Source organism: Felis catus, chromosome A3 (genome assembly GCF_018350175.1).
Source record: "Felis catus isolate Fca126 chromosome A3, F.catus_Fca126_mat1.0, whole genome shotgun sequence".
NCBI lineage: Eukaryota > Metazoa > Chordata > Mammalia > Carnivora > Felidae > Felis > Felis catus.
The window spans coordinates 134,059,543-134,346,653 of record NC_058370.1 but is presented as its reverse complement, the minus strand read 5'-3'; the positions used below and the strand labels follow the sequence as shown (position 1 = coordinate 134,346,653).

Here is a 287,111-nt window from a genome sequence, read left to right as displayed (position 1 = left end):
CTTAGCCCACCACGAGGCTATCTGAGGCCCCACTGGGGTGTTTCCCACCCACGGAGGCAGATTATTCCATTTTTAGTTCTCACTGTTGGAAAGGAAATGCAACTCACTGAGCCCCTAGTGTGTGCCAATGAGCCTAGGTGCCTCCAAGTATATTTTGTCCTTAATCTGTACAAGTACCTTGTGAGTTACATGTTGCCTTACCCTCTCCAACTGAAGATAAAGGGAGACTCGGAAGAATTAAGGCAGCCCCAGGCTCCCACGGATGCCTGATGCCGTTAGAACGCGAGCTGGCCCGAGCACATTTCTCGGCTTTACTCCACATTTACCATTGATCTCATTATTAATAGGGCCCCTCATTTCTATTGGGCTAAATTTCTCTGTGAGCTGTTTTCCACCCTCTAACCTCCGTTCCACATCTTAGCCCACCAATCACCATTTTAATCCCTTTCTGTATCGATCTTCCTTCAGACGTTCGGAAGTCGTCGGCCTGTGCCTCTGACCCAGACCTGCTTCCAGGGCCTGGCCCAGATGAACGTTATTTGGAGGCTTCCAGACCGGGGCCCGACAACTCCAGCTCCCTAATGCAGAACTCCCTGAAAGCCATGCATACCATACACGCTGCCGTGCCCTTTCTTCCGCCGCAGGTGCACAGAGGAGTGGTTAGGACCGTGCATCCCAGCATCGATGGCCTGCTGTCTGCCTTTTACCAGCTGTGTGATCTGGAGCAAGCCACTTGGCATCTCTCAGCTTCGGATCCTCACCTGTAAAACGGCGACGTGTGGTCCCTAACCCGCGGGCTTCTTTAGAGCACAGGGTTTCAGCGTGCAAGCCCAGGGCCTGGCACATGGAGTGGCCTCCATACATGCATTTATTGACATTTTCCTTTAACGATGGGGCAAGCCACAGCACCTGTGCGTTTTTACAGACGGCCAAGTGTAATCCCAGAAGGACAGGAGAAAGAAACACCTAGTTGGTTCCCCATCCTCGATAGCGCAGACCCAAAAGGGGAAGCCCTTTTCCCCCTGATGGTCAGCGCGCGCTCAGACTTGAGAAAGCCCCGCTCCCGGCACGGGAGTCCGCCGAGATGGGAAGACGTGTTCGAGCAGCGAAGCAGCTTCCTTCCGGATACGGAGGGTGCCGCACGTTCTCAGCACAACTGCAGCAGGAGAATTTGCCACCCCCTTTGGATCTGGGAGAGGGGTTTTCCTGGGCCCCGGGAGTCCTGGCTGCCCCCCCGCCCCGCCCCGCCCTGCCTTGGACCAGGCGGCATCTCTGTCCCCTGAGGCACCCAGCCCCAGTGCCCAGCGCCCGCCCCGTCCCCCAGAGCCCACCTGCCTGCCAAGTGGCAGCCTTCAGAGCCAGAGCCCCTAAGAGCCAGGGCTGAGCCTTTGAGTCCTCACGTCCCCACCACAAGTGCACACTGCATAAAGGAGCACACAGGAAAGAAGGGAAGCTGAAGAGGGATGAGGGTGGGAAACGAACTCGTTCCCCAGGTGTACATTCCCTTTGTGCTGTGACCCTCTGCTGGCCTCGTCCCTTCCCATGACCTGTCCCTCACCAACCGGGGGCCGCAATTCAGCGTGTGTTTCTTCGAGTTCTTCCTTTGCCTCTGCAGCTTTGGGAAGAGACTTCTGGGGATAGTTCTGATGTTGATATATCTAACCAGAAAAAAGAAGTTACACTGCTCACTTCCGAGTGCTTCTGGACGTGATCCTTTGGCAAACAGAGCGTTGGAAGCCACGAGTAACAGAACGGTGAGGCTGTGTACTCAGGCCAGGGAGCAAACCGCAAACTGAGTCATAGAACTGGAACACACGAGAAGCTGGGGCTCAGATTCCACCCAGGCGGAGGAGGTGGACAGGAAAATACAGCATTCTTAGGACTAACCTCCTAAGCCCCAAGTATTACACCTGAGCCCCGGGTGCTGCACACTATCATGTCCACTTTACAAATGGGGAAACTGAGGCCAAGAGAGGTTAAGTGATTGACCACAGTCCCCTGCAAGTAAGTAGCAAAGCCAGGACTCAACCCCCCTGCCCCTGCATTTCCCCTCCCGCGGGGTAAGCGGCCCTGCAGAAGCTGTGTAGACCTCAGACCTCCCAGGCTGTCTGCCTGAGCCTCTTGCCCTACTGCTGGGAGCCCACGCGGACACAGTGCTCTGAAAAATTGTTAGTGGCCATCTGTATCAAAGGCTCTGAAAAAGATACGCTCGTATGCTTTGGTCCGTTAAGTACCTTCTGGGAATCCATCCAAATGAAATACCCCAGAATATGGAAATAAAGCTTTATGTACAAAGATGTTCATTGCTTTGTTATTTATTAAGAATACACTGTATTCTGAAAAACTGGAAAACACCTACATGTCCAACAGTAGGGAAACAGTGATGTACAGTAAATTATGTTTTATATGCATTTATTTAAAAGATGCTAGTTGGGAAAAGACAGTGAAAATGTAGGAAAACACATTTAATTTTAAATGAGAGCAAGAGTCTACAAAACTGGATATACAGTCTTTTTCTACAACTGTTTTTAAAACCACTTGTAGGGGCACCTGGGTGGCTCAGTCGGTTAAGCGTGCGACTTCAGCTCAGGTCATGATCTCGCGGTTTGTGGGTTCAAGCCCCACATCGGGCTCTGTGCCTACAGCTCAGAGCCTGGAGCCTGCTTCAGATTCTGTGTCTCAGTCTCTCTCTTTGCCCCTCCCCTGCTCATGCTCTCTCTCTGTCTCAAAAATAAATAAAAACATTTAAAAAAATTAAAAAAAAAACCCACTTGTTGAGGGGCACCTGGGTGGCTCAGTCAGTTAAGCGTCCAACTCTTGATTTTGGCTCAGGTCATGATCTCTAGGTTTTTGAGTTCGAGCCTTGCATCATGCTCTACACTGACAGCAGGGAGCCTGCTTGGGATTCTCTCTCTCCTTCTCTCTCTGCCCCTACCCCCCCCCCCAAAATAAATAAACTTAAAAAAATAAATAAAAATAAAACCACTTGTTGTTGAGCACTAAAAAGTCAGAGGAACAAAGTGGAAAATGAGAGAAATTTGGATCCTGTCTACCAAGGCCTACAGCCAGGAGACAATTGCAACCAGGTAATAAAATTACTGTGTAGGAGAAACCAGACTAGAACAAGATGTACCAAAGCATAAAGTAGCAAACTTCTGGTTGGGGAAATACAAGCAATTTCTTTTTCTTCTCTTCTCTTTACTCTTTTTGCATTTTAAAATTTGCAGCAATGAGTACGACTTGTTTAATTAGACATGCACTTCATTGTTCAAAGACCTGTGCTCCCTGTTCTACCTCCCGCCAGCCCCACGCCTGTGGCTCTCTGGATGAACCCTGATGCTCCGCTGTGACGGTCCCAAGTCAGGGACCAAGCCCCCCAGGTCCCGGGCATTGGGTCGAATGAAGGGGTTCAGCTTTGCCACAAACAGGTGAATTCCAGCTCTGCCCATTCTCTGGCTGTGTGACTCTGGGCACGTGGGTCCCCAAACCCCTGTGCCCCTCCACGTCCTCTCTGCAATATGACAAGCCCTTCAGAGCAGTGTAGGCCCCGCAGACAAGCATGCACAGTGGGCTCCCAATTATCGGAGGCTACAGTTTGCAGAACCTAGTTGAACCCAGGTCATGGTCGGCAGCTGCCTTCGTCCGATTCCACTGGTCTTGCTTCCTTCTGACACCGGTCACGAAGCCCGTTCTTTAGAAAGTCCGGGCTGAGGCCAGGCTGGTCTGGGAGGCATTCGGCAGCCACAGAGTCACCCGGCACCTTCCGAGGGAGGCAGCAGAGCGCATCCTGCCCGGCCCCCGCCTCTGCGGCCCTCACCTGGGCGCACCTGGAGAGAGCCCCGTGAGACTGGCGCCCGGGCTTCTGCGGGACACAGACAATGCCGGTGATGAGGGTCATTTTCAGATGAGTCGAGATAAGCGTGTGTTTTTCTCTGACCTTGGCTGTCATTCTCTCACAATGGGCGGATGATAACGTCTAACTGTTTCTAAAAACGCTGCAGACAGCCAAGAATGAGCCTTACAAACAAGCAATTGCTTTCAGAGGAGACTTCTGGGGCTCCCCCGGGTTGTTGTCTCCACTTCAGGCATTTTTGAAACTGAAGAGAAGTTTTATTCCTTTTCTGCTCCCCACACGGAGTACGATCTGGGGTAAAAATCGCGAGAGGCGCTCAAGGGATGGGTGGTCCAGGAGCAGCCCCGCCTGGGCACCCCACGCTTCCCCCGGCCCGAGGGTCCCACCTGCGGGGTGCGGGGTGCGGGGCCCGGACAGGTGATGCCGCGTGTGCTCCGGCCCCACCGATGGGACCGGGAGGGCCACTCATTCCACCGAGGCCGGCCGGCCTTGGCCGTGGAAGACCGTTTCCGACCTTTCTCCCTGCTCCTTCGACACCACTTACTGGGTCGCTGTGCTTTCTGTGTCTCCTACCTGGACAAAACTGGCTAAGACGAAGCCGGAGGGCAGCGTGCTGGCGGTGAGGAGGGAGGGCGCGGGGGGTGTCCCCTGAACACACACGCGTCAGCTCAAGACCTCAGTCTCGTTTGCTCAGCGCCCAGCTAACCGCAACCACGGATCGTGCGAGGCTCCGCCGTAACCCGCAGCCGGGAACGAGGTTTCCCTACACGGCCGTTTCCATCTGTACGTACGGCGTCCTCTCGTCTGGCTAGCCAGCCAGAGCCGCCGCAGCTCAGCACCACACCCTGGGCCCTTTCAACCACAGGGGTCCAGCTCTCACAGGTCTGGGGGCTGGAAGTCCACGATCGACGTGTGGGGAGGGATGGTTTCTCCCAAGGCCTCTCTTCGTGGCTTGCAGATGGCCACGTTCTCACGGTGTCCTCACAGGGTCGGCCCTCTGTGTGTGCCTGTGTCCCCATCGCCTCTTCTGACGTGGTCACCGGTCCTACCGGATAAGGGCCCATTCAGAGGACCTCGTTTTAGCTTCATCTTCTCTTTAAAAACTCACTCTCCAAATACAGTCACATTCTGAGGTACTGGGAGTGAGGACCTCAGCATATGACCGTGGGGTACACAAATCAGACCATAATATCACCCCAACTGTTATTTTACAGACGAGCAAGCCCAGGCCTTTCCTAGATCTCACAGCAAATTGGTGTTAGAGGCCGGAGTCCAGGGCTCGCCCTGAGCCTGCAGCCTCTGCCCCTCCCACCACCGTTTTAGACGTGCTCTCTCTCCTCTCCACGGCCCTGTAAATTGAACTGTAGCCTGAAGAAAGTTCCCACTCGTTTGCAGAAGAGCTTTGGGTTGGAAGACAAAAGGCTCATGGGTCAGACTCCCTGCCCAGCTCCAGTCTCTGGCAAGTCACGTGCTTAAAGCTCGCCAAGCCTCAATATCCTCATCTGTAAAATGGGGAAGTTAATACTAAATCCCTAAGTCGCCAAGTCTGCACCAGTAAGCACCTTGGGACGAGGACAAGGAGCAAACAGAAACGGCCCCGCCACACGGAAGCTACCTGAGGACACACACTGTACCTGCCTCGGAAGTTTCATTTTACAGCCATAATTTAATTCAAATCACAGGTATAAGTCCTCTGCCTAAGACCGCCTCCACACCAAACTCCGCCAGCCTCTTTGAATGTCTATGAGTTTGTGAAGGAAAACAGATCGCAGTTCTTCTAGAGGGTTCTAGACCACAGAGGCACCCCTGACGCAGACAGACACGCCACTCAATAGGTCCGGCCAGCCAGCCGGCTTTCACTGTCCTCTGCAGGAGTGTCCTCCTGAGTGTGGCACTCGCCACGGACGGGTGCACGTGAGGCCACCCTGCATTCCAGAAGAAAGAGAGAGAAGCCCCAAGGTTCCAGATCCTGGCGCCATTTTTGTTCATGATGTAAACATTCCACCTCTGGACTCCCAGCGGCTCACCCATAAAATCAGAAAAGAGAAGGCAAACGTGTGCCACTCCTCAAGCTGGTAGGGCAAGGAAGAAAGGACGTTGCCTTCCGGACAGGGAGACCCCACTCGTAAGCCTCTCTGCATCCTGACTGACCGACTGGGGGCAAGTGCCATAGCCACTCCCGGGATTACTTTCTCCAGGTGCAAAGGAAGTTCATCAGGCACTTGACCGTGGGATCGTTTCTAACAACTCCTTACGTAAGTGAACATTATGCAGAGTCGTTGTGAGCCTCTACATATCATGTTAGCTTCCTCCGTGTGTCCTGACAAGCAGGTCACATAGGCAAGGTCTTCTCCGCTCTAGCTCCCGCAAATATTCCAAGACCGCCTTAGGTGTGCGAAGTGCCTCACGGCGCCCATCGTTTAACAGGCGGCCAACACGCGTCCCTGGGACAGCACGTTGCCTCCCTGAATACTCAGACCCGGAGAGGTTAAGTGACCTGCCACGGGGACTCTTCACCCAGGTCTGCTGACCAGATCAGCACTGTCTCCACGGCACACAGACAAAGCTTTGTTCCCCCTGTGGAAAGTTCAGGGACCTGCACGGCACGAGAGCCGCCCTGAAATGTCCCCACCAGGCACTGAACTTGCCTTCAGACTCCTTGGCTAACCAAGGCTTCCGAAGTTCTCCCGGAAGGGCGTTTGATGTGATCCCTTGCGTTCTGCTGGCTCGGTTCCCATTTCCTTCTTTGAACCTAAATGCTTCCCACATTGAAATTTTAAAAAGGAAGGAAGGAAGGTCGTTGTATTTTTAAATCCTCCGTTTGTACCTTGAGGTTCTATTTCCCCGTTTCATTAATGAGATGGGAGGACGAACTGCTGGTTTCAAGACTTGAGCGTTCCCTTCAGCCTGGAGCCAGTCAGAGAAATCCACCTGCCCCAAAAGGTCCCACGGCCCCCTCTCACCCTCCTTGTGAGCATCAGGAGGCCAGGCAGGTGGGGTCTGCCCTGCAGAGAGGGCAGGGAGCCGGCGGAAGTCCCTTCTGGTCTGCATTCCACTAGGTGAGTCAGGCGGAGCCCCACTCTTGCCTCTGCCGTCACAGGAATGGGTACGCGGCGCGATATTTATAGTTCCTTTTCCTCTCTTTGGTGAGGCTTCTGAGAAAGGCGGCTCTACCTCTGGCAGGTGCGATCCTTCGCACGGGGTCACCTGCTGCTGTGGGGGTCGGGTCCCGGGACCGTGCACACACCAGCCGACCCCGGCTCTCCCCCGCCTACGAGGACAGACACATCCGACTCCTCTGGGGCCAGGAACGCAGCAGCCGGGCACTGCTGGTGTTTCCTCAAAGGTTTGGTATTTGAGACTCGTGGCTAAATTCAGTAATAACACCACAATTTCACCAAAAAGCATTACAGTGATTACTGGGTTATATTAGGAGCTTATTTAAGATAACATCTTATTTGCACAATGTAGTTCAAATAGATGGTTAGTGCAGTCAGTGCGATTGTTAAACTCCTTATGTACATTAGCATAATCACTCTGGAAGTGCGTGCCACTTTTAAACATATGAACAGTTAAAACCGAAAGCATAAATATATGTCTTTTAAGGTGGTGGCACAGTTAGAATAAGAGCGTTTAGGTTTATATGTAAACAGGAATTTAGTTGTCTCTTTAGCAGTACAGTAGGTTGTAAAACTCTCCCCGAGACAGCTCCCTTAAAGAAGCCAAATCTGCTGTCCCAAACTGCTGTGTCTTATTAATAATAGTCTCTGCTTATCAAATACCTTCTGTATGCCAGGCACTGTGCTGGGCACGTTCCGTAAATATCTCGTGTGGTTTACCTCTCTCTGCACTGAGAGCCGTAAATATTTTTATCCCCACTGGAAAGAAGATAAAATTGAGGCTCTAAGAGTTTAAACGGCCTGTCTGAGGCCACACAGCCAGAATTTTGCGGGCACTCTCCACGCCTCACTGCTCCTCCGTCACCTGTCACCACACGTGGAGTGTCCGGTGGGTTCCAGACAACGAGTAGAACGTAAGGATGGGCCTCGGGGTCTTGACTGGTCCCCCCAGGGGCTCTGAGTGGCTAGAGAGCACAGAAGGAAACCAAAGCCGAGGCCTGAGCCAGCAAGGGGCCTCCCGTACCACCTCGGCCTCTTTTCCTAAGAGCCCGGCAGCTGGGCAGGGGCTGGGGGACCTCAGACACTGCAAACCCACTGGGGCCTCCGCGCACATTAGAACTTCCGCAAACCCTCCAGATGCCTCAGCCCTGCCGTCACCCACAATCACGGCACCCTGTGAGTGCGCGGGGGCTCTTTCCCAGCTGAGAACCATCACTCTTTCGTGGCCCTCGTCATCGCCCCGGCACATGGCTTTCTGTGCTGGCGTTTTTGTTCTTTCTTAACAGGGGAACGTGATTTTTCCTCACTTCACACACGAGACACTGAGCTGCTCCGAGGGATGCAGGTCAACACCTCAGGGGCCCTCCTCCCCAGCACACCAGCCTCCCAAACCCCAGTGCGATGCTTCAACTTCATTCAGACTATCACACCTGGGCTTTCCAGGTCATTCGAGAATAATCCAAATGCCCGTTCCCCAGTGTCAAGACTCACCTATGATCCTTCCAACCACAGCTCCCACAGGCCCCCTCTCTGAACTTATGGAAAATGCTAACCAGTAGCCACACGACTAATTTCGGTTCAACCCTGACCCTCTGGCAAGAAAGCCGCAGGGCTGGGAATTAACTAAGACAGCAATCACGTAATATATAATATAGCTAATTGTGTATTCTATTTCCCGCATAATATAAACGCGTGTGATGTGACACACTGAGTTACATCGTGCAGGAGAGCAGCAATTCTGCTGAAGTTCTTTAACCAGGATTTTTGTGAAGCACGCTGGGCATCCCACGGTGAGGCTAATCCCACACTCTTGGCACACACTGCCCAGGTGAGCCTCACACCGGCCCTTCACCCAGCGGCTGAGGCCTCCTCTGTTCAAATCCCACCTCGCCCTCTCTCCACTGTAAAAAGTTTAGCGCGTGTCTGGGCCCCATCTGTAAACTGGAGATGGTTATGGTCCTGACGCCACGGAGCTGCTTTGAAGACAGAAGCCCCTGCAGAGCCCTGAGCACAGTGTCCAGCCCTCGACGAACACTAACCGGACAGTAACTGGTACTTATATTAGACACATAGATGCGTTTCTCTTGGAAGGTAGCGTATCCCACGCGTCTTGTTCTGAGAGAACGTGTCTGGGGGCGCCTGGGTGGCTCAGTCAGTTAAGCGTCCGACTTCGGCGTGGGTCCTGATCTCACGGTTCACGAGTTCGAGACCCACGTCGGGCTCCGTGCTGACAATTCAGAGCCTGGAGCCTGCTTCGGATTCTGTGTCTCCCTCTCTCTCTGCCTCCCCCCACCCACTTGCACTCTTTCTCTCTCCGACTCTCTCTCTCTCTCTCTCTCAAAAATAAATAAACATTAAAAAAAAAAATTAGAGAATGTGTCTGCCCTGAGCATACCTGTAGAAACTCCTTGATCAGCTGCGCCAACCTTTCTCATGCCGCGGCACCCCAGGGTACCCTCGGACTTTCTGTAGAGAAGCCATTCCCCAAGTCCCTAGGCTGAGCTGGCTGCCTCCACACCCACCTCTCCCTCAACACTGCCACTATAATCATTCCTGTGTCTGTCTCCACCCCAGAGTCCCTGGCCCCGGCCGTGTTGCCTCTGTCTCCAGTGGCCTTCCCAGGGCGAGCACAGAGGGGCTTGGCAAATGCTCGTTTACTCAACAAACTTGCCAAGTTTCCCCCGGTTGATGATCTAAGTATAAGTTTTGGTTTGGTTCCTCCAGTAGCTAACCAAAGATAGACTGGAAACTCGTAAACACACCTGCACAAAACACATGGGGAACTCAGCCGGGCCCCACGCGGGTCCTGGAACAGTCAGCCTTACCCCAGCAGCAACAAGAGGCACTTCGCCCCGGGGGCGGGGGCCCGGGGAGGACACGCACGCAAGGTCATCGCGTCCTTTGCCCTCTGAGGTAGGTGCTATTAACCCCATTTTACAGATGAGCAAACCGGCGCTCAGCAAGTCTAATTAGCCAAAGGTCATGCAGCTGCTAAGTGTTTGTCTACACTCGAAGGCAGAAAGGCAATTGGTTAGGAACGTTGGTGCTAAGAACACTTAAAAATAGCCCTGTGCATTTTCCCATTCTTGAAACAGGTTTACTAATCAGGGACTCAGCTGAAAAAAATCCAGCAAAATGACTCAGTTCCTAGCAATTTCTCCCCGTCACCTTGGGACAACCCCAGCCAGCCGAGAGACAGAGCGAGAGAGGGAGGAGAAAAAGGGAAGAAAAAAAAAAAAAGGATGCATTAGCACGAAGGCCCTAGCCATTTCCCCTCACTCGGCTCTGTGGCCTCCTTCAACGCCGCCGCCCGCCGCTGTGCTCACAGGGCGAGAAACGCCTGTGGTAACATCAGGGCAGGCTGGAGGGCTTATTTCCTGTCTTCTAAATATACCCTTGTTCCGATGGTATCTCGTCCCCCCTGCGTCATGGAGGGACGGCCGCCCTTTACGTTGCAAATGTCTCAGAACTCCTCAGCCCAAAAGGAAGGTCCCGTGGAGAAAACGCCACTCTCTAAACACCTTCAGGAGCAGTGTGTTCAGGCTCCCCCTCCTCCCCAGCCGGGGCCCCGGGCAGCCCTCAGGGCGGGAAGAAAATGTCCAGCAGGGCAGGCCCTCCGTGAATGTTATCAGAGGAAAGACTCAAGAACCAAGAAGCAAACAGAAACCACTGTGCATCCGCTGTCGCCGTGCCACCTCCGGATGCCCCAGCCTCCATCCAGGTGTCCTTCTGGAAGAAAGGGCCCATTCAGGACGGTGGCCGCTGCTTCTCGAGCCGAGTTCCTCAAACACGGCACAAGGAGGAAAGACAGGAAGGAGGGGGCAGGGCCTCCTGGGTGGCCTGAGAGCTTACGGTGAGGCGAGCACCCACCCGGCTGTGGCCTGCCTCTGTGGCCTCTGGGCAGGTGGCACGGCCCTCGGCCTCCATCAGATCATCTGGAGGCTGGGTTACTAAGAACTATGACTCCTCACAGGGTTTGGGGAGGAGTGCCCTAAGGGAGGGGTGCTCGGCACTAGGGTTTGAGAGACCGTGCTCCCACCCTGGGTCGGCTACATTTCGATGAGCTCACTCAGCATTCACAAAGGTGCCTCCTTCCTCCTCACAATCAATGTCAGTAGAAATGGCAACAGTTTGCTTCCTGGCTAAGGGTAGGAAAACAAGGCTCAGAGAGGTGGAGGAAAAGGCTCCTTGTCATACAGCTCAGAAGCGCCAGCTGCACTGCGGGCCCGTCTGAGTTCTTCTGATCCTGGGCATCTTCCCCCAGACAGCAGATGCATCTGCGGTGGGAGGTGGGGTCCCAGAGGCGATATTCCCAAGGATGCAGTGTTGCCTGAGGCTTAGAAACAGAGACGGGGGGGGGGGGGGGGGGGGGGGAACCCTTCCTGTTGGAGTCCTTCAGGAAAAGCCACGGGGGCATCTGTGATCTGTGCCCCGTGCCAGCCCGGCTCAGCCCCGCTGCTGGAAGGGGTCTCCGCAGGGCTTCTCCAACAACTCCAGGGGCAACCCTTGGACGTCCTCTGCACGCCCTGGGACTCCAGCTCCTTCCTGGGTCTGGAAGAGGGGAAGGGAGGAGGAACAAGCCACGGGTGAGAGAGAGTGCGGTTCCGGTAGGGCTGGGGGCGTGGGGAAGTGACCACGCAGGCCTTGGGTCAGCACTTTCCCCTCTGGCCCACTGCGCAAGGAAGCATCACTCCCTCCGAGGCGTCCAATCAACGAGCTTATCTACAGAGCTGAGGCAAGAGCTTTGGAGAAGGGCACTTACTTACTATGTGACCTTGGACAAGTCCCTGATCTGACGTCACTGGCACCGGACAGGAAATGGTTAGGGTGGGGCCCTGAAACCATTCCTTCCGGAGAACAGTCACCGCATGTGACATTAGACCGTCTTCCACCTCAGGGCGAGCTCTGCCTCCTCAGGGCAAGACCCCTTGGGCTCGGCAACCTGTGCTCCCCCGTCTCCTTGAGCCTCAGGCTAGTTGCTCTTCGCCCCTCCATGAATACCGGGGGATTTCACCGGCGGGTATGAATGAGGGGGACCACGGAAGTCGGTGGCATGCTAAGGCCAGCCCTCACCAGATCGCTAAGCCAAGCGTGACCATCGCTTCCCAAATGTGCGTTCAGGGATATCTCGCTGGCCGGCCTGAGATGCTACAGGACGACAGTATTGACACCACAAAAATGGTCAAACGTGGGCTTTTTCCTTCTTCTTTTGGTCAGTTGTTAAACAGCTTCTGGTGTATCACTGGAGCCCAGCGGTAGATAGGTAGGAGGGATCCCATCCGAAGCTTTGATTCCCCCCCGCTTTCCTCCTTTGGATACCAAGGAGTTGGCTGGGAACTGACACACTTCCAAATGCCCTTTACCCTCGTTGGTTGAGTGGACGTATCACGGGACCAAAGCAGCTCTCCTCTCCACTGCCGTGTGTCCCTACGGCCTCACCCCAACGTCACAAGCCTGGCCAAGCCACGGGTCCTCGTCTGCGAAAAGAGGCTAGAGCATGGAAGCAGCAAATGAGACAGAGCCCTGGAGGTTACGAAGCCTAGCATTTAACAGCAGACACGGTTGCTTGGGCAACAGTCCACTTTTGCCCGGGCTTTGCCAAGCTTTCCACAAGTTCTCTTCCTCCTAATTTGCTTTGATCTCCATGAGCTCTCAGAAAACCCCCCAGTGAAGTGCCCTTGAGGTCTGGAAAACCCAGGAACAAAGAGTCACTCTTCACAGAAGTGTTTTATAAGACTTGCTCAGCTCAAGACCCAAAGTGTGAGCTCAAGAGATACCGTGCGGGATCGCCTCAGAGCTCAAAGCCGCCCTCGAGTTTGTCACACACCTTCATTTGACAACTGGGGCAGCTGGGGTTTGCTCAAGGCCACGTGTGAAACTACGGTGAGAGCTAAGACCGAAAGCATCTAGCATCACAGGTGGAAACTGGGAGACATGGTTGCTTTTCATAACGTACCCACCCAAAGCGTGAGGTCTGTCTGAGCCGAACTCTTCCTAGAGAATCAATGTTGCACACATCCACGCTAGCCATCCGACACCTGTTGGCCTTGCCCCGGGAGCCGGACTCTCTGGAATGGCCCATTCGGCCTTTCCTTCTGCCCCAGGCAAGAACTGGAAGGCATTTCGCAGGCCTCCTCACAGCTAGGTTCTGGATGCAAACTGGCTCGCACCAAAGGACACCATCAGCAGGCAGAGTGAGGTGGATATGATATTCCTGTAAGAGCTTCACCGCTGCTGTCAAAGAAGCAGTAGAGATATCAGCAGCAACTTTACAGTATCCGTCCTCCAGTTCCTGGGTGTTCTGATCTGGCTTCCTGAGCCCTGGACTGCAGCCTTCAGTGTGTGTGTGTGGCGGGGGGGGGGGGGGGGGGGGGGGGGGTGGTGGTGATTCTCCAGTGGAATCAGATGCCGCAGTACATCGTGCTTCCAGCCCTGCTCAGAGGCAGCCGCTCTCCCGATGGCCAGCTCTGTGTTCTTCTAGGATCCTGTCAGTAGCCCAGCCTAGAACCTGCTCCTTCGGCCCTTTCTAAAGACCAAATCCCCTGTATTAAGACCCTTTCCACTTAACATGTCTGGAGCGGTTTCTGTTTCCCGCAATGAGTTCTGACTGACACACTTGCCCTTGTGTCCTCAGATCCAGGCAGTTCGTGTACTTTGTAGTTTAAGGAACGGCTACCAGAAGAGTCTTGGAGTCTCTATAAAACCCTTCCTGGACTCTACGGTCGGTCCTGATACATTGCCCGGAAGGTGCCGGAGCACCGCTCACTCTCCACTGGTTTTTCAGCTCACGAGCATCGAGATTCATGCGATGCTGAGCGTTCTCTTGGCACGCAAGCAAATCAGATACCCACTGGTACAGACAGATCCTTTGCTAAAGGGACATTTCAAGGGCTCAAACGAAGTATATCCCACCTTAGACTTTGATGGGGAAGCCCCTCCTATAGATAGATCGATGGAGAGCTGGGGGACCATTCTCCTGCAAAACTCTGCAACTTGATTTTAAAACCAGGTCAAGGTCAGAGTGTTCCATTCTCTGGTCCACACAGAAGTCCTGTCCCGAGTCTACACGACATGTAGGGCCATGACAGATCACTCACCAGGTGGGAAAAGACAGAGTTGACCCTTACTGGGGCCGCTGGCCTCCCCTTCCCTCTGGCCCTCCCCCACAGGTGCAGTGCCACGAATGCCCCCCTTTGCCCACCAGAAGTGAGATCACCCTCAGGAAAAGCAAAACCACATGGTCCTTCACTCTCTCCCAATTTCACCTCGGTCATTGGGTTCAAGGACTGATTCGGATCATCTTCCCATTTCCACTTGGTGTTGTGTCATCAAAGACATGTGTCCAGCTGGTGAGCAGAATTAGAAACATACATCAGTCTCGATGGCAAGACAGGGAGGGACTTTCCTCAGAAGTTAGTTTCAACACTGCCCTCTAGAAGAAGAGGCAGCAAGAAAGCCATGAATGCTCAGAAGATGAGGGGATCCGGCTCTCCCAGCCCCCCTGCCCCTGCCTCCCTTCTCTCCTCACTGCTGGTGCTGACCTGGGTGAGACCCACCCCCGTGCTCCACACCCAGATGCCCAGCAAAGGGGTCTGCGGCCACCACCGCCGCCCCACCCCCCCATCAGCGGCCTGCTCACCCAGGCCTGGGCCGCGCCCCCAAGCCCCCCACAAGCAGGAGCCTCAGGGTTCGCCCCGACTGTCTCCTGAATCAACTGTCTCAGTTGGGCATATTCATCCCCCACATTTCACTATGCTTTAGTTTGATTTTAATTAACTATGCTTTTATAATTGAAAAATCCATATATACACACGGCAACAAACAAGTCGGAGCGTGAGAAGATACACAATGAAAAAACAGGCTGCTTCTCCCCTCTCTGAGCCCACAGCCCGTGCCCCAGTGGCTGTTACTATCAAGAGCCCCCCACCCCTGGGGACCCTTCCAACAAGCCTTTTACATGCACAGGGCTAACACTATGGGCTGGCCAACTTAACTGCTTTTTCGGACTCTCTCTCCTTGTTGGAGTGGCTACAAAGCCAGACATTTGCTCACCCATCCTTCCCTGCAACTGAGCAAGGGCATGTGGCCCTGTCCCGAACAAGATATGGGACTGAATTGGCCCATGGCAGGGGAAGGAGGGGCCAGGCGGCATCTGGAAAGCTCTCGATGACCAGATTATTAAAAAAAAAAAAAAAAAAAAAGACAATTGCGTCTGGCACTGACCAGTCCCCTTCCTCATTCCGTGAACTTGGATGTGAACTTGGCAGCTATACCAGCCACTTTAGGACCATGAGGAAATAAGTGGAAGGATTTAAAAGCCAACGTGTTTCATGCAGGTGGCCCAGGAAAGAAAGAACCCGGATCCCTGAAAACCTAGGTAAGACGCAATTACTTCCCTCCAGATGTGGGATTACAGGAGAAACATAAACCCTTATTTTTTTTTAACCAGTATGGGTTGTGTCTTTTGTTCCTTGCGGGAAAACCCATCCTAACTGATATGATATACAAGCACTATTTGTAGATTCACTTATTGGAATAAGATACTCTGTGCTCTGCACTTGGTTTCTCCCCTCCGCAATGCGTCTCTTCAATGTTTTCCATATCAATTCCTACGGGCCTGTTTTATTCTTTGCAATATGCCCAGAGTATCCCACGGTATAGATACATATTTCAGATAAACCCTGATCCCCTGCTGATGGACACTCTCATTGTCTCAGTTTTACCCTATTACAAACACTGCCTCCTCAAACATCCTAGTAGATGCATCCTTATACACATGTGGGAAGACATCTTCCCAGTAATGTACAGTAATCTGTGCAATCGTTTGTTTAGAAGGGAGGCCAGTAGACCTGTTCCCTTGGATCCTGTCCTTGTTCCCACTCACCCCCTTGACTGGAAATTCTGAGGCCTCCTTCGCTCTCCCTGGGTCCACCAACACCGAGGCTCACACTTAGATTCCCCTTCCCCTTCACTCACCCCCCTGCCAGCCCTGAACCATGGAACACCCACCACCTTGGCCAAAGACCTGGGCTCCTGCTAACCGGAGACCCAGCTTGGGTGAGTGTCTTTGGCCTTCTTCCTCTGGGGCCGAGACTCAGGCTCGCTCTAAGCAGCCCTCTCTGCAGCCCACCCCCATCCGCTCGCAGCCAAACAAGCCGTGGCCACCTGCTCCGCTCCCCCCGGCACTGCCCGGCAGCCCTGGGTGCCATTTCCAGGGCCTGCCCTCCCAATCTGCCCCTTTTCTGCTCTGATGAACAGGCCCACATCGCTACTGAGACCCAGTTCCCACAGGATGCTCGGTGGGCGGCCACACCCCACCGACAGCCAGGCCCCCGAGCCTGGTTTCAGCACCTGTAACCTCGGAAATTCACACCAGAAACCCAACCTCATACCCCAACCCAAATCCCACTTTCCGACAGAAGCTGACAAATACCACTGTGGGGAGAGAAGGACACAGCAAGCTGAAAAGACCCGATATCTAAGAACGAATGACACAGACGTGCGTATCTGTACACGAGTGAGAGCAAACGTGCCTCACGTTCTGGCCGACCGGACTGGCTTATGATCTCCAGCTGGTGCCCAGCCAGCCAAGGTACGCTAAGTGCTGAATCACATGGGGGGCTCCGCCCAGACGTGCAGGGTACGTTTTCAGTGTAAAATTTAGTGCAAAATGCCATCTTCTCTGCTTGGTAGATTGCAAAGCTCATTCTGATCTGGGGCTGGGGCTGGGGCCGGCCGCGGGACGAGCTGCCTCTGTCCTGTTCTCTCTCCCCTCCCACCCCTCGCCTCCCCCCACCGACCAACTGCACCTGAGCCCACAGGCAACGTCAGGAAGGGAATCTTGGAGACCATCTGGTCCAGTCCCGATTTTACAGATAAGAAAACTGAGCTTCAAAGCATTGAGAAGATCACACAGTCATTAGTGACAGAGCCAGGGACAGGAAAGGCAAAGCTGTGTCTGTGAGGACCTCCCATGTGCCGGGCACGGTCTGCACGGGTCCCAGGCACACACAGCCCTCCTCTGAGCTGCACGGTGGTGTCTCCATCTCATAGACCAGAGGCTGGAGGCTGGGGTTCGAGGTCACACAGCTGGTGAGGAGTGAAACTGGGATAAACTTGACCACCTGCCTCTCCATCCGTGTTCCTTTCACTACCCCGTGACGCCACTCTTAGGACAAGAGTGAAAACTGAAGGTCGGAGAGGAAGAGAGAGAGAGCGTGCTAAGGAAAGAAATGAGTGGTTATTATTAAACAGTGAAAATGCAAATAAAGCGCCCAAAACAGAAGCCAGCAGGTGTCGAGCGAAGCAGTTCCTTTCTTCTTAAGGGAGCCCCTGAAAACCAAATGGATGGGAGCGTGCCCCGAACACAGGAGCCAACCTGAAGGAGCCTCAGCTGGACTGTCCCAGGTGAGCAACAAAATAGGTAATGTGGCACAAAGCTGGAAATAAGTATCAACGGCACCCCCAGAAATAAACGATTGAGTAGGTACACAATGTGGGGAAGAAAGGATTCACCCTGCAGGAGAATACTAAATCATTTCTGTAAGTACCGCCCCTGGAGAGGAACCAGCCCCCGCTTTGGGTGTGGACTGCTCTCTGCGACTTGCCTCTGAGGAGGACGATGTGGAAGGGGCACAGGGGGACTTGAGAGCGGCAGAGGCATTCAAAGGCCACAGCGAGAGGCTCAGGCACCTGATGGGACGCTCCCTTCACATGATATCATGAAATGACACTTCACCTCTGTGGTCTCCTCTCCAAACCCTTCACCCGAGGCAAACCGTGAAAAGAAAGACGTCAGACAAGCCCAACCTGAGCGGCGTTCTACAAAACAGCTGACCTCAAAACCATCAAGGTCATCCAAAACGGGGAGAGTCTGAGAAACTGTCACGGGGCCGAAGAGATCCCGGAGTCATGAAACCGAATGTCATGAGGGATCCCGGGGGGAAATCCTGGGGCAGAAAAAGGACCCAGGGAAAACTAGCGAAATCCCAACAACCTGCGGAGTTCAGCTCGCAGTGACGGGTGGACGCTGGGGCCTGCTGGAGACAAACACGCCGTGGCTTTGTCAGCTGTTAGCAAGGTGGGGGGGGGGGTGTGTGTAAATGCACAGCTTTTCTAGATGAAAGGTTTATAGTGAATAAATGCGCAGAGGCGTCTGGCTCTCCCACCAGGGTACTTGTTCTTAACCGCCCCCACATCACGCTGATGCAGAGATTTTCATGTGGAGTCCGGGCCCGAGCACCAGGCATCCAAAGACGTTGAGGTTCCCGTGCACGAGGGCGGAGACCTCTCTCCAGGCTGAGACAGGAGTTCGTCCAAGGGCTTCCCTGGAATCCAATGGGATTCTAGCCAAAATCTAGAGCTCTTACAGACCCATCTGCATGGAACCGGCTTCCTCTCCTGCCGTCCACTCGCTCTTGGTCCTTGGTGACTCCCATTCCCGCGTCCTGGGTCGGGGCTGTAATCAGGTGCTTGCTGGGTTCAAATTTCCTCTCCGTGTGAAAATGCAAAGCGACCTGGGAGCAGGTGTCCTCTTTTATCCAGCTGGGGTCACTGTCCCCTAATGGGCCCCAAGTCTGTCTCAGTATGCACGCTCGCTCGTCGGGACTTGGCTGAGCTCCAGGCGGTCGCCCCAGGAGCGGGGGCGCCACAACAGGCCGCAGGAAGGCCCGGCCTCAGAGCCGCGCGTTGCCAGGCAGGCTGGCCCCCAGCCAGTGGGTCCCCAGATGCCATGCAACCCACACCTGAGCGGGTAAGAGAATAGGTGTGTGTAAACAGTATTTGAAAAAGAAAAGAGCTGTACAAATACAGCACTTGTTAACACAGGTGTTTATAGGTGGAATTATTTTTCCAGGGCTGCTATCTCCCGACCTTCTTTGTAAGTCCCAGCTCACACCTGCAGGGACTTTCCTCCTAGGTGAAGGCTCAGAAAGGAAATGGATAGTCGGTATCGACTTCACGAAGCAGGAGGTCAGTGATCGGCTTCAGGCCGGGCTGGTTTTCACCCAGTCTCTTCCTGCTGGAGTTACTTTCATTTTTTTAACCTGCTCTAACAGGATCCGGCCTGTTCAGCACTTCCTGCTTGGCAAAGACACTGCTCGTGACCACCCGAGGGCGGCCTCAGTGAGATGTGCCTCTCACTGCCACCAGCCGGCACTGGCTGCTCTCTGGGCGTTATTCTCTTACTCATTCTCTCTCTCCGGGGAAGTCTCACTGTTTAGATTTTACGGACAAGAAAACCAAAGACACCCGTCCAAAGCCACAGAGCTAATAAGTAGAGGATTCTGGGCCGACATCGAATCTGGGCAGAATCCAAAACTTCGGCTGGGAAGGGCTCCAGACGTGTCCCCAAGACGGGTGCCCCCTGTCACCCGAGGGCACAGGGACATTCGACTTCAAATGTTATTCTGTCCCACCTCATGGAAGACAGTAGAACTGTCAGGTGGTAACCAGTAACAGCTATTCAAAATTATGGCAGAGAAACTTAATTCCACTGACCTGCACACCTTAAAAATAGTTAAGATGGTGAATTTTGCTATTTTGAGTATTTTGCCGCAATTTAAAATCTTTATGAAAGAGAAACTTCAAACAGGATGTCCTGGTCTGTGTGAGAAGACCTGACACAAAGGAGGCGACTGGGTTTCCAGGCAGTCTGTCCGTTCTGGTGACTGCATCCGTTTGATGTTCAGAAAGAACCCTGACTTTCTCTTAGATTGGCCTTTCATTCATGCAGATGCGAGGTGAGTGTTTCCCCGTTATTTGGGGGAAGCCCTAAACGGTAAAATACCCCAAATGCAGATTCTTTAGAGCGCCGTGTTGAGGCCCATCTTCGAGTCTCAAAGGCAGGGGCAGGAGGAGGAGCAAGAGGGGAGGGGACACTCGGTCTGGAGGAAGGAGACCTGCCCCAGCCGCACGAGCGAGGAGGAAGAGGGGGTGAGGAGACCAAAGGCTGGCCTCAGACCAGGAACGTGAGCAGAAGCAGAGCCGGGTTCTGGCCTCGCCCTCTCATCGGCGTCGGTGAGGTCAGGTGAACATGGCAGCTTGGGGGACACGGGGAGGGCTCTGTCACTGTTGGAGCGGGGCAGAAAGGGTGGGGCCGACGCATGCTGCGACCAGCTGGTCCGAGGGCCCAGGGGGAAAGGCCCAATGTGGCAACCTGGCTGGAGGTGAGCAGGCGTGAGCAGAGTACTCAGAGATGCCTGAGACGGGCCGAGTCTCCTGCAAGTCCATGAGATGGGGTCCCAACGCTGCCGCTGGGCGCTGTGTCACTCCATCTATGACCCGGGGGGAGATATTACTATTAGGTTTTAGCAGCAAAACCCTCCCCTCCATCTTGAAAATTGAGATTCCTAGACACTCTGTTTAAGAACCATTGTGCTATTTCCCCTCCCTCTTTGACCTCCGCTCAAAAACCAGCTCCATTTCGCAGATGAAGAAACCAAGGGTCAGAGAGACACGGGGCATTCACAGGGGAGCCTGGCAAGGGAAGCCGGGCCAAGGCAGGAGGTCAGGTGTCCCGGAGCCTACTGTGAGCCTTCCATCCTCAATGACACTGTCTCCTGGAAGAGGAGGGTCCCCATGGGCGAAAGGGGCAGTGTGGCCCTCTCCAAACCCTTCCCGTCTCCCCCTGGGCTCCCTCCCTCTGCCTCTCCCTCTGTATGGCAGATGGGCCAAGGCAGGCCAGCACACAGGCTGAGCATATGTGGAAGGTGAGCAGGTGGTCTGCCCTGTCACTTGCTAGGAGGGACAGAGAGAGAGAGAGAGAGAGAGAGAGAGAGAGGACACTAATGGAGAATTTTAAGGCTCACCACAGAGAAGCTGAAAGGTTTCCCATCTGAATCTATGACAAGTCTCGAAAAGGTGGGACGGTGCCTAACTAGACATTATTTATATACCATTCTAATTAAGACAACCTCAGGACCTCTGTCACTAGGAGATGATCAGAATGTTCTGACGCATTCTCCACCCGCCATGCTGGGGGCTCTGGGCTGTATGCTGGCAACCTCCACACCAGTGGCCTTCGGAGGGACCGCACGCCCAGAGTTGAGGGCTGGGGCGGGACCCGGGCCGGCTGTGTCTCAGTCGATGCGCGGACGTGTGGTGAACTCCACGTGCCGAGAAGGCGTGTCATACGAAGAAATGGATCTTTCGTCACAGCTCACCATTCCCCTTACTCCCCATCACCCCGGTGTGCCAAATGTTCCCCACACACACACGCCAGTATACCCAGATTCACACCCCCTGGGGCTGGTTCCTGCCACGTGTCCGGTTTTAGACTTAGCACAGCATGCTAAGTGGGCCGTATCTTCTCCTCCAGGGCCGGCGTGTTACCAGCAGTGTCCTGGGTGCCCCGTGGGTGGTTTTCACCTGTTAGCTCCTGAACCGTACAGGGCCCTTCCAGGTGACATCTGTCTCCGGCCCCGGTTCTAACGGAGCGCCTCCCCCCCCCCGCCCCCACCCCCCACTTCCTGCCTGGGCAAACTGTGTCTCTTCCCTGGGGCCCTGAAATGCCACCCGAGACGGCGGCCCGTGCATCAGGCATGGCTCCGAGGCCGCCCGGTAACAAACAGGCCCGGGATCCCCAGGCAACGAACCATCTCTGATGCGTTCCAAGACTGCTGGGCAGTTCACTACGACACACGACTTTTTCACCTCTCCCGGTGCTGCCTTCTCACTCGGTCACAGGGTGACGCTGGCGCCCATGAATAATCACGAAATAAAGCGAGATAATTAATATTTAGCTTTGCCAGAGGGAAGCACTTGGGGGGAAACCGCCATTTAGTCAGAGGGGCTGAGAGCTGTCAGCCGGAGGGCAGGACGAATTAGATGCACCAGCGGCAGCCACGGGACGCGGAGAAGCACAACTCTCCACGCACACCCGAGGCCCCGAGGACCATGACCAAGGTCAGGGCCATGCCGCCGCTTGCTGGCTCTCTCCCCCTCCTCTGAGCCACCAGGGGCTCAGGCTGAGCAGGGCCACAGCATGGTGAGCCAGAGGGACCAGGCGGGCTGATCGACTGCCACAGGCTGAGCTGTGTCCCCCAGAGTTCACACGCGGAAGCCCTCACCTTCAGGGCCACTGTATTTGAAGATAGGGCTTTGGAGAGGCAATTTGGATGGCCTTAGGAGAAGAGACCGGAGCACTCTCTTTGTCACCTTCTCACCAGAACCTGACCCTGCCAGACCTTGATCTGGACTCCCAGCCTCTAGAACTGTGAGAATTTCTGCTGTCACACCCCATGGTCTTCAGCAATTTGTGCTCTGGAGGGCGGTCCAAGCTGACTAAGACACCCTCCGCCTGCCCTACCAGACCTTCAGGAAGGCCCTCTGAACAACCCCCACCAAGAGGCCATCTGACTAGGCTTGAATACCTCCAGGGATGGGTTGCTCATTCCCATTCCTCTAGATTTGGGACCGTAGAATGGAGAGAATTAGGGACTCTGGTCCTCAAAGTCTTGCATTCAAAGCCCCTTTGCCCCCAAGCCCACTTCTCCTCCCTCTATACCATCCCTTCCATCCTGGGGAAGGGTCTCAGTGCACACACATTCATGCCCGCCAGACCGGAGCCCCGTGTGCACTCGCCCAGCCCGTTCGCTGGGCCTGGAAATTCGGCCTCCTTTGTCCTGAGTAGCCGTGTCCCCCCGTATGGCCACCTGCCCCCACCAAGCGTCACTGGCTTTCTCCAGGCATTGTGCTCTGGCCTCCTCACCTCCCCTCTCTCTACTGCCCCCAAGTCCACCCTCCAAACTGCTCTCGGGGTGAGCCTTCCAAAACACACTCCTGACCACGCACTTTCCCACTGAAAGCTGTGTCTCCCCACGTCCTGCAGGACAGCGGTCAGACTCAGCACCGTGTCCTTGGCGCTCCGTACTTGGTCCCAGTACCGGCTCCTGCGACATCGCCAGCCACCGTGTGGCTCACTGCGACCCAGGCCAGCCCAGGCACCGCAGGCACAGGCACCCGCACCCCGGCGCGTTAGAGGTATGCACACGTGTGTTCCCGTGCACGCCCGCACGCGCTGCACACGCGTGTGCACGTCCACGCACGTCCACACATTCCCCCCAGCCCTTCTGTCTGCCGCCAGCTGCTCCGACCTCCCACGATCGTGCGTGGGCCCCGGCCGCCCTGCCCCGACCGCGAGACCCGCAACGGGTCACTGGGTAGCTCCTCAAGTCTCCTTTCGGTCATCTGTAAAATGGGAACAAGCAAAGCCTATCTATCTCCCTGGGGAGTTATGAGCTCTCCGTGGAAGGAGTGTGGATAAAGTCCTGGCACGAGGTCTGGCCTGTGCAGATTTTGATGGATGGATGTTGCTGCCTCCTGGCAAAAAAAAAAAAAAAAAAAGCAAGCCAGCAAGCCGAGGCTATGTCTTACTGAGATCGGGGAAGTGGAAAAAGGGAAAGAAAACCAGAGGCGGCAGAGGGAGGGGGAAGCGCGGCTTCGGAAGGCGACCTGAAAGGTGCGGGCACCCGCCACCGGAGACAGAACAGAGCCGTCCTTCAGAGCCCCGCTGACACAGGCTGTAGTTATTCTTCTGATAATTTGGGTTAAAATATTTACACGGCGAGCGCAGCTGAAACTCAAACCATAACAATTTTTTAGACTAATTTGTTCCACACGAGAACAAGATCCAAGTTGCTTCAAAAGGAAAAGGAAGGAGGATATCTGTTCCCCTTCCGCCACTAAAAGACTCAAAGACAGAACCGCGTGGTGGGAGAGGGCATGCGTCCGGTGCCCAGCGGGCCACGGGCTTCTCTGAGATGCTGGGCCGAATCCTGGCGGCCGGGCCTGTAGGGGACAAGGATTTCTCCAGAGGGCTCCCGCTGTCCTTCATCCGTGGGACGGAAACAGCTCTCACAGCGTCCCCTCCCTCGTGGTGGAAGGCACCCACTCAGGGTCCCACACGGATCTCTGCACCCGAGGACAGGGTGGAGAAGAGGAACACAGATATGGCTTGGGAGCACAGAAGACACATGCACGGAAGACGCCAGGCAGTGAGAGAGACTGAGGGACATAGAGAAACAGAGACAGATAGAGGCTGAAAGAATGGGCTAAAAATAAAAAAATAAAAAGAGGCACAGACAGCTATGGAGAGGAAAGAAGGGAGGGAGGGACAGAGAAAGAAGGGGGGGGGGGATGGGAGAGGCTAGGGAGGGGCCCAGTGGGCCTAATTTACCCCTCCTGCGGGGTGTGCCCACCCTCCTCGTCCAAGGGAAACTGCCCTCCGCTTTGGCTCCGGCAGCTCCAAGTGACAGGGTCAGGTCAGCCCTAGCAGTTCCGAAAAGGATGTTGTACGTCTGGCCAAGACGACGGAGAGACCAAAGTGCACTTCAGCCCCTGGCCCCTGACCATGATCTCCTTGGTGGACCGGTGGCTCCCCTCCCCCACAAAGCAGCAGTCTCTGAGGAATGCTCTGGATGCCTCCGGGAGGAATCCCCGCGCTGAACACACACCAGCCCTGGACATCCATCCGCCGTCCTTCCCAGGTACTAAATGCAACTCAGGACGGCGGTAAGATGAGCAGCCGGCCGCAGAGACAAATTCCAAGAGGCACGCAAACTGGGCGACACATTCGGGTTTTTTTTTTTTCATTCAAAAGAGAGCGGAGGAAAAGAAGCCCCCGTCAGTCCCTGCCTGGTCCCTAAGGCTCAGCAAGAAGAAAGCCCCTCCTCGGGAATCCGGGTCCGGCCGCGGTGGGGCAGGGAGGACGCAGAACCGGGCGGGAGCGGCAGGACTCCGTCCCGCAGCCTGAGAATCGGCATCTGGCTTTGGGGCTGGAGCTTAGTCAGCACCAAGGAAGGGCTGGCAGCCAACAGGGGGAGGCAGGCGCAGGGCCCTTAGCGGCTGTGAGGGGACACGGAAAGGCCTTGGAGGAGAGCCTGGCACACGAGAGCTCAGCAGACCCCCAGCAGCCAGGGGAGAGCGCCTCCCTCCCAGCCGCCGAAGAAACGGAGCGTGCTGACACCTTGATAGTGACTTCCAGCCCCCAGAAGCCGGAGATCACGGGTCTCTACCAGCTACGCCACTCTGAGCTATGTCGTCACGGCTGCCCCGGTGACCAACACAAGTGCCCGGGAGCTATAATGGCACCTGGTTTACAGGTGAGGACACGGGAGGTCTGGACCACTGAGACCTTTTCGCCAAGGTTCCTCGACCCGAGCGGGGCCGAGTTCCGGGCACCAACCCGCACTCCGGGTGCACCGCTGACCCTGTGAACTTCAGCAGGGCACTCGTCCCTTGACCTCCCTGAGTGTGAGGCATCCAGTCCAGGCCAGCTGGGAAATGCACTTGACCCCTGGCCATGGTCACCCCCTGAGGAAGGAGCTGAGTCAGTGGCCCCCTGCTCTCCGCAGGGTGGAAGGGGAGCCGAAGGCACTATCTCAACAAGCAATCAGGAACTAGATCCCCGGCTCACAGAGCTCTGGGAGGTTTCTTCAACTTCTGCCACTTCCCCACTTTTTCCCCTTTTGTACCCACCCTTCTGCCCTGCGTGGTTGCTAATTAACCCCTAACACTAGCAAAGCCTGGGCTTGGGGGTCAGCGGAGCCGCCTAAGGCCAGCTGGGCCCAGCCCAGAGGGAGGGGCCCCTGCAGAGGGATTTGGGGGCAGCAGGGATAGCCCAGGCCTGGAGCCGCCAGGGGTATATGAAACCTCCCTTCCTGGGGTGGGGGTGGGGGGCGGGTGCTCCATAAGAGTCGTCCTGAGTCAGCATCCTGGAGGGAGCGAACCCAGACGGCGACCTTGCTCTGCTGGATTCTTTCCCCTCACCTCCCAGAGAAAGGTCAGAAGAGGGGGTAAGATAACCGAGGGGGTCTCACCTAGTTACTCACGCAGACGGGTGCTGTCTGCTGCGCCTCGGGAAGGTGCCGGGAAAGTGGGTGAGTGCCAAAGAGCAGCAGGGCGCTCCCGGAAACAGACTCAATTCATCCCGACCCAGGGCACTTGCTGGCAGACTCGTGTGTCACTGGGGCAGCAGCGGGCACGTGGTCTTTCGGAACCAAAAACCCATGTGTTACATGTGTTATTCCCTCCAATCTTCACGGCATCCCCACGAGGTGGAAGCTGTCGTGTTCAGGGCGCCTGGGTGGCTCGGTCGGTTGGGCGTCCAATGTCAGCTCAGGTCATCATCTCACGGTTCGTGGGTTCGAGCCCCACGTCGGGCTCTGAGCTGGCAGCTCGGAGCCTGGAGCCTGCTTCGGGTTCTGGGTCTCCCTCTCTCTCTGCCCCTCCCCCACTCACTCTGTCCCCCTCTCTCTCTCTCAAAAACAAATAAACGTTAAAAATTAAAAAAAAAATAAAGCTGTTGTGTTAATACACAGATGGGGAAACTGAGACTGGGGCTGGCTGGGTAGCTGGGTTGGAATTCAAGCCTGAGGGACTCCCAGAAGCATGATGCACCTGTCACAGACGGGATGGGTCGAAAGGCAGGGCCTAGCCACCGCCAGGAATGTCCTCCAGGGAGCTCCCATGGCTAATGAACTCAGAGCCAACCCCGCTGGCGAATCCCGCCCCCCCGCCCCCCCCTTACCTCTAACCCAGCCCTGGGCCCGAGCAGCCTGAGCCAGCTTCCTGTGCTCTGCCCAGAGCAGAAGACAGAGAACCACCCACTCGACACCCATTCTGCAAAAACCCTCGTGTTCCTGCAGACGTAACCATCATCCCTCAGACTCAGCTTCCCCCGAACTTCCCTCCTGCTTCTAATTTTCCAGCCTTTACTAATCTCTGGGGGCAGTGGTCTGGGGGTGGGAGGCAGGTGGGAGGCAGAGAGAGCCCGCTGTGGAAGTTGGCAGGCGTCACCGGGCTCCCCCTCTCCCTGGAATGAGACAGAATGAGACGGTACACAGTCCTGCTCAGTGCTGGGAAACAGCCTGCCGTGAACAGGCCCAGACCCTGCGGTGCCCAGGCGAGCCCTCCGCCCTGTGCGTCCAGCCCTGCTCTGCCCTTAATCCCTATACCTCGGCTCTATTTCTCTCCACCTCGCAGTTCTCCATGGTCCATACGGATCTAGAGCCTCTCTGCCCGGCCCCCTGCCTTCCCCGCTCACACTGGGCCCTCTGCAAAACCGGCCGGGTGTCCTGCCCTCCGTCCCGGTGTTAGCCACCATCTGGGCCCTGAGAGGTCACTCTGAGACCCTGTCTGAGTCGGGTGGGCCCTTGACGTCTCTGACCTACTCAACTTGGGACCCAGAGATCAGGACAAATATCCCTCCTGTTTCCTGGTTGGGAGCAGGGGGACGTATGCCACTCAGAGCAGAGCAACAGTCTAACCGAACTCAAGATAGGTAACATCTATCGGTTCCCTGCAATCTGCAAGCCTGTCACTCTGCCTGCGAAGATTAGATTAGTGAGGACCCGGTCATCATAAATCCAACTCGAGATAACTCATATCTGGTTGTCTTCTGTCTGTGCCCGTAGCGCCCATGACACTAGCTTCGCTGGCACTTTTTCAAGTGTAGAAGAGGCGGGCAGGCCTCTCCTTTGCAAGGTCCCTCCAGGTCTCGGCCTCCACACCATTAGCTCTCGCCCAAGGGCCTTTCAGTTTCCCAAAATGGCGGCCCAAGCCTTCGGGGACCTCCCATTGGCTGGTCATCGTGGCTGCCTCTGGGTTTTCTGGACAGGCTCCCGGTCGAACGTGTCTCTCGCATTTCTTCTCTGCCTCCCGACTGAAACTCCACGGCAATACAGGCCCCACCCCCCCACCCCGGTCCTGAACCCCCTTCCCAGAAGTGGTCATTGGACAGGATTAAACGGTGAATGCTTGTGTCTCGCTGGCATTTTACGCACTTGGGAGAAATGAATAAAGACATGGTCTTTTAATGCAGGAGAGCAGAGCAGCGTCTCTGGCTGGCGTCTGACAGCCAGGTCTCCCCCTCTGGGAAAACACGCCAGCCAGGTTCCACGGGTGCCTCCTGCCGGTCAGCACCCCAGGAGCAGCCCAACTTCAGTCTTAGAGGTGGCCGAACCCCGAGAGCTCGCACAGCCCCTCGGCCATTCTAGCGGACGTCTCCAAAGCCAGAAGTCCCCCGAGAAGTTTCCGTTTCAATCTGAGTTCCCCGAGTGCCCCATCACAGTTTGCTTCCCAAGCTGGCGCTCCTCGGATGGGGCCAAATCTCCACAGGGGCAAGCGCCCAGGGCCTGGCTGGGCTGCCCACGGGGGAGCCGGCCTGCCTGCACCCTCTGACCGTTCCGCTCGCTAACGTGAGCTCAGCTGTCTTTCTCCCCAGCGCCAGCCTGGGAAGCACAGGTCTAACTCAGGCAGAGGCTGACCTCTTCTAAGGGGTTGTCATCTGCAGCCTGACTCCTGGACGTGAAGGGGCAGGAGGCGAAGTAGGAGTCCTCACTGGGTGGGAGGTTCAACCTGAGGGCGCCTCCAGTCAGGGTTCTGGAACTCTCCAGGGAGACATGGGATGGGCGTTCGGGAACCAGCCAGCCCTCCCACCCCCCACCCCCGGCCTGGCCCCTCCTGCTGGTGAGCCACTCCCCGGGGCCTGGGCTCCCCAAGGCCTCCTCGGATGAGAAGAAGAATCCAGAGCCCTTAAGCAGAGAGCAGACCCCATCAGAGTGGGCTTGAACATTCCTTATCTTAAACACATCCCAATCCTTCATTCTGTGACTCACTTTTGTCAAGCCTCCTCCTGCCCAGAGCCTACAGCAGGTGAATGCCTCGAAAGTTTAACATTCTCCCCTGCTCCCTAGAAGCTCCCTCTCGCCTCCCCTTCCCTCCCTCTGGGTTGCTCAGCCAGTCCTTCCCCCTCTCTCCCTCCCTCTCCCTCCCTCCTCCCTCTCTCCCTCCCTCCCTCCTCCCTCTCTCCCTCTTTTTTCTCTCCCTCCCTCTCTCCTTCCCCCTCTCCCTCCTTCCCTCTCTCTCCCTTCCTCTCTCCCTTCCTCTCTCTCCCTCCCTCTCTCTCCTTTCCTCTCTCTTCCTCCCTCTCTCCCTTCCTCTCTCCCTCTTTCTCTCTTCCTCCCTCTCTCCTTCCCTCTCTCTCCCTTCTTCTCTGCCTCTCTCTCTCCTACTCTCTCTCCTTCTCTCCCTTCCTCTCCCTCTCCCCCTCCCCCTCTTACCCCCTTTCCTTTGTTTCTCCTTCTCTGCCTGGGGGGCCCCTACTTTCATGGACCCTCTCCCCAAATGAATGTCCCAATATCTACAAATATTAACTTCATTAATTTGGGAAGGATTTATCAGTGCAGAGGTTAATTATCTCTCCCTGACATGTTTTTACCGAATACATCTGGGTGACAAAATTAATTTCCTCATTAGCTATTTTTAAAAGTGGAACAAGCTAAGGGGGAAATTGGCGCAGGGAGACTGTGCAGAGTGAGCTGTTCCGGCCCGGGCCGCCCCAGGCTCTGCCCCAGCTCCCCTCCCAGAGGCGCCCACTCAACCCCGGGAGCAAGGAGCACTGAGGGGGGGCACAGGCAGAGGTGCCTCCAGAGGGAAGGCCTGTGGGGAGACCTGATGTCTGAGGTCTGGGTCCCAGGAGCTCCGGAGAAACAGACTCCAGGGAGAGGCCCAGGACCCACAACCCAGACTCAAGGACACCCCCCCCCCCACCCCGGGCTGCTCCAGGCCTCCTCCCCGTCCCATGAGGGTACGTGGACACCCAAACCATGTTTCTTCTGAGCAGAGTAAGATTAGCAGATAGAGACAGAGATACGTCAAAAGAGTTCAAGCTCCATGACCTGTTCTGCGGAGCCCGGGAAGCCCGACCTCGTTACCCCGAGGGGCCACAGGACCGGCTCCCTCATGGTGACCTGAGAAGCCAGACCCCTGTGCTTACACTGGAGGCTTCTGGCCCAGATGCCCCCGCAGAGAGGCCCGCGTGGCCTGCACTGAGGGGAGGCTCCCTCAGCAAGGAGGGAAGGAACACGCGCCTCCAGGAATTCAGAGCATGGACGTCTCAGACCGTCATGTGGGGGCTGGTGGTGTCAGCAGCTGAGAGCCACGGGACCCTGGGCCAGCCACTCAACTTCTGTGGCCTCAGTGTCCTCCACTGTGAAGGACACTAGCTGCCCTGCTGCCTTAAACCGTCTGGAACCTGCCACCTCACAGATCCCAGGAGCCCCCCAGCCACCGATTCCATGGCCGTCCAGCCGCTCCTGGCCCACAGTAACCCCCCTCCCTTCCAGCATAGCCTTGCCCTCACTCTGGGCCCATGTCACCCATCAGCTCTGCCTTCCCCGGGACAGAGGCCACCAGAACTTGGAGACATGGCAAGAGGCAGAGTCCAGGACCTCACTGAGCCAGCCCAGCACCCACACAGGCACCTTCCAGGCTGGCAGGCGAATGCTTTGGGCCTCATCCTAGCAGAGAAGAAAAAGGACACGCCGGGATCAGACACTGCCATGGGCCAAAGCCAGGTCAGACCCAGGAGCCCCTTCCTCCAAGCCCAGACCTCAGTGGGGGTCCAGCTCGGGGCCATCAGCCCTGTCCTTTCTAGGAAATAAGGCAGCGTGGGACTCGGTGCCCGTACAAATCCCGAATTTCCTGTTTCCGTGAACTGAGACACACACACACAACGGCCACTTCTGACCTAGCCCGGAGAAACGGCCATGCTGCAGCAATTCCAGGAACAGGAAAAACCAGACCCAGGGAGCTATCTGAATGTCACAAGCTGTCAGCCTGGGGCAGGAAGGGGACCGGCTGCCAGCACCTCCCTTCCCAGGCTTTATCTCCTGTGCAGTCGGGCCAGCCTTTCTCACGGCCACCTCTTCCTCCTGAGGGCAGGAGGATCCTTGGCACCCGGTGGCCCTCCGCCCTCCCCTTGCTTCTGGCAAACAAGGACCCCACGTGGATTTGTGCTGAATGACAGAGAGGGGCCCCCACGGGCACCAGCCCCTCCCAAGAACAGGCCCTGGGCTACCCCAGACTTCCAGGCCCCCTTGTAGGGGGCAGGAGTCCCGAAGGGGGCAGGGCTCCGGCCAGCCCGGCCTGGGGGTGGGGGCGGGGAGCAGGCTTCCGGGGCCCCCATTTGCTGAGCCTGAGGGTGGAGGGAGTAGCAGGGCCCGGAGAAGACTTCCCAGAGGGCATGGAAAGGAGCTGGGTTCTGAAGGATGAAGAGGAGTCTGCCGAGTCGACTAGAAGGGAGGACAGTGCACAGAGGGAGGAGCATTTGCAGAGGCCCCGGTACTTGGAAAGGGGCCCACCTCACTGGGGAACTTGAAGTTGCTCTGGGCTGCGAGCACGTTCACCTCAGAGGCAGAGTGAGGCTGATGGTCGGGAGCCGCCCTTGCAAGGCAGTGCGGACGCCAGGCCGGAGCTGGGAGAGCCACCGAGAAGCTTGCCCTGGAAACCAGGGAGCTTCTCATGGCCTCGCTTCCTCGAAGAAACACAGTGCAGACCGTGTCCGGTACATTCTCAGAAAACCTCGGGGAGCACACTGCAGGGTCTGGCGTGTCCCTGGTGCCCCGGGTCCTCCCAGGGAAGCGGCTTGCCCACGAGGTTTTGTGGAACCAGGAAAATTCGACCTCGCCCCGTTTTAGAGATGGAGAAACCGAGATAGAGGGAGGCTGTGCATCAGGAAGTCCGTGCCTGTGCCGGGAATAGCACTCCCGTCGCCCTGGACTCCCACGCTTGGACCACACGCTTTTGATGTGGGTGCAGCAGCTGCACGCGTTTTCCTGCGAATGCACCTGGTCGCCCGTGTCACGTCCAAATGTGGGCATCCGGGTGCTGCGAGGTGCCCCACCTGAAATGCCATCCCCCCCCCCCTTCTGATGGTGGCAGACAGTTGTGCCAACCCTAGGGCCAGAAAGGAGACGCAGCCGAGCAGAGCCCTGCGTGGCTGCGGGACCAGGGCCCTCGTTCTTGGAGCTCGATTTGCTGAATGCACAGCATCTCCCCTGCTAAGGACCGGAGCGAGGAGGGCGCCCAGCATTCCTCTGCAGGATAAAGGCCGTCTGTGCTGAGCTGCGCTGAAATGAGGCCTTCCCCAGAGGGTCCTGGGGGCGTGATGCTTCCCAAGGGCTCACCTCCCGCTCTGCTCCCTGGGGGGCGGCGGAGGGGGCGTCCGTCTTTGAAAGAACAAATCCTGCTCGGCTCTGCCCACGGCTGTTCCCGCCAGCAAGTGCGGAGAGCAGGTCACCAGAGCGGGGCCTTCCAGAGCTGGTCGTGCCCGTGCGCAGTGGAGCTTGTCAGCCACCCCCAAGAAGCGCGGGTTTCGAAAGCCAAGGTTCCCTTGTCTTCTGGGCATTGTGTCTTTTTGAGAGGAAAAAAATAAAGCTTTGCTCGGTAATTTTGTGCTCAGTCCAAAGGCACGTTGCTTTGGAAAGTGGTCAGATTCTGCATTTGTTGATTTCAGAATCCAAAAATATGGCAATGGAGAGAAGGGAGGGATGCTTTTTAGGATTTAAGATATTTTCTCAGACACACTTTAAACATGATTATAGCTTGAAATATTAGTGGTATATGGATCTTGGGCTCAACAGAGAGCTTCTCCTGGCCTAAGCGTACGAGGCATTCCTGGGGTGATTATGGTGTTCACGTCACTCACGAGACAAAAACCCTTCGATGGTGCCCCAGGGTCTTCAGATGCAATAATCACCATTGTCCATTTAGACTCTAGAGAGGGCTGTGCTCAGCACTCTGCACGTATTACCTCCTTTAAGGCTCAACACAGTCATCAAAGGAAGTATCATTAAACCCACTATACAGATGAGAACACTGAGGCTTAGCACAGAGCCCTGTCTGAGCTTCCGGCACTGTACACTGTCAGACCTGGGATGAGTCCCAAACCCCCCAAGGCCATTCTCTGCACACCACCACCACCACCACCCTCTCTCCATTTTCTCCGCCCCTTTGTCTAATTCCCACCATGAATGAAATCGTCCCCAAATCACCTACGACTCCAGTCAGCCCCTGCTCACTCCTCCCCAACCCCCAGGCCCAGGTCAGAAGAGGGAGCTTCTCCAGATCAGGTGACATCCTGTCTCCTCCAGAGCAGGACCCCTGAGAGTAGGTTTGGGCTCCGGCTGCCAGGCAGTGCCTTGCTGGGTCCAGCACAGAGCCCAGTCCACCTGGGAGGAGGCAAGAAATAGGCACCGAATGAACAGCTCCATTCAGCACTGGGGGACTGTTTTCCTTCTTCACAAACCACATCTGTCAAGAAAATTAATAAAATCTACTACGAAAGTCATGCTTGAATGCAAAACAGGACCACCTGGAGAGCCGACTAAAACCCGGACCGCCTGCCCCGCCCCCACCCCAGCGTCAGAGGTTCTGGCCCCGCGGGCCTGCAGGGGCGCCAGAGATCCTGCACTTCTCCAGAGCTCCCAGGTGCTCCCACAGCAGGTTCTGGCCTGGCCCCGCCCCCCACCACGCCTGCTCCCTCGCCTTGAGCTTATCCTTAGGAAGAAACGCTCTAGACAATCAAGACACTCGACTACACACGTACCCCACATCCTGGTCAACTTCGAAACTCTGGCACACAACGTTAAAAAAAAAAAAATTCATGAACCCATTCTCCGTTTTCTAGTTTAAGGAGTCATTTGTGACAGTGGGGGATTTTGCTCTGCATTTATAGAAATGCCAGGAAGTAAAATTTTCAGGGTGACTGTGATATCCCAATCCGGGGCCCTGCAAACTCACCACAGTTACGCCTCGGGGACCCGGGGCTGCCCGTGACAGGGGCGAAGCCCAGCCTAGAGGAACGCTCTGACTTCTCACGACACGCTACCATTCATTTTGGCTCGGGCACATTCGGGGGGTGGGGGGTGGGGGCGGGGAGGGGAAGCCCTGCCAGCGCACACGCACGCACACGCGTGCACGCGCGCAGGCACGCACGCCAGCTTTCGGTTGGCGATGAGTGTGTGGGCCTTCTGGGCGGCGGCGCCGGCGCGGCCCGGGGAAGGCCCGGACACAGAGGCGGGGCGTCCCCCTGCACCCCTCGGGCCGGGTCAGCGCCGCGCCGGGGAATCACGAAGCCCGGGCCCCTTCCCAGTTACTGTAGCCCGCGGGGCTAGAAAACCAGTAGCAGCTGGCAGGAAATGGGTAGGAGCACTGACCACAGATAAACTGTAGGACTCCGCAGAGCAGCGGCAGATTGACTCCCGGGACAGGAAGCGGCGCCGGCGGGCCTCGGCCCCACGCCCGCTCCCGGGGCGCTCCCGGGCCACCGCCGGCTGCACACGCCCGATAATGCTCGGCGACGCGGCTGGGGGGTCGCGGGGAAATGAAGGGCGAGGCCAGCCGGGCACGGGCCCCCACCCCGGGGAAGAGCAGCAGGGTCAGAGGGACGGAGGGGCACTGAGAAAACCCCGGGCCTGCGAGTTCCAGGGGCTTCTGTCACCGGCGGGGGTGGGGAGGGCAGTGGTTCTGATGATCACACCCCTGGGAGCCAGTCAGCTGCAGCCCATGTGCTTCATAAACCTGGGTCCCTGCAGCAAAAACAGCCAGCTGGCAGGAGGAGAGAGGCCAGGCCCACGGAGAGTGCGTGGGGGGGAAGTGCTGAGTTACAGGCCCACGTTGTCGAAAAGTCCCCCAGCATTGTGGGCCATTCAAAGGACAGACCCTCTGAAGTTCATGATAGAGAAAATAATAGCCAGGTGCTGTACCAGGTCCCTCCCACTCTTGACTGCTCAGACACCCTCGGAAGTAGGTCAGATTTCCCCCCACTTTACAGGCGAGCAGACTGAGGCTCAGGGGATTACGTACACCTTGCCCTGGCAGCACCCAGAGTCACGACCTGAGTGCAGTCTCTGCGCTATCCGCCCGGTGCAATAGCCTCTATTCACAGAGAGCCTGGAGGTGTGGAGGTGAGGGAAGGAGGGCAAGCGAGCAAAGCCTCCCGCTGAGTGCCTGCGGTCAGTGTTTAATGACATCCTCCCGGGGCTGGGCCCACCCCGCCCAGCGAGAAGGGGCCCAACCTCTTGGCACCCCCCAGAAAAGACCCAGGGGTCCTTCCAGAGACCTCTGGACCTTGCTTCTCTGCAGCGGGCTTCCTGAGGAGCTGCGGTGGAAGCTGTCACATGTGCAGTGGAACTGGAGAACCAGACTGCAGCCCCAGGGGGTGGGGCTTAGCTGAGAAGAGCTGGCTGGAGCTCTCCAGGGGCCTTCCTCGGCTCTCCCTGCAGACAGCAGTGCTGGGGGAGTGGGGGTGCCCTTCCAGGGGCTGAGAAGCCGCTAGGGGCACCTGCCCCTCTGGCAGGAGCGGCCCGTCTGCTGGCACTGAGGCCAGCTCTCAGGGTAGCAAGACAGGAGTTCAGCTGGGCGACTGACTCACCCTTGTTCCTGGAACTGTCTGAAGGCGGGAGAGGATGCTGTGGGTAGGTTCTAACTGTATCATCTGGGCTGGGGCCGGTAGCAGATGGTCCTTACAAAAAAAAAAAAAAAAATACTTCCATGTGGGCTTAAAATAGCACAGCACTCACCATCAGCTGAATGGGGAAATGTATGGGCCAGTCCGTCACGTGGGGGTGGGCGCGGCCGGCTGCAGGTTGGGACACAGGGCCAGGGCTCCAGCCTCTGTGGCCGAGGCGTGGAAGGCAGAAAAGGGAAGCCTCGGGCACCCGCTGTCTGCCTGTCCTCGTGTGAGGCAGGTGGCGGGGCGGACGCAGCCCCGCTCAAGCCCCACAACGGACCTTGAGCCTGGAACGCACACAAGGCAGGCCCGGGGGCAGCAGAACGCAGAAGCGAGGGGCTGGAGAAAATCTCAGAACTGCCACTCACCATCGGTGTGCTCTGGGGCACCTCCCCCGATTCCCCTCACTTTGTTTACCTATAAAGCGTAGTCACATCATCCCGGGAGGGTAGAGGGTCCCTACCAGGAGCCCCACGCAGGCAGGTGCTCTCGGAATGAACGCACAGCTGGGGAGGGGCGGGCTCACTCCCTGAGGCATGAGGGCGTCCTCAGCCTCTCTCCCCTCTCACGTGTCCTTACTTAAACCATGCTGCATTCTGGCAAGTGAGAGTGGCACGCTCTGGGCTGATGCTGTACGTGCGCACACTCAGAGGGGAAGAAGGTGACAGGAAGGGACCCACAGGCCGTGCGTGTGACCGGCAGCGAAGGCGGCACTCAGCCTGGTGGCTGGAGGCCCCGACTCTCTCCCGCCCGCCCCCCTAGGGTTCAGCCCGTAGAGCCTAGGCCAAGTGGCCTCTGAGGGGTGGAAGGCCCCCCAAGTGCAGCGCCGCTGGGGGCAGGCGCTCCAAGGGAGCCAGGAGGCCCTCAGGTGGCTTGTCCAGCACAGAAGGCTTGCCCGAGATGGTGGCTTTCTGCAGAGTTCACCCTCGTGCCCTCTGGGGGGACGCTAACGCTGGCTCTGCGAGAGACTGAAACAGTGTGATTTGTGCCAACCTCGGTGATGGAAATGCTCCCATCGTGGCCAGTGCGATCTCCGAACGTGGACTTGGGAAGACAGCACGCTCAGCTGCCATGAGCTCCACCGTCCAGCACATCACTGGTGATGAATATACCAGCCGCCCCACATGAGGCTCGCGGGACAGCCTGAGGCGTAGGGGGATACGTGTAAGAGTTAAGATGTGGACACTTCAGTTAACCCCGTGGTTAACTGTGTCTGGTTAAAGCCCAGCTCTGCTGACTAGCTGTGTGGCCTTGGGCGACTTACAGAACCACTCTGGGCTTCTCATGTGAAGCGAGGACAGCCGTCGCGCCACCCTCGTTATAAGGGTAACTGTCTGGTGGTGATAATCTGTACATAATGAGCTATTATTTTAGATGATGTAACTGAGGTCAAACACGGGGCTCTCCCGGCCAGCTCTGGTCTGGAAGGAGCATGTGAGAGGCTCACCCACCCCAAATCAAACACATACACGCCTGCGCTTGACCCCACACCCCCTCACTGCCGCTTTCTCTCTCCTCCCTCCGACACTTCTTCAAAGGGATGTCAGGCCGCCTCCATTTCCTGTCCTCCCGCCCACTGGTCCACCCGCTGCCCCCGTCAAGCCACCACGTCAGTTCTTGCCCACGTCACCGGTGGCCCCACTTTCCGATCCACGACACATTTCTCAATCATCCTCTTACTCAACTTTCCATTAGGACCTGCTGACCCCTCAGCCTCAGGGACATGTGTGTCCCTCGTTCCTCTCCTGCTTCCTTTCCCCATCTCTTTGCCTGGGTCATCCTTCTCTGCCTGGCCGATAAGTGAGGGTGCCTCAAGCCTCAGACGGGGTCACGTGTCCCCTGCCAACCGCCGTGTGGGTGAGCTCGCCCACTCCCACGGTCTCTGCTGCTCTGTGTGTATTCCAGTCTCCCCCGGATTCCTCAGTCTGGGCTTCCCCTCGGCCCCCACAGCAACACAAGTGCAAGTCCGAACCAGCCCCGCCGGCCGGGGTCAGAGATGCCTCTGGCTCAGCCCGTCCCAACCCCAGCTCCTGACTCCCTCCCTGGACCTGTTCTGCTCCCCGAGTCGGCAGCTTCCTGAATGGTCACCCGCACGGATTCTTTGTCACCATCCCTTCCCTTGCCCCGGACTAACGCACCCCGAGTTGTTTCCCTCCAGGCATCCACTCGGTCCTCTGTCTTCGCCCCACCCCCCCAGTGTAAGCCAGGACCATCTCAGGGACCAGGCAACGCTACAGCCACCCAGCTGTCCTTCCACCTCCACGCTTCGCCCTCCGGTCCGCCGTCTGCTCCCACACCTGAGACGCGGTCAGGTCCCCCTCCCCCAGAACGCTCTTGGACACGGACCAGAATCCCAACGTGGCCTCTTAGGGCCTGCATAACTAGCCTCAGACTATTTCTCTTTCTCTCTCTCTCCCCTTTCTTCCCGAACGACGTTCCGCTTATCTGCCCCTGCACTCACCCCTGCAACCCAATGCCCCGTTCGTGCTTCTGATTCCAGCCTAAGCACTGCTTTCGCAGGAAGACCTTCCTTCTTCCCTGTGCCACCTCTGCTCCTTACCCGCACACAGGAGATACCTTGTATTATCCGCGACCCACCCCCCCCCCCCCCGACCTTCCTGTATCATTTTTGTCATAGCTGTTAATAGGCTTGGAACTATTCACTTATATGTGTGGTTAATTAACATTGATCTCTCCCCCTGGGCTAGGAGTCCCCAAAGCCAGAGCAGACCAGCATTTTGAACAGGGTAATGCTTTACCCTGGGACATTGTCTGCGAACTGGCGGGAGGGTCCGGCCCCACCCACCAAATGCCTGTGGCCCTCCCAGCCACTGTGACGGCATTAGAAGCCCGTGGACATTTCCACACACCCTGGCAGGCTGGCCCCCGGCCTCCTGCCCTAGATGGTGAGAGCGGGGGGGACAGGAGTGCATCTAGGTTTGCCCTGCCCAACCCGCCCCCCCCCCGCCCCGTGGATGGCCCAGTACAGAGTGGATGCTCTGAAAACACACGTGGATGAGGGAACGGAGCTCCTGCCTGAGGGTTTTGAACAAGGCACGCCGGCCGCCATGGCAGACACCACTCAGGGACTTGCAGTTGGGGTTCAGGAGGCCATCTGGCCTGTGGTGGGACTTGACAGTGAGCCTCACCTCCCGGGCGACAGAGTCGCCTCACGGTGCCCGCCCAGAGCTCCAGCACAGAGGACCACGGTCAGCCCCTTCACCGTCTCACCATCTGTGGCCACTCCGGGCACAGGGTGACAAGGTCGATCCTCACTTGACCGTGTGCCCAGGAGAAGCCGCTGGCACCTTTTCTCTGCCTGTCGGGCTCTCTGCCTTCTCCCCACCTGCTGCCAAACTTCCACGTAGCCCTGCCCCGTGTGGAGCTGACTGCCAAGAGGAACCAGACTCTCAGGCCAGGCCATCAGGGAGGGGAGGGCCAGTGGGGGATGGGTACTGCCCCAGATCAAGGCCCCAGCTCTTCCCTCTGGCTTCCCGCTCTGCACTTCCTCTCACATGACGAGCCTCTCTCCGCATCATCCAGATTCCAATCACTTCAGCCAGTTTGGTGAACTTTCACCAATGAATTCACCTTGGGTTCCGTGTCCATTCATGCGACAGACATCTGTCCGGCACCCACTTTGTGTCATCGGGACCACCCCGGCACGCACCTCCACGTTCCCCCTGTGCTGGCCTCTCCCGTTGTGCACATGCGTGCGGTCCAGCACATCTCGCGTCTCGGGTCTACGGTCTCGTGCGTGCTCGATCCATCAGTTTAACAAGATGGCTTCGTACCGTTCTGTGCTGGGGCAGCGCTTGGCCCTGGTCGCACAGTAACCAATAACTCCACATGTCCCTGGCCTCAAGGAGGTCACTTCTGATCCTGTTTCCCTCTTCATCTGCCTGCCTTATTTAATCCCTAACCCCCTTTTCTGTGTCAAGCGCACTGCTGAGTCCTGGAGACCCTTCAGCATTAGGAAGAGTGTCTACATCTGACACGATCAGAGAATAAGACAGAGGGCTTTAAATGGAAAAGTAGGGCATAAAGTACAGACAAGATGCCATAGAAACTCCAAGCAGGAGAGGTCAGCAGGGGCTGAGCAGTACAATAGAAACTGCAGGAGGGATTAGCATCAGGTTCCCCTTTAAAGAACAGAAAATAATAACAATGGCAGCTAATACGTACTGAGCCCTAACACTGTTCTGATCAATTTATGAGGATTGTCTTACCTAATTCTCACAATCACCCTACAACACAGGTGTTATTCTTGTTCTCATTTTGCAGACAAGAAACTGGGACACTCGGGAGTAATTGTCTTAAGGTTGGGCAGCTTGTAAACGGCAGAGCCAGGCCTTGAACCTATGCAGCCTGGCCTCCAATAGTGCTCTCAGACACCACCAAGAGGATCTGAGTGTATTAGCTATCTACAGCTGTGTAACAGATGTCCCCCCACTTAGCAGCCTGACACAACATAGAGTTGTCATCTTGCACGTCCCATGGGTCGGGAATCTGGGACTGGCTTTTGGCCTCTCTTCAGCTGCAGTAAAGATGAGAGCCCGTGTCCCCTCTGGGGGAGACTGGGGGAAGACTTCGTTCCTAGCTCGCTCTCGCGGTGGCCAGCAGGCCTCGGGTCTCAGCTGGCTGTTGCTGGATTCCTCACCTCCTTGCCTCATGGGCCTCTCCAAGGGGCAGCTCACATCACAGCAGCCACTCTGCTCAGAGCGAGGGAACAGGAGAGAGGGAGAACAGGACAGAGGTCACCGTTGACTTGTATCCCAGTCACGGAAGCGACATCTCGTCGTTTTTGCCGTTGTCTGTTGTCTTTTGACGAGAGGCAAGGTCATCGGATCTGGCCGACACCCAAGCGGATTGCAGTAGGGCACGGACACCGGAAGTGAGGGCCGTGGGCCACCTCAGAGGCCGCCCGCCACATCGGGCTAGCGGAGGAGACAGGCGTCCACAATGTGAGGCGTGAGCTCATTATCTGCCCCCCGGTTCCTAACCCCAGAGATCCCGACTGTGTGTTCTTAAGTAAGAATAATAGTCTCGAAGTGAGCTAAAACTTGATTCCCAGCCTGAGAGAATTCTTCCTCCTGTTCTTCTCAGAAACTAAGTGCCAAATAAGACAAGCACTTCTTAAAGATCAGCGGCGCACTCGGCTATGTAAGGAAACACAAGTGTATTTGTATTTCGCTGGCGTCGGGCTCAAAACTTGGCAGCAGTTTTCACTCCCACGCCCTCGCCATACGACTTCGGGCGGCCCCCCTAGAGTGCTTCTCTCCACATCTTTTCCTCTTCTCTCCCACTGCCCGTTAAAGAGGAGGCACCCTGTGGCTCCAGGGCTAGAGTTTCTCCTTCCGTCATTTCCAAGCACCGCCATCAACGTCCCTTCCGGGAGCCCTTCGCACACAGGCCCGGTCACCACTCAAAGGCCATCCATGGCTCCGAACTCAAGCCTGGAGTTCAAGACCTTCCATTCTGCAGCCCAGACCTGCTCCCCACGTAACGGTGGTCCAGTTAAGCTGGTCCATGTGCCTTGAATCTTCCCGTTCCCATGCCTCCGTTCACCCCATTTCCTAAGCCTTGAGTGTTTTTCCTGCTCCTCTTCACCTACTCAAATCCTGGCCACCCTTCACGGCCAAGTCCATGCCCCACCTTCTCAATGAACTTCTCCAAGACTCCTCCAGCAGCCCAAGGCCAGGCTTGGCGGAAGGCAGTGTGTGTTCAACAAGGTCAGCTAAATAAAAACACTCGTCAAGGGGCCCCTGGGTGGCTCAGTCGGTTGAGCTTCCGACTCTTGGTTTCAGCTCAGGTCATGATCTCACAGTTCGTGAGTTCAAACCCCTCATCAGGCTGTGCTGATAGTGCAGAGCCTGCTTGAGATCTTTCTCTCTCTCTGCCCCTCCTGCTCTCTCTCTCTGTCTCTCTATCACCCTCTCCCAAATAAATAAACTTAAAAAAAAAAAAAAATACTCATCAAAGCAAGGAAACCACTCCGGAAAAGTTGTCTGAGTTTTCCTCCCTAAACCCACAGCCTTGTCCTCATCACCACTACCTGCTTACTCCCGCCGGGGCACTCTGGACTCAGCCTTCCAGCTCACCTGCGCAACAGTTCCCAGCATCTTTCTGTATGACCACTGGCTACCACCCAACCCCATGTCCTAAGAGACGGCTTTCTCCGGGCCCCACATATCTCCCGCTGCCCAGGTAATCCCAGTTAGACTAAGCACTTTCATCCACTGAGTCTGATTCATCCCTGAATCCAGAGCAGGGCTCAGACACGGAAAATATGGTCAGGAATGGTGAAGAAGACGAAGAATGTCCATTGATAGGACTCCTCCGTAAAACACACCAAAGGTGCTTCACTCGTTATTTCTTTAGTACTCAGAAATCCAAGGATATCTTTCCTCTTCAAAATCGAAGGACGTAAACTCGGTACCGTCCTGCCAGGGAGGAAAAGCACGACGGGGATGCTCGAGGTCAACAGTGAACAACAACCTCATCTGCCATAGCTGTGGAGCCACTGAGGCGGTGCGTCCGAGGTCCCGATGTCCAACAGTCCAGGGTGAGACAGGCAGGCAGCAGACAGAGGTGCGGATGTGAGAGGCCGACGTGAAGCAGGCCCGCGGTGCGCACCGGGAGCATCGCACCCACACTCCCCGTGTCGGCGTGGCCCCCAAGTCTTCCAGGTACCGCCTCCCGCTCCCCGGCCGCGGGACATGACACCCACATTACTCACTACACATTCACTCTTGAACTTTATATCCTGCTGTTCTCTTTTCACACGTTGTTCAGAAATAAACGCTGGTGCCCACATTACATTTTGCTTTTAAATAGCCTGCCGCATGGGGCGCCCGGGTGGCTCAGCTGGTTAAAGCATCCGACTTCGGCTCAGGTCATGATCTCATGGTCCGTGGGTTCGAGCTCCTGTCGGGTTCTGTGTTGACAGAGCCTGGAGCCTGCTTCAAATTCTGTGTCTTTCTCTCTTTGCCCCTCCCCTGCTCGTGCTCTCTCTCTCAAAAATAATGAATAAACATTAAAAAAAAAAAATTAATAGCCTGCCACAGAGGAGGTTCGCCTAGGGCTCTCGGAGCCACACCAGACGGGGTCCAGGCCATTTGCATGGAAGGCAGAAGTTAGAGCTAGTGCGAGCTGACAGGGAAGGGCACTGCCGTCCCCGACTGGGGGCCTCGAAGGAAGTCTCTTGACTATTCTAAACTAAGGCTGGCTTTTCTCTCAGGCTTTTCCATCTCAGGACCACTTTATAGTCTCAAAAATTATCGAGCATCCCTAAGGAGCTTGTGTTCATGTGAGTTGTATTTGAAGATATTTACTGTACTAGAAATTAAAACTGAGAAAATCTTTGAATATTTTTCAATTTGTATCAAAAATCACAATATAGATTCATCACACATTGGCATACATTTTTACATTTTAAGAAAATAACTGCATTTTCCAAAGCAAAAATAACAGTGAGCAGAATGGCAACAGTTTATGCATTTCCCAAGCTCCCTAAGTGTCTGAATTAATGGAAGACAGCTGTATCCTCACATCTGCTTCTGCTTTCAATGTGCACATTATGCTGTTTTAGTTGAGGGACGTGAAGGAAAGTCAGCCTCAAGTATATAGTTGGACGAGAGAGAACAACGTCATGATGGCTTTTTCACGTCATTGTGGATGTTCTTCTTTGATAGTACACCAAAACTCAACATATGGTACTTCCTTTTTTTTTTTTATGTGTGTATTTCTTTTGAGGGAGAGAGAGGAAGAGAGCAAGTGGGGGAGGGGTAGAGGGAGAGGAGAGAGAGAGAATCCCAAGCAGGCTCTGGCCTGTCAGCACAAAGCCAGCCGTGGGTCTCGATCCCACAAACCTCGAGATCACGACCTGAGCAGAAATCCAGAGTCAGACACTTAACCGGTTGAGCCACCCAGGCACCTGTCTGGTACTTTCTTAAAGGTTAGTTGCACTGTCAAATCTGAAACCATATCAGTTAATTTTTCAAACACTGCTGCATTGAAACCCACTGTAATATATTTTGGATATTTCTTTACCTGGTCAAGCATTTGCAACATCATGCATTCATCACTTGGGAAATACGATTCATTGAGTTATGAGCATGTGTGATATGTTGACATATCTCATTATACAACATCCATAAATCATAGCAGTAACATAACCATTTAAGCTCATCAGAAAACTCTGAATTAGGAAGCTATCAAACTCACAGCAGTGGATACAAGTTTTCTAAAATTCTAATTTTCACTTGAAAGTTTCAATTTTTTTAAGTTTGTTTATTTATTTATTTTGAGACAGAGAGAAAGCACAAGTCGGGGGTGGGGGGCACAGGGAGAGGGGGAAAGACAGAGAATCCCAAGCAGGCTCCCCACTGACAGCACGGAGCCTGGCATGGGACTTGAACCCATGAACTGTGAAATCGTGACCTGAGCCCACATCAAGAGTCAGACACGTAACCAACTGAGCCACCCAGGTGCCGCTTGAAAATTACAATTTTATAATTGGCAACAAATATTGTCAGATATTTTTCTTAAAGAAATAGGCTCATTTCATTTATTTTCAGGTCTGAAACAACTGGGTTTGGCAGTCAGTTGTCCTTTGCATCAACACCGTGCTGCGCAGAAAGCCTGGACAAGAAACCCAGCCCCTCGCCGATGACCCGTGACGTTGGGCCACATGAAGCCATTCTGATCATTTAATTCCTTTTCATTTAACAACATTTTAAAAAATCACTACAAGGCTTCTTTCACCCTTGTTCGTTTTCTCTGAGGTGTGGGACAACAGCGAGACGGATGTTCCCGGCCATGGACCCCGGAGCCAGGTCGCCGTGTTGGAATCCCGGCTCTCTCATGGCTCCGCCACGTGAGTGGGTCAGTTTCCGACTGCTCTCTGCCTCGGTTTCCTCGGCTGTACAATGGGCCTGCTTGGCGGTGCTGCTGTGGGGACCCAGCGAGCTCCTTATGACGACCTCACTAGAGGCAACTGTTGGCACTTGGCAGAGGGCCGGGCCCGGGGCCCTGCGCTGGGTGGGAGGGCCTCTGCAACCCGCCAGCTTTCCCACCCCCCAGGCAGCACGTGGCCCCTGTCTCAGGTGACAGTGTGTCTAGGAATCTAGAAAAGTTCAACTACGGGCAGCCCTCCTGGCTCTCTCCTCCCCCTCCTGTCAGTGAGGAGAGAGAGGCCCGGCAACAGGGCCCCCGACACCCGAGTCCTGCGGGGCCGGGAGGAGATGGCGGCAGGCGACCTGCCATCATCACCTCCCGGCGGGGGCACGGGTGACAGTACGGGTGACCTGGGGGGTGCCCAGGGGCGCCAGTCCGGCAGCTGAGCACGAAGCAGGGATGCCCTGCATCTGGGGGAAGCTGTGCGGGAGCGGCCACCCCAGTAAGCACAGCCCCCACGCCGGGAAGGGGGCGCGCCAGCCCGCCCAGCAAGGGCCTCCTCCTGTACCAGCCGTGAGGGACTCTCCCCCACCGCAGGGCAGGGCCAGACCCCATCCCACGAGGCACAGTGCTCCGGGACAGGCGTCAAGGCAAAGGGGAAGCGGGGCGGAGGACAGGCTGCTGGCCATTTTGATTCAGACACTCCAAGAGGAGCGGAGTCGGCACAGGGGACTCAAACGGGAAGTACCTGCGAGACGGGTACTGACACCTGGAACCAAAGCACACAGCACGCACGCGCAGGTGACGTCTGGACCACCGGGCGCGGCCAGGGAGTACCCAGCAGCTGCTGGCTTTCTGTCCACGAGGTCCTTCAGGTGTGCTCTCACCTGAGTCCTGTCCTACCCGGGCCTTCCCTCTTGGGGACCTTTGGTGACCCTCACCTTGCAGTGATCTTAGCACTCATCTGAACTTCTGTCACGAGAGAAGGTTGTCAACATCGCCTGCTGCTGCTTTCCTAGTGACTGCGCATTCTGTATCCCATAAGGGGCTAATATCTGAGTATAAGGAGCTCATGCAACTCAATAGCAAAAAGCAAACACAAAAACAACAACAAAGAAAAAAAAATCCAATTAAAAATGGGCAGAAGATCTGAATAGACGTTTTTCCAAACGTCTGATCCCGCAGATCCCCAGAAAGATGCTCTACATCATTAATCATCAGGGAAATGCAAATCAAAACCACAATAAGACATCACCTCACCCCTGTTTGAGTGGCTATCATCAAGAAGACTAGAAATAGCCAGTGTTGGCGAGGATGTGGCGAAAAGGGCGCCCTCGCAACCGCCACCTTTTTGGTGGGAATATAAATTGGTGTGGCCACTATGGAAAATGGTATGGAGGTACCTCAAGAAAACAGAACTGCCATATGATCCAGCAATTCCCTGTCTGCAGATTTATCCAAAGAAAATGAAAATGCCAGCTTCAAAGGATGCACCCCCATATTCTTTGCAGCATTATTATAATAGCCAAGGCATGGAAACCAATCTGAGTGTCCACTGATGGGTGAATGGGTAAGGAAACTGTGGTATATCTATGTCATAGAATGTTATTCGGCCACGAAAAGGGACGAAATTTTGCCATTTGCCACATGAGTGGACCTCAAGGGCATGATGCTAAATGAAAAAGCCAGACAGAGAAAGATAAATGATCTCTCTTACATGTGGCATCTTAGGGGGAAAAAATTAATTAAAAAAAAATCCACACTCAGATTCCCAAGCTCATAGAGAACAGATTGGTGGTTGCCAGAGGTGGGGTGTAGGGGTTGGGAGAATTGGGTGAACCGTGTTTAGTATTTTGTTTGTTTGTTTAAATAAATTAAAGGGGTGGGGGAAGAGCCCTCTGCTCAAGAATCTGACGTTATAGCTGGGAGAGACAGATAATGAACAATAAGCAGAATGGTAAGTAATTATATAATATGTTCGAAAGTGCCATAAAATCTATAAACACAGCCAGAGAGATTAAGAGTTTGCCATTTTCAATGTGGGAAGGCTTTACTGAGAAAATGACATTTAAACAGAGGTGTGACGGAGGTGAGGTAGTTGTCTCTGTGGACATCTGGGGGAAGAACCTTCCAGATGGACGGAACAGCCAGTGCCAAAGCCCTCGGTGGACACTCATCTGATGAGAGGAAAAGCAGAGAGGTCGGTGTACCTGGAACTGAGTAAGAACCGGGAGAGGAGAGGGGTTGACGTGGTGCCCAGGCCATGCGGGCCCTGCGGGACCCTGCAGGACACTCCCTGATGGGCGGGAGGGGAGGTCAGGAGCTCTGGAAGGTCTCCAACCCGGGAGTTGTAACGGGACGATCTGACGGCCGTCACTGAAAATAGCCAAGACGAGAGGCAGGAAGACCAGCGAGGGCTCTACTGCGGTCGCCCAGGCCAAGGAAGATGGTGGCACCCACCAGGTGGTAACAGGGCAGGTGGGCGGAAGTGTCCAGAACCTGTACATACTTGGGACATTGGCTCAATGGGATGTTCTGGCTTTCTCGATTTTAAGATAATGCATTCATTCTGGGGTTAGCCCAAGTCAAGTGAGTTACGTACTCCCTGACGATCGTATACGTTCGTGTGGAAGCAGAATCCCCCAAAAAACCAGTAATACCATTCTTCACCCATCATGTTGATTAAAAATGGATACTGATAAGCATACAGAGAAAGAAGTACTATTATACGATCGTAGGCGCGTAAATTGGGGTCATCTTCCTGGAGATCGAGTCACTGAATCTACCACGTTAAATCTCACGCACTTTCACCCCACCTGCCGTTTCTAGTCACCTACCCCGCAGAAATATCCCCAAACACCCAGATGTGCAAAAAAATGCTCTTTTTTTGACAATCACTGCCACACTGTTTGTAAAAGCAACCAATTGAAATAAACCCACATGCTCATCAATAAGTGATTGGCCAAGTACACTTGGCTTGGATTACTACACATCCTTTGAAATAACAAGGTAGATGTGCATCTGCATATGTTATGAAAAAGGCCTGGGGGGGGGGGTGCATCCTGAATTGTCCATAGGGATTATTTACAGAAGGCAGGTTGAGAAACAGAGTTAGTTAGAGGAGAATTATGTCCTTTTCACTCTGGATTGTTCTGTGTCGTGTAAGAGCAAATCCATGCATTATTGGTGTAAATATTGTCAATGTGAACTTTTTACGCTTAAGCACAGGAACTTTTAAGACCCTATCCTGAGTGCCCATGGTCTGTGATCAAGGCTTCTCTGGACCCAAACCCACCCTATCTGTACCACAGCCTCTGGAAGAGGTCAATTTTTCATGCATTTCATAAAACTGAAAGCCTCAGGGTCCTTACTAACCTAGACCCTTTTTATTTTTATTTTTTCAATATATGAAATTTATTGTCAAATTGGTTTCCATACAACACCCAGTGCTCATCCCAAAAGGTGCCCTCCTCAATACCCATCACCCACCCTCCCCTCCCTCCCACCCCCCAGGTCCTTTTTAAATAAGTAGTCGTTTTGAGGGTGCCTCAGTGGCTCAGTCAGTTAAGCATCTGCTTCTTGCTGTTGGCTCAGGTCATGACCTTGTGGTCATGAGATTGAGCCCCACGTTGGGTTCTGTGCTGACAGAGTGAAGCCTGCTGGGATTCTCTCTCTCCCTCTCTCTCTCTGCCCCTCCCCTGCTTGCTCTCTCTTTCTCCAAAAAATAAATGTAAAACAAAAAGTAGTTATTTTTTGTGCCTAATACTACATTTTACATTTTGTACTTTCATCTTAAACAGGAGCCTAAAAAGAATAAGCCCGATAAAGCTGCATCTGCCCTTACAACTGCTCACGCTGGTGTCACAGCCCTGTACAGGGGCAGGCACATTTCCCACTCAAGCCTTTTGTAGGCCTTCCTACAGGCTGAGCAGCGACAAGCAAGGTCAGAAAAGAGGAACTAAGAACCAATCCCCCAAAACAAAGAACTACCAATGGCAGACGTAACCCCAGTGAAACCCCAGAAGTCATTTTTTACAGTGTGCTGAGAAACTCAGGCAATTTTACAGGAAACACCATTAGCCTGGAGATCAGAACAGCCACGATGTAAGTGAAATAGTGAGAAAGTCAAGACAGCCTGTGAAACAAGTCTCATAACGAAAGAAAATGATTCTTTAGAGCAGAGAAGCTTTCAGCCACAGAAACCCAGAACAACAGGGAGCCAGAAGAGAAACAGGTCTGTCTGAGGAATGGGCTTTAATTCTCCAGTCCCGATGGCAAGCGCCTCTCACAACACATCGGGGGAAGAAATGCATGGAAACCTAATGTCACTAAGCATTCAAATCTGCTAACGTGCTCCCTGGCTCTGATCCCACAGTCACCAGGCAACCGTTGGATTAAGATCAACCGTTTGCCAGGTAGATTTCTCCGCACAGAATAGGGTAAGCCGAGGACTCAGCCCTCTAGACCCTTCGACAGATGGAGTTCTCATTGTAAAATAACAAACTGACATCCAGCATAGACATCAGTGCCATGAGCGTGGTTAATGTGAGTCTACCCCAGAGAGAGGGATTTGCGATTTGTTGTCTGAGCCTGCACAGCTAGCCCAGCCCCTGGACTGTGAGAATTTGCCCACTGCCCATGTGCAAACTGCTATGTGATCTTTCACACAGCTGTCATCTAAACTGACTCTGTCCAAGCCCAGTTGTGCGCTCAGCGACAAGCCGTAGCCGGGTGGTTCTGCTGGGTCCACATCTGTGGGATTATACACAGTTGACCGGCCATCGTATAAGCCAGCTGGCAAGTCTGCGACTTAGTGCCACAAGACAGCCCAGATCTGAGGTCAAAGCCAATTGTTAGCTGGTGCGTGGGTACCTAGGCCAGGGTCCACGTCTGATGGAGACCCACAGATGGCGATCTCCTTTCCTTCCCTGTCCCATCCCTGCTGGAAACTGTCGCAGGAAAGGTACCAGGCAGCCCCTTACAGGTGTCACGAGTTTCTCGTAATTCCAGCAAAAGGAAGCCCGAATACTAGGCAGGAATTTACGTCACTGGAGCGGGGCTGTCCTCAGAGAGTGTCTCCCTCCTCCATCGGTGGATCTGTGGTCAGTAGGAGAAGAAGAGCGGGGCAGGCTCTGGATTCCGGAGAGCGTGGCTGCCTTCCGGGCTGTGCCGGGAAAAGAGAATAGAAGCAACTAGAGAATAACCCAAGAGGATGAGCTTAGAGCCGGCGCCTGAGAAGAAAGTTCCCGGGACAGTGTCAGTGACAGCTCATGGTCCTGGTGAACAAACCACAGCAGACCACTTGCTGGACAGCAACGAGATGCTATTCGTTGGTACACCAAGAAATGAGCCGCACTTCCTGAAACTTGTTTTTTTTTCTGTTCCCATAAATGGGCATTTTTTCCTCTCATTCAAAAGAGACACAATACAGAAAAATCAGAGAACAGATGCAGAGGCCATAAAACACCAAGACGAGGATTTGCATCTACTCAAGGTGAAACATTGGCAGGCCAGGCCCTGGCAGACGGGGAGACCTGGGGGTACGCTTCTCTGGAACAGGATACTGGGGCTTTCTGGCTGCGACATCTGTCACCCCATTGATCTCCAGAGTTGATCTGGCTGATCTGGCTGGCTAGGCGGGTGTCCCCCTCCGCCCATGTGTGTCCCTCCAGACGCTGCGCGCTCGGTGGAAGAGGATGATCGTCCCCGGCACGGGAGGACCATTCTTGGGGCAAGGGTATATGAGTGGCTGTGCTCCCCTCCTACCAATGGACCTCCCAGCAAGCTCTCCAGCACCTCTGGGAGGAGAACGTAGGGTAGACAAGCTTCCAAGACCCCAGACACGTCCGAATGAGGCGCTGCGGGTGGGAGTCTGCCTTTCTTAAAACAAGACAACACACTGCCTACACTCACGTATCTCCTACTTCAACTGTCTTGCTCAAAAGGCATAGACAGTGCTCACCACCCTGCTCATAACAGAGATGATTTGGAAGCAGCCTAGGTGAGCCTCGAAGAGGAGATCCCTCCCCCGCCCCCCGCAAAAAAAAAAAAACAAAAAAAAACCACATATTGTGTTTCCATAGGATGAAATGATAGGCAGCTGTATAAATGGACTCTGCAGGAACCCTGCTCATCCTTCAAGATCCTGCTACAGTCCCCAGACCACGGCCCTGACACTGGGACTGGTCCCAGCCCCCAAACACCCAGCTGTGTCCATAGCACTTGAAGCCTGTAGCCCAGTCCGCTCTGCGTTGGGCTCTCTGCCCTGACCTCTGAAGGGCAGGGACCGCGCTCACTCGTACCTCCTCACCCACCCTCCACCTCCGTGGGACCCTCAGCACACAGCGGGCACTCCCCGAGCGCTTGTCATTTTAAAATAACTTCGAGGCTCGCTGCAGATTCTGCCTCCCTTTGACGCTCTAAGCTCCACGTGGGACTTTTTTCAATCACCTTCAGTTCCTGGAAAGCCCTGAACTTTCAGCCGTGTGGTGTGCATAGATTCTGTCCTCGTAAATACATGCAATGGTCTCCCCATCTTGCGCAGTCACCCAAGGCACAAAATAAACTCGGCTTTGGAAACCAGAACCAGAAGGAGAAGACCCCTTGGTAAAATTTCCCAAAAGGGGCCTTGCTTACATTCTACGACCATAAATTGTAGGCAAGCCACCTGAACCATTGTGCTGTGTACTTCCAAACAGACAACCTGTCACCATAGCAACACTCACATCTGTCATTACCTCAGAGAGAGAACACCTTTTAAAAGAAATCTACTTAGCAACATGTCATGTCAACTTCAGTGCTTCTTACGGATTCTCTCAGGAATCTAGGCCTGAGTGCCCTGGGATAAACCGTGCCTCTGTGAACGATCTAGAAGGCACTGCCGCAGCCCAAAGTGGCCTCGTCCTCCACCTGCCCCCACCTGTCCTTGGATGATTCAGGTACCGGGGCCTCCCTGAAGCCACGGCTGATTGCCATGCACACAGGGCAGTTACACAAGCCAGTTGTTATGAAAATAATAGCTGTCACCCTGGCATCGTGCATGCATAGCCTCTTAATCCTTGGGCCAGCCCATGCAGCAGGCATTACCCCCACTTAGCGATGAGGAGCCCGGCTCCAGCCCTCCCCACTGCAGTGACATCATAAGCCACACCTGGCTCCCAACACATCGTCCACCCCGTGTGGATCTGTGAACTTTCCCCACAACTCAGAAAGGAGGATCTTTTTTCTCATCCCATTTTACCGAAGGGAAAACTGTCTTGGAGAAGTGAAGCATCTTGCCCAAGCTCCCTCCAGAGGACAGCTCAGGTGCAGAGACACGGCATCTCCCCCCCTGGGGGAGCCTCGGTCCGGCATCCGTCGGAGCCTGAGAAGAGGACACTTTATTTTGCTTGGTTTCAGAATAAAGCTCCACCTCTTGCACTTGCTGAGAATCTTCCCGAGAAAGCGAGTCCATTGGCTAGACCTTCACTTCTTCCAGATCTTAAAGGGAACTTTGTGTCTTTGAGGGAACGGAGGACTAGGAAAGCACATGTGAGGCTTTCGTGCACAAGAATCTCCTGAAGATTTTGTTAAAATGCAGGTGCTCCCTGGGGAGGCTGCTGTGAGTGCACCTGCAGTCTGCACTTCGAACCAGCTGCCAGGTGAGGTGCTGACCCTCCATCCCTCCTTTCGGGAAAGAGGGCAAGGTCCCTCTGTTTAGAAGAAAAGACGCATTATAAAAAAGACACGGTGTTGCCCCCCAGGACCACCCAGGACTATTGCAGGCTGCGTGTTAAGACCTCATGTTGTTGAGGAAGCCCTGGAGAAAGGGAAAGGAACTTGATTTCCAAGGCTGACCTCAAACCTTTGGGAAACTAACTCTACACCAGGAGCCCCTCTCAGGCTGTAAGCCACTATTGATAGTAGGATGTCTTCATTCCTGACCCCCTGCCCCTACCTCCCAGGACCTGGCCTAGTACCTGGAATATGCTAGATGCCCAATAAATATGGAAGGAAGGAAGGAAGGAAGGAAGGAAGGAAGGAAGGAAGGAAGGAAGGAAGGAAGGAGTGAGAGGGGAGGGGAGGAAAGGAGGGGAAGAGGATGGAAGGGTGGGTTTGGCAAAAAAATTGAGTTGCAATAAGGAAGACTCTGACATATGTTATTAACCATGTAATGCGTGCACTTGTCCAAGATGGGCACAGAATGGCTATCCCATGCCTACCAATTAATTGGTAGAAAGAACTCAGGCTTTCTATCTATTGATCATTTTTAAACATTCCTGTCACCCCATGGTATCTAGAACCTACCTTGCATATACTAACTATATCGGCCTTCTAGAACCAAAGGAACTTCTGGCTATTTGAAAGATGTCATTTTAGGTGCTGTGATAGTTATTTGTTTTCCAGTTTGGCTGGGCCCAGATATGTGGTCACACATTAATCTGGAAGTTCCTATGGGGATGTTTTCAGATGAGATTAACATTTAAATTGGTGAATTTTGAGTGGCGCCTGGGTGGCTCGGTCAGTTGAGTGTCCGGCTTTGGCTCAGGTCATGATCTCACAGTTTGTGGGTTCGAGCCCCGCATCAGGCTCTGTGCTAACAGCTTAGAGCCTGGAGCCTGCTCCGGATTCTGTGTCTCCCTCTCTCTCTGTTCCTCCCCTGCTCATGCTCTGTCTCTCTCTCTCCTTCAAAACTAAATAAAAACATTTAAAAAAAATTTAAATTGGTGAATTTTGAGTAAGCAGATTGCCCTCCATAATGTAGGTGGGCCCCATCCAATCAGTTGAAGGGCTGAATAGAACAAAGACTGATGTTCCCCAAACAAGAGGGAAATCTGCCAGCAGAGGAACTTTGGCCTTGAAATACAACGTCAGCTCTTCCCTGGGTCTCCAGTCTGATGGCCCACCTTGCAGATTTCAGACTTGCCAGTCTTAATCATGTGAGCCAATTCCTTAAAATTTCTTGCTTGCTTGCTCACTCTTTCAGATAGATAGATAGATACAGAGGTAGAGATAGACACAGACATAGACACAGACAGATAAATATACACACGCATTAACTGATTCTGCTTCTCTGGAAAACCCTAATATAGAGGCAAAAAAGGAACAACATTTCACAGCAGACGGTAAACACTGCTTATCCCAAAAGATACTAAAGTATATCACACAGACTGGAACAGAGGCTGAATATACTCGTGGCTAATGAACTAGCAAGTCACAGGACATCTCTAAACCCAGGAGAATATGGGGCTATGCCTTCAAACATTGACTGTCGAAGCCCGACCCCCCAACTCCAACCCCAAACAGATCCTCAGGTTACTCTTCGAGAAATACTGTCGAACGGGTATCCTTGGAGGCACTGCCTCGGTCAGAATGAGGCAACTAATATATTCTAAAATACAATATGAGTTCTCTTTATATCCCCTGCAACCATTAGCCAGACCCTATGAAACCGTATTTGACCATCTTTGCCCTGTAAAAACAGTAATTCTATACAGTTAACCTAATACATCTAATTATGCCTCATAATTTAGATCACGTTGAATAAAGCCCCATTAACACCCAGAGTCCTCTCTTACAGATCCTCTAGAATGTTCTCCGTGTCAGCATCCCATCTACACGGGCAGCAGGTTGGCTCTGTGAAAGACTGGGGCACGCTGCCTGGGCCGGGGGCAGGTCACTTCCTCTCCCGAGCCGGGGTCCTGACGCAGCAAGGGCTGAGGCAGGACCCAGGTGAGGGGGTGTCACTATTTGCTGGAAGGTACTACAGAAACACCCCTAATCCTTGTTTCCTGAGGCACACAGACTGCTGGAAATTCTGGGGCCTGGCCCTCTGGTGTTTACGGACCCTCCTACCCCAGGAAGTCAGGGGCTAGAAACCTCCTGAGCGTGGGCCGTGCCACATTCTCCATCTCCCTGGTGCCTAACGTGAGGCCATGACATATAGAGTGGGCGATGAGTAAGTGAGGGAAGGAGGGACAGGAGAGAAGGAGGGAGGGAGGGTTATGTCCCAGCCCTGTGCCCCACTAACTGCTCCCTCCAGATCACCCACCAGCCTGGTCTGGGCCTCTGCCAACCACCTGCCATCTGAGGCTGTAAGGCCGGCTCCTACCCCACGGAGGACTGAGCTCCCATCATGCTTCCCTGGTGACCCATCTGGGACCCACGGTGACTGCCACCCAGGTGAGCCCAACCCTGCCCCCACCTCTCCCAGCCCCCCACTTCTCCTGGCCACCCCCCGCCTCTACCAGCCCCTCGCTTTTCCCGGCCCCTGCTTCTCCCCGCCCACACAACCCATAGACCCCCAGCCTGGAAAACAGCTCCAGTGTTCACCCCCCCCCCCCCGAGCACCCTTCTTCTTCCACTGCTTCACCTGCCCCTGTTCATCCAAAGCCCTGGGCTGCACAGAGGGGACACTTCCTGAGGCCACACGCCTGGGGCCCCCCTGTGGGCACTGCACCAGCAGCCCAACCTAAGCCCTGCCTCATCCTCCCCACTGGCGGCCAGGAGCCTCGTGTGCCAAGATGATGAGCCCTGGGCTGGACACCCGCACGCACGCTCCTCCCTACAGCCAAAGGCTCTCACCAGCCAAGATGAGCCAAAGCACCAGGGCCTCAGGACGCTGCAGCAGGAACCGGCATGAAGAGCCCCAGAAAAGCCACACTAGGAGGGAGGGTAGAGGGAAGGGGTGAAGACTATGTCCCAGGAGAGAAGCCACCCCTGTGGACAAGGTGGTGTCAACCAGGGGACCAGGCCCAGCTCCCGAGCCAGGGAGGAGTAAGTTAAGGACCTGGGGATACAACACTTTGCAACCTCAGTTCACGGTTATGTAACCGAAATATTTGTCAACAGCGCCCTTACAGAAGACTGCCCTTTGGTTTTGCTTAATCATTACTCTGCAGAGAAAGTCTGCAGAGAAAGTCGCGACCCCACACACACACACACACACACACACACACACACACACACAGATGCAGATGCTGCACTGGCATAGCGCTCCTGAGGAAATTCAAGAAGGGGAGACAAGAAAGATCACTGGATTAAAGAATCAACTTCTCTATTCCAAGAACATTGACTGAAATTACCACAGATCTCAGAAATCCTATGTTTCAGGGCGCCGAGTCGGTTGAGGGCCCATCGCTGGTTTCGGCTCAGGTCGTGATCTCACAGTTGGTAAGTTCGAGCCCTGGGTCGGGCTCTGCGCTGACAGCAAGGAGCCTGCTTGGGATCCTCTGTCTCTCCCTCTCTCTCTCTGCCCCACCCCTGGTCCCTCACTCACTTTCTCAAAATAAAGAAACAAACCTAAAAAAAAAAAAAAAGAAAGAAAAAAGAAAAAGAAAAGAAAAAAAATCCTATGTTTGGGCAGGTAACCACACATGGCCCTGCCCTCCTTGAAGACAACACAGCATGGCCCCGCCCTCCTTGGAGACAACACAGCACGGCCCCGCCCTCCTTGGAGACAACACAGCACGGCCCCGCCCTCCTTGGAGACAACACAGCATGGCCCCGCCCTCCTTGGAGAGGCTGGGACAGGGAGGTTGCTGTTGCTCTGGCGGATCCAGCTTAGCTTGCTTGACCTCCTCAGCCTGGAGGTTCATTCACTCACAAGTGTATTCTTACCACCAGGAACACAAAAGCAAATTGGGGGGGAGGGCAGGTCTGCAGTACGGAGATCACAGAAGAGTGGAGGCTTTTAACGCTACTGGACCAGGGGTTTCTCTCTCCATGAAGCAAATGTTATCACAGATGCTTCCCCTAGAACCCAACACCCTAAAGATGGGGGCCCATCATCCCGCTGGCTCCCGGAAGGCCCCGGAGTGTGGGGTGGCCGCCTACAGCTGACCAGAGGCCTGAGTCTCCGGGACCTGGGAACCCCCTGGGTCAGGGACAGAGCCTAGCGGCCCTGCAGCCAGCTGCTGTGCATTCACGGCCGGCTTAGCGAGCAGCCGCGGGACCCCGCATTCACGGGCACAAAAAAGTCACTGGCAGCGCTCGGCACTGCGGGCCGGGCATCCAGACTTTCTCACCGCCAGACAATACTCGCTCGACATCGCGCGCCTGCTAAGAAGCACATTTCATTAAACAAATCAAGTACGGATTTGGTGGCTTTAGCTTCTATAGAGACGCGAGGCTTTTTGCAGCGGAAGGAGCACTGGCAGCTTAAACCCTAATCCTCCACACGGCCCGCAAAGTAGCCATAAACCCTGCAAGAAATTAGAACAGGTTTCAGGGAAGTGACGCCCGATAACTGAGCGTCATTATTCTTCACTCTGTTTCGTCCCCTCTGTTTTTCTATCTTTCTCCCACTTTTAATTTATGCCATATTCATGTATTCTATGCCTTATAAGCCACCTGAAATTGCTTCTTGAACAGGCAACATGTGAAATGAGATGAAATCAAGATGAGCTGTCAGATTGTCACCTGACCAAGGAGGGAAATCAGGCCCCGATATGATGTCCCTGCACGTGGCCTCCGGGACCATGTGTCCCCAGGGGCCAGCTGACAGCAGAACAGGCAGTCCAGACACCAGCCTCAGGCCCCCACAGAAGCAGCAAGGTTAGGCACCTTAATGGGTTTGCGCTTCAGGGGTTCCCGAGGCCCTGAGAGAGGCATTTCTGCTCTGTCGAAGGGTCAGCAGAACCGGAATTTCCTGGGGTGCCAAAAACATGCCCACAAAACGAAAATGCACATGCCTGGGCCCATGGGGTCAAAATCTCTGCGTTCTGCACCAAGGTCGAAACCAAGGATCTGCACTTTTACCAAGCAGTTCCTAGCTCAGTGAGACATGAGCACACTGCCCTGAAAACGTCGCACGCCTGCCAACCTCCACGTGGCACGTCCAGGGCCCTCCCAAGGGCACCCACACTGAGGCTCCGGCATCCCCAGCTTCCTTGCTGCACCTGTCCCTCCCTCTCTGACACCCGCTCCCACAGGGCGCCCTCCTTTCTGACCCTGGCCCGACGCCCTCCTCCTACGCCCTCTCCCTGCATGACTCCCACCCAGCGCCCAGGACACCATGGGAGCCCCACTGGCTCCCCCACTCGCCTGCCAGCGCTGCCCACAGCTTCGTGCCAGCCTTCCGCAAGCCTCAGACAGGGTATATGGCAAGTAAATGTTTATTGAACAAACAGATGGATCTTTATTACTTTCTTCCAGGAACTCGCTTGCCCCAAACACATAGCTTGTGACAAAACAAAGCCCAACCAGACCTCTTGCTTGATTACGGTCTGCAAGCTGTGTGCACCTTCCACGTCTCTGAGCCTGGCGCCTGCCATCTCCCCTCTGCTCTCCCTCATGAAACAGGAATTCCGTTTCAGCCTCAGCTTAAGGGCCACCTCCTCCAGGAAGCCTTCTTTGATTTCCTCTTCTTCATTCAACAAACATTTCCTGAGTGTCCCCCCCGGGCTCAGGCACTTTGCAGGGCTGACAACAAGCAGAGAACAGGCAGGAGGGGTCCCTGCCTGGACTCTCAAGGAGCAGGTAAATGCTGCCGTGATTCATGCCCCCAACCTCCCCCAGTACCTCTGCCAGAACCCTGTTTGCAGAGCCCTTTCACCGATACATCCTTATAATTAGGTATCACCCATGCAACACGCACCCACACAAGGCACAATGCGGATTCTAACAGGCAATGAGAAAGGACTGAGTCGTGCCCATTAACCCACCCACTTCAAAGGAAAAGTTCCTCCGGAAAGGTTTGTCGAATAAGCAAAGCATAGAAAGAAACAGCAGGGGAACCTAGGTAAGGTTAGAAATGAAAGCTAACATCCACTGGAACTGAAAGGAGACGCCACTGCATGCTGACCACAAGGACCAAACCCAGAGCCTGCTGGGCCAGGGCGAGGAGAAGCAGGAGCGCTCACTGGTGGGAGTGCAGAGGGGAGCGGCCACTCTGGGAGACAGCCGGGTGGCCCCTTACAAAACCAGACCGTTACCCTGTGACCCAGCTGTTGTGCTTCTCGGAATTTGCCCCCAACGAGCTGGAAGCATATCCACATGAGAACCTGCACGTGACGTGCATAGCAGCTTTATTCCTAATAGCCAAAGCTTGGGAGCAAGCAAGATGTCCTTCAGTAGCTGAGCTTATGGATAAATACGCTCCAGACACTGGAATATTATTCAGCACCGAAAAGAAATGAGCCATGAAAAGACGTGGAGGAAACGTAAATGCACGTTTCTGGGTGAAATAATCCACTCTGCTGCAGAACTCCGACTATATGATGTTCTGGAAAAGGCGAAATGACACAGTGAGAAGATCACTCAATCACTTACGGGATCAAGCTCCATGTCAGGCTCCCTCGGCCCCCTCTCCTCTGCTCTCTCTCTCTAGAAAAAAAATAAATGTAAAAAAATGTTGAAAACAATTTTTTGAAGTTTGCTTTCATGTTTATTTATTTCTTTTGAGAGAGAGCACAAGTGTGCGAGCGGGGAGGGGCAGAGAGAGAGAATCTCAAACAGGCTCAAACTGGCCAGCTGTCTCCAAGTGGTGACATCTTGCATAGACGGAGGAATGGGGACCCCGCGGGCCCTGGAGCCCGACTCTCTGGGTGCAGATGCGGGCTTCTGCCTATTACCAGCTCTGTGAACGTGGGCACGTTACTTCGCTTCTCCGTGCCTCAGTTCCCCCATCAGTAAAATGGGGGCAGTCATGCTTTCTAAGACCACTGCGCCCTCTGAAGGAGGGATGCTCTCAGGCACTCCGCAGAGCTGACGTTTGGGAAGCCTGGCATGGGTGGCTGCTGTTAATATACTATCAGCTGTCACTTATCAAGCCCTGTGCCAAAACATCTCTGTTCCTTAGCTTACCTCAGCCTCACCCGGCCCCCAAGGAAGCATTACAGTCTCCACACTCAGATGGCTGTCCCAAGCCCACCCAGGTAATGAGAGGGATCTGGACCAAGGATCGCTGCCTCCAAAGCCGTTGTGCCGCCCTGCCTCTTGGGGTCAAAAGTCCCTGTGGAAGGTACCTCGCCCGCTGTGAGCAGCCCAGCTGACTGGCACATTCCTCAGGTGGCTTTGGCCTGGGAACAGCCAAGTCCTAGCTGCAGGAGGGGGGTGGGGGAAGCTGAGCAGAAAAGCCCCAGGTAATGTAAATGGAAACTCTAACCGACAGTCCTGCACCTGGTGTTTTGCATTTCCCAAGACAGCTGAAGGGATTGTGTAGGAAGCTTCACGCCTTGGAGGAAACCCGTCTGTGGCCATCGGGACAGCTGGACCGGGCCCCTGAGCCGCTTCGCATCCCCGCCTGGAAATACGGTGCGGTGCGGGGGCTTATTTAAACGTCACCCGTCGGGTAACCTGGAACCCATCTGGGAGTCGCCCTACCCTCGGCTACAAGCGGACCCATTCCCACAGGGCGCTCCAACTCCCGGCCTGGGCCTCAGGGAGGAGGGGGCCATGGCCTGTTCCCCACAGGCTCCTGGGGAATTAAAGGGAGCCCGCAGGGCCACCTGTCCAGGCTGCTCACCGGGAACCCTGAGCATCCGGCTCCTTCTGATGCCAACTATGCGGGTAGCACACAACCACAGACACAGGCATCACAAGGGAGGCGGTGCTCAAACAGATTACGTAAGCTGCCCGAGGTCGCACCTAACTGGAAGAATCGGGACACAGAGCCAAGCCTGACTCCGAGGCCCTGGCACTTTCCCTGAGCAGGAACTGGAGCCACCACGGTTTCGGGAAACCAGCCCGCAGGGGTCGCCGGGCATCAGCCGCCCTCTGCCACAGAGCACAAGCCTTGGCACTCCGGGGAAACCCCACACACCAGAAGACAAAGTCTGTGGCCTTGAACTACAGAAAGCTGTAAGGCGGCCGTGCAACTGTGCAAATGACCAGAGCCAAATTCCTGCATCAGCAGAGCCGGCCCAGCTGTGTCAGACACACAGACAAGCACGTGCGGAGCGGTCAGGGGCACGGTGGGGCTGGAGGAGGCCTCCGCAGCTGTGCGGGGGCGGGGCCGGTGTAGCCAGCCGGCGTCGGGCCGTGAGTGCTGATGCCCGCCCTAGGTGGCCGCGGAGAACGAGGAAGTAGGGTGGCAGGCCCGGCCAAGACCAGGCCCCACGACACGGCTGCAGGAAGAAGGTGGCCGGGAGGCCTTCCGATCCCGGTCAGAAATTTTCATTTGAAATGAGAGGCGGGTAGAGAGTGCCCTTCAGGGACACAAACCACAACCGTGCTGGATGGAGAGCCAGGACCTCGTGGATCCATGCGTGTCCCTGCAGGCAGCGAGCACATGAGGGGCTCAGAGGAAGCCCCCCACTTCCCCATTCTGGTGAGCTGGGCTGCAGTGCCCAGATCTGTGTCCTGCCCCCCTCCCCCCGCACAGTCTGGGTGCCACGGTTCCCCAGTCCCCAGAAAAGGTATAGCAATATTTGTTTGGCTTACCTACTTACACCTCCCCAAACTAGACTCATGCCCATCACGTGCTCCATTTCAGGAGGCTGCTCTGACTTGACTTACAAACCCTCCTGTCTACTGGAACTCTTTCTGAGAGGTGCCTCAAAGAACAAGAGAGGGCCTGGGGCGCCCGGGTGGCTCAGTCAGTTAAGCATCCGACTCTTGATTTCCTGCCCAGGTCATGATCTCACGGTTCGTGAGTTTGAGCCCCGTGTCAGGCTCTGCGCTGGCAGCTCGGAGCCTGGAGCCTGCTTCAGATTCTGTGTCTCCCTCTCTCTCTGTCTCTGCCCCTCCCCAGCTTGCATGCATGCTCTCTCTCTCTCTCTCTCTCTCTCTCTCTCTCTCTCAAAATAAGTAAATAAACTTTAAACACACACACACACACACACACACACAAGCAATACAAGCCCTGATGACTATTCCCCAGGAACAAAAAGTTCAAGAACTAAAAAGGCGAAATGAATCAAGGCCAGATGTTGACTACAGGCAACCTCCAAGTCAACTCATAGCTAAGCTCAGGCAGACAGGACACGTGGCTATCTTTCCCAACCTGTCCCCCCGAAAGGTGCACCTCTTGGCCTCCCAGCCTCCACAACTGTGCCCCTCCTCTCGCCAGGCATGCCGTCCCTGCACGCAGGGTCCCTGGTCACCTGGTGGATTCAGGGGGCACAACTCCCAAAGGGGGTGATGCCCGCTTAGCAAGCAGCCTCGAACTCTTGCTCTGACACCACGGATACATCACCAGGCAAACTGCCAGGAGCGGCACCCGCAGGGGAAATGGGCCAGGCAACATGAAAGCAAGAACAAAACCAAAACTGGGTGGGTTATTTTTATCACACTGTAGACTTGCAGCAAAGACCCAACAGCCAAAGGGGCATCCCAGGCGCCGGGCCGGTTTCTCTCAGCCTCTGTCCCTTCCCTCCTTCCGTCCCTCCAGCCCCCTCCTCAGGAAACCGAGAAAGTGGATCGGGTCAGAGCAAACCATCCCTCATTCTGCCTTCTCCACAGGAAAAACTAATTAGTCGCCAAATATTCGGAATGGGTAATTGCTACCTGAATTAATAAGGGCAAACAGCCGGCAAGAAAACAGTGGTTTACTATTTCTGAGCGTGCGCCTCTCTTCACCCGGAGCCCCAGGCTCTGCCGGGAGGGACGGGCTCTGGAGACACAACTCCCCTGGAAGCCTGCAGGAAGGGTGACGCGGCGGCCCGGGGCTGCCCCTGCTCCCGGGTCCCTTCCAACACTGCTGTGGCCGGGAGTCACCCTGTCTCCTCTAACACGCAGCATGCATGTGTGCACATACTCATGCACGTTCACATTTACGCAAATGCACACAGCACACACCATACATGCACACATATATGGGCACTCACACCCGTGCACACAGCACACATGTAAAAGCATTATACACACGCACACACATATGGACAAACGCGCACACACGCACATACATACCCATGTGCGCACACACACCCATACGCACACACACAGGCACAAAGCACACACCAGGAACATCCAAGGGGCATGAAACCAGATTCTCACCCAGGATCTGCTTGCCCCGATTTCCCCAACAAGTTGCCCCAGTTTCCTCAGCTCTGACAAGGGGGTATGTAGACCACACTGAGGGGGGTGCAGACAGGAGGGAGAAGGGAGAGGAAGAGGAAAGTTGAGGAGCCGCCACGGAAGGCTAGAAGAGACCTGCTGCAGCCCCCTCCACCCCACCCCAGCACAGACGCCAGAGTCACACCCAGAGTGCCTCTGGGGAGCCTGCTGAGCCCCACCACAGCCCTGCCGTGTGACCTCAGACACAGCACTTTCCCCCTCCGGGCCTGGGTTTCTGCCTGTGTGCGAATGAGGTGACTCGGTGTGATCGGTGTGATCGCTGGAACAGTTCTGAGGCGCTGCCCTCCAGGGAGGATTCAGTTCAAGCTGGGGATCACCACGGTCTCCCCTGCCCTTGGCCCCTTGGCCCCGAGCACTTTCCACAGGACTTCTCTGGCACATGGCAGCGAGTAACTTCCGGGGGGAGGGGAGCCCAGGGCTCTCTGGAGGCGTCCCGGTGTCACAGGCAGCTTGGGCCACAGACATCCAGCCACTGACCGTGCTGTCAAGTCGGTCCAGGGGATTCTGGGCTGTGTCTGCCACAGCTGCCCAAGCCGGATACGCTTCCACGTGAAGCTGCCCAGGACGCTGTGTCCGCATGATGCCGACAATCTGTCCTTTGGTTTTTACGTTTAATGACATGTTGTAAACAGCTCTCACGGCTGTGCGTGCAGAGCCCTTTTTCTACCAGACAAACAGTAATTCTCTGGAAGGCTCTATCACAGATCGAACCGAACCCCTATTAAGGCTACTGGCAATCTTTGACTTTCACAAGCATCGCTATAATCATCTGCTTATAGGTACTCGTTCTGGATAAATAAAAAGTTCTCTGCGTGCAAAAAACTACATGTATCTTTAAAGGTTCATATCTGCCTGGAAACAGAAGTCCGGCACGTCACACACCAGGCCATCAGCTGCGGCTCCTTCTGGGGCAGGGGATTAGGAAAGAAAACTCAGGCTCTCAGTAAGCAATACTTTGTTTGCGAAACGGAATGAGTACGGGGGGGGGGGGGGGGGGGAATAAACGAAATGCAGTCACTGTCTAAACCTCTTCAGAAGTGGTTTTACCAGAGGGTCTGGATCTGGCAGGAGCCACATAATCACAGAGAGAATCTCCACATAATCACGGAGAGAAGGGAGGAAGAGGGGAAACGTCCGGCAGAGGGAGAGGCCAGGAGCCACCGCTTTGCGGGGCCAGCTCTCCCCTGGGCTGGCGAGGACAGGACCTGGCTTCGAACCCTGCTCTGTGCACTCACCTGGCGCCTGGGTGTTGTTTCGCCTTGGAGGACTTCCATTTCCTCGTGTGTAACACGAGGTCAGCAGGTCAAACGGGCTCAACAGTGAGCACCCGGAACAGGGGGGCCGCCACCCGTGTCTGTCCTGACACCTTCTGCCCTGTTCCGGGTGCAGAGGAAAAGAAAAACTAATCTCACGGCTGCTCCTCAAGTCCTCACTCCTCTCCAGCCTCCCCCAGGGCCCCCAACCCGGTCTCAGGGTTTATGGACCCCGTGGCCTTTCTCCTGAAGAGAGAGCCCCTGACAACACCACGTCTTGGGGCCCAAACGTGAGCACATCTAGAAACCCCAAGATGACTGGGGCACCTGGGGGGCTCCGTCGGTTAAGTGTCCGACTTCGGCTCAGGTCACGATCTCACAGGTTGTGGGTTCGAGCCCCGCGTCAGGCTCTGTGCTGACAGCTCGGAGCCTGGAGCCTGTTTCAGATTCCGTGTCTCCCTCTCTCTCTGCCCCTCCCCCACTCATGCTCTATCTCTCTCAAAAATAAATAAACATTAGAAATCCCAAGGTGATTAGTAACTAAGAAAGATAACCATCTTTGTCACGAATGATATATGGCAATAAACCTATTGGCCAGTGTTTTTTATTTATTTTTCCAGGAAAACACAGTGAGCCAAGAACACAGAAACATAGCAACCCCAGGCCTGAGCAAGGATGTTCTTAAAAATCCCCATCATGTTGACAGAGTTTAGTGATCTTCCCCCCTCACGTGGACACGCCCGGAGTTAGGAGTCAGGACCCCTGCAAACCCAAATGTGGAGGGAGGCCCGACGGGTAAGAACCCACAGTACCCTGGCCTTGCACATCAGTCCCGCTGTGGTCACCCAGCGCTGAGCAGCCCACACCCCCACCAGGATCCACAGGTGCCCACACCCGGCCAGGCCACTGAGTAATCCCAGCTCACCTACAACTGTGTGACCTCAGGAATCAATGACTTCAGCCAAAAGGCCCAGCTTCCCCATCTGTAAGGGAGCGTCTCCTTCCAGGGAAGTCGTCAGAGGATACCATGAGCTAAAGTGGACCAGCTAGGGGGACAACGACTGATGTCATCACATTCCTGTAGGTCTCAGGAGGCTGTTCACATCGTCAGATGAGCTCGGGTCTGTGAAATAGTGTGAGGACATGAAAAGCGGGGACTTTAGTCACCCAGGAGCCATCACTGGGTCCCCAACCCGCTGGACTCCCCAGGACTGGGAAGGAAGCTGAAGGAAGCTGCCCAGAATGGCCAGCAATCACCGAGGCTCCGAAACGCTCCCTCCACCTGCTCAGCTCCTGCCCTCCCCACTGGCCTGCCTCCTCTCTGCCCCAAGAGCAGAGTCTCCCCAGTTCCCAACCTGAGAATCAGCTTTTGGCTCTCTCCAGGGAGACACTTTGAAGGCTTCAAGTGCCTCTCTCCAGGGAACATCAAAGACCATGGCACTTCCCACAGCATCCTTAAACCCAGTGACCTGTGAATGTCCGGCCTCACGGCACCTATAGGACATGACCTGGCGGCCTCGCTTCGATCAGTGAGTCACTGGCCCCCAGACCCCGTGCCGCAAATCCACTGTGAGGGCAGTGAGATGACTCCCCAAATGGAGGGGCTGAGATGCGTTATGCCTGGGATTTGCACCTTTACCCCAATCAGTAAGAAGCTGTGTCTCTATAAGTCTCTCGTCTGCTTTTTTATGGGTTAATGGGTTAAACATTTTTAATTTTAGAAATAATTGCAAACAACTGAAGAGCCACTGGCTCCCAGCTCCTGATCTCGCCATGCAAAGGGGACAATATTTTTAGGCCTATTCAAGTTACCCACCCTGGCCGCGAATGAAATATTAATGAAAGGTTATGCTTGCAGCCTTCAGAAAATGATTACTCGAGACAGCAATTATATTTTCCCCCTTTCTGTGTAATAAAACTGCACCTCACTGCGCAGTAGGAATTAATAATTCCGAGCCCTGTTGTTACAGAGGCGGGCATCAAAGCGGAAGAGAAGGCATGCCCGAGAGGGAAAACACAAACACGTTTAGACCCACAAAGGAAGTGGGTGACTTCAAAAGAGCAGGATTCTATATTCAGGGCTGGGATCATTTCTCAAGGTCATTAACTGCTCTAGCCGACTGAAAGAGTGGCCCAATTACAAAGCACACAGAGAAACAGAAATTAGAACAGGACATAGCGACAGCCCCAACTCCGGGTCACTCGGCACGGCCCGCAGCCTGGCAGGTACCTGCAGCCAATCGGCCAACTCCCCAGAATCCTTCCAAGGGACTCGAAAACTCAGGACAGCCAACTGCCTTCAGAGCCAACAGCTTACTAGCTTCCCAGGCAATTTCCACATGAGCAGAAAGAGGACACCTTTCTCCTTCCAGCCTGGAAAAGAGCAATGAGAATAGAGGCCGTTTATTGAACACCTACTACTCGCCAGGCAAATACAGTGAGGCAGGAACTCCCCTCTTCGTCTGATAGGAGAAAGCACTGAAGCGCAGAGAGATCCGATGACTTGCACAAGGTGACCCGGTAAATGGCAGAATTGGGATGTGAGCTGAATTCAAAGACGGGGAGGACGGTCTGCGTCTGCCCTGCTCCCTGTTGTGTCCCCACGGTCCACACAGCATGCTGTCTGGCCCATAGCAGGGACTCAAGTAATTCTACTTATTTAACGAATGCGTTAAACTGAACGGAGCATCCATTTTCGGAAGGCAAACTCTGCAACTTGTCGACAGACTTGAAAGGAAAAATCAGTTGTGACTTTATTTTTTTCATACGGGACGCCTCGTGAATCTGGGTGTCATCCCAGCGCCCGGGCCACGCTAATCTTCTCTGTGTTGATTCCATTTTAGTCTACGTGCTGTCGAAGCGAGCACGAGAAAAAACACTTGCGACTTTCCATACGTCCCAGGGTTCGGGGAACTGGGCTAGGCAGGGGAAAGGGCAGGCGCGCAATTTTGCACACCCCGTGACAAAGGCACCCATCACTGCCCCCCCAGTGCAAGCTCTGATTTTGTCCCTGGTAGGGTGGTATAGGGTGTGAAGCAATTAGGGTTTTATTTTGTTCTGCGACAATGTGGAACTCAGAAATTTTTCATGACGCTCCCTTGAGAAGCCTTGGGTGACCACATCAGATCATGCCCTGGCCCTCAGGGTGTGGGGGCTGCCTACCACCCTACAGCCCTTTAGGTAACTCTGGGGCAAATGAGAAAACCCTACGGCCTTGTCTTAGAAAACGAGGTCACAGGTTGCAACGGAACAGATATGTGGGTAGCTGTGACGTGGCCCAGATCATGTGGCCCGGAGCAGGGTGCCCGACAGGCAGGAGAGAATCTGCTGACCCTACCAGAGGTGGGAGAGCTGCTGAGGCAGGGGGAACAAAACTGTCCTGGGGTCACAGAGGTGGGGGTGAGGCCTTCCCCTTTGGCAGGGAAGAGCCGGGGTTCCCAAGAGCTGGGCTTGTAGAGAGAAGGGCCTAGGGAGGCCAGGAAATGGCCAGCGGGGTGATGGGGCCGACTGCCTGCTGGGTGGGTTCTTCGGGCCCCAGGATTCTTCTGGAAATTGCAGCACCTCTGTGTACATGGGAGGACCTGGGGCAGCCCTTTGTGAACTGAAAGCCAGGAGAGGGGGAGAGGATGTGAGACGGGGCTTGGAGAGACACTCAGAGAACTCACCCGCTCTTCAAGCAGAGGGAGTGTGCTGGGGTAGACTGAGTATTCCTTAAAGCAGACAGGCTGAGTGACAGAGCCCAGGCTGGTGAGAGGGCTAGCAGACAGCAACCAGAGAAGGGACAGCCATTTCTTGAGTGTCCAGTAAGCGCTCGGGGCCGAATACAATGCCAGAAAGCACAAACACAGCCCCTGCGGATCAAGCGGTGAACAGACATGTCAGTGCCTCCCGGGTACAGCCAGATGCAGCAACAAAGCCCCAAGTCCCGCTGGGGAATCGTGAGAGAGCCACGTGCCACAAAGGGCTCAGGTGAAGTGGACTGCGGCCCCGAGACACCGCCAACCCAAGGTCCCAGAGGACCCCCCAGACGGCCCTCTAGGATGAGGACACCCTGGAGGGAAGCAAGAATAACACCAAGGCCAGAGGCACCTGCTGGAGGGAAAGATGGAGAAAGGATCCCAGCACCTCCAGAAAAGGGCCAGGGCGCCTGCTTTTTCTGACACCAAACGGATCCACTGACACTCATCCTCCTTGGTCACAACATGGTCCCAGAGCCCAGAGGTGGCAAGCCCTTCCACCCCCACCTTCCTCCTGCCCTTGCTTAACCTCTTAGTCCTTCCCTGCTCAGCAGGACTTGGTCAGAGAGGCCACACGCAGGAAAGGCACAGTGGCAGAAGAGAGAAAGATGGGTGGCAGGTGGCCAGTCAGCCCTGGGACAGAGCAGCCCGAGGACGCCATTTACAGCATAACAGAGTTCCCCCAGGAAGCCCCCAGGGCCGTCACTGGCCTGCTTGACCGGCTTCCGGTCAAGGAGGCTCAGGACAGGCATGAGAGAGCAGGCAGGTCCACGCAGAGCCGCTGGACGGATCGCCACCGCAGGAGCTGAGCCAGGGCTGGGCTCCCTGGCTGGGGACAGCCTGACCGCGGGCGGTGGCCAGTGCTGACCACAGATGCCCCAGCCTTCACGTGCAACTGAGTGAGTGGCATCTGTGTGAAGAAGTGGGAATGTTCCAAGAACCAGATCCTCCTTCCCTCTTCCAGAAAATTGAGGTCATTTTCCAGGAATGTTGAAGAAGTCAGAGCTGCCTTCCGCAGCCCTGAAATACAGGGCACTGTCCCAGTCCCAGGTCCCCCAGCTCCTGTTCTGAGGGCAGGCAGTCCCGAGACGCGGGGGCCCGGACTGCCACCACCCTCACCAGCCCCAAATCGGTAGGAAAGAGCCTTTCCTCTGCGTGTTGGAGCTGCTTCCTCCTCCCCCGCCCCAGGCCTCACCCAGCTTGGGGACTCAATGCCTGAGGACAGGATAGGGGCACACCTGCGCTGTGGGATGTGGGCCTGAGGGGAGAGGCTCGGCTCGGGCCCCAGCGGGGAGGAGGCCCCACTCCTGCCCTGGAGATGCCCCCTGACGGTGTTTTCTCCACCTGCTCACGGCCATGGGGAAGGGGCGCTCTGCCCGAGGCACGCGGGCATCACACACTCACGCGTTGGTCCCGTAACACGCCCTGGATGCCTCACGACGCGCGGTCTTAAAACAGAAGCGGTCTCAGAGCTGGGGGGAGGGGGGGTGGGGAGACTGGTGCTTACCCGACCCAACGCAGGGTGATGGCCAACCCAAGTCGGGACGGGGACAAGCGCCGGCGCGGGCCCACAGGGCGCAGAGGGGCATCCGCCCAGGACGGAGCGCCGGCCCGGGGTGCAGAGCAGGGAAAGGGAGGGAGGGTCCGCGGCCCGCGGGACCCCGGGGCTCGGCTGAGGGCGCCTCTTTAGAGCCTGGATTGAGGAAGCTGGGGTCAGAGCACCAGACAGGAGTCCCTGTTGCTGAATTCCCCTCGCAGACATCAGAGGCCAAGAGGAACACGCACTCGAGGCCACCTGCGCCGGCCCTTCCAGCTGGGTCAGAAAAACCGGTCGCCGCGGCCGCAGCGCGGGCGCAGGCGCAGGTTCCGCGGCCGGACCCGCCCCCCACCTCTCACGGGAAGAGGCGGCGGGCCCCGGGGCGGGCCCGGGGCGGGGCTCGGAGAGGCCCCGCCCACCCCGCGCTCGCTGCACCGCCCGCCCCGCCCGGGTTTCCACCTGGTGAACCTCCCAGCCTGGTCGGCCCTACACCCTCGCGTGCCTGCCTCCTGGCATCTCCTGTAACTCAAGATCACCTCTTTTTAAATCCCGTTTCTTTGCTCAAGACTTTTTTAGAGGAAGCCTTTCGTTATTCCTGGACCCAGATATAATTTTTCTCTCTTTTAATCACCCCACCTCCACACCCCTCCTCAAAACCCTACCCCCACCCTCGCAACTTGTGCAAACCTCTAACTCGGCTGATCAGACTCTCTGTGCTTCAGGCAGATTCCCCGGGGGCCGCCCTACCGCCGGACACTGGGGGCTCCTTGAGGACCGTCTGTGGAATGGAATGGAGAGGACTCGCATCCCTTCCCCCGCACGCAGTTCCAGCTTCACACTGAGCCTTCTTCCCCTGCCGACTCTCATGACCCAGAGTAGGAACCCCGGGCCCTGCCTTTGGGTTGAAGTTTCCTCCTCCCTGCCTTGCGTTGTCCTCTGGCTCCTGGAAACCGCCGGGCTTGCCTCCCAAGTGCAGTCTTGGAGGGCATTTCCGCTGGTCTTTGGGGCACCGGACGTGTGCTGGGTGTTAGAGGACCAGTAGAGCCGTAAGACCCCGTTGGTCCGGCGCAAGGGTGTGCTGCAAGGTGGGAAGACCGTGACCCTTCAGGGCAGGCAGGCCAACTCTGCCTGCCACACACCATGATTGTGCTTAGGCAACGTCCCTGAGCCTCAGTTTCTTCGACTGTAAAATAGGGACAATAAATAGCTATCTGTAGACTTCCTGTAAGGATTGAAGAAAAGCGGGGGCACTTACGGGCTGTCAGTACACATTAGCCATTGTCGGATACCCAGTGCAGACTGGAGATTCGGAACACAAGCTCTGGACCCAGATTACCTGAGCCAAACCTTGCCTCCACCACGTGTTTATTGAGTAACCTTGGATAAGTTTCCTCACCTTTCTGTGCCTCGGTTTTCTCATCCATGAAATGGGTATAATATGCTTAACAGTCACACAGTTTCTGTTTGGGGGAGATGAAAAGTTTGGGAAATAGTGGCGGGGGCTGCAGAGCACTGTAAATGTAATTAATGTCACTGACTTGTCACTTCAAGTGGTTTCAATGGACATTTTTATGTTACGTATGATTTATCACGATTTTACAAAGCTAATAATGTAATCTACCAAGAAGCAATGAATCATATGATGTGGATTATGTCTCAATAAAACTGTTTTTAAAAAATAAAAATACGTGGAGATAATATTTGGTGTTCAAGCCCTGAGTTAGGCTCTCTGCTGTCAGCATGGAGCTTGCTGTGGATCCCCTGCATCCTTTGGATCTCTCTCTCTCTCTGTCTCTCTCTGCCCCTCCCCAGCTTACACAGGTCAGTTCTCTCTCTTTCTCTCTCTCAAAAATAAACATTAAAAAATTAATAATAATAATAATAATATATCTACCTGATAGGGTTGTGGGAAGGGGTTAAATGAGTCTGTACAGTACTTAGAACAGTGTCCAGGACTGTTGGGAAACACTCAACCAGTGTTGGCTAGCATATCAAATATACATCATCCATCATTTAATTTAATCTTTATAAGAACCCTACAAGTTAAAAAGTATTGTTACCTGTTTTATGGGTGAGAAAATTGTTGATGGAGGCACATATACCCTTCCTATCAGCTACTGGTCCTGTTTCTCCCAAGAACCCTCGTATTAGTCCAGAGACTAATACAAGCTGCAACCTTCCCGGTCCATTTGGAACCAGAGCGACCTGCTCGCCATTGCCACGAGCCCCCACAGCACCAGAGCACCTGAAATGTGCCCTCGGTCACACACCTCAGCAGCAAGAGCTCAAAACTCCGTCGCTTTCCTGAGGAAGGAGAAGCACAACCGGGTTTGGGGATCTGTGAACGTTTGGGTTTTCTGGGGCCTTTTGCATTTTGTTTTAGGATCCTTTTTCATTACTGTTATTCAAACCACACAGAAATGTCTGGAATTTCCACTTCTAAGTTGGCCGCAAGTCACCTGACATGGACGGTGCAAGGTGACAATTGAAGATACTGACATTTGAGAAGCCATCGTGCTCAGAGACAGAAGGAAAGGTGGCCGTGTTGAAGGCACCCCGGAAGTGAGCAGGTTCCTGGCGACGGAGTGCGGAACTTGGTCCCCCAGAGATGGCACTGGGCACTTCTAGAAGAAAACCTCCATGATACCAGCTCCCACATCCCTTCTTTTTTATTTTCCCCTATGTTTTTCGTGGGTGGGTGGAGTCAGACTTCTTTTTTACTTTTTTTGTAAGTGTAACTTTATTTTTATTTTTTTACAGTGTCGTATTAGTTTCAGGTCTACCGTCTAGACGATTCCCTACATCACCGGGTGCTCATTACGGCAAGCGCACTCCTTAACCCCCATCACCTGTTTAACCCAAATCCCCACCAACCTCCCCTCTGATGACCAGCAGATTGCTCTCTGCAATTAACAGTCTGTTTCTTGGTTTCTCTCTCCCTCTCTCTCTTTCTTTCCCTTTGCTTGTTGCTTAAATTCCACATATGAGTGAAATCATATGGTATTCTCACACCCCGTCCTCAACACAGCTCTGAGCTCACAAACAGGAGCCTGGCCCTCAGCTGCTGGCAACACAGGAGGAGACGCTGGGCTCCAAGAAACGGGCTGGCAGGTCTCAGAGGCCGAGGGGCAGGAGGGAAGGCAGCGAGAAACGGTCCACCCCTCTGTGCATGTCCAGCTTTGCCTGCCTCTTCCTAAAGTCGAATTCACATTGGACCCCTGGGGACGCCGGGGTAGGTCTGGGCAAGCCACAGGGGTCACAGTGCCAAGGGTCCCCGAGGCAGGATTCGAGCCAAATTCAGAAGACAGAGCAATGGGTACAGAGCCAGGGGGACTTCTGGCTGGTTCGTTTACCGCGCAGCACAAGCCTAGGAGTTGAGAGCCGCAGAGTAGAGTAGAGAGGGGCTGCAGCAAGGGGGTGGGGCAGAGCCTGGGGGAGGTGGGGGCGGGGTGAGCAGCCATCCACACCACACCGACGTGGGTGGAGTCAGAGTCAGCCAGGGGCCAGGCCGGACCCCACAGGGGCCGCGAAGGCAGTCCTGGGTCAGATCACCCCCTCCAGAGCCAGAACAGCTCATTTGCAAGACAGGGCATGGAAGAGCTCAAGAGAGCCAGCCACAAATCTTAAAGCCACCCCAAATTTGGGATGGGTGTGCCGCAAAACCCAAAGACTGGAGTTTGGAAGCTCAAAAACCTTGTCAACTCTACCCACTTTTGCCGTAAAGTGAGAAAACGAGGGGTGAGGGCAGACTCCGCACTCGGCCGTGCGGCAGGAAGAGCAGGGTCTCCCTGGCTGTCCGGAGGCCTGCTCTGGGGCTGGGACCCCAGGTGTGAACACCAGGCCGCCCCAGGCAGACGCCCAGCCCAGCTGGAAGGGCACATCTGACCCTCCGAGGCTGCCGGCTTTACTCTGGGGTGAACCCGATCAAGACCCCAAGGAGTACAGCGTGCTGAGTGCGCACCAGGGAGGGGAGGAAGTGAGCGGTCCAACTTCTGCTTCCCCTCCCCCACCGGCCTTCCTTGGGGGGGGGGGGGGCCTTCCCCAGGTTCCTGGGGAACCTGGCTTTCCCCTAAAAGCTCTGCCTGCTAGAAGGCTGCCAGGCAGGATATACCAGCAGCACCGCCAGGCACAGACACCCTGTACTCCCAGATCCACCCCGTCTCCCGGGTCCCAGCTCATTGTCTCACTCAAGGTGTCCTCCAGCAGTGACAAATGTCACCATAGCTGCCAGCCCGCCGGAGCAGGCCCCAACCATGAGTGCCACGGAACAATGGCAGGGCTTTGCAGCAAGCCTGGGTGCTGCAGGGCCCAGGTACAACCAGGGGAAGCCCTCTGGTTCCCTCCCCAAAGCAGGGCTTTCGTCCTGAGTCCCGCCCGCCTCCCCCAGTTCCAGTCGCAGAGCCAACAGCTCCGTGATAAATACCAGTTTGGCACACTGCACTAAATGCCTAATCTCTCCAGTTCTTGAACCAACTTGGTGTAAGGCCATCTACGTTTTACAGATTTGGAAACCAGAACCCGGAGAGCCAGCCAGTCAAAGGCAGAGCCCCGTTTGAAGCCAGGTCCACCTTTCAGAGCCTCGTACCCCTCCCCTTAGAGCTTCTGGCCTTGAGCAGCCCTCCTCACCCTCCTCTGCTCAGGGTCCACACTGACCCCCCTGGCTTTCCCAGAGCCCCACGGAGTCCCACAGGCCCTCAGGTCAAAAGCCTCCAAAAGAGATCAACCAGAACAGTCTTGCAACCCAAAGCATGACTAGAAGCAGAGAAGAAGAAAGGTGCCCGCGGCTTCGTGCTCCCTTCATCCTCTGTAACCAAAGTCCGGTCCCCTCTGCTCTTCCTGTCCTGGCTCACTGGGTGATCTCACTGTTGTTATCCCTCTTTCACAGACAGGAAACTAAGGCACAGAGAGGCTGCCTGGACCACCCAGGGTGTTAGTTAGTAGTGCTAAGCACCAGAGCTGGGACTTGAGCCCAAGTCACATGGCTCCAGGCCTGTCTCCCCCAGGAAGAGCATCGCCTGGTGAGACCGATCTCAGTAGCCATCCTGCCTGCAGAACAGCCTGTCTTCCCTCCCCCAAAGCACAAAGCAGCTGGGCCATGCACACTGACTGCTTCCTGCAGGGAAGGGGGAGGAAGGACGGCCGTGTGAAACCCCGAAGGGCAGTGTAGTATCTTTTGGACTCTAAGAAATTGTATCCTCTTCTACCTACTAGGAATAGTCCTGGAAGAGCCAGGATGGCCGGCTCATTGATCTGTGGACTCACGCTGGTCTGGGGGACGAGGTTGGAATACGCACCAGCCGCGGCCTCGTAGGACCATTAGGACACACGCTATAGCCCATTTCCTACAATCCAAGAAGAAACCCGCCCAGAGCTGGCAGGCCACCTGACTACAGAAGAAATCTGAGCTAAAGAGACTTGCCTGATACCATCAGTGCCCTGGGAGCGTCCAGGGAGATGGAAATCAACCCCACCCCCCTGCCCGGTACTGCAGTCAGAGGTGGTGGGTGCTCAGACCAGATGTTATTTAATGGAATGACGAATATTTACAACACCTTTAAACCTCTACAAGCTGAGAAGTCACAGTAAGAATGAGTCAGAGAATGAAGGTGGTACAATGGCTCCCCTGAGAAAGGATGCCTGCCCTGTGACCCACAGATGGGTGCGACATAGCCTTCTCTGTCCCCTTGCCTCCCGCCCATCACAGGCCTTGTGACAGGTACCGCCTCTCCAAGCTCCTAAAATTTCTTCACACCACTTTCTGGCTTTCTGGACGGCTTTGGAGGGAGCTGTTAGGTATGTGCTTTTTTAAGGCTGTGATTCTGTATTGTTAAAATCCCGCACTTGATAAAATGGCTGCTTATTTGCAATGAATCTCGATGTTCTAGAAGGTTCCTTCTTATAAATGGAAGCTGGTTCTTATAAATATTTGGTTAATTAGCCGTACTATTTAAAATAAATCGTTGCTCTCAGTTTTTATGGTGGTTAACAGTTTGTGAAGCAGTTTTTTTTTTTACATACATTACCCAGTGGCTGGAACATTATCCGTGTGTATAAAAGTTTATTGAATTGAGAATTGAATTATCCAATCTGATTTTCAGAATGGCTTATGAGGGGTTAGATTTTTGGTGGCAGGAGGGGCTGCCTTGTCAAAACAAAAATTTCATATGCCCATAGAGAACAAATTTGGTCACTCCAAAATGTTATATAATCTCAAGACAGTTTCTGGCTCATTTCATAGAGCCCCTCACTCTCTAGATGTAATCACTGTCTACAGTTTTCTATGCGACCATCCAGAAATTTTTCATCTACACAGACACGTACAAATATCTCTGTGCAAAGAATAGTTGTATATCATCATCACTAGTTTTTGCGTTTTTGTTTACGTCAAATAGCATATCTTGTCATAGTTTCCACACAAAAAGTGTCTTACTCATTTCAGTGGCCGTATAATATCCCGTTCTATAGTGTATCAGAATTTACCTACCAAGCTCTTACCTTGCTCACCTACCTATGCTCACATTGTCAGAGTATAGTTGCAGGATAAATCCCTAGAATTAGAAATGGAAGCCTCGGCGTGCCTGGGTGGCTCAGTCCATTGAGTGTCCGACTCTTGATTTCGACTCAGGTCATGACCTCAGGGTTGTAGGATCAAGCCTAGTATCAGGCTTGGAGTCTGCCTGGGATTCTCTCTCTTCCTCTGCCCCTCTTCCCTGCTCACTTGCTCTCCTTCCAAAATAAAAAATAAAATAAAAGGAAGACTCAAAATATATGCACTTGTGAAGTTGATATTTAATGTAAAATTGCCACCAAATAAAATGAAAGCTAAATCAATTTACACAAATCTGGGGGCTACCACCGAGAGCGTTTGAGAACCCTATTTCATGACCTCGTCAATACTGCAGACGGCCAAACGCTCTCATCTTGGCCAATATAATTGGGAAAGAAATGGCATCTTGATCTGATTTGTTAAGTATGAGTCAATAAAGATGAGCATCCTTTTCGTGTATTCCCAAGTGACTGGTTTTTCATTTTGCCATGTAATGTAGGTGCAGAGAAGTTGAGAAGTAAGTTTTCAAATGTTTCTCTCCATAGCTGAGGAGCAAATACCTACACCTGATGTCAGCTCCAAGGTAATAACTCATAAGGAATTGAATGGAGGGATTCACACACATTTTCAGGCCAAACTGTGTCCTACTAAATCCCTATGCATCTGAAATCCCTATGCACATGGGGCATCCGAAAGGCAGAGAAATGGAGGTGACTGTTTGGTAACCGGACTGAACACTACCTCTCTAGTTTCCAGTTCTTCCCCCAAAGAGAGGGGGCCTAATCACCCAAGTGTCTGGTAACCTTCACGAAAAGGGACCCCGTTTTGGCAGCCAAAAGCAATTGGGTGGGGGATGGGCTAGGGAATCATTATGTCCTTCTCATCCCAACTGAGTAAGATTCGTCTCACTTTATTTTGTTTGTCCTGATTTTCATTTTAACATTTTAATGTCCACTCCACCCAGGCGGTAATATTCATGTGGTCCAAAACTCAAAACAACATAACCAGGTGAACTCTGAGAAATCGGTTTCCACCTCATGACAGATCACCACCTCATTCCCCCCACCTTGTCCCTCCCCTTATAATCTCTCATCCTTTTATTGCTAATAATTGTTATCATTAAAATAATAGGGGTTTTCTCTCATTTTCCAAATTTCAAAATATATAACAGCGCGTTACTTTTCTCAAATGATCTTTGACTTCTCCACCCTACTGGGCCCCACCCAGAAGGCATTTTCTTTCTCCCTTCTGAGAACCCCTGCATGAGGGACCTCCAAAGTCCTGCCCTGAGCTAAGAGCACAAGATAGAAGAGAAGGAGCCAAAGTTCAATGGCTATAACAAATTGTTTTTAGTGCCCATGTTTCCCAGTAGGGAAATTGTTACTTGGTGAGTGGGTGCCCCATCCCTGACAACATTCAAGGTCATGCAGTCAAAGACATCGTAGAGATGTCTGCACCTGTCAGAAGAAAGAAGCGTTGGGTTTTTTTTTACCATATCCAAAATTCCATGTTGAAATTCATTCATTCATTTATTCAACAAGCATACAGAAAGCTTCCTATATGCCCAGCAACATGCTGGGAATCACCCACAGAAAGCTGAACCTTAAATCTTTCCTGAATTCAGGGGGTTACAGTCTGATTGACACTATATATGAGACAAGGGCTGTCGCGCCCAGCTGGGCGGGTTTTGCAATGCACAAATTTCCCCACTGCACAGAGGCCCTGAGTCAGACAGATAACCAGTTAGCAGACAGACAGACACATACAAAGACTATCATTAGAAGCCAAGAGTCCATGGGAGGGGGCAGGTGGGGAGCAGAATGTAACAGGAACAGAGCTTCGAGAAGAGGGCTCTTGGCTGAATCCTGAGCGACAGCCTCCCCTCATTCACATGCCTGAGTGGCTTCCCTGCTTATCAGGTGTCAGCAAGGTGGGATTGATGGTTCTCAGAAGGGACGGGTATGCTGGATTCTGGGGCTGCGATAAGAGACCTGACTCTGTTCTGGGCTCTGCTGCTGACTAACTTCAGCCTTGGGGAGCCACTCGGCTTCCCGTCCACGGTCTTCTAAATAGCACCTGGTCCCTTCTCACCTTGTGCAGGTGACCAAAATCAGCACAGGGTTCCGAAGGCCCAGTAAAAATCTATCCTTGGCTGGTGGCCCATCACCCAGACTCTGCTGAAAGAGAAAAAAGCAATAATTCTACGAGAGTCTCTCCAAAGATGCATAAGATCATATCTGTGAAGAACCCAGAAGGCCAGAGGGGGAGAATTCCAAGCCGCTGCAGGGCCCACGGTCCATGCAGACTCGTCCCACATTGAGAATTCATCCCAAGATGGAACAGAAGGCAGAGAGAAGGTGGCCACCTACAAGGCAAGGAGAGAGGCCTCAGGAGAAACCAACCCCTTGATCTTGAACTTCCAGCCTCCAGAAATGGGAGACCGTAAATTCCTGTTGTTTAAGCTACCCAGTCTGGTATTCGGTTTTATGGCAGTTCCAGCAAACTAATAAATAATTATCTCTTGCCTCCATATTTTTCATCTCATTTTGGAGCATTCTGTGGCTGCCCTCATTAGAAGAGCGGATTAAAAGTCCTTATAAGGGCTGTCCCCCACACACGTCCATGCCTCAGTAGAAGAGAAGTTTGCTCCTACTGATTCAAGCACTGGTTATAGCCCATGGTAAATCCCGATTTCGGCACCACCTTGAGAAAGGGGAGATCTCTGCAAGGTGACAAGAGGGGTTCAAGTGTCAGCTGACCTGTGTGATGAAACAGTCTCAATTTATTTCTCCTTCTCCTCCTCCCTGCCTACCTCCACCTTCCCTCCCGCCCCACCCCAGGTAAAGCTTTGCCCCAGGTCACGGCACACTTGACCAAAAACGTCCATGGCCATGTATTTGGAGGACATGATGTATTTCCCTTTCCTGTTCCATAAATAACAATGTGGCTATAACTTTAAGAGCGGATCCGGGCCATCCACGGAATGTGTCCAGGCCTCTGTTTCCTGCCCGCTCTGAGGACACACGTCTAGTAGCTTCACTTGCTGGGTGGCGCCCAGGTGGGCTGGATCCCTAGCCAGGAGCGTGGAGAAGGCCGAATGGAGTGGGGTTCTAAGTGGGCCAGCGCCTCCCCTGCAGCGGGGCAGAGAGCCCCCCAGCTCTCCCCGGAAACGCCCTTAACTTCATTTTCCTCGCGAGAGAACACCTCAGCTGCCGGGAGCCCAGAAGTGTCGTCTTGGCTGGGAAGCCACGTTCACTCACTGCTAAGGCTGCTCTTCCCCACAGGAAGCCGCTGGCCTGGAACGAAGGGCTGTAGACGGGCCGAAAGTGCATCTACCCACCAAAACCAGGAGGACATTTGGCAATGGCTTTTGCCCCTTTTAAACTTTCAAAAGATGTCATTTAGCCCAAGCTGCAATGTGGGCTTCTTCCTTTCTGCCTAGCTGGAAACAATGAAGCCTGTTTCTCCATCCGGTGAAAACCCTTGAAAAAATACACCATAAAAACAAATTTTTATTTTTCCTGCTGTTATTTTATTGAAAAAAAAACCCATAAAATAAAGAATAAAATAAGAACCCAAGACTAAAATTGCCCTCCAGCCCATGCCTTCATAAAAATTAATGTTTCTCTTTATTCGAATGACTCTCTTCTAGATGCACGTTGAGATTTCACATACCAAAAAAAATGTTAAATAGTAAATAACAGGTAGTTTGTTTTTTGTCTTCATAACAAATGTGTTTTCCTTGGAAAGACACGCGGGTACTAACATGCAAATGAGCAGAAAGCAGAAAGGACGTGAGTCATGGAGTCACCAGCTGTCACTAGACGGCCCCAGGGCCTGAGAAAGGATCCCTGCTGTGCCCGCTTGTCACACTCCAAATCCCGATCCAGAACCACGAGATCCAGAACCAGGGTCCCTTACAACGTGGTCCGCACTCTGCCTTCAGCGACTCTATGCCCAACGTCCTCCCACCTGATTACAAACTTAAGCTGCTGAGCATGGTCTTATGAGCGAAAAGCTCACCCCCCCCCCCACGTCAGAAATTTTCCCCTTGCACGTGTCCCTTCTCTCCTCACCCATATCTGTTCCGATGAGTCATTCGGCCAGCAAGCCAATTCGAAAGTGCTAGAAGCTAATTCTCATCCTTCCCAGGACAAGTGGTTTCCAAATATTCTTTTCTCTAGCAAAGCGTAGTGAGCACATACCCCGGATTGGGAGCGCCCGGCTCTCACCTCCTGCAGCCTCTCTCTGCGCCTGCTTTCTGGGCTGGAATTTCCCTGCGAGGGGTTCCCCACCACCCCCGCCGCCCCCCCCCCCACCGCCCGCTGTGGTGCAGACGGCAATCTGGCCATGTGGATGCTGCTGACACCCACTTCCCCACTCATGCTCCTCCCTGCTCCCCCCTCGGGCTGCACAGAGCCCACCCGTGTGCTCCCCGCTGCTCCAATGGTCCTGCGCAGGGGCCTGCAGCCCAGATGCCTGGCTCCGCGCCTCGCTTCCAGACACACTTTTCAGCCTCATCCCTGGGGACTGGCCCTTCGTCTCCTCTCTGGGCCCAGTCCTCAGCATGCCACACCCCCTGGCTCCACAGGAGCCCCCACTGCAGCCCCCAGACTCCTCCAAGCCAGGGGGGAGGGGACAGGAGAAGACAGTGGGTCCCCACCACATCCTAGGCCCCATGGCCCATTCCAGATCGTCACAGACCAAGTCAGAAGGGTGAAGCGCGAGCCTGGAGAAAGGGGTCAACCTTTCACACCACGACTCCACAGCCCCGAAGTATTCCCGAGAGTTCACACCGGGAACTTTTTCATCAGGCGCCCTAGAATCCTTTCCTTTTTTTCCCAAATAGTTCCGGCACAAGGCCAAACACACACACGGACACACGCACCTTGCACGGAGACACACGCCCTCGGGGACGCACACACACTGACACCTTCGCCAAACTACATGCGGTCGTGTGTCCAGAAGTTGCAATACTCGATAAGGAAAAGGAATTTAAACGCTCAGACTAACCGGAGGCGTCGGGAAGGGGCGGGGCAATGCCCAAATCGGAGACTTAGGTCGTAATTTTGCCCAAGGGAACCTCACGCACTGCCGGGAGCATGTCCCAAGTGTGGCGGGCAGTCCTGCTTCCTGTTTCAGCTCTCCTCCTTGTCCCGCTTCCCTCCCTCACCCGAAAGACAAGGATACCTTGAGCATGCATCCATCAGTCTACCGGGAAAACTACCTGATTATCTGGAGACAGCTGGCACTTGGGAGTTACGGGCCCTGGAGAAGAGGGCAGTGGGGCTTCCTCCGGAACCTGGATTACAGAGCATCCTTGGAGCATGCTGGGCGGGCGGGGGGCGCTTCCGGACCAATTGGTGACCAAAAGGTAAGCGAGTGCGTGTCAAGGTGTGGACCACGGGCGCACCAGCACTGGTGCGTCATGTGGTACGTGGCTGTGCGTGAGCGTGTTGACCGTGACTGGCCCTTGGTGTGAGCGCCTGTGCGATGAGGGTGTGAGCACGCGCGTGGTGACTGTGAACAAGCACGTGAGCATGAAGAGTGCCACGTGTGCTCGTGAGTGAGTGAGGTTGCAGGCGCCACGCGTGTGGTGTGTTGGAGGGAGGCTGCAGGTGGAGGGGTGAGGTGTGGATCTCCAAGTCGGGGAACCGCTGCAGGGGAGGACAGGGCGCGACAGGAAGCTCCTCTTCTTGAGCCCTGAGCCCCAGCACGTTGGCAGGTTATCGAGGACCGGACAGGACCACGAGGGATCCCCCACGGGACCCCTTTAGCAGAGCTAAAGCTAAAATCGACTGAGATAAAGACCACATGGAGAATCAAGTTCAGAGGAATGTCCCCAGTGGCCCATAAAGACCAAGCACAATTAGCAGGTCAGTGAGGGTCATGGAGATAAATCTGGTTCCACAATCAGGGGCATTAATGCAGACCTTTCCGTGAATCCCAGGGGCCATGGAATCGCCTGGCTCTGGAGGCGGAAGAATGGGTCAGACCCCAGCCCGCCTCACCGGAGCTGCGTGACCCTGCTCCAGCCAGCCAACCTCAGCCCCCTCAGTCTGGCCGCCTCAGACGCCAACCAGACTTCCCTGGGACAACGGTCAAGAGAATGGACTCAAGTCCACCGAGGCGCTGTGTGAGCCATCCCGTGCTGTGTAACTGCCTGCACGTTTCCAGAAAAGACCTGCGGCTGATCCTGGCAGAAAAGGCAGGTCTCTGCCGAGCCTGGGGGGCGAAACAGCGGACACGTCAAGGAACGTAAGAACCAGGAGGAGCGACAGGCAGGCAAGGAAGTTGCCAGGGAGGCCCAGGCCAGGGACCCTCAGGCCTAGCGGAGACAACGTAACCCGACCCGTGACCCAGGGCAGGTGAGTGCAACAGGCTCCGCTGGATGGAAAACAGCCACTCAGCCCAACACGTGGGGCGCACAGGGTTGGCGAGCCCCGACACAGAGGCCACTCGCGAGCCCTGTCGCATGGCCATGAGTCAGCGTCCGAGGAACGAACGGTACACAGTCGATACGCAGTATGCGAGATACCATGGCTACACGATATGCCATGAGGATACGATACATGGTAAACACACCACGCGTGATACACGTGCAATATATAAAACACAACGGAAATACGGCTTTGCCCTGCTATCGAAAGTAAAGCCTTCCTGCGAAAACGTCCATAAGCTAAACCGGCATGAAGCGAAGAGACAATTACCATTAATGTATATGGAGAAATTGTTGAGCTTTCCCAGACTCCCAAAATCACCTCTCTCGGGCTTTTCTCATACCTTAGCACACATCTTGCTAACAGATGCTCAAAATAAGTCAAGATAAATCGCAGATGCTCACAGACACGGTTCAGAGCTCTGGAGGCCGGATGCTGAGTGGCGGAGTTTGGTTCCCGGGGAAGGCGCTTGGGGGGACCACTCTCCCTGCTTTTCTGATTTCTTTCGGTTAACGAGAAAAGTGCTAATGTGCATCCTTCATTAAGAAGGGAGTCCCTCTGCGATATATGATGAAGGCCTGAACCCAGAGGGTTCCCGGAGGGTGGGAGCAGAAATGGGAGGGGTGGGCACAGGTGTCACAGGGCAGACGCCAGGACAGGGTCACCCACAGGGTGTGGGGTTTCAGTGGTCTCTAACTGGGGAGACAGCCAGGGCCATGGTGCCATCTGCAAGATATGAGGGTGTGAGTCTGAGACAAGGCAACTCTCCCGGCAATGTTGTGTCTGCTTCCTCCTGGCAGCCTTCCCAGAAGCCCATCTCAGTCTTCTGGCCACTGCTGTCACCAGCGCGGGTAAGGAGGATCCACGGAGGCATCACGTGCCTACACGTGAGCTGGTTTGTAGGAAAACACATCCTGCTCTCTCCCACTCCGGAGGAAGAACCAGAAAGGCCCACGTTCCCGCCCCCTAGGTGGGGGAGGGCCGGGTTCAGAGAGTCCAGAACTGGGCCACGAGATCTCCCCGCGGCAGACCACGTGGGGGAAGCCAGAGTTCAAGTCCACCCAGGGCAACGGGGAGGGCCTAGACTCAAACAGACACAGGTGCACAAGTGAAAGACAGGCTGAGAGATTGGAGGTGCCCTTGGGTCCCCTCAGCCCAGAAACTCGCTATCTCCCAGGGAGACGCCATGCTCATGGGGACCAATCCCGGGGGCAGGGCTCATTTCTGCCTCCAGGTGAAAAGTTTTCTTCCTCAATCGGGTCTGCAGGATCCCACCAAAGCCATTTTTCGGCATCAAAACTCCTAGGGCCAGGACCCTCCTCTCCACACGCCTCTAAACAGAGGCAAAGGATCCGGGCTGTCTCAACAACTGGAGAAAGCAGCATCGGTCACCAGACACGCACCGGTTGTCCTCACAGGCTTCCACAGACAGGGAAGGCTGCCCTCGGCTGTCTGTCATTAACTTTCCAAGAAGGCCCCTTGCTTTCTCACCAGCTTCCCCTGGAGCAGCGCCCCTCCTCCACCCCCCACTTCTCCTCCAAACCCACCAGGCTGACGTGGCCAAACCACCCTGACTTGGTGGGAGGGTCCCACAGCGACCACAGAAGAGCAGGTTTTCTGCTTCTGAGAGACAGAGCACAAACACCCTCTTGGGCTAACCTGCCCCAAGGAAATGATATCGTTATAAACGATTGACAGAACAGTCGAGGCACCAAGCGCTCTCAGGACAGCAGCGGATTCTCATTAAAGGGCTTGGGTGGGGGCGCCTGGGTGGCGCAGTCGATTAAGCGTCCGACTTCAGCCAGGTCACGATCTCGCGGTCCGTGAGTTCGAGCCCCGCGTCGGGCTCTGGGCTGATGGCTCGGAGCCTGGAGCCTGTTTCCGATTCTGTGTCTCCCTCTCTCTCTGCCCCTCCCCCGTTCATGCTCTGTCTCTCTCCGTCCCAAAAATAAATAAAAACGTTGAAAAAAAAATTTTAAAAAATAAATAAATAAAGGGCTTGGGTGTTGAGTCCCCGGCCCTCCCGGTGGCCGAGGTGGTCACATCACACAGTGGGTGAATCCACCTCCCTCGGGTGAGGAGGACCCAGGCAGCTGAGGGAATTTACAATAACTGCGAAATGATTTTCACACTCTTCACACTCAGAAATCCCCAAAGATCCACGTTGGCAGTGATGGTGAGCCATCTATAGCCATCGTGGGGGATGGGAGGGCGTGGGCTGGTTACAAAACAATAAAATGGGGAGAATCTTCGTCTCTGGAAGAACACTGCATGAAAAAAAAATAGGCTTTTTTTTTTCACTTAGAAACTATGTCATATCTCTCTGTGCACTTTCAACATTTCACAGTTCAGAGACCGTGAACATCAATCCTACTAATATAGCATAGCCTCATATATTCTGTTTTATTAAAGATAATTTTTGAAACTTCATTCTCTGCAAACAAGAAAGGGAGGCATGTGAAATATGCAGTCCACAAAGAATCATTCTTCAATTTAAATTTTAAAATTGAAAATAGCAATAAAATAGAAGGTAATTTTGCCCTCCCCTAGCTCAAGAATCATTCACCTGGACTCTTTGCTGAAACATTTTAAAACATTTGTCAGAGTGGAGGTGTGCCTGCCTGGTGACTGGATTCTCATAAACTCCTGAAGGCAGTAAAAATTGTTATAACCCTTTCCAGAAGCAACAGAACCATATGTAGACCCTCCAAATGTTCTAACCCTTTGACACTGAAATCAATCTGCTGGGAACCTGCCCTAAGGAAACGAATCAGAAGAACAAAAATTCTGTGCACACAGATATCAAATATGTTTCACTGTGGTGTTTTCTATTTATTAAAAGTTGAATGCGGGGCGCCTGGGTGGCTCAGTCGGTTGGGCGGCTGACTTCGGCTCAGGTCATGATCTCACAGTTCGTGAGTTCGAGCCCCTCATCAGGCTCTGTGCTGACAGCTCAGAGCCCGGAGCCTGCTTCAGATTCTGTGTCTCCCTCTCTCTCTACCCCTCCCACACTCACGCTCTGTCTCTCTCTCTCTCTCTTTCAAAAATAAATAAACATTAAAAAAATTTTTTTTAAGTTGAATGCAACTTAGATATTCAACATCTGTACATCAAAAATAAATTATGTCACATCAAATCAATAAAATATTACACAGTGATTAAAATGATAACTGTAGTAACAAAGAAAAGTTTCTTGGTATTATTGCATGGTAACCTACAGAAAATATGTGAATATTAGACAAGGTGAAGAAGGCACTTTCTCAAAAATGAACACAGTATTAAGTTCTTTTTTTTTTTTTTTTTTTTTTTTTTACCCTATCTAACTGTCCTTTATTTTGTTCCTGAATGTTCTCCGTCAGGGAACCATTGTTATACTTGTTTTATTAGGATGCTGGAAATAGGAGTTTACTCTTCAAAAACTATTTCTGAGAATTTATTCTAAGGAAATTATCATACATTCATTGCTGTATTAGTTCTATTTTTTTGATGAGAAGAATCTAGTAAAGGATAAAACAAAACATATCTATCCAAACCACGGAACACTCAAATCAAAGCTATGATGTAGTGAAATGTTTCAGATATACTAGATGAATAAAAAGTGAATTACAAAAATCGATCTTACAGTCTGATACCTCTTCTTTCAAATATATTTTTTCAGGGGCGCCTGGGTGGCTCAGTCGGTTAAGCGTCCGACTTCAGCTCAGGTCATGATCTCACAGTCCGTGAGTTCGAGCCCCATGTCGGGCTCTGTGCTGACAGCTCAGAGCCTGGAACCTGCTTCGGATTCTGTGTCTCCCTTTCTCTCTGCCCCTCCCCTGCTCATGCTCTGTCTCTCTCTGTCTAAAAAATAAATAAAAACATTTTAAAAATGTTTTTAAATATATATATATTTTTTTTAATTTTAATTTCTTAACTTTTTTCTTTTATACAATAAAAATTATTTGAAAATGGAAGACATCATGTTCCCAGAGCTGAGCATAATAATTTAAGCATAAAAACACCTATGAGTTAAGAGCTAAGACTGTAAAACTCTTTAGAAGACAACATAGCTATAAATCTTCATAACCTTGGATTAGGCAATGGTTTCTCACAGGTGACACCAAAAGCACAAACAAGCAAAGAAAAAATAGGTCAATTGGACTTCAACAGAATTAAAACCTCGTGTGACAAAGGACATCCACAAGAAAATGAAAAAAAGAACCCACACAATGGGAGTGAATATTTGCAAATCATGGGTCTGATAAGGGGATAGCACCAGAACACATCAAATAACTCTCACAACTCAAAAATAGAAGGAAAAGTAACTCAACTTAAAAATGGGCAAAAGATCTGAATAGGCGTTTCTCCAAAGAAGACATGCAAATGTTGAATAAGCACATGAAAAGTTGCTCAACGGCATCAGTCATTGGGGAGATGTAAATCAACACCACAGTGAGAAACTTCCTTTCACCAACTAGATCCTGGAACCAAAAGGATGGGCAATAGGAAGTGATGAGAAGGAGGAGGAGGAGAGATTGGAGCCCTCAGACATTGTCGGTGAAGATGTAAAATGGTGCATCCACTTGGGAAACCAGTTTCACAGTTCCTCAAAAAGCTAAACTTCATTAGCCTGTGACCCAGAAATTCTACTGCAAGGTTTCTAGCTGAGAGAACTGAAAACATAGGTCCACCCAAAAACTTGTACAGGATTGTTTACAGCAGCAGATTCATGCTAGTCGAAAAGTGGAAGCAACTCAAATGTCCATCGACTGATGAATGGACAAATAAAATATGGTATGTCCACAAAATGGAATATTCTCTGCCAGTAAAATAATGAATAACCGACACGCTACATCACAGATGGACCATGAACACATTACGCTCAGTGAGAGAAACTAGACACAAAAGGCCATATATTATATGATTTTATTATAGGAAATATAGCAAATCCACACTGAAAGATTAGTTGCCGGGTTGCCAGGGCCTGGAGGGCGTGGGGGGAGGAAGGGTGACTGCTTATAGGTAAGAGATTTTCTTCGGAGGATGTTGCAAATGTTCTGGAATTAGATAGTAATGAAGACTGCACAATTTTATGAATATATTAACCACTATATCACATGCTTTAAAGGAGTGGATTTTAAGGTGTGTGAATTACACCTCAACTATCTATATATCTATATTGATATCGATATATAGAGATAGATAGAGAGAGAGAGATAAACCCAGGTAGTAGTTGCAAAGACTCTTACCCCCAGTACTGTTGAATTTCCCACTAACAGCCACTATAAAAGCATTAAGATGAGTGTGGCTCTTTCTGCCCAAGGGTCCTGTCCCTGTGCTATAATAAAAGCACCTTTTGCACTGGGGGGGGGGGGGGGGGGGGGGGGGAGGCATTAAGATGACCTCAGCAGAGAATCAGTGGAATGCCCTCTCCTTGAGTTAATAACACAAGGCACTGTTCACACAGAGATTTCAGATCCGTTGGTGCTTTGGGGATAAAAAAAAAAATCACATTGGCTTCAGGAAAATGGAGACTATGTCTACAAACACTAGGTTTATATACACTAAACTAATCCGCGATTAGGATACATGGTCAAGCAGGAATTGCCCAACCTGAATTTACTATTATTATTATTATTATTATTATAAACCTACCCTCTGGACTTGAGTAACCTCGGGAGACCAGTGTCTCAGATGCAAGTGCTGTTCTTGGCCTCCCAGCAGGGACCCCGTCCACGCGCCGTCCTCTGTCTCCAGCTTTGAGCAAAGATCCCTTCCTGTTGTCCAAGGAAAGTTTCAGGTCAGCTCTTCTCAGCAGACTACCCTGGGCTGTGAGCAGGTAACCAACCCTGTGACCTCTGAAGCTCTGCCTCTGCTCTCGGGTCACTTCGTGCTCTGAAACCTCCACTCGAAGCCCGTCCTGGCCCAACGTCACCTTTAGGTGACAGCACCAGGTAGGCAGGCTGCCACAGACCAGAGGTGACAGATTTCCTGGTGAACAAGAGACACTTTTCCCTGAAGGGCAAGGTCCCTTACTTTCTCTTCCATTTAACCCAGAACTGACTCCAGGAGTGAAGTCGGCTTCAATAACCTAACCACAGAGACGACAGCGGGAAAACCGGCGGGCCCACAGCTCTGGGACAGACAGGGTGTACACGACATTGGTCGGGTCCAGCTTGCCACCCCCGACAGGAGCCCTGGCCCCGAAGTGCTCCGGGCAGATGGCCCTGCCGCCCCCGTGGCGACCCCCAGTGCGAAAGGAGGCCCCCTCACCACCCCACAAGGCGGCTCCCCCAGCTCCGGGGTGGTGCTCACGGATGGGATCCTCTGCGGGGCTCGAAGTCACCTCTCTGTGATTTCGCACAGATGGTCAAGCTTTCTGCTCCGAAGCAGCATATAGAACAAGTCTCCCCCAGTTCGCCTAAAAGTCGTTCACGTATGAACACACCCACCAGATGGGCCATCGGTTCAGGGACACTGAGAGTGGGGGAAACTAGGAGGAGAGGTCGGGAGATGCCCAGTTCTAGCCTACACCTCCCTCGCTGAGCCTGTGTGACTCCAAGCCAGACGCCTAAGTTCTATACTGCCCACAAACGATATTCTGAATGCCATTTCCTTTCCAGCGCCGTGATGAGCGATGCCGTAAAGATGCCCCGTAACGTTCAAAGCCACTCTTTCTTGGTTGCGTTTATTTGTTTGAGAGGGAAATGCCTGGTCGTATCCATCCAGGTTTGCGAGCCTGACTGTGGCAGAGGGAAGTGGACGTTGCTTCCCTCCCGGCACGTCCCCCACGCTTGCAGATGCTACAGCGGGACCCTCTCCCCATGAGCCCTTCCACGTTTCCCAAGGAGGGGCCACCAGAGACAGCATCTCGCATAAGAATCGTTCATAAGGGACATCAGTGAGGCGTCCCCCTTGGGCCGAGTCCTTCAGCGGGAGCTCTTGTCCAGCCCCAGGCACCATCAACGGGGAGCCCTTCTCCCGGGGCCGAGGCCTCCCGGCACTCAGCCACAGAAGGAAAGGGCTGGGATCCGAGACCCCCGGGGTGATTTCTGCCCTCGTGTCCGCAACCCACCCTGCCGGCCGATGGTGAGCTCCTCTACCTGGCCGTCGACACGCTGAATGCTTTCAATGATAAATCGTCTTGATTGCAGAGGAAAATGGGTTTGGAAGAGCCAAAACCCATCACAAGTCAACGAGGAGTTGCCTGGCCAAATGCACAGCAACATAAGCAGCTTTGTTGATTTAGCAAGACAGCCTTTTCCTTTATTTCTTGTAAAGAAAAAATGCCGTCATTCTTAAACTCATCTGACTGCCAGCCAACAACCACTCTTTCCACGCGGGGTCTGCTGCAGTGCCGTGCTGCTCTGGAGGAAAACTGAGGCACAGAGCGGGCCATGGAGAAGGCCCCGCTTCCTGTGGGTGTGCTTGTAGGCCTGGGGGCTTGGGCCTGGCGAGCAGGAGGAGAGTTGTGGCGGGAGGCGCTAGGGAGGGCCGACGGCCCAGGACAGGGAGCATCCGGACAGCAAGGCCAGGAAGGCAGGGCTGCCATCCCAGGCCTCCAGCTGCTGGCCCTGTGACTCCCAGTGCTGAGGTACGTGATGGGGGCGGGTGCTTCCCGGAGCCCTGGGGACACCAACCAGGAAGCTTGGCCACCCCTGGGGCCCTTTCCAAAAGAAACCTAAAGCCAGTGTCATGATTGACTGTGAGAAACCACACCCTCGAAGCCATCTTTGAGTAGCACGGCCTGAGAGTGGACGGCAGTGGAGGTGACCAGTGGAGGCTGTTGGGATGGTGAGGCTGCAGGAAAGTTCTCAGAAGAGGGAGCTAAGCTCTCTGCATCGGCCTCAGACAAAGTCACTGGTTCTCAGACTGGAGCGCAGGGCCCGGCGCAGAGGAGGCAGCCCTCATGTTTGCGGGAATGATGGTGCCATGGTGTCATTGTCCCAATAACTAACTCTGCTACGCCCACCGCAGGCCTGTCAGCCTGAACTGGGTACTGCGAGGTCACGTGCATTCTAAGCTTCTGTTTACCTGCCCTTTGTCCTGGGAAGGGATCCACCTCTGTGGGGAAGATCAAGGACAAATCCCCCTGAATGCCTCTCCTTGTGACAACACCACACACAGAATTCCCTAACTGGTATGACAACTCCAGTAGGCAATGGAGAAAGAAAGAAGTCTGAGGAGATAGACATTATGGGAGGTTCCTCCCCCATGAAGACCCATCCTGAGGCCATTAGAGCCACTTGCCTGCATTAGCATGAGAAAGTCCAGGCAGACCTCTTGGGCCCTGTGCCTGGTCAACCCCACATGAGCCCTAATTTTACACCCCGTGGCCACTCCACTCTTTCCTACAATAAGAGAAGGATGTTGGGCCTTCGCAAATTTTGAAAATACGCCAGAGCGTCAAATAATTTGGCCTGATTTGGGTAACAATCAGTCTGAGTTTTTAGCAAGTTTCTTTTAGGCAGATGATGCAGAAACGGTCTCCCACGTGTGGTAAAGAGAAGACACCTCAATAAGGCCAAGTCTTTGCTGTATCTTGAGACCCCTGCGCAGCGCGTCCATTCGGATCTGGCGATGGCGCGCTCAGATGAACTGAAACCCTCTAGGCTCCCGTGATGGCTGTGGAAAGGCTCCAACGTCTGACAAGCCGGTGCAGGGCTGGAGGCAGGGTTTCTGCAGGACCGTCGTGAGCGCTGGGACCGTGAATGGAGCCTGGTCCCCGAGCTGCCGAAGGTCAGAGCAGCGCGAGGGGGCCCAGGCCAGGCTCTTCCCGCATCCTTCCCCCCACCCTACCCCCACCCGTGTGACCCCGGCAGGGCTGGCATTTACCCCTGCTTCTCCAGTATCCCTCGTGTAAAGAGAAAGGGGCAGCACTGACCTCACAGCGTGACAAAGGGGGTCGGAGGGAGAATGCGCGTCACCCCCAAGTGGGGTGTCCATGTGCGTCGTGAAGACCGCCACGCTGAGCTCAGCATTCCCTGTGGGAAATCACACGCCTCGTACGGACTCACCCGCTCTCCCCCAGATCAACAGAGGTTGGCACAAGAGAAATCAGCAGGTGGCTGCCGGGGACCGGGCACCTGCTCATTTGCCCCTCACGACTACTCTTCTGGGCGTCCATGTTGCCATGTCTCAGAGAAGGAAACAGAAATCTGGAAAGCTTGGTTGCCTGCATGAATACGGGGAGCTAGGTTTGCAGACCAGCTTCTCAAAGTGGAGAGAAGGATGAAAATCCCACACGAGGTGTCCTGGTCCTGCTCAGAGCGCCCCTTCCTCCCACCCATACCTGCTTATCTCCCCGTCAGTGCCCCGCTGGCTGAAGGAGGCCAGCGGGTCCCACACAGCTGCTGCCCTAGGACGCGGGACCGGGGCTGGCATACCCTACAGGAGCCCGCCACAGCGCTGCTCGGTGAAGAATGGGCTGCAAGCTTCGGGCTCGTCTGTGGAGCATCGCCTACCCTGGCCGGCTCCAGGGACCTGGAAAGCTGCAGACGGGCTCCAAGCTAGCCAAAGCCAACTGTGACTGAGGGCGTCTGCCCCGGCGCCCACGAGAAGGGTCCTGCTGCCCTTGCTGACTGCTTTTCCTTCACTGGTTGGTTTGCTTTGACTGTGATCTTTACCAGTGCGTGTATAGAGAATTACCCCGGATAGAAAGTGCCCTTGTTCTGCTCCGAAGGCCCCAGACGTCTTCCTTCCTTCTTTCGGTGGGTGATCAGGGGCTTCTATCTCAGGACCGAAAGGACCGGAAAAGCCTGAACAATGTTTCCCTGAGGATGTTTCCAGCGGAGATGGTGTCGCTGTGGCTTTCAGAGCCCAGGAGAAATGCTTAGCTTGCCAACAGAGATAACAAAGTTTGTCATCAGCTGTTGAGAAACCAGAGCACCCCAGGGGTTGGTGGCCTTGAATGCCGAAGCCCTGGTGGTGCCTGTGGCACCGAAGCTGTGTGTCATCCTAACACGATGCCATTAGTGGTCACGGCAGAGCCTTGAGGCTGTAAAGACCCAGGGTGATCTAGTCTGACTCCCTACGCGGGTGATAAGGAGACTGAAATCCGGGGAGGCGGGACCTGGTCCAAGGTCACAGGGGTGCTGGACGCGAGCTTCGGTCATTGCCTGCTGTGGGCCGAACTGTGTTGCCCCAAAACTCCAATGTTGAGTCCTCACCCCCAGTACCTCCAAATGTGACTGTATTTGGAGACAAGGCTCTCGAAGAGTCAACTAAAGTAAAATGAGGTCATATGGGTGGGCCCTAATCGAATATGACTGGTATCCTTAAAAAGGAGACTAGGACACAGACACACACAGGGGGAAGACCAAGTAAAGACACAGCGAGAAGGTGGCCGTCCACAAGCCAAGGAAAGAGGGCTCAAGAGAACCGGCCCGGCCGACACCTGGATCTTGGACTTACGGCCTCCAGAACCATGCGAAACCAATCTCTGCTGCTCAAACCGGCTAGTCTGGGGTCTTGGTTATGGCAGCCCCGGGACAGGACTACAGTGCCCTTCTCGGCTGCTCCATGACACGGCAGCCGTTTAGGGAATGGGAACCGTAAAGCACGTCACTTTGGGCGCACCTACTGAAATTAACGACACGTTGGGTGAAGCACGTTTAATTAGTAACATCTATTCGGGAGAATCCCCAGGATGTCGCTCAGACTGTGCAGACGGCGATCCTCAAGTCATGGAAATGGCCCTTCTGTGTGACCGGTAAGCTACCCCTGCAACCAGACCCCAAAGAAGCCTTCCAGAACGTTCCGGGTGGCGATGACATCCCTGGGGCGACCGTCTAAGGGGAGGGGTGCCCGCTGTTAAGACAAGACCGTTCGTCTATTTGAACAAAACAAAGTGAAAGTCTCATGGATTTATTTTCTTACTTCTTAAATTACAGGATCGGAGCAAGAAGCGATGACAGGGAGATTTCCGAGAGGCGCGTGGGTGGAGGCGGGCAGAGGGGGAGGTTGAAGACGACCCGAAAACGGAACTCGCCCACGTGTGCGTCTGACCGAACGTCAGCGACCGGCCTTCTGTGGGCAAAGAGCTCACAGCGCAGTCGGTGACAGAGGCCGCGGCCACACCTGCGGACTAGGAGCCAACCTGCCTCCACCGCTTGCCGGCTGTGTGACCTGGGGCAAGTTCCCAAACCTCTCTGTGCCTCAGGTTCCCCACCATGATTTTCAATAGAAACCGCAGTCGTCCCTCTCCCACAGGGTGCTCGTGAGGACCCAGTGAGTCAAAACCTGTGACGCTGTTCCGAGCACGGGGATTGGCACACAGAAGCCCGGGTCACCTTCGGTCAGCGGGTAGGGTCAGATTCTCTGCGAAGCGATGACCCCCAAAAAAAAAAAAAAAAATGCAACAAGCGTCCGCATACAGGGCTGGGAAGGGCTCTGGAAGCCCAGAGGAGAGAGCCTCTGTCTCGGCCGCAGCGGAGCGCGCAAACCTGCGGGCTGGCTCTGGCATGGGGATCCGAGGCCTTCCAGAAGAGAGACCGCTGGGAGGCAAAGGTGGGGCACTTGAGAAGACAGCTGCCATCTGGGGAACCGCGAGGAGCCCGTGGCCTCTGGAGAGAAAGCTGCGTCGGGGACGGCGGTAGGAATGAGAGCGGAGGGGCTGAGAGCCGCCCACCTGGGTCGATGCTGAAAGAGAGAATGGACGGAGGCCCCGGGGCACGGGAGTCGCACCTCCGCAAGAGCGTGAGCAGGAGGCGGGGGTGTCCGCGGAAGAGAAAGACGTTCCTGCTGCCGCGAGGGGTGCTCCCGGGTCCGGGTAGAGATGACACGGGCCGAGACGAGGGCCGTGGCCGTGAGGATGGCGGCAGAGGCAGAAGGAAGGGCGGCAGGCGGAGGAGACGCCGCGGGCACCGGCTCATCTCCTCCCCCGAGCACGCAAGGCACCGCATCGCCTGCTCCCCTGGCAGGGAGCGTGGGGGCCACGGGCTGAGTTCAGGTCAGTGGGTTGGGGCAGAGGTGACGTGAGCCTTTCCCCGGCGTCTGGCAGGGTCCCCTGGCGTGCTCCTTCCCTTCCGCAGCAATCCTAGAGGCGTGGGCTCCAGCTGGCAGGGCTAGAGCTGGAACAATCTCCGAGAGGCTACCTGGAGGCGAGCCGCTTGGGGTCGTGCCCCACCCACGTCAGACTGCACGCGGGCAAGACACAAACGTTCGAGACGGGGAGCCACTGAGGCTTCCGGGCCACCTGTCACACAGCGTAGCCCACCTGACCGCGCCGGGGCGATCGGAGCCCTGGTCACTGGGCTGGACGGGGCCGAGGACAGAGGCGAGTCCAGGATGGGCAGCCAGGTGACGGGGTGGGGGCGGGGGGTCGTTAACTGTGGCGGGAGATGCCAGAAGGTCAGTCTTCACTTGCATCTCAGACACCAGGGTGTGGGGAGCTTCTGGCAATAAACAGAGGACGACCGGGAACGTGTATGTGAAATGACATCGGGGAAAAGGCTAGAACCGCAGCTGCAGGCTGGAGGGGTGTCCGCGGAGGGGTGGTGGCTGAAGTCCTGCAGAAGGAAAGAAAGCGTCTGGGCGTGTGAGGTGAGCAATGGGCAGAGACCACGAAGAGCTGAAGAAAAAGAACAGGAAAAGGACCCAGAGAAGGAGTAGGAAAGATGCTGCCGTCCGAGAAGAACAAGGAGAGTCTGATGAGGATGCCAAGGGAGCAGAGGCTTCCAGAAGAGAGTCATCAGTCATCAGTCATCAGGGGGGTGAAATACGCAGACACGCAAGTCAGATGAAGGCTAAAAACCACACACCACGTCCAGCGAATAGCGGCCCACCGGACCCCGTGGGAGAAGCCTGGCCAAGAAGACGGGAGGTTGAGGGAGAGGAAGTTTCCAGCAAGGTGAGCACTGAACAAGGAGAGGTGGAAGAATGACCATCAGCTGGGAGAAGACACAGCAGAGGGAGAAGTACTTGATGGAACGACACTGAACACGCAGCAGAGCACGGCAGGAATGGTGAAGGGAGCCAATAAACCACCACAACCGTCCCAGGGCACTTCCTCCAGGGGGCTTTCAGTTTCCAAGATGGCAGCCCGTGCGGACGCTGCCCCATTTCCAGGGCGCCAGCCTGCTGGTGCGGAAATCGCCGGGCCCGAAATCCAGGGACAGAGTCGGAGGCAACAAGGACTGGATTCAGCTAACTGATAACCCCTTGTGCAAAGGCCCTCGGCAGGAAGATAGCAGGTGTTTACGACAGCCCCAACCCTTGAGACGCTAGCGGTCCAAGAGGCGAGATAAGGCAGGTTCAGAAATAACTCACTGGAGGCAGACAGTAATAAGTGCCCCAGAGACGAGCAGATAAAGTGCTGAGGGAGCTCCAAAGGGAGATTACTTCCAGCTGGAAGAGATCAGGAAAGCAACATTTGAGGCAGGGCCCTTGGGGTCCAGGCCTCATCTATGCATGCCAATGTCACTTCCAGGTTCTGGAATAATGCTGTCCCTCCTTCATCTCCCCTGGGCTTCCTTCTCGGTTTAATTAGCTGCCGCTGTAAGTGTTCTTTTACTCAATACCCTTTGTTCCCCGCATGAGCCACGGCATCGCGAAGCCAATGTGGTCGGAAGAGCTGACTCTTGGGTCTCCAGAGGCACCCCTGGGATTGCGGGAGCAACAGGTGTCCGAGCAGGCCCCAGGATGGAGTGAGCACCCGCGTCGCACGCAGTTGGCCAGACTGGCACAGACCACGCGGGATCAGCTTTGACAATTACAGGCCATGTTCTCCATCTCAGCCCCGGCTGCAGAGGAGGTGGCCTACGCAAACACCTTGTCTCACGGTTCCGGGGGCCGGAAGGGCTCAGGGCACCGGCCTCGCTGGGTTCTGGTGAAGGCCCTCTTTCCTGGCTTCCAGATCCCGCTTTCTGGCCCCGTCCTCACGGGGTGCAGAGAGAGATCATCATCGTGTCTCTTTTGATAACAAGGCACTAACCCCATTTATGGGGGCGCCCCCCTCGCAGCTGAATCGGCTCCCAAAAGCCTTGCCTCCAAATACCACCCCTGGGGATTTGTGGGGGGACAACTGAATTGGGGGTGGGGGGATACAAGCATTCAGCCCCTTGCATTTCTTTATAAAGTCCCTCCTGATGGATAATGAAAACTCCAAGAGGTAAGCTTTGCTTCCTGAATCTTCCAAATAATACATTCAGAGCACAAAGGACATCAATATTTTTTCTAAAAAAGAGAGAGGGTTCACATAGAGAATTGATTAGCGGTTTATTTACAAAACAAATAAATTTTTTTAAAATGAAACTGAAATCAGGGGTGCCTGGGTGGCTCAGCCAGTTCAGTGTCTGACTTTGGCCCAGAGTCATGATCTCACGGTTCATGAGTTCAAGCCCCCCATTGGGCTCTGTGCTAAGCCTGCTTGGGATTCCCTCTCACCCTCTCTCTCTCTCTCTCTCTCTCTCTCTCTCTGCCCCTCCCCTGCTTGCACTTTCTCTCTCTCTCAAAATAAATAAACTTTAAAAAAAACTGAAATGGGCACAAAAATCAGTAACTTTTTAAAAGTACTTTTAGGGGTGCCTGGGTGGCTCAGTCAGTTGAGCATCCGACTTCAGCTCGGGTTATGATCCCACGGTTCAGTTTGTGAGTTCGAGCCCCACATCGGGCTCTGTGCTGGCAGCTCAGAGCCTGGAGCCTGCTTCAGATTCTGTGTTTCCCTCTGTCTCTGCCCCTCCCGGCTCATGCTCTGTCTCTCTTTCTCTCAAAAATAAATAAACCATTTAAAAAAAAATTTTTTTTTTAAGTACTTTTGTATCTCTTAACTTGATTTCTTTTCACACTACCTTTTGGAGTCCCAGGTGAAAAAAAAAAAATCAAAACACAACGTTTGGGATCGACCTGAGGCCACAAAACCAACTGTGGAGAGACAGGCTTGTTCCAGAAACGGCACTGTGGGAAAGATGATCGTTAACTCCAGAATAGCTCTAAGTTGACTCTTGGGAAAGGGTCTCAGAGAAGAAAACTCCTTGGTGCTCTGCTTTTCTACCACGCGCACTAGCCTCCCTGGGACCACCGCCACCACTTTCGGGGTTGGATTCTGGAGCCACACCCCCAAGAAGGCTTGCGGGCCAGGAGTGGAGGCGGAGGGAGGCTTGTGGGCTGCTCGCCTCGCACCTGCCCTCAGAGTCGGGTGCCACAGTCCCCAGGAGGGACTGCAGGCCTCCCCAGTAAACCAAACCCTACTTTCTGCCGATGGAAACTTCCTGGTTAACATCTGGGTGCCGGGCGTCTCCCCATGCCCACCGCTGAACCTCTGAACCCAAACTCCCGTTGGCTGGTACTTCCCGACGACGCACGCGCGTCGTGAGCCTTGGGGGCCCCGCTTCCGGTCCCCACTCCACCCGTCTGCAGTGTGCACGGGGACTACTGTTTGGAAGCGGAAGCGCGTGTGGCTTGGGTTCTTTTTATTTCGGGGCCGATCGGCTGGAGAAAAGGTGTTTTGCGTGGCGCGATGGAAGTAGACCATCTCCTCGGCGTCTCCTCTGCGAGCCGCTCCGCAGACATATGGCCTGCTTTCCCACCAGCTAGGAAGTGATTATTGGAGCAGCACAAACAGATTTTTTTGTCAAAGTGGAGGTGCGATTTTCTCAGGTTTTGTGAGAACACACACACACGTATATTTTTACCGATCCAATCTGTTTTCCAGCAGCCCAGTGGCCGCAGGGCCCGGGAGGCCAACCTGAATATTCGGGACTCACATAGGTGTGGGTCTCTGGAAGCTTCAAGCATACCTCAGCTGACAGGTATGGCCACTTAGCCAAGGAGCCGGGAGCACGGAAGGAAAGCTAGGCTTCAGCCAGAACAGGCCTGGGGGCGGGGGTCCCAAGTCCGTTCTGCGTCCACAGGTAGCACCGACCCTTCCCACCTCCCTACCCGCCCAGGCCCTCCCCTGTGACAGGAGGAACCACCACAAGGGCCGCCTCCTGCACGTAGAACCATACAACAGGGCTCACCTGCTACATGGGGCCAGAACTTCGTTTTATATTCACTATCGCTGGTTTAGCTCTAAGGTCTCTTTGAAATAAAATTTAAGGCTTGCAAGAGACATTAGGGTAAAGACAGCAGATAGAAGACATTCCTGTACTTTCACTACCTCCCTCATTACCTTGAAAACGAAAGCTTTCTTGTTTTGTGTTACAGCACAGATCTGTGCTATCCAATATGGCTGCCAATGGCCATGTGTACTACGTTTACATGTTTATGAAATAAATTCTCACATTTAGTGGGTGCTGTGCACTAGCTGCACCTCAAGTGCTCAACGGTTGCAGACGGCCAGTGGCTCTCATACTGAGCAGCACAGATAAAGAACAATGCTGTCATCACAGAAGATTCTATTGGACTATGCTGGTAGAGACCTACAAAGAGCGAAGGTGGTAGGGAAAGCGCTGTGGGAGAATGCTGGAAGCTGGAAAGCACGGGATGCATGGTAAGCGGCTAGACAAGTAGGATAATCAAGCTCAATCCTCAACCAGAATTGAGAGGGCCAAGAAGCCAGTTGCCCTTGACATTTGTAAGGACGGGACAGGAGTACCGAAGCAAGCCACATGCCCTAACTCTGAAAAAAAGGCTGAATCAGGATAACAAACTTTGTTGAGAAGATTAAAAACTGCCATCTCTCTTCCACCTTGACAAACACGCCTTCTTGATAATATAAAAGGACGACGTGTTAGCTTGCTAGGACTCGTTAACAAGGTTACACGTTGCAGAGCATAAAACAATACAGTTCTGGAGGCTGGAAGTCTGAAATCAGAGTATGGGTAAGGCTGGTTCCCTCTGAGGGCTTTGAGGGATAAACTGCCCCATGCCTGTGTCCCTGTGTCCTGGCTTCTGGTGACAGCTGGCAATCCTAGCATCCCATAGCTTATAGGTCCATCACTGTCTCTGTCCTCATGTGGCTTTCTCCCTGCCCATCTGTCTTTACATGGCCTTCTTATAAACACACCACTTATGTTGGCTTAGGGACTCTCTCTACTCCAATACGACTTTATCTTAACTAATGACATTTGACAAGGACCCTATTTCTAAAGGTCACAATCTAAGGTGCTGGGGGTTCAGACTTCAACACACCTTCTTTGGAGGACGTAATGTAAGCCCTAACAGCCAGATTCAGATTGGAATTCTCAGACATCTCTGACTTCTGCGTCAGAACATTGCATCACGAGGAGAGTCCCTGCTGCTGACCCTTTTCTTCTTTCCCACCCTCAATTCATCCATGTCAGAGGGACCTGGTCATTTCTCCATCCATACCTCCCACAGACCGTTGCCTCTCATTAGAAAGATTGGAAGATAGGGGTGCCTGGGTGGCTCAGTTGGTTAAACATCAATTCTTGGTTTCAGTTCAGGTCATGATCTCACAGTTCATGAGTTCGAGCCCCAGGTCGGGCTCTGCACTAACAGAGTGGAGGCTGCTTGGGATTCTCTCCCTCTCTCTGTCCTTCCCCTGCTCTCTCTCTCTCTCTCTCTCTCTCTCTCTCTCTCTCTCTCTCAAATAAATAAACTTTAAAAAAAAAAGAATATTGAGAACAAAAGAAAACCTTACAAGCTGTCAGGGAGATAAAAATAGGTCTCATATAAAGGATCAGGAATCAGAATGATTATGATTCTCAAGAGCAACCCTGGATACTAGATTACAATTCAGGGTCTTCAAAATCTGGGAAGGGGGAAATCATTCCTAAACCAGAATTCTGTACCAAACCAAACTATCAATTCAGTGTGAGGGTACAATGAAGATAGTGTTAGTCATTCAAAGGGTCAAAATATTTACCTCCCACATACCTTCAGGAAGCTATTGGAAGATTCTGGGGCACCTGAGTGGCTCAGTCAGTTAAGCATCCAACTCTTGACTTTGGCTCAGCCCAGGATCTGATGGCTCATGGGATGGACCCCAGGTCAGGCTTCATGCTGACAGTGAAGAGCCTGCTTGGGAGTCTCTTTCTTCCTCTCTCTCTGCCCTTCCTCCCCACCCAACCCCACTCACACTTGCTCTCTCTCTCTCTTTCTCAAAATAAACTTTATAAAAGAAGCTATTGGAAGATTTGTTCCACCAAAAGAAGAGCAAAGACTATAAAAATATGCATGAAACCCAACACAAGACATGATCAAAGAGTAAGCTTCAGACTTCCAGTTTTAGCTCCAACATGTAAATACTTTGGAAGTTGTCACCCACCATTCTTACGAGATGGAAAACTGAAAATAATGACTTTTTTTGGATTCATCAGAGACCTGGTGTTGCAGGACAAACCACCACCCCTAAGTCGGGAGAGACAAGGTACATCCCAAATCATAACCAAGATCTTACCTAGAGCAAAAGTCATAAACTAGAGTCATAAACTGGTAGAGACACTTAAGTGATAATTTTAACAAATTGCTGGAGGCTGAGTGTGGACTAGTCTAAAAGACAGAAACTCTTGAGGCTGCAGGATTGATTGGCTCTCACATTTTGGGAGGGGGGTTTACTTCCAGGAACCCCACCAAGTTCTCACAATGAAGAATCAAGAAATATCCCTGCCATGGTTCTGGCAGGAGGAGGGAAGGTAATCATGTGTAACATGCCCCAAGTATTCTCCATAACAGATGCCAATTTTCCAAGGAAGAAGACTGCCGGGGCTATCACAGCTTGGGGGAGGGCATTTCCCCCAATATAGTACCCTCTAGCTTTCCTATATTGCCTACCCAGGAAATGGCAGGGGAACATAGTTAACAGGGATCATCGTTTCATGGAAATAGGTTGGGAACACATATTATAACATGCTAACACTAATCAAAAGAAAGCTGGAGAAGCCACATTAATTTCAAACAAAGCAGGCTTCAAAATAAGGGAGATTACCAGGGATAATGAAGGGCATTACATAAAAGGGTCAATTCTCCAAAAAGTCATAAAAATCCCTAACATGAATGCACCTAATAACAGAGCATCAAAATACATAAAGCAAAAACTTATAGAAATGCAAAGAGAAGTAAACACATCAACCATTATAGCTGTAGACTTCAACACCCTCAATCAGTAAATGATAGATACAGCAGGCAGAAAATCGGTAAGAGTATAGATGACCTAAACAGCCAGTGTGATCTCACTGTGATTTATAGAATATTCCATACAACAACAGCAAACTACATTTTCTTCCTCAAAGAGTATAATTCAATTTATATGAAAGTGAAAAACAGCAAAACTAATCTGTGTTATTAGAAGTCAGGATATGGGTGCCTAGGTGGCTCAGTTGTTTAAGTGTCTGAGTATTGATCTCAGCTCAGGTCTTGATCTCAGGGTTTGAAATCAAGCCCTACATTGGGCTCCACTCCATGCTGGGTGTGATGACTACTGAAGAAGAAGAAGAAGAAGAAGAAGAAGAAGAAGAAGAAGAAGAAGAAGAAAAGGAAGGAGAAAAGGAAGAAGAAGAGGAAGAAGAAGGAGGAGGAGGAGGAGAAGAGGAAGAAGGAGGAGGAGGAGGAGGAGGAGAAGAAGAAGGAGGAGGAGGAGGAGGAGGAGGAGGAGGAGGAGGAGAGGAAGAGGAAGGAGGAGGAGGAGGAGAAGAAGAAGGAGGAGGAGGAGGAGAAGAAGAGGAAGAAGAGCAAGAAGAAGAAGGAGGAGGAGAAGAAGAAGAAGAGGAAGAAGGAGGAGGAGGAAGAGGAGGGGCGGGGGAAGGGGAGGAGAAGAAGGAGAAGAAGAAGAAATCAGGATAGTGGTTGCCTTTGGAGAGCAGGATAGGGATGGTTACTAGGAGAGATATAAGGTATGCTTCTAGGGTACTAATAAAGTTCTATTTCTTGACAACTGCATATGCCCTTTGTGATAATTCATCAAGACACGTACTTATGCTCTGTGCACTTTTTTGTTTGCATACAACACTTCAGTTAATTTTTAAAAACAGAAACAAACGAATCCCCTGGGATCATGGAGTTGCATGGAGGACACTCAGTTCAGATGCCCAGAGAGCTGCCAGTGCACTTGGAGCAGCTTAGGAGACTCCAGAGTAAGTTACCCCAGGAAGATAAAATTGAATTGCTTCAACAAACATCTGGAATCAGAAGGAAAAAAGGCAAGTGTCCCAAGGATAGGGAGAGATGGAGGTGGAGCCGTGTCTCCACAGCCTGCACAAGAGTACAGATGCTCTTAAAGAACTTTCTTCTCTCGTAGAGGAAAAGAGGGTGGGGCTAGGAGATGGTTGATGACTTGGGTCAAGACTCATGGGATTTGGATAAGAGGAGCTTCCAAGTTCCCTGGTGTTCTCTCAACCTGTAAATGGAGTCTGAAGGAATAGAAATATTATTTTCTCTTTAACATGCTTCCTTTCGTTAGGATGCATTACATATTGCCATATGACTTCGAGGTGCTTGTTTTATGAGAGAAAACAATGTCCCTATTCACATTTCTCAAATCCCTTGAGACCAGTGTTAACTCCAAACTTAGTTTCAGTACTTAGCTAAATGCACTCATAATCCACTTGCTTTCTCTCTGCTTGCCTTCCCCTCGTGAATGTTATAAATGGCCTATTTTCAATTTCCATAATTTTTCATTATAACAGGTGGAGGTCAAAAGAGCAGAGATAAATGAAATTATTAAATGGTCTCTCCACACTCTTTCTCAATCCCCACACGTATTCATTCATCCATCTTTTCACTAAGGGTTTGTTGATGAGTGTAAGAACAAACCAGTGAAGAAATAGATGATTTCATCAGAGCTTGCCAACATGTAACAAAAACAAAGCCTTCACCCTCTTGCCTCACTATTCCCCTGTCAGCTGTTGAAGCCAAAGAGCCTTGAAATAATCTAGATGCTGACATCAAACGGACAGAAGAGAAACAGACAAGGGCACTCAACAACCACATAAATCAACCATGAAAAATCAGGAGGGTTTTTCCCCCCCGGTAACGTTTTTGTAATTAACCTACAAACCTAAATTCTCTGGAAAAGAACCCAATGCAAAATCCCAAAGTAGTAATGAAATTCCCACTTCTTAGGTTCGTGTTTCAGGCATGCCTCAATATTAACTTCTCATTTCTGCCTCTCCTATGCTAATCAGGAGCGAAATAAATACAATCTTCAAACTGTGGCCTTAAATTTAATCCCAGGTCTCTAGGGGGCCTTATTGCTTTTCTAGTCTGGCCTCCTCATTACAGAGATAAGAAAGCCAAGGCCCAGGGAGACAGCAAGCTGCCCAAGGTCACGCAAGGTCGGAGGTGCACTGGGACCGGAACCCGACCCTGCCCCTACATTACCTCCACAAGAGGAAACCCAAGTCTCAAAAGATGCCCGTGTCCCTGCAGCAGCCTGAGAGCCTGAGCTGGAACCGGAGATTCTCGGTGCTCGCCCAGCCTGGCCGCCAGCCCCAGAGAGCTGCGGCCACCTTCCTTCACCCTCCTCCAAGTTCAGAGCTGCCTCCTCCCTCTGCTGCCAGCATTTGACTTCACCTCCCGAGGATCCAGAAGCCGGCAGAGAGGAACCTCCACCTTCGCCCCCACCCTGTGCCACGACAGGCCCACCTCCATCCTGTCTTGTCCCTCCTTCTCCCCAAGGCCAATCCCTGGAGCCCTCAGTTCGTGACCTCTCCCTTTCCCCTCTCCTCATGGCCCTTGTCACATGCAGGAGTCATCTCTGCTTCCACCAGCCTCTTGCAGTCGACTTCAAAACATGGCGGCTTCTTGCCTCGGAGAACACCACTCACGTGCCGATTTGGGCTCTCTGCCCTTCTGGATCAGCCTCCTTTGAGGGCCGCCTGCCTCGCTGCTTCCCTTCCCCATCTCCTACTCCACCTCCTCCCACTGCCCCTCCCCACGGCCTCCTTCAGTCCAAGAGACTCTTCCCAGTTCTTTGCCCCTGACTTACCTGGTGATTTCAACCCTGAGGACCATCCCCTCCACAGAGCACTCTCCCCCACCCTCGAAGGAAGAGCTCCTCTCCGGGTTTGCTTGTCTCTGGGTCGACCCTCTCCCGCCTGCACTGGGTCCTGGCCCTCCTCCCTCATTTCACCCTCTCCCTGGAGGTCAGCACCCCCTCCAGGCCTTCAATTACTGTCTAGTCCCCCCTGACCCCCAACATCCAGCCTGAGTACACCTGCCAGAGGCCGCATGGACCACTCCCCAGAAACTTCACACTCACCTCTTCACAGACAGCGCTACCCTTCTCCCTTCCCTGCAACCTGTCCCTGGATTACCTCCCCTGAATCACTTGCCCCTCCCTACCTGGGCCACTAATCTCCAGTGACACTGAACTGTCTGGCCTTGGGGCTTCACGCTCTGTGGGAAACACTAGCCCTCTCCTGCCTTCCCCTTCCCGACCCCCGACTAGGTCCTAACTCCCAGGCCTCAGCTTAGAGGCCACTTCTTCCACGGACCTCCTCCAACTCCCCAGGTGGGCACTAGGAGACCCTCCCCTGTGTCTCCATCTCTCCCTGGCCCCACCCGCCAGAGCTGACATTGTGTGTTATTCACCAGGCCTGTGTCTATCTTGTTTGCAGCTAAATGCGCAGCTACAAGCACGCGTCTGGCTCAACAATGTTCCAGGGGGCGCCTGGGTGGCTCCATCGGTTAAGTGACCAACTCTTGATTTCAGCTCAGGTCATGATGTCACAGTTGTCAGATCAAGCCCCTTGGGGTTCTCTCTCTCCTTCTCTCTCTCTCTGCCCCCCTCCCCTGCTTGTTCACGGACTCTCAAAAAAAAAAAAAAAAAAGTTCCAGTTTGTCAAATTCTAAGTTGCATGAAATAGGTGTTTACCTAGCTAGGTCGTCCTCTAGACCAGGCACACCTGGAGGGCAGCGACTCTGTTCTAGCCACGTGTCCCAGTGCCCAGCACACAGCAGGCCTTAGTAAATGCTGCTTCTCTGCCCGAAGGAGACACTGCCCGCTGGGTAAGCCAGGACACCCCGATCCTCCTGGGCTCAGCGGGAGAAGAGCAGCTGGTCTAGGTGACAGTGACTTGGGCCGATCGTGCATAGTCATTTCACATGGGTCCCCACGCCCCACAGAGAGGAGTTCAAACTGATGACGTCACCTCCATTCAGCAGAAGCACTGCATCCTGGCTTCAGCGGGCATCTAAATGACATGGGGAGGACGTGTTGGCACTGGGCCTCCCGTCGTCAGAACTTCCTGTGCTGCCTGAGACCGGCCACTGGAGAATGCCTGATGCGTTCCCGGGAACAGAGGAGCAGGGGCCCGACCAGCTACACGGCTGAACTTCAGGGCACCTGGCCAGCCCTGGCACCGGGACAGCACCCCGGCCTTGAGCCCCAGCCCCACACACGATGCTTCACACTGTGAAGAGCCAGGTAATGACCTTTGGACCCGGGGCTTTGCTGGAAAATTCAGCCACTGTGTCCTGACCGCCAGGGGCTGCTCAGTGGCGACACGATGTCAGCCAGCCGTCCTGAGATCTAATCAGCCCCTGAGAACACAGCAAGCAGCCCCCTTCTGCAGAATCCGGGCACAGGGAAACCCTAAAAAGTGAAGGTATGACCCCAAGCCGCTCAACTCGGATGCGTGCATCTGCTCAAGGGGCTGAGCGCACCAGCCCTCTCAGGGCTCCCAGCCTCGGCCGCTCACGGTCCTTGCTTCCCCTCCCCTCGTCATCCCTCACAGACAGCATTCAAGCATGGGGGCAGAGCCATATGTACCCCACGAAACATCACGTCACTCTCCCGGGAGCACAGCTCCCTGAACATTCTGGAGGGGGAAGCAAGGTTGGACGGGGGGCAGTAGAGCCGGGGGTAATAATCAGAAACTTCTGGGGTTCGAAGAGCCTCAGCAGCGATCGCCGCTTGCAAGCTACGGGTCCCTGGGTGAGTTACGTAACTTCTCAGGTCATCAGCGTTCGCATCTTTAAAATGGGGTAACGGGGGCGCCTGGGTGGCGCAGTCGGTTAAGCGTCCGACTTCAGCCAGGTCACGATCTCGCGGTCCGTGAGTTCGAGCCCCGCGTCGGGCTCTGGGCTGATGGCTCGGAGCCTGGAGCCTGTTTCCGATTCTGTGTCTCCCTCTCTCTCTGCCCCTCCCCCATTCATGCTCTGTCTCTCTCTGTCCCAAAAATAAATAAACGTTGAAAAAAAAAATTAAAAAAAAAAAAGAAAAAGAGAAAATGGGGTAACGACGGCGCATAACGAGGGGGCACGTCACTCACGCATGGCAGTGCTGACTTCTCCTCTTCTCTTGATAAACTGGCCATATTTTTACTGTCCCAGACAAATAGAATGGATTGGTTCCATGTCCTTTTGAGAGACCTATTATGTGTCCCACAGTTGCACCTTATTTCCTGCCCTGTGAGAGGTCACGGGGGAGAGGACAGCCCCTACCTGCCACAGCCAAGCTTTGGCCGAGATTCCCTCCTACTCACTGAACAGATACTGGCTGAGGACCTGCATTCTAGAAGGGAGAGGTAGATAATAAACGATAAGCTTAATACATAAATAAGTTATGTAGTAGGTTAAAGGTCACAAGTGTTCTGGAGGGGAAAAGGAGCAGGGAAGGGGAAGAGGGGGTGGGGCAGGTTGTACATTAAATGGATCGGTCAACATGGACCTCACGGAGAGATGACATTAGAGCAAAGGCTGGAGTCAAACGGGGAGAAATCTGTGGAAAGACCATTCCAGACGGAGAGAATTGCTAGAACAAGGCTTTGAGATGAGGGCGTGCCCAGCATGTTTGCAGATGCCTCCTCAACACAGACATCTGGTCTACCCTTTGACCCCTGGTTCTCGTTCTAGGCATCTGCTGGCAGCCAGCCAGCACGGGGCCCAAGCCTCGCTCGTGATAGTCCAAGTCTGTCCACGGCTAGTCACCGAGGCCCTGCCTCCCTGACCTGCCCAGACGTCTCTGTATCACCTCCGCCTGCCAGGAGACCCCTCAAAGGGAACTGCGCTCCAAGACATCCATCTTTGCTGTTCCCCACCCTGCGCTTCCAGCCTGGTCGGCCGACAGGGTTGAACTTCGTCCTCCACCCTGCGACAGGGTCTCGTCCCACTCGCCTCGTCAGGTCCGGCACTCTGTGCTACTGTCTCGATCCGCACGCCAACCTCTCCTCGGTTGCCGCGGTTAGCCAGGTCATGCAGCCAGCTCTCCCCAGACACAGCCCACGGCCACCAAGAGTGGTGGGTGGACTGGACGTAGCCTTACAAACAGAGGGCTGCCTGGACAGACAGTGGATGGATGGGTGGAGAAGCACATGGACAGATGGATGGGTCACAGATGAGCTGGCTCCAGGGGAGAAAACAGCCCTATTCTTCCGAGAGGAATGTTCTTTCACTCCCAAAGCACTGTTTCCAGGACGCCCGTTCCCACAAAGACGGACCCCTTCAGTTTCCAACCCTCAATCCCGGACTCACACCCGAAGCGACTTCACCCACCTCCTGGCATCGTTGGCTGTGGAGATACAGATGCTTCATGCGTAGTCCCCAAGTGTCTCAGCAGCCTATGAGGCGGGCCAGTCGTTCTCAAATCTTTTTTAGCAATGGAATTCTTTCTTCAAAAGAAAAGTCATGAAGAGCCCTAGTAGACAAAACAGAAATGTGAAGCTGGGCTAATTGAAGTGAAAATAAGAACCATGGCTGGAGCGCCAACGCTCACGCCAACCGGCCTACCCCTTTGCCCTGGATTCCACAGAGCGCCATTTACAAACCTCCCAACAGACCCAAGGGGCTCCAGGAGCAGGGGGAGCCACGCAGCTCTTGGCCTGTGGCTCACAGCTTGGAGCAGAGTTCCAGGAGGCCGCTGGGGACTGTGGAGAGTGGAGCGGGTGAGGCGTGGGTGTGCACGTGGGTGTGTGTGTGTAGATTGTGTGAGAGTGTGTGGAACAGAAAATGTGTGTGAGGATGGGTATGAGAGGGCGTGTGAGTGCGTGAGAGTAAAATGTGTGTGTGGATGTGTATGAGAGAGTGTCTAAGTGTGTGTGAGTGAAGATGCGTGTGTGTGTGTGGCTGTGAAAGGGTATGTATGAGTATATATGAGAATGTGTCTGAGAGTGGGTATGTGTATGAGTGTGAAAGGGTGTGTATGTGAGTGTGTGTGAGAGAGAGGCTTGATGAGAGATATCAATATATAATTTAACTACACAGGTTAAACACACACAGGCCATAGTCATAGCCATTTCACCAAATGGCCATAAAACTAAAAGATAAATAGGAAATCCCTCAATTACAGGGATTTTTCTGAGGAGGGAGCGGTGCAATAAAGTGCTATCTGAACTAAGTCAAACTTGCAGTGACCCCGGGGCAGCGGGCAAACAGAGAAAGGACCTGTTTCTCCCCGTCAGTTGTCCCATAAAACCTTCTCCAAGGCTGAGAGTCTGGCTCTGGAGGCCCAGGTCAAGGACGGGTCTCCATGACTGGAAACGGGTCCCCTCAGTGGGGGAGCCGACCTCAGCCGGATCATCTGTGAGCCCCGGCTCAGCAGCCCCTTAGAAGCAGGGGCCCTCCCCTTGGTCACTCGGCATCCAGCAGGGAGTTGAACCCAGGCCTCGGGCTCCAGGGCGCCCACAGCCTACTCCCCACCCAGGGGCCGCTAGCCAGGAGCCCAGCCCTTCCTGTGCCACTCCTCCTGTAGCACCTCCTTCTCCCTCACGGCCACCGTGACGTCACAGATGGCAAGAGCGAGTCTAAGCAACTTTCTGGAGACCACCAGCCAGCAAGCGGTCAGACAGGCGTGTGCCCCGGCCCATGCTAGAGCCACACCCCCCGCCAGTGGCTGGAACCTTGATGCTGGGTGATTATCCAGGAAAGGCACCTCACGAGACCAGAACCACTGAAGGAGATTCCAATTATAATTCCACTGGGGGGGGTGCGGCGGGGGGTCAGAAAAGGCTGAAGTCAACCCTCCATTAACACGTCCATTCAGAGAAGGCCGACCATGCAACCCTACAGAAGCTCCCATCACCTGGGACCCGGTGACAGAGTAGCCAGGAGCAGGGGCAAATTCTGTAAAGCTGGGGCCGCAGACAGGGCACTTCCTGTCTCTGTCTCCCTCTCTCTGTCTCTCCCCTTCCCTTCTCTTCCTCTTTCTCTCCCTCTCTCCCTCTCTCTCTGTCTCTCTCCCCTTCTCTGTCTCTTTCTCTCACTCCTCTCTCTTCCCCCCTCCCCCCTCTCTATCTCCCTTTCCCTGCCCCCCCCCCCTTCTCCCTCTCTCTCTCTCTCTCTGATGCCTGCTTTCCAAAACACCTGTCAGGGACTTCCTTCTCCGTTGCAAAACGGGTCAGCCAGGTCCCTCCCATCTTCCTGCTCCCGGGACCATCCCCTCCAGCTTCCCTCACTTCCCAGCTTCCTCGAAGCAGCGTCTGCCACTGAACAGGCACATAAGATACTCTTCACTCTTTCACAAAAGAAAAGGCCTCGGATCTCAGAGCCCGTCTGCCTCAGCCAGCGTGTGCTCCGGGCAGATCCAGGACCCAGGGACTTCTCTGCCCACCCAGCCTGGAGGCCGTCACTCAGGGGGAGTCCCTGAGGACTGAGCCCCGAGCAAGGGGCCGGGACCGAAGAGGGGCTGTCAGCGGGTGGGGGCGCCCGCAGAGGTGCCCCACAGAGAGCAAGCACAGGAGAACGGCCCAAGACCATAGAAGCAGGTCCATAGAAGCAGGAAGGGGGGGTGGGGGGTGGGCGGGAGATAACAGATTTTAAAGACAGGCGGAGAGGGGCGCCTGGGTGGCGCAGTCGGTTAAGCGTCCGACTTCAGCCAGGTCACGATCTCGCGGTCCGTGAGTTCGAGCCCTGCGTTGGGCTCTGGGCTGATGGCTCAGAGCCTGGAGCCTGTTTCCGATTCTGTGTCTCCCTCTCTCTCTGCCCCTCCCCCGTTCATGCTCTGTCTCTCTCTGTCCCAAAAATAAATAAACGTTAAAGACAGGCGGAGAGTGATGAAGAAGGGACACTCTTTTCAGCACCCTCAAACGCCAGGCCCTCGGTCCGATGCCCAGCCGCTTCACGAGGGCCTTCTGAAGCCAGGTCATCGTATCCATTTGACAGACGGGGGCACTGAGACTCAGACAGGGTAAGACGCTCGCCCACAGCTACACAGCTAATAAGTTCCCAAACTGGGATTGAAACCAGGGAGAGAGTCAGCAGACCAGCCGGGGGTACAGAAGACAGGGGCAGAGGCCCCCTCGGCCCTGGTGTTCCGCTGAGTAGGGGAGGACCTTGTCCCCGTGGGGGAGCCCCACCGGCAGAGCAGCGGGGAAAAGTGCAGACCTCCCTGGAAGGACATCTGGGATCAGGCAGCCGGCCAGGCCCCAAGGGCCAAGGTCCAAGAGTCCCAGGGCTGAGTTTCCAGCGTGGTGCTCAGCGTCCAGGACAGAGAGGGCCTCCGCTTTGATACCACACTGTGTCCAGCGAAGGATTGAATCTGCCCACAGCTTCCTGTTTTCGTTTTGTGACAACGAGCTCCCTGAGCTCTCATTCAGTCGTGCTTGGAGAGCCGGACTTCTCGCAACCCCGCTACCTCACCCACGTCACGCAGAATGTGCAGCCGCTGTCAGCCGCAGAGGGAGCAGGGAGCCGGCTGGCCAGGGCCACCGCAAGCCTGGGGGCCCCAAAGATGCTCGGCCAGTAGGAGCTGGGGAGGGGGTGAGCACCAAGCAAACAGCCCGAGTCTAAAATCTTTAAGATTATGGGGCGCCTGGGCGCTCAGGCAGTTACCCGTCTGACTCTTGACTTTGGCTCAGGTCATGATCTCGCGGTTCGTGGGTTCAAGCCCCGAGTCGGGCTTTGCATTGGCAGTTCAGAGCCTGCTTGGGATTCTCTCTCCCTCTCTCTTTTGCTTTCTGCCTCTCTCTCTCTCTCTCTCTCTCTCTCTCAAACTAAAAAAACTTAAAAAAAAAAAATAGGAGCACTTCGGTGGCTCAGTCAGTTGAGCGTCTGACTTTGGCTCAGGTCATGATCTCACTGTTTGTGGGCTCACTGCTGTTAGCACAGAGCCTGCTTCAAATTTTCTGTCCCCTTCTCTCTCTGCCCCTCCCCTGCGTGTTCTCTGTCTCTCTCTCTCTCTCTCTCTCAAAAATAAATAAATATTTGAAAAAATAAAATAAAATAAAATCTTTAAGACTGACTCAAAATCAACCCCCTCACCAGAATCTCGGAGTGTGAGCTCTTAAGGCAGAGGGGAGAAGGTCAGAGGACTTTAAATCTGGCCGTCCGTTTCTCTGGAGGAAAAGGGGGGCAGGGACTGACTGGGTGAGCCATTCTCTGAATCAATGGGCTTCTCTCCATCAGGAGCAGCCCAAGCCTGGCCTGTGCTGTGCAAGCCTCGGTTCCATGTCCCAGATGTGTCAATGGCTCGGCCACCTATCCTATGGGAGTTCCGGGGGACCAGAGTGAACCGGGCACTTGGTACTTACAAGAGTACTAGTTTCTGGGAGCAGAATGAGGCCACAGTGACTCAGGCACACACCGGCCTCCAAGAGCTCACCAAGGACAGGGGAGACTGAAGTGGGGGCTGGGCACTCGTCCCATGGACAAGCTGGCCGTTCAGGGAAGATGAGTAAACCCTCCACAAAACAGTTACCTCTCATGGGGACTGACATTTGGGGTACCACGGTCATGCCCTCTTTTAAAAGTCCTGGGGCTGATGCTTCTCACCTGAATTGAGAGAAAGAAATTTTCCCCGGAATGTTTCATAAATAAAGACGAGATAAACACCTTCACTCTGTCTCAGCGACACTCTCTGTGGTGCCGATGTGCCCGATTAAGGAAAATGCACCTTAGGAGGTTAAGAAGTGTTGCCTATCACCTCTAGAATTTTTTAAGTGGGAGAACATCCAGAAACCAGCGTGGTTCTAATTTCTACTTGACGAGTCAGGGTAGCAAGTTCTAAAATGAAAAATGTGTCAAATCCAAAATGCCTTTCCCTCCCTCCACACTAACTGCTGATAGCCGCACTCCCTCCGGGCACAAATTGGGAGCTGCTGGGACAGCCCGCCCATGAGACCATGTGCTGCTCTGGCCTGGGGGAACCATTCACTGCCCATGGCCTCCTTGCCACCCTGCCGAGAGGGGAGAAGCCCAGGCCTGGATTTCTGCCCACCGCCCACTTGCCGTGTGACTCTTGGACAACTACCCAACCCTTCTGTGCCTCAGTTTCCTCATCTCTGAATTGGGGATCATTATGGAGGCCACCAAATAAATCCTTGAGGATTAAGTGGAACAATGCACGGGAATCGCGGCATGTCGCTGAGCACAGTAAGCCCTCTGCAAGTGTTGGCTGTGATTATAACACAAATGCACGGTATTCAACAAATTGGTATTGAGGGGTCAAACACATTAATAGGAATTTTAACGGGAAAGAATAAAGCCACCTATCATAAAATTCTGATTTTATCCATTTTACCTCAATGGTCACTATAATATAGGGCTACGACGGCGGTGGGCAAAGAGCAAGTGTCTCTGCACATTATACTTTGATTTAAAATGTATGTTAAAGGGCACTGAACTATCCTTGTCATGTTTTAATAGCCTGACAGGAGGGATACGCTTACCTTTAAGGATCCGGGTAGTAAAAGGTGTCCTCATAAAATAATAGAGTGAGTGCCAATGAATGTGCTTTATAAGGGACGCTGGAGTGGATTTCACAGATTCCTCCCCTAAAAAGTCTCAAAAGCCTATTTTCAAAAAAACATTTACTTTTAGAAGTCCTTATCCTGGCTGTGCCTAACATGATCAACTTCATCCAAAATGATGCATTCGTTGTTCTAGAACCTGCAGGTGCCCAAGGACACGTGGAATGAGGTGCCCCAAGAAAACAGGGAGAGACACAACACAGGATCAGGGGAGACTTGGGAGAAGCTTTCGAGGGTGAAAGATTTGCTCCCAAGGCGGCCTTGCTCCTCAGTGGAGGTGGCAGTGGTGGTGACAGCTGTCCCACCTTGCTGGTCCCCCCTGGGCCTGCCAGCCCCTCCCGCCTCCTGTAACATGAACCCCTCATACTCGTGTTCTCCAGCCGTGCACAAGGTGCCTTCTGAAGACCACAGGGCTATTCCTTTCTTTCTCTTTCTTTGTTTCTTTTTAACATTTTATTCATTTTTGAGAGGCAGAGACAGAGCACAAGCGGGGGAGGGGCAGAGAGAGGGAGACCCAGAATCCGAAGCAGGCTCCAGGCTCCAAGCCATCAGCACAGAGCATGACGCGGGGCTCGAACCCACGAACCGTGAGATCCTGACCTGAGCCCAAGTAAGTCGGATGTTTAACCGACTGAGCCACCCAGGTGCACGGGGCTCTTCCTAAACCCGGTGAATCCTCTGAGATAGGCAGACGGGCCCAGATGAGAAGTGAACCCAGGAATGTCTGAGGCTTCACGCGCTGAGGCCTCGCCTCACTCACCCCACGAGTCTGCAAGGCAAGGGGCCAGGCCCGCACAGGCTCCCCGTCTTGGGATTCAGCCTCATCCACGTATGGCTTCCGGGCCTGCCGGACGGGGAGAAGAGAGTGGAGACCACACGTCAGCGCTGCTCACAGCCTCCTGGCTGCCACTGCCCCATGTCCCACCCAGGGCAGAAGTGGCTCTGAGCGCCCAAGAAGAGGAGATAGCAGGGAAGCTGGCTCAAACCACTCTGGTCCCGCCTGTGGATTCACAGCTTCTGAGCTTGCCCTTCGAGGCCCTTCCGTCAGGCTGCCCAGCATAGCAGCCTCTGTGCAGGCCTGCCTCCTGCTTCTACGTGCTCCTCACCCTCGGCGGGGGTCCTCCCAGTCCCACATGCTCTTGTGCCCACAGGCTGCTGTCTGCGCCCCATGCCCCCAGCACGTCCTGATGTGGGATCTTCTCTGCACCTGCCTATCCCTGGCTGAACTGAAAACACCTGGGACAGACGTGGGACCTCCCACCTCCCTCCTCCAGGCCCGATGCTGTCCTCCTAGGGGCTGTGGGCCCATTTGTCCAGCTTCCAGAGCCCAGAGAATACACACTGGCTGCACCTGCTCCCCAGAGCCTGTAAGGAATTGTTCTAAGCCACCGGGTCACGGGGTAACTAGACGGGCAGATGTGAGAGAGCTCATTTCTCTGGGTGTGGTGCTGATGGGGCACTGCCACACTGGCACAGAGGCCTGAAGGCTCCAGGACCTGCCAGCTCAGGTCCCGCGGCCCAGTTTCCATCCCCGCACATGCACACGTGGAGAACCATTCCCTGAGACCTGTCATGGGAAAAGATGGCACCCAGTATGTTCATTTTCTGTTCCCGCTCTAACAAATTCTCACAAACGTGATGGCTTAAATCCATACAAACTTATCATCTTACAGTTCCAGAGGCCAGAAGTCTAAAATGGGTCTTACTGGACTAATCAAAGGGTTCGTGGGGCCGTGTTCTTTCTGGAGCTTTCCTTGTCTTCTCCAGCTTCTGGAAGCCACCTGGGGCCTGTTCCACCATCAAAGCCAACGATGGCCGGCTGCATCTCACACATCGTGACTCCACTGACTCTTCCACACTTAGGGACCCTTGTGATTGCACGGGGTGACCCAGGATATGATGTCCTCATCCCAGTATCCTTGACTGAATCCTACCATACTCACAGGTTCTTAGGGTGTGCTTGTCTCTTTATTGTGCCCCCCACAAAGGAAGGAGTTCCCCTCGGTCATGAATCAGGAGACTTGGACTGCTCCAGGCCAGCTGGGTGGCCTCTGGGGCCTCACCGTGGGTCATCTTGGTAATCAGCGAGCCACACCCACCCGGCAGCCACGGGCTTAAGGACCCCGGGAAGGACCTTTGCAGGAACTGGGGGTCCCATTGTGAGCAGACAGACAGACGGGGACTAGTCTTCTGCAGGAATTTTTTTTCCAGAAGCAGCATTTCTGCTGCTCTGTGCATTACACCAGGGAAATAACTAGAAGGGGTGGGTGTGAGGAGCGGCCCCGGCCTGCCACGAGGGAGAGGAGGCTGGCACCCCTGCAAGGAGGCTCTGGCAGAGGGGATCCTCGGGCAGGCAGTGAGGACATCAGGGCGGTCTCCTTGTCAGGTTGATGGCCGAGCGGGCTCTTGTCGCAGGCCCTAGAGAGAGGTATGGCAGGGATGGGACCTCGTGGGGCGAGAAGAGAGCTGCCCCCTGCAAGGTGCGTGGGAAAGGAGTGGTGCCGGAGGTGCCGCAGCCGAAAGCAAGGCGAGGTCTCGGGGCGCTGGGGGGCCCTGATGCTCAGCGACCGCAGGAGTGGCCTCCTGCCCCGCGGCCCAGCTCCTCTGAACACAGACCCCTTCTTTCTCACTTCAAGACTCCCGAAATCACGAACCGTGCGATGCGAGGAGGGGACAGCATCTAGTCTGCCCCACCTGCCAGAGGAAGGCATCATCAACCCCTTTCCAGAAGCCACAGGCAGTCCAGGGCCCCAGGGCAGGTAATGGTGGTATGGGGCTGACAACCCTCTTCCCGCCTCTTCCCTGATAACCACCCGAGAGAGCCGGAGCCGGAGGTGGGATCTGGGCCCCCTATTTCTTGTCAGGGCCTGCAAGCCTGGGGTCTGGGAGAGGCAGTCCAGCAGGGCAGGGGCAGGGGGTGACGGTTGGGCTCAGGCTGGAGGCATTGAGGGCCTACAGGCCCGCATCCTCTCTCCTGGCCGGCTGCAAAGCCTCTGCCAACTGCTTGACCTCTCTGAGCCTTGGCTTCCCCACCGGAGGAGGGAGGTGAATAACTCACGCCTCACAGGGGAGTCCAGGGTCTCCCTGCACACCCCCTTCCCCTCGCCTCTCTCCTCCTCCTCCTCACCCAATTCAAGTCAAGCCAAATTGGTTTTCCTAATCGGCCTCACTAATTTCCTGTCCTGGCAGTTTCCAGAAGCAAAATGCCTTGTTGTTCAGGGCCCGAGGTCCGAGCTTCCTGTGGTCTTCCCATGTGGGCCACATACCAACGGGGCGGGTGAGGAGTGGGGTCAGCCCGGGGACCCTGGCCAGTCCCGGCCCATTGTGGTGGCGCAAACGGTTTAATTATTAACTCTTTCTCCAATGCAGTCAGCCTCCCACGCACATTCATGAGATACTAACCCCTTCATCTCGTTCGACATAACTTGGCCGCCCACATTACAAGAGGAGCAACATACTTGGGTTCTGAGTCACTCACGAACACGATATTTAATGCCTTTCCAGGGTGATTTATCATCAGAAATCACGTATGCTCTGTATGTCAACAGCTCCCGAGCCAGCTTGACTTCCCTGGGCCTCCTGCGGGCTGATTCTGCCCCGGGGCCCGCTCCTGCCTTCTCTGGGCCCTGCCTCTCACCCAGACTCGGTGGTTCTCCTCCTCGGGCACCCAGCCCTCACCTGGACACCAGCCTGCAGCCACAGCCCCTGACACCAATCTAGTCCTTCCCTCCACCCCCCTTCTGCACTCTTTAAAGACCCCTAAATCGCAAGGGAACTCCCAAGTTTCTCAATTCTTCTGGGAGTACAGCTGATGTAACCGGGCAAGGCCGTTCCTTTACCCTCACCGATCCCTTGATGAAGCGCAAATATTCTAAACACTCAGCAGGTTCTTACCCTCTTGCCCGCACTCATGCTCTCAAAGCTCCCCAGGATGTATGAACCAAACTTCTGCTCCTCCTCTGGTTTTTGAGAACTTGCAGCAGGGATTCTCCTCTCTCTCCCCCTCTCTCTCTCTCAAAATAAATTTTAAAAAAAGAACAGGGATTTATTTTCTCACGTTCTGGGGGCTAGAAGTCCAAACTCAAGGTATCAGCAGGGCCATGCTCCCTCGGAAGGATTTACAGCAGGATCCTTCCTTGCCTCTTGACTTCTCTGGTTGCAAACAGTCTTTGGCTTGTAGGCGCATCCCTCCAGCCTCTGCCTGGTCATCATCCGGGATTCTCTCTGTCTTCTCTGTGGGCGTGTTGTCCAATTTCCCCTCTGCTTATAAAGACGCCCATTAAGGGCGCCTGGGTGGCTCAGTCGGTTAAGCGGCCGACTTGGGCTCAGGTCATGATCTCGAGGTCCATGAGTTTGAGCCCGTGTTGGGCTCTATGCTGACAGCTCAGAGCCCGGAGTCTGTTTAGGATTCTGTGTCTCCCTCTCTCTGACCCTCCCCCGTTCATGCTCTGTCTCCCGCTGTCTCAAAAATAAATAAACGTCAAAAAAAAAATTTTTTAATAAAAAAAATAAAGATGCCCATCACTGCATTAGGCCCACCCACATGACCTCATCTTAAGCTGATTATATTTGCAAAAACCCTAGGCCCAAGAGAAGTCACATTGATAGGTCCCAGGGGTTACAACTTGAGCATATCTTTCTGGAGCACAAAGTTGTACCCACAACACTAGTCCTGTATCTGCCTGAGCCTCATTTTCTTATCATCACCAGATAATGCCACCCCCCCAACCCCCACCCTGGGGTTACCACGAAATAAGGAAGGTGGAACCCGGCCACTTCCTGACACAGATTTCTCAACCTTTTTCTGTCAAGACCCATAAGACATTCTTGCAGGTATAACTTTGGGCCCACCTGCTGCTTCCCCCCACTGGTTCCCTCTTTCTTTCTCCAGAACATGTATCCCAGCGAGGGTGGCGATATTATATAGACAAAACCTGGAATCAGTGCTAATTTTATATTTTTTAAATGAAGGCATCATTGGGGCACCTGGGTGGCTCAGTCGGTTAAGCATCTGATTCTTGATTTCAGCTCAGGTCGTGATCTCACGGTTTGTGGGATTGAGCCCCGTGTCGGGCTCTGTGCTGGAAGCTGCTTAGGATTATCTCTCCCTCTCTCTTTCCTCCTCCCTCTCTCTCTTTGCTCCTCCCTCTCTCTCTTTGCTCCTCCCTCTCTCTCTCTTTCTCCTTCTCACTTAGAATAAATAAATAAACAAAAGGGGTGCCTGGGTGGCTCAGTCAGTTGGGCGTCCGACTTGGGCTCAGGTCATGATCTCACAGTTCGTGAGATCGAACCCCGCGTCAGGCTCTGTGCTGACAGTTCAGAGCCTGGAGCCTGCTTTGAATTCTGTGTTCCCCTCTCTCTCTGCCCCTGCCCCACTCATATTGTCTTTCTCTGTCTCTCAAAAAGTGAATAAATGTTAAAAAAAAAAAGTATAAATAAATAAACATGAAAGAAAGGAAGAAGAAAGAAAGAAAGAGAAAGAAAGAAAGAAAGAAAGAAAGAAAGAAAGAAAAGAAAGAAAGAAAGAAAGAAAGAAAGAAAGAAAGAAAGAAAGAAAGAAAGAAAGAAAGAAAGAAAGAAAGAAAGAAAGAAAGAAAGAAAGAAAGAAAGAAAGAAAGAAAGAAGAAAGAAAATTAAGGGATCATTGGCAAACTTTGCCACTTTGGCAAACAATTTGCTTGAAAGATGAGTTGTTCTTAAACAATCAAAAACTAGGGGTGTCTGGGTGGCTCAGTCAATTAAGCGTCTGACTTCGGCTCAGGTCATGATCTTGTGGATCGTGAGTTCAAGCCCTTCACTGGGCTCTGTGCTGACAGCTCAGGGCCGGCACCCTGCTTCAGATTCTGTGTTCCCCTCTCTCTCTGCCCCTCCCCTGCTCGTACTCTGTCTCTTTGTCTCTCTGCCTCTCTCTCTCAAAGATAAATAAACATTAAAAAAAAATTTTTTTTAATCAAGAACCATCAGTTAAGGCAGAGCACGGTTACTCAACAGGCACCTGCACCCCCTTCCTTCCATACAGCCCAGGGCAGCAGAGCCGTTTCTTGGGGGCTCAGGTCTGGGGTCTGACGGTCCAGCCGAATCCCAACTCCCTATTCATCACCTGCACAGCCACGGGCAAGTCAGGCCCGCAATCTGAGCCTCGCTTTCTCACCCGTGAAACACGAGCACCCACCTCCCGGCGCTCAGAGGATGGAGTGGATGGCGCTGGGGACACGGATTGCACCTGGCGGACCCTGTGGACCGGCACCCGTCAGCTGCCACAGTTATGCAATCCTTTCCCTGCCTGGTAGAGACTCCCACGCAAAGCCCAATGTCAAGGCCAGAGGTCTTCTCTTCAGTACCTGAAGGCCTTGCTGAACTCACCAAGATGCTATTTGCTGAGTGTTTTCAGGGCCCTCTGAGGCTCCATAAAGCCACCTGGGTCCAACTCTCTGCACTTAGAGGCTGGAGCTCCGGGACCCGGCTCTCAGAAGACGGAGAGCAATGCACCGAGCGGGCACCCAGCTAATACAGAAAATGACCCCCCCGCCAGCCCCTCCTCCCCAGACATCCCCCTGCCCGGAGGCTGTTGAGATTTCGGGGAGCTCTGCAGTAGTAACCCCAGCCCCGGATTCCTAGTCAGGCCACGGCAGCAGACATGTTTCTGACTCAAGTGAATTCAAACTGAATTTGTTCTGGAAATGCCATGGGAGGTTTTGAGAATTCGAAGACTCAGGTGGCTGAGAATTCTGCACTCAGGGACTCAGACAACACCCTGCGCCCCCGAGGACCCTCCCACCTCTCCCTCCAGCGTCTCTCTGGGCCCAGAGTTGGCCTCCAACTGTCCCCCGTCCCCCTGCATTCCTCTGCCCAGAATCTCTGTTTTTCAATCATGGAAGAGATAACGCTGTTCACGTCTTTTCTTCCTTCCCTGCATTTTCCTCCTTCGCGTGCCTAGAATGCTCTCTGCATCTCCGTGGCCCGCGTTACTTCTGTCAACGTTGCACAAAATTGGAGACTTTTGGAAGAATCGATACGAACGAACACAGGGAGGAGAGAGGAGCTAACATCTTAATTAGAAGTTAATGTCTGGCCAATGGGAAGCGGTCCTGGAGTGCTAGCCGTATTTCCCGGAAATGCTGCTGCACAATTATTCACCACTTTCTTTCATTATCATACACTCAACATCATTCATGCTATAATTTTTCGTGCTCTTTCCTAGTCCACTTGATTACCAGTATGTAATTTCCTCCCGGTGGGCGTGGCTGGGTTCTGTTTTGCGGGTGAGGGAATTTGTTCCCGTTTGGGACAAAAAAGACCGTTGTTTCTCTCATTCTGTCCATGGGAAAGTGAACAGACACACAGAAAAGCAGGTTTCCGAACACGAGTGACTCTGGAGCACTTCTGGAGTCGACTTCCCTACAGGGGCACCTGCCCGGGATGAGCAAGACAATACCAAGGGCCCCAGGGCCAGCTCAGCCTGCTTTCACGCCTGGGAACATGATCGCAGCCCTCTGCCTGGCGGGGTCCTGCCAGCGGAGCCCCGGTCAGTGACCAGGGCGCTGACACAGGAGTCCCCAAAACGCACAGGAAGGGTCTTTCACTCCGTATCCAAGCGCTCCCTCGGAGGGGGGCGTCCCTCCTGGCCCCGGATTCCTAGAAGTAATGGGCACTTTCTAGAGGCCAAGGCAGGTTCTAGAGACTGATGGCCTTCTGCTACTCACTGACCAGTGTTACATCAGAGCAGCTGATTTTGGGTCCCAGATTCCTGAATTTAGAATCAAAGAACTGACAGGCTAGAGCCCCTGGTCTCTCAGAACAGGCATCCTCAGCTCTGGGTTTCTCCACGGGTTTAGCTTTGCTAAAGCCCATTCCCCACCCGCTAACAACTTCTCTGCCCCCCCAAACCGTGGGGGCTCCTCAGGAACACTGACTTTCCAGGACTCAAGCAATCGTGGGGCAACTTGCCCCCAAACCCTCTTCCCCCCGGCCCCCATCTCTGTTAGTGCCTTTGCTGTGGGTACAGAGCAGGCATCCCTGTGACCCCAGGAGCCACTCCCTGAAGGGGTCCCCTAGAAAACGTGCCTAGGAAACAGACTCCGCTGGAGCCTCAGGGGCCCCGAAGGCAGCCTTTCAAAAACCTCCAGAAACTGGAGGCGGGTAATCTAACCCTCCTTTCTGATAAGCGCTCCCCGCACTGTCCTTTGCCCAAATACAATGGTCCTCATTAGCTTTCACTCGGGGCTTTGAACTCCACACAAAACCCTGCCCTCCCCCGCAGGCCCGCTGGAGCCGGGATGGGGCCGGCCACAGAGTCAGCGTTTCCTTTGTTGGCTCTTGTTAAGGTGTTTATAATGGAGCCTTTTTTCTGCTCCGTACTCTCACCCTCGCGAGTGAAATCTCAGTCGAGGAGGATGTCCTGCTTCCCGAACACCTAGGCCTGAGAGGAGGTGAGTTGCTCTTGAGCAGGACCAGGTCTGGGTGCGCTGGCGGGGACAGGTGATCGGGAAGGTTGTGCACCAGCTGACAATCTGAAAGGCCGGTGGGAACGAGGCTGGGAAAGGGGCCCCTGGCACCATTTCTCCCTCTGGCCCCAACCCACTGACAAGCTGTGTTCCAAAAAACATCATTGGGAAGCTGAATGACTCACATGCAAAAGGCCTTTGTCCCTCAGAAGTCATGATTAGCTGTCCTGCGGCCCCGCTCACCCACAGAACTTGATTACATCCTTGGACTTGCTGCCCTCTCTCTCTAATGATGTCATCTTGGGTGTTGAGTCCCAGAGAGGGGGTGGGCGGCTCCGGGGGGAAGAGAGGTCAGACAGAGAGTCCCCCCTCCCCTCCAGACCAGGTGAGCATCGGGAGCGGTGCCGGGGGCACCGGCCTCACCCCTCCGTCCCTGTGCCCCTCCATCCGCTGGCCTCCACTGTCCCTCGTGCTAACCTCTGCTCCCTGTGGCCTGGCCCGTGCTCAGTCTAGTCGGTACGGAAGAGAAGCGACAGGTGCCGAGTCAATGGCCCTGCCCCACCCGGCCGCAGGCCAGCAGGTGCCACGTTCCGTGCCTCTGTGGACATTTCTGCCTCTGTCAGAGGCGGGCATCGAGGCCCTAGACCGGCTCAAAGGGTCTCCCGTGTGGGCATGTGCATTCATTAAAAGAAATTATCTGTGAACCCAAACGAACGCATACCTGATAGACTTTCAGGCGGTGCCAGGGCGCATGATGACGTCACAGGGACGGTTTAGAAGAAGCTACTTTGAAGCCCGTTGCCCCTCGGCCCTCTCTCCTCAGCTGTCCTGATATTCACAGTGGCTTCCCCTTCCCACCCGGCACATTCCGAAAGCCCCACGCTTCTCCAATGGTTCTTAGGTCAATGCTGCCAGAGCTTCCTCGGCAGATGGAGCAAGAGCAGAGCGGCTGTCGATAAATCTGCACGTTTGTGCAGCCGGGGCCGCCTGGGTCCTGGGAGCCCCCGAGTCACGGAGCCCCGTGTCTGCACACACGGCTGAGGAAGCACACCTCCCGTGGCCCGTCTGTGACACGGACTACCGATGTAATCAATACAACCAGCGCAGCTAAGAATTCTTAAGTGCAGCCCAGATTGGCCACTGTCTGTGAATGCCCTGGGGTCCCCCTGTATCGTATGATCTTAGTTCTCTCACTGAGCTCTTGTCCCAGCGAGGAAGCCATGGGAAATGGGATCACAACACCTCCAGGGTACCAGTGGGAGGCCTCCGGGAACTGCCAGTGTTTTCTCTAGAGCCACACCTACTGTAAGCAGATCCAGGATGGGGAGGAGGAGGAAGGCCTGAGGTACGATTCGATGCTTTATAACAGACTTTCTCCAGGTTTGTTTTTAGTAGAAAAGTGTATACAATGTGTGCTTAACACTGATTTCGTAAGTGAATGCTTATCATCCTATATTCGGGCAACTTTTCAACCAGTCGTGTTCCAAAAAGCAAGGTGTCCCTGCAAGGATAATGGAGCATAATTTAAAGAGTAGCAAGGCCTCACTCAAAATTCTTACCAGCGGTTAGGGGCACCTGGGTGGCTCAGTCGGTTGAGCATCTGAGTCTTTCGTTCTCGGCTCAGGTCGTGATCTCACAGTTAGTGGGACGGAGCCCCGCGTCAGGCTCCGAGCTGGCTGTGAACAACCTGCTTGGGATTCTGCGTCTCCCTCTCTCTGCCCCTCCCCCACTCATGTTCCCTCTCGCTGTCTCTCTCTCTCTCTCTTTCTCTCTCTCTCAAAATACGTAAGTAAACTTTTAAAAAATATATATTACCAGAGGTTAGGGCAGCCACAGGTCTATTACACAGGGCACCATCTGCCCATGGGGCTAAACGTATACAAGCCTTACAATATGGCGTCACACCATCAGCATCCAACGCTGAGCTGATTCTCCAGGCTGTGGATTGTTCTGGCTTCCTGCTTCTTTCTCCTGCTTTCCCTGCCCCCAGCCCGCTAGCTGGAAGATGAGGGAAAATGCAAAACCATCGGTGTCCCAGGGAAAGACCCTGAAAGAAGGCACGAGTCTGCTGTTTGGAACGGACTTGTCCGTTCCTTTACCAAACTCCCAGTACAATCAATCACTGCACCAGCATGGAGGTGCATGGAGGCCCCACACCCAGCACCAGCCTGGACCCTGGGCCGTCACGAGGCACGTTTCCAGTGCAGCTCCTATCACCTGAAGGCAGGTTCAGTGGTTCTCATCCAGGGGTGAGTTGGGTAATGTCTGGAGACGTTTTTGGTGGTCACAATGGGGGAAGGGTGCTACCGGCATTTGAGTAGAGGCCAGGGACGCTGCTAAATATCCTAAAAGGCAGAGGCTAGCCCCCAACCACAAAGAATTCCCTGTTCTAGTTGAGGAGACAAGGTGAGGTGAACACGCCCCATCCCAAAGGGAACGACGCCAGACGCTGTGAGCGGATGCCTGATTCTGAGAGCCACAGCGGCTCCGGGGAGAGGGAGGTGACCACGAGGGCTTTGCAGCCCCCGGGCCACTCTCTCCGGCCGAGGCGTGAAGGTTGTGCCCTGACTACGGTTGGCAGGGCTTCTTCCGCCCCCTCCTCTCTTAGACATGAAATCTCCCCCTCTCACAGCTTTAAATTAGGAGTATTTGGCGGTATGATCATGTATGTTTAAAACCAAACAGAAATTTCCTGTTCCCCGGCACAAAATAAAATTCGAGTTTATAAAAGGGCCTGTAAAATCTCATAATCAAGCCCATTAGCTGAGCAAAATGCTCCGCTTTGCTTCTGTGGTGTTTAGCTTGCTTTTCTCAGCCCCGCTTCATTAGCGCGCTTTTAATGGATGTTCTTCCAGCCTGCTTCTCAAAATTGCTTAAAAAGAAAACACACGACTTTAAAGTACAAGATACAAGGGAAATACCCCTCCCCCTTTAAAGACGGAGGCTCTGGGAGAGCGGAGAGGTGGGGGGCCGGTGGGGGGGCATGGAAATACGGCATGGCCCCAGATACCAAGTCTTACTGGAGCGCTGGGATCTTCCACTGCATTTTTGCTCCCTGGCCTCATTGCTGGCCTCGCTAATTTCCAGCTCTTTGCTGCTTCAGAAGACCAGATTTTCTTGATTAATAACAAAAGGTTTTGTTGGGCTCAGAGCTGTTTCCCACCATCTCTATGCAAACCCCATCGACACAAACTGTGTACATTAGCATTTCAAGGCACTTCCTATTACAGACGGTAAGAAAAGCCCCTCTTGGTGGGTAAAATCCATTTTGTCCTCTCTTGTGACATCTGTTCTAACTTTTAAAGCCAGAAAGGAAACTAGATAATGCCAGAGCCCTTTGATTTACAGCACTGGCCCCTTCGGACGCGGCCGCGCTCTGAAAGCCCGAACCCTCTCTGGACGAACCCAGAGTCCCTTCACGCAGGAGGACTCCAGAAGTAGTTCCGAACTTGTTCAGACTTGGAATTGTCCTTTTCGTGATTTCTGGGCTACACGTTCAAATTACTTCTAAAACTCACAAAGCCGAGGATCTTCAAACTTCACGGTTTTGAAAGAGAAATGCAAACGTTGATTGCCGCATCTGCTATTGTGTTTCATGTCTATTTCCCACCCCCCCCTCCCCAAAGCTGCCTCCGCTTCAGGGGAGCGAGGGAGATGGAAGCAAATTTCGTTGAGGCAACTGAAAGATGTCTACGAATATGGAGGAAAAGCCCCGCGAGTGAGTGATAGGATGAAAAGGGAGAGACAGAAGCCCGTCACATGGCCGCCTCCTCCTCCCATCTGCGCTGGGAGCTCTGGGGTCCCTCACACTGGTCATCCCCGAAAACAAAGCTGAAGGCAGATTCCAGCCGGTTTTCCATTCACTATTCATTCAGGGGTCCATCCGCTCCGTATGCATTCAGCCAACTGCTGTGTTCAATCAGGGCCTTCTCCCAGGATTGACATGGTAATGAAGTCGTGGTGCTGCTCCCTGAAAAGACCGCCGAGATATGCCCCTCTCTGACAAATCCACCCTTTTCGCCCCATTGAGGCCCTAAAATTATCTCATAACATCGCAACATCTGTGCACAGGGCCCCTGCCTTTTGGAGCGGGGCGTGTTTATCACGCGGCCGTGCCTCCCACACAGGCTCCCTCCTCCGGCTCCTTCCCACGGCCTGGGGGCTCCAAAAGGCCTCCCCAGAAGAGCCAAGGCCTGGATGCTGAGCCCCAGGAATTGCCCTTTGATCACTTTCAGGGCGATTTAAAGGTGGGCTGCAGAGGTAAAACTATGTCAGGTGAAGTTGCTGTCAGAGAACCTTAACATTAGTCCAGCAAGGACGCCAGACCAACAGTGGGGCGGGTGGTGGGAGGACTGGGCGGGGGGAGAAGTTAGCGGATGCCTTTTGCTCAGACTCTAGCAAATGACATTTGCTCAACTAATAAGTATATCTGAACTTTATTTAAACTGGCCCAGGTCAATAAAATCTAAGGGGAAGCAGTGAGGTTGGGGAAATTTATAGAGAGACTACACCATCTGCAACTTATATGTGTTCTGCCTGATACAATGATTTCATTTAATTTGATTTGACATTTAAGAGCCTTTTTTGGAAGAGAGAATGAATATTTCTATATTCTATCTGCAATAATCTCACCTGACTTTGCACAGAGCCAAGAAGAATAAATGTCACATTCATTGCAAACAGTTGTGGGCCCTCCGGGGGAAGGGGGCAGGAAGGGGCAGGGCAGGGGTCTACAGGGAACGTTCCCAGGGCATACCTGAGGGCCCATGCAGGCTCTGAGCACCCAGGTTTGTTTTGTTCTGTTCCCTGTGTCCAAATTCAAGCGATGGTTTGGATAAAGAGTTTCTTGATCACGTATGAGACGGAGTCATGCCCGCCAACGGGGACTGGAGAGTGGCTTGCTCGCACAGGCGGCCAGGAAGCCAGGCTTCCATGGCGGGGCAGCAGAGGGATGAGGCCAACATGGCCCCAGCCCTTCACCAACACCCCGTTCCCTCTTCAACCCCTGTCAAAAGCCTTTAGGTCAAGATTTAACTGTTCTGCCATCACAAGACCTGGAAATGCAACTATGGCAGACATGTGTTACTTCAGTCGTCCTTGAAAAAGAAGCTCTCTGCCGGCTGACCTCCAGGGGTCGGGCTCAGGGGACAAAACAGCAAGAGGTTGAGGACTTTGGTGGTTACCTCACTTCCCTGGGCCTCTGCCCAGAACCTGGGGATGACCCACGCGGGATGCACCTCAGAAGTGTCTCCTAGCGGGACCTCCCCCCGCCCCCCCAGGCATGAGCTGGGCTCACCTGGGAAACTACAGTGGCCTCCTAAAACCACGTTCTCTGAACCATTCAGCCTCCAGGTCAGCCTCCAGGCTTCCAAAGCCGTGCCTGGCAGACTCAGAGCCAGACAGGAGGCTCGATCTCGCACTCCTTGCCCCCACAACTGTCAGAGGACGCATCCCTGTCGTTCAAGCCACCCAGTCAGCACTACTTGGTTCCAGCGGACCTAGCAACCCAGTACAGGGTCCGCAGGGCCAAGGGGACCTGCTTCCGGGGGGCCCATGCCCTCACTTCAGAACCAGACCCTGAGTACTTGTAACCCCAGAAATCCCAGCCCGGAGGCTCCAGCCCTGCTTTCCAGGGCCTGAACAGCCCTCCTCGCTGGGTGCGTCCTAGGCTAGAAGAACCCCAAGGCCAGAGGGTCTGTTTTTAGTGGGGTGTGAGTCAGGAGTTTGGTTCGAGGGCTGGGTGTGTGCGGGCCACTTGCCAGGCCCTTCGTGACTACGCAGACCCAAGGTGGGCAGATGAAGGGCGGGGGGACTGTGGGCCAAGGGACCCTGCCACCCCCCTGTCCTGGGCCCCATGAACATCAGAAGTGGGTCTGCCCTTCTAATCGTGCACCCTTTACAGCACCCACCCTCCTCCCCAGGGCAGCAGTGACAGGGCAGAGAGAGGAACCAGGCCTGACAGGTGCTTCCCAGGGCGACAGGGGGCTGTGGATCCAGGAGAATGTCCTCATTCCCCATTTCCCCGACACTATCCCCTGGTTTATTAGTTATTCAGGACGTGCCGTCCCTCACGGGGCAGCCGGGCCCTCAGGCAAGCACCCAATGCTGCTCAGGGGCTGCGGAAAGCCTTCTGGGCCCCGCCCAACAGTCAGCAGGCCTGGGCGCAGCCGCCCTCCTCCTGCAACCCCAACAAGCATGAGCTTCGTTGCAGGGGGTGGGGGCATCCCCACAGAGCCTTCTACACCACGCCTTCCGTGGAAGAGCACCTCCCTAGCCGAGGTGCTCTGTGTCCAGTTCGCCTCCAGTACCGTCCACAGCCTCTGCAGACGGCGCGAACTGGGAGCTGGGAGCTGGGAGCTACCTCCTCGCCAGGCCCCGCCCCAGCCAGACTCTGCCTGACAGGGCCACGCACACGGCAGCCACGGGACAGGCCACGCAGGGCACGTGGCAGACTCCTCTGAGGCCACGAACAGCGCTGGGTTTCACCAGCACCCCTCCTCCCCTGCTTGCCCCCACAGCCCGCCAGGCCCCGACCCCACCTAGCAGGGTCCACAGAACCAACCGCCACAGGATTGCCCGAGGTGGGTCCAGGGCCCCCACAGGTAGGGCTTCCCTGGGCAATGGCATCACCTCAAGGCGGGGGCACTGAAGCGCCCTGGTGACGCGTCTCCTCAGGCCCCGGCCCCTTCACAAATCATCAGCTCGGCCCCTTCCTTTCCCGGGTCTAACAGCTAACGTCCGAGCCCGGTCCTCCCGCAAGAGTCTCACCCACCCCACGTCCGTCTTCGCTGGTGGGAGAACCTCGCTGCCCCCAAGGAGCACAGGGGTCTGCTGTGCTACAGACAGCCCGTAGAGAAACCCAGGGTACATGTCCCCAGATGGAGGACACCACACGTCTTAGACCTGCAGCCCCCAACTGGCCTGTCCCCAGTGCTGGACCCTCAGAACCACGCCAAGTAGACTGGCTGCTGTCGTAGGCCATCGTGTTAGGGTGCTTTCCTGGACAGTCCTAGACAACCAAACCATCGTTAGGCGGGTCTGAATCATTTCTTGGATGCTAATTTACCAGTGTTTTTGTTTTTGTTTTTTGCTTTCCCATTTTATGACCTTCCTAAATCATTGCTCAAGGCTTCTCCAGAAGTCCAGCTTATAATAGGCAAACAGTGTGTGCACTGTGGTCTCATTATAAAACCTATTTATCTTCCTTTAAATATCCCAGAGCAGTAAAACTAAAAATATTATTTTGGCTGGAGTTAACAATAGCCTCTCCACAGCATTTCACTTCCTCATTTCTTTGACCCGAGTTTAAAGGAAAAAACATATGTACAGGTCACTCTGAAGATGTACGTTTTGGAAAAATGTCACATAATCATTACTTCCCTTCTTTCTGTCAATATCTTCCCTCTCCCGGAGCGCGTTCGGTGCCTTCTCGTTCCCGTGCCCCCTTACCGAGGGTCCCCTGCCTTTCCTGATTGTCCCCTCCCAATGCACTTATACCTGTGGTTCGACAGCACAACCCACTTATCTCTGGGTCAACCAAACCCATCAGTCGGTCAGCAAGTATTTGTTGAATGAGCTGTACATGGTGTGTGCTTTCCAGAATGCCTCCCCTACCCCCCACCCCGTCCCCTCCCTACCCAGCCACAAGACTTCCTGTTATGACATTCCCGATTTTCCAGATTCCTGCATTCCTACCCTGGCCCGCTCCACAAGCCGCCAATCGCTAGCCTACTGGAAGGGTCCCACGGTCACAGGAACAGAGGAAAGGACTCACACGTTGCCAGTTTCTTTTTTCACACTCCCGGTGTATTAATACTTAGCAAAACCATTTGAGCACCTAGTAATCCCACGTTAACCGTTCAGTGGGTACCCACCAACCACACACTAAGAAAACCACGCAAGACATAAATAAATAAAGCACGGTGCCCAACCCTGAAGAGCTCCCCATCTGGTGAGGAAAACAAATGGGGATCTGGGGAAAACGTGCACTGGGGGACAACAGGGTTAGAGCACAGGTGAGTACTCATGCTGCGGGGGTGCAGGAGGGAAGAAGGTTCTCCAGAGGCGAGAGGAAGCTTCTTAATGAAGGGCACATATAAGCAGGCCGTTGAGGATGAGGAAATTGTGCCAGAGGGCAGAGAAAGGGGACCAGGCAGACGGGTCAGGAGAGGCCTGAGCGACTCTATTTTCTTTACCTCCATCAATGAATCAGCTAAGGTGGTATTGATAGCGACTGGCACAGTGAACCAGCCTAGGGCCAGGACTAGGGTGAGGGTTTGGGAGGCCTTGAGTGCAAAATTAAAGGGGATTTCAAAAAAACTCAGTGGTCAAGACAAATCACATTCTAGTGCAATATTTAAGAAATCAAGGGCACCTGGGTGGGTCAGTCGGTTGAGCGTCCAGCTTCGTCTCAGGTCACGATCTCACAGTCTGTGCGTTCGAGCCCCGCGTCAGGCTCTGTGCTGACGGCTCAGAGCCTGGAGCCTGTTTCAGACTCTGTGTCTCCCTCTCTGCCCCTCCCCTGCTCGTGCTTTGTCTCTCTCTCTGAAAAATAAATGAACATTTTTAAAAAGTAAAAAGAATAAAAAGAAATCAAAAGTGATGCAAAATCCACGGCGAACAAAATAACAGATGTTCATATAAAGATGGGATCAGTATTACTGACCTCTCCTTCGTTTCTGGCTCATTGTCACCATTGAAATACAACCATTTAACTGTTCACGGCCACGGATATTTGTGCACTTGTTTTTACCAACAATTCCCTTCACTTTATCTCTGGAGAAAATGAGAGAAAGGGGGAAAAAAATACAAGAAGACAGTTGGAACCAAGAGCTCGTTCATTGCCGCCTTGGTCTCCAGCAAACTCTTCTGTCTAGAAATCCCTTCCACCTTTTGGAAAATCAAAACATTTCTGGCTAGAGACCTCAGTTCTAGAGCTGGAAGCTTTCCTTCACATTGAGTACCGTTCAACACCCTTTTCCTCTGTTACTCAAGGAACAAGTAAAAGCACACACCGGCCCCGGCGGATGTGTGTGCATCCTGCCGGAAGCTGCAAAGCTGGGCAGGAAATTGCAATTACCAAGAAGGCTGGGCTTCAGCAGAAGCTCCGAGGTACTGGCCCCATAAACCGGGGCTTATCAAAGGAAGGTGTATGGGGGTGAAGCTGGTAATTAATTGCATTGTAGGTTTCAAAGGAAAAGGAGGGGGCAAGGCCAGCTTTGTTGGTGCCTTAGCCTTTTCCCTAAAGGCACAGACAGAAACTCAATAAGCAGCCGCCCGGCAGGTCCACCAAAGCCCCTCCCTTTGGGAATGGAGCCTTCCAGAAAGTCTGCCCAACATTTACTCATTACAAGTTATGGTCAAAACCCTTTATCCTCTACCGTGACTCCTTCTTCACTTTTCCAGATAATTATCACTTTGGATGAAGTTTCTTACTCTTGGATCCTAGCCAAGAAGTGTACTTATTTTTAGAGTTTAAGGAAGATTTTTACATTTGTCTGATAGGCTCCAATTTCAACACGTTCTAAACAAAACTTACCAGAAGCAACTAAATATTGAAAATGTGCATTTCAGTACGAGAGAATCGATTCAGTTCTGCGGGGGAGAACCTGGGGGCTGCAGAAAGCTGTATCGCCTCGAGATCTGCCCTGGGGAAGGACAGGGATGCACCTGTCTGCTATTTACTGGAGTGTTCTCTGGGGACACTGGCAGCAGCCGCCGTGGCTGGCCACACACATGAGCTGATTTGCTTTCTGGACCACTGGTTCACTCGTGTGAGCCAGGAGCCTGGGTCCTCCATTCAAAGCCCACAAATGCCTACTGAAGCGGAACATAAAGGGAAAAGCTCGGAGGAAAAGGTTTCTCCCTTCCATGACCCTGAAAGAGACCCAATCGTAGCCCGCGGGGCTGGATGGAAAGATTTAGACAAAAATCACAGAACTGGGAGTACAAAAGGTCACTCTTGGTTTCCATGGCATGATGCAGAGCCTTTCACCTCGGAGTCAAGAAAGCTGCACTGGAATCCTACTGCAATACACCTGCTGTATTTCTGAGGTCCACCGTGAGCCTCAGTGCCCTCGTCGGGACAAGGGCTGGGGCTGATGGAGTGCCTGACGTGCCCTCCCTCCCACCTCCTGCTCACTGCCATCCTCATTCCCTGGCCAGTGCCTCTTCTTCCACTCCCTCCAAGGAAGCCTCCATCCAGGCTCCGGGGATCCCTCTCTGAAGAGTAAATCTCACCTTGTTCCTCACCTGCTCCAGAATCACCACCGACCACCCACATCGAGCGCCTGCCTACAAGGAAGACCACTGCCCACAGGGCCGGCTCCACACTCCTGGGGCCTCCAAGATGCCTGCACAAGGAGCAGGGCTCTTCAGTGCCCTCCCTGCTTCTCTCCGCTTGAATTCCTCACGCAGAGCTCAGACCACCAAAGGGAGAATACCAGTGCTCACCTCCGGAGCAAGGAGGACATTACTAGGTAAATCACCAGAGGCATTACGACACCTATCAACACAATCGTCATCATAATCGCCCACCACACCTACCATCTCGTGAGGCCCACCTTCTCAGGAGGTCTTGTCTCCCAGCCCCACACTCTCCAGGTTTGGTGTCAGCCCCCTACTCTGGGCTTCCCGGCACCCAGCTTGCCTCTGTGCTAGAACTTACCATGCTGCATTCCGACTTACACATTTGTTCACCTGCCTCACCAGAAATTTGCATTCTCTGTCTTTGCTTCCTGTGCCCCTATCCTAGTAGTTGCCACAGCACAGACGCTCAAATTAAATGAATGAATGAATGAATGAACGAACACATCTGTCCTATAGTGGGGGCTCAGTTGTTAGTTTATTGTTGAGTCTCTTCTTAAAGATATCTGCCTTTGATATAACTCAGCAGCCTGCTGGCTGAGGCTCGGGGGGCTCTGAGTTCCTTCAGGACTACTCCTTGTCTAACTGTGTCCTCTGGCTCACCCCAGCGGAGTGGGGGGTGGGGGGGTGAATCTGGGTGGCACCTGCTCTCGACTGTCTCTATCCACCCCAAAACACTGACTTTCTCACCATATCTTAGCGCTGACGCTTCCCACCAGCTTGTTCAGGAAGAAGAAGTTTCAATTTTCTCTACAGATGATGTTCTATGCATCCCTTTCAGAAAGGAGGCTTGGGTCTGACTTCCCAGTCATGGTTCAGCACAGCCTCTCTGCTTTGCAGCTAGTTTGTTTCCTTTCAGCTCTGTAGGAGGAGTGACATGGGCCAGAAGCTCTCGTGATGTGGTGCGGCACCCCCCCTTCTCTCCCCAGATGGAAGCTGAGTAGTTCTGTGCAGAACAAGTGATGGGCAAGCTGACGCCTTTCATAATCCTTGATAATGTTTCTCCATCACTCCTGACCTTTCCCCCAATTAAATAACCTCAATTCTTCACCTTCAAAAGGATCATTAACTTAGCAACAGGAGAGAAGTGTCTGGAACACGGAGAAGGCGAGGAGGGAGCCGGCTTGGTCCTGACTTCGAGAAAGATCCAGGAGGATTTGTGAGCAGTGTTGTTTTATAGGGGAAGGGAGGAGCCAAACACGAAGATTTAGTGCCAATGTCATTTTAGTGCAAGTGTCAGTGGCACCCTCCCTCCGGGGCAAGTTCCCAACTTCCTGATCAGTCATGGACTAGCTCTGAAAATGTTGCTTTTCATTAGGAGAGAAATCGGAAATTTCAGGGCATCCACGGAGTGCTCCCTGGGAATAAACTTCTAAAGGAGTGACATTAAAACGAACAAAAAAGGAAACGTGTTTTCTCCCTCCCTTTGGAAATGGTAGTGAGACCATTCAAAATTTAAAGGCAGCCCTGGGTGGATCAGTCGGTGAAGCTTCCAACTTCGGCTCAGGTCATGATCTCACGGTTCATGGGTTCAAGCCCCGCATCGGGCTCACTGCTGACAGCTCAGAGCCTGGAGCCTGCTTTGGATTCTGTGTCTCCCTCTCTCTCTCTCTGCCCCTCCCCTGCTCAAACTCTCTCTCTCGCAAAAATAAGTAAGCATTTAAAAACATTTTTTTTTTTACAGAGATTTCCAAAACCGTTGGGAAGTTTGGCCAATAAGATAGGAGAAGACTGCACTGGCTGCGGCAGCCAGGTCACCCAGCAGCTCACCGAGGCAGCTTCCCTGCCCGACTCCCCCATTGCCTTGTCTAGGGAAATGAGTTAAGTCAAGAGCCATAATGGCAGGCTAACTTCCACACCCTGCAGTCTCATAAAGTCAATTGATTAAAGCAACAAAGTACCAGCCGACGTCTACACTTCTGTCTCCCTGCTTTCCGGGCACCACAAATCCAGACAGGCCACAAAAAGTCTCCCCACTCGGGCCCTCCTACAGCCCAAAGGTACCACGGGGCCAGCAGGCCTGGTGGCTGGGCTGTGGACGTCTCAAGGCTCAGGCGGAGTATTCCAGAGGTAAAAGACTTGTGTCAGTTAGTCGATCAACATGTGACATCACTCTTCATTCTAGAGAAAGAAGTATACACATCTGGGTCTTTTTGCTTCTTATGATGGATACCTGTGAACTGGTGATGTGTCTTATATTCATTATCATTTTCCTTCTGCTGAGAATAAAATAAATCATTTGTCCATTCAGTGAATGTTAATTGAGGACATTCACGTGCCCGGCTGGTGCTAGGTGTTGGGGGAACAACAGTGAACAAGAAACAGAGGGTCTGGAAGGAGCTAACTGGGGAAGTAGACGTACCAACACCTGCGTGCCACATGCTCATCCAGAAGGCTCTTCGTGCCTTGCAGGGACTCTACGCAGGGCAGGGTGGGACCTTGATGCGGAAATGGCCTCTTCTAAGTGAAGGCTTAGGCCACAAAAGGTTTTGCAGATCTGAGTCTTAAATGAGAGATCTTCCCGCTAGGCCGGGAAGTGGCCAAGAGCAGGGCTGCGGGTATCTGGAATGGCCGTGGGCTCCAGCGGGCAGTGGGTTGCTGTGCTGAAGGCTGGGTTTTCTGTCCCCTGTGGGCACCACTCAGCAGGGATCTGCTCAACTCCAGTGGCAGCTGGAGAAGGGGGATGGGTTCTTTAATCAGGAGAATGTGCGTAAGCGGCCCTTCCCCTCTGACAAAACCGCCTGTGTGCCCCCGAACGGGTCGCTTCATCCCAGGTGAACACCCCATCCCCGGGGATCCCTTCTGATTCTGAGATTCCTTAATGTCCCTACTCCCCGACCCTGGAAGACACTGGAGTGGAAGGATCTCCTTTCCTGGAGATATGTAGGAAGAGACAAGTTAACCAGTTCAGCAGCTAATCTCGAAGCTTCTAGTCTGTGATGGTCACAGCGGGGGACAGGGGATGAACAAGAAACGCATCCACCAGCCTGGTGGATGAGGCCCCCTGACCATTGGAGGAATAGGAGCAAAAGAGGCTGCTGCCCCTGCCTGGGGGCACCCAGGGAAGCCTTTCAGAAGAGGGGGTTTGAGAACCAGTTTCCAAGGCCTCCGGCGGCAAACGGGTGGGAAAGAGGCATGCTGGGACCTGTGAACGTAGGTGCAGGGGGAGGGGGCGGGAGGGCCCAGAACCAAGTGACAGCAGAGTGGGGGCTTCCAGAGGAAGTCCTGCCTCTTCCTGTCAGCCATGAGGAGCTGTTGAGAGGCTTGGAGCAGGACAACCGCAGGATCCCAGTTTTGCTAGAAAATTGCTCTGGCCTCACTTGTGTTGGAGAGACTGACTGGGAGGAAACCAGAAGGTCCCCAGGGCTCAAACTGAGAACGCACCGCGTCCTCACATAGCCGACTCCCACCCTCCATGCCAGGCTGTCCTTTACGCCTAATTCCACTTACCGTTTAACCCAGGGCCTTGGAAGTCACTCTTTCTGGTGCCCGTAGATCATGGTGAGACCGCCAACGTTCTATAACAATTGTGTGTTGTGTTTTTGCTTATGAAATCCTTCATAACTACCCTCAACCGGTTCATAGATGGGTGACCACACTGTATACTTGCCCGGGACAGCGGGCGGCCTTCACACCTGCTTAGGCCGTGGCCCTGGGCTGCTAATGGTACCGCCTGTAGCTCTCACTAATGTCCCGCTTTAGAGACTCTATTATGTATGTGGTCATCCTAGTCCCGACACCATCTCTGGGAGATCTGGAGCTTGGGTTTGTTTCGGGGACAAGGGAGTGCATGTGTTAGGCCTGTTTGTCCCCACTGTGGTCTTGTTTGTGAGCTCTGGGGAGAAGAGAAAGCCCAGGCCCCACTCAGCTCCTGCTTTCTCAGCACGGCACGTGCTAGTGAGCGTAGACATTGCAAATTTCCCCTTTGCCTACGCACTGGGCAAAGATTGAAGAAAAAAGGGAGCTATGTACCCGAACTTCTCAGAAAGCCTCCAACAATTAGGGTGGACCTGCCTGGAGGAACACCCCAGCCCCTGGCAGCCTGGAGATGCAGAAAAAGGGGCAGGTGAGGGCGGGGAAGCCCCCGCTCCCGGCTCTGCTCTGTGAGGGTCTCTGCCAGAGGCCAGGGCTCCAGACCCTGCTCCCGTCCTCCAGCAGACATCTGCTGAGGCCGCTGAGGGGCTCCAGGCCTCTGCTGCTCAACTGTAACTTGAAAAACGGCACAGAGGGACCTTTCAGGGATCTTTTTTGCCAAGACCATTTTGTGAGTCCGTGAACATAACAATTAAATGTCCAGGCCCGATAAGACAACCACCACCACCTCAAGAACTGGGGCCTTGGACTTTCACCTGGTGCTTCTAGCTGCTTTCCTTCCCCCAGCCAGATCCTTGTTAACACTGCCTCCTAATCCAACCCGGGGTGCCTGGCTGGAAGTCCCAGTGGGCCTGGCCCCCGTGGGCCCTCAGCTGGAAACACCGGTGGGGGCTCTGCTCCCTTTCTTCCAAGGTCTGGTCCAGCCTGGTCCCCAGCGGGTTTGTTGATACTTGGTTTTCAGCTATGGGTGACAAACTCTACTTCCTGAGCGTGGGCCTGTGGGACGCGGATGTCACCAGCCGGCGGCTTCCGCACGCCCGTGTTCAAATCTGAGCACGCCGGGGAGGCTGGCAAAGGAGCAGCAATGTCTCTTCGTCACCGTTCTCTGCTCCAGCCCAGCGGTCCTCACTCTTGGCGAGCGTCAGAATCCCCTGGAGGGCTGGTCGGAACCGACATCTGGGCCCGCTCCCCAGAACCGCCCCGTTTGAACACCTCCAGACTGATCCGGCAGGCCTGCGGTGAGGCCCAAAAATTTGCAATCCTGCCAAGTCCCCAGTGATTCCGCGGTCATGGCCACACTGAGAGCGGCTGCCCCACTGCATGGAGACAACGGATAGCTCTGGCCTCTGGACGCTGCCCCGTCTGCCCCCCGCAGGCGCTCTGCTAAGGAAGGGGGCTCCCGGAACACTCCCAGCCCAGCCCTCTCTGTGCAGGCGAGGTTTTTAGGTGGAAGGTCCACCTTGGGGGCCGGGAAAGATTTTAGGGCAAGTGGTATCTGAGGCTGAAGGACAAAAAAGCTCAGGCCATGAAAGGGGGCAATGAAGGGAATCCCTTGTAATCAAACCCCCGCCCAGCGCCCATGAGAATGTGGTGTCCTGGGGGCAGCACACACAGCGTGGGTAGGAGCAGGTAGTAACAGCTGGGCTGGAAAGCGGATCAGGGCAGAACCGGCAGGGCCTTCAGGCCAGCCAGAGTCTGTACATGGTGCAGAAGGCTGGGGGGGCTGGGAGGGATCAGAGGGGCCGGGCTGACAGCTGGATTGAGGCCAGGACAGCAGTGACTTCCCAGAGGGAGCACTCCTCAGGGAGGTCGGCCCCGGGGATCCAGGGGTGGTCCATAATTGGGGGGCGGGAGGGGGCGTGCTATAACAACATACCATACACTGGGTGGCTTAAAAGACAAACATTCATTCCTCGCAGTTCTGGAGGCTGGACGTCCAAGATCAAGGCACCGGCAGCTTCAGTGTCTGGTGAGAGCCCTCTGGCTGGTCTGCAGCACGAGGGGTGGGTGGAGCGAGCTCTCTGGACTCTCTTCTTATCAGGACACTAATCTCATCCTGGGGCAACAGCCTCAAGACCGCATCTAACCCTAATCACCTCCCAAAGACCCACCTCAAATACTATCGCCCGGCAGATTAGGGAGGGTTTCAACATCGGAATCTGGGAGGACACAAACATTGAGTCTTTCGCAGGAGAGGAGGGAGAAAACTCAGAGCTGGCACCTACTTCATTTCCAAAGGAAAACGCTGTTACTTGAGAAAACTCATGACATTTACGAGAAGTCCTGCGCTGTCTTTCCCCATCCATCGATGATGCTGTTTCTGGTAAGTCACAGATCACCTCCGAATACGATTTTCTCTCCAGAGGCAAAAACTCACAGGAGGTGCTCTAAGTTAAAAATTAAACAACAAGGGGCACCTGGGTGGCTCAGTTGGTTGAGCGTCAGACTTCAGCTCAGGTCACGATCTCGCGGTCCGTGAGTTCGAGCCCCGCGTCAGGCTCTGGGCTGATGGCTCGGAGCCTGGAGCCTGCTTGGGATTCTGTGTCTCCCTCTCTCTCTGCCCCTCCCTCGTTCATGCTCTGTCTCTCTCTGTCTCAAAAATAAATAAGTGTTAAAAAAAATAAATAAAAAAAACTTGTTAATAAAAAAATTAAACAACAAAACGAAACTCAGACCGTGTGAGCGTCCTACCTTTTAAAAAAGCAATCGATGACTGGTTTTTCTCTTGATCTCTACAAGATCAAATAACATTTGGTATCACTCCCTGATGGTCAAAATCCACTCTTCAACTTTTCTTTTCACTTGGGATTCCTTGCTCAGCCACACATCTCCCAATACACACTTGGCCCTCATCATGTCCCTTTCCCTCTCATGTGGGGACAACTACAGCCACTGATCTCTTATTTTAAAATGAGAATCGCTGGGGCACCTGGGGGGCTCAGTCCGTTAAGCGTCCGACTTTGGCTCACGTCATGATCTCACAGTTCACGGGTTCGAGGCCCGCATCGGGCTCTGTGCTGACGGCTCGGAGCCTGGAGCCCGCTTCGGATTCTGGGTCTCCCTCTCTCTCTGCCCCTCCCCCACTCATGCTCTGTCAAAATAAATAAACGTTAAAAAAATTGTTTTAAATGAGAATCCCTGAGCAGACTTGGACGCAGAGAATGTTCACGACAGCCACCTCTTCATGCGCATCTTCAAGGATTCGTCCATGAGCATCGTGCCGCGCACATTGTAGGTAGTGGGGACAGGGCGCGAATGACGAATGAGACCCTGCTCTCCCAGCACTTTTTAGAGAACATTCTAAGGGTGTGGGTGCTGTACGGAAAACCGAAACAGGTTGGCAGGAGAGAGAGCGAGAGCGTGAAGGCCACCTTCCCCGTCTGCCTCAGTGTAGCCCCGGGCCCAACCCCGAATCTCCCATGCCACCCCTGAGCTCAGGTCAGGCGCCCCCCCCAACCCCCCCACCCCACGGGCAGACCTGTTGCTCTCCTTCCTTACTCCCACACCCTGCAAACATCCAGAATGCAGGCAAGACATTAAAACAAAAAAAACCAGAAAACCCTTCCCCAGTCTTCAAGCTCCACTTTATGACCTAAAAAGCAAAATCTTTCTGAAGCACAAGCCACTTCAGCTGAAAAAAAAAAAAAAAAAAAAAAAAAAAAAACCCAGCAAACTTTAAAAGGCGAGGAATCCAGCGTAGTTCTGTGTCACGTGAGCCCAAATACCGAGAAACCATCCCGGGACGAGGAGGCCGGCCCAAACCAGCTGCTTCAAAGGGGCTGTTCTTTAACCGAAGGCTTAACACGGATGACCCCAGAAACGCCGAGGGGAAACAGGCAGCGAGCTCCCACCGGCTTCCCGAGAAGGAATGCCAGCAGGGCCCTGGTCACAGGGTCCGCAGCATTAAAATCCCATTTGTAGAGACGGCCCCATGTCAGGGGCCGCGATGTCCTTTTTAGCCCTACTTTCCAGGCCGCTTGAAAAGAGAAAGGAAAGAAGTGAAAGGTTCGCTACAGCTTAAAAATCTGGAATAACCTGTGCCTTTCCTCTCATGTCAGCCCCTCTCCGGGGACACGGTGACACAGTGGCCCCCTGTCACTGCTTCTCTGCTCTCCGGGTGGCCTCTGAGCCGCGGCTCCCCGCTCGGGCCTCAGGGAAACGGGGCTTCTGTGCTGCACCCTCTGAATCCTTGAGCTACTGCTCCGGTCCATGTGTGTGGGAAGACCTGGGCCTTGTTTTTTCTTTTTCCCCTGGTGTGTTTGCTTTAACCGTGATTTTGCTGAACAGGGTGGCTGCTTACCCTGTATTGGCCGTGCGGTAAACTAGGCCGGCTCCCCTAAAAAGTCAGGTCCGTGGAGTCACGCAGAGCGCTCCCTCCACCAGAAATCCGTCAGTGCCACGGCCCGCCTTCCCGGAGCCGGGGAGGCACGGTCAGCAGGGCCGTGAGAGTCAGGCCAAGATCCCACAAACAGCTCTTACAGAGCAGCAAATACTGTCTCTACTCGGCACTCTGTCCGCAGGGAGTAGCGGTGAGAAGCACTGAAGACACTGGTGGGTAGAAATGAGAGGAAAGGAAAACGAAAAGCAGAACGTCGTCACCATCCGAACACAAAGAGCACTTCGATTTGGACTTTTAAAAATTTGCCGTTTGATCTCTCTAGGGCTGTGTGGTTTACATTCAAGAGTGAAAGAACCACTTCGTTTTGATTAGAAATAATCGCGTTTTTCACCGGGACATGGGTGACCGTGGGAGATTATTTCCTATCGTGCCCTCCGTGTCCCCAGACATCAGAACCTTCCCTCCACGATCAAATGGCTGCTTCTAATCACCAAATGGTTCGAACAGTCGCCTGGGGGATCATACCTAAGATGCAGGTCCTGGAGTCACATCTCCGCCTCTGCTAAGAAGCAGGGGTCTGGGGAGTGTTTCTTAAGGTAAGACCCTGGGGTTGCCTAGGAGTCTTGTGAAAAAACTTAAAGGCCTGGCCTTATTCCTCATCCCACTCCCAGATTCTTACAGAAGAGCTGGGGATGGGAGAGTCTACAAATACCATGTTTTCCAGAAGCTTCTAGATCATTCTAGTCAAGTTTTGGCTGGCAGTGCTTTCAAGAACAAAATGGCAAGGTCCCATCACTGCCTGCAGGACACTCAATTCCTGAGCAGACTTGGAAATGTTGCCTGGGGGCTCTGTTACTCTCCTGTACTTGAGGATAATTTTTCTGACTATTTGACCGAAAGAAGCAGAGAAAGCATATCTATCACCCCAGCTTTGCTCCCTGATCCCAACACTTAGTGGCTCTGTGACCTCAGAGTCGGTATTTATCCTCTCTGAGTCTCAGCTTCTTACTCACATTAAAATGGAGTCCCTAAAGCTGGGGCTGCTTACGTTAGGATGTAGTTAGAACTAGGCCAACACCTTGGTTTTGTTCCCTGATGATTCCTAAGTTCCTAAAGGAGTATCCGGAGCATAGTAGGTGTTCGGAAAACATGTATTGTACGGGCAGATGGACGGACGGACGCCTTTGAGCTCTATTTCCTCTGTGCTACCATTCACACTGGCTGCGGTTTCTGAGCCTGGAAAGCCTGTCCTCTTTTCCAGCCTGAGGTCAGATCTGATGGCTCACATCCTTCTTTAAAACCAACCTGGTTGTTTTATTACTGACATGTTTTCATCAGATCTGTTTGCGTGTTCATTAACTCATGTAAACGTTAATAAAGGAATTATGAAAACACCTTCCTACATGTTTCCTCTTGCTTTCTTTCAAGTATAAATTAAATAAACACACAATATGCCGCCGACGGAACAATTCTCTCTACAGGGCTTCCAAATGACAGTTCTTCTCCCTGACAAGACACCCAAATACCTGACTTGCACGTTTCCCTTTCTACCCCCAGTCTGCTCTGCCTTCTGCAGAACTCAAGGGACCTCCGGTAAGACAAAGCCATCAAAGCCCCTCCCTGAGACATGGCTGCTGGCCATATCCGTTCCCACTCTGGGGCAGCCTGGGAACACAGTCAGGTGCGTAAAAGTGTTTGTGAATCCTAAGGGGATGTTCCGAAGTGGACATTTCCTCCTTTGCTGTACCTTCTCTCAAACATCCACCTCTTCATAAATACTCAGTGATGCCCAACACAGTGGTGGCGTTTGGATTCTCTTCATCTGACCCAAGTCCAAAATGCTGGTCTCTCCAGTTCCTGCATCTGCCCCGCCCCCTGCGCTCCCCCCCCCCCCCCCCCCCCCCGCGAAGGGAACAGCTCTGCGGCAGCCTGTGTGCCCACCGCAGGAAAGGCACCAGCTCTCTAAAGGTCGTTGCGAAAGAGGCAGGCTGGTAGGCTCCAAACCAGTTTATTTTCTTCCTGGTCACACAACCAGACCAGGTCTCTCAGCCTCCCCGGAGCTAGGCGTGGCCAGCGTGGCCGTGCAACTGGGTTCCAACCCCCAGGTTCTCAGCCAGGGCGATTTTGTCCCCCCCCACCCCCCACCCCGAGGCCTCTGAGCAATGGTTGTCACAACTGGAGGAGGGAGCAGAGGCCAGGGAACGTTCCGCTCAGGACAGACCCTCATCAGCTGGAAAGCCTGAGAAACCCTCTCTAACCAACAGAATGTGAGTGCACGTGTTGTGAGCCAGCTCCGGGCCTGAACCAGAAAAACCACCCAAGGGGTTCTGCACGGGCTTCTCCACACCCCCTCCCGTCCTCGGGCAGGAACCCAGACACCCTGGAAGCACAGGGCCAACGTGGTGGGCCCGCGTGCATGGAAAGAGCCTGTGTCCCCGAGTCCTCACTTGGAGCAGAGTGGCCTGCCAGCCGCTAACACCCACCCTGGCCTGGGAGTGAGAAACGAACTTCCTGCGCGTGGAAGCGATTCCATATCTCAGGGCTCGTTTGTTGTAGCCGCTGGCATTGCCTGAACTCACTCAATCACTGACACGTTTCCACGGTTTCTTCCATACGGTCTCCAACGGTGTGGTGCTGTGTTCCAGTCAGCCCTAGATCAGTGGATGTTCTCTGGGGCATTTCTGGAGGAGCAAGTCTCTTCACGTGGGAGGGGGCTTCGGGGGGTGCATTTCCCTGGAAATGAATTACTTTTTTAATTTTTTTAAACATTTATTTATTTTTGAGAGAGAGAGAAAGAGCATAAGCAGGGGAGGGGAGGAGAGAGAGACAAACACAGACACAGAATCCGAAGCAGGGTCCAGGCTACGAGCTGTCAGTACAGAGCCCAACACAGGGTTTGAACCCATGAACCCTGAGATCACGACCTGAGCCAAAGTCAGACGCTTAACCGACTGAGCCACCCAGGCGTCCCTGGAAATCACTTTATAATTGACACCATGAACTAGCATGTGCAGAGAGGTGGGGTGCCTGTGGACCCATGCGAGTCTATGAGGGACTCCTGAGGTTGGGACTGCTAAATAAGATGTCTAGGGCACCTGGTCACCTGGGTGACTCACTGGGTTAAGCGTCTGACTCTGGATTTTGGCTCAGGTCACGATCTCATGGTTCATGAGAGCCCACATCGGACTCCACATTAACAGCAAGGATCCTGCTTGCGATTCTCTCTCCTTCCCTCTCTCTGCCTCTCCCCCTCTCGTTCTCCCTCTCTCTCTCTCTAATAAATAAGCAAACATTAAAAAATAATAATAAATAAATAAGCCCTCTAATGGTCACACACCACATTTTGCAAGCGTAGTTAAAAATGTTTTTTCTCCATCAGTTAGCTTGATGGGTCAAAACTTCATAAAAAATAAATGCAAATCCCTATTTTTTTTTTTTTAACAAATTCCTTAGTTCTGTCATGAGGTGTGGTTGCTGCTGTCATAGTGATCATTCATGAAATACAAGGATGTATACTAAAAAAATACCATCATTTATGTGAAATTTCAATTTAAATGGACGCCCCATACTTTCCCTCGCAACCTTGTTCACCGAGCACTTACGTTCTTTCCGGTATTGAGTGGGGCATGCGTTGAATGTCCAAAATATCATTTGGAGGGAGGTGGCGTTCAGTCACATTTTCCAGCGGGGAAATGGATCAGGAGGGCCAGGCGTTTTCCCACCACATGCGGTGGCCACAGAGGCAGGGGCTTCCTGCTCAGAACACTGCTGCACGGGGCAAGCTCAGGGACCTTCTGCCTTCAGTATCGTTCCTTCAGTCCCCACAGACAGCATGACCTTCTTCCCCCACCCCCCCAAGGGCAAACACCAGAGCAGAGAATCCCATTAGAGAGCCTGAAGACACTGTGAGGATGGTAGTTAGGAATATTTTATTTCAGGGGCGCCTGGGTGGCTCAGTCGGTTGAGCGTCTGACTTCAGCTCAGGTCATGATCTCGCAGTCCGTGAGTTCGAGCCCTGAGTCAGGCTCTGTGCTGACAGCTCAGAGCCCAGAGCCTGCTTTGGATTCTGTGTCTCCCTTGCTCTCTGCCCCTCCCCCACTCACACTCTGTCTCTGTCTCTCAAAAATAAATAAACATTTAAAATTTTTTTTTAAAAAAAGGATATTTTATTTCAAAATGTCATGTTTCAAACTATCATAAAACATCCATGGTAAATGTTTTCTTTTTTAAAGCAAGCATTTCTCCCAGAGATAATTACATGGACTTGACACCTTTTCAGAAAGCCTCGGGAAGGAACTCAGCACAAAGATTAGACACTTAAGTTAGACGGGTGTGGGTCGAGATACTAGACCCCCATCTCCTGGCTGTGTGGACGCACAGGTCACGTGGCAGTGTCCTGGTGTATAAGCAGGGAAAGCCAGGGGGCCCCACCTCTGAGGGTCTTACGTGGGTTCAGCCAGATCGGGCCATACAAGCACTTAGCCCACAGAGAAGAGCGCCCCAGGACGCAGACCAGGACGTGCGGTCGAGGCCCTCGGTGGGAGTTCCAACCCGGCAATTCCCAGGCCCTGCGCTGTCAGCCAGGCCCCCCACACCCCACCCCCACCCCGGCATCCTCGGGGGTGAACTGGCACCAACAGCCCTGTTAGCAGCGGCGGCTCCACCCGCGACACCCAGGCTTGCTCCCCGTTCGAGGCCCCTCACCTGCTCTTCCTCCGCAGGCCCTCCCTGGGCCGCCCTGGGGCGACGGCGATGGGAAAAGCGCCCTGAGCTTCAACCCTGACTCCCAGGTGAGCCCTGGGCCACGCGGCTATGGGCTCCCGTCTGCACTCGGTCACTTCGTCCGCAAAATGGGAATGAGGCCACCTGCCCTAGCGGTCAGTGTGAGAGCCAGAGGGCAACGTTGCCAAGTCGGCTGTGTGATCCAGGTGCAAGGTGCTGCTCAGAAAAGACGCCGTTTTAGAGGTGGCCGCATGAGCATTTGTGCTGGCTGGCTCTTTCCACGGCCTTGGCTGCCACGTCGGCTCCCTGAGTCTCAGGCTTTGCTGGGCAGGGACCACCCAGACTCCTGTGAAAACGCGGGTTCTAATTCGTAGGTCTGGGCTGCAGCCTGAGACTCTGCATGTTGGTTTTTTGGTTTTTTTTTTTTTTTTTAACGTTTATTTATTTTTGAGAGAGAGAGAGTGTGTGCGCATGGGTAGAGAGAGCGGGGGAGACACAGAATCCGAAGCAGGCTCCAGGCTCTGAGCTGTCAGCACAGAGCCCCACGCAGGGCTCGAACCCACAAACCGTGAGGTCATGACCTGAGCTGAAATCCAGCACATAACTGACTGAGCCGCCCAGGAGCCCCCAGACTGCATTTCTCAGTATGCCCATGCTGGGGCTCCCAGAGCACATTTGGAGGGGTACAGTTCAGAGCTGAAATGCTCCTGTCCAGTCTGTTGTCGGATTTAAACCCCAGCACACTGGTGGAGGAGCCCCGGCCTCCCAGGAGCTCACCTGAGGGCACACTGCAGGCAGCTGTACAGACACTCGGGGAGCATAAAGAAATTAGCCACCCCCTCAGGGCCAAGGGCTCAGGCTCAGGGAGGGGTGAGTGATAGGAGCCCTCAGAGCCCTCAGCTCCCCCTCAGCCTCCCTGTGGGTGCTCCCCTAACACACACACACACACACACACACACACACAGCAGCAGCCACTGGAAGAATCTAAACATTGTACTGTGAGCGAGCATTTCACTCTTCTGCATCTCCACAGTGGCTCCTCCCTGGGAATATGGGCTCCTGACTTCAAAGCAGGACTTAATGAATTGTAATTGCATCGACCCACTCCTGACTCCTTTCTCAGGATCAAAAATGGCCACACTGGGATAGCGTCACAGGGGAGGACGGAAGCCTTTGGGCAGCCGCCAACAGCGACGGCCTGCGGGGCTCCCAGCCCCCTTCTTGGTACAGGCTTCGGAGTCTTGGTGCCAGTGGTGTCTTCAGAAGGGTAAACAGTGTCCCAGGGGTCCCTGGAAGTTAAATCAACAAGGCAGTGGGACAGAGAGGCTGGTCCTAACTGGGAAGCATGATCCCTCCACACTCAGCGTCTTCATGTGGTGTGAAGAAAAAAATGTCAAAATCTTGAAATCTTGGTGATGAGGAGTGATACTTCTGAGACTCTTCTATAACACGGTTTCTGGAATGTCTGGAGCCGCCAGATTCTTACGCCCTCAGTAGGGATGCTGTGGTTCACTTCCAGCCACCCTCCCCGCCCGCTCAGCTCTCCCCCGCTCTCCAGGGCCCTAGAGTCAGGCCACTTATCCTACTCAGTCTGGGACCAAAATACATAGTTAGCACATGTGATTATAAAGTCTATACCTGAGGGGGGAGTTGGGAGGGATTCTGATCGGTTAAAAAAAAAAGACTCACACTACATTCCTGACTGTATACTGGACACTGCATTTCAGGGCACCATGTGGCTCAGTCGGTTGGGCGTCTGACTTCGGCTCAGGTCATGATCTTGGGAGTTTGTAGGTTCGAGCCCCACGTCAGGCTATGTGCTGACAGCTCGGATTCTGTGTCGCATTCTCGGATTCTCTCTGCCCCTCCCCTGTTCGTGCTCCGTCTCTCTCTCTTTCTCTCTCAAAAATAAACAAACATTAAAAAAACAAAGACACCATGCATTTCTTTTAAAATTAAGATACTTTTGGGGCGCCTGGGTGGCTCAGTTGGTTGGGTGTCCGACCTCGGCTCAGGTCATGATCTCATGGTCTGTAGGTTCAAGCCCTGCATCGGGCTCTGTGCTGACGGCTCAAAGCCTGGAGCCTGTTTCCGATCCTGTGTCTCCCTCTCTCTCTGCCCCTCCCCCACTCTCACTTTGTCTCACTCTGTCTCTCAAAAATAAATAAATATATAAAAAAAATTTTTTTTAAATAAAATAAAATAAAATAAAATTAAAATACTTTTGTTGGGTGTGGGGATATTTTATGCACTATAAATAATTTGTTGTTATAAAACTTTCAGGGCGGGGGGAATGCCCAGTTATAAGCAATTACAATTATAATGCGTATGCAAAATTATATTTAGAAACTCTGATCCCCGCCCCCGCCCCCACCCTGACTGGCCCAATTTCTCTTTTGGTAGCAATTTAGTTATCAATGTATTAAACCACTCCAAAATTTAGTGGCTTCAGGTGACAACTTCTTCTCTCATAATCTGCTTGGGCTCCAGTGAGCAGTCTCACTCGGGGTTTCCAGCATGGGTGCAGTTAGTTAATAGTTGGGGTAGGGTCATCTCAAGGCCTTTCTGAGCCATCCAAAAAGTCTTTCAATGAGCAATTATGAACATGATCCCAAAAAGTGGGGGGGTGGGGGGGGTAGAAAAAGAAAATCTCAACAAAGAAATACAAGACGTAGGGGCGCCTGGGTGGCTCAGTCGGTTGATTGATTCTTGTTGTGACTCAGATGGTGATCTTGCTGTCATGGGATGGGGCCCCACAATGGGCTCCACGTTGAGCACAGCCTGCTTGGGATTCTCTCTCTCCCTCCTTCTCTGCCCTTCCCCTGCTCACACACATGCACATTCTCCTTCTCTCTCTCAAACTAAATAAACTGAAAAAAAAAAAAAGAAAGAAATAGAAGAGATAAAGAAGAACCAAATGGACACTCTAGAGCTGAAAAATACAACAGCCAAAGCAAAAACTCACTGAATGAGCAATAGACAGAACAGAAGAAAGAATCAGTACATTTGAAAATAAAACAGTAGAAACCACCCGATCAGAACAACAGAGAGAAAGTAGACAAAAAAAAAAAAAAAAAAAAAAAAAAAAAAAGGTACAGTCTTACAGACACCGGAGGGACTATAACAGAAGACCTAACATTTATGTCATCAGGATCTCAGGAAACTGGGGCTGAAAAAAATATCTGAAGAAATAATGGCCAAAATGTTTCCAAATTTGGCAGAAGATTTAAACTTACAGATTCAAGAAACTGAGAGAACCCCAAACTGGAAAACCACAAAGAAATCCAAGCCAAGATACATCATAAGCACACTTCTGGAAACTAAGGACAAAGGAAACAGAGACAAATACCACCTTATTTACAGAAGAAAAAGCAAGTTCAACAACAGCGGATTTCTCATCAGAAACCCTAACAGCCAGAAAGAAGTAGCACTTGGCAAATGCTGAAAAACAAGAACTATCCGCCCAGAAGTTCAGATACAACCAAAATATCCTCCAGGAACCAAAGGGCAAGCAAGACCTCTCAGATGCAGGAAATCTAAGAGCACTTGTCACCAACAGACTTACCCTGAAAAAAATGTCTACAGGACACTCTTGAAACAGAAAAGAACTGATGAGAGAAAGAATATTGGAACATCAAGAAGGAAGAAAGAACAAAGTAAACAGGTAAAAATGTGGGTAAATGTAACAGACTTTCTTGTCCTCTGGAGTTTTCTGAAAACAAATGTGGTGGTCCTCAAGATGTCCAAGATGGCTCACTCTTGCCTAGTAGGCAAACTTCACTAACCATGGGGTTGACTTGAGAGGCTGTTGTTTACCAGAAGCTTCTCAGAATGCACTACATACAGTAAGGTTTGAAAAGTCCTCATGACAATGGAACACTACGTGGCAATGAGAAAGAATGAAATCTGGCCTTTTGTAGCACCGTGGATGGAACTGGAGAATGTTATGCTAAGTGAAATAAGTCCTACAGAGAAAGATAGATATCATATGTTTTCAGTCTTATGTGGATCCTGAGAAACGTTAACAGAAGACCAAGGGGGAGGGGAAGGAAAAAAAAAGGTTAGAGAGGGAGGGAGGCAAAACATAAGAGACTCTTAAAAACTGAGAACTGAGGGTTGATGGGGGGTGGGAGGGAGGGGAAAGTGGGTGATGGGTATTGAGGAGGGCACCTGTTGGCATGAGCACTGGGTGTTGAATTTGACAATAAATTTCATATTTTAAAAAAAAGAAAAAAAAAAGGAAAAATCCTCATCAGTTGTTAATAAAGGGTCGAGCTCCGTCTCTCAGAGTAAATTTCTCAGAAAGGCCTGAGAACAAAGTGTTTTTTACAAATTCCTAGCTGTGGGCACCTGATCTTCCAGGACTGCGACAAAACTCAAGGTAAAAAAAGTAATCAATATCCCACCTGGGGTCAAGGTCACACACCTCTGCCTTGTCACAGGGTGATGTCCTGGGAGTGTGGGCCCACATCGGTCATTCATCTGTGCCTCGGTTTCTTCCTCTGTAAAACGGACATCTGCCTTTCCTAACTCACAGGCTGGAGATAAAGAGCAAAATAGGTGAGCTGGGCTAGTAAAGGATTAGCTATTTTTCCCCAATGTGAATGTTTAACCTCCCCTCAAAGAGGGCCATTGTGTGGTCCTTTTTTCTCTGAAATGGAATGTCTCTGTGTTCTTCAGCCTCGGAGAAAGGCAGGCATGGTTACATAAAACGTAGGACTTAATTCACCCTCCTTCCAGGGTCCGGAGAACGGCCAACTCCAGCCCTGAAACGGCTGCGGCCCCTGGCGCCTGGGTCAGCGGTGCTGGGAAGATGGGTGGACCCCCAAGAGCTGATGAGGAGGGCCCAGGGGTTGCTCCTCCGGAGTCTGCAGGTCCCCGCCCGCCCTCTGGTCCCCAGCACTCACCTCCCAGAGGACGTAGCCCTAAGTCCTGTGGCCTCCCCGCAGCCAGTGGCAGTGTTGGGGGGCTTGCAAACCCTTTGCTGGAGGTCAGTCCAACCAAAAAGGAGGAGGTCTGTAAATGGACCTGCGGGGTGGGGTGTCGGAAGCAGAACCTGGGAGTGAAAGCCACAAGGACTTGGGTAGGTAGGGAAGAGAAGGGCGAGCTATTTTATGAAGACAAGTCTCTCCACCAGCAACCCGAGAGGGCAGTGACCAGAATCACCCGAGCTGGCGCCTTCTGGATGCCACCAGGGCCTCAGGCGATGGACAGCACTGGCCTCCTGGGTCGCGAAGGGCCTGCGCCTGGCCCCCGCCCCGGCCCCCGGCGGCGGCGGCGGCGGCGGCGGCGGCGGGCCGGGACCTCCGGGCGCAGCGGGGAGGCGGCGGGAGGGGGACGCGCACGTGGTGCGGGGTGGACGGGTTCCTCCCCACTGAAGTCATGGACTTGGCGCGCAAACGTGGCTTCGGCCAACAAGGGGGTGGGGTGGGGGTAGGGAGCGCACAATGTGTTTCTTGTTAGGGACCCGCAAGCCGGGGCTCGGGTGTTGCTTTTGGTGCCGTATTATAATATTAAGATGTTGCTTGATTCCGGACAAGCCCGCCCTTGTCGCTGGCTGGAGAGGGCCGCTGCGGGTTCCCACGGACGCCGCTGCGCTCGGGCGCGCGGAGGAGGCGCGGCGGCCGGGGATCCCCGCGGTGACCCGACCTCCCCGCGGGGGCCGGGCCCCGCGACGCGCGCCTCGGGGTGGCGCAGACTCGGCGACGCCAGCCCCGCGCCCGCCAGCTCGCGGGCAGCCCGGGATTGTTTTCTAAGACCTTATCTCTTGCTCAAGTTAATTTTCTTTTTTAATTTGGTGACCGGAACAAAAAGCCACAGGACAGTCCTTTGTGAAGGCCAAACGCAGCCACACATCGGGGTACTTCACAGCATCTGTAACTAAATATTTGCTGTGCTGGTGGCTAAATAGGTCCCTCCGCCAAATTTCCCAAACTCTCTCTTTTTTTTTTTTTTAACGGAGCTGAAAGGTGATCTCCCTACAAGGAGATCAGACGGCGGAAAGCAATTGGGTTTAGCACGGCGTTTTTCCTGGTGCTCTTGGGCTCTCTGGGCAAACAGGACCGCGCGCCGGATCCTAGAAGGAATTATTAGGGCCGGAATCGCGGCGGGCGGGGATGACTGTTAAAGCCATCGTGGGAGCCGAAGCGCTTTGTTAATGCAATTCATTAGCTGTGAGCGACAAGAAGGAGAAGAGGCTAGGCGAGTCTTCAAATATACCCAAAGAGAGAAAAATAAACATCCTCTTGTTTGCTTTTTGTGGCTTGACTCCTTTTCCTCCCCTCCCGTGGCCCCCCTCCTGTAAGGCTGTCTTAAACCCAAATTCGGTTATCTGGTTTCAGGGTAAGGGCTCCCTCTTGCCAAGGTATTAAATAAACAAGTAAAGCAAAAACTTGAATCCTTATGCAATCCAAATGCTGTTTCCTCGAAAACCACAACAAACTCTGCTAAACCAGATAACACGTTGGGAACAGTCGTGCCCCCACCCCAGCCCGTTTCAGGGCCAGCAGAGGACATCCTTGCCCAGGAGCTCCTCTCCAGGACAGACGATAAATAATTGCTACTAACACTGAACTGCAGATGAGCCCCCTTGAGGGATCCGGATGCCGTAAACTGTCCCGGAATGTTGGCATCTGGCTCTTAAAATGGAACTTTCCCTAGAGATAAAGCCGGGACCGAGCAGGCGTCTGCGTCCGCGGGCTGGCTTGGAAGTTTCTGGCCTCTAGATGCTCCCGGTTGAGAACGCAGCTTTGGAAAGAGGCTCAGTCGGCCCCGCTTTGTAGTGGTAATGAGGGCGCAGACGCGGGTCTGCCGGCGCGCGCGGCTCGGAGCCGCGGACCCCGGGGCGGAGGGTTGGGGGGTGCTGTTCTGGAAAAATCTGACGGCTCCTAGCGCAGCCTCCAAGGGTTCCGAGGAGGAAAGCAGGGGCGGCGAGGGGCGGGGGGGGGGGGGACAGCGGGGCGGGGAGGGGGTCATTCCAAGGTATTTTTAGGAGTCCAGCATCAAAGTCATCCCCGCGAAGATCCAAAGGAATAAATAAATCTCGCCGGCCGCTGAGACCGTCACCTTCTCCCCATCCGCTCCTCCCTCGCGCCAGCCCCACCCCGAACGCCTCGGTTGCAAAAACAAGTGAAATAAAGCAAAACCTCTTGCTTTGGCAACCTCTAAGCCACGCTATGCCTCTTTCGGCAAAAGGAAGATTTCTTTCTTCTCCCTCTCCCGGCTTTTTTTTTTTTTTTTTCCCTTCTTCTTCTCCCCCGACTCCCATCCCCGCCCCCGCCCCTTCCTGTTCTCCTCGGTCCCCTCGCCTTCCCCCAAATCGCTCGAAACTTAAGACGTGCGGCGGCTGCAGGTGCGCGCGGGCCGAGCGGCCCGGCCGGGGCGAGCCTGGGACGGCCGGGCCTCGCAGGCATTGATCAGCTGGGCGCGCGCGCTGAGTGACGGCGCGGTTGCCATGGCAGCCGCCTGAGCGGCGCCGCGAGGACAAGGCTGCAGGGCGGCGTGAATGGGCGGCGTCACGCGCCTGGCGCCAGAGAGTCTGCTCCGGGGCTCCGGCTCCGGCCCCGCCGCGGCCTGGCCCGCGCGCCGCCGCCGCCGCCGCCGCCGCCGCCAATTCATCACCTGTCAGGGATCACTCGGGGGGTCACGGGCGGAATGGACACAGCTGTGAGAACAAAACCAGGGGGAAGAAAGGCGAGCGCTCCCAATTGCGCCAGATGTGCAGGGAGGGCCTTGCCCCCCCCCTCCGCCCCCCGCAGGCTCCTCCCGCCCCCCGTTGCATCACGCGGGGATTGCAAAGGCGGCCCGGAGGCCCGGCGCGCCCGGCCCGGAGCTGCTTCCGATTACGGCGAGGGGCCGGACGCGCCGGGAGCCGCCGGCCGGGCCGGGATGGAGACTGAGTGAGTGAGCCCTGGAGCCCGGCTAGGGGAGCCTCCAGGGTAGGCGTGTGGCTTTAAGTGGGGGGCGTCCCAGCGAGTGAGCCGAGGGGACGGTGTCTCCACCCCCACCGGAAGCCCTTCGCACCTTCCCACCACCCACGGATCGAGCAAGTCCAGGGCCCTTTCTGCAGCTGGGACCATTTGAACTTCAGAGGCCTCCCATGCAAACCCACAGAGACACCAATTGACAGATTTTTTTTCAGTGCCTTGTAACCCACCCCGAAAATGCTCCCACACCCCTTTCTGCACGGAAACATCATTTTCAAGGGAATTTCGCATTGGGCTTGCTGAGACCGACCTACGAGGAACTCGGGCCTTTTTTTTTTTTTTTTTTTTTTATCATTAACTTCTTCAGCCTCCTAATCCCCTTAAAATGATCTTTAAATGGACGTGGAACCGGGTGGCGTGCCGGTCGAATTCAACGCGATCGGGCCGACTGGACGCTGCCATGGCAGCTGAAGAAAGAAACCACAAAACTTTCACCATATTTAGCAGTTTTACTACATCAGGGTACAGACATGATCCTGGGAGGAGACACTGCCTTCATCAACTCGGCGAGTGTGTAAAGTAATAGCGTACAACGCTCATTACGAACCAGCCCAGAGCCTGGCTGTTGGGATAATGAGGCTGGCACGGACGTTAACATACGGTGTCCTTGGAAAAAGCTAGGAATGCGTCAGTATCACAGAGCCGCAATGTCCAAGAATCACAAGTAATAATTTGAGAATCCCAAAGATGTTTGTTTACATTGGCTATTATTGTAAAATAGTCAAAGTATAACATCATGAACCAAAATAGTGTCAAAACAAAATCTGTTCCACTGTGGCACGTATGTGACAGAAACACAGGCACACAAAGTACATCAAAAGGCCCGCACCGTGGGGGGGCTCGGCATTAAATCATTTCCAGACTTAATATCGGAGGAGAGGTGGTTAAGCGAACGCTGCCCGGAGCACAGTCGTAGGCAGCTCTCCGGGGCCAGGCCCTCAGCAGACTTCTCGGCGGGTTCGGGAAAGCGTCCACCTCCATGCTCCAAAATAAAGTGACTTGGTTTTCTGAAAGCGACATCCACCTCAGCACCCACCACCAAACCGCCTGGCCGAAGAGATACCCTGGGGCAGGCACATGGCTCGGGCGGGCGTCCAAGAGACAGGCTGGCCCACTAGCCGAGAAATTAATGATTAATTGAAGGGGCAAATGCAGGTTCCCCCACTACTAAGCTTTGCTTCTCTTCTGATCTGCCCCCTTCCTTTTTCTTAAACGCAAAGAAGGTGAAGATTGAGGGGAAAAGTAAACAGGGGACTTACAAATATTACATTTTTCTCGGGTTTTCTGCTGTCTTGTATTCCTAGGGAAATAGGATTTTCAAAACACAGCTGATTTACTGTAGTCCTCAGTTAAATCAGAATTATGTGTGAATTAACCGGACGGTATTTAAATAAGCTGCAAACTTTAGACTGCAGGAAGAACTTCCTACAGATTTACAGAGGGAAAAAAGGAAAAAAAAAAAAAAAACCCAAAAACCTGAAGCTGCATCCAGTGCTAGGGCTGAAAGGATTTCAAACCTCATACATAACAATTTTTTTTTAAGTGGGAAGACTTCGGTCAACGGCTAGAGCCACCTCCCTTTCGCAAAACTTAAAAAATACTATCAGTGCTGGAATGTGGCACGAGAAATCAGGATTTGTGCATAATTAATCACATTACTTTGCCACCCACACTGCAAGGCACAGACCGGCAGCCTCTCAAGGGCAGTGTATGTAAATACAGCTTCGCTATGCAAATGTTCCTAATGATTTCCGATTAATAGGATCATTATAATAGCCCTGCCTGTTCTAGAAAAGGAACCCCGAAAGTGTCCTGCCTCTCAGAGCTCCATAGCGATCAGCACGGTTTCCAAGAAGTACTCATTTTACTGAGTTTTCAATAATGCCTCCCGTGTTGCTCCGAGTTGCACGATCCCACACTAAACCTGTCGTGGAGGGCGCGCGTGGGTGCTTTTTGTTTTGCTCTGCTTTGTTTTGTTTTGTTTTGACATAGCTTAGCCTCATCTGGAGACCGAACTCTACGCACGTCTCTCGTCAATGGCAAACTTATTTGCGTTTTCACTTTCTTCAGCAATGCTTTCTATCCGATGACATTCCGCGGGTCGCAGTGAACGGTGACTTTCCCTCTGCTGTGCAGAGCCTGCCGGTGTCGCTGTGGTTTTAGGGCTGCTGAAACCTCCAGGGTGTGGAAGGCTCCGTCAAGGGACACCCTAGAGCGAGGGTGCTGCCTCACCCCTGGAATTAGAATAAAGATGCACATTTGGACTCCTGGGGGTCCCCCTTCCCCTCCTCCCCCTGGCCTCCTCCGTCCTCCCCTCCTCCGCGGCCCTCTGCTCCCCTCCTGCCCCGCGCTTACTGTACTCTATTTACCACCCCAGCTGGGCTCGCGCCCGCCCCGCCCACACCGCGGGGATTGGCTGCGAACGCGGAAGGACCGAGCGCTCGCCCCGCGCCCGCGCCCGCCAATGGGGGCGCCCGCGCGGCCTGATGGACGCGCCGGCTTCCACCAATGGGAACGCAAGGAACCCGGATCGTGTGCCCCCGGCGAGTGCCGATAAAAGCCGCCCCGCCAGGCTCCCGGCTTCATTCTGAGCCGAGCCTGGTGCCCAGCGCAGGAAGCTCCGCAGGCGGCGGCGGCCTGAGCTCCTGGGCAGCCCGCTCCCTCCCGGTCTCTCCTTCCCCGCGCGGTCAGCATGAAAGCCTTCAGTCCGGTGAGGTCCGTTAGGAAAAACAGCCTTTCGGACCACAGCCTGGGCATCTCCCGGAGCAAAACCCCGGTGGACGACCCGATGAGCCTGCTGTACAACATGAACGACTGCTACTCCAAGCTCAAGGAGCTGGTGCCCAGCATCCCCCAGAACAAGAAGGTGAGCAAGATGGAAATCCTGCAGCACGTCATCGACTACATCTTGGACCTGCAGATCGCCCTGGACTCGCACCCCACTATTGTCAGCCTGCACCACCAGCGACCTGGACAGAGCCAGGCGTCCAGGACGCCGCTGACCACCCTCAACACGGACATCAGCATCCTGTCCTTGCAGGTAAGACCTGCTCCCGGTGCCCCCGCCCGCTGCCGCGCACCCCAGTCATCGCCTGGGCTGCCACTCGCAGACCCATTGTCGAGACGGCCGCAGTCCGTGACTTACCGATGAGCTAATTAACTAAAAAAAAAAATTTTTTTAAAAAGCAAATCTGCTATAGATCGAGCGGTGCGTGAAATTGCTGATAAGTTCTGACACGTTAATGCATCTGTCTTTGATTCGGATTGTAGCATAAAACGTGTTTAATGAAACTTGCTGTTCTATGGATTACTTTAAAAAAAAAAAAAAAAGCCCTTTCTCCTTAAGATTGTCTAACATCGCCGTTTATCCCCTTTCTCTCGCAGGCGTCTGAATTCCCGTCTGAGTTAATGTCAAATGACAGCAAAGCGCTCTGTGGCTGAATAAACGGTGAGTGTTAGCTTGTGCCTCCCGTCCGGACACCGCCTCTTGGAGAGAGCGAGAGCGAGAGAGAGAGGGAGAGAGAGAGAGAGAGGGAGAGAGAGAGAGAGAGTGTTTTCATTTGTGTATCTGCAAAATTGGGGATTTTGTAAATGAATGTGTACTTAAGTCGTATTGCACGTAGCACACCGCCTGTGCCTACGAGCTGTGAAGGGGCTTCTAGCTCTGATTACTCCAGATCACAGAACATTTTCCTTTTAAACGCAAAAAACAAAACAAAATACCAGTAACTTAAGTGTGAAGGCGGCTGGGGAAAATGCGTACTGGCTTCTGCCACACACGGAACGCCTGGCTTTCTCGTACTGGGGCTCTGGTACTATGAGGTACTAACCTCCACGTAATTAATCTTATCACCACAAATTCCGTAGAGATCCTCCTTCCCTAAAACTTCAGCCCTCCTGAGACTCGGCCAGCCCAGCACTGCCTGCCTGCGCCTCAGACCCTGTGATGTGGGATTCCGACTTCCCTATCTGTTAACTAAAGGGCTGTTTTCAATCAAATAATTGTTACAAGAAGCAGACTGGCGCCCGTGAGCACTGCTGTTGGAGATCCAACTAGGAGACTGCGTTGGGAAGTTTCTCCCCGGAGTCTCTGCTGTTTTAATGTTTAATTTTCGCTGTGGAGGCCGAGTGTGTGTGTTGCATCTGGACGCCAGGGTTTGCCCAATCTTTGAGTGTTTGGTGGTTAAATGTTCAAACTGCGGCTTCCTCGTGGCGCCAGTCTGCCCGCCTCTGCCCTTAGGTTCCGTTCTCCTAAAACACGCCTCTCCCCCAATCTTTTGCAGGTGGTCATGACTTTTCTTTGCACAACAACAACAAGTCCGCAGGATCTTTTAACGCGCTGAACTTATTTTTCAACCATTTCACAAGGAGAACAACAAGTTGAATGGACCTTTTTAAAAAATGGAAGGAGAACTAAGAATGATCATCTTCCCCAGGGTGTTCTCTGACCTGGACTGTGATATTAGTTATTTATGAAAAAGACTTTTAAATGCCCTTTCTGCAGTTGGAAGGTTTTCTTTATATACTATTCCCACCATGGGGAGCGAAAACGTTTAAAATCACAAGGAATTTCCCAATTTAAGCAGACTTTGCCTTTTTTCAAAGGTGGAGCGTGAATACCAGAAGGATCCAGTATTCAGTTACTTAAATGAAGTCTTTTGGTCAGAAATTACCTTTTTGACACAAGCCTACTGAATGCTGTGTATATATTTATATATAAATATATATATATATATATATATTGAGTGAAACCTTGTGAACTCTTTAATTAGAGTTTTCTTGTATAGTGGCAGAGATGTATATTTCTGCATACAAAGTGTAATGATGTACTTATTCATGCTAAACTTTTTATAAAAGTTTAGTTGTAAACTTAACCCTTTTATACAAAATAAATCGTGTGTTTATTGAATGGTGATTGCCTGCTTTATTTCAGAGGACCAGTGCTTTGATTTTTATTATGCTATGTTATAACTGAACCCAAATAAATACAAGTTCAAATTTATGTAGACTGTATAAGATGATAATAAACATGTCTGAAGTCAATACCTGAATTCTGAATGGTTTTTAAGATCTCTCTCTCTGTCTCCACTGCCACCACTCCCTAAGCCTTGGGACTTGTATGCAGAAGAAACTCCTTCTTATCAGATGTGTGCTCCGGGGCGAGCACTATGGGGGCAAAGCGCTAATGTGTTTTAAGAGAGCTGACCGGGCTGGGGAGGCTGTGAACAGAAGTCTTAGTCCTGCAAGGAAATAGTAGTTCTGTGCCTTGGGGCTGAGTTTCAAACCAAGGAGTTGCTGTGGCGGTGACTCCTAGGAGTTAGAGCATTCACAATAAATGAGTCTGGAAGGACTACTTGGCTGAGTAGGTGTTCAGACACTTTTGGAGTCTATGAAACCGCTTGTAGTTCGGGACATGACTTAAAAGAGTCAGGGGAAGGGCGAAAAGACCCCTGGGTGTTAACTGCTTGCTCCCAGTGACCGTTTGCCTGTAGGAACTCAAGCCGCAGTATGGCCCCGGGCGCTCCCGGCCTCCCCAAGCTTCCCCTGTACCTTCTCCACCTGGAGCTCGCCCAGGCTCCTGGAGACAGGGCCTGGGCGGAGCCCACTTTCCAAGACAGGTGGCCGTTAAATCGCCCTTCACCCTTGACTGCACCCCTGGACTGCCCTGGGAAGGAAAAGAGGGAGGGAGGGGAGAAAGGCCTTTTAAGTCACAGAAAAAGTACCAGCGCGCTGTTTCCATGTAGCCCTCACCTGGCAGCTTCTGGCTCCTGCTTTAAAACAGGTAGTTGACGCGGACAGATAACTTAAAATTCGTACGTATGCGAAAATTCCCAAACTGGAAGGAAGACACTTCCTGAGGTGTGTGAGGGTGGGGTGGGAGGTTCTGGAAGGCCGGCCCGAGGTGGACGGGGAGCGGAGAAGGAAGGTGGGGAGGACGGGCGGGTGGGGATGGGTGTCTCACCTGGGGCCACTTTCTCAGGCCCGGCCCAGCAGGTGTTTGGGTGGCGCCACCTTGTCTGCGCTGGCGGCGGTGGCGTTTCCGGCCCTGACCTGGAATCCGTCACGGAGAGCGCGGGGCCAGGTGCGGAGGGGCGGCCTCGGGCTCTCGGCCCAACCTCGCCCGGCTCCCGCGTCCTCTGCGGCGGTCGCGCCCGACCCCGCTTCCTCCCGGGGGGGGGGGGGGGGGGGGCGGCGCCGGGGACCCGGGCGGGGCAGCCTCCGATGCCACCCGCGCCCCGCCCGGCGTCCGCGCCGCAGGTGAGCACGTGCTTTGACCGGGGCCGTCGTTGTTGTTGATAATCGTACCGACGGGGACGCCGGCTCTGCCCGCCACACCTGGGCGGGGCGGGGCGTGCCGGCGCAGGCCGCCCTTCGGACCTGCCACCTGATGTCCGGCCACCTGTCGCCGGCCCACCCAGCGCCCCGCGCGACGAGCCGCTCCGCTCAGGGCGGGGGCGGGAAGCACGAGGACGGGTCGCTGCCCCCCCCCCCGCTCCCGCTCCCACCCCATCCTGTCCTCCGGAGACGACAGGGTGGGGGCGCGGACGCCGGCTCCCGGTCGCCCCCAGCCTCTCGTGGTTCGCTCGGACCGGCGAGAGGATCAGACCCGGACGGCAGGTCCTGTGCAAGGGCTCGCCGGCTTTCCAGAGGAAGCCGTGCGGCCGGGGTGGGGCTCTCGAGCACCTGCGCGGTCCCTGGAAGCCGGGGACCGTTTGCAACGTTTGGACGACGACCCAGAGTAGCAGCACCGTCCAGGAAAAGCGGCACCTTTCGGAGGAGGCTTTCCGCGGCGCAGCTCCGGCCACTCGTCCGGGTCCGGCCGGTGGAGGTCGGGCGCCACCTGCTGGCCGGCGCCAGGAAGGCGGCTCGCGAGCGGGGTTTTCGGGGCGCTGGGAGGCCGAGGGGCGATAGCTGGAGCTTCAGGAGGGGAAACGGCACGGAGAAACCGCCTTTTGAAACCGGATTATCAGGAAAGACAGCCTCTCTAGCATGTGTACAGTCGTTTCCACTGTGTTTTCTTCTTATTTCGTCTTCTTCCCTACTTCCTAACTTAGGAAGATTAGTATCCACTGCCACTAGGTGCTGTCTTGGATGTTAATAAAAGTATCAGACTTGACCTCCTGGGAGCAGAGAGACTACAACTGGATTGTGGAGAAAAGTGAGTTGTGAAGTCGAATGAAAGCCAGCGTGTTTTCGCTTCTTTTCCTTAAATCTTTAAATGTGTTTTTATTTCTTCTGAATAACCTCAACCACGACCTCCGATATTGCGTGAAAGGACTGGGAGGTGAGAGGGAGTGTCCTTGTTTTATTCCAGATCTTAATGAAAACAAGTCAGACTTTCTCCATGATGCATGACCCGGCTCTAGGATTTTGTGGTGTTATGTAGTCTTGATCAATTTTAGGAAGAACCCTTTAATTGTTAGCTGTTTTTTGTTTTGTTTTGGGGGGATTTTGACTCACAATTCGGGAATGCATTTGGTAAAATATATGTATTCTATTTATTGATACTATTTTTCTATAGAGTCTTAACACTGATTTTTCTGATGTGAATCAGCCTTGCATTTATTCTGTAGTAAATCCTGCTTGAACATGACGTATGATTACTTCTTACACACACTGTCGGATTCTGTTAGCCAGTATTTTACTTGGAATGTTCTAGAATACAATGGGGCCTGTGGTTTCTTTTCTTGTGCTGTCCTTATCTGGTTTTGGAATCAAGGTCACACTAACCTCAAAAGATAAACGTGTGGGTCAGTTTACATTTTAGTTCTCAAAGCCACGGATACATCTTCGAAGTTAGGCAAACATGTGGTCTCTCCATTCTACAGAAGCTGTCCTCAGAGACACCAAGGGAGTGACTAAGGGCATGCGGCAGTCAGTGGACAGACTCGGTCCAGTGTTTTACTCAAATGGGGAAGACTTCTGAGGACAACGATGTAGACGTTACTAGGGAATAGTAACCTGTAGTCACTAAACACCTGTTTCCTGGAGCTTTTTTGTTGTTGTTCAAGGATAATTATTTATGGGGTTTCCACGTTGTGGGTGCACAGCTCCAGGGCAATCCAAATCCGTGTCAGCCTGACTCACCACACGCCCTTCTGATTCCTAATGCCCTCTGCTACTGGAAGGGAGTCTCCAGGCTCTGTCTTTCTCGGGTGATGGTTCTGCTAAGGCCTCAAACGTCTGTTTCCTCATAAAGGTGATCTGAGACAGAGGCAAGATTTGTCCAGAAGCCCAACAGGTATTTGGTTTAGTGCTGACCATGGGAGTAGTCACTCGGAGGAGAACCGCCCCTCACTGCCCCCCGACGGCAAGAACTGGGGGAAATCTGCAGAGACGTGTGGACAGAGAGCTGAACACTGGCGCGTTTGGTTTGTCTCCAATCATCTGCTATTAAAAATCAGGCCGCGTCCGGTGGCAGTTCCTGAGTGGGGGTACCAAGCCCGGCACGGGGGGGCACTGACCCAACAGGAATCGGAGGCGAGGTTTCACTCCCACGGGAAGCAGGACATTGGCAGGGAAACCACTCTTGAAGGCCTGCCGTGTCAGTGTGTAGACTAAATTACTCATCCTGGACGATCTTGGGGAAGCCTGTCAGCCTGAGGTCAGGAGGGGAAAGAAACATCTCCCTTGAAAATTTAGAGCCACAGGTCTGCCCTCGCAGGGAGTGGAGATTTAAATCCATGGGACCCAGACAGTCTGCAAAACTCTAATGCTGATAAATTAACATAAAAATGGTTCCTGGCTGGTGATGCCCCTGGGGTCTTTGGCAGGAGCAAGGGCAAAAGTTCTCCAGAGAGAGAAGCCCTCAAGACTAACCACACAAAATCCTCCCGTTTAATGTCTTGCTGAAAGTAAGTTTACAATTAAAAACTTTAGATGCTACTGAAAACCAATTTTCAGTGAAAGAAAGATTCAGTAGATACAATGAAGAGAAAGATTAGAAACCAAAGAACTATAGAGGCTCAAAGGTGAGGATAACTAAAATGATTCGAGAAAAGAAATAGAAGAACGAATTAAAAACATAAGAAAATCGCAAGGTACAGTTAACCGAAATTGAAAACTCAGTGGAAGGTTAAAACCCAGATTAAAAACTACTGGAGCTTTTCTACATGCTAACAACGAACAATCTGAAAAGGAAATTAAGAAAACAATTCCATTTACAATAGCATCAAAATGAATAAAATACCTAGGAATTAATTTAGCCAAGGATGCAGAAGACTTGCACAATGAAAACTATAAAACACGGCAAAAAGAAATTAAAGAAGACGTATATAAGCGAAAAGGCATCCCACGCTCAATGAAATGGAGGCTTGAATATTCTTAACATTTCAATACCACCCAAACTACAGATTCAGGGCAATCCCCGTGAAGACTTCAGTGATATCTTTTACAGAAATAGAAAAATCCATCCTACAATTTAGATGGAATCTTAAGGGACCCTGAACAGCAAAAGCTTTCTTGAGAAAGAGGAACAAAGTTGGAGAACTTACAGTTCCTGGTTTCAAAACTTATTACAAAGCTACAGCCGTCAAAACAGTGTGGTTCTGGTAGCGGGACAAACGTATTGACCAATGGAACAGACTAGAGAACCCAGAAATAAACCCTCACATACATGGTCAAAGGATTTTCGACAAGGATGCCAAGACCCCACCATAGAGAAGGGCTGGTTTTTTCAACACAGCGGACATCCACATGCAAAAGAGCAAAGGTGGACCCTTCTCTAACACCATAGACAAAAGCTAACTCAAAATGCATCCAAGACCTCCACGTAATGGCTAAACCTATAAAAGTCTTAGAAGAAAACATGTGGCATAAGCCTCACAACTTTGGACTTGGCAATGATTTTTTGGATAGGACATGGCACAGGCAACAAAATATAAATAAAACAACAACAAAAATAAAAGTGGGCAAATTGGACTTTGTGAAAATTTACAACCGTGCCTCACTGGACACCATCAAGAGAGTAAAAAGGCAACCTACAGAATGGGAGAAAATCTCTGCAAATCATACGTTGGATAAGGGATTAATAGCCAGCATATACGGAGGACTCCTAAAACTCAACAACACAAAGAGAAACAATTCAAAACTAGGCAAAAGAGTTGAAAAGCCTATCTCCAGAGAAGATCTAGTATGGCCAGCAAAACACGAGAAGATGCCCCACATCCCTAATCATCAGAGAAATGCAAATCAAAACCATAATGACATCGCATACCCATTAGGATGGCTACTATCACAAAGAGAAAAAAAAAAAGCAGGAAATAGCAAGTGCTGGGAGGACGTGGAGAAGTTGGAACTCTTGCACACTCTTGTACACGTGAGAATGTAAAATAGTACAGCCGCTGTGGAAAACAGTAAGCACGGCGTCGCCTCAAGAAAATTGAAAAATAGGGGCGCCTGGGTGGCGCAGTCGGTTAAGCGTCCGACTTCAGCCAGGTCACGATCTCGCGGTCCGGGAGTTCGAGCCCCGCGTCGGGCTCTGGGCTGATGGCTCGGAGCCTGGAGCCTGTTTCCGATTCTGTGTCTCCCTCTCTCTCTGCCCCTCCCCCGTTCATGCTCTGTCTCTCTCTGTCCCAAAAATAAATAAACGTTGAAAAAAAAAATTGAAAAAAAGAAAATTGAAAAATAGATTTCCCATATGTTCCAGCGGCTCCACTTCTGGGTATGTACCCAAAAGAATTGAGGCAGGGTCTCGAGGAGACTTTTTGTGTCCGTTTTCATGGCTGCTTTATTCACGGTAGTTAAAACACGGAAGCAACCCACGTGTCCGTCAGCAGACTGAGCGGATAAGCCGCATGTGGTGTCTACATACAGTGAAACACTAGCCTCAAGAAGAAAGGAAATCCCAACATCTGCTCTAAGATGAACCTTGAGGATATTCTGCTAAGAGAAATAAGCCAGTCACAGAAAGACAAATGCTATGTGATTCCATTTATATGCGGTACTTAGAGTGTCAAAATCACAGAGACAGAAAGTAGAGGGGTGACCGCCAGGGGCTGGGGGAGGGGAGAAGGAAGGGGGAGCTTTGCAGGATGAGAGGGTTCTGGAGACAGATGGCCGTGATGGTTACACAACAGTGCGAATGTACTTAATACCTCTGAACGACACGCTGAAAAACAATTACAATGGCAACTTTTACGTTATGTGTCTTTTTACCACACACACAAAAATGTGTAAGCTACTAGAGAGAGAATTCATGAACTCAGAGATGGAGCTGAGGAAATAACCCAGAACACAGCACTGAGAGATAGAGATCTCAAAGAGATGAAATCAAGGACGCAATGGAAAAGTCCAACACATAAGGCAGTCTCTACCGAAGGTCATGGCAATGGAAGGGTGTGCATCACAGCCAAGAGGCAACTCGAACTTGAACATTAGACATGCCTAAGCATCACACAAGCCTTTAGTCAAGCCAATGGGCCACACACACATATGTCCTAAATCTGAAAAAGAAGTCCTTCAACACAAGAGAAAGAGTTCACAGGTAATACAGTGGCCTTTACACATACAGATAGATGGTCCGTTCCATTCGTAGGGAGATAACAGCAAGTGGAAAGAAACCACATGAGATACCAGTTCTCACCCAGCAGATGGACGAAAGTGCAAAAATGACCATGCACTCTGTTAAGACCGGGGGTGAGGGGAACGGTCTTGTCCATCGTTCACGATAAAATGTGCAGGGGAACTGGACACCAGCCCGCAAGATTCTGCGTGCATTTACAGTTTCACCCAGCTGTCCCACCCAAGGGATCTATCCCAAAGTTACACTTGCAAAATAGGAACTAGTTTATGCCTCAAGTTAACACGTGGCATTATTATTTTTTTAAATTTTTTTAATGCTTATTTGTTTTTGAGAGAGAGAAGGAGACACAGAATCTGAAGCAGGCTCCAGGCTCGGAGCCATCAGCCCAGAGCCCGACGCGGGGCTCGAACTCACGGACCGCGAGATCGTGACCTGGCTGAAGTCGGAAGCTTAACCGACTGCGCCACCCAGGCACCTCGGAAATGTTTTTAATCAAAGAAAAAAGCAATATACACAATTTTAAAAGTAGAATAGGTATACCTAGTCATATCTCAGGTTGGTTGTATACCCATATCAAGAAAAGAATTATTATCCCAGCTGACTTTAGGACACAGAAGTTTTACTCGACATGCCCAGTAGAGATGTTCTAAGGACAGAAAGAGCTGCAAAGAGGGGGCTCCTGGGTGGCTCAGTCGGTTGAGAGTCCAACTCTTGATTTCGGCTCAGATCATGATCCCAGGGCCGTGGGATCGAGCCCCATGCGGGACTCCACACTGGGAGTGGACCCTGCTTGGGATTCCCTCTCTCCCTCTGCCCCTCTCCTCTGCTCGAACTGTCTCTCTCTCTCTCTCAAGTAAATAAACATTTTTTAAAAAAGAGCTGCAAAGAAACCATAAAGTTCACTTAGTTGTCATATTGTTAGTAATAATCTTGATATTGTTATCTTTAAACTGGTAAATATATAAGATAAGCAAAGAAGTAATTATACTTAATCTCTTTCAGTGTCAGAGAGATTAGATACAAATAAAAGTTAAAGAAGTAAAAGCCCAGAACTCTTATATTTGAACTGACAATATCAGTTGAAACTCACTTCTCTTAAAAAATATTTTTCTAGCATTCCACTGAAAATGCCTAGAAGCAATGATAACTTGACAGTAATAAGCACCCCCTTAAAATCAGTTTGTGTTCTCCGATACCATTAACCACAAGAAGTAAGCAACATTCTTTGGAGAAAGGACTGATGCCCAGTCCAGGACAGGAAGTAAAAATGATAAAGATAGACAAAAATAAAGAGATGACAAAAATAGAATAAAACTCTTTGGGTCCCAATGGAAGATTCTAGGGCACCAACTCATTTTAAAAATTGATAATTAAAGGGAAATTAAAAAGCGTTCACCCTGCCTTCCCAGTACGAGTTGTATGTCAGAAAACTGTAAAAGACAAAATTAACAAACCATTTTGCAGCCTCCAAGTCCCAGGGAACGCAAGAACTGCGACGTGTCACATAGTTGCTGATTCAGGCAACGGTCATCAATGTTGAGTGGAATCATTAGGTGAAAGATTGATGGGGGATTCGATAATGAAATGATCTGGCTGTTTATAAGGAAATGATTGCTTGAACCCCTGGGTCAATCACTAAAAATCCAGACGAGGGACCAGGAGATGCTTCCTGGCGTGCAGTCAGAGGGACACAGCATCACTCGTGAAGCATTTGTAGGAAAACATTTATTTCTAATAACCCAATCTGAAGTAATACAAAGCCTTCAGATCTAACCTTCTTGTCTATGGAAACGGGGGTGGGGGGGGCAGGGAGCAAGTGAAATTATATCACAAGGAAGCGGGCAGAAGCCCAGAATGGGGACTTCCTCAGGACGACTGACCCGGCTTTGTCTACACGGCAGTGATATTAAAGCAGAGCTCGTGGGGAGGACGGGGGAAGAGCTGTCCTCAAGGAAGACGACATAGGAAATGGAACAGCCAAGTGCAATGAGTGAATCTCGTTCAGCTTCCTCGACTCTCAACAGGCAACAGTTTCAGACAATTGGGGAAATGCGAATGAACGCGGGGCATCGGATGATGTTAAAGGATTGGTTGGGTCCGTGTGAAATAGAATGACCCTGTCCTTTAAGATGCGTACTGACGTATTTACACGTGAGGTGTCTCGTATTTGCTTCCAAATAGTCCAAAGGGGAGTGAGGCACATGACACAGGCACGGCAAAATGCCGCTAGTGTCCCCGCTGAGTGATGGGCACAGGACTGACCTCTGTGTTTGGAAATGCTCTGGAAATGTCTGGAAATGTCCTCTGTGTTTGGAGCCGCGGGTCACAGAGACTCCGTGCTATGCTTACTGTGGCACAGGGCCCTTCCCTTCTCCAAAGTCTCTGCCCTCCTGCCACGTGGCTCGACCTCCGTGTTCCCTCCCTCGAGATCGACCTTGACCTGTAGCGCAAATGAACTCTCCTCCGTCACCCGGCTCAGCTGCCTTTCAGAGACACCGCTCTGCGTGCAGGACACCTGTCATGAGTCTCACCGACAGGCGGCAAAGAAAAAGTCCACGAGGCCCAGGAATGCCCCGGGGGCCTGTCTCTCCTCCCCACGGTCATGAGCAGAGGAGAACAGTAGGTGTATTTCCGCATGTGTGATTACGCCTTCCTTGTAGAATATGATCCTGGTTTTAAGTAAGTTTCCACCTAGAAACAATGCTGTAAGGTGTGTTTTAAACACACAGTCTTCTAAATAAGTTCCATCGGGGGGCGCCTGGGTGGCGCAGTCGGTTAAGCGTCCGACTTCAGCCAGGTCACGATCTCGCGGTCCGTGGGTTCGAGCCCCGCGTCGGGCTCTGGGCTGATGGCTCAGAGCCTGGAGCCTGTTTCCGATTCTGTGTCTCCCTCTCTCTCTGCCCCTCCCCCGTTCATGCTCTGTCTCTCTCTGTCCCAAAAATAAATAAGCGTTGAAAAATAAATAAATAAATAAGTTCCATCGGTTCTGGAAGAAAGTTCTTAAAAACTCACACATTCCTTCAAACTTTTATGTCTCGGAAAGTCCTCCGGAAGCTCTATCAAGAAAGGAAAAGGGAAAGGCCCTTCTTAAGGTTCTAAATTTACCGGAATTTTCCAAAGCCTACCAGGGGAAAAAGATATTCCAGAAACGCTTAACTGAAACTCTGGGCCCCTAAAGTGAAATATTTGAAGGAGCAAAAACCCTCAAATTTAAAGGTAATCCATACTGGTTGAGTCAATCCAATTTAAAAATGTCTTGACTGGGAAAGCAATTTCTGAACAAGCGTGTGAGGCCCCGGTTTCGTAGCTGACGGTGACTTCTGAGAATCATCCCGAAGTACGTATGAGCCCTGGAGGGCTGCCCCCGAGAATTCCATCTGACGAGGAAGCAACCCCAAACCGCACAGGGACAGGGCTACGCAGCAGGACATGTGCTCATTTTCATCCAGGGCTCTGCGGTCTGTGAGGACCACACTGCGTCCTGCCGACACAGGAGACGCTTCTTTCCGGGGAACGATCTCCGATGCGCCAAAGGGGCTACGTTCATCAACTCAGTTATTGCACATTTATCGAGTGCCGCCTGTGTGCCAGACCTCGTTCTAAGTGCCGCGGACCCAGCAAGCCAGACAGACGGGGGCCCCCGGCCCGAGTTCCAGCAGTGAGACGCGGACCGTATACAGGTAAATTCCGTCATATGAGAGGGAGGTAAGTGCTCGGAAGAGAAATCAAGCAAGGAAAGGCTGCAGGGCGAGCCAGGGTTGAAGTTACTGTCTCTGGGCTCCGAGCCCGCCCCACCAGGCTCAGCTTTGGGGGTTCGGTTGCTCTGCGGCGCGGCGGCCTCTGGGTGGCCAGTAGGGGTGGGAGAGGGCACCTGCAGGCGGGGAGGGGACGAGCGAGGGCACCCGCAGGTGTGGGGCGGTGGGACTCGAGGAAGCCACGCCCAGCACTCAGCCTTACCGCAGCACCTGGAGGCTGTTTGCAGCTTCTCAACACCTGGAGAGCTGGCCGACCCCCCCCCCCCCACCCCTGCCCTCCCCGCAATGATTGCAGCCCCAGCGAGCAGCACCTGGTCCTCAGGGGGATCTGGGGGCCAGGCCCAGGGCACCCTCCTCCAGCTCAGAGGCCCCCGCACCAGTGAGGGTCACCCCCTTCTTAGAGCTTCTGAGGGTTAATAATTCCAGCCGCCCGCTTTGTGTCCTCGGCCCAAGCGTGGAAATGCTTCCTGCGGTGACCGCCTCTGTGATGCCTGACTGTTCTTTGCTTTTGCTTTTTTCGGTTACTGAGTTAGTACTTTATACCTAGTTAACAGTTTTATTCTTTCCGCTAAAGTTTGGGACTGGACCCTGACGGGTGCACCGGGCTCTGGCACCCCGTGGCCTCTCCTGTACGACTCGAAATCCACGCCGCTCAGAGGAGAGACACCGCGGGCTCTCACCAAGTCTTGGATTTAAAATAGAATTTTAGGGGCTCCTGGGTGGCTCAGTCGGTTAAGCATCCAACTTCGGCTGTGAGGTCATGATCTCACAGTTCGTGGGTCCAACCCCACGTTGGGCTCTATGCTAACAGCTCAGAGCCTGGCGTCTGCTTCAGATTCTGTGTCTTCCTCTCTCGATCTGCACCCCCACCCCTGCTCACACTGTCTCTCTCTCAAAAATAAACATTAAAAAAAAATTTTTTTTTTAAACAACTTTTTTTATGACAATCTTTTTTTTTTTCAACGTTTATTTATTTTTGGGACAGAGAGAGACAGAGCATGAACGGGGGAGGGGCAGAGAGAGAGGGAGACACAGAATCGGAAACAGGCTCCAGGCTCCGAGCCATCAGCCCAGAGCCTGACGCGGGGCTCGAACTCACGGGCCGCGAGATCCTGACCTGGCTGAAGTCGGACGCTTCACCGACTGCGCCACCCAGGCGCCCCAAAAAAATTTTTTTTAAAGAAGTGATAGAATAGAACTTTAGTTATGTGTTAGTCCTACACTGCTGTATAACAAAGTACCCCCAAACCTAGTAGCTTAAGACAACAAATGTGTAGGACCTTGCACAGTTTCTGAGGGTGAGGAATCAGGAATGGCTTACTTGGGTGGCTCTGACTCAAAGTTTCTCACCTCAAGGCTTGCCCAGGTTGGGGAATCAGCTTCGGACTCGCTCACGTGGTTGCTGCTGGCCTCTGTTCCTCACCAGCTGTTGGCCGAAGGTCTTAAGTTCCTTGACACATGGGCTTCTCCAGAGGGGTGCTCACGACATGTCAGCCAGCTTCCCCCAGAGTGAGACAGAGAGAGAGAGAGAGTGTCCAGGGCAAAAGCTCAGAAGTGACATAGCACCACAGTGGGTCATTCAGACCAACCCTGGTACAATGGGAGGGACCACAAGGGCGTGGGGTGTGGGGTGTGGGCACCAGGAGTGGGCGATTACTGAGGCCATTTTGGAAGTTGGCGACACAAGCTCTTTTCATTAGACACTTTGGGCTTTGGGGTGGGGCGGGATCAGAGCCAGCCTGGGCGTCCCGAGTCCTGTGCTGCCGGTGCAAATCAAGAGACTTCAAAACCTGAGCAGAAGCTATAATCCTCCGTAGGTCCTACAAGTGGGAAATGGCTAACTCCTTACCGCAGGCACCATTTTAGAAGCTCTTTGGAAACATTTGGTGGAAATGGCAGGGATAATTTTGGCTGTGTGACTCCTCCAGGCATATCTTGCTTTGTCACTAAAACTCTCAATTTAGGAATTATGCTGGCATTTTCTCCAGCTGCTGAGATGTCTAGATGTCAATGGTTTATATGTGTCTTTCTTAGTTATAGCCAATATATTTCAAACTTATTAACCAGACCGCAATTAACTTGGCTTCTTAACCAAAGGAAAAAAAAAAGCATATTAAGTAACCACACATCATAGAACATCATCCCTCGTTAGATCGTTTCCCTTTTCCCAACTATCACTCCCAGCTGATTGAACACCCAGTCCGAAATAGAACCTTGGGCCAACGAGGTAAATAATATCTCCACTTCCACAATGGCAGAGAGAATTTTGGCATATCTGAAAGATTAGGTAACTAGATCTAAAACCATACTGCTAAACCGTTTTGGACTTGAAACGATTATTCTAACAACACACGGAATGGCGAGGTGTCATCGCCGAGGATAAAATTGAGAAGCGCTTCCCCCACCCGGCTATACTACGGACGCAGCTTGTCTAGGAGGAAATATTTTAATTGCCGGAAACACACACAATGGATAGCGTTCTCCAGTCCCATCATAGAAAGTGACACCCTTCAAGTAGTTAAGCAGAGAAAGAGATCAAAGTTCTGGAAGTGTTGAAAGCGGCTCTTGGGCCATTTCCACCCATTTATACATAGGAAGGTGGTAGTTCTGATGTGGCATCTACACAGATAAAGATAGGCGACTTGAATCCTAAATGTTATGTTGATATGCAATCTGAAAATAGTATATATATTGAAGATTTTTTATACACTTCCACATTTTCAGTGTAAGGCCTTTACATTCTTAGTTATAGGCAAGGGCCCAAGTTTTCTGAGATTCCATAGCCAAATCATCAGTGAAATAGAAGGAAGGAAAAAAAAAAAAACACACAAACCTCTTGCTGGAAGCCATATGCAAGAGAAAGATGGTGACAGTGTCTGAAAAGAAAGCCATTTCTATTTTTTACATCTTTTTTTCACTATAGTGAGGGTGTAAATTTTAACTGACATGTTCCAACCAAGTGAAAATCGTTCCGGGGGGACAAATGGACGCGATCCCACACGGAAAGTACGCTGAAGGCTTCAGTGTTGAAGGAGAATATCTACTTGACTTCAAATAGTTTCACCCAAGACAGGTTCCGGCCCCACGCTACCCTCACGGGAGCCTCGAGGAACACAGAGCTGAGGTCGAGGCCGCGGAAGAGCGGCGGGAGGCGGGGTTCACCCGGTGCCTCCACTCCCCGGGAGGTACAGGCGGGTCCCTGCACTAAGTGGCCATCGGCGTCACCAGAAGCAAAGCGAGGGATCCGTTGAGCTCCAGCACGCGATCTAGAATCCTCCCGCCCTGGAGGAAGGTCAGTTCCCTAAAACCAGGCTGCGGTGCACCCAGCAGAGTTGTTCTTCCGTCCGTCTTCTGCCATGATGGTGTCGTGGGACAGTATTTGTCTTCCTGGTCCCCATAGTGATCTGTGTGGCACTTTGTGTGTTCTGCGAATGGCTGCAAAGATATTCTGGTCCCACGTGCTCTTCTAGAATCTTGCCACTCCAGCAACAAGGGGTGGGGGGTCTGTCTTCTGCCCTTGAACCTGGGCCGGAGTTTGTGAACGCAAAAGAAGAGAAGCTCTGTGAATCGCAAGGCTCATTCACGGCTCGTTCACGGAAGGTCATACAACTCCGGCCTGGTTCTCTCTGTCTCTGTCTCTGTCTCTGTCTCTGTCTGTCTCTCTCTCTCTCGCATCCTCTCTCAGTCTCAGGACATTCACCCTTGGAACGTACCTGCCATTTTGTGAAGAAGCCCAAGCAGCAGAGAGAGACCAGGTATAGGTATTGCCATCCTGGTAGTGACTGCCATCCCAGCTGACGCGACATCTGTCACCCACCAGACATGTGAGTGAGAAACCCTGTGAGATGCCTCCAGACCCCGCCACCATCTGACCACAACTGCATGCAAGACCCTGAGCAAGGACACCTGACTGAGCCCAGTCAACCCCGCAACTGTAAGAATGTCATATATATATATATATATATATATATATGTATGATATAACATATAAATACTGTTTGTGGCATTCAGTTTGGGATGATTTCCTACTTAGCAATTGGTAACCTGCACATGGGCTGACAAGGTAAGACATCACGCTGTTTAAGAATTATAAGCTTCGGGGGCATCTGGGTGGTTCAGTCAGGCATCCGACTCTTGATTTCAGCTCAGGTCATGATCTCGCGGTTCGTGGGTTCGAGCCCCACGTCGGGCTGTGCGCTGACGGTGCAGAGCCTGCCTAGAATTCCCTTTCCCTCTCTCTCTGCCTCTCCCCTGCTCTCTCTCTCTCTCTCTCTCAAAAAATAAACTGAAAAAAAATTTTTTAAAGAAAATAAGCTTCAAATAATCTCCTTCAAGGACTTTGAAAAATCATTTATCTGCCCACATTTTTTTAAGTTGGCGTCTAAAATTTTTGTTATGTGTTCAAATGGCTGTAAAATAAAATTTCACACAACATTATTTCATTATTCTCTTAAGTACCTCCATCCACTGGAATATCAACACGGTTTGACAGCCATGATCACACGTGTTTAAATACAAGATGAGATCTTCTTCAGGAGTCAAAATTCTCACATTGTTTCTTTTTCTCCTTGGACTAGTGTCTCTATTCCACTTCCCCCCAAAGTTTTATCCTAATATACGTTTGCATTTGAAAATCATTTCTCACCCTATTATGCCTTCCTGCAAAAAGAATGTATGTATGCACTTACATATTGCAATTCTAAGGGTTTTTGTTTCCAGTTATTACAAAAACATTCCTCAATGCTTAAAAATCTTTATAAACATTAAGATAATATTTTACAGAAAATATATCTCTAAACACGATGGATAAAACCAGTTTTCAGTTATTTTAAGTCTCCACAGATGAATATTACTATTGTATAGAACGAGCCAGAGTTCAACATGAATTTTAATCCCTGTTTGTATTTGTATAGATTTAAGTGCCAAGAAACCTCACTCACATAAATAAGTAGATAGAATTGGAAGCGGTTTTGATAGAGCAATGTCACTGATTCTTTCAACCTCTTCCAAGTTCAATGCTAGAAATTGCATAGCAATTCACTCTCAAACTTTATTTTTAGTATTCTATACCATGACAACCCGGTTACATCTAGCTTCCATTTTATTGGTAGCAAAGAATTGGAAATCACTTGGCTTGAACATTTCCCAGGAAAATATTCTGGAGATTGAAAGGAGGAGGGGAGGGCTTTCAATGGTGACGGGAAGACGGTCAGCCAGCCTTCTGCTTTGCATCCCCTTTCAACCTCCACCTCTAGGGGGCGGCCCTGGGCTTTGAGGACTTGGGAGCGCCTTTTACCGTCCCCTTCCCTGTCCCCCCCCCCCCTGCCCTTCCCCACACACACCAGCTCTCTTCTCTGGGATACAGCTTGTCTCTCTGCTTTCGAGACTTCAGTATGTGTTGAATTCACTCACTGCGTCACCCCCCCTTCCTGGGCTCCTGTCCTTGCAGGCTGACATGTCAGAATACAGAGGAGGAAAGAGCTGCCTGCGATCATTCTGTTCTTACCTGGTATCGAAGGACTAGACTCACCCAAACAAATGTCTTATGCTCTAAAGACGAGCCTTGGGTGGAAATCATTTCCACGGGAACAGCATCATTTTTTGAACAGGCTCAGTGACAGACTCGCTTTATTGAAATTTCCAAAAGTCATTTGCAGGAAAGGCCTCAATTAAGCAAGGCTCTTTATGGGATGTTCTGTAGAGTACTGTCCTGCACCCTCCTCGAGGGAAAAAGAGTTTGGGGCAGGATATAGTTGGAAGAGATTGCACACCATTCCCTCTTCCGGAAGTTTCCAAATATACGTTGCAAGTTTTAATAAATTATGGAACAAAGGAACCTATTTGATTGGATTTTCGAAACGCATCGGACCACAAAGCCAGTTTTTTGTGTGATACTCGCTAATACCCTCACATAACCAGCCTTCCACAAACATCCAGGGAAAGGCTAAAGTCAGAGAAATTTGGTGACAGACTTTGGTAAGAAACTGTCCAGCTGGGTCCTGCGTGTAGTGAAGCCAACAGATCGTGTTTAACTCTCCGCTTTGTGAAGCATCCCGTCGACCCTCAGTGTGTGTGTGTGTGTGTGTGTGTGTGTGTGTGTGTGTCGGGATGGATGGACTGTTGACCTCGGGTTTGAACCATCCCACGGATGGCAGAGAGACAAAGCAACGTGCTCTTTCTTTGCGATTTGACATGTGTACTTCGGGGGGATATCGGGAATGTTGTAATTTTCCAGTGCAAACTTTGACATTTTGTTTCTGGGTCATGGAGAAAACACCATCTCTCATCACCAATTACTGTTTTCCTCAAATCCATGCTATTTTTGTCCCGTTTCCTTTGAAAGACCAGAACAAATGCTAAGCCCTTGCTTTCTCCTGTCATTCAAATGCATGGCACAGATTTTTTTTAAAGTCTTACCTTGTGTTCAAGTTGTCCTTCAGAACATGTGAGTTGCTCTCAGAAGTTAACTCCTCTCCCAGCACGTGTACCCCGGGCTAGAATCACAGCCCTTACCTCTCTCGTGACCACGTCACGGACTGTTCACTTGGGTGGTCATTGACATCATCTATACCTGGTTTAATTTGCAGGGTCACCCTCTCGCTTTTGATGTCATTTATGCCCAATCAGATCTCTTTTTATGTATTTACATTTTACATGAAAACTTGACTTCACACGTTCGTTGGTTTTCTTCACTCCAACTAATGGCCCCTTCTTTTTAGGCCAATGCATTGTAATGAATTCCTCTATGTGTTAAGCCCACTAGAACAAGATTAGTTTAGACAATGTTGAGATTAATGCTGCTGCAAGTCAAAACAAGTCCCGACACGCTGGAATACACGACGAGTCTGATTTTTTAATCTACAAAGTAACGGTGTTAGACTTAAATCTTTTCAGGTCTCTTTGGAGAGCTTTATGCTTCTGTATGTGGCTAAGCTCAGCACTCATCTGAGTCATCTATCATTCATTAAATTTATCAAAAAATTTTGAGATTCAATCATTTTTCCATTTATTGCAGCTCCTTCAGTAATAAACTCTGTTAACTTGCTAAACGCCAAGTTGCGAGTTTGACGCTTGTCCCAGCGCCTGGCCTACGGTCGTGGCCGCATGCACGACGGCACAAATGAACATGCCCTTGGGTTGTGAAAAGTGTCTAAGCTTCAAGGGAAACCCCAGACAATTGCACTTCAGTAGAAGATATTGTGTCGAGAAGGTAGGGCATTTTGGCATGTGAGGAAGAAAAGAGGAGGCACCTGAACATGGGACGAAGAGAGAGAGAGGACAAACCCACAAAAATAAGGACCGTCTGTGAATTTAGTTTCGTGAAGATCTTTGCGATACTCAGGAAAACCCAGGAAAGTGGCCAACTCTTAGCTTACAGACTGATTTGCACAGGAGTAGCGCGGGGCCGTATTTTGAAGGGCCTTGAGCGTTCATGGAAGCTCACCGGAACTGGATATTTGGCGCGGCGGGAGAGGCATCGCCACTGTTGGGCAGGAAACGATGAACTCTGTGTTTTCGGAGGCTCCATTGGTACTTGTGTGCGGACTGTGATGACGAAGGGAAGGTGTGGGAAGCAGGGGATGGTGGGGGCTAGGGTCAAGGGGAAGGGACCCTAAAGGGACAGTCTGGAGAGCCACTACAGAGAACAGCTAAGAGCTTGGTGACGGATGGGGTGAGGGAGTGGGAGAGGCAGGAGGCAAAGATAACTCAATTTCTGAGCCCGAGTAAGGGGATAATTATGGCACCAATGTCAAGGAGGAAAACACAGCAGGGAGAGTTGGTTTGGGGGACAGTTCTGAGTTCTGTGTTAGCCCGCCCGCACGGGAGGGGACCGCCCACGTGTGGGTGCACTGTTCCTCTGATGCTGGGGAACGTGGAGGTCTGCCATTGCAGGGCTCGTGGGGCACACACACGTTCTCCCGGTCACACCTATCACCAGGACGACGACTTGGCTCACAGCTGTTTTCCCCTTGCATTATTCCAAGAGGAAAGGTCCCAGTGTTGGTCTGTTTCCAAACAGCAGACTCTTGTGCCATCACTCACTGTCATTTGCTCTCAGCTCCTGATATCCTCGTTAAGGTTTCCTGATCGTCACTAGTCTAGACATAGACTTACCCCGGGGAGGTTTAGAGATATAATAAACCTAGAAGAGTCTTTTCTGTTTGCAGTAATTTCTGATTACAAAGATACATGTGTTTTTTTTAATAACTCAAACACAGAAATTTGCACATAAAAAGCCCAGACTCTTGCATGTGTATAGCAGGAGATGTGTAAAACGCATTTGCACAAACACTGCAATAAAAACTGGAAACAATCCAATATCCAATAAGATAATTAGGTAAGTTATAAGTGTTTGTGTAATAGAATACTGTTCTTTAACCACAATTAGTGAATTATAACTATGGACAGCAGTAGGGATAAACCCCACAGTGTTCAATGAAGAAAGCAAGTCAAGGGTAAATACCAATGATGATTTTATTAATAGGAGATCAAAATAGTCATACATAAGCAAGTCACATACATAAATACTATGCGTGATTTTGTCTTTAAATTTTTTTTTTAACATTTATTTATTTTGGAGAGACAGAGCACAAGTAGGGGAGGGGCAGAGAGAGAGGGAGACGCAGAAGCCAAAGCAGGCTCTGGGCTGTCAGCCCAGAGCCCGACGCGGGGCTCGAACCCACAGACTGAGAGATCGAGACCTGAGCTGAAGTCGGACACTTAACCGACTGAGCCACCCAGGCGCCCCTGCATGATTTTAGTTCTATGAGATCCAAAGCAGGTAATATTGTCCCACGAGACATATGTAAGTGGTAAAGCAAGGAGAGGCTACTTCAGGCAAAGGAACAGTCCTTTTGGGGTACTTCCAGAAGAGACACACAAAAAACTTCAAAGATATTGGCAGTTTCTATTTCTTAGAAATTGTGGTTACATTGATATTTGCTTTATTTATAATGAGAAACATATAGATGTGATCTTTGACCCAGGTTCCTGACAGAGATTGTAAGTCCCCCGGAATTTCCCGGGGGAGAGGAGCATCTTGTGCTAATGAGGTGACTTTCCGTAGGCTCCCGGATGGCTTCCGAATGGGGCTGGTCACCAGAAAGACCAAGCCATGATTAGAAGCAGGGAACTTTCAGCTCCATCCCCCAGCCTCCTGGGAGGCACGAGGGGTTGGAGGTCTACTTCTGGAAGATACATTGGCTGCTTTGAAGCCGGAATAGTGCCTACAGGTCCCGGAGGAAAGATCACCTTGTTTCCAGCAATGAGGGGCCAGCTGCAGGAGGGATCCTGATGGGTGAGCGGGTCCAGACTGAGCCGTTTTCCTGACCTAATGGTAAAGCCACGTCTGGCTGCAGCCCACACCCCTGGGACCACGCTTCTTCCCTCCGGGGGTGGCAGGTAAACCCATTAGCCCGGACAGAAAGGCTGACCTTCCGTTGCAGGTGCAGAGGCGTGGTACTCGGCTCCCCTAGCAGCAGAGATAGCACCAGCATTTCCAACACACAGGAAGTCGGTAGGACCTGAGTAGCAGGAAGCTGGGAGCTTCTACTCGTGGTGAACACTGGTTAGCACTTAAGAGGGCTAACGACAAAAAGTGGGCTCCGTTAGCCAGAAGACGATCCGGCGGAAGATTTCACGAACGGAACGCGTCCCCTCAAGACCCATATGATGGGATTTGTGCCCTCGTAAAAGTCACGAGAGGTCGTTTCCTCCCGACTCTCTACCATAAGAGGATACAAAGCGCAGTCAGCATCTGCAGGCCGGAAGAGGGCTCTACCAGAACCCGACCGGGCTGGCACCGTGATCTTGGACTTCAGCCTCAGAACTGACATACAAATTTCTGTTGTTTGTAAGCCACCCAGTCTTTGGAGCTTGGGGATAGCAGCTGAGCTAAGACAGAGATAAACGAAGCTGAAAGTGAATGCAAGCAAGCCATTCTGCGCAGAACAGAAATGCTTGTAATGATACGACCGCTATATAATTTCCCCATCAGTAAACACAAGGGGGCTGGACTAAACGGCCACAGCGTTTGCACCCTGTGTGCTGAATGTCTGCAACTTGCCTGCACACACATCCCTGGACAGGCGGAGGGATGGCCGGGGTACATGCATTGGCTTTGGTGTCAGACCAGAGCTCCAATTTCTGCTCTCACATGTCACAAGACGCCGCGCAAGGTTTTTAACTTCTCTCAGCTTTAGTTCCCCTGTTCGTAACATAGGGAAAATATCCGTCCCTCGATACTGCAAAGATCAGAGAACTAATGTTTGCAAGTGACCAACACATAATAAGCTCTGGGGAGGTGACACCAGTTAACAAAGGGAAGAAGTCCTCTTTCCTCCACCATTTATATTTTTGGTAGATGAAGCAACTAAGGCGGACAAGTAAATGGCCATCTGATAACTAAGTAGCAGAGGCAGGCCCGTAATTCAAGTCTTGCGACTCAGTTCTGTTTCTTCACCTGTGATGGATTGTCCAACCAACCCACCAATTCAGCAATGGGCACGATCAAACCAGCTATCCTGCAAGGCGGAATTTTAATACAAGCACACGTGTGTGCTCGGATGCGTGTGGCTGCTCTCACACACACGCAGAACAAGTTTAAATAGTGCACGCTGGTTGTTCATGCTAAACGGACAGCGTTCAGCGCAGGAGATCCCGTCAGTGAGGGCCGTGGGGCCAGATGGGGGATGCGTGCTGAGTCACGCGAGGGTCGCAAGGTCCGGGGTGGCCTGCAGATCTGGAACACGTGACTGCCTAGCACCCGGGCTGCCGTGGTTCCGGGAACGGTAGGGAGGAAGGACACAGAGCTTCTGTGGAAAACCTGGGGTTCGTTCAGCTGAGCGTGAAGACTCAGACACGTTTACTCCTCTCCACTACCGTTTTCTACGACGAGGGAGTATGGACGACGGAAACATCACAGACCCACGCGGGGCACAGTGATGGGCACTGGGGGAAGAGAAGCAGGCAGTGTGGTGTGTAACGGGAAAATCACCAGATGTGTCAGGAAAGCAGGGTTGGTGTTTTCTGTTTACTTGCTGGGTGACCCTGGGGGTGGGTCTCAAACCCCCAAATCTTCAGTTTTCTCAAAAACAAAGATAGGGCCAAAAATAAATAAAAAACGTTGAAAAAAAAAAATTAAAAAAAAAAAAAAAAAAAAAAAAAAAAAAACAAAGATAGGGGCGCCTGGGTGGCTCAGTCGGTTAAGCGGCCGACTTTGGCTCAGGTCATGATCTCGCGGTCCGGGAGTTCGAGCCCCGCGTTGGGCTCTGTGCTGACAGCTCAGAGCCTGGAGCCTGCTTCCGATTCTGTGTCTCCCTCTCTCTGACCCTCCCCCGTTCATGCTCTGTCTCTCTCTGTCTCAAAAATAAATAAACGTTAAAAAAATAATTTAAAAAAAACAAAGATAATAATAATAATGCTGCCAGTGTTTTAAGGAAGGAACTGTTATAAAAATATAATGCACAGAAGTTTATGTAAAAGTGATAACTTCCTGCACTTCAGTCTCCATGTTTGTAAACTAGGGATAATAATAGTATCTAGTCCATCAGCAGGTTAGCACTTAAGGAGTTGGCCCACGGGAAGTACTTTTAACAGTATCTGGCTCAAGGACGCGCTCAAATTATTAGGCAGACAGTTATCCACAACTAGAGTGTCACCTGACCACCACCCCAAACCACTGCCCGCCCAACATTACTGGCGTGTCTATTGGTTTCTTGCCTCGTCTCATGACTCATTGATATCATGAAGCACAAAGAGCCCAGCATTGCCTATTTTCCTTTCTTCTCTTCTTAGGAGGCACCTGGGTGGCTCAGCAGGTTAAGCATCCGACTTCAGTGGAGGTCATGATCTTATGGTTTATGAATCTGAGCCCCGGGTCAGCCCTGGGATTCTCTCTCTCCATCCCTCTACCCCTCCCCGCGTGTACCCTCTTTCTCAAAAATAATTAATTAAAAAAAAAAAGGAGGCAGTGACCAGAATCATTAAAAAACTCTACTGCAGTAATAATGATTTTTAAGTAGATACATATTACTTATCTATTAACATTTATTAAGCATTAATCTGTTCAATAATAGGATATAAAGAAAAATACATATTGCAGTATTTAGGATATAATCTAGTACAGAATACTGACAGTAGACATACAGAAGAGCAAGTATAAGAAAGCCAAATAACAATAAGACTGCAAAGAAAATGAATCATTTTCAACGTTATGTGCAAACTTTAATGTAGTGGTCTAATCCATCAATAATACTGGAATAAAAGATGTTTTTAAAGTCAATAAATTTTTAACCAAAACTCCGACATTGTTCCAAAATCATTAGTAGGAACAAAGGTGTTTGATGTTAAAATTTTTTTTTCTCTATAAATGTAATTTACAGGACTATAGACTATTTTTAGATCTCCATCTTTCTAAAACAAAACAGAGAGACCCCAAACCCTATTTTAAAAACAAATAGACAATGATGATGGTGCAGCAAATAAAGCTAAAATTAAGATCTCTCTTGAAAAATGTAAGAATTGACCCATCCCGAACCAGCTAAAGAACAATAAAATAAATGTAGCATGAAGAATGGGCATTCTAGAACCACCTTGCCGGGGCTTGGAACCTGACCCCATCACTTCACTGCTATGTGACCTTTGTCTCTCTGTCACTCAGTTTCTCATTTGCAAATTGAGGATATTAGTAATTACTTTATGAAGTCGTTGTGAGGATGAAATCAGTTCATACGTATAAGCCTCTTAGAACATTGTCAGGCGCATAATGTGTGTTCAATAACTGTAAGTTATTTTATTATAATAAATGCATAACAGTACTTTAAGTATCCAAAATGAATACAGGATGAGCAATGACTGATAACACAAACAGTCGACATAAAATGGTGACTTTCGGACGTCGGTGACATACAAATCATCACCAGCTCATTGCTAATGCTTAAAGTGCAATTCAACATGACCGTGCCATATATTAAAATAATATCATGTTTCATCAACCAAACAAGACCTCATCGGCTGGAGGAGGTGTCGTTACCTTAGGAAATGTTAAGGAGCGATGCTGCCATTGATGCTGTTGGTTGTGAAGATGTTTCAGAAAGGTCACACCGTGAAAAAAGTGCATCTTAGAATCGATGAAATACTGATGGGAAAAAACTGGAAAGTGGTCAAGAGAGTTAGACTACAGAAGAGTTTAAGAACAAAATTATGGGCCTAAAGTCTAATTTTCCACTGACTTCTAAGGGTGGGAGCTCTGTTTCCCCAATTAGGAGTGGTCGCTAACAGGGGTCTAGCTTCTTGCAACTACCAGGCCTCCCCCCGGGGGGCGGGAACCTTCCAGCACCACATCCTTCCACATCTCAAGTACAAGGAAAAGCAGCCAGGGGTGCCGTTGGCTCTGTGCCGGGAGGAAGAAAGTTCAAAGAATCCATAGCAACAGAAAGTTGGGCAGATGCTGGATGATCTGAGAGTCTTTGGATAGAAAAGAATTCTAGGGAAGGTGAAACATTGTTCTTTTCCCACTTGTAACCTTGCTTAATTCTCCCTGCAATTTGCTCCATGTTAGAAATCTGTTAAATTTATTGGATGCACAGAAAGAACTGGCTAACTGAAAACCAACCTCCCCTAAAATCCTTCTAGGTGAGGTGTTATAATTTTAACAGACTTCTCTACCAGAAGGAAAACCACATACAGAGTAAAATTTAAAAGAGATGTCAACAAAAAGAACTAACTGCTGTTAACGTTGAAAACAAGATGAGTCACAGTATTTAATCTGCCACAGATAATCCACATCAAGTAGCGAAGTAGAAAAGACTCCCACGTGCTCGCCAAAATGTTGGCTCTTTGTGCAGAGCAGAAACAGTTCACCTAACTCCCAGCCTCCCTTGTGGCTGAGTGCTACCACATGACTTAGGAAGGCCAATGGAAGTGCATCTACATCACCTCCTGGCCTGGATGGAGCTCACTGCTGGTGTGCGGTCCTCCTCCCTCTCTGCTCTCGTGTGTCCAAGGAACGTGGGAGATGGACAGAGGACTCTGAAGCCTTGGAACCTGGTGACGCCACAGATGAAGGGGCGTGAGTCTCCGAGGCTCTATGCCAACTTAGATGACAGTGAACTGTCACAGGAGTAAGAAGAAATAAACCTCAACAGTATTGAGTCCATGAGATTTGGGGGTTGTTACAGCGGTTAGCCTACTTTCCTGAAGAACTCTTCAAACACATGATGGCCGGCTCGTGTATGAAGTATTCAGGATAGGATCCCAGAATAACATGCTCATTGTTGGTCACACTTAGGCCCACCCGAGACAGAGACACGGACGGCAGAGAGCGATGACGGGTGGCCAGGGAACACAGTAAAGAATCCTCCCGAAAGAAAGGCTGGAAGACCAAGCTGTAGTGGGTAAGCCTACATACCAGAGTCTCTGAGATGGCTCTCAGAGGAAGGTCCTCATTATAATGATGTGGTCCCACGGGGCTCAGAGAAAACATGTGCGTGCTAAGTTACACCTGAAAATATTTCCAACGTCCTAAAGTAAAATGTAGAATGAAGCATTTTAATCTGACTCCACACCACAATGATGTTAATTTATACGATGGGCATCTCCACCAAGGGCTAAACAAAGGGCTTGAGAGGATTAAAAGTACATCCACATGGAACCTGCAGCCTAGCCCCGTAAAGGGGCGGCGCTTATCAAGATGGGCTGTGGAGATCCTTCCCTGGGAGTCTTTAACAGAGCCTGGTGAAAATGTCCTGGCAGACTCCCAGAGTCACAAACAGAAAAGCTTAGGGGCCAGACGGGCAGCGGGCGGCATAAAGGGAGGGGAGAGTGGGTGGGGGCCGCAAGGACCGCAGCACAAGCCGCGGCATAAAAGCATTCCAATTCAGTTTTTTAATTATTTTTTTATGTTTATTTATTTTTTGGGGGGGAGGGGCGGAGAGAGGGAGACAGAGGATCCGAAGCAGGCTCTGTGCTGACAGCACAGAGCCCGACGCGGGGCTCAAACTCACGAACCGTAAGATCATGACCTGAGCCGAAAGTCGGACACTTAACCAACTAAGCCACCCAGGCGCCCCCCAATTCAGTATTTTTAAGACACAGTGTAGGATGTGTGGGCACTCTCCCAGTTTACGGTAGACTTTATTCACTCACTTCACAAGTGCTGACTGCATGTCCGCTGGCTGTCTGAAATCCAAGGTTTGGTCTAAAAGATAATGAGGGTCTTTCCCGATCTGCTGCTTTAAGGAACGCTTTTTGGTAAAATAGGATGAATATAGAACAGTGTAAACACAACAGCAACAACAACAAAAACGACTTAAGACAAAAAAAAAAAAAAGAGTGAAAAGAACTCAGGTAAAAAGTAGAGGAAGAAAAACACAAAGAACTCAAAAAGAAAATAATTTTTTAAAAAACACAGAGTTTAATATGCATTAACCGTAACAATATGCTGCGTGTGAATTCTCAGAAACATAGCTAAAAAGGTACTAGTGTCAGGAGCTATAATTTTGAAAACAACAATCTAACTTTTACTAGCTACTTGACCAGGAAGATGCTACGAGACATGAAATGTTAGGTTATGTTGAATCCATTCACATGCTTTTTGCTACACGTTTGGGCTTTTCTCTAAAATTGCATAAACGGAACACTTCATTGAAACGAATTCAAATTTTACAACTGCTAGCCACAAAGAAAACTGGTGGAGGTGAGCCAGTCTCTCTTCTCCAGCGAGCGGGCAGCAGGATTACTGAGTGGTAATCGGTAGCGTCTTCGTTACCCCTTATGTTTGGCGAGGAGCCGACTGTGAGAAGCTACCCGAATTGCCACGAGACAGGGTCTACGGGCAGGACACTTAAGATCTAGAGCCCCTGTTGCCTTGAAAGAAAACAAGGTAAATCAGTACAAATTCCACGTTAGGATTAGAAAGTGATAGCGGGAAATCGAGGCGATCTTACTTACTTCAAACAGGTTCTTGATTTGAATATGGAGCGTACTGTGCCATATTCTTTTTTAAAAGTAAATTTTCATTTATTCCAGTTTCAATTATTCAGTTGAAGTATTATTTCATGTTTTGTTAAATCTCGGCAAAACTGAGAAAGGACTCCTGGTGTCGATCGCTAGCGTAAAGGGCACTACAAAAACTAGATTTAGCCTCCGAAAATGCAGGACCTACGTGTGTTCTTGGTAAACAAATGACCGCTGATCATACTCCACAGGCACATTAAGAACAGTCTGTGCTTTAAAGCAATCGCACTGCCTTTAGCGTACAATATTATGTAATTCATGTTTTTTCCAACTTTGGTCTTCACTCCAGTGAGATCAAATCATTGACATTTTTACTGACTTCTGATACGAGTCTGGAAATAATCTCCTCCTTCTCCATGCACCCTTTTATTCTTATAAATTCTTTGTTTTCTTAATGCCTCACTGTAACTGGAAATTCAGGATGGAGCTAATCATAAAAGCCACCCAACTTCCATTCAGGAAGTCCTCTCCACCCAAGTGAGACTAGGGCCGTGTTAATGAGATCTTTCAGCCACCACGTGAACCTGGGCACAGCACGCTCGTGATGGTGTAAACCAAGGCTGTGCTTTACTAGGAGTTTTACTTTAAAAAGCTTTGGCCTCGTAGGGGACAGCGGATGCTTTCCAGCGATGGCTTTAAATGTGTCTTACTTAACTCAGTTTCTTAAAGCAGGAAGAATATAAATTCTCTAACTGGTGAGAATGGTTTGCAACCGCTGGCTTAAAACTAGTTGAATTTGAAAACTAATTTTTTACATACCTTAGTTTAAATTGGATCCTCTGAAGATGTATCTATCTCAAGGGCAGCGTTTTCTTCCTAGACATGAAAGGGTTTAAAATCATGTAAGATTTTAGCTTCTCTTTCTAGTTAATCAGTCTCAACCAAGGATTCTCAACCTTTCTGAAGTGATGAACCATTAAAAGATCATCCAGTGTGGGCTCACTGTTATATATAAATTTCTACATTTCAATTCATTTGCACAATGATGGCCTATGCTTGAAATTATGGGGTAGGGAAATGTAGGGGGCACCACAACCTGGAAATTAAAAATGCAATCATTTCAAATAGCCCACCCCAGGCTAGCCAGCCCTCAGCCCTACCCCAGGCAAGAAAGTTTCCCCGTTTCTCCCCTCCTGCCAGATGTCAGCATACGTGTAGAAGGGCAGGTGGGAAGTAAAGGAGCGGAGATGTTCAGTCCCAAGTGTTTGCCAAAGAAGTTGATTTTATCGCACCTTCCCTTTCACCTGCTTTTCCCTCGGTGTCACTCATCCATAAAGTAAAGGGAAACAGTGCTCTCTAGTTCTCCCTTTTCTGGGTAGGTCTGTTGATTACCTCAAGAGTGAGCCAGGAATTCAGAGATTTTAAAATTGTAAGATACTTCTAAATAGGCTGAGAATTCCTGGTGTAACCAAAAACTATGAAGTCTTAAAACCTTTTAAGTTTAGTATTTTAGCCAGAAAAATAATTTCATTCAAACAATATTTCCTAATGGTTAGTATTTGTAAGAAAAAAAAAATCATGATTACAAATATATTTTACTGCAGCACTGCGACATGCAAATGATCTAAAAGAGTTCTCAAGTTGAGAATTTTAGCAAATAAATGTCTAAAATTATTTGGCTAGTCCACTAAAAGTATTGACTGCTATCTAAAACTCACATAAGTAAAAGAGAACACAAAAACAGATTTTCCTGTCAATTTTGGAAATGCTGGTTCAGTTCCAAACGCTTCAATCTCCCAGAATTTGGGAGCTGACCCTTAAACACTCAGCACTGTAAGAAGTATATTGAGAGAAAGCAATAGTCTGCTTCCATTTCCAGTCTCCTGCGGAAGGGCTATGCCCCTGCATACCACTCCACACGTCCAAGGTGAATGGTCTGCCTTCACGTTCTGCCACGTGAACAGAACTATCTGCGGCTTAAAGTGAAGGTAGAGTGGTTTATGAAATATGGTAAAACTCTAAATGATGCAGAATCGAAGGGACGAGCAAGATCAAAACACCAATTTTCTTATCATTTTCCACCCAGCTTATTAAAGCAGAGCTTCACATTTGTGAGAATCAGACTGAGCTGTATCTTATAAATAGATACACACACACACACACACACACACACACACACACACACACAGACACAGATTCAAAGGAATGATGGTATGACTCAATAACCCATCTGGTTTGTTAATTTCTGTTAAGAGTATGAAAAAGAAAACTTTTCCATAATGTTCACAGAACAATGAAATTGACATCTTCCCAGGACCTGGACAACCTAGTTCTTCCAGCTATAGAAACGCACAGTACAGAGTTGTGCTACTGGGCAGCAATGCTTCAGTAAAGCACCGTTCAGGCACAGGGACCTAGGAGCCACGCTCTCTCCAGAAGACTCGTGGGGAGCCCAGAAGGTGTCTGCCAGATGTGCGACTGCTCCATGAACCTGAACGCCTTTCACAAACTTCGTACACATACGACAAAACAGACACACAAATTCCTCTTTCATTTGTAATCAAAATGTGAATCATCACTGTAGTGAATAAAAATTCATGAGTCAGAATAACATGCAATTTTTTTTATTGTTTTCTAAATCTAGTGGTACACTTAACACTCTAGTAGTAACTTCACAAACAGCATAAAGAACATACTACAGTGATCTTAGGCTGCATTTACTCACCGGAAAAAGAACAAAATGTTGCCTCTGAAATAATTACGAATTATACAATATTGCAAACCAATAAGCACTATTAATACTAAAATGTTAACATTTCAATATATAATGTCAATAACATCCTGCCTTTTAAAAACTGGTTAAAAACATTTGTTAAAGTCATGCGAAATGAACACCTTAAGAAAATGTTAGGTTATACTTCCACATCAAGGCCATAAAAACCCCAAACAGCAACTATTTAGTGCAGTGACTGGTCAACTAAGTAATTTATTCAGTATATTAATAAAAATCTATTCAGTGAAAACCATCACAAATGCAACACTAAATTTGGGCAATGGCACACCTACGATCTATGATCTTATCTGTCTGTGACTGCGGGTATACTGCCAAAATTAATTCTACATAAATAAGCTATGTTAAAACAACAACAAAAATACTCAATGCATGATGACAAGGTCCATTTCTTGTACGATACTTAAATGTGATCATTCTCTTAACCCCGCTAACAATAAATGGAAAATCTCACCGGTTTTATCTGCTTTTTACCCTTGTCTTGTTACGGTTTTAAACTTTTTAAAGAAGTGTATCCTTTCTTCTGGTCCTCCCCCTGCTCCCCGGGATTAGCATGCTAATTTAGGAATAGATGAAGTAGATACTTAATCTATACTCTGCCTGGAGAGAAGGCAATAATTTAGTTTTACCTAATTAAATATTTCCTTGTCATCTGTCAAGTGACACTGACCTTTCTGACATAAGTATTTCCTCATTCTCTCGTTCCATGAATATTTATTAGTGCCTCTATATTACCCATGCCTCCCTGATTCTCCAGAGAAAGAATTCATGTTTCTCCCTCTCACCGCTAGGCTACGAAAAATTGGGCACACAACTGAAAAGAGTCACAGAAAAGACCAGCATGAGTCCTCAAGCAGGTGGATGGTGCTTGTAGCCAGGTCTGGGATTTGGAGGAGAGGGTCCAGGTCCTAGGGAGGTTCCTGGCCCCTCCCCGCAGGCCACTCTCCTAGCAGCTCATAAAGGTCTCGTCACTGGGGCTCCATTTTGAGCACTGTTCATCATCTTCTTATTAATTTTTAAAGCCCTTGTTAAACCATTTATCTATCATATAGAACACCGGTTCTCAATTTATAGAGCATTTACCTTTAGTCTCTGGGCTACTCCATAACCTATAAATTCTTGTCTCTTACCCTCTAAGAGCAAAAGTTGCTTCTGGTTCATCTAACGTCATGTCTTCCTTTGAATGTTTGATGAGGGGATGCTGTAGAAAAGGAGTCTCTAGCTTTCATTTTCTTGGGCAAACCACACCCTTTGTGTCTAATAAAATATTTCCGACCTATCTTTATGCTTAGATCTTGTCACGAGAAATTTTATGGGGCTGTGTGCCAATGAAAGGTTCAATAACAATGGTGGGTTTTTAAGCTTCTAATTACAAAGACAGTGGAGGGTGAGTGATGAACCACCCTTTCTTACACTTTCCTCTGTGGTATAGTGTATGTTTCTTTCACCAAAGACCTTCCCATGCGTTGATTATTTGTGAGTGAAACGTACAAAGATGACATACATGGATGGATTCACTATAAAAACGGGTCAACTTTGTCACAGGGGTACAGTGATCCTACTCTGCTTTCGCTTGTTTTTCTTAAAGAATGCTTTCTCTTTCCTCTCCAAAGCCTGTGGTATCAGAGGAGGCCACTGCATGGAGCTCTGAAGAATCCTTGGAGAGTCTCGTGTAAGTTGAACGCTGGCTTCGCTTATGCGTCATGCTTTTCAGGTTTTCATTCTGAATAGCAGTTGGGTTGGAACTAGAACCGGGCCTCAGAATGACTTGGGAGGTCTCCCTCATTCCTTCCATTTCATCAAAACTCTGATTCGATCTGTTAGCTGGTGCGCTGTTGTTGTTCAGAGTGACAGTACTGGGTGTTCGGTTCAGATTGTAGGGTTTCTGACACGCTGGCCAGTTTTCTTCAGGGCTGCTGGCTATCAAACTACATTCGGAAGGGCTTTTCTTGTCTTCGGAACAAATGGACATCCGAGCTATGACTGGATCTTGCAGGCCACTCAAGCTGTGCGGTATTCCCCGTTTTCCACTGTGGCTGTCATCTTCAAGCTCGATGAGATTCGCCTTTTCAAGCTGGGAATCGTCAGCCCCTTCGTTGTGAAGAGAGTGATTGGGAGAACTCTCGCTGGATCTGACTCCTGAATCGGACGAGTCCTTTTTGTCAAGGAGAGCATCTGACAAATATTCTTTCGCTTTAATGAAGGTTCTAATCGGCTCTGCAGTGTGTTCTGGAGACTTTGATACTCTCTCTACCTTCCCTTCAACTTTTTTATCTTTATCGTCTTTGAGCAATGGAGTATTATCTGATTCTTCTGTCCCAGATTCATCTTCATCACTTGGAAGTTTCTGGTAGCGCAGTCCACCTCCCTTAAGCTTCAAATCTGTCTGGAAGAGACTTGACCTTTCTGAGGACTTCTTGCCTGGGAGAAGCTTACTGCCAGACTGGTCAGATTTCTCATCTTCTTCAGTGATAGGATCCAGGGGTGAGGCATCATTGGTGGAAACCCCTGATGAAGAATAATCTATAACATCTCCCCTCTTCATTAAAAATGACTTCCTTCCATCATCTTGCTTTGGTTCGCTATCCTTCCCTTTTTCTGGTTCTAGATTAGAATGAATGGAGCCCCCTGATGAGCTCTGACCCAGATAATATGTGCTATGTGGAGAAGATCTGCCACTAATTGTTGTAGAACCTGTACCCCCTTCTAACTGAGACATCTGAGCAATATATTCTCTATAGGCATCTCTATACTCGGCCTGCACCTTATCAGTAAGCTTTGAAATTTCAATACTGGAATCCTGGGAATTGAGACTCGAAAGACTTGGGGTTCTGCGAGTTTGTGACTGTGAAGACAGAAAAAAATAAATTTAAGAATTCAAGTAAGCAAAAAAAAAAAAAAGGCATAAATATCAACTTAGGAAATATATATGTACACGCAGAATTTTTAGTGTCCTCAAAATACCAAATTCCTTTAAAAGAATTCTACATAACACAGTTTAATAAAAGCTGGGAACTTATGGATAATTTTACTGTTATTAGAAAGCTTTATATAATTTTAATAAAATTAGTTTATTATTAATCTTCTAAAGTATAATTAAAGGTTATATTAGCAAATAATCTTAGCATTTGTTTTTAGAACATCAAACTTTTAACTTTTATTTAAGGTAAAAGTCACCTTCATTGATATAACATAAAAATTCCTCTTAGGGAAGACAAAGAAGATTAGGGTTAACATATATCTCAAGAACAAAATACTCAAGCCTTCAATGTATCTTAAAAAGAAACTTTCTCTGAAGGGCACCGAGTGTTGTATGAAAGTGTTGAGTCACTATATTGTACACCTGTAACTAATATTACACTGAATGCTAGCTAACTGGAATTAAAAAAAAAATTTTAATAGGAAAAAAAGAATTATTTGCTAAATACCCTTGAAATTAAAAAAAAAAGAACCTTTACCTAATTTGTATGACGTAAAGTTACTGCCAAATTTCAGTTAAGAAAATGTACTGTAAATGCCAAGCAATAACAATAATAATTTTAAAGGATTAAAGCACAGAGTGCAATAGAAAAGACAAATACAGGATCCAAATGAACAGAAATGGAAGCCATGAGGCCAACAGTCAGATCCTAGTAAACAGAGAAATGAGGTATTTTTAAAAGTTTGATTTCCAATGTGAAGTTTTAGGATTAGAACTGCTTTAGATCTCAGAAAAGCTAATAAATGAGGAGTAAAGACTACAGATTAGGAAAAAGAGGAGGGAAATTGAAGAAAAAGAATCAAGGAAGTCTTAGAAGGGACAAGAGCAAAGGCTGGAGCCATGAAGCAGAAACAAGGAGAGGAGTCTTCCACAGGGAGAAAATGACCCATCTCCTTGAGAAGGGCCCCTGCCGGTGGATTGAGACCATAAAGAGAGCACCCTTCTCCGCTCTCACATGCACTGTGTCCACAAGCCTTCCGGAATCCATGAGGTCTAAACAACTCCCAAAAGAACGTCCTATGACGATGCCAGCTGTCTCTCACTCTCGGTTCCACAACAGTGTCCGGCAGGCCTTCCAGAGGCTCCATGACACGTGAGGCCACAAGAGATTTAATGCAGAAGCAGATATGGGGGTCCGGTTGCCTTCTGCTGAGCCCGGCATTAAAGAGATTTGCAAAACAATCCCATTTTCACTAAAGTTTGCTTTGTTTGGGAAATATTGTCATTTCTCATGAAAATGTTATTTATGTTAACATGTGTTTATTTTTAAATAAATTCATAAATATTTCTAAAGTTTCTCCGTTTTTATTTCTAATATGGTAAATACTGACAGACACAAGTCACATAAACAAAAGCTATTCGGGGTCTTGGGTAATTCTGAAAAGTGCAAAGCGACTCTGAGATTACGGCAAAGTTTGAGAGCCGCCGCATTAATGGGAAGGCCATGGGTTTCCAGGTCACGGTAGGAAATGCCAAGCATGGAAAAGCAGAGAATGAGGATTTCTTAAGGAATGCTAAAAGGAATTCCAGGGAAAAGAAAGGAAGCACTGTTGGTAGAAACACAGGGACAAAAGGGTCAAGTGTGAACACATCTTCTCATAAAAGAAGGGAATTTTTATCTCAGTCAGTACCCGATTATAAGATGGTTTCCCAACATAAAGAAAAAGGTTCCAGTATATATTAAAAGATAACAGCAGCAGCAGCAGCAGCAGCAACAACAACAACAAAACGTGTTTACTACCAGACTAAACCAAACCCTCTTAAAAATGGCAGACCTACCAGGTACCGCTTTTCCTGAATACCACTCACTCCCTCTCAGAACGGTTTCTTGTGGTGGCTGTTTCCTGCTTTTCCTCCCTGGCCTGTCCTCTCTTCTGCATCCTGCTCTGTTTTCGCCTAGTTTCTTTCTCTCATCTTCTCCTCACTCCATCTCATGTGTCTCTCACTGTCCTCTTTATTCCTGATTCTCACCTGGCCTCTCTCTGCTAAGAACACCAGAAAGTGGAACTGACCCATTGCTCACCTCAGATGATAGAAAGAAAATGAGGATCCCTAACACACTGGGCATACGTACCGAAAACCAAATTATGCTGTTCAAAGGGGTGATATGTGGCAATTTTCCAATAGAGATGTATCTTAGCCCCTGACTACTGACTTTCACAGGAAAATAGCAAGCGAAGCCTGACCTCTATCGACCAGCCCAACCAAAGTAGCCCGGTTCCCATTTACTCTCTATGCTGTTACCCTAGTGCACTGTTTTAACAGTTCTTACCCATTTCCAAAATGATCTTATTTTTTCTTTATTTTACTGACTGTCCCCTCCAGAAAAGTACAGTTTCTTGAAAATAGGGAGCCCTCTGTCTTGTTCACTGAGGTACTCATTAAGTATTTTCCGAATGACTGCATCAACGCACCAAGATATTCTCAGTGAATTAAACATCGCCCTCCCTCTTCAGTAATGTGAAAAATGACATTTAATAAATACCTGCCAACTTAGATTACTGTGACGTGGGGCACCTTCATCTAGGCCAAGGGTATTCAGTTCCTCAAAGCTGAAGTTCAGTGTGTAGGGGGTCTGACTGGAAAGCTCAGTATGAGGCAGTTCGTTGTGGGAGGAGCGCCGAGCAGACTCGCCGTGGGGACCCGGGCCGCTGCTGTTCTCGCTAAGTAAACGCGAGTCTTCGGGGACCGCTTGGTTTTCTGCACTTCTCATTTCTAGTACCTTAACGGAAGGAAAAAGAACATCAATATCCACACTGACAAATCACAGTTTAGAAGCTTTAAAAATTATTTAAAAAAAATAAAACACTATAAAGTTACTATAATGAAAATGAAAAGGCAGACTTCTTGTCAGTTCCTAATGGATTTGAAATATATCTGCTTATCTTTCACTTCAATTACACTAAAAGAAGTAGTGGCAAAATCATCGCGTGTACATCATGCGCTAATCTGGCCATTGTGTTATTATTACTTTAGTTTAAAATTTAACTCGACTCCGATGTTATTATTACTTTAGTTCAAAATTCAGTTTATATTTTGTTAACATTTAACAAACAGAATGCAACTATGGTGTGCCAAAGAGAAGCAGAGCCAGAGAGTAGCTGATACGGTGAAGGCAGATTCTAATCAGCAACTATTGCAACCGGGGAAAAGAGAACTCAAGACAGCACTGAGCCCGATCCGGAAAGCAGTGTGGACAAGCGAGGAGTGGGGTGGGGGTCGGTGGGTGGAAAATCTCTAAGAGGAAACACCAAGGTCAAGGGAATTCTGGCCAAACTAACTTGACAGGATTCTCCGAAAGGCAGGCCAGGGTGATCAGATATCATCTAGGGGGTGATGGGGAACGAGGGGTGTGATCGGGTACCAAAGGCTATCAGAGAGCGCGGGTGGGAGTCCTTTCTAAACTGACTTCACGTGATCCTTGCTAACACTGGGCGATGCAGGCCTGGCAAGGCCAGACGCCGAGGCTGAGGCCTAGAGGCACAGAGAGCCTGGCTAGAGGCAGGTCAAAGAAAAAAGGCTTCGTCAGTGAAAGCGTGGAGAATTGGCAGGTTGCCTCTTCCCCAAATTTCCAAGTGACATGTCCAAAAGACAAAGGTTACCACACACTGCTGTGGATATTCTGCCTACGAGAATACAGAAAAACAGCAGGTTAGGCCCGTGCTTATCAGCGCTTGCCTTATACACTACTGTAAATAATTCCATAAATATAAGATATCTTACCGTGCTTCTAAAAAGATGCCAGTCCCCAAAATTCATATTCATCTCTTTCTTCAGCTCATCAATGTTACACTGAGCTAACACACGGCCATTTATGTTTGCCTGAATGAAAACAAATGCAAGTAGAAAAACAAAGAAAATAGGAGATATTCTGAAACAGTAGCGATTAAAAAGTACCTTTCCACTAGCACTAAAAAAAGTCATTACAGACTAGAAAACACTGACCTAAAAAAGGTTATTAGCCTATGTAATAATACAATACACAAGCTGACTTTGATCAATATCCACCACTCCGTATTTTTTCCAAGTGTCTTAACACGCAAGTAATACAAATCACTCTTCAGGGACCAACCCGAGACCTAACCCTCCCAACTATTTCCCAAACTACCTACACCCTGTCATGAGCAATAAACACAACTGTTAGTTCGTCTCTTCTAATCTTGTAACATATGAACACGAACCGAAGCTTCTGGGAGGGGCAGAGTCATCTGTCCTTGTTAGTGTGTCAGTCACAGACTAAGTTCCAAGTGAGGTAAGTTCTGACAAGCTTGTTTATCAGCTATGTTAGATAACTTCAGCCATGAAGAATGTCCGCCCACTAATTTCCCAATTTATTGAATTCACAAAAAATGACTGTATCACATTGGGTCTCTATAATTCTAGTTTCCCCCAAAGAACGGATGAAATTTTCTTTATTAATAATAGGTACCTTGGCTGATTTTACAAAATACAAAGCCTGGTTTTATTAACTGTGGTAAAATTACGGACTACTTGTGTTTAAAACCGACAGAATGAGGGCGCCTGGGTGACGCAGTCACTTGAGCGTCTGACTCCTGATCGCAGCTCAGGTCATGATCTCACGGTTCGTGGGATTGAGCCCAGCATGGGGCTCTGTGCTGACAGTGCAGAGCCTGCTTGGGATCCTCTCTCCCTCTCTCTGCCCCTCCTCTGCTCACTCAAGTTAATTGTGAAGACACAAGTGCACAGAGCAAGCCCATGACAGAGGTCCTGCTGCAGAAATGCAAAGCAGTTCGCAACACTTAAAAAACCAGGGCTAAGATGGGCCTCAGAAGCCAGGGCTGTCAGTAAAGAGCTGAGTGGAAAGAAAATGCTGTCAAGATGGAAACAAAATTGCCCACGATTCAAGTTGGAGGCCTCATCCTTTCCTGATACTACCCAAGTGGCCCGGAGGAGACAGTCAGGTTTGTACCTTGGGAAGGCAATGCTTGATGCTTTTGCTAACAGGGATCAGCACTAACTAGATCTGTAAGGAAACTGACATTATCTGAAACCTTTCCGACTAAACGTAAGTTAAGATCAGTAAAATGGTATCTCATTTTACATGTTCATCATTCTTTACAAAACTTTTTAAGATGCCATTCTTTAAAGTAGAGGCTTGTAACTAATGTTCTACTCTACTGTAGTAAAAGAAAAAGCATAACTTAGTGCAAATATCCACTCTAACAGGGACACAGGCTTGTATAATATGGGAAGCCTCCCCTGAATCCCAGGCGTCACTGTCCACCTTTGCGGTGGCCGGGAGAGTAGGAAGAACAGGACATAGGAGGAATAAACTTCCTCATGCATGTGAGCCTCGCACACCAAACCTATGAGGGTTCATCAAATGGGACATACTCCTAAGTCCTATTAACACATAAAAGTGAGAACTTGGGGAAAATGAAGCAAGTGTGGTTTACTCTGATAATTATTAAGTCACAAATAATACAAAGAAAATATAACAGAAAAAGCCTTTAAATGTTCTGTGTTGCATATTGGAGACATGAGTTACTGTTTATCTAAATGTGAAGTTCCTCAGAGCTTTGTATTTCTCATCAAGGCATTTTTACTTATATTCGATCATTTAAAAAATAACATTGTGGGGCGCCTGGGTGGCTCAGCTGGTTAAGCATCTGGCTTCAAATCAGGTCATGATCTCACAGTTAGTGCGTTCGAGCCCCACACCGGGCTCTGTGCTGACAGCTCGGAGCCTGGAGCCTGCTTCGGATTCTGTGTCTCCCTCTCTCTCTGCCCCTCCCCTGCTTGTGCTCTGTCACTCTCTCTCTCTCTCTCTCTCTCTCTCTTAAAAATAAACATTAAAAAAAATTAAAACAATAACACTGTAATACAGCTACTGTCTTTTATCCACCTATAAACTAAGGACCAGTAGGGCAATTTTAGGATACAAAAGAGCGAGAATCACGTTTCCATTTGGAGCTTTCCCACTGCAACAGAGAATGCATCTTTGAGCTGCTGGAACTGAAGTGTTCATTGTCCACAGAGCCCGTCCCCACACCCTCAGTCCTGCCTCGAGTCAGCAGGTCAGTGCGCACATCACCTTTTTGATTGTTGCACAATACTGAGGCAGCATACTCTGGTCCAGCCCCTCTATTTGCTTCAGTTTCTCACATACCGCATCCACATTCATTGAATTCAGTGATACCACTGCTCCTGAGGCTGGGCCTGACCCCTAGATAAGCCATGGAAAAATACATGTGTGAATAGCATTTCATGCCAGATGCATGTAGCGCATGACAGAGTAACTCTTATGAAGTTACACTAAGAAGTACTCCAATTAATAACAAATTTTCAAACGAAGGTTAAAAACAACAAATATGTGTAGTATGGGAAAATGCCATTAGGGAACAGATTTAGCTACTGTTCTAATTTAATGAGCGGCTTGTATTCTAGCAAATAAAGCCTGATCAAAACGACTTTTCTATGAAGATAGAGCATTCCGTGAATGAACCCTAGGCCAACTTCTCAAATGTTTACAGCCTGACCGCAGAAAAGTAGGGTACAGCCCTTAATCACAGGAAGGACAGGGGGTTAAAAAAAAGGAAAGAAAAAAAAAGGAACAAAGAGGGAAAATTCAGATGACTGTATTATAAAAATACAAAAGGTAAATGTATGAAATAATTTTTTAAATGCCTATACTGAACAGCTTTAAATGTCTCTACATCCTAGCTTGATAGTCTATGAGAGCTGAAGTTTTCACACCTTGACCAGATTTTATATCCAAGGAATTTAAAACTTCCCTTTAAGAATCTATACAATAAGCACGTAAATATAAAACAGAAATATTACTTCTTAACACAGGTAAAAGTAAATACAATCCATTAAAATGTGGTTTCATTTAAAAGAAAAATCACAATAATAAATAATTCTAGTACTTACTTAGAAGAAAAACAACTTCTGAATGTGGTGACGTACTAAAGAAGTGTTTGCCCTGTGGTTAATCATATATGGATCTCCTCAATTATAGGTGTGGACATTGAGGTCTAAACAGGTTAAGTTTTGACTTCAAAGTCACAGAACAAATAGCTAGTTAGTAGCAGATTTGTACCAGAACCCTAACTTATCAGGTCTTACAACTTCCTATTTCCCTTGTTCCAACGACTATTTTTGAAGAATTTAAAGAAACTAGGGGGCACCTGGGTGGCTCAGTCGGTTAAGCGTCCGACTTCAGTTCAGGTCATGATCTCTCAGTTTGAGAGTTCAAGGCCCGAGTCGGGCTCTGTGCTGACAGCTCAGAGCCTGGAGCCTGCTTCGCATTCTGTGTCTCCTCCTGTCTCTGCCCCTCCTATGCTCATGCTCTGTCTCTCTCTGTCTCTTGATAATAAATAAACATTTTAAAAAAATTTTAAAAAAGAAAAAAATTTAAAGAAACTATAACCACAATAAAGAAAAGACAAACCAACTAGTCTAGCAGATAAAGACAACGTTCAAATGATCTGCCCTGTATACCACTCAATCTAACTTAATAATATCCTATCCTCAAGGATGTGTAAACATATTTTCTACTGCCTCTTTTACCATTATCAGGACAAAAATACACGATAGCACAGCCAAAACTGCCTATTACCCGGTTGCTAAACGTTATTTGTAACGTGAGAGCACATACACACAAACAGCATATACACAGCACATAGCTTCATTATATATAAATACAGCTAGGGAATGAGACCGTATTGAACAGGGAGTTGGAGTATTAATTTTATGACAGTTAGGGGATCTCTGCAAGTTAACAAGTATGAGACGGACCCATAAAAGTTTGGAAGTTAATGACTTGGAATATACTGCACCAAACATGTTTACTCAGAGTTTGTTTTTAATTAAATGTAAATTTGAAACATGCATATATTATACGGTCCGAGGTACAACTGCTTCAAAAAATACTAACAGCAAAACACTAGTATTTCCATAATTTGGTTTTCCTATCTCTATACATAGTTCTATTTTCTGCCTGGATGAGTATAGCCAATATTCAACATGCTAATTATCCAGTATCTACTATAGAAATTTAAAATGCTTTTTATGAATTCTTAATAACCATATTGGTTTTATCTTCCTTTCCTTTTAAACAGCTTTATCGAGATATAATTCACATACCCTACAATTCTCCCTTTAAAAGTGGATGATTCAGTGGTTTTTAGTATACTTGCATAGTTGTAACACCATTACCACAATCCATTTTGCGACATTTTCATATCCCTAAAAAGAAATCCCTGTACCCGTTAGTAGTCATTCTCCACCCTTCAACATCCATTCCCAACCCCTGTCAACTACTAATCTTTCTGTCTCTAGACCTGCCTATCCGGGACTTTTTATATAAATGGAGCCACACAACATGTGACCCTTTGTGGCTGGCTTCCTTCAGTTAGGATCATGTTTTCAAGGTTCATCCGTGTCACAGCGTGCGTAGGCACTTCATTGTTTTTACTGGTGAATGATATTCATCTTTTAAATGGTCTTCATTGCTGCCTTCCAAACATTTTTATTCCTCAACCTGTCTCTTCTCTCTGGATGCATTTATGCTTTACATATTCTTGGTTCAAAAGTCACAGCTTGATCAACAAAATAATTATAATGGATTATAACTTATTCTGTATAGAATGAGTCCATACTGCTATAAAGGAACAACTGAATAAGTGAAATAATTAAGTGAAAATAAGTAACTGAATAAATAATTGAGGAATAAAAAGACAGCTTTTCCTAATAGAATTGAATTAATAATTGTAGAAGAAAGAAACAGAAAGTTACCATTAAGAAAGCACCACAACAAGAGTGGTTGTATCTAAGATGCATCCATGTGTACTGAACTTAATGGGCAAAAGTAGGAGTAGAAACAGGATATTTGCAGAGTATCAAAGTATCTCTCCCACGATATTTATTCGTTAAAAAGGGGAAAATACAACTTTACAGTGTTGAGACCTGGCAGAGGCCGCCTTCCCCAAGCGATTAAGGTTAGCATTAGCAGCAGTAAGACTCCGGCCCAGCACAGACCCTCTAACAGGATGCGCTGAGAAGGGCATGGCACCACCCCTGTGGGTCTCTTACCAGAGACATATAACCTCCAGCTGAGAAACCCAAACAGAGGGACAGTCTGTAAAAGACCTGACCGGTATTCTTCAGAAGCGATAATCAAGGTCATGAAAGACAAGGAAGGACCAAGGAACTGTCACAGATCAGAGAACTCTAAGGAGAAATATAAACAAACACAACTAGATTGGCTCTTGGGCCAGAACAACGACATTAGTGGAAAACCGGTGAAATTCAAAGTCTGTAGGTAGTTAACAGTATCGTACCGATTTTAACTTCTGCTCTTAAACAGTATGCTACAGTCATGAAAGATGTTAACACGAAGGGAATACTATTTTTATACCTTTTCTTTAAGTCTAAAATTATTTTAAAGTAAAAAGGTTTTTTTAATCCCCCAAAAACTCTATTTCTGACTATGCTAAAAAGGAAAAGTATCATAGACATGGAACAAATTAACTCTGTCAGCTCGGGGGGAAACGTAAACTTTTAGAGTATCTTATTTCCACAGAGAATCTGGGAGCTCAGCGATAGAGCAATGCCGATAGATACCACTGTTGTCCTTCGAAAAAACAAAGTTCCACATAATTTTTATGCACCTTTTATGCACCTTTAAAACGTTTGCATTTTATCAATTATTTTAAAACATAATTTCTGTATCACTGGGGATGATGCAGAAAATATATACTCTCTGAATGACTTTTAGAAGCTTTTATAAGAAAAGATAAACACACACATGATCATAAGATCCCAAAGCCAGAGTCTGACTCCTGGTTATATGTAGGTAGGACTTTTTCAAGATGAGGAGTAAATTATCAATAAATTAAAATATGTTACATTGGAGAAATGGTAATTACCTGCCAGGTCTTTTCTAAAATAATCACATATAGGGGCGTCTGGGTGCTCAGTCAGTTAAGGATCCAACCCTTAATTTCCGCTCAGGTCGTGATCTCACAGGTTTGTGAGATCGAGCCCCATGTGGGGCTCCATGCTAACCGTGCGGAGCCTGCTTGAGATTCTCTCTTTCCCTCTCTCTGACCCTCCCCGCCGCACAGGTACAGGCATATGCGCTCTCTCTCCAAATAAATAAACATACATTTAAAATAATCACATATAATACAATTATTTTGAAACCAAATGAGTCTTAGTAATCAAAATAATGATTTTTGGATGGAAACCTCATAAAAGGACAAAGAGTACCAAAGTGATAACGAAAAAGAGTACTTAATAATTCAACAGGTAAATGAATAGAAAACCAATTATATTACTTTGACAAAATACAGAATGGTAATATTCTAAAGTTTATCATGCATTCTTATTTGAAATATATCAGCTACCAGTCTAGAACAGATCATTTCAACATATATCACAATTTATTTTTAAAACATTTCTAATGCAGATATTTGAATACAAAAGATGTTAGTTTGTTTAAACTGTTAAATATAAACTTCAAAACGCACACAAGTCAGAATTTCTTTAGGGAAAAGTAAAGCTAACAGAACAGACTGAAATTGCCTTGATGCAACTATATTATCTTATATTGTAAGTAGATTAAAACTACACTCTGAGACACTATCGTTTTGGTAAATTTATTAAATAAGCTTAGAAGCGATTAGCCAGAATGAGAGCCATGCAAAGGCTAAAAGCGGCTATTCAAATAAACTCGGCACTGAAATAAGCACAGGTGTATCAACAGCCCAGCGCGAGGTGCCAATGGCTGCTTCTAATAGTCTAATAAGAAAAGTGAGTAAGAAGATTTCACTGAAAGTTTCTGTACCTGTCTTTGTTTGTTAAACCCAGAGTCACACGGCTTTAAGGAAGGAATAAAACAGAATGAAGGACACGAGCTTAAGTAAAACATCAAATAGGCACATGTAATAAACACAGGCAGCACGCTTGTCACCCCTCAGACACCTCTGCAGCAGCACCAGGCAAGGAACACACACGCGCAGTTGCACACACGCGCACACACGCACACACACAGGTTAGTGTGATGTCATTAACATGCTCTTGGTAACATTAAAACTGTACTCTCAGAACATATAGTCTTTCTATTGAAAGAATAAATCATGGGCCATACATTCAACAGGAGAACCAGGTAAATAAAATTTGCTGTGAAAAGTCAATATTCCTACCACCTACCAGTATAAAATTAATATTTAGATATTCTAATTAAAAACTGCAACTGAAGAGAGCCACTTTACTAATAAGATTTAAGCACTTGCAATTCACGTGAGCACCTCATAAAATGAAATATTATCTAGCCACACTATGCTTAACATTCAGAAATCTACTTTTCAGATTTGGGGTTTGTTTCACTGGGCATCTGGCACATGATCGATGCACTAAAACACCATTTGAAAAGAAAGCCTTAAGAGCCTTATGGCTCAAGAAATCCTAAACGTAAAGCAAAAAGTGTCTGCATACTGTGATTAACAGAACGATTTCCGCGATGTAGATTTTTTAAAACTTCCATTGAAAGCCGATGCCACTGTTACTGATTATTCTTCTATACCCACTAGGGTGGTGGTAAAAATTGTTAAATAGTGAAAATAATCTACAGATGACTGACAATACTGATTCAAAGTTAACTTACAACATTGTTTTAATAAAGGGCAGGGCCCTGCTAGCCTGATGTCAATGTTGTCCTTTTAACACATTCAGTATCTGCAACACCTAATGGGAATCTTTTCTTCTAATTTACATATCTACCTTATAAACAGGATTTTCAGAAAGTTACTATATATGTTAATTATATATAAATGTATTATATATTATATAACATATATATGTGTGTATATATATATATTGCGCATATATATATGCACATATATATATATATATATACACATGGAGACTTGAAAAAAGGAATGCTAATGAAATTAGCTTAGTATAAGATACACCCAAAACACAAAAGAAAGCTGTTGCTGACCTAGCTGGAAAATATAACTCACTCTTCAGATTGTATGAGAAATAATGAGGTCAAAGTTGACAGATAAGGCTTAACACTACATTTTAAGGGCAGCCTTTTAAAAAAAGTACCAAAAACTGCAATGAACACGATTTCACGTTTTAACTTCTAACCGTACACCAGAGTTTCAATGATATCACTACTGCAGTATATTTCTGTGGAAATATCTCCACCAATTTTGTGGCAGTTTATTAATCGCTTAGGGAAAGAAAGTTTTCTTGGGTCGAAGTCTGGCACAAAGACTCTGGAGCCTGAGGTGAATGCAATTTTTCACTATATTATTAAAGGAAAAATAAGTGAATACTTTTCCATACTGGAACAGAATAAAAATGCACTTCTAAATCACTTTACAAAGCAGGAATGACCCCGACAGAAGCCACTGAGAGGTGACAGGTGCCTGCACTCTACGTAAAACCTAAAACATGCCCACTCCTTACCCACGGCGTCTTTAGCTTTCTTGTCCAAGTCTGCTCCTGAACAATGAGAGACAGCTTGATTTGGACATATACTTGTTTGAAAACAGGTTTAAGTTCTAAGCCAGTGGTGGAAATAAAAATTATCTACTATCAAGCCCCATCTTTTTTTACTTTTTACTGAGTTACTCCCACTGGATCCAGTTTAATGAAAACCAAGACCTTCATTTTTAATGCCTGTATTAATTCCACCATTTTCATCAATCTCTAACGGCACGCTGGAAATAAGGATACTGTTCTCGACACTGCCTTTGCAGTTCTGAAGCTCTTCACAATTATACTTTGTACTATTTATCTTCATGCCTTTTCAATGTGGTATAAAAGTGATCTAAATAAAGCTGTCTAAAGGTATCGAGTAAACCCTGTGGCAGAGAAGGCTGAGAAGGAATGACCTCAGGGTCCTGATAATTCCTGCGGCAGCCTTCAAACCTAGAAGCTCGATGCGGGTAGGAGTTCCATCAGTTTTCTTCACTGCTGCATCCCACTAGAATAGTGCCTGGGAGATGCTCAAGTTTGTGCAGCCAGTGAGTGATCACACAGGCATCGGTAGTAGTCCGTGCTAAATAATTCAAGGAAGGATAAAAGGGTAAAGAGAGGCTGTACCATTCCTTCTTTCGAAGGACTGCTTTTCAGTGAAATACAGCTTCCGCCACGAGCAGCATGCCTTAAATAAAAAAACTGAATACTCCTTTGAGCAACCTGAAATACCGCAACAAAATGCCCCGAGGAGGCCTGGCATGAGATAAGCCCTCCCCTATTGGGTCCTTCCCTTCATGGTCCCAGGATGCTCGGATGCCACTATTTCCTAGTGGGAATCGGACTGAGCGAAAGTAAAGGCACCGAGTAAATTCCCTAGAAGGCTGTCAAAATCTAAAAGTATTCAGAGCACTCAACCCAGAAATCCTTCTAAATTCTAAGAAAACAAACTGACGGACACCTTTCGGGCCACAGAAGCATCAACAGATAAAAGACTGAGTTAATCTACACTGAATGGTGTATTTGTACACTGCTCCCACTATTGAGACACAGGTCATTTAATTTAACATGGAACAGTTTTAGTTTCTGAGTCTTTAAAGCTCCATGAAATTTGCCTTTGGTGTAGTAATAATAATCACTAAGTACTTAAAGTATGCTAAGGCTGAGTAATCCTTAAGTCAGACCTATGGGGTAGGCCTGCATTTCCCAGATGAGGAAGTTGGGTATCCAAGATGTTAAGTAGTCTGTCCAAGGCAAAGAGCTAACCACCAGGGTCTACTTGACTTAAGATCAAATACCTGGCTAAGTCATGCTTAGTATTAACAGGAGCAAAGAAGGCAGCATGTCTGAGGACTGGGTTGTGACACAGGCCACGTGGATCCTCGTCATACATCTATCTGGCGCTCCCCTCCAGTAAACCTCAGGGAAATCTCCCAGACCCAGTCTTGAACGTTCTTCTGTACCACGAAGCCGAACGAGGCCACAGGGACTAGAGTTCCTGAGGATCCTCAAGAGGCAGGGTAAGTCCGAGGTGAGGACCAGAGGTCTGCTTTTACTGGTTTTAGGAACCAGAGTCCTGATTAATATTTCATTTCTGAAAAGAACTTCTCTGCCTTAAAAGCTCCTTTCTAGCTGTGATATTCTGGGGAACATATATCTTGGGTCCAATGTTAATTTTTTGCCCAGTTTTATAAGATTTGGCATATATTTTCTCTAGTATAAAATTATTTTTTAAAGTTAGCATAGAGTCTTGTATTTTACATCTTCACTTTTGTGAAACACTTGGACATACCAATAACCTGCCTGGTAAGTCCTTGGCTGTCCTTCGCAAGCAAGCTATAATCATTACAGTGTTCCTTTAATTAAGTGAGAAAACCCAATTGTTTTCATAAGGCTCTACTTTATAAAGGTTTATCAAAATTCCTTACGGTAAAAAAAGATGGGACCACTTATACTGAAAATCCCAGTTGGTTAACTCTTTACAGTCTTGCTTTATTGGTGGTATTCTGTATTTATTTTTACTCATCATTCTGCGTCCGTAATGACAAGACAATTTGTCCCAAGATGTTTGTGTAGCTCCTGACTTCTCCATAAGCGCGTCTTGTCATCACCTCCTGCATACAGGGGGACAGCTGAATGAGCAGACGGACTCAATCCACAGGCCTGTTATCTCAGAAATCTACCATTTTCTACTAGAGGACTGGAAAGCCGTATGAGCCACGAAGAGCTAGCTATTTTTTACATTAACTACTGCTATGTTGATTCAGCTCTAAAGATCCCAGACAAGGCTCCCGTGTACGGATACTTCTCCACATTTCCACCACTGCTTTTAATTTGGCTTTGAACTACGTGTCTACTTTTACTAGTCTTCTACCAAACAAATTTTACATGCTATTGTCATTGTTAATTTCTTAAAAGCAAAAAAAGCGTGATAAGCATTTATTATTCACTAGGCCAATCACAAAACTACCTTTTAATGTTAAAAGAACAGCAAATAGTATGGTTATTTTACTAAACAAAGGCACTAATGTAGGCAGAGCACCTTTCCGCTTTGTTATTGGGTTTCTAAACACATCGCAAGAATTGCATTATTTCCCCTTCCCCAAAAACCCATTTCCAATTTGCTTGATGCTCCTTCACTGGTCCCTGAAAGAAACTACAGGTATCTTTTAATTATAAGTCTTTGTCCACACACCCAAGCATGGGAACAGCGACTATTTCAGCATGTCTGTGTCATTAAGACCATCAAATTCTTCACAGTATCTGATTTTCATCAAAAGTTTGCTAAGGAATTTTAGCTTAGAGAATTGCATTACATGCACGAAGGTATGTATGAAAGGCTCTCTGACTAAACTAAAAGTCATTCTTGCATACAGTGGCAATGATCCACGGATAAAAGATTCCCCCAACACCCAAATAGAATTATAGTGGTTTACTGTGTCTATTATTCCTGGATAATTGGAGTCACTCAAACACTTCAGCTGAAACATTAATGACTTAAAAAGAATCATCAGCTCCTCAGTGAAAACACCAAGATGGTTCTTTCTCTTAGAGAAACTCCAAGAAACTCAAAGTTTCTCAAAGAAAAACTCAAAGAAAATTAAAGTTAAAGAACTACTGCCTACCCCAATGCATGTTTTAAGTTAAAAATTGTGGGTAAGCTCAGGATGTAGTATTTCCCCACATTAATTCTACCCGTCAAGCCGCATTTTAGCACAGCTCTAGATTAAACTGATCATGTTTACACGGGCATAACATTCTGTAAATTAATCAGTAGACATTAAAATACAGAATGGGTTCCTAAATTCCACACTGAGTAAATGAAGATTTTCAGGCTCACATTAAACAAATCTCTTATTAAATACAAAGTCTTGAATGAATGATAAATATATGAAATGATTTCCTATACAGTTTTTTAAAAGAAACTCGCTTTAAGGCGTTAGCCAAAAAAAGGTTTAAAAAATTCCAGTTATGTAATGAACCACCTGCTTATCTAAAAATTTTATTTTAATAAATATACAGATAAAGAAAAATAGTACATTCACGCTAAGGTTTCACAAACTGTGGACACCTAGATTAAGAATGAGGCACTACAGATCCGTTTTGGTCTACACCATCTAGCTGATAATGTGCTTTTGTGCCCTCAAGGGGGATTTGGGAAACTTTCAGAAGTGTTCCATGCGTGCAGTACCAACTGCAGGCCGAAGAACACCACCAGTCAAAGGTGAAAACAGCTCAATACCAAGGAACAAATACCACCAACTGAGTGCTCCTGGTGGCTGCTGTAAAAAACAAAGCCCATCCCGGTGTCATTGAAAAAGGGGAAAAAGAGTTGAGTGAATAGAGGGTAAAGTTAAGCATTAGCTTTTAAATGAATCCGTGAGCTCTCATTATTAGTATTCAGCTACTCTACAGGAGCAGCCATCACAGCACAGAGGCAGAGTTAGGGAACTGCTGTCACCACAACTAAGACAGTAGTTCCTGCTGCAGAAGCGATGACAGGCCCGTGTTCCCAGCACAAGGCTACGCCGTTACCCTCAAGGAGTCTGTGGGTGAAGGAAGCCCCTCAGCAGCATCCTCCTTGATAACCTCCTAACAACACAAAACAAGAGTGTGGGTGAAAGGTGAGGGGGGCCGAGCCGTAGGGTGATGAATGAACATGGCACTAACACGACCACAGACAACACCGAAACCTGCGCGTGATTGGAGCGTCCCTCGGCGACACTTAAATTTTAAATAAACAGTTGAAGTTCTACAGCTTTTATCTTCTCACTTATAAAAATATGTTAATGGGAAATCTCTTTTTTTTTTCCATCATTAAACTGACCATTAGGAACACCTGGTAATTTACAATGTATTTTGTTTTGGATTGGATTTAATCACACATTTGAATAATTCCCTATCCTATTTAATTTCTGCCATTAGATTAAAATGCTCCTCCAATATATCCTTGAACTTTTATACCATGGGGCTAGCATATATACGTGTACATGTGCATATATATACAGATACCATGTATGTATGTTTTCTTAAAAAGATATTAGAAATGAGCAGATGTAAAGGTTTAGTTTTTAAAGTTTTGGTAACAAACACTGCATTATAAGCCAGAAACTCTGGTTGTAAACAACTCAACATTTATTCACTGAGGCTGCTAGTCATTTTCCTTCCATAGACATTTACCAGAAATAAAAACAAAACACATTTTATGTTAGTAATAGCTTATGTGTCTTAACGCTATTTATTAAATAAGTTGCATTCTTTTGCTACAGAAAGGAAATAACCAAACCACTAGTGCTGTCTATGTGTCTTATTAGATTAATACTTTAGTTACCCTTTTTTATACTTACTAGGCCATTGCTTTGATCTCTGGGCAAATTCGTTTTTACTGATGGACGTGAGATGAGGTGTTGGGAGCCGCCAGGGTAATACCTTGGCGTGTAAAGGTAGGGGGCAAAGAATGGCTATGGAAAAAACACGTAACAAAAGAAGGGGATAAACAATTACAGAAATCAAAGTGTGATGAGATTTATCAAATGAAACTAACCAACAAAACACAACTCCAAATTTTGAATAATGCAAGTGACAAAACAAAAGAAAAAGTACCTTACTCACAGTCTGTCAGATATTAAACCCAAAGTTAAGACCAGTATTTAAAATTTCATATTGTTGATTTAATATAAGGTTTGTAAGCAACTGAAGTTTTGCACCTTACAATCTGACACAAGAGTCTCTTTTTAACATTTTTACGGGCTTCCATATGTCAGTTTCTAAGTGATTTACAAATATTAACTCACAATCTCTTTAAAAAAGCAGAATGGACTTTTAATAGAATACTGTTCTTTACAAAAAAAGATGAGCTTTAAGTAAGACCAAAAAAAAGTCTCAACGTATACAAGAACACCTAGCATGGATTCCAAGAATATTACTCCTAGAGCTTACTTTATATCCTATAGTTTAGAGTTTATCTCTTAAATAAGGTGTATTTATTAATGGGGAATCCATTGTTTAGTGAGATTTGTAACTACTGCCTTTATTTGTAGCCAACTTCACATAAACAGGAGACAGCAAATTATATGGGCTAAACATAAAGATTAAAACTCATTAAGCTTCATTACACTGAAATAACATCCTCCCCTACCTTTTAACTGCTGCCATTTAAGAAAATTGTTCTGCTTTTAACTTTTAGACTGGAAACCTCAGATAACTAGAACAAATAATAACTAGATCTAAAAACATGAGAAAATTTTAAGTGTTTTTAAAATGATAAAATGCTATTAAAGCATCACATCAGCCTAGATGGCATGGTAAATTAAAAAAATAAATAAATTTCTTGGTTTCAAAACCTCAACTGTCATCGACCGATCAATGAGCCATTTTATGTGAAACTACAGCAGATTTTAAGACTGCTAAATAAAAAACCTGCATTTCAACACTGTTACCCCACAGTTAACTTTTGTAAATATGGACTACATTATAAAATGCTACTGATCTACCTTTTTCTCCCTGTCTGAATGAAAGAGTAGAATAACATTATTCACAGGACCTCTGTGAATAGTGCCCCTAATTACAGTTGAGCTTGAACAACACAGGGGTTAGGAGTGCTGACCCTCCGAGTAGTCAAAAGTCTATGCATAACTTTTGACTTCCCCAAAACTTAACTACTAATAGCCTACTGGTGACCAGAACAATCAAATAACACATAGTTTGCATGTTGTATGCATTATATACTGTTTTCTTATAATAAAGTAAGCTAGAGAAAAAAGTCATAAGGAAGAGAAGATACATTTACAGTACTGTACTGTATTTATCAAAAAACAAAACAAAACACCAAAAACCCTCTTGGTATAAGTGGAATCACACAGCTCAAACCCGTGTTGTTCAAGGGTCAACTGTACTTAGATGGCCAACATTTTTCAAAAACTGAAATTTTAATTTAAATTCTGGAACTCCTTCTTTGCCACATTTATTCTAAACTTCACTTTCTTCCTAGCTCACGTGAAATTTATTTAGGCATGCAGTTGTTGGCTCCTATGAATACTAGCCTCTATGTTTTTCTCAAATTAAACTAAAGAGGGAGACAACAAAAATAAGAAACTGTAACGGACCTTAGAGCATGGTTCCAGAAAGTACACAAGGAGGGTTCAATGCTCCATTTTCCAGTAGGAAATCTTAGTATTTAAGATCAGTAAGGTGGGTGTAGCTTGGGCTACTAACCTTGACAGGGTCTGTATACCACTGATACTTGTGCTTTCATCTTTTTAAGTAGAAAATTATCATATTTATACTAAGTAAACAATTATACATGACTGCCAAAACTTGAAATATAACTTTAGAAATGGGCCACCGGGCTGTTATTTGGCAATAACATCTGAATCCTACAAGCAGCATCTGCCATCATTATCTCATGCTTAAAAGCTGTAACACACATTAAATATGGGTTTACTAAACTACTGTGGAAATTCAAGTTCACCATTGTTTTTAAATGCCAACGTAATTACACAAAACATAACAAATGCAACATTTCTTTATGAACAAATAGAGAAACAGCTCCCTTCGTACCACAGGACAGTCACTGATGACCCTGTGGAGTTCACTTTCTTATAAAAACAAAAAACATCTCTAACATTCAGACTCCATTGAGATCTAGAACCCATCCAAGTGAAAAATTCTTTTGATTTTTAAAAAATCATGTACTTCAAATTCCACCTTAACATTTTTCCTATTTTAAAGCTAAAGTGCCATTTCAAAACAATAATAGAATCCACAGCAGAAAACTTCTGATATTTCCCCCAAACAAGTTCTTAAAATTGAGGATTCCCAGCACTCTCTTACCCTGTTGTAGAATGGATGCTGGGGTCCCGTCATCCCACTGTAATAGCTGCTGTGAGGCTGTGGAGACACGACCCCACCTCCAAACGGTCCGTTGAAGGAAGTAGAAGAAGAACAGACAGACGGAGGCTGACTGTAGCCTGACGGTGGCCTTGGAGGAGCTTCGTGTAAAGGCAGCGGGGGGTATGCAAGTCCGCCGATATTAATCTGGTCCCTCGCAGCACGAACATCTAAAAGATTAAATGATACCCCAGAAGGCAAAAGAAAACAGGACTTTAGTAATTAGTCCAACTATCACCTCCTTCTTCGGTTACCAGACAGAGACATGCTTTTTTCACTTGCCAAGAATTCCAACTGGCTTAAAGGAGACAGGAAATCTTGGCTCGGAAAACCTTGTCCATAGTCATTCCAGAGAGGAAAAACCCAACTAGTTTGCATTAAAGCTTTTGTCACCATTTGAAAAGTCAACATCTGGATTCTTCTCTTCAGTTACCAGAGCAATAATTTTTTCTTTGACTTTTTAAGGTACTTGTGCTATTCTAACAATTGTTTATGATCCATTAAGTGTTACTATTAATAATTCACACCTGTCTGATATTAATAAATACAATGATCGCTAGGCTGTGGGCTTGCAAAGTATATGACTCATCCATCTCTGAACAACCACAACCAATTCCATGGCCACACAACACACCTTGACATCAGCCTTATAACTAGTACCTAAAAAAAGAATGTACAAGTAGTTTCAGGCTCTCTCTTCATAACTCCCGGAAAACTCAAAGGCGGGTCAGCAGTGCCACACCAAAGATAATGTGTCTCAATAAAGATTTTGTGTGTGTGCATGTGCATGTAGTGGTGCCTCAAGGACAAGTGAAATTATTCCAAAACTTCAACGTCACTATCCTCAATTTCCAGTCCACAAATTTAAGTTAAAATTTAGATAACCATATTTTGCCCCCTCGGATAAAGACTCCCATATTAAGCTTGGTCACAGAAAAATTACAATGGGCTGACATCTTAGTTTTTTTTTTTTTTTTTTTTTTTTTACATTTATTTATTTTTAGAGACAGAGAGAAACAGAGCACAAGTGGGGGAGGGGCAGAGAGAGAAGAAGACACGGAATCCGAAGCAGGCTCCAGGCTCTGAGCTGTCAGCACAGAGCCCGACACGGGGCTCGAACTCACAAACCATGAGATCATGCCCTGAGTCGAAGTCAGATGCCTAACCGACTGAGCCACCCAGGCACCCCATAATGGGCCGACATCTTAAAATGGTGACTATATCTCAAAATCTGACTCTAAAGCAGTTAAGTCAGGTGTGTGGGTTCTCATGAAAAATATTAGAATAAAGTGAATTTAATAAATAACATTACTTAACATTTTCTAAGAAATGTCAAAATTCTTAATCCTCAATTCCACAAATTCTCCTGTGTAGTGCTTGGTTCAGTATTTCCTGGTATCTCATGGAGCAAGAGAAACTTACATCGCTAAGTTAGAAATGGGAAACATTTTGAAGACTTCAGATAAGAAAAATTAAACTTACTACCAATACCCACCTGCAATAATTTCCCGTAGTTTGGGGTCTAGGTTTACAGTGCATGGCAAAAAGGTTTTTACGTCTCGAGCCACAAGAACTGGGGTCCTTGAAGACAAGAACACTTCAAAGTTTCTTATATCTCCATCTATTTCAAGCAGTGGCTCAACATCTTTAGTTGTTGGAATATTCTTTGATATCCTTAAACAAGAAACAAATGGAAAAGGTCATTAATGTCACTATTAGAAAGGAAAATTCTACATGTAACTTAAAATCTATTCATAAAAATAAATAACACATTACACATCATAAAAAAATTTTAAGGAAAAAAAAAGGACAAAAAAAATTTGCAGTTACAAAATGACTAAGATAACAAGTGTGAGGTCAGAATTAGAACGCCTTTGGCCACAGGCAGGACTCGGGCTAGGGAACAGGAAAGAAAGCAGGTTTTTCAGGCTCTTCACATGTGGATGAGGACCTTTTGGTGAAGGTTAAACGAGTTACCATTTTACACACAGCAGAGCAAGCCTCAGACAAATGAGCCAGCCTGCCCAAAGCCACGCAACTGGGCAAGAGAAGTTGACCAGCTCTCAACCCCACATTTATTATGGAATACCACCGTCCTTAGCTTGCAAAGAAAAGAAGAAGTAAATGATAATTTTTAAATAAATTACATACACTAGAAAAAAGTTAGTACAGGTTTTTCCTGTTTCAAAAAAGGTTTTATTTTCTATTCCTTTACTGCTCAGACCCAATCCTGGGCTAGTAGCCAAATATTAAAAGCCATCCGAGGGAAAGCCCAGGGAACAAAATTAGCAAACAAGAAAAGACAGGGTGCTGGTGAGGACACAAGGACAAGGATTTTGTGTTAATGAGCCTCAGGGAGTCCCTTGCACGGACTCACGCACACCTGCACAAAACAGAAGAACCCTCTGATGGGATTACTTTTTAATAAATTAAAATGGCATTCAAACTGATCAGTGATATATTTTAAATGAAATGAAAAACCTAGGAGAATGGTTACAAAGACTCATTTGCAGAAGTGGCCAAGATTTCAGAGTTTAAACAGTTAAAAAGGTAGTTCATCTGTTTCAGGAGTGGAACATAAAATACTAAGAAGGGAAGCTAGAAAGATTTAGATAAAAACACACAGCTGACAAGTCACATGAAACAAATTAACTGAATTTTAATGCCAGCTCTGCTTAAACTTGAATGTGAACAGTGTTCTCAATATGATGAACAATACTGCTGTTCACAAGCCAACAGTCTACTGCTGGTTTCCAGATTGAAGTCTCGATTCTAACCTTTTGAGCTCAATACGTTAAACTCTTCCACTGAAAGAGATATTTATGTAAATGATAATCTTTTGGCAATGGGCCACTAAAATCATATGTGTCTTTATTTTTCAGATATTTTTCCAAAGGTTAGTATTTAAAGAATTTAAGTAACTTCACTTTTCAATTAAGAGTGAATTTGAATTTCCAGTATTATGAATCATGTGAATTAAAGTTGCCAGCAGTTAAATGGCCCACAGAAAGCATTATAAAGCCTCAGGCATCAATGAGCTCCTAGTAAGTTTAAATGCAATTTCTTTCTATGCTACCAATCTAGCAATACTTGTTAACGCCAACGGCAATGTAAGTTAAAGGCATTTTGATTACAAATGACAGTGGTTTATAGAAAGTCCGTATTAATTCCCTGGCAGAAATTACATAAGCCATTCAAATCACTTGCATTCAAAATGAGGTCTGAAATTACATGGGGGAAAAAATTTCTATTTTAAATCAAAATATAAACAGGTTCTAAAAGCATAATTTATGAAGAAGGCATGATTTGTCACACTTTATCTAAAAGTAGCTGCCTGATAATGTCATTATTTAATCCTAGAAGGTTAAAAAGAAGACAAAATTCCTTCAAAAACTTAGAGAACACTCTTAACTGCCTCACAATTTTATTACCTTAAGACAAATTCAACCCCTACTGGGCTCAAATACATTCGATCAGTGAATGCCCATTTATTAAATAACACTCTATGCACAGAGCACTTTTGAGATTCCGGGATGGAGATGGAACACAGACAGAAAACAGCTCCTCAGCACCACCGCCAATGGGTGTGAAACAAAAGATGAAGTGAAGTCTACATGTGTGGAAAGACCACTGAAAACCCAGAACGCCTCAGGAGCTAACTACGCTCTCTTGTTCGGTCTTGACCCCGCTAATTCCTACTCCCCCTTTGTCTCAACCCAACTCCCTGCCTCTTCAAGCAAGTCTTTCCCAAGAGCAGACCCTCGTAGCACATCTACTTTCCTGCACACCACATATCCCAACCGGAATTTGATAATCATTAGAGGAATTATTTTGTTGATGTCTATTCCCCCTCTAGACCGTAAGTTCCTTTAAAGCTTGGAAGAGGTTCAGTTTTGTTCACTATTGTATCTCCAGAGCCTAGAGCAGAATAGTGTCACATCACTTTTGCTTAATAAATATTTGTAGAACGAATACAAAGAAAAAATACATTGTTCCCAAAGAGCTCTATTCTTCTGTAATAATTTTCACTGTAATTACACTTTCTGATATTGAAAAGAGATTTACGCTTGGGAAAGAGTAGGTTGATCCACTTAAGAGTTCATTTTCATATGTGGTGTGAAACGGGGGTCCAACTTCATTCTTTGGCACGTAGAGATCTAGTCGTCCCAGCACCATTTGTGGAAGAAACCATTCTTTCCCCCATGAAATGGGCTTGGCACCCTCGTCAAAGCTCAAGCAGCCCACAGATGTATCAGTTTATTTCTGAATGTTCAATTCTATTTCGTTGGTCTATCTCCCCATTCTTAGGCCAGTGCCTCATTGTTTTGATCACCGTAGGTCTGTAGTAAGTTTTGAAATTGAGAAGTGTGAGTCCTCCAACTTTCTTCTTTTTCAAGAAGAATCTTTTCAAGATTGTTTTGGCTGTTTGGGATGCTTTGCAATTTCATGTGAATCTGAGAATCAGGTTTCCATTTCTGCAAAACAAGGCTATTTTGGTAGGGATTGTATTAAATCTGTAGATCACTTTGGGTAGTTCTGACATCTTAATATTCAGTCTTCCCATTGATGAACATGAGATATATTTCCATTTAGATTTTTTTAGATCTTCTTTAATTTAGCAATTCATAGTTTTCATTGTACAAGCCTTTAACCTTGTCGGTTAAATTTATTCCTGGGGGTGGGGGGCAGGGGCGCCTGGGTGGCTCAGTTGGTTAAGTGTCCAACTCTGGCTCAGGTCATGATCTGGCGGTTCGTGAGCTCAAGCCCCGCGACGGGCTCTGTGCTGACAGCTCAGAGCCGGGAGCCTGCTTCGGATTCTGTGTCTCCCTCTCTCTCTGCCCCTCCCCTGCTCATGGTCTGTCTCTGTCTCTCAAAAATAAATAAACATTAAAAATATTTTTCTTCATTATTTCTGGGTATTTTATTCTTTTAGATGCAACAGTAAATTTAATTGCTTTCTTCTTCTTCTTCTTCTTCTTCTTCTTCTTCTTCTTCTTCTTCTTCTTCAGTAGGCTCCACACCCAGTGTGGTGTCCAACACAGGGCTTGAACTCACAGACCCTGAGACCAAGACCTGAGCTGAGATCGAGCTGGATGCTTAACCAAGTGAGCCCCCAGGCAGCCCTAGAATTGCTTTCTTAATTTCCTTTCAGATAGAGAGGTACAGAAACACAAATGATATTGTGTTGATCTGTAGCCTGCAACTTTGTTGAACTTGTTACCTCTAGCAGCTTTCTTGTGGATTCCTTGAGATTTTCTATATACAGGATCACATCATTTGCGATTGGAGATAGTGTTATTTCTTCCTTTCCAATTTGGATCCTTTTCCTCCTGCTTTTTGTCCAATTGCACTCACTAGATCTTCCAGTATAATAGTGAACAGTGGTAGTGAAAGTGGGTGTCTGAGTCAGCTACAGGCTGCTATACCAAAATATCATAGACTGGGTGATTTTTTTTTTTTTTAATTTTTTTTTTTAACGTTTTATTTTTTATTTTTTTGGGATAGAGAGAGACAGAGCATGAACGGGGGAGGGGCAGAGAGAGAGAGAGACACAGAATCGGAAACAGGCTCCAGGCTCTGAGCCATCAGCCCAGAGCCTGACGCGGGGCTCGAACTCCCAGACCGTGAGATCGTGACCTGGCTGAAGTCGGACGCTTAACCGACTGCGCCACCCAGGCGCCCCGAGACTGGGTGATTTAAAAAACATTTATTTCTTACAGTTCTTGGAGTATGGAAGTCTGAGATCATGGTGCCAGCAGTCAGGTTCTGATGAGAACCCTCTCCCTGGTTTGCAGCTAACTGTCTCTTCTTGTAAGGACACTAATCCCAGGACTCTACCCTCATGACCTCACCTGAGCCTATTTATCTCCCAGAGCCCCCACCTCCAATACGATCACTTGAGGAACAGGGTTTCAACATATGAACTTGGGAGAGACACATGCAGCCCACAGCAGCAGGGGTCCTTATCACGTTCTGTCTTAGTGGGGAAACTTGCAGTGTTTCGCCATGGAGAATGAGGTTAGCAGTGGGTTGTTTTTTTTTTAATTTTTTTTTCAACGTTTATTTATTTTTGGGACAGAGACAGAGCATGAACGGGGGAGGGGCAGAGAGAGAGGGAGACACAGAATCGGAAACAGGCTCCAGGCTCCGAGCCATCAGCCCAGAGCCTGACTCGGGGCTTGAACTCACGGACCGCGAGATCGTGACCTGGCTGAAGTCGGATGCTTAACCGACTGCGCCACCCAGGCGCCCCAGCAGTGGGTTTTTTTACAAACGCCTTTTCACGTTGAGTAAGCTCCTTTGTATTCCCAGTTTTCTATGTGTTTCTATTGTGAAAGGATGCTGGATTTTGTCAAATGCCTTTTCTGCACCTACTGAGTATTCTCTTGCAATTCTTTTTATTCTTGTATGATTGGTGGTAATACCGTCACTTTCTGATTTTAGTTATTTGTGTGTTCTTTTTTCCTTTGTCAGTGTAGTAGAAGGTTTGTCAATTTTGTCGATCTTTTTCAAAGAAACAACTTTTGGTTTGGTCAATTCTATAGTTATTCTAATCTTTTGTTTATCTCGGCTCTAACCTTTATTTTTTCCTTCCTTCTGCTAGCTTTGAAACCTTAAAAATGTGTTCTTTTTTTCCTAGTTAATCAAGGTATAAAGTTAAGCTATGAAGGTCTTTCTTCCTCCTTAACATCGGCATTTACGGCTATACATTTCCCTCTGAGGTACTGCATCGCTTAAATTTCAATCACTCCTACGATTCCTATAAAAGTACCATGATAACAATTCCAGGAGTCACCTTTCACATCGTATTGGAAAGGCCACTAGCCTAGGGCGTCTATAGCTAAAGTAACAAAAGTAGCAAAGTAACAGGAACTACAACTGCCCACAAGCACAAGGCTGTGTTGAGCCCAGTACACTGAGCGGAGCAAAGGGAAAAGGGGCGCCTGCATGCACTGGTCAGAGCCCATTCTCAAAACAACAGTGCGGGGTCCAATGTTCTCATTAGCACCTACTTTTCAAAGCTTACAAAAGTAATGCTGCATTTTAAAGGCGTCCTATTCAGTAACCCACTAGAAAACAACAAAGCACTCGTGTATGTGGCACGGTGAATAGGTGAATACGTAATCATGCCAAGCCTTCAGGTTTGTTAGTTTCTGGTTTCAAGCATTTAATGTGTTTGACTTATGTGTTTAAGGACGATCCAATTAGGATTATATAATGCTAACCATGAAAGTACTTGTCTAAATTTCCAAATAAATCACTGGGAGAGCTAAACAATGTTACTCTTTTGCTTAGCAGAACAGCTTCCTCTACATTTTAAAAAGATTATTTCCCACCGAAGGCGTATACATTTTCAAGACAGTGTGTATTTCCTATCTGGTCAGAATATTAAGGCCCAAGATTACTTTTTTACACTGGAAGAAACATGTAGTAATGTAATTTAAAAAAAATTTTAGGGGCGCCTGAGTGGCTCAGTCGGCTGAGCGTCCGACTTCGGCTCAGGTTGTGATCTCATAGTTCATGAGTTCGAGTCCCGCGTCGGGCTCTGTGTTGACAGCTCAGAGCCTGGATGGAGCCCGCTTCGGATTCTGTGTCTCCCTCTGTCTGCCCCTCCGCCGCTTGCACTCTGTCTCTCGCATTGTCTCAAAAATAAATAAACATTTAAAAAAATTTTTTTAAGTGCTCAATATGCGAACTCAGTAGACTATCATTAAGACCGCAATTTGCATAACTGCAGCTGGACTTCAGCTAGGACTCACATGGACAGCACAAGACACGACCTTGGTGGCAGAGATGCCACCACACCCAGGACCTCACATGACACAGCTCCCCCTTATCCAAGTTACTTCTTTACAAGTCGGTGCTGCTGGCCACGTCTTGTTCATATGTTGCGGCCATCCTTGCTTCTTTCTTTGAGCTTGAAGAGCAAATGTAGTCAGAAACTGAAAAATGAACTAGGACTAGAAATAAAGGAAAATTTTATGACCATAAAAATATCCTTGGGATAAGGGCACACTTATGAGCACTGAGAGTTGTGGAATCACTAAATTGTACACCTGCGGCTAATATAACACTGTACATTAATTATAGTGGAATTTAAAAAATCTCCTTATCCCTTTTTTTTTAAAGCATTGAATTATTTTGACACAGAAGCATTTACACTCGAAAAGAAACGCAGCTTAATACTCTCCAGCGAGGATTCCATTCGATCCAGTGATGAACAGCAGTGCGTTCAACAGCCAAGGAAATAGTATAACCAATGTCTGGGGTAAAAGTCTCCCTTTGAAGCTATTGTATAAACTTACTACCTATTTACGTGTTAGATGCTTTCCATTACAGGCTGTCATTTCTGGGAATACAGACCTACACTGCACCCCGGCTGGGCTCTGAAAGGATAGAACAGGGTACTTACTGTGGCACCTATCCTTAAATCCAGACTTCACCAGCTCAGGTTAAGTCAGAATAAGGGTATAATGTTTGACAAGTAAAAGTAACGAGATGAACTGTTTAAAAGGTGTTAACAAAATTAACTTAAGCGACCCCTGGGTGGCTCAGTCGGTTGAGCGTCCGACTTCGGCTCAGGTCATGACCTCCTGGTTCGTGAATTTGAGCCCCGCGTCGGGCTCTGTGCTGACGGCTCAATGCCTAGAGCCTGCTTTGGATTCTGTGTCTCCCTCTGTGTCTGCCCCTCCTCCGCTCATGCTCTGTTGCTCTCTGTCTCTCTCTCTCACACTAAGATAAATATTAAAAAAAAATAATAATAATAATTTACTTGAAAAGCTGGGTCACTGGGTAACTGTGTGATTTGGGCCAAGTCCTGTAACCTCTCTCAATTCCAGTTTCCTTATTTCAGAGGGCTGAAGTAGATCTCTTCCATCCTGTGGACAGCCCTGTGGATGCTTCCCACACCCACCGCGTGGGAGATGTTCTCTCTCTCAGAGTAATGAAGGAAAGCCCTGGCCTATGCCATCCCTTCCACATCTGAGCTCCCTTGGTTTTGGTGTAAAAATGACACCGGAAGCATAACTTAACTTGGTTTTAAGGTTGCAAGTTTAGTAACTACAGGGATGAGAAAGGATCGACAAACAGGAAGGGTAAAATACAAAAGCTCAAAGAGGTATCTGCACTGGCTCATGTACATTACCGATAAGGCACCGCCTTCATTTCTCTGTGTTGTGTAAGATGCTGTGAAGAACACACATGTAAATTACGTGTGTTCTTACATGTAATCTGACAGCAAAAATATATTCGAAGGTTATAAGGAATTGAGAAGAAAATTTTTTAAAGTACTAGTATTTGTATACGAACATCTACAGCCTGCCATTCTCTGAGCCAGGTGTTTTCTCTAGTTTACCTAATTTCCATCTCCCAAACATTCCATGAAATACCATTTCAACTTTTAACATGAGGAAACCGAGGCTCAGAGATGTGAAGCAACTGGCCTGACGTCACCTCCGATGTAAGTGGCAGAGCTGGTGCCCATCCGGCCTGATTCAAAAGCCTGTGCCCCGTTCCCTGCACTGGCTCAAACTGGGGGCCACAGACAGGGTTCAGAGTTCTTAAGTAATGATATACATATTTTTAACTCCTTAAAATGTAATAAGATAGAACACTGTTACATATTAAATTTTAATGCATTGAAGAAGACCAACATATAAGCCTCAGGTCATCCTGATTTTTTGTTTTAATTTTTTGCAGACTTTGAAATAAGGTTTTTCCTCCATTTTCAGGTGCAGATATAAATTCCTTTTTTTTTTTTTTTTTTTAATTAATCCAGTCCAGCACTTTCCTCTTTTTTTTTTTTTTTTTTTTTAAAATTTTTTTTTTTTTTTTCAACGTTTATTTATTTTTGGGACAGAGAGAGACAGAGCATGAACGGGGGAGGGGCAGAGAGAGAGGGGGACACAGAATCGGAAACAGGCTCCAGGCTCTGAGCCATCAGCCCAGAGCCCGACGCGGGGCTCGAACTCACGGACCGCGAGATCGCAGCACTTTCCTCTTCATAAAGTTAGGCAAGCGAGTGCACTCCTCCACCTGATGTGCCCAAGTCAGAGCGTAATAAACAGTTCAGAAATCAGTGCTAGTTTATGACATGACTCAGGTGACAGGACCTTGTCAGAGAAGCAGCACCCAGCACTTCAACCAATTAGAAGAAATGTGAGCAGCTGTCACATAAGCCTGGTGACCGACCGATGAAGCCAAATTAATTGAAAACATCCTGCCACTGCAAAGCACGTTTAAAAATTGGTAACATTTGAATCTACCTAGGATTCAGAATTTTCTTGATATTATATTACCAAAACTAAGTACAGAAACAAAGAGAGGTTTATGCCAAGGTAAGCATGCAGGGATCATCCACATGTTTCAATTAAAAAAAACATTTTTAATGTTTATTTATTTTGACAGAGAGAGAGAGACAGAGCATGAGCAGGGGAGGGGCAGAGAGAGAGGGAGACACAGAATCTGAAGCAGGCTCCAGGCTCTGACCTGTCAGCACAGAGCCTGACGTGGGGCCCAAACTCACAGGCCGCGAGATCATGACCTGAGCCAAAGTCAGACGCTCAACCAACTGAGCCACCCAGGTGCCCCTACATGTTTCAATTTTAATATGTTCTTCAGAACAGCTCATTTTTCTAACTGAATTTATTAGGAAACATTCTAATTTGAGTCAATTAATTTATATTCATTCTGCTTTATTTACCGGGGTTGTGCATAAGATTTAATTTGCAAAAAGGTGTCCACGGTGGGGGGGGGGGGGGGAGGGGAGGGGAGGGGGAAGCCTGAGAAACCACGTACTACAGCCCAATGCCTACCCAGTTACTGCCACGCAAGTGATCAGATAATACCAATTCAGATGATAAAACAATAGTTTCAAGCTAGGGTAATAACAGAAGACTTCGGTAAAGAGGTTAAGAGAGGCAAAATAATTGCAACTGACTCAATATGAAAATACGATCTATCATAAAAATGTAAAGCCCATTGTCCCATATCAAGAGTTTGTACTAAGATGTATTAAAAAAATATTCTGATAAAAGTAAATGAGATCCGATTTTCATAGCTGCTTGAGGAACACTACTAATATTGGGAGGTGCTACCAAACAGTAAGAGATGTTCCTATTATTGTTTCCTTTTGGAATTCTTAAAGATTCTTCCATTAACCATCTAGAGGAAGCAAATGTTTTGAAATAAAACTCTGAAAAGGAGGTATACAGAATGAAGGTTCTGAAATCAAAGCTTGTCTATGAATATGCCTCAGATTAAAACAAAACCTTTAGGGGCGCCTGGGTGGCTCAGTCGGTTAAGCGGCTGACTTCGGCTCAGATCATGATCTCGCTGTCCGTGAGTCCGAGCCCCGTGTCGGGCTCTGTGCTGACAGCTCAGAGCCTGGAGCCTGTTTCAGATTCTGTGTCTCCCTCTCTCTGACCCTCCCCTGTTCATACTCTGTCTCTTCCTGTCTCAAAAATAAATAAAACGTTAAAAAAAATTTTTTTTAAAAAAACAAAACCTTTATTAGATAAGCTATCTTAAAGATTTAATGTTTAATAAGAATAGAACCCAAGTTCTACAATGTTTAGAATTTAATACTTTTAATCTAATACAAATCTTTATAAAGACCAATTTTATTTATTTATATCTTTCAAATACTCCCTTTTCATACCCACCCTTTTCACAAAAGCTCATTTAAAAGAATTTGAAGAGGAAAAGGTAGTACTAAACTTAATAAAGACTATGCCATAAAATCAGATAACCACTCATTTGCCTGTGATCAAGAGTCTCAGTACTTACGAACGTCCTGTGAAGCCACTTTTAAAAAACAGGCATGGAAATTAAACTTTAAAGTGTCAGATATTCATATTTAAACTTAAGTGCTTTCCTTGTTTTCCTGCTCTGGAAAGGGAAGAGCAAAATGAAGTAGGGCTTATTTCTTGGCTGAACATGCTAATAATGTCTCTAGTGAAATACTCCCCCCTTGTGGACTTCCCGGATATTGCTACCAGGAGCTGCTGGCGGCAGAGCTCTACAGCGGCCACTCCCTTTACCTGTTTCGGTTACCCAGCACGTTTGTTGTTTATTCTATTTCAAAGAGTCTTAAAAATATTTTGACTTGAAGTTCTAAAATCATAAACGTCTGTTGAAAAAAATAACTTCATATAGATGATAGACAGACAAATAGACAGTCTGGTGGCAAATGTGAATCCTTCAGTAATCAGACTTGGGTTTTTTAAAATGTAAATGTGCATAATATTCGTACCGTATTATAATATAAATTATGTTAATATAATTATTACCTGCATAAGTAATATTTTTGTTTTACATATCAAAACATATACGTTAGAGAAGTTGAGTTTTTTATTTCAGATTTCAAACAACCTTAGTTAATATACTTTTTTCATGTTGGAGTTAGAAACGCACAACTTTGGAACATTTAAAATTCTTTCTTTGTTCTTTTTATTTTTATTTTATTTCCATAAAATTACTGAACATGGCATCATGAATTTAAATGAGAAAATATTTTTAAAATCAATTTTATCCTATTTAAAGCAAATGAAAAGCTATTGAAAAGCTACCTAAAAAAATTACAGCCACCTAATGCATATAAAAATGATATAAAGGCTTAAAAAACAGAGGTACCAGCTGTTTAAGTGTCAAATATCACAACTGATTTTTTTAAGCATTCCCTACAGAACCTATTGCAGTTACTAGACACAATTAGAACTGAATAAAGCATTTATTTGGGGTTTTACCTAAGTTGGTAAGAGTCCGCATTTTTTTAATAGAGCAGAAATTCAATCCTCTGGAAAATTTCCTATCTGCCCGTTGATACATAATAATATTACCATTGATATATAATAAATAATTCTAAATACTCATTTGAAAATGAATAAAATATATCTGGAAATAAAAATAAAATTAGTATAGTTCTGTATTTGTAATTCTCTCAGATCTGCTGCCTTGCTATGTAGTTACAGATCATCTCCTGGCTTCCAGAAATAGGTCTGGGGAAGCTCCAGCAGTAGTAGCTGTGTGATCCCAAGTAACTCCCACTCTTCGCCTCCCAGAGTTAGCATTAAATTAAAAAATCCATGCAAACTGCTTAATCCAACGTGTGGCATATACTGAAGACTCAAGTAATACTAACCAGTACTTTTATTAGCATATGCCCAATACATAAAAGACTCTATAAATATTTGTCAATGAATGAACCTGATCAAAATGTTTAGCATAACAAAATTGGGAGTCCAGCTAACTCATAAGGCCTTTTTAACAACACTGACAATAGCCTGTTGGTAGGAGCTGAACTGAAGTGGGAGGGGCCTGTCTAAAGGTGGGCCAATATGAAGTAATTCCAAACCATGGCATTCATAAAAGGATTATAAATGCAAGAAACCTTAGAAATGTGGTGAACTCACAGTTACAAGGAAATGACTATGAAATACATTGTTTTGATTCTGTTGTATCACCCAACAAAAGGTGGAAACTACTAGGTGCTGACTGAAATATGTAATTACCATTCAATTGCTATGTACTGAGAACTTACTATGTGCCTAACCCAGGGAACTACTAGTATAATAACAAAGGAAACATTTTACCCACATTTAGAACCAAAGATCAGGTGTCTTTATGAATAGTATTCTCTTCAAGATAAAATGTGGCTTCTCATTTACCACCTTCCCCTAATCCATACTTTGCTCGATCCAAATGTCATCATATTTCTTTATTCTCTCAGAAATAATCACTACTGCCTACTCCATACCAAGAACGTCTAAAGCGAGGAATTCAGCAAGGTTTAAGGAAGTTACAGTCGTGGAGTTAACAGTCTAGTTCAGGAAACAAATATTAAGGAGAAATGCAAATATTTATAGAAAGGTAACTATGTTAAGTGCTATGAAGGAACACACCAGTATATATGGAACACATCTAGTAAAATCTTGGAGAATGGGGTATGCCGGTCACAAAAGGATTCTTGAGGCTGTGGCATTTAAGATGTGACCAGAAGAATAAGGTGGGGTTGGAAGGATGGGCCACAGAGAAGTGCAGGTGGAAAGGTAAAAAGCAAGAGGGATAAAGCATGAGAATGGGCTGGAGAGCCAGGCTAGGCCTGTTCAGAACTCCAGATAAACTTGATGCTTGTACACTGAATTTTGACCAATTATTTTTCTTTATCTGTAGAGCCCAAGTTGACACGCAATGACCATCATTTCCATCTTATAGTACTCATAAATCAAATTAATATTACTGTACAAGCAACTCATTAGTTGCCCTCTACACCACTGACCTATCAGCCAATGCTACAGAAACCACCTTTCATTCACTCTCAACCAGGGGCTTAAATGTGGGGCTTGGGGGACAAACCATGCAGCTGGCAAGTCCAAAGGAAAGAAGGTAATTTAAAAAATGATCCAAAAACTAGGCTTCTAAATCCAACATTTTACTAGAAAATAAAGAATAAAATCATCTTAAGAAACAAGAAATTATTACAACAGGCAAGACATACAGGGAAATTAGTCATAAATTAATGGAGATGTTTAGAACTAACCAGTTTTCTTCACTACACCGCAACAGACTGTCTACACATGTTGCTCACATGTTTCTCACTTTCATGGCACGCTGCTAAGTGCCATTCTCTATCATTCATTTCATCTTTACTGTGGGATCCCCACCTACTCTGCACAACTCTTCATTTACCCTAATGTTCCCACCAAGATCCACTCCCATCCCCTTCGCGACACAGGATTCTCAAAATACGCTCCCTTAGGTCAATAGGATTCCCTAACTTACGCCAAGTTACACTGATAGAGCCAAATAATAGGCACCTTAGAGCATACAGGGTACGGATACAACTTTTTCAAACCCCTGCAATGGATCTCCATTTCACTTAGGGTAAAAGCCAAAACCTTTACAATGATCTTCCATGTTCCACACCTTCCTGACCTCACCTCCCACCCCGTCGCTTTACTGAATCCTCTCTAGCCACACCAAATCCCTTGTCCTTGCTGTTACGGAAACATTCCAGGTACTCTCTGGTCTTACAACCTTTGTCCACACTGTTCCTTCTGCCCAGAAATGCTTTCCCTAGATATCTAGTTGGCTAATTCTCCTGCTTCCTTCAAGTCTTTGCTCAGCTTTTCCCTTCTCAACAAGAACTACCCTGAATAAAGTATTTACGTGGTACATATTCAGGGAAAGTGTGTTTTGAGAGAAAAGATGGAGACAAAAATTATATACAAGACAGTAATTTAATAAATGTTGAATGGTGACAACATCAACACATGCAGAGAAGTCACATCATATCAAAAAGATAGAATTTCATTAAGATTCTACACTATATATAAAAAGCACCAAAAGTACCACGCATGAAACAGTGTTTGGCATAAATATTCCTAGTATCTCAAAATCAAAATTAGGAGAAATATCACCAGTACAAAGGATGTACTTTGTACTACAAAGGAGATGAGACAACTTCTTCACAAATCTAAACTATTATCCAGTTTTTCATGCTATTGAAATTCACGACTTAAATCCACATGCGACAGAAATAGACATGTGCATAATCTGGGTCACATGATGGAGGAGGGACAACAAATAATATAAAAGAAGGAGGAAGGAGGTCAGTGAGAGCTAAGGGAGGCAGGAGATAACCAGAAATGAGCAAGTTAAACTTAGGAAAATTTTGGCTGAGTATCAGGTATGAACATCATAAGATATGAGATTTTATTATGAAAAATGCCAAGTACAGAAATACCACTACCTGAATAATTTAAAGATGCTGAATTGAGCATAAAGGTATAAGTTAGATGCGTACAGTGCCTATTCAGCAAATAGCTATTCCAATGAATGGAACATGGCTACCATTCTAAGGCTCTCTCAAAACTTGTTTTAAATAATTAAGAGTATGGCATTATCCTTATCACAAAACTATTCTGACCATATCATCCTGAGTAAAAGATTGCGTGAGTAGTGTCAAAACAAAAATTTAAAACATTATCTTCATGAAACTACTTAAATTGATCTTTTAAAAACTTCTATCATTGCTTAAAATGCTTACTGAAAAACACCAGAAATAAAGTTTTATACTAACATATTTCAATGGTTGTCTAAAACGTTGTAATAAAAAGTAGACAGAAAATCTTTATCTATAGTTTTTATTTTACTCCCTTTCTTCTTCCTAAATGTATGTTAACAAAAAAAACCCTCAAATGATCTAGACAAAAGCTTTTAGCTCAACACATAATTGCAAGAAAATTACAATAATTGTACCAATTAAAATAATCTTGAATGAACAGTATGTCATCTTAATGTTCCAATGGTTTATAGAGGGATCTACTTAATTAGCTGAAATTGCTTTCTAGTGTTAGTATCAAATGTCATTTGTTAAAAGTTGAACAATTTAGAAAATAATTTAACAAAGCAATTTTACCAAACACCAAGAACCAACATTTTCTTTTTCAGCTGAATAAAGCAAGCAGATGTGTCATCAAATTGCTATAAAAATAAATGAGGCTTTTTATGGATTAAAAAATAAATTTTACTACTAGCGTTAAAAATACTATTTTCTGATTGTTTTTATCAAATCAGATTTCTTTAATAAAATAAATGAATATCAATTATATACTGCTGCTTTTGTCTGCTGTAAATAAAACTTTTTATTATTCAAATGACAAGCAATGGAATCAAAGAACTCAACTATGGGTAACTAGAAATAGTCAGCTAAATTATTCTAACATATTCCAATATATGATCTTTCAATATGTTAATCAAATTGTCTTCCTATAGTTTTTCATTCCAAATCATCTTAAAGTCAATTATTAAGTCAACTCCTTAATGAAGTCTCCAAGATTCTTACTACATTGTCTTTTTCTCTTTTCCTTAGACTAGCTACAAAATATTCTTTGTGTTTGTAGGCATATAAAACACACTTTTTTCTAAAAAAAAAAAAAAAAAAAAAAATCTAAAAATCCCCCTGAATCCAACCCATTAACGGATGGCAGGCCCACCTAGTGCTGAAGTCTAAAATAATGGATTAATTTAATAGCAAAACAAAGTTCTAATTATCTCATTACATCTCCAATATAGAATTGGAGATATATATTTACTTGAACAAAATATTCCCCCTACAAAAACTCACTCCAAGTTATTTTTATTATATGATGAAAAATACTCCATCAAAAACATTTCTTTGTGGGAATGCAAGCTGGTGCGGCCACTCTGGAAAACAGTATGGAGGTTCTTCAAAAAACTAAAAATAGAACTCCCCTACGACCCAGCAATTGCACTACTAGGCATTTATCCACGGGATACAGGTGTGCTGTTTCGAAGGGACACATGCACCCCCATGTTTATAGCAGCATGATCAACAATAGCCAAAATATGGAAAGAGCCCAAATGTCCATTGATGGATGAATGGATAAAGAAGATATGGTATATATATGCAATGGAGTATTACTCGGCAATCAAAAAGAAGAAAACCTTGCCATTTGCAACTACATGGATGGACCTGGAGGGTATTATGCTAAGTGAAATTAGTCAGAGAAAGACAAAAATCATATGACTTCACTCACAGGAGGAGTTTAAGAGACAAAACAGATGAACCTAAGGGAAGGGAAACAAAAATAATATAAAAACAGGGAGGGGGACAAAACAGAAGAGACTCATAAATATGGAGAACAAACTGAGAGTTACAGGAGGGGTTGTGGGAGGGGGGATGGGACAAACGGGTAAGGGGCACTTATCCCTCTTTTCTTATACAAACAGTATCATGTTGTACACTCTTACACACTTTGCTATTTTCACTTACTATATCCTAGAAAGTCCTCCATGTAAATCACAGAGTTTTTCTTCATTCTTTCCTACAGTTACAAAATACCCTATCATGGTGCTTCAACCAATGTTCTTATGTAAATGTTTATTTATTTATTTTTGAGAAAAAGAGGGGGAAAAAACACAAGTGGGGGAAGGGCAGAGAGAGAGAGGGAGACATAGAATCCAAAGCAGTCTCGAGGCTCTGGCTGTCAGCACAGAGCCCGACATGGGGCTCGAACTCACAAACCGTGAGATCATGACCTGAGCTGAAGTCGGACGCTTAACCGACTGAGCCACCGAGGGGCCCCCCCAATGTTCTTATATAAATGCACACTTAAGTTGCACAACTTCTTGTTTGTGGAGGTGTACATTCAAAGTAAATGACTGCTGGATTGAAAGTAAATATACGGGTACTTGTTCACAACTGTACCTCCGGCATCCAGAAGCAGGACCCACAAATAATAAACACTTAATATATTTTTGTTGGATTGAACCAAAAGATAAATTTCTGAGGGCTTTAAAGACCTTTTATTCATTTGCACAACCCTCGTGCTTCCGTCTCCCGGGGACCCAGACTTTAACCACTCCCTACCTCCGTCACAGGACACGCAGAGGACCCAGTGGCTGGGGGCTTCAAGCCCGCAGCCGTTCAAATGTGAAAAGTTGATCAGTGTTTCTGTAATCCTGAGATACGGTGTACTTCTAAGCAATATACTCAACTAAAGGAAGACAAAGAGACTGACTTGAGTCCTCTTCTGTACCCAAACCAAAAACTGACATGAACTATATTTACTCTTTTACTGGGGGTGGGGTGCTGAAAAATGTAACAACTGTTTTTACAAAGGTAAAGGAAACTTGTAGAAAAAAAATAACGTATTACAGCAATGCCTGCTTAATAGATCCGTTGTCACTGCAGTAAATGAGACGATTTGTATCAACCATCTTATGTGTTAAATAGAATATTCGGATCTTGTGAAATTCTAGAAAGAAATGGAGAACACAGAAATGTAAGAACTTGAGACGCTTCATCTTCATCATAAGATGCCAGTGCCTTACATACCCCAGACAACGCTGCAGCTGAAGAAAACACAGATGACCCTACCGTGCTGTGCGGGGCAGTACCCTTCGCACGTGGCCCTGGAGCCAGGGACCCGGCTCTACCACTCAGTGGCTGTGAGACGTTCGCTACGTGACTTGCCTTCTCTGGGCTTCAACTTTCTCATGTGTACAACACGAACAGTAACACTACTCCACAGACTGTGAGAATAAAAGGTGTCAAAACGCAAAGTGTTTAGAACAGTGGCGGGCACAGAAGCGATCTGTGGACTCTGAGAGACCTGGACTGAAATACCTCTGCTACTCACGAGCTAAGCGACTGTGGGACGTTAAACTTTCCGAACCACAATCTTCCCTGTTGAGGACGTGGAGCCGCCCAGCCACCTGAGCTTCATAGAGCATCGCGAGCACTAAGGCTCCTGGCGGAGAACCCGGCACTTGAGGAAGGAAGACTGGAGACACAGACACCAAAAGGAGAAAATGCTCACGATGAGCAGTCTCTCCTCCTTCCATGAGGGCCCTGTGACACAAGCAGCTCTCCTGCGGCCACAAGTTCAAACTGCCCGAAACCAAATACATGCTCCAGGAACAATACCGATTCAGACAGGCTCTAAGAACCCTGTTTCTAGTCCCTAAACGAAGGCTTATTCTTTCCTCAGACATATTTTTATTGACACACAAATAATCACCATTGCTCAAGGATAAGACAAAGTCCCAAAGGACTACCTGTCCATGCTAACTGGCGCTTTGGGTGAAAAATACGCCATGTGAAAAATAAACCCCATTACATTGGGATGAGTTGTTAGTAAGAAGTTAGAGAGTTTCCAAAGTTAAATTTTAACTGTTTAACAATAACTGTGCTCATCTAGCCAACACTCATTACACATTACACGACACCTGTTACGATGCAAAACTTACTCACGAAATAAAACAACGTTTTACTGCACAACCAAGGGAAAAACCAATCTTGTGTCTTACGGGAAGAAGATACTCTCTCAGATACCAGAGAGCAGATACGATTCCATGCCACTTCTCCAAGCCGGCAGTAATTATGTGTCACTGCCACCTACTGGAACACCTACTTGATACAGCACACGGTTTACACAACTACTTGAATTTAGTGTAAATTAAACAGCAAAAGCAGGAAGACCTCAAATCTGTACACTAACACTACAGCCATCCTCCGTAAGCCTAAAGCTAGTTATTTACCTCAGAAAACATTAAATAAAATATCTACATGAACAATGGGGATGAAAAACAAAGGAAAACTAACTGCATGCTGACAATACTTCAAGAAAAATTTTTTGTAATCTTAAAAGTTTTAATATATGAACTATACACTAAATGCTTCATTAGTGTTTCAATTATATTTAAAATAATCGTTTCAGTTATACCAAGATTTGTGAAACTGTATAGTTTCTTTCTACCACCTTTTTTCTAACAGATAGCTTACTTGAGCAGCTCTTGGAAACTCTGAAGGTATGTTCTGGTGAACAAAAAGGATTACAATTTCATTTGTGAATCTGACAAGAAATTGTCAACTCTTATAACTTCACATGCCTGGCATTTCACTGAGCCTAAACTTCACGTCTTTCAAGAAAAAATTAATCAATTTCTTATCAGAAGTAAAAACTTCAGAAGTACTTCAAATGACTGACTATAAAGGAACAATAAATTCCTTTATTGTTTAACGCAAAGAATGTTTTCCAGCCCGTATTCACAGTTTCAAAAACTGTCCAGACCCAAAACTGAAAATACCTGCACTAATGATTTGAAAATGGAACCTCCTTAATATTCAATGAAGACTCTTAGAATAAAAAATAAAATGGAAACAAATAATAACATTTCACAGTTTGCATTTCATATGTATAAATACATAAAACTAATAGGACTATTAAACTTTTTTTACTGTGTAAGTTACACTGCAAAGGGAAGAATATACTCAACTACCTAAGTTATAAATTTTACATGAGATATATACCTGTGCTAATACAACTCCAAAATTATAATGGAATTAATGAGAATGGTTAGTTGAATCCAGAAGTATACATTTCATGTATATTATTTTGTATTCATTTTGCTTTATTTGCATTAACTTTTTTCTGAAAAGTCAAGTTAATCTAAGATAAAGTGAAACATAAAGAGGTCGGACAACGTACCTTTCATAGATGGTTTTCAGTGTCATTTGATCTGGAATCCCTTCAGTCTCTTCCAAATATAATATGAGCCATGAAGTTCGGTATGGCCACTGCTCAGTAAGATTGATCCAGCTAGCAAGCCTGTCCCAGTTGAAACTAATCTGATTGGCTCTCAGTAATCGCCCTTTAAAAAGTATGAAAACAGTTTTTTAAATTCATAGATGTGTAATATTATACTAAGCAAAACATTTAGCATATTCACAAATAATTTAAATCTTTAAACACTGCAATTTAATTTACACCACAAATTTCAACCTAGTATTGATATGGCTTCTGTAATCCAAAGAGCTGTACTGGAAAACTCCTAGGGATTAAACACAATTCTGTTTAATCCTAAAGTAATTTTTGCTGTGTCATTTGCCACCAGTGCTATATACTGCTTTGACCACATACCTGTAGGCAAAACCTTTCAGAACTATGTGTCAGTCTCAACAATCAGACAACAGAACATCAATGAACCCATGATGGACCTCATCCTCTAAAGAACTGTCTAAGTTGGTAGGTATATGACATAGTGTATTAAAAGGTGATCAGTTCTATGGGGTAAATTAATAAAGCAAGGAGTGTCAAAGAAAGAAGTGTAATTTTATCTAAGACGAAAAAGCAAGGTCTCGTTGAAAAGCTGACATTTAAGCAAAGAGTTAAGACAAGACGAGAAAGCCCATGATGCATCTCTCCAAAGAAAGATCATTACAGGCAGAAGCAGAAGCCCTTAGGCAGGAGCATGCCTGACATTTTCAGGGAATGGCAAAGAGGTCTGTTAGGGATGGAACAGGAGAGTAGAAGATAAGGTCAGAGGTCGGGAAAGAGGTGGAGAGAGAGAGATCAAAAGGGCCTTGTAAGAAACTGTAAGGACTTAAGATTTTTATTTTCAACAAAATGGAAACATAATAGAGTTCTTAGCAGAGAAACAAGATGATTGGTTTCTATTTCAAAAGGTCACTGTGGCCGCCACATGGAGAATAGACCACAGAGGAAAAAGTAGCAGCAGGGAGATGAGTTAGGCTACTGCTACAATTAATACAGATGAGACATAATGATGCGTTGGATAAGGGTAGTATGTTACAAATGGTGAGAAGTGGTCAGATTCTGGATTTAGTATGAAAATAGAGCTAAAGGGGCGCCTGGGTGGCGCAGCTGGTTAAGCGTCCGACTTCAGCCAGGTCACGATCTCGCGGTCCGTGAGTTCGAGCCCCGCGTCGGGCTCTGGGCTGATGGCTCGGAGCCTGGAGCCTGTTTCCGATTCTGTGTCTCCCTCTCTCTCTGCCCCTCCCCCATTCATGCTCTGTCTCTCTCTGTCCCAAAAATAAATAAACGTTGAAAAAAAAAATTAAAAAAAAAAAAAGAAAATAGAGCTAAAGAACATACTACAGATTGGAGGTGGTATATAGAAAAAACACATCAAGGGTTTTTTTTTGCCCAAGGAACTGGAAAAAGAGTTGGATTAACTGAGATGGGAGTCTATGGGCAGATTAAGTTTGGGGCAGATGATCAAAAGTTCAATTTTGGGCATATTAAGTATCAGACGAATATAAGACACCACTAGATATCAAGTAGGCAACTGGAAAGCAACAAGGATGAAGATATACGTTTGAGAATCATATGTAGATGGTATATAAACCTTTGGGACTCCATGAGATCACCAAAGGAACTGGTTTAGATTGAAAAGCAAAGAAGCAATGACTGCACCAGGGGTATTCCAAAGCTAAATGGTAAGGGAAGATGAGGTTTTTATGGCACTTATTGTTACTTTGTGACTTTTTATATCTTTCTGTCTTCGCCAATAAGTCAAGAACTTTACCTTGTTTGCTGCTTATGTCCATAATACCCAGGCCAATTTCTGGCATATCTTAGACACTCACCATATATTTGTTAAATAAGTACATAAATATTATTGATAATACACTAGAACATTTCCATTGTAGAACATAATCAACTTAATAAGGTTTGAGACTTCACTTAAAGGGATTTAATTACCAAAATTATTGTACATATATTAGACACAATCTCACTTGCAATTTAGTTCAGAGCACGTACCCCAACCTTAGCATAAAAGCAAATTCCAGTGTAACTATCGTAACAGAGTGAACACTAGCCAATATTACCAAGTACTATTCAATGTCATGCCAAGAAAGAAATACATACTTGCAAACTAAATTGTAAGTATTTACATTTACATGTAAGCATTAACATGGTGAAGAGCAGAATTCCTTGCAAAGAATTCAGTCACAGGGCAATAATCTTCAATTTTATTGTCAATATTTTTTATTTAAAATATCATTTGGGGGCACCTGGGTGGCTCATCAGTTAGGCATCTGACTCTTGATTTTGGCTTAGGTCATGATCTCACAGTTCGTGGGACAGAGCTCCACATCAGGCTCTGTACTGACAGCATGGAACCTGCTTGGGATTCTCTCTCCCTCTCTCTCTCTGCCCCTCTCCCACTTGCATGTGCACATGCACATACTCTCTCTCTCTCTCTCAAAATAAATAAACATTTAAAATAAAATGTCATTTGAAAACTAAAACAACAGACACGTGTAAAATCTGAATTTCAACATTTTAAATTATAATTAAGACATCCCATGTTCATGGATTGGAAGACTTAATTTTGTTAAAATAGCAACATTACCCAAAGTCATCTACAGATTCAATGCAATTGCTGTCAAAACTCCAATGACTTTTTTTTTTTGCAGAAATAGAAAAATCCATCCTAAAATTCATATGGAATCTCAAGAGACACTGTAGAACCAAAACAATCCTTAAAAAGAAATATGAAACTGGAGGACTCACACTTCCTTATTTCAAATCTTACTACAAAGCTACAGTAATGAAAACAATGTGGACTGGCATAAAGACAGGCATACAGACCAGTAGAATCGAATAGAATAGCCCAGAAATAAATCCTCATATGTATGGTCAAGTGATTTTTGACAAGGGTGCCAAGACCATTAGGTGGGGAAAGGACAGTCTTTTCAATAAATGGTGCTATGAAAACATGCAAAAGAATGAAGCTGAACCCTCTACCTAACACCATATATAAAAATTAACTCAAAAGGGATCAATGTAACTTAAAACAATAAAACACTTAGAAGAAAACATAGGTCAAAAACTTCTCAACATTGGATTTGGCAGTGATTTCTTGAATGTGACACCAAAGGCATGCAAACAAAAAGCAGACAAACTGATCTTCATGAAAATTTTTAAATTTTGTACGTGAAAGGACACTATCCACAGAGGAAAATACAACCCACAGAATGGAAGAAAATAATTAAAAAACACATATCTGATAAGGGATCAATAGATCAATATCTACAATATACAGAGAACTCCTAAAACTCAACAATAAAAAACCCCAACAACCCAATTCAAAATGGACAAAAGACGTGAATAAACATTTCTCTGAAGAAGATATAGGAATGGCCAACAAGCATATGCAAAAATGTTCAACATTGTTAATTAGGGAAATGCAAATCCAAACTACAATGAGATACTACTTCTCATGTATTAGGATGGCTACTCTCAAAAAAAAAAAATAGAAAGAAACAAGTGCTAGCAAGGATGTGGAAAAATTGGAACCTTTGTGCACTGTTGGTGGGAATGTAAAATGGTACAGCCATGAAAACAAAATGAAGTTCCTCAAAAAATTAAACATAGAAATACCATGTGACCCAGCAATTCTACTTCTGGGTATATATCCAAAAGAACTGAAGGCAGGGTCTCAAAAAACATTACAATATATTCATGTTCATAAGAGCATTATTCCCAATAGCTAAAACATGGAAACATGGAAGCAACCTACGCGTCCATCAACAGGTGAATGGATACGCCAAGATGTGGTATAGACATACAATGGAATATTATTCAGTCTTAAAAAGGACTCCACGTGCTACATGCGACAACATGGTGAACCTTAAAGGCGTTGTATTAAGTGAAATAAGCCAATCGCAAAAAGACAAATACTGTATGATTCCACATATATGAGGTACTTCAGGTAGTCAAGTTCTGTAGAGACAAAGTAGAATAGTGGCCGCAAGGAGCTGGGGGAGGGAGGAAAGTGGGCAATTATATAACAGGTATAGAGTTTCAGTTTTGGAAAATGAAAACAATTACGAAGATGGATGGAGGTGATGGCTGCCCAAAAACATGAATGTATGTACCACCACCAAAGTGTACCCACAAAAATGGTCAGGACAGTAAATTGTTATATGTATTATATTTAACACAATAAAAAAGAAAATATCATTGAAAATAAAACAGAAGAGCAGCATACAAAATCTGAATGTCAACATTTAAATCATAAGTTGATTATATCCAGTCATACAAATTAGCATAAAATTACCTTCGTACAAAGAGAAAAATTAAACCTGAGGTGAAATAAAAAATTTTTTAAATCAAGTTTTAAAAATAACAGTGCACAACTGATGATTGATTTGCACTGTCAAAATTAATATAGGTTTTATTAGGTACACTCAATGCAAATGAAAGTGCTAGACAACGGTGTAAACGTATGAACACAGTACACCCTTCTGTTTCTGAAACTGAATTGCTCTGCTGATGTGTTAAAGCTTATTACCTACCAGAAGACAGGAAGAAAAGTTACCTGTCACGGAAACAATATTAAGCAGTCTTCTCATAGTCTGAGGACTTATGTCACTGAACCAGTCCTCAGTAACCAGCAGTTTCGTAAGATCGAAGGACATCTGCCGAGTGATGGTCCTCTGCATCTGCCTTCTTCGGTAAGTATCCTGAAGGAGTATATCACGAGGAGAATGAACCAATACTTGTCTGAGAACTTAAGGCCTTTCGAGAAGTTAGTATATGTGTATGATGACAACAGAAATAATCCAAAGGGGAAGCTTGTACAGTAATAATAGGCATTATTATTATTATTCTGAGGCAGAATCTTCACAGGACAGTTATAAAGTAATATCAGCAGCAAGTGCATCAAATGCTGTGTGTCAGCTTCAGCATATTTTGATTTATGGTTGTACAGTTACAGAAAATCAAATGCCTTAAAGATTGCAATAAGCAGAATCATGTAAAGAGAATTCAATCAAACTCTTACAGAAGTTCCATCTTACTCAGAGTTCCTGTAGGAACCCAGAAATAATAAAGCAAACAACCTTCTGTCTAGTTTTAAGGATTCAGCATTTTCATGTTGAGGTAACGTTTAAACGTGTGACAACTACCTTCACATCTGCGTAAGAATTAGAGGCACCAAGGTGGGCAGGGTGGGGTAGAGAATCCCTTCTAATCCAAGGAGGAACGTGCACAACAGAAGCGAGCCCTCCTCTGAGGTCAGGAAACAAGGCAATGGTGGATGCGAGCACACGGAGCCCAGACGGCCAGACTCCCAGGAGACAAATTCAAAATGCTAAACTATACCCTCCTCTTAATTTGGTGCTATCAATTGTCATTCATGTTCATTTTGTATTCATACTTGTGTAGGGTAGAGACATGAAATCAAAACATCAAAATACCACCGAAGACACATTTTTTTCTATAAAATGTCCCAAATTGTGGATTTGGACTTTTCTCTTCAGAAAAAGAAAACGGTGCCAGCGCTAGCCCCGCTCAGCCGTCCTTCAGCGGCACTATCGCTGTAAGTTACTGCAAGCGGACATCTTCCTGTGATACGCCCTCGATCTGTACAAGAGGGTTCTAGAAATGGGGCAGGACAGGGAAAACAAGAGCGTTCGAGGAGAAACCCAAGGTGGCCGGGCAGGACACAAAATCACTACGTGGATGGAAAGAAAGGGTCACACGTCACAGACCCTTGGGAAGGAGGAAGGCCAACAGGAGGAGCACGGGGCGCTTCCTCCCGGACAGCGATGGTGGCAACAAGCACCCGGGACAGACACAGCCTGACGTGGAACGAAACCCTGGAGGAGATCATCTGGGGAGCTTTCAAATCTCACTGAGAGATCCTGATTCCGCGGGCCGGAGGTCCGGAAGGGCAGCTGGGGACAGGTTAGGAGAGGACAGGGGCTGCTGCACGCTGCACAGCTGTGATGGGCTCCAGAGTCAGGCATTTCCTCAAAAACACCTGAAGTCGAAAGGAAACTCAATAATCCAATGTATCTGCTGAGCTGAATGCACTATCTACAGAAGATAATTTAAGCAGCATCACCCTAGTTCTGTTTGAACAACAGCAGTACAAACATTTGGCTCAAAACAAATGGCATCTTACCCGTCTATTAAGGGCTGTCTTGCTACCAAGTTTAGTCATCTCTCCAAGGCTGTTTTGTGAAACTCTTCTGTCAGCATCTTCCTGTATCCCTTAAAGAATTTGTTGAGAGAGCATCATTTGTACCAGAATTCTGTTGTACGTGATATTGAAAGAGAAGTGAAATACTAACAATACTTTTCAAGGTAAAAGGCGAGTCACCACAAAAACTACATAACTACTTCAAACCCGAAGTACCTGAGGAACTTGATCTTTACCTGCGGTATCTGGGCACGGAATGTCCCCATTTGTTGTTGAAGTTACAAGAAATTTTCTTGCATTGCTCAGTCCACGACTATTAAGGAAAACGGGTAAGTGAACTATATTGCGCATATAGTCGTGTCCATTTATGTTTGAGTCGCGAAGCACGCTATTCAGGTTCTGGTTAATTGCTTTTATAATAATATGTGGATCACTTGCAAAAATGGCAATGAATGGGCCTTTTGAAAACAGAACTCGGACCTGTGGTAGAAGACATGTGTATTTATGACATAAATTTCATACTATCCAAAGTAACAAAAAGTCTCTTCCAGATCTATCCTTTAGTGACTATATTTTTAAATACTAATTGTTTATTAAAATATTATTCCACATGAAAACAAATTTCATTGAAGTCTTAATGTGATTTTTTACCATCTGACAATTTCTCACCATCTGACCGTGATAAAACCTTCGAAGAAAATAATTAACCCTGTCCTATTTTAAAATATTTATGGTCTACATAAAAGGAAAGATCAACATACATGAGAAACAGTTGTGAAAACACATGAGGTGCTGGCCACACTGGCTCTCTCCGCAGTCACGCACCTCACAGAGCCACCGATGTGCCCTACTTTAACATAAACTACAAGTTCTGCGGGCTCCCTGCTGTTGTCTCTGATTCTGACCGCAACTGGACTCACACCATGGACTTTACAGCTACTCTCTTCATGGTCTCACACAGCCATTAGGCCAAAATTGTTTAAATCTGTTTGTGACGAAACACTGACTGGCTATGCTTCTACACTAAAAAAAGGTTGTTTTTACAAAAGAAAAAGTACTATTCAAATTCCATTTGAGAAATTCACGAAGTCATTCAGCTGCTACGTATGTGACAATCAGGAGTTTGAAGATGCCCACGACATACAGTATCCAGCATCTGGAGCACTTTGTCCTGCTCACAGGCATCTAGTCCGTCGATGATGACCACCAGCCTTGTCTGGTTCTGAGTGAAGCTGTCGATGGTCTTCGCCATCCTGGCCATCAATTCCACTTCACACTTAAGAACCTGCAGGAAAGAAAGGATAGAAGCACTGAAGATATGAGAAATTTAAGCACTTCTTAAAAACACTGATAGAAACTCATCTGACAGGAAGAAAAGAAATCCCAGGTCCTCGCTGCCAGTTGTGGCTCCAATGAAACTGCAGCGAGTGCCTCACAATTCATCAAGTGACTTTACATAAATTAGAGCATTTCACTCTTACAAGGGACATGGTCACATCCACTTTAAAAGGACAAACTGGGTTGAGTGACTTACTTGCCAAGATCACATGTTCTGAAAGTCAAAAGGCTAGGAACTGAATGCAAATTCAAAGGATTCACACACTACACTTGGCTCCTGATAGCAAGTGACCTTGATGACAGGAAGGGGCTACAGACATTGTACAAAGTCCCTTTTGGTTCTAAAAGTATGGTCCTATTTTATTTGTTTAATTTTTTTATTAAAAAAATTTTTTTTTAATCAGGGAACCTGGGTGGCTCAGTCGGTTGAGCGTCCAACTTCGGCTCAGGTCATGATCTCACAGTTTGTGGGTTTGAGCCCCACATGGGGCTCTGTGCTGACAGCTCAGAGCCCGGAGCCTGTTTCAGATTCTGTGTCTCCCTCTCTCTCTGCCCCTCCCCAACTGGTGTATGCACACATTCTCCCTCAAAAATAAATAAATAAATACATACGTACGTGAATTTTTTTTTAATTTCTTTTTGAGAGAGAGAATTCGTGCAAGCACATGAGCCAGGGAGGGGCAGAGAGAGGCAGGGGACAGATGATCCTGAGCAGGCTCTGAGCTGACAGCACAGAGCCCAGTGTGGGGCTTGAACTCATGAACCATGAGATCATGACCTAAGCTGAAGTCAGACACTGAACTGACTGAGCCACCCAGGCGCCCCTTTATTTTCTATGTTTTAGTGGTGCTTGCTTCCTCTACCGGGCTCTGGGGAGCCCATATCATCAGGCAGGACACTTGTTACTATTAGGCAGGTGACCTGTGTAGAGCAATCTCCTAACTCCTAGGAGTATCTTATAAAAGTCTATTTTATAAAAATCTGTATTGTTTTCATTTTTTCCACTTTAAATGTACATTTCCATAGGGCAAATCAGGAATAAACCTAAAAACAAGTGCACCACTGTGACCCTTAGAGAGCCCACTCCCTAAAGCCCCACCATCATGGTTAGGGGAGCACACTCACACTACAATTACCTTCTAATGACCCATGAGTGCTTTACCTTCATGAATCCTTCACTTTTCAGCTTGTGCAGTTTGGAGGCAGCATTATGGAGGCGTTTCCTTTGAGAATTCAGGAGAGAGTCCAGCACCTGCCACCACGTACGACAGTTCAGCACGAGGGCCAACCCCACTATCGACGCAATAGATATGAGGACGGCATTCACCGTCAGATGTTTTGGGTCAACTCTGAAGATAGCCAGGAGAGTAATTCCAGCAATAATGCAGCCAAAGATAAAAAGGAAGATGACAAAAGATGGGAGGCAACACGTTTTTTTTCCATTTCTTTTTGCCTGCAAGACAACAGACGGTTTTAACAATTATGTACACACCAAGTGTCTAGGAAGTCCTAACCATTACAGTCATGGCATAGGGATTTCTGATGTTCATTCATGTTTTCACGGAAATGCCCTGAACACTCATCCCATCCTCAACCCCGACACACACACAAAGACATAGGAGGGACGTCCTACCCTGTGTATCTTCAGTCTTGAATACTCGAAAGAGCCTGGTTGCCAAAAAGCCAAACTCTCTCTCACAAGCATCCGACAGAGTCGCGATCATTTCAGCCATCGATGTTTCTCCGCCTACACTGGACAGCCTGTTGTAATCTGTAAACAAAAACCTTGGGGGGAAAAGGGGAATAAACTGTTACTCAGGTATCTAAAGAAACAAATAATTTCCACATACATCATTTCTGTATCACTTAGCCTACATTTTCTTAATGTCCCTTTTAAAATACTGTGTTTAAAATTCTGAGGAGGGGGGCGCCTGGGTGGCTCAGTCGGTTAAGCGTCCGACTTCGGCTCAGGTCATGACCTCCTGGTTCATGAGTTCGAGCCCCGCGTCCGGCTCTGTGCTGACAGCTCGGAGCCTGGAGCCTACTTCGGATTCTGTGTCTCCCTCTCTCTCTGCCCCTCCCCCGTTCTCATTCTGTCTCTCTCTCTCTCTCTCTCTCTATTCTCTCTCAAAAATAAATAAAAAATAAACATTACAAAAAAGTTTTTTAATAAAATAAAGTTCTGAGGAGGAAAAAGGACTTGTAATTAGGGATCGACCACTTCTAACATCTTACATACTTGTCCCAGGAAAAGGCAATAACCAAAGCTAAATGTAGCAGAGTTACAGGACGTTGATTCTCACTGAAAGCAGCAGGGTAGCAAGAGGCGACAGAGTTCCGACAAAGCATCAGACGTCTGTCTCAACAGGTCTCGGGCACGCTGACTGAAAAGGACGCAGCCAAAAGAGCTGCCCAAACAAAGTGTGCTAAGTGCCAACAGAGAGATCAGAAAGTGGAGAGAATCCTACAGTTGTTAAGAATTAAATGCCATTTCGAAACTCAAGTTTTAGAATGTTTTATTTACAGCTTAAACGTTTACCAGGGATTTAAAAATAAGTTGTAAAATGTGCTTTTCACAGTTGTTCTTTGAAATAACTGAGTTGTTTGCCTCCTGACCCTCTGGGTGGATAGGATTTCTGTATTTGTTCCTTTCTCCCCTGCCATCCCTAAATTAAATGTCCATCTCAACACAGTAGATAAGCAGTGCTTTCAAATACAATCTAAGACCCCACTGTACTATACTGTGTGACCTTGTTTTATGCTATTTTAATTGTTCACACTTTAAAAAAAAAAAACATCTCATTAATTTAAAATATATTTTCTGTAAAAATGTTTCCAATTATTTCATTCTACTCTGTATGTTTTCTTAACTTTTTAATTTTACCTTTTCATCTATAAATCCTTCTCCTAATACCTAATCATATATGCTAATTACACATAAGTTTTTGTCTTTATTTTTGTCTCTTATATTCATAGCTTCAATGTTTCATCTGGGTTGGCCTAATTATTTTCCTCTTATATTACACATTTTATCTTAAAATGATTTTAAAATTCTTAATCATTTCATATACATTTAAATATTCTGCTGATTCCTATTGAATTCCTTTGGCTTTCAATTCTGTGCTTTGTTTTTCACTTGATGTTCCCCTGGAGCCTTCCACTTTTCCTTTATTCTTGACATACATGTTTTCCACCATTTCTGAACTGTTCTTTCATGCATTTCCTATTTGATAGTAATAACTTTAGACAGGCAAGTCAATATATTTCCACAGGCGAGAAAAGAGCTGCTCAGAGAGCGTGCTGTGTTGCCAAGGTTATGTGCTAAAGCAAGGGGATGCCAGGACCCATCCTAGGTCCTGCACTCTCTTCAAAGTGTCCCCAAAGGATGGAAAAGGTGTCATAAACGGTGGGGGGGGGGGGGGGGGGGTAGGGGAAAGGTTTATGCTCTGATTAAATTTGCTAAATCAAAGTTAACCAGATTTTTTTAGGATAAAAGGTCTCCGATCCTTTTATGTACAAGAGGAAGGTACGACATGAAGTGTCTCTCAAACCCACTCAACCAGGACATGTTGTTTTATTTCTCACATAAAAAATTCACGAAACCAATGTTTTTTGGAACGTACGCTGAGAGATGAGACATTTTTGCTCAAAAACTTCATTTTTGCTTCGTCTTATCCAAAGCTACTTTCATCACGGGACCAACTCACCTCACAGGTAAAGCTCTCGTGGTTTGCTCCGGCAGCTCAGGCGGGTTCACAAACATCAACTTGAGGAGCAGCTCCAAGTAGCCAATGTGTCTCGCCAATCTGGTGCTGAGGACCCAGGCCCAATTCCAACTCTCTCCTTCCCTCCGGCCACCAAAGTAAATGACGACTAAAAAGTAAACGATTAAGCAATTATTTGACAGTCATTACTCAAGCAGCCTCTTTTCTCAAACTGTCAAATATCAAGCAACGGGAGGTAGGCGTACATGACTTTCCCTGGTGCCAGGCTATCTCCTAGCCTCCTCAAAGGAGTCCTCAACCAAATAACCGACATAGAGAAGGTACGTGGAATACAGAAAAGTAAACTCACTCAAATATGACATGAGACACACAATCAGAAAGATAATGCCTTAAACAGAAACATATCACTTAGTTCAGACTCAAATGTACATGACTTGGGGTTTATCATTTTTTTACACCACCAGCTCCTCTGACAGGGAATCTATTTCCTCTTTTACAACTGATGATAACCCCCAAGAACAGGACTACATTTTATTTACTTTGTTTTTAGATAAAATAAAGATCATAGTCATGATCAAAATGCCCGAGAGCATGCCAGTGATGGCTATGAAGACTCACTTTCAAAAAAGACTTAAATACAGTAATTCATTAACATATTAGAAAGCGAGTATAACAAATTATAGTTCTGCTTCAATATTAACAAGCGCTCCACCAGCGTTTACAGCTACTCCAGCCAGGTGGTGGACAATGTTCCTCTAGGCCAACTTCTAAAATAGCAAAAAGATCCCTTTTCTCACTTAATTATGAAAATCACTTAGAGGAGGGATATGGATAATATTTAAGAACTATAGATATTTTATATTTTATAAATATAGATATATTTAAGAGATACAGATACTCTTTTAAATAAAACAATGAGTTTTGACATTGTCTCTATTTTTGGAAAAAAAACAAAAAGCAAAAACTTACTAAAAAATATATATAAGAGAGCCAAGAAGCTCAATGATATTGCTATTCCAAGATTCAGGTCAACTGTAAAAGCAAACAGTAAACCGAGCCCTCCACAGAGCAGCAAAGTCAGAAATACTATAAGCCAGGAAAACTGAAAAAGAGGCTCAATCTGTTGTCCGGCAAAAGTCTTCATTTCATCTGAAAGAGAAATAAGAAAGCCTCAGTCCTGTTTTGTTTAAGAAACACAACTTTTTTTTCCTCCAGGTTTTTATTTAAATCCAGTTAGTCAACGTGCAGTGTGATATTAGCTTCAGGTGTAGTTTTTTTTCTTTCCCTCCAAGTTTTTTAAGAAATACAACTTCAAACTGAATTTGAAATGTTCACATTTTCAGTATAGACATATATCGGGCACTTTACTAAACCCCTATATAGAGTGCTGCTACTTAACCATTTTAGCCAAAGTTCTCCTCAGATAAGCCTCCAAGCCTCCTTCCCTAGGGGCACACCCACCCTGGTCTCCCCTGCTCTCCTGCTGCACGCTGAGGGTGCACACATCCTTTCATATATTCCCATTTGTCAAGATGTTGTTGCTATTTATTTTTTGTGGTTTGTATTACATAAGCAACAAGGTATTGTTTCCACGCCCAAAACTGAAAAACATTACTTTGCTATGTGTCTTCAAACTACACATCATGACCCTTCCTCTCTCCTCCTCACCCCTTCTCCCTCCAATCACATTTAAGAATCACTGCTCTTCAAGGTGTGTGCGGAGCCCAAATGAGCCCTAAACAAGTCATTCCTTCCACAAAACCTGGTAAAAAATTAATAGGTAATACTGAAACCTGCCCTTGAGGAATGAGTAAGATTTTTCCAATCAAAAGGCTGGTGGGGGCTGGCGGGGGGGGGGGGTTGTCTATCAAGCTCCTAACAGAGCGAACAACCCAGGAAAAGTGTCTAGGCTGTTCTTGCAAGAGCAACAGCCGTTGTGACTGTGCCCACAGCACGGGGCCCCACTAGAGGCAGTGCTGGTGGGTGTGCCATGCTAACTGACAAGTTTAAGAGGGGCTCTGAATAGGACGATTATAAATACCACATGCAGGGACGCCTGCCTGGCTGGCTCAGTGGGGGAAACAGGCAACTCTTGATCTCGGGGTCGTGAGTTCAAGCCCCAAGTGGGGCATGGAGCTTACTTAATAAAAATAAAAATAACAATAAATAGCACATGCAGAAAATCTGCTACCAAGGGGTCTTAAGCGTATTATAACACAACCGGATTTTGTTTTAGGAAGAGAAATCAAATGATCGTGTGCAGGATCAACTGGAGGGCAATAAAACGTTCAGTGTAGTAAACTGTGCGACACACACACCCATACATAAAAATCTATTTTGTCTTTACTTCAGAAAAAACACCGAAGGAAACCTCACTATACATACAGACTTTGTACAAGCATGCCCTTTACCTTCTAGTTTCTTGAGTAAGAAGGATTTGCCACTTCCCCACTGTGCATACAGCCCCACACAGATGGGCGGCTGCATGGTAGGCTCACTGAGAATGTCTGCCAGGGCACTGCTATACAAGTCGTAACCGAGCATGTCACCGTCAGTCTCAGTAGGAGACAAGTGTCCTGTAATTATAAACACACCATTTCCTTACATTAAAAACAGACACTACCACTAGAAAGCAACATTAAGTCTCATTTATCGATTATTGATTTCATTAGGAAAAAAGCCTTATTTTAAATGGTTAGACCTGTGTAATAGGTTCAAAGGTATTAATTCTTAAATACCGTATTTCATTGAACTTAAGATACCTACCTGCTTACTGTAAGATGCATCATCTGAGGGTTGATGGGGGGTGGGAGGGAGGGAAGGGTGGGTGATGGGTATTGAGGAGGGCACCTTTTGGGATGAGCACTGGGTGTTGTATGGAAACCAATTTGACAATAAATTTCATATATTGAAAAAAAAAAGATGCATCATTATCATGTACAACTAAGAAAGAAAAACGTTGCCAAATTATGACACAATGCTCTCTCATCCATCAATTGTAAGACACATTTCAATTTCAGAGATGTTAAAATGGGGAACAATGTACATTTTAGAATCAATAAAATGATTAAAACACAAACTAGCACATAGGAATAAATTTAATATGTGCAACACCTATAGAAAGCAGCTATTAAAAGTCACTGAAGAATACAGTAATCCGAGAAAGAGAGACATCGTATGGCTCCAGGCAGAAAGGTTCAATGACTTCAAGACAGCAATTCTCACCAAATTAATTTATCACTTTGAGACAATTCCAATCAAAATCCCACAGAAATTTTTGAAAAATTGAAAAGTCAGAACACGTAAGTACAGCTAAGAAAAAATATTAAAAGACTACCAGAGAAAGAGTAGTTGTTTCCGGAGAATAAAAAATACACGACAAAGCTATAACAATTAGAGCACTGTAGAGCTAAGTGGCATTTCAAACCAGTGGACGAGGGAGGAATTAGCAACTGATGCTGGGAGAGGCGAACCATCTATTTTTTATTTTTTATTTATTTTTACTTTTTTATATAATTTATTGTCAAATTGGCTTCCATACAACACCCAGCGCTCATTCATCCCAACAAGTGCCCTCCTCCACGCCCATCACCCACTTTCCCCTCTCCCCCACCCCCCATCCACCCTCAGTTTGTTCTCAGTATTTAAGAGTCTCTTATGGTTTGCCTCCCTCCCTCTCTGTTTGTAACTTTTTTTCCCCCTTCCTTCCCCCATGGTCTTCTGTTAAGTTTCTCAAGTTCCACATGAGTGAAAACATATGGGATCTGTCTTTCTCTGACTGACTTATTTCACTTAGCATAATACCCTACAGTTCCATCCATGTTGCTGTAAATAGCAGGATTTCATTCTTTCTCATTGCCAAGTGGTATTCCATTGTACATATAAACCACATCTTCTGTATCCATTCTTCAGTTGATGGACATTTAGGCTCTTTCCATAATTTGGCTATTGTTGAGAGTGCTGCTATAAACATTGGGGTACAAGTGCCCCTCTGCATCAGCACTCCTGTATCCCTTGGGTAAATTCCTAGCAGTGCTATTGCTGGGTCATAGGGTAGATCTATTTTTAATTTTTTGAAGAACCTCCACACTGTTTTCCAGAGCGGCTGCGCCAGTTTGCATTCAAACCAACAGTGCATGAGCCATCTATTTTTTTTTAAATAAAATGAAAACTCTATACATCTCATACCTCATAAAAGTAAGTTTTTGAAATATTAAAATATTAAATGCAAAAGGTGAAACCATAAAAATGCTAAAAGAAAATATAGGGTAAAAATGTTTTGAATCAGTGCATGGAAAAGGCCTTTCTCAATATAATACTGAGGCCAGAACTGCAGGAAAAGACTGACAAATACACTACAAAACTGCGTAACTGTTAGATGAGGAATAAAAACCCCATCACTATAAACAAGGAAGAAGCTGGGAGAGGGGTGCAACATATAGGATGGACCCAGGGTCAGTATCTATATCATACAAAGACACTTAAAACCAATTTTTAAAAACTATCAAAAACTCAAGAGGAAAGTAGGCAAAGGATACAAAGAGGAAAATGGCAAAACTACGAATGGCCTATGAACATAAGAAAAGATCTCAATCTCACTAATAATTTTATAATGCAAATTACAGGAGATTCTTTTCTCTCATTGATCTGATTAGCATAGATTAAGGAGGCTGGAGATATCTAGCATTCGCAAGGTTATGGGGAACTGCACGATATGGCCTGAGGCAGAAGAAATTGTTATAACCATATGAAAAGTCTACCAACACTGTGAGCCTCCACTGACTTGCCAATTCTACTTCTGGGCATTTATTCTAAGAAAATAATCCTAAAAATAAAAGTTAATGGATATGTGTACAAAGATGTTTACTGTAGCTTTTAATATATATACATTAGCTTTTAAATATAGTTAATTATTTAAAACTTTTATAATATGGGTATGACCCAATTATTACTTTTTAAGGCTGTATATGTAGCATAAAACATTTTTATAAATGTATAGAAAATCCTGTTAAGTCATTCAAACAGTTATGAATTAAGAGATAGGGGACAATGGGAAATTTATACTTTCTACTATATTTGTATCTTTATTCTAGAAATTTAATGTGTGTGCATTATTATAATTAGAAAACAATATTTTAGGGGCGCCTGGGTGGCTTAGTCAGTTAAGCGTCTGACTTCACTCACATCATGATCTCACGGTCGTGGGCTCAAGCCCCGCGTTGGGCTCTGTGCTGACAGCTCAGAGACTGGAGCCTGCTTCAGATTCTCTGTCTCTCTCTCTGCCCCTCACCGTTTGTGTTCTGTCTCTCTGTCTCTCTCTCTCTCTCTCTCAAAATAAATAAAAATATTTTTTTAAAAAGTATTTTAAAATACAAGAACTCAATACAATAGAATCATACGTAAAAATAGTATCTAAGTAAGAAGCTCAACTACAAGGTGGTGGGATTCTACTACCTCCTGCTTGTTTCTCTTAATTCTAGTAGAAAATTGTTCCATATTTCAAAACACCACATATGAATGATTATATGTGCATGTACATTCTTTTCAATCAAAAACTATTTTAGTACAATATTCAAAGCATTATGCTAGATGTTACAGAGGACATAAAGATAAGAAGAGATAGTTCCTATCCTGAAGAACTTGGAATCTGAAGGGAGAAAATTCTAATAAAATAAAAGGCCAGGTATAATAAGTATTAAAAAAGGAAACATAAAAATGCTTAAGTATTCAAACTAGGAAAAACTTTGCCTGGTGAGGCAGATCAGTTAAAACGTCACTGAGAAGGGGAGAAATGACAGGAGCCTTGGAGAAAGAAGACTGACAGGTAAGGGACGTTCCTGGGAATGGAGAGGACAGACCTGTGGCAGGCAGAACACGAGCAAACACGGGGAAGTCTAAGCGGTCAGGCTGCACGGAAAACAGGGCATGTTTTGGTAAAAACACGAAGTGCGCCTAGGAGAACAGGGAGATTTTTAGAAAAGCAGGCTAGGCTTTCAGAGGTCTTAAACGTTGACTGCTGACTCTGGATGTACTCGATGTAGACACTGCAGGACGATGCAGAAGAGCTTTAGGCAGGAAGGAGTATTTTTCCACAGCAAAGTAATAGCTTCCTCAACTTTCACAATCTCCAGTGAAGTGATAAATGCCAAACTGCTATGGGCCCCTTAACTTTCATGTAACATTCATTTTCTCAAAGCTCAGTCAGGAACAAAACCCAATACTTACTGGCTCCGAATATCTGAGTTAAAATACTTTTTTGATGGCTACAGTCAATGTTGTAGGGAGTCTCGCCTGCTTTGTTGGGCCTATACAGTAACCTTCCATCTTTGGGATTTCTTAAAAGAAGTTCTGCCAGTTTGCGACTCCTCCCACGGATAGCAATATGCAAAGGCGTGTCTCCTTTCTGTAAAATAGGCAGGAAACTTGAACTTTCATGTATTTTCCATGTAACACATACAGAGTAACAATTTTCATGTTTTGTAAAATAATGAAAAATCTGAACTTTTCCTGTTTTTCAGAGAGTGAATAAATCTGAATTTTTATTTCTACCTTCTCTGTAATTTCTTTCTCTAGCTCCCTACCTAGCTCTTCTTGGGTAGTCTTTCTCCCACAGCCCTAGAGAACGAAGTCATTCTTCTCCCCTCCCCTCAACCCACTGAGAGAGAAGCAACAGGCTCTCTTCGCCGATCCGCTGCCAGCCTTCATCCAAACATTTATTTGTCCACAACGTCCTTCACTTTCCTCAACCAATTTCTACCCTATCGCACAACTTTCTTCTGCATTTGTCTAGAAAGCTTCACAGCCTGTACTGATACCCCATCTAACACGAGTGATCTCACCTGCTCCCATGCCCTTTGCCAACCAGCCTCCATCATGTTAAGCCCTCAACTCTGTCCTGCAGTTCTCTCCCTTGGAGCCCTACCATACTCTGTGCGCCCTTCTCCGGCCAGTGCAACCTCTCCTGCTCTCCTCCCTACATCAGCCCATCAACCTACCTTCCTCCCGTATTAGAATCTCTAATCACATTTGTACTCACATCCAACACTCATGAAAACGTGTAAAAACAAACAAACAAAACAAAACAAAAACCTGAGGTCCGTGATGTGTTCTCCCACTTTTTACTTCACGAACACCATCTCTTAAAGACGTTGATCCAGTTAACAAATGACATTCTCAGTTCTCGTCAACCCTGATCTCTCTAGAAACACTAAATGAAAATGACCTGCAGTATTCTTCCTGTAGCTTCTATGGCACAACCTTGTCTTGATTTTGACTTTCATCTTCTGCTTCGGGTCTCCTTCTTCCATTTCTAGATTCTCTTTCTACATCCTAAACACATGGCACAATAACTATGTTCTGAACTCACTCCATGTAAGTAAGGCACCAGCTGGGCACTTGGGGGGTTGGAAGACAAAATAGTCCCTGACCTTAAACAGCTGACAACATAACAGGAAAAATCAGATAAATATCCAAACTATAAAACTAAGTAGGATGTGACACGCTCCGTAAGTAAAGTTTTGACCTCAGCTTTGATCTTTCTTCCCATCGATGACCTTAGTCACACCCATGCAATTCTTATCTCTTGGTAACTAACTGCCAAATTCTGACCACTAGTCTTGATTTCTTGCCCAAATTCTAGTCCTATACTTCCAATGCCTACTGGTCATGGCGTCCTGAATGTCTTATCAGCCCTCAAACCAAACACATCTGCATCAGATTTCATCATTTTATTTCCCCACCTGAACCCCATTTCTTACCCCCAAATCTGTGAGAAGGTAGAAATATCATTTGTGTCACTTCTGAAAATTCAGGGAAGACAGGGAAGATATTAACACCCGCTGCCAATGTGCAGAAGAAAAACTGAGATCTCTGATAGGCTAGGTGGAAATAGCATTAGTCTTCATTCTTAGTGTATCTCTATGAAATCCTCTACGAAGAGCCAGGATCAAGACTTTTACAGGTTTGTATTCCAAATTCTAGCACAACACCACCTTACCCATCCTCAGTAAGTGTGTGCTGAATGAGTGAACAACCGCCCCAAGTATCACGTGTGCCTGTCACAACTGTGTGCTGACTCGAGGCAGGGCACACACACAAGGATGTCGAGACCGAGAACTTCAGGAAATCTATTAGTGAGTATGCAACAAATATTTATAAATGGCATGTTACAGAATTAATGAGGCCATGTGGAATCTTAAAGGGCACTTAATCCAGTGGGTTCCTTATTGTAAATTAGGGAATCAGAGCCAGAAACAAGTAACAGCAGAATGAGAAAAACAGCCAATACAGGAAGTTTTCTATAAACCTAAATATATTCAATTTCAAACTCTCTTCTTTGACTTTCTGTCATTCCTAATTTTCAACATTAAAGTTTCCTTCCTTTTATATGACATTATATAAATGTGGTAATGATGGGTGGGAAGATTTTTTGTTATGTTTTTCCTTAAACAGTGGTGTTTTCTTGATAAGATAAAATACTAATACATATTGATTCTGTGTTTGTTTGTTTTTTTGTTTGTCTCATGAATAATAGGAAGATAAACTTCAGTCTATTATGGATTAGGAGAGCCCAAATCATATCATACATTTAGATGGAAAAATCTATAATATCTCTTACTTTGTACAGAAATCAATTCACTCGTTTTATGGGAGGAAATCAGTTGAAAGTAGAAAAGAACTCCATTTAAAACGAAAACAAACTCAAACTGAGGATTAATTCTATATAAAGTATTAAGCAATTTCAAGTTAAATTTACTATGGGGGCACTTGATGGGGGCACCTGGGTGGCTCAGTCGGTGAAGCATCCGACTTCAGCTCAGGTCATGAACTTGCCGTTCATGAGTTCAAGCTCCGCATCGGGCGCGGCACTGACAGCTCAGAGCCTGGAGCCTGCTTTGGATTCTCTGTCTCCCTCTTTCTTTTCCTTCCCCATTCGCACTCTGTCTGTCTGTCTGTCTGTCTGTCTCTCTCTCTCTCTCAAAAATAAGTAAAGAGTAAAAGGAAACAAACTATGGGGGCGCCTGGATGGCTTAGTCAGTTAAGTGTCCGACTCCTGATTTCAGTTCAGGTCATGATCTCACGGTTTGTGGAATTGAGCCCTGCATCGGGCTCTGTGCTGACAGTGTGGAGCCTGCTTGGGATTCTCTCTCTCCCGCTCTCTCTGCCTCTCACTCTCTCAAAATAAATAAATAAACTTTAAAAAACTACGAACATTTCTCTAAAAGAATTATGGTGAGGACGCAGCAGCACCTGTTACCTCCTGTTAGTGGACATAAATGCCAGCCTGCTCTAAGCCTATTTTCTCCAGCCCCTCGGATGGTGGTCGGCGGCGGCTCACCAGAACCGGCATGAGCAACGGAAGGAAAAGCTGAAGCGGCCTCTCTAACAGCACACTAGGTCTGCCCACCCTGCAGCACGCTATCAGAATAGCCAAGAAGAGATCACAGCACCAAAGCCCCAAAGAGATATCCCTAGCAAGTAACCTCTCCCTCCGCAAAATGGAACCAGCCCCCCTCTAAGTCCAGCAACTATTTAGGTCAGGCTAGCGACAGCCTTCCAAAGAGCGTTCTCTGCGCAGATGTCTTACCTTATCCACGGCCGATACTTTAGCTCCTTTATCTAGCAACAGCTCCACTACCTCGATATTTCTCATCTTGGTGGCCTTTATAAGCGGTGTTTCACCATCCTGCAGGCACAGATAAGAAGTTTTGCCAGATTAACAGCATTACTCCTACGTGTTTAAAGTCACGTAAATGCACATGTAAGAATTCAACTGTCTGACTGTGGTACCAGACCATATCGCCAATGCCCTCAAAAAAACGTAGCCATAGAAACTAGTAAGAAAACTACCTTTCACCACCAATCATTTGTATCGAAATCATCTGGTGTCACTCAGCCGAGAATGGGAATATGGCCCAGCGACTCGTCAGCCATTTCTGGCGACAGTGCCCTGCCCCTCGCTGATGTGGCCGTACCCCAGGCTCCACCACTGACATCTGGGCAGCACTGCCAGAGACTACGTCCCGTTCTCACCATCCTCCCAACCGACCCACAGCTCAGCCAGTGTCCAGGCCGGCCAGTGTCTAGATTTTCCAGAAATCTTTACCAGCGTCACTTCAGATCTCTATGCACCTAAGGACCCGTGTGTAACAGGGATAACAATTTGACACAAACAGCATGCGTCTGGAAAACCTCAAAAAAGTTCATGATATTTTTCAAAATCAAATTGAGGGAAATAAGAAGAGACCATACATAGCTCAGCGTTGAATTAGGAAAACAGAAGCTTGGTCAGAACCCACATAAGGTCACAGTGGTCGTCACATAGGTCCAAAAAAAAAAGATTATCTAGGAGCCACCCATAAATCAAAAGGTAACCCAGGAAACTTTCTGTCCTAGGGCACTGATGTTACCAAAATCAGGACAGAAAGAGGCTGGTCCCAATCCGCAGCAGATAAAATAGAAGTATAAGGGTAGTAACTCCAAAGTGTGTTTATTCACTAGGAAGGCCTGCCACCTCGATCCAGAATTCCAGATATATTTCCCCATGGAAAACTATTACACATAAAGCCAAATACAGTCGCTAAAGTCTTATCAAGTTTTATATTTTTCACATGATTTAAGTAAAATAGACTAAAGCAACTGGTTTGGGGAACCAAGAACCACCCACCTTGGTCTTTTAAAAGGAAATATGATCTGCATTCCAAACAAGAGCATAAAAGGATTGAGGAAATGACCTGTCTACAATTTGTGAATAGCTGATATTGTATTTTCTGAAAGTGTTTAATTAAAAAGTAACGAATTACACACTGTATTTTCCTGTGAATACACAACTTCCGAAAGGATACAAAATTACTGCCTAATTTGATACAGACTATTGCCAGTAAAATCAGCATAATTCTAACATCAAACACCAATGACTGAAAAAAATCAGCAGCACTGACATTCTGCACTGGGTCTTGATACCTTTGTGCATATTTCAGTGTCAGGATTGCACTGTAAGATATCTCTCACCATCGTCGCATTTCCTTTCTCTACAGCCCAATATAAAGCAGTTTTGTTGTCCTACAAAATAGAAAAAAATCATCACTTCATATAAGATACAATATTGGGAAACTGCTACTTGTAAACATAAAACATCATTTTTAACATTTCTGCCAGAAAGCATTAAGAGATCTTACCAACAAACAGGAAAGAATATCAACCCTTATCTGTTCAGCAGCTAAGAAGTAGTCTTTCACTTGCTCATTTTCTTGAATTTTCTCATCCTATTATTCCACTGTCCTTGCCTGAAATACCAGTCTTCCTTTTCTCTACCTATCTAAATCCAACCCATCTTTCAAATCTTACTCAAATTCTACCTGCTCTCAAAAGCCTTAATGCCCTCTTTCCCCAACTCAAGACTCTTACACTTGAACCTTTCATTAAGCAATCAATCATGTACCATCTTCTATCAAAAGGCATCACTTTATATGTTTATGCAAAACACAAAAACATAAACAAAACAAAGTAAAACCTCCCTAAAATATGGTGTTTCTAACAGCCAAGGATTCCATGTTAAGTCCCTCACAGCATTTGGCATAATATTTATTAGTTTGATTTAAAAATGGAGGGGCGCTTGGGTGGCTCAGTTAAGGGTCTGACTTCGGCTCAGGTCATGATCTCACAGTTTGTGGGTTCAAGCCCCACATTGGGCTCTGTGCTGACAGCTCAGAGCCTGGAGCCTGCCTCAGATTCTGTGTTTCCCTCTCTCTCTCTGCCTCTCACCCACTCATGCTCTGTCTCTCAAAAATAAGTGGTAAAAAAAAAAATTTTAATGGATTTGGGGGCACCCAGGTGGCTCAGTTGGTTAAGCGTCAGACTCTTGATTTCGGCTCAGATCATGATCTCACGGTTGGAGAGATCAAGCTCCAAGTCAGGCTCTGCGTTGACGGTGTGGAGCCTGCTTGGGATCCTCTCTCTCTCTCTCTCTCTCTCTCTCTCTCTCTCTCTCTCTCTCTCTCTCCCTCCCTCCCTTCCTCCCTCCCTCCATCTTTCTCTCTCAAAATAAGTAAATAAATATTTTTTTAATGGATTTGGATACAAAGAAAAACTGAGCAGAAGTGTAGACTGTCCAACAACAAAATGGCTTAAGTACAGATTTTTTTAACCTAAATCTCTTAAAATATTGGCTAAATTCACAACTTTAGGGGAGCTTTTACCTAGCATTAGTAATTTATAATTTGTAGCTCTGTGAGCTATGGCTCAAGCAAAGTCCACAGGCACTATCAAGTGGTCCTAGGAAAGGCAAACAGAACAGAGAAGGAGAAGAGAAACAGCAAGAATAGAAGAACAACATATGGAGGGAAAAGGCAGAACAGAGGGAAAGTACTAAACAGAATAAACAAATTACATGCATTCAAAGTACCAGCAACTGTCTCGTAAACTACTAATTTCAGGATTGAATATATTTACACATTAATAAAAGAGGCGTGTTTGAAAAATATGAGCTTCTAACATGCTCTAATGTCATCTAATATGACGTTAATGGAGAAATTCTGTAAGAATGGCAGTGAAACTTAATATAGGCATCCATTAAATATCGTAGGGTCTAGATGTTTATCTTCATAGAAAAATTAGAAGAATGACATTAGGATCAGTCGACATGTACAACTAATTATGCTCAGAGGTAGCAGCAGAGATAACACACACACACACACACACACACACACCTGTCCTCTAATGTCTATATCAGCATATTTCTGGAGAAGTGCTCGAACGATTTCTACATGACCACCTCTGACAGCACCAATCAACACGGTATCTCCACTCTGAAAAGACAAAAAAAAAGGCAAACTGACGAGAACAAATAAACACTGCTTTGAAGTTAAGGTTCATCGCATACTAACAGATATTGCTCTGAAAATTTCTTGGATAAAAGAGTAACTCAAGAGAAAAATTTTAGTTAACTAATATTAACACCTAACATTAAGGGCCCTGAGAGCAAGAGAAGGTTATACCTCAAAATGAGGACTCTGAAATTCCAGGACAAAAGTTGAGAAAGACAAGTCACCCAGAACGATAAGCCATTCTCTTTAAAGAAGACCTCCCATTCTAAGTGTAAATTAAATAAAATGACACCATAGCTGTCAACGAACCGAATGAACACTTAGAAATGACATAATACAAAATTGTTGGAGTAATTCTATGTGACAAAAGTCATGGGTTGTAAAAAACGGATTCGTAGGGCGAGGGCCATCAGTGGGTCTACAACCGACCACATTTAATTAAGGGAGAGGCCGGTTCCCAGCCCAGTATCTACATTCTAGGCAATTTGGCATTACAGGCTAACAGTGCCTAAGACTGACTCATTCCCCATGATGAGGCTTAGATGAAGTTCATTACCTCATAAAGACATCTCTTTGCCCTGAAATTATATTCAGCAAGCAACGATCAGTATTAATTATACCCTTCTACTACTTCAAATGTAAAATGGCTATTTTGGCAATGGGCAGAATTTTTTTTTTTTTTTTTTTTTTTTTTTACTCTAAATTACGTATCAGTTGCAGGGATTCGAGTTGGGTGAGTCTATGGGCTGTGGCTCATCTCAATCCTTAGTGGGCCTCAATGGGCTATAAATCAAGATGCAGGTCCTTGAGGATTACCGACTTTAGCGCCCTGTGTGGTAGTATCTTTACAACATTAAAAGCAGAAACAAACCCAAGGCAAACCAACTTTAGGTGAGAATGTTAGCATTAATACGGTTCCAGACTAGTAAATTAATAAAATGTAAATATTTCATTGCTTACTGTGTGCCATGTACTGCTCTAGGTACTGGGAAACAAGACAAACAAGGTCCCAGCTCTAGAAGAACTGACAGGCTACAGGAGACAAACAGACAACAGACAACACACACAAACAAACAAACAATCAGACAAATGCCATGCAAATAAATTAAAATAACAGTGATATGATAGAAAGTGACTGGACAGCTACTTTGGATTGGGTCACTGGAGAAGATCTTTCTCAGGAACTCATAGTTAAGCTGAGGTCGGAATGACAAGGAGGAGACAGCTACACAGTGATCATGATGATCAGCATTCCCAACAGAGCATAGCTGGTGCAGAGGTCCCAGAGCAACAACAAGATCGCGTGTTCAAGAAAGGGAAGAACATTAATATGCCTGCAACCTATTAAAACAGGGTTAAAGTGTTGCGAAACGAGGACAGAGAGTCAGGCAAGGACAATGTCTTATGGTGTTCACAAACCAAAGAAGAAACATTTATCCTAAGTGCAAGAGAAGCCGTGGATGGCTTTAAATAAAGGAGTACACATGAGATTTGTTGCTTTAGAGGTCACTCTGAGCACAGCACGGAGAATACATTAGAGACAAAAGAGAACCCGGTTAAGGTGCTGTTGCTGTAACAAGGGAAGACGGTGGCTGAGACTCGGGAGGTACTAGGGGAAATGAAAGGAAGCAGACACGTACAGGATGCACTCTGCAGGTAGAACCAAGGGGACTCACTGAAGAATCAGATGTGGCAGGTGAGGAAGAGAAGCCAAGGCTACTGTGGAGAACTTGGGGCTTTAACAGCGGGGCGGGGGGGGGGGGGGGGAATGGGGACACCATTTCCTGAGCTGGAGGCAGGAGGAAAAGCAGGCTTGGGATGAACCAAACAAACAAGTCATCTGCTTTGCCCTAAGTCTTAAAAGCCCAGCAGACATTCAAGCAGAGTTCAAGCAGAGTTGGATATACAAGTGTAGAGTTCTGAGAAGAGGGTAGAGCAAGAGTACAATTTTGAAAATTTTAAGTGTGAAGGTGGTACCTGAACACTTGGGGAAGTGAGTAACACCAGCCACGAACAACACGACAGTAATATACATCAAGGACAGTTACCGTACATGTGATATTTTCAGAAACATTATTTGACAAAGATCAAAAAGAACACCTTCCACAAAGATTGAATAGTTGTTAACTTCTCAGTTCTAAAGGCAGAAATAAAATATATCTTAAAACAAATGCATGACATACATGAAGAATCCTGGAAGGTGTGAGAAGCTAAGGTAATCTTCCATCCTGTTACCACTAGACGACCAATCTGAAATAGGTAACCTACCCTATCAGGTATGTTCACGTATGTTCCAGCATCGAGCAGATCCTGTACAATCTCCGTATGACCCTCCTTTGATGCAATCATCAAAGCTGTATTTCCATCCTTATCTGTTAAATTTACATTTGGATTTCTTTTCAAAATTTCCTTCACTGACTGAGTGTAGCCTCCTTTTACTGCCACAATCAGTGCAGTCATTGAATTCTAAAACAAAATAAAAACAAGCCCAAGAAATCAGTACATTCTAGAAAACATGACTTATGCAATAATCATAAAACTGGTATTTTCAAAAAGATAGTCTATCATTAACAGTTATTTCTGATAATAAAATGCCAATATAAATAACCAATCACATACCAAAATTGGTCAGGAAGCATATTTTCTGTTTTTGAAGATACATTAATTCTCTTGAGTCAAGAGGACTGTTACGACATTCAATTCTTCAAATGATAATCTGACATTGGATTTGCTGACAATGAACAGACCCTCTCACTATATAATGAGATGAGATGGGATGATTCGAAATTAAGCACATTCTAAATTAAATAATCCAAAATAAGGTTAATTGGGCTTCAAAGAATTGTTTATAATAAAACCTATACGAAAAACTGAAGTGAAATTCATTGAAAACAATGAACTGATAGCTACAGGATATTTCAATAAAGTGTAATACATTCTCCTTTCACAGTGACCTAGAAACCACATTTTTCAAAAATGGTCTTATTTTTAGTGGTTCTTTTAAAAGCTGCACGTATAGTTTATAACAATAAATCACCTGATAGAAGAAACTGACCCGTTACCAAAAGTATTAAAATTGTTTCTTGAGAAATTGATCTATATTGAGACGTCATGTAATTTCCTTATAGAAATATTTCAGTTATTAGACCAGCCCCTAAAACTAAGTCATAGTTCTTTCACATATTAAAATAGAATAGCCTTTTAAAATTCTTTAAGTCAAAAATCATAGAAATAGCCACTCTTCCACTTGATAAACTGTGCAGAAAAAAGGAGAGTGAAAGGTATGAATTTCACGTAAGAATCACACTCTTTCTTGACACGGCACTAAAAAGATCAGCAAGTAGTAGCATCTGCCAATATGGAATATAGGAGGAACGGCTGATATCATGTCAAGAAGCCAAGTGTGATACAGAGTTCACTTTTGTTACACTGCAGCCAGAGATTTGGTGGTATGTCTCCTCAGAATACTCCATGATCCATCTCACATAATACTTCATTTTGCAAATAATAGTCTGTATTAATCATTTCTTACGCATAAATATAATTTCCTTTTAACTATATTCTCAAAATTTCAAGGGAAAAGAAATTTGTCAGGCCTCTCCAGTATCTCCAGCACATTTGGCACAGGGCTGCATGCACAGCAGGTGCTCAATAAGGAATTAATACCTGCTAGTTGGAATAATGTATTGAACCAGCTTTTAGGCGTTCTAGGTTTTGACCACCAATTTCTGACATTTTTAAATCTACTGAAGAAGGAAAACAAGCCACAGCTCAAAATTATCCAAAAACTTACAATATTATTGTAAATTTTTAAGGAAAAGGTATTTTAACAGAACATAACTTTTTTCCACAATTAATAGTATTTCAAACTGTTTGACTTAAAGAGTATTTCAATATAAATTCAATCAAGAGTAAGATTACTGAAAGATGTTCTTTAGAGTCTTAGCCTCCCAAAATTTACATGCATTAGCAATGGTTCCTTAAGGGCATATATTTATAACATATCATATCTACAATATATTTGTCAGGATAATAGAAAAAAATGCTTGTTTGTCTACCTATTATTTAAGAAGTGTAGGGAAAAGTTTCTAGGCATATACTTAGAAAAAATATTCTCTCCCTTCAAACTAAAAACACACATGAGGGACTAAACAGAAAAGATACTTACAGCTCCTTCTTGATCAACATCAGCTCCCATGGCCAATAAATGTTTTACACATTCTAAATGACCCTTCCGTGCAGCCCAAACCAGAGGAGTAGTTCCATACTAAAATAATAATAATAATAAATTTAAAATTATTATCAGATCTGTAGTAAAAGAGACAAATTCTCAACATGAATTTTGATACAAAACATACTTTGAGTATTCTTAAATTACTGTTTATAGAAATTATAATTTTAATCCTAGATAAATCTTATTTTTCCCACTTTCTCTCTCCTGAAGAGATGATTAACCACTGTATGAAATTTCTTTTACCCAACTTTAACTTTCGTAATTAGTGGCAATTTTTCCACCATAATGTCATACAGCCTCCAATTTTCAACAAGCTTTCAGTGCTTCCTGTATCTTGTGAAATACAATTTAAAGTTCAACAGTATGACTACGGGCAAAAATAGTAACAACCAAATGACAAACGATTCTAAGTACTTCTGAGGCCCAGAGAAGTTTTGGCTTAAAGTCACAAAGCTACTAAGAGGTACAGTAAGACGCAGGACCCAAACAAGCTTGGCTTCAGTCCGTGCTCTAAGCCACCAATCCCAAATCAGCCTCTGGACTTGATAAAATAAACTCTAGCCTAGAAACTGCACGTATTAAAAGCACCTTCTGCTGGAACATGATTCAAAAGACATCAGAGAATATATATTATGCATAAAAACAATGCTGTATCTTTGGGGAGCCTGCCAATCAAGAGACACATGAATATCCACAGTGATCTTTAACTACATGAGACCAGAGATTAAAATAAACATGTAATAAACGCCTGCTTTCTATAACAGCTCTGTCCAAAACTTTCTGTGCTGATGGAAATGCTCTATAATTCTGCACTGGCCAATACAGTAGCCACTAGTCTCATACGGCTATTGAGCACTTGAAATGTAGCAAATATGACTGAGGAACTTTGTTTTTATATTTTCTGTGTTTAGTACATATATAGGGCACTGCACACAGTAGGCACTAAACATTTTCTCAAAATGTTAGACTGACAGACTAGGTAGCATAATACCTAATTTTGGAGGGGCTTGGAATGCCAGGTCCCATAAAGCATTTTTCAATAGGTCAGAAGGAGAAATTAAAGCTTTCACCATCACATTAAAGTGTCAATCAGAAAACATCAATAGGGGCGCCTGGGTGGCTCGATGGGTTGAGTGTCCAACTTCGGCTCAGGTCATGATCTCGCAGTTTGTGGGTTTGAGCCCCATGTCAGGCTCCGTGCCGACAGCTCAGAGCCTGGAGCCTGCTTCCGATTCTGTCTCCCTCTCTCTCTCTGTCCCTCCCCCCACCTCATGATCTGTCTCTCAAAACTAAATAAGCACACAAGCGGGGTAAGGGGCAGAGAGAGGAGAGGCACAGAATCCAAAGCAGACTCCAGGCTCTGAGCTGTCAGTACAGAGCCCAACACAGGGCTCGAACCCACAAACCATGAGATCATGCCCCAAGACGAAGTTGGATGCTTAACCGAATGAGCCACCCAGACACACCCCAAATACAAGATTTTTAAGTGCCATATTGTAAGTATTTGCCATAGTCTCTTTACGGTCCCTGTTAAGCTATAATTTTAGATAATACTTTTTAAAAAATGAGCACAACCTGCATAAAGTGTATAAAATCCATCAATCTTAAATTGTACTACTTGACGATTTTTTTTTACATACGTGTGCACCCAAACAAGTACCATCCAGATTAAGAAAAGGACAATTTTTGACATTCCCCTCAGGTTAAGCAATACTATCTGACTTAAATTTATGCTCAAAATGTATTCCAATTATCAAAAATGTCTGATTAATACTATTTTCCTGTATTTCACTGAACTGCTATTAATTTGAAAAGAATACGGTTAGCCACAATGTATCAAGTTCTAATTAAATACTTGTTGGGGCGCCTGGGTGGCGCAGTCGGTTAAGCGTCCGACTTCAGCCAGGTCACGATCTCGCGGTCCGTGAGTTCAAGCCCCGCGTCAGGCTCTGGGCTGATGGCTCGGAGCCTGGAGCCTGTTTCCGATTCTGTGTCTCCCTCTCTCTCTGCCCCTCCCCCGTTCATGCTCTGTCTCTCTCTGTCCCAAAAATAAATAAACGTTGAAAAAAATAAATAAATAAATACTTGTTAAATGTTTGCGATGACGATTAAGGATTTAAAAAATGAACAGAACAAAATTCTGGGAAGCTTTCTGAAGTGGATGGCAAATGAGCAGATGTGAAGGATGAACAGAAAGTAAAGCACAGGAGGAGAGGGCTCCCCACGCTCAAAGGGCACATGCAAAGGCATGGAAGGACCAAGAACACACGAACTGAGGCACCCACATCCTTTGGCCTCGTGCAGGCAAGGCAGCTACAGGGCTCAGAAGGCAGAGAGAGGACAAGGCCTATCTTCCCACATCACACCAGGGATCGGTGTCTTCAGCATTTTAAGCATGAGAGAGAGAGAGAGAGAAAACTAAACCTGACTTTTAGAAAAACCACTCTGGCAACAATACAGAAAGCAGACAGAACTGAAGTCACAATAGAAAATTTCAAATAATGAAAACAGGGAATCATCCCTATCTGTTTTCCAGAGAATGATGAATGTGATGTAAAAAAATCAACGGAGGGGCGCCTGGGTGGCGCAGTCGGTTAAGCGTCCGACTTCAGCCAGGTCACGATCTCGCGGTCCGTGAGTTCGAGCCCCGCGTCGGGCTCTGGGCTGACGGCTCAGAGCCTGGAGCCTGTTTCCAATTCTGTGTCTCCCTCTCTCTCTGCCCCTCCCCCATTCATGCTCTGTCTCTCTCTGTCCCAAAAAAATAAATAAACATTGAAAAAATCAACGGAGGGACACTCAGAAGGTAGTAGTTACAAGGGATCTGCCTGTGACATACCTGACTATATAAAACACATTCATAAACACAATGAGAAGATTCATCAGCGCAATCTCATGCGATCATATAAAGAAACCTATACTCAGACATGCTGCGTGGACATAACGCGGACCGGAACCTGGAAAGGTCTTGCTGACCTACCTTATCCGAGCAGTTGACTTTAGCGCCATTTTGCAGTAAAAGATGCACTATATCCGCATGGCCTCTCCCTGCTGCCCAAATAATGGGGTAAACACTGTACTGCTGGGAGACAGGTAGGTGGGGATGTAAGTAGACAGGAAAAAAGATGAGGAGGGAGCGGGCAAGGGAGGGGGGAAAGAAAAATCTTTTAGGTGGATATTTACAACACACGTTTGCTAAGAAAAGTAAATAACAAAGGGAGTGATACAAAGTAATAACTTAAAAAAATCAAGTTACAGATCATTCTCTACTTAAAAAAAAGTCATAAAACATAATCATCAAATAAAATGCACTCAACCTTAAATACATACATATTATGAACATATTTATTTTTACAGATGAATACATTTAATGTGATTTCTAGCCAACAGGCAAGACTAGTAAGAGAGATGTGAAACTATTCTTATATAATCCTTCCATTAACTTGAATAAGTTTCTCTTTTTTTCAGTTTTATTCAGGTATAATTGACAAAATCACAAGATAGTTAAAGAGTACATGATGTGACATACATGTATATAGTACAAAATATAGACAATTTCTCAATCTGCAGTCTGAGACCCAGTCTCAAGTGGAGTAGTGATGCATGTATTACCATTTAAAGAAATGTATAGAAAAATGGTATGGAGATAGATAGATTTATACACACACACACACACACACACACACACACACACACACACACACATATAAACACCCCTTTCCTTTAAATAAGTTTAGATTAAGAATGCATAGCCACAGAAAACAGGTAATATGACTTAAGGATTTTGAAATCCTAAATTAACATTTAAGCTCTAAGAGTTGCCTTTTTGTTGATAAGAACTGAGAGACAAGCTTAGCTTGAGAAATAAATTCTCATTGTGCTTTGAAATCACATCCTGCATTATTATCTTTAGTAAGAGCTAGATCATTTCCATCGAATATGAAGTCTAAAACGTAATCAGTCTTAAGTGTTCCCTAAGAGAACTTCCCACTTGTGTCACAGTGACGTTTTTGCCAATGCTCACCAAACCAGTGACGCTCGGATTGGCGCCATGAGAAAGCAGCAAGTCGACCACTTCGGTGCGGCCTTTGTAACATGCCCACATGAGAGCGGTCCATCCTCCCTAAGGAAAAAAAGGGGGGAAGCGGGTGGAGAGAAAACTTTCGTGATCACTTCCAAGCACAAAAATGGCATTAATGAAGTGCCTCCTTTGAATATTTTTCTCTAAAACCATTGTTTTACGAAGGCACTACTATGTAGTTTGAAACTCCCAAGCTCCCCAGAGAAATATACAATAGTATCAGAAATAAGTCAAATCTATTAATTCCAGAAATTATTACTCCAATTTTTGACTCTATCATGGAAACTGAAATAGAGAATATTCATGTTGAATTCTTTCACATTTCCAAGTTTTGTTTTGGCTCCTTAAAAATTTTTCTTCAGAACACTTTATATGTCCCTATATATTCTCCTTGTAGGAGCCTAGAGTTTTTCTAGAGAGGAATTCCAGCAATCATATTTGGCTCCTGCATTTAAACACATACTATAGGGGCGCCTGGGTGGCTCAGTCAGTTGAGTGTCTGACTCTTGATTTCAGCTCAGGTCATGATCTCATGGTTCATGGAATCGAGCCCCACATCAGACCCTATGCTGACAGTGTGGAGCCTGCTTGGAATTCTCTCTCTCCCTCTCTCTCTCTGCTCCTCCTCTGCTCGTGTGCATGCACACACACACTCTCTCTCTCTCTTTCAGAATAAATAAATAAAAACTTAACAGTAAACACAACCTATAAATCCCAGATCATTACGGCACCTCTTCCTAAAAAAGACAGGATGCTAAGGTAATGATCTGTAGATCATGATATCCAGGGGCGAAGTCATCAAGTATGAATTACCAGCATGATAACTTTCTATTTTCTAAACTACAGGAGCAATTTTCTTTTCTACTGTTTTTTATTTTAAGCAATTTTCTCTTCAGCTAGAACACAATTCAGTAAAAGAGACCAATGTAATCAAATTATACTAAGAAATGAACGTTTTGTCTTTGAACTGGCATTTAAATCCACATTTGGTTTTGAGAATATAAATCACTTAATCCTTCTCTGATTCTCTTTCATCATCACTAAAAAGGAGATTAAAAAAAATACTTGCCCTAATCTAAAAAAGGCACAATTGTAGAAAGGGAAAACAGATCAGCAGTGGCCAGGGGCTGAGGAGGGGGTGGAGGGGAATTATAAAGGGGCAGCATGGGGGTACTGTTAGCGGTGAAACGGCTCTGTTTAAAATGTGGCGGTAGACATACACATGATGCACTTGTCCAGACCTGTAGAACTGTACAGCACAAGAGGGAATTGTACTGTATGCAAATTTTTCAAAAATCAACCAGAACGTGGAGAGAAAAAATAGAATACAGACTGGGCCAAATGAATCTAACTGTATTACAAATGAATCACATAATCACATAACTACTTAGAAGCTAACCGTAGGTAACTTTGGAAAGCAATGTTTTGACTGAATACTGTAATGTTAAAAACAGAAAGAACTATGCACAGACACTGTACTAAGTAGGCAAACCTGTTTCTCTCAGAGTATCGATTAGAAATTCTGTAGCTACTTTAATTTGTATCCTAGAGTTGAACAAATAAGTGAATACATTGTGCAGATAATAGGGCCAGATTTCTCATTATCAGAGAAGGGTTACAAATTAAGGAAAGGGAAAAGTCTACAATGAATTTGGTTGGCAGTATTAACCTGGTCTCTTTAAAAAAAGATACATCCCCTCCCCCCACACCCAAATAGATATAGAAATAGATGCATGTATATGCAAGAATTAGCATAAAGACATCTATCTTCTATGTCTATCCATTGAGAAGGACTATAAGCAGTGACACCCCAGTAATAACAAGCATACCTAACACCAAGATATTGGTTTCTCAATACCATTTTCCAATAAAAGAAAACAGGCTTCCATGGAAAACTGATTGATTCCAGGGCTAATAATCAGGAAAATAAGCCAGGAAAAATACAAGATGAACCTGAGCCTGAAGCATCTTGTGATGCCGGAAAATAAGGACAGCACATGTTAAAAGGGTATAGAAGCTTCCATGGCCAAAGTTGGAACAACCTGACCAGGAAAACAGGTACAGAACCGAATTATAAACCGGAGAACAAAATAAATATTCATCAGGGGCGCCTGGGTTGCTCAGTCGGTTAGGCGCGTCCAGCTCTTGATTTCAGCTCAGCTCACGATCTCAGTCTGTGGGTTCGAGCCCCCTTGGGATTCTCTCTCTCGTCTCCTCCCCAGCTTGCACTCTCTCTTTCAAAATAAATAAACACTTAAAAATAAATAAATATTCATCAGACCATATATATCCATAGATATGTAACTACATACAGATACGTGGGGGGTGGGGGGCGGGGTGTGCAGGGGAGAGAAACAACTCTTCCTTACGGAAGAATTCCAATTGATCAACGTACAGGGAATGAGGGGAGTAGGAAAACCACCATTATGACACCCATTAATAACTGCTGCATGCAAGATATACTGATAGATGTTAAAACAAATGAGTGAAAGTTTAATCAAAAGCAGTATCTTCTCCAACATATTTAGCAATTACAAAGGGGAAAATAGTAACCTTACAATGAAGAAATCTGGCAGACGCTACCTTAACCAAGAGACCAAGGTCAACTTCACCAGTGACAAACTCTGCTAGCATGTACCTAGATGCGCGGAGAAGGGAACATCGTCTCTATGGTATCCTTCCCCAGCAAAGTGTAATCTCAACCTAATCGTGAGAAGTATCAGACAAATCTAAATTGAGAGAGATTCTAAAGATGCCACAGGGGTGATCTTCCAAAGTGTCAAGGTCATAAAAGACAAGGAAAGGCTGACAATTTAGCTCAAATTATAGAGCTGAATATTTAGTCAAGTTTCACATATACCAATATTTCAATCTTTAAAATGCCTTCCCAGAACTGTTTGAACATCATGCTCTCATTTTAATTTGTACAATGTCACCCTATGCAAGCATCTAGGAGATTAACATTTAATCCTGAGAGAACGATACCCAAATTTGCAAATGAAAAGATCAGAACCGAATACCTACAGCAGTAGCTGTAGTTCAGTGCCCACAAAGGTCCTCTCAAGGAAAAACCCTCACTAGATTCCCAGATGTTACACCCCGGAGTTCTTCCTGAACCCCAGCAGCTCCTGGCGGTCGCCCTCCTCTCCTTACACAAGTCCCAAGGACCCTGCCTTCCCTCATGGCTCAGCTACTGTCACCCACCCGATCCTGTCACGTTTCGGTCCCTCGATACTAACTACTCAGGGAGACACAGTCCTCAGTTTTCCCAACTTTTGGCATTTGAAAGCCAAACGCAAAGACCCTTTAGATATGTTAAAACAAGTTGTGGTGATTACTTAGGGGAAATAAAAAATATGGAGAACTAAAAAAGCTTAAGATAATTTTGTGCAATCTTGCTAAGTTTGACACATTCAATAACACGTACTCTATAGTTCCTCACTCCCTGCTAATAAACAGGGGAGCAGCGATAGAGGAGAAAGCCTTTGGAGTAAGGCAGACCTGGGTTCAAACCTCGGCCTGACTTCTTTGGGCACAGGGCACTTCTTCCAGTTTCAATTTCCTGAACTATATCCATTGAGAACAAAAGGAATTCCCAGCCCATGAGATTGTTCTGAGAAGTCAACTCACCATAGAGAAGCTAACGCATATAAACGGACCAGGCACAGAATGGGAACCTAATATTAATCCATGTGATAAACAGGTTTGGTGCCTTTAACAAGATATTGAGAACTAGGAAACTCCATGAGTTTCCCTTCTACTTTATATGTCCGTAAGATGAAAAGACCACACTTTATTCCTGCCTGCCATACCCATTCTCTGCCTGGGTTAGTGACATCATGGAATTCTCTCCCTAAACTTTAAATTTTTTTTTTTTAACGTTTATTTGTTTTTGAGACAGAGAGAGACAGAGCATGAACGGGGGAGGTTCAGAGAGAGGGAGACACAGAATCTGAAACAGGCTCCAGGCTCCGAGCTGTCAGCACAGCGCCCGACGCGGGGCTCGAACTCACGGACAGCGAGATCATGACCTGAGCCGAAGTCAGCCGCCCAACCGACTGAGCCACCCAGGCGCCCCTCTCCCTAAACTTTTAGAGCAATATACTTCAAGTCCTTTTCAGAAATAAGCAGGATAAAAATGGTTCTGTATCTTTATATAAAAATAAGTATCCCACCCACTTCATTAAGCGTGAGAATACAACTAAGCTTATGGAAGTAAACACACCATGTAAATTATCATAGTAAGCGTAAGACAGCAGAATGCTGCAGTTTCTTAAAAACTCAGACCACCTGCACTCCACATTGTCAGCAAAGTAATGCACGTTTTAGACACCACGGCAGATCAATTCCTTCCTCTCTTCCACTACTAAAGCTAACTTTGGAAAAGGCTTAACATTTTGCAGGATAAATAGGCTAGAAATGATCTCTTTCTTCATCTTTATGCTTTAAGCAGAGGCCAAGATCCAGTAAGAGCTCAGATAATAAAGAATCACATCTTGTTAAACTTGTAATGTGTACAGATGGCATGGCCGAACACAATTACATTTTTAAAATAAATTTATAAATATTATTCTGGAAATTATCACTTTGAACTAAAAATATTTATAAGACTATACTGTCCCTCTTGAAGTTCCTCTTTAAAGGAAACAATTCTTTCACATTTGTTTCAAAACATTGTTACATTGAAAGTCAATGAGTTGTTTTTAATAATATTTCAGAATTTTAAACTCTGAAATAAACCAAGAATAACAATAACTAAGAATACTCTAAAAGAGGTTCATTGTATCACCTGGGCTTTAACACATTCCTGAGAGTCATTTCAGTGCCCAGCCCCAGACCCTAAGAACGTTATTATAATAGCACCTCCTGCACGAGAAGCCAAGGTCCCAGACATACCTACTACTGCTAATAAGACTCCGGCTAATGAAATGTACCATAGCCCTCATACATACCATGTCGCGGTGCTCCAAGTTGACCCCACATTTCAGCAGTTCCTCCACAATGTGCACGTGCCCTTCCTTTGATGCCGAGATCAGTGCCGTCCAGTTATCCTGGAACACACGGTCACAAACGTTACCATTTCAAAACCAAAAAACAAAAATCCAAAGTGAGGAAAAATAAGCTCGACTTCACATACCAAATGATCATACCAAATTGACATGATGTGACCCCACTGTGAACTAGTCTAAAACAACACCGCAGCATAAGCTCTGTCAAGAAGTTATCCGTCTGCCTGCATGACCGCAGTGTGTCAAGTGCTCTCACAGCTGCTTGGTCTTGTCACTGGCCTTCTAATCACACTCTGAGGTTTCGTGGAAAAAGGAAAGATGACTATCAAAACTTCACAGCTAATCCTTGTGGCTAGCAACCATTGCTAGAAGTTGAAATTAAAGAGCTTGTCATCAGATTTAAGAGCACATTCACAGGCTATTAAACTAATGCAATCCCACAGGATGGATTTCGAAACTATGTGATAAAGAACTACTGTCCTTTGTTTTCAAATAAAGGCTACAAGCGCCCAGGTATATGTGCTCCCTATTCAGCCAGTGCCATCTGGGTATAAAAAACAGGAAGTGCTGAGACCTTTCACTGAAAATAAAAATTCCTCTCCTGTATCACCCCTTTAAAAAGCAGACTTGGGTGGGATAGGAGGCAAAGTTAAGACAGATCTGAAAGCACAACCGTAACCTACTAATTTTGAATCCCTTCTCAAAAACAAAGAGCAAAGTTGTGGAAAAGACAAGAACAACAAAGAAGTAGATTATTTTAATATATACCAAATCTTCCAGATTGCAATTAGCTCCATTCTTAATTAATTCTTTCACTATTTCCAAGTTGCCTTGTTCAGCAGCTATCATCAGTGGAGTCTGGCCACACTAGAGAATATAAAAGACACAGAGAGCTTTTCAAGATGCTGTACTTTAACTGAAATGCCACAGTTGAATATACCCTGCTTATCACAATGGTATGTCAAACATTGTTTACAGAATTTCTTAAGTTTACAAACACCCTTGAAATCTTAAGTTTTCAGTTGACTAATAATATAAAAGTCAAAGAGAAAACAAAATGGTTTTTTTTACTACAGCATTAGTAGTCTATTTTTGATGCTAAATTTCATTCAAAATAAATAAACATGAGGGGAACCTGGGTGGCTCAGTCGGTTAAGCGTCTGACCTTGGCTCAGATCATGATCCCATGGTTCGTGAGTTCGAGCCCCACAATGGGCTCTGCACTGACAGTGGAGCCTGCTTGGGATTCTTTCTCTCTCTCTCTCTCTCTCTCTCTCTCTCTCTCTCTATCTCTCTGTCTCTTTCTCTCTTCCTCTCTCTCTCTCTCTGCCCCTCTTCACTTGTGCTTTCTCTCTCAAAATAAATAAACTTAAAAAACAAATAAGTCAACATGAATAATACTAGGCTCTGAAAAGTAATCACCACAATGTATATAAAAATCTTAGCATTCGGGGCACATGAGTGGCTCAATTAGTTAAGCATCCAACTTTGGCCTGGGTCATGATCTCACTGTTCCCGAGTTCGAGCCCCGTGTCGGGCTCTGTGCTGACAGCTCAGCACCTGGACCCTATTTCAGATTCTGTGTCTCCCTCTCTTTCTCTGCCCCTCCCTCCCTCACTCAAGCGCTCTCTCTCTCTCAAAAATAAACATTTTTTAAGAAACTCTTAACATATTTATGGTAAGCAAAATCTCTAACTATAGCAGACAGAATATGATACAGAATGTGGTTTTAACGTATTTAAGATGTTTGTCAAGGGCAAAGGGGAGGAAAGTAAAATAATAAATAAAAACAATCTAGGTGCGATATATATAATATACATAAACAGTTTTTTTAAGACCTCCCTTCTAATCTTAATTCATTAAACTAAAGCTTCTGCCCATTACACCACAGTTGCCCAGCCTGTGTGCCTAGAATAAGACACGGTAATAAGGGACAGTGTTTCCTGAGCCCTGAGACAGCGTGGCAGGGCCCGGGCAGCCAGATCCGGGGATGGGTTCACCTCCAGCAGCAAGACTCACCCACAGTAAGGGCAACGCACACACTGGCACCTTCTGTAAGGGCCACGGTGTGAAACAGGTTAGCGGCTCTGGGCTAATGGTGACGGTACTAAAGGTGTTACCACATACTTAAGGTATACGAGAAAAGATTTACACCGAAAATTAAGTTCAAGTAGATAAATATTTATCTAAGCATCTATTTACTATGTGTATATCAGTGGGGGGTGGGGGAATAGCCGTGATTTTTAAAATGCTAACATGACATCATTTCTCTGCTTAAAATCCTCAGTGGTTTCCTGTTGCTCTTTTGGATCAGAACCAAAATACTGACAGTGGCTGTGGCAGGACTACCTCAAAACCTATTCTGGGCCATTCCCTCCTCACCAACAAACCTGTAAGCTCTTTCCCACCTCTGGACCCTCACACAAAGTTTTCCCTCTGTCCCACCCAATTAACTACCAAGAATAAAGTCGCGGCTGTTTCTAAGTTACTCTCTCTCCACAACTGTAGTTAGAAGATTGGTTAAGCAAGAACTAATAGAATAAACAAATGTTTTGTTATAAGGCCCAGCTTATAAGGTCACATCAGCTCTTGGGTCAAACATCAACCCCTCAGGGAAGCCTTACCAACTCCTCTAGTTTTCCTTTACTATACTAATCCTTGTTTGTAATTACTTACATTTGTGGGATTAACACCTGATTATTATCCCTTTCTCTTAAAGGCTCTAAACTCCACGAGAGTAAGAAGCATGTCTATTCTTTTATTTAATACTATATCCCCCCCACCCAAAAAAAAAGAGAGTTAAATCAGGAAACAGACTCTTAACTATAGACAACAATCTGATAGTTACAGGAGTGGAGGGGATGGGGGATGGGTCAGGCAGGTGATTGGGGGGATGCGCCTGGGTGATGGGGGGGGCGCCTGGGTGACTGGGGGGGCACCTGGGTGATTGGGGAGTGCCTGGGTGATTGGGAGTGCCTGGGTGATTGGGGGGTGCCTGTGTGACTGGGGGGGGGGGCGCCTGTGTGACTGGGGGGGGCGCCTGGGTGACTGGGGGGGCGCCTGGGTGATTGGGGGGGTGACTGGGGGGGCGCCTGGGTGATTGGCAGACACCTGAGACACCTAGTGGCTCAGTCAGCTAGGCATTTGACTCCTGGTTTTGGCTCAAGTCACAATCTCACGGTTCCATGAGTTCGAGCCCGCATTGGGCTCTGTGCTGGTGGTGCGGAGCCTGCTTAGGATTGTCTCCCTCTCTGTCTCTGCCCCTCCCCTGCTTGTTCGTTTTCTCTCTCTCTCTCTCTCTCTCTCTCTCTCTCTCTCTCTCTCTCTCCCTCTCATTTTTTTAAAAACAAGCGAATAATTACAATAATTGGCAAAAATGCAACAGATGCTATTATAAGAACATAAGAGTTAAACACAAATATTGGTTTAAACAAAGCACACACGTAAAGTGCATTAAACACAGACATTCTTATAGAACAATGGATACTAAATTACATGTCATTCAACCGAAGGCATTAGGGAATGAGGTATTATCCACAAACAGATTTTCCAGGTGAAAAAGTTTATCCTTTAAACATTAAATCTGATTATATATTGTATGATAGCCATTAATTTATAAAGCAATGCACACATTACTTACTACTTATTAAACAGATTACCTTTACACATCATGTTTACAATTCTGAGTCACAACTACAGACATCAATTATCACACCCAGCTTGCCTCTGTCAGCTCTAACCTCTTTGACCAACTTTCTGCAGCACCTTTCTCCCTTCTAATCAACCAGGATAAAAAGTGAGACAACAAAGTCATTGGTATAATATATAAATTAAAGCCAATTAACCCTGAATCTATGGCCCTAAGGATATATGAATTTTACATCAGAATTTTCAGATTAGTAACTCCAGAGATTCAGACGTTTTTTGTTTACTTTTGGGGGTCACAGTCACGTCAGATAGTTCACAGAGACAGGTGCTTCTAGCATATGAGGGGAAAAAATAACGTAGATGTGTAAAAATACCTATAACACAAACACGAAAGACGATATAAATGTGATTAACTAGAAACACGCCAGACGAAAGACTTGAATAGTCGTTAGTTTCTCTTGTAGAAAGTATTAGTTGTCTCCCAATATCGAGTGACGGGATTGTGTTAGGGGTGGCAACGTGCTCAGCTTAAAAACAAAACCAAAAACAAAATGCCCACGTAGTTCAGCCTGGCTTGCAGCTGGAATGATCCCAGGACACTGCCCCAGCTAAGTGGCCCAGGCCGGCCCGGGAACCAGACAAGCTCGGCCGGCCTGTCTCTGGGATTCTTGCCTCACAAGACACAATGCGGCGTTGTGACGGCCAATGCGCAGTGACCAGCACACAGTGAGAAGTGGACAGAAGGGCAGAAGGAGCCTGGGAAGATCTCCTGAAGCCGTCATATCAACCTTGGAATGGTTCCTCCGGCTTATCATCGCGTGAGAAAAATAAGACCTCAAGTTGATGCAGACATGGTTGTAGGAGCTGTCGCACGCAGTCCAAAGTGATCCTTAACTGATACACCTTTGACAACTACACCACTCAAAAAGATAAATAATTTACCAAAAAGGTTGCCATGAAGTTATTACATTCTAAAAGATAGAAGAAAAGTGACCTTATAAGCTGGGCCTTATAACAAAACGTTCGTTTATTCTATTAGTTCTTGCTTAACCAATCTTCTAACTACAGTTGTGGAGAGAGAGTAACTTAAAACAGCGGTGACTTTATCCTTCCATTTTAAAATGAATCACTAAAGGCCCTTTCCATACCTAATCCCACGCATCCCAGTAAACCCCAAGCCCACTGCTTTCCAAACTACACAGGATCACCTGTTCACATAACCCTTACTCCACTTACGATGACCTCAAGCCGGAACACATTAGAACAGAACACTGCACCAAGGGACGTTCCCCCGACAGGCACCATACTTTATCTCAGCTCCCCAGAAGACTACAGTGCAAAAACACTTCCTACTCAGGATCCCTTTTTGTTCTTCCCAAATCCTAGGTAGTCCTACTTGAATTTATTTAGGTGTACCAGACCTCAATAACCAGTGCCCTTTAAAGCACATCTTGGGAGAATATATACTTCTTCCAATAATTGTAGTGAAACTAAAACATTTTTAAATTCTCCTTTGAAATTTGCCTCAGAGCCTATTTCTAAGCACATAACAAAATCCACTCCTTGAATTGACAGTCCCACTTCATTTTCTTGGAGAATACTGTGCCACCTCAGCACTAAAATCTTATACCAAGAAGACCTCAGAGAAACTTTCTGTTCTTTTCTAAAAATAAAAGCCCATCACTACCTTACAAAGGGCGAAGACCTGCCATCATTGAGAATGTTCACAGGCTGAGATTTATCTAGTTTACAAATAAAGCAGAGAGAAAAGGTGGCAGGAAAGTAGCATTTACTGATGGCAGCCAATTGTATGCTAAATACAGAAATTTCCCCCACATTATTTTATTTTATTTTATTTTAAGGTTTATTTATTTGGGGGGGGGGGTTGAGGGAGAGGAGAGAGACAGACGGACAGAATCCCAAGCAGGCTCCACGCCATCAGCACAGAGCCCAACACTGGGCTTGAACTCACAAACCACAAGATCATGACCTGAGCCAAAATCAGGAGGCAGATGCTTAACCGACTGAGCCGCCCAGGCATCCCACACAGGCTAAGTTCTTCTTGCTTTTTGTTTTTAAAGTAGGTTCTACAACCCAGTAAGGAGCCCAACATGAGGCTAGAACTCATGACCTTGAGATCAAGACCTGAACTGAGATCAAGAGCCAGTCGCTTAACTGTATTTTATTGATTTGAGACCTTTTCAAAACTGATAACCAAAACACATTAACATAAGGTAATTACATACTTTTAGGGGCAACAAAGAAGAGAGGAAATCCACACAACTTTATAGAATTCTATAAAATTTAAATTTTATAAACACTTGTAGAAGCAAAATACAATAAAAGGACTTGAGAAAGCTACTCTGTCTCCATCACTCACGCTGAGCCATAGTTTAACAATCCAGGTTGTTTCAAATCATTATTTTAAAACTCGAATTTGAATGGCTACAGTACTACACTAGATATAAATACCATTAATATTAGTTAAATGCTACCTCATGCATGATGTCAACTTAAGCTCTATACCAAATATGCTAAATTCTTTACACGAATTAGATTAATAAAATTTTGTGTTCATTGATGTGCTATATTTGTCCTTGCATGTGAGGCTATTTTTTCAGTATTCCCATAGAAAATGTCTATGAAGTAATACTTACTATTTTTAAACTATAATCATTTTATTATTCCAAGTACGTTAATATATACTAATTAAAATGGCCACTTTTGTAAGTAATGCTTTTTATTTTTTAAATATATTTTTAAGTTTATTTATTTATTTTGAGAGAGAGACAAGAGTGAGGGAGGGACAGAGGGAGAGGCAGAGAGAGAGATCCCAAGAGGGCTCTGCACGCTCAGTGTGGAGCCCAACATGGGGCTCGAACCCACGAACTGCAAGATCATGACCTGAACCAAAATCAAGAGTTGGACGCTTAACCGACTGAGCCACCCAGGTGTCCCTAAGTAATTCTTTCATAACAGTGAACAATCTCCAATTATAAATTTTCTCTTATCTGTTTAGAACAATACAGAGGAGTCACCTACCCAAAACATACTGTGTTCAATATAGAAACACTGAATGTATCAGTACATCATTGGATGAACTTATTCTGAAAACTCAAAGAATGGCAACAGAGCATAAACAGATTATGATCTGAAATCAAATAGAACAGCGTTCAAATTTGGGTTCTATCAGGTAATATCTTGGATAGGAAACTGAGGGATTAAGTCCTTTACCTGTAAATCAAGATAAGTATCAGCATTATTCTTTTATTTATTATTATTTTGCAATGTTTATTTATTTTTGAGAGAGAGAGAGAAAGCACAAGCAGGGGAGGGACAGAGAGAGAGGGGGACACAAAATCTGAAACAGGCTCCAGGCTCTGAGATGTCAGCACAGAACCCAACATGGGGCTCGAACTCACAAACTTCAAGATCATGACCTGAGCCAAAGTTGGACACTTAATCAACTGAGCTACCCAGGTGCCCCTCAGCATGAGCTGATTCAATAAAAACACTATCACAAGGTTTTTGCAGTAACAAAATTTTTTTGTTAAGATTTCCTTATGAGAGCTAACATTTAATGAAATTTAGGTACCCTATGTCAAAAATAATCATAGTCATAAACTAATAACTGTTGATTCAACAGCTTTAAAAACATTCATAATATTTGCATATTCATGTTCATAGCAGCGCTATTTAGGCAATAGCCAGGAGGAAGAAAAATCCCAAAAGTCCACCAATACATAAATGCATAAACAAAATGTGGTATATATGTACAACTGAATGTTACTCAGCTTTAAAAAGGAAAGAAATGTTGTCACATGCTACAACATGATTGCACCTTAAGGATATTATGCTAAATGAAATAAACCAGTCATAAAAAGACAAATTCTGTATGATTCCACTTATATGAGGTACAAAGAGCAGTCAAGTTCCTAGAAACGGAAGTAGAGGAGTAGCTGCCAGGGGCTGGGGAGAGAAAGAAATAGGGAGTTGGAGCTTCAAGTACTTTTAACAATCTTACCAAGGTTAAGAACTTCCTATTTCTTACATTTTTCCTTGGCACAATGCCTTGTACACAGTAGTCGGTAGTCAACCAATGTTTGTTCAAGGATTTTAATTTCAGAAACTTGGTCTTACCTCGTTTCTCTCATCTACATCTTTGCATTTTTCTAGAAGAGCTTTCAGGGCAGGAATGTTTTCCTCTTCCACATAATTTATTACACTCTGTGATATCAGAACTGACATTTTCACGAAAAGTTGTAGTTCTCTTTATTGCAAAACCTGTCAAAAGCAGATTAGATAAAACACACATATTGATTAGGAAAGCACAGATGTGACTGAGGGGAAAAAAAAACTAATTTACTACTAACTATATTATCATTCTTCACCTTGCATTTGTACAAGTAGACCTCCACCTGCAGGAGCGAAGGCCCCACAGCCCAGCTGTCAAAACGCCCACCCGGCCCTTGCCAAGACTCACACACAACTCGGCCTTAACTCATCCAAGTCCCAAACTCCACACTCATCCCCCCAGCCGTCCTCATCACCTCCCCTACACAACAGGAAGTGCTCCACTTCTCCTCCACCTCAGGAGATGGCAGCTCCAGCTCTGTTCCTCCATGGAATTCTCTCTGCCTTGTCTCACCCTCTCCACTCCACATTCAATCTATTAGCAAATCCTTTTGGCTCTACCTATAAAACATATTTCACATCCAACCACTACTCACCACCTCCATCACAACCACCCTGGTCCAAGCCACTGTGACTTCTCATCTAGATCCTAACTGTTCTCCTTCCTTCCGTTCGCCTTCCTCACAATCGATCCTCCGCGAGGCAACCACAGCGATCTTCTGAAAACATAAGTCCCCGACCAGAGCTTCTTAACGCATAACATGCATCGGCATCACCTAGACAGCCTGTAAAACACAGATGCCTGGGCCTCGCCCCCAGAGTCTGACTTGGTAGGTGTGGGTGCAGCCCCTGAGTCTGCATCTTTAACAAGGTCCCGTCAGCCGCTGCTGCTGACTGAAGAACCACACCTGGCAGAGCACTGAGTCAGATTACATCCTTTTTTGCTCAAAGCCTTCCAATAGCTTCGCCAGGAACTCAAATCACGGGTGTTACCTTGGTCTCAATGACTCTAAGTGACCTCATCTCCCACCACTCTCCCTTATCCATTTCATTGCCTGAAGAGGTCAAGTGCTGTGCCACCCCAGGGATTCTGTCTGCCTAAATCTCTTCCACCGAAACGCACATGGCTCCCTCCCTCACTTCCTTCAATCACCTTGTTAGGAAAGTCTAATCTGACCATGTGATGTGAAATAGTAACAACCTCACACATACTCCATAGGGGTCCCCACATTCCCACCTCCTTGCCCTCCTTTATTTCTCAGTGGCCCTTACCACCATTGGAAATACGACATATTGTGTGTTTATTGTCCATCTACCATTACTAGAATGTAAATGCAAAAAAAGTAGGCATGATGTTGTATCCAGTTGGACATCCAAATACAAATAAACAAATCTCAACCCATACCTTACACAAAATGCATATACGAAAATTGACCTAAATATCTAAAAAACACAAAACTTCTAGAATATAGACTATTCTGGATTAAACAAAGATTTCTTTGATATAACACTAAAAGCATAGTTCTCAAAAAAAGAAAATCAATAAATCAGTTCACCGAAATTACAAACTTTTTCTCTAAGAGAATACCATTACCTGGGACTAGTGATGTCTTTTTTCCTTCCATTCCCCCCCCCCCCCCTTGAACAATGTCAACTACTGGTATTCCACGCTTGTCCCCTCATCGTACTTTATAGCTCCTGACTTCTCGAGTTTCACGCGTTCACAGACGGACAGGAATCATGCCCCAGGATGGCTCTACCCCGAGCTTTACTCATACCTGATTTCTATGATGAGATTTAGAACCTGAGAGCTGAAATTCAAATGAGTTTTGGGACTCTGAGTTAAAGCTGAACTGAGACTTTGGGGGCCCTTGGGATAGGTTGATGTGTTTTGCATGTGGGATGGAAGTCTATCTTTGGGGACCAGAAGACAAACTATTCCACTATATGATTCCATTTATATGACATTCTGAAAAAGGAAAACTATATGGACAGAAAATAGAACAGAGGTTGTCAGAGTCTAAGGGGGGAGAATGAGGTGACTACATTGGGGTACAAGAGCATTTGGGGAGTTCTTGGACTATTCTATATTCTGATTGTGGTGGTAGTCACGTGATTATATGCATGTGTCAAAATTCAAAACTGGACACTAAAAAGGTAAATAATATTGGTGTAAATTGTACCTCAATAATACCTTATTTTTTTAAAAATCCTCAAAGTTAAGTAACTTCATTCCTCAGAATCAATTCTAAAAACACAAAAAACATGGACAAAGATTTTAAATACAACACAATTTTATTCATAAGAACAAAAACTCAGATATGGGAGATTACATAAATTATGATATGGTCACACAGTGGAATCAGATAGAGTCGTCATGTTTCCAAAAAAATATACTAACGAAAAAAAAATGTTCGTGATATATTTAGTGGCAGAAAAAAAACTACAACAACAAAAAAAAACTATACAACATCTCAACTATTTTAAATATATACATTTTAAAGTACTGAAATGAAACAGATCAAATGGTGATGGCATTAATGTAAATTTTATTTTCTTTAGAAACTTTATTTCCTAATGCTTATCCCCTCTCCAGGAAGTATAATTGACATGCAATATCCTATTAGTTTCAAGTGTACGTTGTTATCTCCATCTGTCACTACACAAAGCTATTACAATACTATTGACTCTACTGACTGTACTCCCCAGGCCGTACATTACATCCCCTAGAATATGATATTTTGTCACTGCAAACCAGTGAGAGAAATTTTTTGAAGTCATCACCAATATCCAACGCCTCCATGTGTTCTCACATCTTCTAGGATTGAGGCTAAAACCCCACTCAACCCCACAGCCCAGCCAAGCTGAAGCACTCAGAGTTGCCCCCACCTGCGTCCTGCTCCACACACCCCTCCCTTTTGCTCAACTTACTCCCTCCATTTTGAACACTATCCTCACATCCACCCTTTCAAAGCACCAACTGCTCTCTTCAGCGTGCAACAGTTACCATTTTCAGTCTAATGTACTTCCCAACATCTGAGATCGGCCAACCCCACTCTCAGTGCCCTAGTTCAGGGCCTTCACCGTATATGCTAATCAAGACTCCTGAGGGTACAAAAGACAAATTTAACCCAGCTTCAGCCAAACAGGAGATTTATTTTAAGGATACTGATTTATTTCCCATAAGCACACTATGGGAAAGGTGGGTGTCCCTGGACCTCAAATGCCAGGAGAATTCTCATTCTCTATTATAGACCAACTTTTTCTACACAAGTGGAAAAATGGCTGCCAAGAGCTATCTAGGCCCAAATCAGGTTCTCAAATCAGAGAAAGCAGATGGTGGTTTGTTCCCAGATTCAAAAGTCCCAGCTTGGATCAAGTGCCAACCAGAACCAATTAACTATGGTCACAGGATTGGGAGGGGGTTACAAGTATTGGCACTGTTTTCAGAAAAGAGAAAACTGTTATAATCTAGGCACTTGTCCTAAAAACTCCTACTGCACCATCTCTCACCTGGATCAATGTGATAGTTCCCCAACTTAAGTCTCCTGTCTCCAGTCTTCCCCTACCTCAACCAAACTGCCACAGCGAAGCAAGAGGGATCTAAAATAACTTCCTTTTTAAAATCCTTCTGTTAGTTCCCCATAAATTCATGCCGGGAGAACAAAAGATGGTGGTTTTATTACTCACGAGTCATTCAAGGAATTGAAGCCCCTGAAGCCTTTAAACACCATTGTAAATATTCACTATTCAATTCTACGATTCCTATGGAAAACTCTGCTCTGTGCAGAGCAGTGAGAACTCATACACGCATTCCTGGGTTATGATGGTGAAGACAGGTAGATCCTTCACAGTCTGGCCACATCTGACCATTCCAGCCCCACCTCTGTCTCCCCTTCCAGACCCGTCCCTCCCACCCTCTACCCAAACCTGCTTCTCCACTCCCAGGTCCAGGCAGACTAATCTACTAATCTGACCGCCCCACACTTTCTTTTTGCTAGGCCTCCGCACCCATATCCCCCTGAGTTTAGAAAGCCCATCCTCCACAGAAATGCCCAGACAGTTTCTACTCGTCTTCTGGACGTGGCTCTAACGTTATCTTTTTCTGGAAGCCTCCACTGGCTGGCTGCTCACTCTGAGTTGGGCCAGTGCCCTGACTCTCCGACTCCACACTCTGTGCATACACCTAAACTTAGACTGCTTATATACCATTTTAGTCACCCTTGTCCACAGCTCTAAACTCCAAGTTCTTGCAAGAACCACCTGGTATCTAACACAATGCCCATAAAATTGGGGCCGAGAAAGAGAACAGCAGCCCCTGGCTGTCAGGAACTGGCCTGGCACGCACAGCCTGACCCTCGTACTGTCATGTGAAGATAAACACGGACAGCCAAGTGACTGTGTAGTGTATACCCAAGAAACAATGAATAGCATGGCGGGGGGGGGGAGTTTTAAGTAAAAGTGAGAGCTAAGACTGGAAAGTGAGGGTGGCTGGTTAGATCCTAACTTCTTCAAAGATGAGGGCTGTCTCTCCTTCGTTCTCATCTCCCCAGAACCTGCCACAGGGGCAGTGCAGGTAGAAACATCCCAGATAGCTGTCAAACTGGATAAATGCACAGGTATACCAAACGTGCCCCCTCCGTAGGTCTTTGCTGCCCACAGGCCCTGCTTCCCTCAACAGCCCCGTTTTCTACCATCAACATAACCAAGGATGGGCACGTGATCCGGGACCTGCGAATGCTCAAAAACATCAGCCAGGCCAACGAGATTCCTCCCTTGAGAACTGGGAATTAGAGACAAAGACTCAGTTATTATGGGCCATTTTCAAAACGATACAGTTTTGAGACAGCCAGTCAGCAGAGAGAGAACCGAACAGATAAGAACAGAGAAAACGACTCCTCATAAGGAAGAAAACAAACGTGGCCCCCGGGGAGAGGGGCAGAAGGTGAAGCTGCCTTGGATGCTGACTTCTTGCTGATGCCCATTAAGTCCCATAAATCTCCTTTTCCCTGAGGTAAAAGAGTAAGTCTCCAGCCCTTGCCTTCAAAACGGCCCTAAATACTGGCAGATAAAGCTGAGAAACTGACAGTTTTTGAGCAAAGGCAGGAAGAGGGAGATGGCACGCTGGCATGGTCCTGGGGAAGGTAATCTCCCAGCGGCGTACGTGACCCCGACTAGAAAAAGACAAAAAATGAGAACTCCCCAGCCAGGGAACCACCAAAACAACCCAGGGGAGAGGGGACGGGCGGTGGGGATGACGGAGAAAGGACAGATATGAGCTTGAACAACGTAAGATCCTCCATATTTGACCTTTTCACCTACCAAAATATCGAGAAGAGAGATTCGGGATGTAAGATCAAAGAAACCACGCGACTGGAGATTTTTTTTTTTTTTGAAATCTTTGAAAACTCAAAGATGATTAAACGCCAAGCATAGGTGGCTGGAGGAGGGTGCAGCCATTAACAAAAAGAGGGAACTCGGAAGTGGGGGGGGGGGGTGGAGTCAGGAGTTCTCTCTGCAGGGTAGTGCCCCCCTCCCTCCTCACCACTCCCGCCCTGGGGTGCCTTGGCAGGCTGAATTTGAGGTGCTCCAAGAAGAGCTGGGTTGGATAATCCACCCGGCACTGGGAAAAACAGATCTGGAAATCATTCACACAAAGAATGCCCAACAAGGATTCTCATCCTTGCGTCCACCGGAGTGACGTGGTAAGTGGGCCAGATACACGTATCCCTTGGCTTCTCCCCCAGAGAACCCCACTGGGTAGATCTGGGGTGGGCCCAGAACCGACATTTTAACAAGCACCCAGAATGACTTTCACGAGCGTGTCCGTGCTACTAAAGCTCTAGAACAAAGAACGCAGTCTTGCCCGCAGAATTTATCAGCCTTGACTCTCCACCAACTCCCCTGAGGTGCTTTAATTTTTCAGACGTTTGGTCCTCCGTGTTGCCCAAGTGTGGGCAATGCCAAGACGTCAGAATCACCCCCGCCCCCCATAATCGGAAGGGGTGATTCCAGAGCCACACCCCAGGCCAGCGGTAGGGCTAGCAAAACCACATTTTTAGCCAGCGCCCCTAGCGGCCGGCAGAGACGCTTCCCTAAACGGTTATTAATAAGAAAACACTGCTCATCGGTTTAAACCCCTGTGTCAACAACGACCTGAAAGAAAAATAACCCAATATTGCTGGCTGACAAGGAAATCGCTTCCCTAGAAATAAATCCCAGACGCGTCGCAATCAATGGCTTGCCGGTATTCTGCCAGGCAGATAAAGGCCCACACAGGACAATGGAGCAACGAAGCCCGGTAAGAAAGCAAGGGAAGAAAACCAACCACCCCGCCCCTGGAAGCCCGGGGAGAGAAATCTGGAACGCCTGCGGCAACGGTACCAGCGACGGCGGCTCCCCCAGTGGAGGCCGTGCCAGCTGGACAAAAGAAAAACAATGGTCTCACTCAGGTTCCCCGCCCCCAGCCAAGCACCTCTCCGCCGGCCGGCGGACTGACCGCCGCGGACACCAAGTCCCAGACCTTCCCGGCGCTCCAGCTAGCCGGACCCCGAGCCCCCCCCCCCGCCCCCACCCCGGCTCCCAGCCGCGACCCCCCACCCCCGGCCCGGCCCTCCCCCCGCCCGGCCGCGGCCCTTCCTCACAGGGCCTCCCCCCTTCCCCCCACGCCCGGCCGCGGGCCCTCCGCGCTCGGCCTCGCCCCCTCCCCACCCACCTCCCTCCTCACCCGGCCGCGGGCCCCTCCACACCCGGCCTCGCCCCCTCCTCACCAGGCCGCGGGCCCTCCGCACACGGCGTCGCCCGGCGAGACACCCGGCCTCGCCCCCTCCCCGCTGGGCCTCGCCCCCACCTGCTCGCCCCAGTCATCCCGCGAAGCCGACCACCGCACTGACCGTCTCATAACGCGGCCCGAGGACCGCGCCTACAGCTCGAACGGAAAGGACCCGCTTTGCCGCGGGCGCTGTCAGAGGACGGGAAAGGGAGAGACGGCGGCTCTCAGCGCTTCGCCCTCAACAAACCCGGCGGCCATTTTCCTCCATCTCCGCGAACTGACAGATCACGTGGCCGCGGGTGACGGGGCGGGGCGGAAGGTGGCCACGCCCCCCCGGCGGGCGGGGGCCAGCCCCGAAGGCTGCGGGGCGCGCGCGGGCGGGTGGGTGTGGTGCAGGGTCAGCGAATCGCCGCGCCCAGCGGCCCTCCGCCCCCTCCCTCTGGCCTCCAAAGGGGTGCAATTTGACAAGCGCCGCGGGCAGAATTTTCTTCCCCGTCTGTGTCACTCTTCCGATTATCGTTCACTGACTCCTAATCCCTATTCACCATTGTAATCAAATTGTACGCAGAGTAACTTAAACCCAATTATAATTTCAGAAGACATCTCTAAGGCGTTGCGAACGAAGGCCTGCTCAAGCCCCTTCCTCGGGAACCCACAGGAGAGGTGTCAGCCCCGTGGAGCGCCTGTGGGATCTGCACTCCTGGTCTTCCAGAGAGCCCACCGCCTCCCTCCCCGGCTCCCCAGACCCCTGGCCAGCCCGGGCCGTCCACCCAGTCTCTGCTGAAGGTACCTCGGTCTTTCCCGAGGCCAGAGGGATTGACAGCTTTCAACTCACTTCTCACTGTTTCACTCGGTTCCAGACTCCTTCCTGGAAGTGTTCCCCTCTCTGGGCTTCTCTGATTCTCATTCTGCTAGTTTTTCTCCCATTCCTCTGGCTGCACCTGCCAGATTCGACCTCCCTTAAATTGCTGGTGTTTCCAGGGTTCAGCGCAAAGCTGGACTCTTCACCGTCCCCACCCAGTGTGATCCTCCTCCTGGACTGCTCCTGTCTGGGGACCTGGCTCCTGTCTGTCGCCCAGCCACCCAGACCGAGACCGGAATTGGGAAGTCTTTTTATAACCTCTCCCTCCCCTTCCCAATGACATCCCATCAGCCTCTTCATCAACCCCCATCAGTCTAAAGGCTGCTGAAGCTCCCCTCCAGGGCTATCCCCAGAGCCCCAACCCTCTCCCGGCCTCTGCTGGTGCCCTGCTAACTGGTTCCCCAGCCGATTGCTCCCTCAGGTCACTGTTTTGCCTAAACTCCTCAGCAGCCTTCCATTTCCATAAAATAGATTCCCAAAAAGTACTTAACATGCAAGACTCCTGGGGGGGGGGGGGGCCCTGACCCACTTCCAACCCCTGCTCCATCCACTAGTTTCCGCCTATCCTGCCCCCACCCCCAGGCTGGCAAGTATTCACAGTTCCTGGAACAATGAGCCTGACTCTTCCTCATTTCCATTCTTTTCCCAGGACCGTCTTCCCTGCCTCTTGCCCAGCTGCTTCCAAGAGATGAATTCCTTTTTCTAAGATACCATTTAAGTAGTCCCCAGTTTTGTATAGCTTCCTGGGAAGACTTCAAGCAGAGCTGGCCAGTCCATCTTCGGTATCCATAGGGCCTAGTAGGTACTCAGCATGTGTTAAAGCATTTTTAACCTGTTTACGTGTCTTCTCCCACTATAAGGTTCAGTACATCCTTATTCCGCACCCACCCCCTTGCCCTGTTTGGAACAGTGTCTGGCCTTAACAAACCACTGAGGAAGAAACCACACTATCTACAACGCTGTCAAATTATTTGGGGGTGCTCCCTCCTGGTCTCATGCATGTCCCAGCAATATCTGATGGAGCCATACTCCTTGTTGGCTTTTTCTAGAAGTTGCCAGCTTGATCCACGGAGAAATGTTTTCAATGGTTCCCAGCCTTGGCACACCAGACGCATCCGTGGACCCTCTTAAAAGCTAAGAGCAGGGGCGCCTGGGTGGCTCAGTCGGTTGAGCGTCCGACTTCAGCTCAGGTCACGATCTCACGGTTCGTGAGTTCGAGCCCCGCAACAGGCTCTGGGCTGATGGCTCAGAGCCTGGAGCCTGCTTCCGATTCTGTGTCTCCCTCTCTCTCTGCCCCTCCCCCATTCATGCTCTGTCTCTCTCTGTCTCAAAAATAAATAAACATTTAAAAAAAATTAAAAAAAAAAACAACTAAGAGCACACTTGGGGATTTAAAAAAACATCTCCCCAGCTGATCCCAATGACATACCATTCTCAGACTTGGGTTTGAGTCCCATCGTGTCCAAATCAGTGATTTCAATATGAACGTACTGTTTTAATGTCAAGTGATTTTTTGAAGGCCTACACAGGATAGCAGGTGACATTTTAGTAACCCCTGGTTGTGACAGTGACATGGGAATAGGAATTTGTGGTTTGACAAGAATCGGTAGCCCCAGAAAGGTAGCCTGGGCTCGAAACACAATGAATTGAGTAGTCAGCCAGGCATTTGACAGATGTTCTGGAGGAGTTTGCGCACACAAAGAGAAAACGTGGCTTGCGTATCAGAAAACGGGCCAAGAGGCACTGAAGATCTCACTGAAGTGTCGGCCAGGGAGACGATGACTCAGGAAGGCAGGGTTCTTGAATCCTCATGCGCCTTCCCCGAGGAGCTCCCCCGCCTATGATAATCCCGCATGGCACGACCACGCACCCCAGCCCCTTCACCCCATAATTTCTGGAAGCGCAACGGGCCTGCCCGGTTAGCACAACCACCCCTTCCAACAAGCTGGCGTTAGACAGGCCTCAGCTTCTGTATCAGCTGAGCTCTGCCCACCCAGCAGGTGCCAGCCGGGCTGAGTGCCAGTGAACCGCCTCTCCAGAACACCTCTCTGGGGGATACTGGAATATACAACAGCAAGCAAGGTACGGGAGGTGGGGCAGGAAGCTCTGGTCCTCCAGCTTAGGTGGTCCCAAGCACCCATGCACTGCTGTGGGGATTTCTCAGTTAAGAGCCTGGCAAATCCCATTCTAGAAGTGCGACGTTCAGTCCCAGACACCAGAAAGACAATTGCCGATGCTACCTGAATGCCCTCCCTTCCTCTTTCACCCCCCCCTCCCAAAAAAACCCCGAAGCTACTCAGTGTACAAGTGGTTCTGTTAGGAATCGTTTTTAAAACAGTCCATATAACAGCCTGGAAAGAAGCTACTGGAAACAGGCTTTACTCCAGCCCAAATTTTAGTGGAGGATGAGAGGAAGGTCAGATGACAGCAAGGAAAGCAGAGAGGGAGAAGAGAGAAGCACTGAGGGAAAGGAAAGATCTTGCCAGCTAGGGTTCCTCCTCCCTTGCAGATCTGACCCGGGGAAGGGAGAACCTTAAATTCAGGAGTTTTAGTATTATCCAGGCCATGCATTTAATTACCAAAATGAGAATCTTTAGACCAAAAGTGAACAGATAGTTTTATGATCTAAGAGGGAGGAGAAAATTATTTTTTTTTAAAGTTCATTTATTTATTTTGAAAGCGAGCGAGAGAGAGAACGCATATGGGTGCGTAGCAGGGGAGGGGCAGAGAGAGAAGAAGAGAGAATCCCAAGCGGGCTCCACACTGTCAGCATAGAGCCTAGTGCAGGGCTCCAACTCTTGAACTGTTAGATCATGACCTGAGCCGAAATCAGGAGTCAGACGCTTAACCAACTGAGCCACCCAAGCGCCCCAAGGAGGAAAATTGTTAAGTGATGAGCCCTACTGGATATTTCATCCGCTCCCAGGGGTGGGGAGCGAGGCGTAGCTGTAGAGTTTGTGCAGGTGCGGTTCTGAGGAAAAGAGAGTTATTTTATAATCCCGCCATATCCCATTCTCCTCTATCAACACAATGGTTACATTTAGGAAATTACATCTGTTTTGATAATAAATATGCCCTAACTCATGCCAAATGTCGTTTATTCCTTTTGTGCTTAGGGATTCTAGTACTCCCACCTTGCTACAATGTAACTATTGCAAAACAGAACTGAAATTCCTTCTCCTCCGTTTTCTTTCCAGCCTCTCTCTTTTTCCACTTTCGTTGATCTTTTTGCAGTTTATACAGCTTGCCTAAATCTTTCTGGCAAACCCATCCGAAGGCTTTCCTGCTTCAGCAGAAACACGTCAATCACTCTAAGAGTCCGGCCTCTCTACGTGTCCTGTGCCATTACGTGCAAGGAAAACTATGAGGTATCGTTCCACCCCTCACCACCCTCCCCATCAACACTGTAATTTTAATCACCCTTCTATCTTTTTTAACAGTATCAGCATATCAGGATGAGGATCTCAGCAGCCCAATCTCCTTACATGGCTTCAGTTTCATTTTAGATCACATTTTCCATAGAAATCTTAAGAAGTTATACACACTATGTTGCTTTTAAAACGGCCTTCCTTTGGGGCGCCTCTTGGTTTCAGCTCAGGTCATGATCTCATGGTTTGTGAGTTCAAGCCCCACGCCTAGGCCCTGCACTGACAGCTTTGCAGCCTGCTTGGGATTCTGTCTCCCTCTCTCTCTGTCCCTCCCCCACCCTCTCAAAGAAAAAAATAAACATCTTAGACTGCTTTCCAGGGGTGCCTGGGTGGCTCAGTTGGTTAAGTGTCCGACTTCAGCTCAAACCATGATCTCACGGTTCGTGGGTTCAAGCCCCTGTGCTGACAGTGTTAGGAGCCAAGCTCCTAAGCCCTATGGAATGAGAGTTGGCGCAAAGAACCACACGGCACTCCGACGTCGGCAGAGAGTCTTTACTGGTGCACCAGGGCTCCCCAGTGTTGGAAAGCGGGAGAGCCCCGATATACGGGGTTACAGGTCTTTTATACCATTTTGAGTTACATTTGCATACAGGCTGGTGGTAGGCTCTCTGCTCGGTGGTGGTTAGGGTTGGGGGTAATTTCGTCCTGGGAAAGCTTGGGAAATGGAGTTTCTCTCGGCAGATGCAACTTGGAGCCCGGGTGCGAAGCGGCAGGGGACCTCCGGTTTGGGAGCGCAAGCAGGTTTACAGAAGCGAGATGAAAGCGGTCATCGTTATTTATGTGAAAACCTGTTCCTGTCTTGCGTAGGGAAAGGTGGGGGGTACAGCTCTCCCAGGGTACGGATGTCTAACTGCAGATATCCTGTTTGTCAACTGGTGGAAGTGCAAGCCCTGCAAGTGAGGCGTTACGGAACTGAAGATAGGGTGGGGGTGTGTTATTAAGCTAAGCAGGGGTCTTTCAACAGCTCAGAGCCTGGAGCCTGCTTCAGATTCTATGTGTCCCTCTCTCTCTGCCCCTCCCCTGCTTGCGCTTTATCTCTCTCTCTCTCTCTCTCTCTCTCTCTCTCTCTCTCTCTCAAAAATGAATAAACATTAAAAAAATTTTTTTTTTAATTTTTTTAACTGCTTTCCTTTGATTATAAAAGGAGCATGTGTTCATTATGAAGAATTTGGAAAATGCAAAAAACCTGAAGAGATATCTCTCCTAATCTCACCACAGAGAGTTCTTTAACTTTCTAAATAGATTTGAAACAAAAACTTTATTGACCAAAGTTATTACCTGGTTTTTTTTTGTAAGTTATCATTTATTTT

At 48.2% G+C, this 287,111-nt stretch overlaps 4 protein-coding genes, 4 long non-coding RNA genes and 1 other non-coding gene across 27 annotated transcripts; 3 read left to right on the top strand and 6 right to left on the bottom strand.

Moving 5' to 3' along the window:
* Positions 1–43,740: 43,740 nt before the first annotated feature.
* On the bottom strand, positions 43,741–69,325 carry LOC102902614. Of its 7 annotated transcripts, none has more exons than XR_002741347.2 (7): positions 68,659–69,045; positions 67,080–67,265; positions 65,645–65,787; positions 64,340–64,537; positions 63,397–63,535; positions 58,415–58,468; positions 43,741–46,341 (listed from the first exon to the last, which is right to left on the bottom strand). It is a non-coding gene; the product is annotated as an uncharacterized LOC102902614 (long non-coding RNA). The 7 variants fall into 7 exon arrangements; XR_006596027.1 differs by lacking the exon at positions 43,741–46,341 and adding an exon at positions 49,339–51,855 and having other exon boundaries at positions 54,728–58,468; positions 68,659–69,325; XR_002741350.2 differs by lacking the exons at positions 43,741–46,341; positions 58,415–58,468 and adding an exon at positions 47,679–49,328 and having other exon boundaries at positions 68,659–69,044.
* LOC111559934 lies at positions 66,175–66,281 on the bottom strand. Its single transcript, XR_002741400.2, has one exon. It is a non-coding gene; the product is annotated as a U6 spliceosomal RNA (small nuclear RNA).
* A 23,179-nt stretch (positions 69,326–92,504) lies between the features above and the next one.
* Positions 92,505–113,117, bottom strand: LOC109498436. The gene is made up of 3 exons (XR_002155272.2): positions 112,942–113,117; positions 106,993–107,134; positions 92,505–94,163 (listed from the first exon to the last, which is right to left on the bottom strand). It is a non-coding gene; the product is annotated as an uncharacterized LOC109498436 (long non-coding RNA).
* A 27,965-nt stretch (positions 113,118–141,082) lies between these two features.
* Positions 141,083–148,908, bottom strand: LOC109498434. Its single transcript, XR_002155270.3, has 3 exons — positions 148,553–148,908; positions 148,052–148,183; positions 141,083–141,656 (listed from the first exon to the last, which is right to left on the bottom strand). It is a non-coding gene; the product is annotated as an uncharacterized LOC109498434 (long non-coding RNA).
* Positions 148,909–150,028: 1,120 nt separating this feature from the next.
* On the top strand, positions 150,029–150,805 carry LOC111559725. The gene is made up of 2 exons (XR_002740854.2): positions 150,029–150,429; positions 150,637–150,805. It is a non-coding gene; the product is annotated as an uncharacterized LOC111559725 (long non-coding RNA).
* Positions 150,806–152,064: 1,259 nt separating this feature from the next.
* On the bottom strand, positions 152,065–160,201 carry LOC109498435 (collagen alpha-1(I) chain-like). The gene is made up of 4 exons (XM_045055111.1): positions 160,096–160,201; positions 159,908–159,959; positions 157,593–158,548; positions 152,065–153,864 (listed from the first exon to the last, which is right to left on the bottom strand). Exons 1-4 carry the CDS (start codon positions 160,199–160,201, stop codon positions 153,710–153,712), a joined length of 1,269 nt encoding a protein of 422 aa, XP_044911046.1. The 3' UTR covers positions 152,065–153,709.
* ID2 (inhibitor of DNA binding 2) lies at positions 154,203–156,673 on the top strand. Its single transcript, XM_003984514.5, has 3 exons — positions 154,203–154,670; positions 155,015–155,078; positions 155,914–156,673. Exons 1-2 carry the CDS (start codon positions 154,323–154,325, stop codon positions 155,069–155,071), a joined length of 405 nt encoding a protein of 134 aa, XP_003984563.1. The 5' UTR covers positions 154,203–154,322; the 3' UTR covers positions 155,072–155,078; positions 155,914–156,673.
* Positions 160,202–185,474: 25,273 nt separating the features above from the next.
* On the bottom strand, positions 185,475–281,771 carry KIDINS220 (kinase D interacting substrate 220). Its single transcript, XM_045055005.1, has 32 exons — positions 281,633–281,771; positions 274,746–274,889; positions 267,726–267,824; positions 266,901–266,999; positions 261,892–261,990; positions 260,848–260,949; positions 257,805–257,903; positions 255,905–256,102; positions 253,520–253,618; positions 251,775–251,873; positions 250,399–250,497; positions 247,038–247,215; positions 243,224–243,388; positions 241,782–241,961; positions 240,795–240,960; positions 238,714–238,872; positions 238,250–238,532; positions 236,894–237,034; positions 235,986–236,229; positions 235,732–235,820; positions 234,142–234,286; positions 229,500–229,662; positions 209,978–210,156; positions 208,426–208,652; positions 205,941–206,054; positions 205,129–205,185; positions 201,082–201,117; positions 199,451–199,483; positions 194,693–194,824; positions 192,361–192,459; positions 191,123–191,359; positions 185,475–188,502 (listed from the first exon to the last, which is right to left on the bottom strand). The coding sequence occupies exons 2-32, from the start codon at positions 274,851–274,853 to the stop codon at positions 187,240–187,242; spliced, it is 5,391 nt and encodes a 1,796-aa protein (XP_044910940.1). The 5' UTR covers positions 274,854–274,889; positions 281,633–281,771; the 3' UTR covers positions 185,475–187,239.
* LOC123384634 lies at positions 280,436–286,053 on the top strand. Of its 13 annotated transcripts, XR_006596026.1 has the most exons (6): positions 280,438–281,040; positions 281,513–281,830; positions 282,108–282,614; positions 283,023–283,171; positions 285,571–285,741; positions 285,814–286,052. XR_006596026.1 is itself a non-coding variant. In XM_045055000.1 (5 exons), the coding sequence occupies exons 1-4, from the start codon at positions 281,023–281,025 to the stop codon at positions 283,163–283,165; spliced, it is 669 nt and encodes a 222-aa protein (XP_044910935.1). In that variant the 5' UTR covers positions 280,439–281,022; the 3' UTR covers positions 283,166–283,171; positions 285,571–286,053. The 13 variants fall into 13 exon arrangements, 8 of the variants coding, with proteins under 8 accessions (XP_044910939.1, XP_044910932.1, XP_044910935.1 ...); XR_006596025.1 differs by having other exon boundaries at positions 285,608–286,053; XR_006596023.1 differs by having other exon boundaries at positions 285,571–286,053.
* Positions 286,054–287,111: the final 1,058 nt, after the last annotated feature.

Bases quoted from the DNA above. Each gene is read 5' to 3' on its own strand.
- ID2 (XM_003984514.5), top strand. From the start codon at position 154,323: ATGAAAGCCTTCAGTCCGGTGAGGTCCGTTAGGAAAAACAGCCTTTCG. The intron at 154,671-155,014 runs GTAAGACCTGCT...TTTCTCTCGCAG, and splicing joins TCAGCATCCTGTCCTTGCAG to GCGTCTGAATTCCCGTCTGA.
- LOC109498435 (XM_045055111.1), bottom strand. From the start codon at position 160,201: ATGAGTAATTTAGTCTACACACTGACACGGCAGGCCTTCAAGAGTGGT. The intron at 158,549-159,907 runs GTGACTACTCCC...CCCCTCCTGAAG, and splicing joins GAGGGGCGGTTCTCCTCCGA to CTCCAGCTATCGCCCCTCGG. The intron at 153,865-157,592 runs GTGAGACACCCA...TTCTAATTCCAG, and splicing joins GCCTGAGAAAGTGGCCCCAG to GGGTGAGGCAGCACCCTCGC.
- KIDINS220 (XM_045055005.1), bottom strand. From the start codon at position 274,853: ATGTCAGTTCTGATATCACAGAGTGTAATAAATTATGTGGAAGAGGAA. The intron at 208,653-209,977 runs GTGGGTATTGGT...TTAATCTTTTAG, and splicing joins ACTACGGGAAATTATTGCAG to ATGTTCGTGCTGCGAGGGAC. The intron at 194,825-199,450 runs GTACAGAAACTT...TGGCTTATCTAG, and splicing joins GGTTTAACAAACAAAGACAG to GGGTCAGGCCCAGCCTCAGG.
- LOC123384634 (XM_045054997.1), top strand. The intron at 281,831-282,107 runs GTGGCCACGCCC...TTATAATTTCAG, and splicing joins GTGACGGGGCGGGGCGGAAG to AAGACATCTCTAAGGCGTTG. The intron at 282,615-283,022 runs GGAAGTCTTTTT...TTCTTTTCCCAG, and splicing joins CCAGACCGAGACCGGAATTG to GACCGTCTTCCCTGCCTCTT.